We start from the raw sequence: 230,127 nt of genomic DNA on the forward strand, positions 1-230,127 counted from the left end.
AGAATCAGCTATGGTTTAAGTGTTGTCCCCTGCTGACTGAGGTCAACCCTCATCTTCAAGGCTCCTCCAGGTCTTCCTCCCTCTCCTCAGCCTGGTCTCCTCAGCATGTCTTACCTGGTACCGTCCCCTAATCTCATGCAGCCAAAGCTCCAACCCTCACCGGATGTGAGTGCATAAACTCCAGGGTGACCTCTCCATCCCCAAGGCTTGGCTGAGTGCCATTGCAGGATCAGGTTCACCAGGTAACTCATAAACTCCATGGCCCTGTCACATGCACCTCCCCACTCCCAGTTTGTGCTTCCCTTTGCTACTCTGTCCTCTGTGGATGCAGTCCGCATCCAAGCTCCTTCTCCACCATCTTCAAGTCGAGACCTTTGCCCAGCCTGTAGTCACTACTTTCTCCTGACTTCTTCTATGGACTCTGTTGCCGGGCTGTTTCACGTCTTAAACTAGATCCTGCACATGTGAAGGTAGGGAAAGAAGTGGTCTGTTCATGACCAGACCAGGAAAGCTGGTGACACAAGAACTCTGCACTCTAAGTCGTGGGAAAATTTCCATGTTTAATGTAAAAGATTTAGCGCATTGGATTATTTACACGTGCATTAGAAAAGATGGCAGAGGCCGAGGGTCCTCCTGAGGGCTATGAGAAGACAGTTCATATAAACCCCATTAAATAGAAGCTTCCATGTCCAAAGAGGAGCTCCAAACAGGCCCTTGGTGTACCAGCACCAGCTTCAGATGAGGTCAGCCACTGAAGGGGAAGACAGACACTTGTTAATATGTCACCTCCCTAACCCTAGTAAGGGAGCCCCACCCACAGCCACCAGTACAGCCAACAACTTGCCATTCATAGGCATCTCATCTATCTGGGTGGAGTAGTACTGCTCAATGTCCCTGAGGATGCGGATGTCATCATTCTTCACAAAATTGATGGCCACACCTTTGCGTCCATATCGACCTGATCTCCCGATTCTTTTGATTAAAATATAGGTGTTAGTAAGCAGTCACACACACGAGGGTCCAGGGTGTGAGCAAGGGAAGGAAGCACACACCTGTGAATGTACAGTTCTCTGTTGTTGGGCAGGTCATAGTTAATGATGAGGGACACCTGAGGGACATCGAGGCCCCGCGCCCAGACATCTGTGGAGATGAGCACTCGGCTGCAGAATAAAAGGCAAAGGTGAGAGGGAGCAGAGCGGCCTCTGCAGTGTGAGCAGCACACCAGTGCTCACGTCACCTGCAGGCCACTGGAAAACCTGCTGCAATCAGACGTGGGCTGACAAGACCACAGCTGAGGGTCTTTTAGAGTTCATTTGTTTAAAGACAGTACCTCCAGGAAAACACGACGTCTGCTTAGCAAAAACCCCATTAAGAACAGGAGCCTACTACTGATGACCCCATTTCAACCCATACCCCTCCCACACTATAGCAGATGCTCTGAGCAAGTGGTGTCAACTGCCACAGAGGACACAGTCATGATGATGCCACCCATCTGAAACATGCCTGGTCCTAACAGACACGCTAGGTGTGCAAGGACACGGGGCTAGAAAGCAGTGTAAGAACACAAGACGGTTACACTCCTGAAATGGTGTCACACTGACAGTGAGCTAGAAACCACCTGCTTGCTTCCCCTACTGCCACGGTTACTAGAAAGGAGCTGGACTCCTGTTTCCACTGCAAGTTAGGGGAAGGAGAATCCCAGAAGTCTCCAGAGGTACGCATGCGTGAGCACCTACTTCCCTGACTTTGTGTAGCATCGCAACCGACCCAGGAGGAAGGGAAAAGGCCAGAGCAGTGTGAGACAAGCAGGTCAGGGCTCCAAATGGTCACAGATGGCAAAAGGACACAAAAGGTTTCACCTAGAGTCAGCCGAGACCAACTGCTGAAACCAAAACCAGAAGAAAAGCAGAGAAGCCTACAGGCAGGAGCTGCTTAAAAGAGCAACTGGATTGGGAACTGAGGCCTCAGAATGAGGGGCCAACAGCTGGCAGACCCTCACCTCATCGAGGCAGAAGGTAACTACTGGGCATGGTGGGTCATCGTAGCAGCATCCCCTTCACCTCTCCTTGACACTCTGAGGTGAAGGAAACACTTCCAGACAGATTGAAGCAGGACGCTCATCCTCAGACCCAAACTAACTTGAACATGTCTCAGATTCAGAGATGAAGAAAGGCAGGTTAAACATGTATAAATCTAAATAAATAAACCCTACCCTATAAAGCACAATGACACTGCAAACTAAAACATACGTTAATCTCCAGCACTGAAGTGTGTGTGTGTGTGTGTGTGTGTGTGTGTGTGTGTGAGAGAGAGAGAGAGAGAGAGAGAGAGAGAGAGAGAGAGAGAGAGAAAGCACACATGGTTTAACAGGCATGAAACAAATCTAGGTCCTTGTACCGTCTGCAAAGACAGGAACGTAGCTCTGATAACAGATGCTAGCATCTCCAGGTAGGTACTAAATAACATAAAATTTTTAAAATACATTAAAGAGAAGGAAAATAGTTTAAAAAAATAAAAAATTAAGTCAGACATGGTAGCACACGTCTTTAATCCCAACATTCGGGAAACAGAGGCAGGCAGATCTTTGTGAGTTTGAGGACAGCCTAGTCTACAAACAGCAGACTATCCAGTACAGGATAGTCAGGGGTCTGTTACACAGAGAAACCCTGTCTTGAAAAACCACACACAAAAAACAAACAAAAAAACAAAGGAAAGAAAAACAGAGGGAAAATTCACTTCTAAGATCAGTACATACATGTAATAAACTGCTCTGAATGGTCCACTTCTGTGACTCCTATACTCCAGTGGAGACAGGAGATCATAAACCCTGAACTGCACAGACAAACCCTGTCTCAAACTCTATATCGTTCCAATTTTAGTATATGTGCTGCCGAAGCGAGCACCTGTCTCAAACTCTAAAACCAAACAGAAACGCAGGTGGTGGCGGCAGCTCGAGCCTTTAATGCCAGCACCCAGGAGGCAGAGCAGGTGGATCTCCGAGTTCAAGCCTGGTCTATGGATGGAGTTCCAGGACAGCCACGGCTACACAGGGAAACACAAAGCCAAGCAGACAAGCACCCTAACACCAAACCAAACCAAAACCAGAGAGGGAGAGAACAATCATCAGAGTGCTGACAAACCAAACTCAATTCTGACTTCTCTGAGAAACATTATTTAAAAAAAAAAAAAAAAAAAGCAGAAGGATGAGCCCTGCCCAGGCTCACAGGCAAAAGTTGTCAGCCAGGCTTCAGGACACCAAGGGCAGGTTCAAGTCTCCAAAGAAAAACTGTAACTGCACACCCATATCCAAGGTGAGGACGGATACAGCCAGCATCAGAAGACAGGCCAGTGACCTGGCTCAGTCGTTTACTTAGTCAGGGAGCTTAATGCCAAGCCTGACAGCCCAAGTTCAATCCCTGGGACCAACATGGTGAAGAGAGAGCTGCATTCCACATTGGTCCCCGACCTCCACACACTCTACACAGCACATTCAACCCTACAGCCACAGGGAAACATAGGACGGGCGCCTCACCTACTCAGTCACAGAGAACTGACTATGAGAGGGAGGGATCCCAGCAAGCAGAGGGCTATCACAGGCTATCAGCTCCAGTCTAGCTGGGCATCTCTTGTTGAAGGACAGACAGACACACACACACACACACACACACACACACACACACACGCCAAGTGTGTCCCCAGGGAATCACAACAGGCCTGAATCAAAGACAGACTCTCGAGGCCTGTTCTCTGAGCACTGTGACTGCCGATCCAATACCTGATCACCAGAAGTTGAACAGAAACTAGCGTGAATACAATAAACCAATGCTAGCAGTGCTACCACCAACCCAACAGCCCGCACGGGACAGCGTCCTCTCAGAGAGCAGCATCAGCCCCTGCACCTGGGCCCTGAGGGCAGTGCCATCCGTCCTCCCACAGGAGCCAAAGCTGCAAGGCCTACCTGGCACCTGACCGGAACTCCTTCATGATGGACTCACGCTCTTTCTGGGGCATGTCTCCGTGCATGGACGACACTGTGAAATTGGCTTCTCTCATTTTCTCTGTCAGCCAGTCAACCTACAGATCAGAACAAAAGAGGTGCTCATCCACCCATCCAGAGACCTGTACAATGGCAGCTCTCAACAGCAGATTTACAGAGTCGCAGAGGAAACTCCCCCACCAACTCTCGCAGACTCTGCCGGCAGACACCACTTCAACCCAGCTTAAACCAAAGGCATCCAAATGATGACACAAGACCCGTGTCGGTAACCCCCTTCTGTCCTAGACGCAGACCTTCTGTGACCTCCCTGCTCAGAGGCCCCAGCAGTTCCCCCACTGCCAAATCTCAGCGTTTCCATCTAACGCACCGGCCACAGCTGAATTAACAGGAACCCAAGCCCAAGCCACACCCTGGGCCTCTGACAGACAGGACACCCAGCCTGCAGCTCCCCAAGACCGACACAGTGCAGAGCAGCGCACCTTCCTCTTGGTGTTGCAGAAGATGACAGCCTGGGTGATGGTCAGCGTGTCGTAGAGATCACAGAGAGTGTCGAACTTCCATTCCTCTCTTTCCACGGCCACGAAGAACTGTTTGATGCCTTCCAGAGTCAACTCATCACTGAGAACAGAGCTCACGTCACTCTCCAACCCAGAATCCGAGGGACAGGGCCACGCTGAGCCCCCAGCCCTCCTCTACCCAGCTGGCTTTAGACCTTTCCAGTTCTCGGTCCCTTGGGTTCCTCTCCCTCCGCAGACCACAGAACCCCACGGAGCACACAGCTCAGGCTTAGAAATGGAAGAGGGTAGAGATCATTAAACCTGGCTTCCACCCAGGGAATGAAGGGATGCATCCTTACCGCTTCACCAAGATGCGGATGGGGTCGGTCATGAACTTGTTGGTCATCTCCAGGATCTCATGGGGCAGCGTGGCGCTGATGAGAACAACCTGAGTGGCTGGTGGCAAGTACCTGTACACGTCATAGATCTGCTCCTTGAAACCTGCAGCAGATGTGGTGAGCTCGGCGTTGGCTTTCAGGCTGTCACTGAGAGCCACACAGAGGGACTTCAGAGAAGTCGGTGGTCAGAGCGAGTTCACAGGTGCGCATGTGAACACCTGAACCCTGACCCAGGCCATGTGCAGTGCCAAACCAGACAATAAGAAGACACTGTCACCCCAGCTAGGACTGGTCTCAAAAACATTAACAAAACCACAAAAACATTACAATAAAAGTTTCAGGTTCAAAACCCCACAAGACGGGCTGGAGAGATGGCTCAGCGGTTAAGAGCACGACTGCTCTTCCAGAGGTCCTGAGTTCAATTCCCAGCAACCACATGGTGGCTCACAACCATCTGTGATGGGATCTGATGCCCTCTTCTGGTGTGTCTGAAGACAGCGACAGTGTACTCATACTCATAAAACCAATAAATAATTAAAAAAAAAAAAAAAACCCACAAGACACACTGCTTCTGCAAAAAGTAAGGACTGTCACACACACCTAACAGTATGTTACTAGAAAATTCTGGTCCCCTTACCTTTGTTCAACATTTCATCAGCTTCATCCAAAACCAACATCTTGATTGCCCGTGTCCTTAAACTTCTACGGCGGATCATATCTGGCAATTAGATTTTGAAAGAATCACATGTGGCTCTAAGGAAAGAGCTAGCCACTCCCACTGGTCCCCAGAGCCCTCAGAAGCTGTCCCACCATGTGGTGTATACAACTGAACTGCCACGTCCTTTGAGCACACCTCATAAACACCACCCACAGCCCAGGTCTCAACAAGAGAAGCACTCACCAAAGACTCGTCCTGGTGTGCCCGCCACAACATGCTGCCCATAGTCCAGCTTCCGGATGTCCTCCCCGACATTGGTGCCACCAATGCAGGCATGGCACTGCACGTTCATGTAATCCCCCAAAGCAAGCAGACCCTGAAGCAAAATAGGTTTCCATGAGAGGCCCGCAGTCAGACACATCTCAAGGGTCATCTCTACTTTAATGGGAGACACCACCTACCACTCACTCACTTAAGCTCTTTCCTCTGTCAAAAGGAAATTCAATTTAGGGTTTCCTGATACTGAAGGGGTGCAAACCAAGTGTGGGAAAAATCACAGTTGATAATCATACCGTATTAACATCCCAATACATATCCCTCCAAGACTAGAAGGAAAGTCATTATTTGATTAAAATGAACTTCATTTTCCTGTGAGGAAGGAACCAGGGCCTTGTGTACTTCGGCAGAGCCAAGTACCGCTGTGCCACATTCCTAGGACCATGGCTACACCAGGAGAGCAGAGACCAGGTAAGAACCACCAGCGAGTCAGACAACAGGTTGCCAGGCACACACAGCTCGGTTCCTGCTTCTTGTGTTGTCAAAACCAAAAACGAAGAAGGAAAGTGTGGGTGGGAGGACAGCGGGGGTCAGCGTTCCCTCCACCTTTACAAGGATTCTGGGAGGTGCACTCAGGTGTGAGCCACAGCACCTTCACCCGCTCCATCGCCGTGTGGACCCCCAGCAAAACAGAAATCACCTCCCTTCCATACAACGACACGTGCAAACACAGCGGCACTCTCTACTGCTGCTCAGGGATTGATGGGCCTCACACGTGGGGACAGCAGCACTGTCACAGGGCGGCACCAGCCTGGCACACCATCTCCGACTGTCTCACCTTCTGAATCTGCACTGCTAACTCTCTTGTTGGAGCCAATATCAAAGCTTGGGTTTCTCGAACCTAGTGAGTTAGAGAAAAGAAATGTCATGAGATTGTACAGAGGAATGGACAGGTTTTCCTATGACATGTCCACAGTCACTCTCATTCTCTTACCCTTTCCCTATCTCTTCCCAAACGGTCCCATCTCTACTTTCAAATCCTCTTTGAAAAATTAAAAAAAAAAAAAAAAAAACTAGATTCTGGATGAGAGGGAACCTGATATCTGTCCAAGTCCAGCTTCCTGCCCTGAGCCTGTCAGCCATCAGTCTCAGTGTCACTCGCACGGCTTGCTAACAAGCACTGGGACCTACTATAAACACTAGCTTGGGTTAGCTCGCTGCTCTTTCCTAACCAGCCTCAGGAGACACTAAATTTGAAGGCCAGCAAGAGCGCTGACAGTCAGGGCTCTCCTGTGAAGGTCAACCACACCCCATCTAAAACCTGCACTCAGTACACACAGCATTGGCATTAAAGAGCATTTGCTGCGAGTGGCAAATCACCTGGATATCCAAGCACTGAAGGACTGAAATACTGAAGGTGGCCGTCTTGCCTGTGCCAGACTGAGACCTGTTTAAGAAAGCACAAGGTAGTTATCAGAGAAAGAGCATCTGACACTGCCCCTGTTCTAGGGACCCCAGCCCACAGCAGTGCTCCCTCCAAAGGCCTGGCTGCAGACATGTGCGGCAGCTTCTTACTAGGAGCCCCTGCTCCTGCCCTGTTGGAGGGTGGGTTTGTGCACTGTAAAGGTTCCTAGCATTAGTCAGATGCTGGGTTCTGTGCAGGCAGAGCTGAGTGCAGGCCAGGCTTGGTGACTTATGTTCATGAAGTATCACCCATCTCAGTGCTTTGTAAACTCCGTCACCTCCCGACTGGTTCAGGAAGGAGCTCATTGTTTAGCTCAACAGAAGAGAAGCAGGGGTGCCCAGACACCAGAGGAGGGGAGGGGGAATGGAGGAAGTGAGGAAACCACAGGGAGAAGGTATAGAGAAACCATGAGGAGAGACATGGACCAGAGCAGACAGCAGGTGACAGGGCATGTGTCCGGTGTCAGCAGCCTAGTCAGGTGAGAGTCTCAGAACCTGGCCAGCTTAAGCTTTACGGCTTGTTAATAAAACACCAGGCTAGAGCAGGCTTAGAAACACCAGCAGTTATCTGAGAACAAGGAGGACATAGAAACTCCATGAATTAATCTCACACTCTCCCAAACATCTTAACTCCAACAGTGGGAGACCAAAGTACAAGGTCACTTCTTATTCTTATTTTTCACCTTTACTTATCTGTGTGACTGAACATGTGTGAAACTTCTTTCAAAGCCGGGAAGAGGATGCTGGACCTGAGGCTGCAGTTATAGGCAGCTCTGAGCCACTCAGTGTGGGTACCAAGAACTGAACTTGGGAACAGAGCGAGCGATCTCCACAGCTCCCAGAGAGACAAACTGCTACAGACAGAATGGATGTGGGGCTTCTACACCAGGACACCAGAACTAAGAAACTGCAACGCCAACAAGAACTTCCCAAAGGAGGCAGAAAGGGGACCTCTCCCTTTAATGCACCAGCTCCTAAAGTCTGAAGTATGATGTAAAGGATAACTGGTCATTTATAGTTCAGTAGTAGAGAAGGCCCTGGGCTCTGTACCTAGCATGCACCTTTAATCCAAATAGCAGCCAGAATTCTGAGTTGGAGGCCAGCCTGGTCTACAGAGAAACCCTGTCTCAAAGGAAAAAGAAAAGAAAGCTAATGAAAAAGTACTTTACACAAATCCATAGATCTACATTCAGGACCTAGGGCTACATCAGCGTAGTGTGTGCAATGACCTCCATAGGACCCAGAATACACATCCAAAAACAAGTCGGCATAAATAAATAAGGCAGGCTCAGCTCCCCACAGCTCTCCCCGAGGACCCAACTCGCTCTCAGCGCCCACAACTTACTGTGCAATGACATCTCTCCCTTTAATTATCTGCTTGATAGCACGCTGTTGGATCGCAGAAGGTTTTTCAAAACCTAGAAATGCAAAGAGGAAACACTGTAACTCCCCAGGACTGTGACGGCATGAACTACCTGGGGAACACACACTTGCTCCTTCCTGCCAATCCCAGGCAACACAGGCAGAGCTGAGCACATCTTCACAGACCAGCCTACAGGACTACCTGTCAAGATGCTACCCACTACACCAACACTTGGAGGGCAGAGGCAGGAGCATCAGGAGTTCAAGGCCAGTCTAAGCCACACCAAACCCGCTCTACAAGCAAAAGCACAAACCCAGAAGCACTGCAGTTGCTGCCCTTTCCTGCTACCAAGCACTCAAACCCCAGCTGGTGGTGTCTCCCGAGTACTGAGCCTGCACAGGCATGGGGAGACGCCCTGTGCTGCTCTCCTGTTTGCACGCAGGCCCATCATCAAGGGACCACCCACCTGCTGGGCCATCACTACTAGCAAGGAGAACAGTATGAAAGACTGGACAAGGCTGTGCACTCCCTTAATCCCAGCAGGAGAAGCTGAGCAGGGGGATCTCTGTGAATTCCAGGCCACCTGGTTCACAGAATGAGTTCCAGACCAGCCAGAACTAGGTAGAGAGACTGTGTCTTAAAACAAAACAAACAATGAAAACACAAGTATTTTCCAAATAAGCAGATAGGATTTATAAGAAAAGATGTTGTTAAACATCTTGGTGACGCACACCTTTAATCCCAGCATCTGGGAGGCAGAGGCAGGGGATCTCTGAGTTAGAGGCCCAGTTTGGTCTACTAAGAGTTACAGGACAGCCAGGGGTACATGGAGAAACAAAACAAAACAAAACAAAAAGCAAAACAACAAAGAAAGCAGAAACAAAAAGAGTTCATTCGGCCTCCCTCAAATGCTCCTAAGCAAATACCAACAGCATGACCCACCATTCACTCAAAAAAGCCAGGAATGCACTGCATCTGCTGCCAGCAGATCCTTTAGCTCCACAATAACATCCCCATCTCTCCTATGGTCCGGCCATCACCCCGCCTCCTCTTCTAACTCCAAATCCAGACACCAAAATAAACTTTCAAACGGTAAGCCTGATCCTATCGATTCTGCTCAGAACTCTGCGGTGGCTGGCTCCCCGCTGTATTTAGGAGTGAATCTCAAATTCTTTACTCATGCCTTTAAAACATGACGAGGGGTTTCTTTCTTATGTTCCTGGCACTCGTCAGGCAATGGCTTCAAGAAGCCAGGACCAGTTGTTCCCTCTCCCCTGGGGATTCTGAACGCCTCTGGGAGCTCTCTTTCGGCTCTTTTAACTCACCGTTATCAATCTATCTACTCTATCCAGTCGCTCATTCTCTTGTTTTCCCAATTCTCACCGCTTGAAGCACCCTTGCTTCGTATTTCCCGCTTCCTTAGGAAGCTTTAAACTCCACAAGGCACGAACGCACCAGATTTGGAGCCCCGACTTCCCCATCAAAGCTTCGGGGCACCTCACAGGGACACACACATGGCTATCCGCTACACGAGCGACTGGAGGAGCCTGGCTGACTGCAGCACCGGGGAACCCCGAGCTCTGGAGCTCGGACGCACGTTCCCCACCCGGTCTGAAGCGGCCCGTCCCCCAACCTCCCCTTCCCCGAGGCCCGCGCCCCACCGTAGGCGTAGATGCCGCGCAGCAGGTCCTCCCGAAGGCCCATGGTGTCGAACGTGGGGGTCACGTCCACCTCCTCGCTGGTCTCGAACTCCACTTTGGTCATGTCCTCCTCTTTGAGCAGCCGCTTCCGCGCGGAGCCCGACGTCGCCATCGTGGCCGTGGCCGCCATGATCCCGACCCCACTAATAGACAACTGCGAGCTGCGGCGGGAACCGGAAACAAGGCTCGCGCCGCCGGCCCGGTCGGGAGGAAGTGACGCAAACACAGCGCCGCGGAAGAGCGTCAGGAGGGGTGGGAGGCAAAGCGCTCCAAGCCTCGCGATATTCCGTGCTCCGCGGGATTCGGCGAGGGACTGGGCTGGCAGTCTCTGGATGTCCGTGACTCTGCATACTCTTGTCTCTTCTGGGTGTCTGCAGCCTACTTGGGATAGGGATGTGGGTCTCAGGGAGGAGCAAGAGTGACGCCAAGGTGTCCCTGAAGGTACAGAGCAAAGGAAGAGGGCACTGTCCTGTGGGCTCCGCGCTCCAGCGCTGCTGACTGCGTTGCCATGGCAACCATAGCGTGGCGACCTGGGAGAATCAAGCTGCTCTCCCGGGGTGGTGGATGGGAGGAATCGGTGGAGACCGAGTGGGTAGATGTTTTTGCCTGGGAGAGCAGGGGACGCCCAAGCTGCCATCACATCCGAGAATCCTTTAGAGCCTCTGACCCGGCGTGGTGACCCCAGTCACTCTGGAGGATCCTGATTTTCAACGCAGGCTCCAAAAGGGCCTTGCTATTTGGGGCATGTCTTTCTGTTTGTGAGAGTGGATCCCAGGACCCCTGTAATTTCGAGTCGTAACCCGAGTTCTAGCAAAACTTCATTTGCATGTGGCCTCTTTCTTTTTTTCTGCTTTTGAGGAAAGATGACTAAACTGTTAAGGGCTGTTACTCTTCTTCCAGAGAACCTTGATTGTGTTCCAGCCACTTAGACCGTGTGACTCACGCAGCCTGTATATTCCAGCTCCAGGCGATCCAGTGCTTCCAGCCTCTGTGGGGGCCACACTCGTGGTGTGTACACACACGCAAATACACAAATACTCAAACAAGTCTTTAAAAGCTACTGTGAAAGACTCATGTCGATAAGTTTAGTTACAACCAGATCTTTTCATGGAGAAGTTGTGGGTTGCAATGTACCCATGTTAAAACAAGTTCTTTATTACTGCCTTCTCTTTGAGAGCTCAGCTCCCGCTCTGGTATCAGGATTTGTCCAGACCAGATAAACCATATAATACATATGGTATTAATCAGAGCACTAAAGGCATAGAGTTGGCCAAGTTCCAGTTCTCATGCCTTCTCACTCAATGAGGATTTAGTCCACGTGCTCATGCCGTTTTTTGTTTTGTTTTGTTTTTTTGCAAGCCTGACTCGAAGGGTTGTTTTGCAATCTTGGCTGTAAAAGACACAGGGATTTTAATGACATCCCAAGAAAAGAATGTAAAGTCTCCATTTCATACTGTCTGTTGAAATGAGTAATTATAGCTTGTGGTTACTGTTTAAAACGCTGTTTCATCTCACTGTTTTACTTCATCAGATGTAACAACTAGAGAAAGGTGTTATTGTATTCTTATTGGACCACTCTGCTCACATATCTTTTTTTAGTTTATTGTGTCTGCGTGTATCCGCATGTATTAGTGTGTGTTCGCATGGTGTATGCGAGTGGGCAGGCCCATGCTACAGAGCAGGTGTGGAGTTCGGGGGACAGTTGTGTAGCATGTTCTTCCCTCCTACCTTTATATGGGTTCCAGGATCAAACTCACTCAGGTCATCAAGCTTGCATAGCCAGCCCTCCCTTAACCCATGAGCCATCTTCCCGGCTTGCTATAGTTTCTTACAGTACCCAAGTAATTTGAAGACCCTGGTTCTCTTTATCATCAGCAAGCAGCTATAATCCAATCAGTTATGAATAGTATGCCTTTGTCACTTGCCTGTTCAAAGTATCTGATCAACTTGGTTACATTGTATTTTATGCAAAAGTATCTACTTAAAAGCAACAATCTAGACTAAGGTGGTAGTGTATACCCTGTGACCCCAGCACTTGGGTGGCCGAGGCAGAAACACCCAAGGTTTGAGGCAGGATGGCATAGGTGAAGACATATCTTTATAAAAATGAACTACAGTAAGGGCTGGAGAGCTGCCTCAGTGGTTAAGGGCACTTACTGGTCTTGCAGAGAACCCAGATTCAGTTCCCAGCACCCCTTTCACATAACTTACAACCAGTTCCAGGGGACCTGATGCCCTCTTATGACCTCAAAAACCACCTGTATGCATGTGCACATACACCCAGGCATGCAACTGACAGCCCTGTTTGGCAATCTACAATTCCAGTGCTTAAAGTGACAGATTAATTTTTTTGAGACACAGTTTCTCTGTGAAACTCACTTTGTAGACCCAGTCAGCCCTGAACTCACAGAGACCTTCCTGCCTCTGCCTCCAGAGTACTGGGATCAAAGTTGTGTGGCACCACACCCAGCTAATTTGATTCTTATAAATCTCAACCACCATTAGAAACAGAGGGTGCTGGTGAATGTCTTTCCTTACCTATTTTACGGACGGAAAGATAGGCTCAGTCTACTTTTTCAGCAAGGGAACAATTGGTCCAACTCGAGTTTATATTCCAATGGCTTTATCCTGCTTATAAGTACCTGGGCTCTGGAGCCCCAGACACCTTGGCCTCTCAAGGGAAGAAGTCTCCGGTGACAAAGATGATTAGACCCACAATTTTTGGTCTCGGTACCCTCTCCCGTTAGCATCGATCGTATTGACTACACACTTGTATTTGGGGGTGTGCTTAATTTAAAAGGCATGGGTATATCTAGTCAGCTTCCCAGTCTCCTTAATGTAAGTAACCAGCTGCCAGCTTGCTCACTATTCACATACAGGGGGAGGAGGAGGAATACAGACATAGTCTAGCTGAACAGGAACATGGCAAGGTCATGTGGGATTTGGGGGGAATGGGACAATGCTAAAGTGTGCTCAAGAGCCCATCTGTGCCAACCTAGCTCCAGGAGTCAGGATGGCAACATTAGACAGGAGGGAATCCAAAGAGTTGTCCCCAAAGGATTGCTTCCTGCTAGCATTCCCACCCATGACCATTTCCCAAACCCACCTAGCAGGAGCCCAGGTACCCTGCCTAGCACCCCATGACTTCAACTTGCTGCATGGACTCCTGGTGCCTTCTGCAGGCTTGGGGTCCCACACACAAAGACAGGTACACAGTAAGCTGCCCTGCCCCAGTTATGTACTGGAAACATTTCCAGTCCTGGGCTAGAGGTAAGGATCAATTGCCTTCATTGTGTGTCTATTCCAGAGAAAGGCAAGACCCACGAAAATTATCTCACAAACAAATGAGATAATTGTGTATAGTTACTGTGATGTAAACGAAACAGACGAAGTGGACTGAGTTACTGAGGTTCCGGTTTCACTTGGTGGCAGGAGGGAAATGTGGCCTGACTTGAGAGGAGGTGTTCGTAGTCACGCCCAGGGAAGGAGTGTGAAGGGAAGAGGCAGTGAGTGTGAGCACGGACAAGGCGAGTGAGCAAGAAGTGAGAAGGGCTGCGGCACCTTCGGGGGCTCCCAGACCGGGATCACCACAGCGTCCTCTCCAGATGGGGCAGGGCCCGAACGGCTGCTGATCCTTGACCGAGAAAGGGGACCCAGCTGCACAGAGATGGGAAGGAGATGCTGAAGCTCTGAAGAGAGGGCTGTTGGCCGTGCCTGCCGTCTGATTCTGTGGAAATTTCAGATGGACGTTTACACAGCTGATAGTTGCCTAGGCTGGGTGGGGCTGTCAGGATTACCAAAATTTCTGGGTCACAAGACGGGGGACTGTGGAGCCTTGCGCTAGGAATAAGTGAGGGGGTGCAGCAGGAGCTGCTGGCACAGAGTTTCCCTGTGTGGTAAGCAGGGTGAGGGAAAACGGGGTGTGGAAAGTGGGGTGATGGCAGATTAAAACAGTTGCGGGAATATTGTCTGGGTGAAGAAATAAAGCTTCGCCTGGCACCTGGTTCCCGCTGAAGCAGATGTTGATCCACATGGAAGGATGTTCAGTCCCCCGCCTGGGTGGGAGGACTGTAGGAATTTCCATCTGTTCCCCCAGGTCACAGGCCCCCTGGTGAGGAAAAGTTCACAGCCACTCTGCCAGGATCACAGAGTCAAACAGCAAGACCATCACCACCTCTTGGGCAGGTCGAACCCTCTGCCTCAGGCTTCTCACATCTCCACTTAAAATGCCCCTGCCTCATGTAGGAAGGCTCATCTCACTGAGGCTTGGGAATAGAAAATAAGTAGTTCAATGGGGCACAAGGGACTGCTCCATGCCCGGGAAAGAGGGGACCCCTAAGTCTCCGCCCTTAAAGACAGAGGCCCGGTGTGATGGCACATGCCTGTAGTCCCTGGCACTCAGGAGACTGAAACAGGAGGAAGAGGAGTTCCTGACCAGCCTGGGCTTTGGGAGTGAGGGAGCCCACACACAAACACAAAAGCACGCGCGTGCGCGCGCACACACACACACACACACACACACACACACACACACGACCAAGCATGCTTAGTGTGGTGGCACAGGGCACCCTGTGATCCCTGGTGCTTCGGGCAGAGGCAGGAGTTCCAAGTTCAAGACCATTCTCAGCTTACTACTGAGTCCCAGGCCAGCCAGAACCACACATAATAACCTGTCTCAAAATACAACAAAAGCCTGAAAGACAGAAACCATGAAAAGAAAACCTCTTTGGACTCGAGGAGCTACAGACACAAAGCAGAAACTCCAACTTCTTGCCGCTGAACGCCTCAGAGCACATCCCCAATAGTTACCCTCAGGATGGCAAGTGGGAGTCATTTCCAGGAATAGGAAAACTGTTTCTGACACCCTGAAGCAACGTTCAAGGTGGGCGAGGCAGGCTGAGAGCAGCTAGCACCTTGACAGTATGGCTTACGGTGGTGGTGATCAGAACAGACAAGGAACAGAAGCTACCCCCAGGTCAGACAGAGGGCAACTCTGGGCAAGATTGCACACTTTGTAATGTTCTCCACCCACAAAGGCTTGAGTAGGCCTTGGAATCACCATATTAGCACGAGTGGACAAACTGGCCAAGTGGACTTCCCTGGGAGAGGAAAGATCAGACATACCAGGGCCCCCAGAGCAGCAGGTAGGAGAAGAGTCCAGGCAGGGTTACACAGAGGATTGGCCTGTCACAAACACCGAGAGCCGTGCCTCTTCATGCTCACTGCTCGCGGACACGAGAATTCCAGGACTTTACCCAACCTATTGCCAACAACAGTTTCTCAACGCTCAGCCAGAAGAAGCCTAATCAGGCAGGGTGTGGTGGCACCCGACTCCTTGCCCACCACTGGGTGCCAGTGCAGCAAGTGTGGCAAGGCAGGAAGTCAAGTCCACGGAGCAAGGGGAAGAGTGGGTCACTGTCCGCTGCTCCTTGGAGCTGCCACCTGAAAGCCCCGCATAGTCAACCCAACCACATGAAACCCTAACTTTAACCCCTAACCCATAACCATAACCATAACTTTAACCCCTAACCCTTAACCCTAACCCTAACCCTAAACACATGAAATCCTACCCCGAACCCTAACCCTAACCCTAACCCCTAACCCTAACCCTAACCCTAACCCCTAACCCTAACCCTAACCCCCAACCCTAACCCTCTACCCCTAACCCTAGCCCTAACCCTAACCCTAACCCACTGGCACTCCAGTGTCAACTCCATAACCCTGCAGGACAGCAGAAGCCAGTGCCCATGTCACACTGCCACACTTAGCACACTCTCTTGTGCAGGCAAGAAGGCTCCCTCCAACCCCCACCGCCACTCTCGTAGCCTACGTTGGTGTGGAATTCACGATCCTCCTCACTCTGCCTCCTGAGTACCAGGAACCACAGGCCTGTGCCACCACGCCTGGCCTCTGTGGGTATTAAGATTTATTAAATATACAGTGTCCTGCCTACATGTGTGCCTGCGGGCCAGCAGAGGGCACCAGATCTCATTCCAGATGGTTGTGAGCCACCATGTGGTTGCGGGGAGAATGGAACTCAGGACCTCTGGAAGAGCAGTCAGTGCTGTTAACCGCTGAGCCATCTTTCCACCCAGCCTCCGTGGTTTTTAAGGGCAGAGACTTAGGGGTCCCCTCTTTCCCATGACATGGAGCAGTCCCTTGTGTCCCACTGAGCTACCTATTTTCTATCCCCAAGCCTCAGTGAGATGAGCCTTCCTACATGAGGCAGGGGCATTTTTTTTTTTTTTTGGTTCTTTTTTTTTTCGGAGCTGGGGACTGAACCCAGGGCCTTGCGCTTCCTAGGTAAGCGCTCTACCACTGAGCTAAATTCCCAGCCCCCGAGGCAGGGGCATTTTTAAGTGGAGATGTGAGAAGCCTGAGGCCAGAGGGTTCAACCTGCCCAGGAGGTGGTGACAGTATTGCTGTTTGACTCTGTGATCCTGAGCCACAAAGTAGCTGTGGACTTTTCCCCACCAGGGGGACTAGCCTGTGACCTGGGGGAGCAACCCCCACCTGTCCATATGGAAATTCCTAAGGTCCTCCCACCCAGACAGCGGCCTGAACATCCTCCCACCTTGATCAGCGTCTGCAAACCTGACACAGTTTTATCCATTCACTCAGGCAATATTTATGCAACTGTCCTAGGGGTGGGGCTGAACAGAGAACAAGAAAGACAAGAACTGTTTGTCATGTACCATGGGGGAGACAAAAAAAATCCAGACTGCAAAATAGATCAGGGCGGACAAGTGAAACAGCCCAAGGGGGAGGGAGGGCCCAGACGGGAAGCCTGCAGTCTAAAATAGAAAGGCCTGGAAGGGCCTTTTTTATGGGAAGCTGGGCCTCGAGTGGCATCAGAAGGAAGTGAGGGAAGTTCTTGGCAGCGGGGACAGCAGGTGCAAAGGCTGGGGTGGGAGTGAGCCTGGAGCCTCAGACTTGGAAGGAGGCCTGCATACCTAAAGAAGGAGAGAGGTGTGGGCTGTCAGCAGGTATCACACCAGCACTGCAGACTGGGCACTGCACTCTTGCATGCCCGCAAACCAGAGGGAGTGCTTGGGTCCTGCCTAAGCTCTTAGACCCCTGCTTCATTGAGTGCTGGCAGTGGGTGGGGTCTAAGAGCCACTGCGCAGAAGGTAAGGACTATGGATGCAGATGTAAGGATGCCAGACAGGCAAAGCAATTAGACTCCAGAAAGAGTCACTTTTGTCACAACCCAGGTCCCCTTATGAAATGTTGACCTTTAATGGGCCTGCTGGAATCCTTATGCAAGTCCTATAATTGATTATGGGAACGAGGAAGGCCCGTAAGTCATCGTCACCCTACTAGGTTCTTTCCAAGAGTAGAGGCCGATGAACCGGGCTGACTGCTCACAAAGGAGGGAGGATTCTCCTGGCCGCCACCACACCCTCTATCATGGCCCTCTGTGGGGAGACCAGATACCTGGCATCTCTCAACAGGAGACGACGACTCTCACATCAGCCAATCAGACACGACACGGGAGGAGGGAACACGCTGCCCCTTCGCCTTTGCACCCAAGCCCTGTATATAAGGGCCTGCTTCTGTGGGAAGCTCCCAGATGACTGTGCCCGTCAAACCTGCTCCTCAGATGCTGTTCAGCCCAGCCTGAGACTGAACCTCAGACCATCACTGCTACAGGACAGGAAGGCAAATGCAGAGTCTGTCCCACCAGAACCAGTCAGCATGCCAAGGGGACTGTGGACAGGTCAGGACAACGGACAGGTCAGGACAGGGCCCCAGCTGTTCTGAGGCAAGGAGGGGCTGTCACCTCCCTCACTAACAGTGGAGATGGTGCCTGGTTTCCGGGAAAATGAAGGAAACAGTTTGTCTCATTGTGTTTGATTAAAGTGCCAGAACCTTCTCCGGCTGCTGCAGTCCCACAGAGAGCCAAGGGGCTGGGACGGGAGGAAGGAATGCTGGGGTTTATGGCCACACCTTCAGGTTGCCGAGGTTGGATGGAGGGGAAAGCAGGCGTCTGGAGGGCTACCGTGAGTCAGGCCTTCATCAGCCGGGTGGATTCCCACTGATATTTCTGGGACTAAGGGACTGGATTTGAGCAGAATACAAAGGACCGTCCTTCCCTCTTGGCTTGGTGACCCTCTCCTTGGCGGCTACATTTGTCAGCCACGTGTTCTAACCTTCTGTTCAGACTGTAGGGAGCGCACACTCATGTGTTAGAGTGTGTATATGTGTGGGTGAAAGGGTGTGTGTGTGTGTGTGTGTGTGTGTGTGTGTTTAAGAGAGAGTATGTGTTCATGTGTAAGACAGTGTATATGTGTGCATGAGAGAGTGTGTGTACAAGAGAGTATATGTGTGTGTGCTCACATGTAAGAGAATGTGTATATGTGTGCACGAGAGAATGTGTGTTGTGTATGTGTGTGTATAAGAGAGAGTGTGTGCTCATGTGTAAGTGTGTGCATATGTTTGCATGAGAAAGAGAAAGTATGTGTATTTATAAGGGTGTGTGTATATGTGTATTTAAGAGAGTGTATATGTGTGTAATCATGTGTAAGAGAGTGTATGTGTGTTTATGAGAGAGTGTGTGGTGTGTGTGTGTGTGTGTGTGTGTGTGTGTGTGTGAGAGAGAGAGAGAGAGAGAGAGAGAGAGAGAGAGAGAGAGAGAAAGAGAGAGGTGTTTTTCTTATCAGACAAAGCAAGAGGCCGAGTCTGGGTTCTTTGAAGTCTGACTGTTGGGAGCAGTCTCCTAAGAGGAGGAGGATGCATTCAGGAAGGCTACTCTAGTGTTGGGCAGGTTGAGAAGATTCTAGAGAACTAAGGCTACTCCAAGGGTGCCAGATTTTCTTTCTCATTCGGACTCACCCCTACCTAACCTTATAAACCCAGCCCCACTTTCTGTTTGTTTTCTGAGATCAAGTCTTGCTCTGCTGCACCGGCTTAAGGTCGAGGGTGCTTCCCAAGCAGCTGGGGTCACACCCAGCTCATCTCCCATGTGAGTTTGTGTGAGTGAGTTTGTGTATGAGAGTGTATGTGTGAGTGTGTGTGAGTGAGTTTGTGTATGAAAGGGAGAGTGTGTGAGTGTGTGTGAGTGAATTTGTGTATGAGAAAGAGAGAGAGTGTGTGTGTGAGTGTGTGTGTGTGTGTTTGTGTATGAGAGTGTTGTGTGAGTGTGTGTGAGTGAGTTTGTGTATGAGAAAGAGAGAGTGTGTGTGTGTGTGTGAGTGAGTGGGTTTGTATATGAGAGTGTGTGTGAGTGTGTGTGTGTGTGTGAGTGAGTGGGTTTGTATATGAGAGTGTGTGTGAGTTTGTATATGAGAGTGTGTGTGTGAGTGGGTTTGTATATGAGAGTGTGTGTGTGTGAGTGGGTTTGTATATGAGAGTGTGTGTGTGTGTGAGTGGGTTTGTATGTGAGAGTGTGTGTGTGTGTGTGTGTTTGTATATGAGAGTGTGTGTGTGTGTGAGTGGGTTTGTATATGAGAGTGTGTGTGAGTGTGTGTATGAGTGTGTGTGCGCGCCCCAGGGCTTCACGCTCACACTCAGGAAGTGCTCCCCTATTGAGCTGTACCCCAGTCCCAAGCAATGCTCTACTGATTTGGGTTTTTGTTGTCTTTTGTGTTCGATTTTGTGACAGAGTCTCATGTAACCCAGATTAGCCTCAAACTTGCTATGTAGCCCAGGCTGGCCTAGAACTCCCACTCTTCCAGCTTCCACTTCCTAAGTTCTGGATTGCAGCCCCTACCTGGCAAATGCTACCTAGTTCTCCAGCTGTATGAACTGCCCTGCGCTGATCAATAGGGGCCACCCAGAGTGGCCTTGAGGGACTGCTTGGCTGAATCCACTTACATCCCCATCTTTGACTAGGTTTGGGGATCCAGAGGTCTGGGGCAGAACTAGGGTTTGGAGAGCCCTGACTCTTTAATTCACCTCATCAGTGGCTGGGTGAGCTCAAGGGTTGTGCCTATGGGGGGAGATGGGGAGGGAGGCTGTCATATTAGCTGATGCTCCCAAAGTCTCTGAGCCACTGGGACCAGGTTCTGGAAGGCTCCAGAAACCCTCAGAGACCTCAGAACCCTTTTTCTCCAGCCACCAACCTCCCAGAGGCCCAGGTGTCTGGAACACACGAGTGTCAGCTTCAGGCTGGAGTGTGGCTGTCAGTATCTGCCGGCGTCCGAGTCCTGATGTAGTGATTTAATGGTGAATAACGTAAGTGTGGTTTGATACAAATAAATTAATATCCAATGAACCCTTGTTCTGGGGTCATTTGGTGCCAATTCAATCACAGAGCTGTTGATCCTGCCAGGGAAAGGTCACCATTCAGGGACGCCTACAATGTCTGCCTCTGCAGTTCAGGTCGGGTCAGGCTCTGAGTTTAGGTGGATGTCTCTGGAGAGACCTGGAGAAACACACTCTGCACTTGTACACTGTGTGGGAAGGAAAGGAATCCTGTCCTCTCAGTGACATTTTCCCGACTAGGGCAGTTCTGGGCAACCATCTCCTCTCTTGTGACTTTTCCAGAACGTTCCCCACTGTAGCCAGCATCTGTTGTGTTCTTGCATCCTCTGAGACACCGGCACATGTTAGCGAGAACACCTCCTTTTGGAGCTGAGACAAACATCTAGAAAGGAAATGTCTCCCTTGGTGGAGACACTGCCGAAGAGACAGTGAGGTAGACTCCACCCGGTGGGCAGGGAGCAGGAGGATGCAGGCCTCTCTGCCCTGGGACCCCCCAGTCCTGGTACTGAGGAGCTCTGGGCTGGTTTCAGGGCAGCCAGACACTCCCCAAACTGTCTCTCCGTTCATTTCCCTTTTTCTGACTTTACAGCTGCTTCCCCCCTCCCTGTCCCTTTCAACTAATTTCCCCCCCCCATTTTTATCTATTTACCTACTTACTGGGGAAGAGGGACACTGGTGTGGAGGTCAGAGGACAACCCATACACAGTTCTGCCTTTACCAGCTTTAAATGATTTAAAATAATTTACCCCTTCAAATGATTGAAAAGCTATGTGGGGTTTGACTTGGAAGGGTCCCAGTAGAAGGTTTCCCCATATCTGCCCCACTGTGTGCTGCCGTCATTGGTCCCACTGTGTGCTGCCGTCATTGGTCCCACTGTGTGCTGCAATCATTTGTCCTAGTTTCACATGTTGCATTTGAAACTGACATGAGGTAGCTGTGTTCACTCGTGCTCCTGACATGTAAGAACAGGTAAGGGGAAACCCCCCAGAGGCAGTCAGTGCAGGTAATCCTGGGGTGTCTCTGGTCAGGTGAAGGGATCTGAGATTCTGCTACAAGGAATGAGAAAGAAGAGGCTGGGGCCAGGGTCCTGAGGACAGACACACATAGTCCCTACCCAGGCAGAGGTCATGGTCAGGCGTGGGTGGGAAGGGGCCAGGCTGGTGAAGACCCTGCCCAGGAAAAGAAGGGAGAGAGGGTGGAGGAAGAGAGAAGAAGGGGAGGTGGTGGGGAGAGACAGAGAACAGGAGGGAGGAAGGACAGAGGGGAGCAGAAGTGGGGAGAAGGTGGGGAGGTTGCTGGTCTCCCACACACTGAACACAGTAGTCCCTAGCTTCAGATTGCAGAACTGGTCAGTTCACAGGAGGGAGCTCCTCAAGCCTCACCCTCTTCCTGGACCCTGTCTGGGACTGGAGACTAGACTGGGCTGAGCACGGGGTCACAGATAGCTCTGGCATCTCTCTCTCTCTCTCTCTCTCTCTCTCTCTCTCTCTCTCTCTCTCTCTCTCTCCCCCCCCCCCTCCCTCCCTCCCTCCTTCTCTCTCTCAGTAGGTTTTCAAGACAACAGTTTCTCTGTATAGTCCTGGGTGTTCTGGAACTCACTCTGTAGACCAAGCTGGCCTCAAACTTAGAGACCTGCCTGTCTCTGCCTCTGCTGAGATTAAAGGTGTGCACCACCACCCAGTTTCTTTCCTCCTTTTCTTCCTTCCTTCTTTCCTTCTCTCCTTCCTTCCTTCCTAATTAGCAGTCTTACTGATCCTATTTTTGCAAGCCCCATAATTAACCCATTCTGGTGCACAGTTTAGTGGCTTTGGTGTCTTTCCAAACACATGCAAACACCCCATAGTCATTTCCGCACCCGCAGCACGTTGGATGGAATGTAGGGGTACTGGAGATTCCCCCAGCCAGTCTCAGAACTGGCTTCTGGTGCATGGGGTTCCCCGCCCTGTGCTGGGCCCGTTGCTTGGCTATTTTCTATAATTTTTTTTAGGATGCAAAGTATTTTTTTTCTTTTTTTTTTCCGGAGCTGGGGACCGAACCCAGGGCCTTGTGCTTGCTAGGCAAGCGCTCTACCACTGAGCTAAATCCCCAACCCCTCTATAATTTTTTTAAAAAAGATTTTGTTTTATTTTATGTGCACTGGTGTGAGGTGTCAGATCCCTTGGAACTGGAATCACAGACCGTTGTGAGCTGCTGTGTGGTTGCTGGGATTTGAACCCAGGTCCTTTGGAAGAGCAGACAGTGCTCCTTAACCACTGATCCATCTCTCCAGCACTCTCTTTCTCCCTTTTTAATGTAACATAATTTAACTTTTTTTTTTAAACATAATTTAACAAGGTCTCACTATGGCAACTGTGGCTGGCTCGGAACTTGCTATGTAGACCAGGCTGGCTTTGAACTCACAGAGATCTTACCTGTTTCTACCCTCCTAAATGTTAGGATAAAAAGGCCACCAAGCCTGGCTTTATTTTCTCTCTTCGCTGAGCTCTTTGGGCTACTCCTGACCCTGTTCAGATGTGGAGATAAACACCTCGAAAACGTTGGGTACACAAGAGCCCCTCGGGATGTGTCCATGACTATCATGCTGACAGAGACCAGGCACCCCAGGGCCTGGGCTCTTCCAAACCTCCTTGCCGTATGTGTCTAGTATGGTCCAGGCTGTAGCTCCAGACTACAGGTGTTTCTGACCTCCAAGGTCCAGATGTATCTGAGGTCACTCTGGAAATGGCTGCCCCTTGCTTTCGTGAGTCTCTGTGTTGCTACCAACCCCAAGTCTCACTTCTTACCTCTCTTCTCCTTCTTGAAAGTCATTCTAGAGCGCTCGCCGATTCCTGACAAGCCCACGCTCACAGGTCCTTTGGGGATGGGACCTGAAGCACCTTACTTCCCAAGCTCAGCTCAGCTCAGCTGTTAACAAAAACCCAAGAGTGGGCTGGTGGAGCTTGTGACTGCTCTCTGCTCATCCCCACATGACCCTGCTCCTTGTGATGGCTCTGGCCTGCCCACCTACTCTCCAGAGTTCTCTCTGCATGAGGAAGTTCAAGGGAAGGGTGTTCATGGAGCCCGATTGCTGACCAGGCTGTGAAATAACCATGACACCTGCTTGTCCTCTCTAGAGTGGCATGGTTCTCAGGCTTCATCCAGAACCTGCTTCCTCTAAGGAACCGAGGAAGGCGTGAGTCAGAGGTGTCTGCATCAACTTCTGAACCCGGTCTTTTATTGTTTCTCTTCCCTCTCGCTATAGTCTTTGGCGCTGGACTTTGAGTTTTGGAGCAGGTCACATGGTTTGAAATAACTTCACAGCCCTTCCCGTCTGGCCCTGCCCACCGCAGCCTGTGGAGAAAGAGCCATTGGCAGTGCACCAGCCAGACTGGGAGACACCAGACTCCAGCCAGCTACAAGGAGGCCCCGAAGAAGCAACTCTGGGCACCTCTGGTGAGTAACTTGTTGGAGCCCTCTTGTTGCTGTGAAGAAACAGGTCACCTGAGCTCGTAGTTTAGGGGATCGGTCTTTCACTTGTGGGATGCGTGCCGGGGGGGGGGACAAGATCCGCTCACACTGTATCCACAGACAGGAAGCAGAGAGATGCAGCCGGCCTCCCCGTCTTCACTCAGTCTGGGATGGCAGCCCACAGACACGTATGGAGATTTAATTTTTAGACGAGTCTGAGTTCAGTCAAGCCCGTGATCAAGATTAGCTGTCTCAGGTGGACTGGGAGTTGTTCACGGAGACAGGACATCCCAGCCATCACTTTCTGTTTGTTATAAACCACCAAGCTTGACTTGATATGGTTTGGGGGCATCTGCGGAGCACAGCACAGGGCCAGATGAAAAGAATCAGAACCGTGGCGCTCTGTGAACCTGAGTCTGCTCCTACCTGTGCTTGGAGACTCACAGGGATGTCGGCAGGGCTGTATGTGCGATGCAGAAACCTAGAGTGGCCAGCGTTCATCCACGGAGTATCGGCTTTAAGCGCATGGTGCTCATGGTTTGATCTTCCACAGAGGCAGAAGCCGGCTACTGCAGTCACTGTAGCAACCATTATAAAATGGCTAAAGACTGGGAGGGGTCCTCTGAAGTGGGGAGCCCTTCCCAGTTCCCTCCTTGGTCTGAAAGCTGGTGGCTTTTTGCTTGCGTGACAAGACCCAGGCTGTGCATACCTTTTATGCAGCCACCGTGAGCCTCCCTCTGCTCCAGACTGGCCAAATCAGTCCTGGGTAAGCACTCTGGCCAGCCCTGTCCCCATGAGATCCTTTCTGCCCTTAGAACAGCAGCAGTACCACCAGCTGCTGGACACAGTGTCCAACTCTAAAGTTGGCTCCAGGACAGTTTCTTAACCTTACTTCCTTTTCTCCCCACTTTGTGTGTGTGTGTGTGTGTGTGTGCGTGCATGTGTGTGTATGTTTGCCATGCATGTGTGTGTGTGCATGTGTGTGCGTGTGCATGCATGTGTGTATGTTTGCCATGCATATGTGTGTGTGCATATGTACTCATGTGTGTGCATGTGTGTTGCTGAGGATGGAACCTACGCCCAGCACCTCAGCAGTGCTGGGTAAATACTGGAGCTTGTGCTCCCAGATCCTGACCAGCTTTTATTGTCACCTTGGGTTAGTGAAGTCCCCGGGCCATGAGCAGTGATGACTAATGTGGTTTACTGACACCAGGTGAGGCTCTCTGCCTGCCAGAGGTAAGGGGTGGGGGTGGGGACAGGGAGTGGGAAGTGAGCCTAGCATTGCTACAGGGTGTTCCTGCATTGCCACAGGGTGTTCCTCTGACTCCCTGAGTTGGATGTTGTTCCTCCGCCAGCAGTGTGGAGCAAAGAAGGCTAGAGCAGAAAAACTCCCTGGCCTCGGTCGAACGCCCGAGCACAGTCTTCGATTGCACCCCTATCCTGGCCTCTCGGAGTCCAGGTATGGCCGAACTGTGCCGCATGGATTCCACGCTGACTGCTCTGGACGAGGAGCTGCTCTGGGATATGCTGGAGAGTCACCGATGCAGGATCGTGCAGAGCATCTGTCCCAGCCGGCTCACCCCCTACCTGCGCCAGGCCAAGGTGCTGGGCCAGCTGGACGAGGAGGAGATCCTCCACAGCTCCCGCTTCACCAACAGTGCCATGAGAGTTGGTGAGTCCATTGCCATTAACCCCTCCTCGAGACACTGGGGTCACAGCTGAGCTCTCCCTGCCCTGCAGCCCAACAAGGTTTGTGCTGCAGCCGTGGGGCTGGGGGAAAGCTTCAACACCAAGGGTGGGTATGCCTGTTACCCTAACATTCCCGGTGACTGAGAAAGGAGGATTGCTACAAGTTCGAAGCCAGTAGAGACTGCAGTGTGGGACCCTATCAAAAAAAGGGGGAGGGGAAATGTAGCTCTATTTGTAGAAACCTTGCCAGCATACACAAAGCAAATGTGCACACATAACCCAGGCATTGTGGTGTGCACACATAACCCAGGCATTGTGGTGTGCACACATAACCCAGGCATTGTGGTGTGCACCCATTTCCTCTCCTTGTAAGCACACTTGGAGTTGGAATGTGTCTCTTTCCATTCTTAAATCTATTTTTTTGATAGAGATGTTGTCTCACGTACACTTGCTATGTGTCTGAGGATGAAGCTCCAGGACGACAGGTGTGAGCCACTTCTGGGTGACCGAACCCAGGGCTCTGTGCATGCTGCACGAGCATGCTACCAACTGAGCTGCACCCCAAGTCCCAGGACAGTCTGACCTGCGATCGATCACCTAATAACATCTACAAAGATCGTTTGTCCAAAAGGAAAAACTCACACAGGCACTGTCTTAGCTTGACATCTGTTGCTGTGATAAACACCATGACCAAGAGCAACTCAGGGAGGAAAGGGTTTATTAGGTTTATACATCTGAACCACAGTCGAACGTTGATGGTGGCCAAGGCAGGAACGGAAGCAGAGGCCATGGGTGATGCTACTTAATGGCTCGCTCCCCATTCTTTCCTTCCTTCCTTCCTTCCTTCCTTAAATTTTGTTTCATTATTTTATATATATATATATATATATATATGAGTGCCCTGCTACATATACATCCGTCTGCATGAAGAGGGCATCAGATTCCATTACAGATGGTTGAGAGCCACCATGTGGTTGCTGGGAATTGAACTCAGGACCTCTGGAAGAGCAGTCAGTGCTCTTAACCACTGAGCCATCTCTCCAGACACCTTTCTTATATACCCAGGACCACTTGCCAGAGGTGGCTTCATCCACAGTGGTCTAGGCCCTTTTACATCCATCATTAATGAGGACAATGTGCTGCAGGCTTGCCGACAGGCCAGCATGATGGGGACACTTCCTTAAGTGACATTCCCTCTTCCCCGATGACTCTAGTGTCTTGGGTTGACAAAGCTAACCAGCACTGGTAGGATTGGGGGGAGGGGCGCTGTATCTTGGGGATGTCTTTGCAATTCGTTCTTCTGGCCTGGAAGGCAGTATCTTCTCACTCGGAAGTGACTGAGGCCACTGGAGGTTAGAGGGTGAAGCACTGTTGACAAAGTTGACAAAATGCTCACTGCAAACGCAGGCCATAGAGGCCAGGTGACAGGTGGCAAGTATTGATGTCACAGCGTATATATACGTGCTGCTTTAGAGTATAAAAGAGATTGATCTGTAAAAAGGCTGGTGCTGGGGTTGGGGATTTAGCTCAGTGGTAGAGCGCTTGCCTAGGAAGCGCAAGGCCCTGGGTTTGGTCCCCAGCTCCGAAAAAAAGAAAAAAGAAAAAAAAAAGGCTGGTGCTCTCATGCACATGTGTACACACATACACATGCAACACGCATGCACATAGACACACATGCACATACATACACACATGCACATGTGTACACGTGCAACATACACAAACACACAGACATACACGCACACACATTCATGCACACAAACATGCACATGTGTACACGTATACACATGCAACACACATGCACATAGACACACATGCACACACATACACACATGCACATGTGTACACGTATACACATGAAACACACATGCACATAGACACACATACACACATGCATATGTGTATACATGCAACATACACATGCACATACACACACAGACATACACGCACACACAATCATGCACACAAACATACACACACACACACACACACACAGGAGAGAGAGATAAGAAGACAAAGAGAGACAGAGGCAGAGAGACAGAGAAAGAGACAGACAGAGTCAGAGAGAGGGAGAGACCAAGAGAGAGACAGAGAAGGGAGGAGAGAGCGAGAGACAGAGAGACAGAGAAGATGGCGAGCGCTCAGGATTGTAAGACTGTGTGTGCGCATGTCCCTTTATACCCAGCCTGTGGAAGAACGTTTTCTTGCCCCTCATAGGGATCCAACAGCTCTTGCCTCAAGTTGGTGATGCATGGATAAAGATAGGGAACCCAGAGGACTCCAAGCCCCAGCTCTCCACACGCTTTGGTGGCTCAGGCTGGATCTCTCTCTCTCTCTCTCTCTCTCTCTCTCTCTCTCTCTCTCTCTCTCTCTCTCTCAAGGGCACTTGCTGGATCTGCTGAAGGCCCGAGGGAAGAACGGAGCCATCGCCTTCCTGGAAAGCCTGAAGTTCCACAACCCTGATGTCTACACCCTGGTCACTGGGCTACAGTCTGACATTGACTTCAGCACCTTCAGCGGTGAGTGCTAGATCAGAGCCCACTAATACAGCACTTCCTCCCCGTTATGGTCTCTGGCCCCGGGCCTGGCACCATCCCAACTCACTGCACTGGGAGAGGGGAGGGAAGAAGAAGCCACAGGACTTGGGTGCTTCAAGGCCCACCTTCTATGAGGAGACTCTGGGGACGGAGGGCCGCCATGCACTCCAGAAGTGAAGGGCTGACATTCATTTTGCTTCCTTTTTTTTTTTTTTTTTTTTTTTTTTCCGGAGCTGGGGACCGAACCCAGGGCCTTGCGCTTGCTAGGCAAGTGCTCTACCGCTGAGCTAAATCCCCAACCCCGAAGGGCTGACATTCATGCTGCTTAAGGGGAGGTCTAGTGTCTCTCTTCCCAGGGCCAGGGGCAGGGAAGCCAAGACTTCTGCCAGGAAAGCACGAAAGGTTTAGCCTGGGGGCTGGAGAGATGGCTCAGTGGTTAAGAGCACTGACTGCTCTTCCAGAGGTCCTGAGTTCAGTTCCCAGCAACCATGTGGTGCCTCACAACCACCTGTAATGGGATCCGATGCCTCTTCTGTGTGTCTGAAAATAGCTACAGTCTATTCATATAAATTAAATAAATAGGGGCTGGAGAGATGGCTCAGTGGTTAAGAGCACTGATTGCTCTTCCAGGGATCCTGAGTTCAATTCCCAGCAACCACATGGTGGCTCACAACCATCTGTAATGGGATCTGATGTCCTCTTCTGGTGTGTCTGAAGACAGCAGCAGTGTACTCATATAAATAAAAATAAATAAATCTAAAAAAATTAAATAAATAAATCTTTAAAAAAAAAAAGGGCTTAGCCTGCATGGTGGGATATACAGTGGTGCTCAGGAGCTGACAGACTCTGGCCTTTCCCAGGGAGCTGCTGAAAGATTTGGGGGAACTCAAAGCAGCAGCTAATAAGCCATCTGTTCTGGGTCGGTGCGAAAGACACATTCATGTGAGTTCTGTCGGGAGACTTCCGTCTCTGCTGTGTTTTCCTTGGAGTTCCATGGAAATTGCTAACTTTGAATGCAGTCAGCTAGCTCATGGGGTGGGGGCGGGACCAGGGCTGGAGGAGAATGGCAGGGTCTCCCAAGGTGACAGAGAGAAATGATCACCCATCTGCAGGTCTCATGGAGACATCCAAGCTGACCGAGTGTCTGGCCGGGGCCATCAGCAGCCTGCAGGAGGAGCTGGCCCAGGAGAAGGCACAGAAGGAGGTTCTGCTCCGGAGATGCCAACAGCTGAAGGAACGCCTGGGCTTGGCTGAGGCCCACGCAGAGGGTCTGCGCCAGCTGGAGGTTGACCACGGACGCATGAAACGTGAGGTCAGCACCCACTTCCACGAGGTCCTGAAGCTGAAGGATGAGATGCTGAACCTGTCACTGCACTACAGCAACGCGCTTCGGGAGAAGGAGCTGGCAGCCACACGCTGCCACAGCCTGCAGGAGGAGGTACCTTCCCTGGGGGCTCACTAGCCAGGGAGCTGGGCAGCCAGCCTCTACCGTGACCTGCAGATCTCTGGGTTATCTTATGGGTGCTTCCTTCCAGGATGCCAGACCAATGCGGGGAGAACCAGGTTTCTCTTGGGCCTCTGAGCAAAAGAATAAAGAAGCCAGTGTGATCTGGCTGGGTAGTTTGGGGGTTCAGGACCCTGGATACACACAGACTCCTGGCCCAGGAAGGTTCCCTCTGCTTGGCTGAAGGATCCGGTTCCTGTGGCCCTTGGCATCCCTAACCTTTATCGGCTTGATTTGGCTGGCTTGGGGGTGGTGCTGTTTATTAATGAGTCCACATTCTCTCCGTCAGAGAGATGAGGGCAATGAAACCAGGGGTCCTGGTGGCCATCCATCTGACTATAGAGATGAGAGTGGGTACTTGGCCCCTTTGGTCTGCTCCCAGGGACCCAAGCCACGAGTTTAAGCACTGAGCCTCATCCTTAGCAAAGTAAGCTAAATTGCTCTCCCGGAAGAGACTGCTCAGTGGCTGCAACAGTTACTTTTCTGTCACAGTGATAAAAGAACAGGGCCAAAGCTAAGTTGCTCTCCCTAAAGAGAGACTGCTCAGTGGCTGCAATAGTTACTTTTCTGTTACAGTGATAAAAGAACAGGGCCAAGAGAAACACAGAAGGAAGGTTTGCCTAGGCTGTGGCTCCAGGAAGATAGGAGTCTATCAGAGCAGAGAGAGATGGTGGCAGAGAGGCCCGTGGTCAGGGCAGGAAGCTGACAGATCATAGCCTCAACTACAAACACGAAGCAAAGAGAGACCGGGAGTAGAGCAAGGCTCTGTACCCCCAAAGCCTGCCCCTGTTGACACACCTCCACCAGGAAACCCTGCACCTCCTAACCTCCCCCTAAATGGCACCACCAACTGGGACCGAGCGGAAGGGGACAGTTAGCATTCAAACTGTCATAGTGGCTAAGAGTACTCACTGTTTTTCCAGAACACCCGAATTCGGGTTCCCAAACCCATATTAGGCAGCTTATAATTCCTGCTACAGGGGGAATCTAATGCCCCTGACCTCTGTAGGCAACCACAATCACATGCACATGTCCACAAACAGTTAGATATATACTCAGATAAGTATATATAATTTAAAATAAAATAAGTACTATTAAGTGCCCCTTCTCATGAGGGCTGGGATTGCTCAGGAGGTGAACCCACGTACACCTCTGAAGGTCGGGGCTGAGGCTTTTCACATGCCAGCAGCAGCAGGAGCAAGGACAAGCTGCACCCGGCCAATGCTTAGTGGAGAAACATTTCCCATGATCATCCTCCCGCTTCCTCCCACACAGCTCTACCTGGTGAAGCAGGAACTCCAGCGGGCAAGCCTTGTATCTTCATGTGAAAGAGAATCTCTAGAGAGGTCCCTGAAAATGGCCAGCGACCTGGAGCCTGAAGGAGAGGAACTGAATCGGCTTAAGGAAGAGAACGAGAAGCTCCGCTCGATGACCTTCAGCCTGGTAGGTCTTGGTCCCTGAGGAGGCCAGATGTCTCCTGCTGATCTGCAGAGGCCTTGTCTTTAGCATCAGGGGGTGCCTATGGGCTGGGAGACTCCCTCCCAGGTGGTTTTGCTAAGGCAAGGTTCCTGGCTCATGCAATCCCTTCTCTTAGACAGGCTTTGAACTCAGGATCCTCCTGTCTCAGTATCCTGGCATGATAGACCTGCACCACCAGGTCAGGTTATGCAATCCTCTCTCATTCCTTCCTGCCTCCCTCTTTCCACACACCCAGATGGTGACAGCATTAAAAACCATGTCCCTAGATTAGCTTGCTCTGTGGGCTGATTTACTGAGACCACACTGAGCTGCAAGAGAAAAGGCCACTTGTAACAGCGGGCTCTGCTGGGCGGGGTGGTACATGTCTGCAACCCCTGCATGAAAGCCAGAGGCAGGTGATACCTTGGCTAAAACAAAATGAAAGGCTGAGGAAACCATAGAGATACAGAAATATGAATCTGTTCTGTCCATAAGACTTCCTTCATCCTTTACACGGTGACTTCCTAGAGCCTAGGAGCTGGGGACACTGAAGCCCTGGAGTTCTGAGAACACTTTACTCATCAGAGTGCATCAGGCCCCATTGCAGATGGTTGTGAGCCACCATGTGGTTGCTGGGATTTGAACTCAGGACCTCTGGAAGAGCAGTCAGTGCTCTTAACTGCTGAGCCATCTCTCCAGCCCCTCTTTTCTTTCTTTTTTTTTCTTTTTCTTTCTTTCTTTTTTTTGGGGGGGAGGAAGGGAGGTGGTGGTTCAAGACAGGGTTTCTCTGTGTAATCCTGGCTGTCCTAGAACTAGCTCAGTAGACCAGGCTGGCCTTGAACTCAGAGATCCACCTGCCTCTGCCACCACCACCCAGCTCCCTTTAATTCCTTTAAAATTGATGGGGAGAAGGGTTACTGGAGAGATGATTTGGTGATTAAGAGCACGTGTGGCTCTTGCTGTGGACCAAGGTTCTGCACCCACGTGGCAGATTATTAGCCATGTTGAACTCCAGTTCTGGGTGTTCTAGTGCTGCCTTCTGGTCTCTACAGGGTATTGCACCCACATGGTACACATACACATATACACACACAATCTCTTTGATAAATCATTCCTTCAGGGACTGGAGAGATGGCTCAGCAGTTAAGAGCACTGACTGCTCTTCCAGAGGTCTTGAATTCAAATCCCAGCAACCACATGGTGGCTCACAACCATCTGTAAGGAGATCCAATGCCCTCTTCTGGTGTGTCTGAAGACAGCTACAGTGTACTTATATATATAGTAAATGAATAAATCTTTCACCAGGTGGAGAAGGACATTCTAGAACAGAGCCTGGATGAGGCCCGGGAGAGCAAGCAAGAGCTGGTGGATCGTATCCACTCACTGCGGGAGAGAGCAGTGGCCGCGGAGAGGCAGCAGAAGCAGGTGAAGCAGTGGTGCCCTTCCTTTGAGTCATGACCCTTCATCTTGGGGTGGGCTCATTTGCAGGACAGACAGACAGACAGACAGACAGACAGATTCAATCATTAACACAGTCTGACTAAGTTTGCTATTCCATAGCCCAGACCTCATAGTCAGACAAGCAATGGAGAAACCCCAGGAGTGTGTCAAACTTAGGGACCACTAGAGCCCAGGATTTAGACAAGGGAAGACAAAGAGAAAAGAAGGGAAGGATAGGAGAGAATGAGCCAGGGGGATATTGCTTGTGTGTTTAAGAGCCATTAAACAGCCTGCAATTCTGCACACGTGCATGCACAATTGCTGACTATATCCAGTATGATTGGCTCTGTGGCTCTGTAGACCTGTTCTTCACTTGCCCTCTAAGCCCCCTGCCTCCTTTTCCCCCCACTTATACTCCCCCCTTCCCACCTAAATTCTAAGAGCCAATGAGCATCATGGGTGTGTTCTACAGTACTGGGAGGAGAAGGAACAGACCCTACTCCAGTTCCGGAAGACCCAGGTGGACTGTGAACTATACAAAGAGAAGATGACCATGCTTCAGGGCCAGGTGGCTGAGCTGCAGAAGGAACGTGACCAGGTATCGGAAGCCTTGGGGCACAGAGGGGAGGCGGCGCAGGGCAGGATGATTCTACACTGCCCCCTGCTGGTGTGCAGATGAGGCTCAGAGCTGCTGGCTCAGGATTCAAACTCCCCTTGCAACAGCACTGACACGGGCTCTCTGTTAGTCTCCCCGCCCTTTTTCCTGACACGAGACATAGACTGTCCATCCCAGATATAGGTTTTATTAAAATGTAGGTTTGCATATTCAGTGTGAGTCCTGGTTAGTGCACACTTGATGAGTTCACAGCAAGTGCCTACATCATGGGGGTGCCTTTTTCAGTTCAGATGTCTGGCTCTGTTGTCCTGCCCCAAACCACCCTTAACTATTCGTGTCTGTCTCTCCTGTCTTGGCTACAGGCGTACACAGCAAGGGACAGGGCCCAGATGGAGATTTCTCAGCGCCTGGTGGAGAAGGATGCCCTTCGCAGAAGAGTGTTCGAGCTGACGGAGCAGGTCTGCGAGCTTCGTACCCAGCTGCGCCGGCTGCAGGCTGAGGCCCCAGGAGGAGTGAGTGTCCCACCCCAAGATGGGAGGCTGGATAGTGGGGCTTATGGGGGACAGTGATGCACAGGAAATGTTAACTGAGCTGGAAAGACAAGGACAGAGTCCACACGGTCCCCCACAGAGCTGTCTGCCTTTTGTCAACTGTGGAGTTGTAGGGCTGAGTGCACAGGGTAGGACCAGTTTGCTTCTGCTTCTCTTCATGCTGACGTTACTGTGTCATAAAAAGGGAAGCTTGGGGGGAAGTTCTGGAACCAGGAAATCTGGGTGTGTTGTGACAGAAGAGGTGTCAAGATGCCCACTTTGTAGAGATGATATCCCCAAAGTCAAAAATCCAGGAGCTGAGTGACACTGACGCTGTGGTGAGGGACCTGTGAACTTGAGAGTTGTGTCACAATGCCTGCTTGGTCCCTTGGGCAGCATGGGTCAGGTTCTCTGGATAGACAAGACTGCTTAAGTAGCCATGGTCCAGGAGGGAGGCACAGTCAGAGTCTCTTCCTTGTCCCACACCTGCCTGTGTGTTCACGTGAGTATGCGAGCACATGTACAAGAGTGTGGGCATGTGTGTGCGTGGTCTCACGCAGTAGTCAGGTCAAGCAAGTTAATCTGCTACTAAACCATACACACCCCCAGTCCTTCTCCAACCTTTTAAAAAAACCTTTTTCTTAATCTTGGGAACAGACTCATTAAGTTGCCCAGTCTAGTCTTGAACTTGTAACCCTGCATCCTCAGTCTTCTCAATGGCTGAATGTACAAGCCTGGGTCATAAGGCCCATCTTACGATGTATACATATGCACAAACACAAATGCATGCATGCATAACACATACATAATACATATATATATGCATGCACACATACATAATACATATATACATGCATGCACACATACATAATACATGCATGCACGCACACATACATACATGCAAGATGGCTTAAGTAACAGCACTTGCTACCGAGCCTGACAATCTTAGCTCAATCCCATGATCCACAGGGTACAGGGAGAGACCCAACTCCTGCAAGTTGTCCTCTGAGGCACACCATGGCATGTGTAGATGTGCACGCATGCACCCACGCAAAGTAAATACAACCTACACATGCCATTTGGTAATATGTGTGTCCATACATGCATATATGTGTGAACATATACCTATTTTATGCACTGTGTATATGTGTCCATACACAGAAAAAAAAACTGGAAGGGCAGACACCTAAGTGCTAACCGCATATATATATATATATATATATATATTTTTTTTTTATGGGTATGTGTGTGATCATATGGTTACGTACCACATGCATGGAGACCAGAAGAGGGCGTCAAAGCCTCTGGACCTGGAGTGACAGATGGTCGTGAGCTGCTATGTGGGTGCTGAGAAGAGAACCTGGCCCTCTGTGAGAGCAGGCCTGATCCTGACCCCTGAGCTGTCCCTCCGACTGTAACTGCTCATTTTGGGTTTGGGGTGCGTTTGATGCCATCCTCTCCCAGTCTCTAATGGCTTCTTCACCCACCCTCATTTTCTTTGTAGCATGCAAATATGTACGCATATGTGTACCTATGCAAACATTACGCAGTTTATTATCTTATCCTAGCGCACAACATATTCTCTAAATTCTCTAGAAAGACTGAAACGCACTATTCTCAAGTCAGGGGGATCTCTTCTCCTTGAGAGTAATACTGAGAGAATAGAAAACACCAGAATTTCACCCAGAAGTTAAAATGGGAACCTGTGCGAGGTTGGGAAGGGGCATTGGGGGGCACAGGGGTTCCTAGAGCTAAGGGACATCTGGCCTCTTTGGAAGCCCAAGCAGGAAGCTGGAAACAGGGAAATCTGCCTCCGGGGGAAGCAGCGGCTTGTGAGGATGCATGCTGTGTGCCCACCAGATGACAGTGACTGCAGCTTCCTCAGCTCCACCGAGGTATGCACTCCTGACCCCCGACCCCCGACCCCTGACCCCTGACCCCTAGCCCTGACCTAGGTCCCTGCTCTTTGCTGCATCCAGCCCAACACATCATCAGGGCTAAGATATCTCTGGGAACCTTATCCCCATAGAGAGAAATTGATACCACTGAGTGTTTCAAACAAGAAATCTACTCCCTCGTGGTTCCAGGAGCTGGAAACTCAAAATCAAGGTGCCAAAGAGGCCATGCTTCCCCAGACTTTGGAGGAGGAACTTTTCTTTTCTTTTCTTTTCTTTTTAAATTACACACACACACACACACACACACACACACACACACACACACTGTAGCTGTCTTCAGACACACCAGTAGAGGGCATCAGATCCCATTACAGATGGTTGTGAGCCACCATTTGGTTGCCAGGATTTGAACTCAGGAAGAGCAGTGAGTGCTCTTAACTGCTGAGCCATCTTTCCAGCCTGAGGAGGGCCTTTTCTTTTTTCTTTTCTTTCTTTTCTTTCTTTTCTTTCTTTTTTTTTTTTTCCGGAGCTGAGGACCGAACCCAGGGCCTTGTGCTCGCTCGCTAGGCAAGCGCTCTACCATTGAGCTAGATCCCCAACCCCAAGGAGGGCCTTTTCTATCTCTCCAGCTTTGCTTCCCCAACAGTCCTTAGCCTGCAGTCACGTCTCTCCGATCTCCTCTGTCATAGTGTGGAGTTCTCCAGATCTCCTTGCATTGGTTCTCAACCTTCCTAACACTGGGACCTTTAATACAGTTCTATTTTCATTGCTACTTTATAACTGTAATTGTGCTACTGTTGTGGATTGTAATGTAAATTTGTAGACTGAGGTTTGCCAAGGGCATTGAGATCCACAGGTTGAGAACCACTGGCTTAGAGGGCATATCAGGCAGTTTCCCTGAGATTATCAACTTAAATGGAAACCAGCTGCTTGCGTTCTCAGTTCAGAGGTTTCCCCCACGGATGTTCAGGCCCCATCACTCAGGCCTGTGGTGGTGTGGTGGGGCAGAACCTCCCAGCACTGCAGCTGGGAGAGCAGGGAGAAAAAGAGAGACAGAGAAAGATAGAGAAATGCAGAGGGGGGGCCACAAAGACAGGGACACACACACACACACACACACACACAGAGAGAGAGAGAGAGAGAGAGAGAGAGAGAGAGAGAGAGAGCAGCCCCCTGAGAAATTAAATCGTGCAACAGATCTGATCTAGTATAAGGGGGTTTATTTGGGGGAAGGAAAGGGAGTAAAGAAGGAGGCAGACAGATGGGAGCAGAGCCATGAGGGCAGTGAAACAGAGACAGAGAAGGACAGAGAAAGGGAGGGACAGAGAGACAGAGAGAGGGAGAGAGAAAAAGAGGGGGAGGGAGGCAGAAAGAGGGTGAGGGAAAGAGAGGGAGAGGAAGAGAAAGAGAAAGGGGGAGAGAGGAGTGGGAGGGAAGTAGAGAGAGAGAGGGAGGGAGAGGGTCAGAGAGGGAAAGAAAGGGAGAGGGGGAGAGGGAGAGGGGGAGAGACAGAGAGAGAGGGAGAGAGAGGGAGTGAAGGAGAGAGAGGGAGAGAGAAAGAGGGGGAGAGGGAGGCAGAAAGAGGGGAGAGAAAGAGAGGGAGAGGGAGAGAGAGGGAGAGGGACAGAGGGACAGAGGGAGAGAGGGAGAGAGGGAGAGAGGGAGAGAGGGAGAGAGGGAGAGAGGGAGAGAGGGGGAGAGGGAGGGAAGGAGAAGGAGGAAGGGAGAGAGAGAGAGAGAGAGAGAGAGAGAGAGAGAGCAGAGTAGTTCTGGAGGCTGCGGGTAATGGCAGCAGGTATGACTTAAGTTGTTGCTAAGTCCCTGGGAGGAGCCTAGGGGAATCACCTGTAAGCCAACAGAAACAGACAGGGAGACACAGACAAACAGACAGAACCTGACTTAATATCTCCTTCAGGGACACCCCAATGACCTAACTAACTTCCTTCCATCGGCCTCCTAAAGTTTCAATTTCCCAATAGCACCACACCCACAGACAAGCAAGCCTTCAGCATATAATCTTGGGGACATTTAAATATCTAAACCACGACAGGGAGACACCAGTGGATTTGCAGGCCACCCTGACGCAGTGTGATTATCTTAGCTTTGGTTTCACCCGTAAAGCCCCTACTTTCAAACGAGGTCACACTCAGAAGTTGTTGGGGGACCTGGATTTCAGGAGACACTATTCTACCCGGCTCCAGGGTCCTTGGAATATGAGACCCACAGTGTCCACCTTTGTCCACCTTTGTCCACCTTTGGCCTTTGGCAGACGAGAGGCGGTCTCTTCACAGTTGCCATGGAAGTTGCAGGTGCTCAGGGTATGATGGCAGTGCCACTACTGGGGGGTCTTATGAGTTGGAATGGGGATGAGAGGCAGGTGGACATGGAGTCCCCTTGCCACCTCCTGAGGAGGGTTTCATGCTCCCTTCCTAGCTGACCCCAGCAGTGTCCCCACATAGTCCAGGCATCTGCAGAGAAGCCAGACTGTATGCTCATTGGCTCTTGGAAAACTGGGGATGGAGAGGGAGACTCCACATTCCAGCCCGAACCCCAGAGGCCAATCAAAACCACATCTTCGGGGCTGGGGATTTAGCTCAGTGGTAGAGCGCTTACCTAGGAAGCACAAGGCCCTGGGTTCGGTCCCCAGCTCCGAAAAAAAGAACCAAAAAAAAAAAAAAAAAACAAAAAAAAACAAAACAAAAAAAAACACATCTTCTAGCTCCTGCGGTGTTTCCTTTGGGGTTGTGGCCAGAATGGGGAGGAACCTTAGGACTCAGCACTGACTCCCAATCCGCCTCCCTCTCAAATACCTGAGTGGGATCACCTCCCCTATCTAGCCCTCCCCCACACCCTAGGATGTGGCCATCTTGGCTCCAGCTCCCTCCCACAGTGCTAAGTTGATGCTAGGTTGGTTACTCACTCTGCCACACCCTCCTCCAATGGGCTCCTCTGTCACTCCCTCCAGGAAGTCTGCCATACCTGTGCACTTACTCACTGATCCCCGCTTTCCCCAGTGATCAGCCCGCCCCCACACCCCGGGCGGCGCCTGTCCTCAGGATAGAGCTACTGTAAGGATTCCCAGTGGGTGGACCTAGGTCATCTCAGCGCCTGCCCAGAACTGGGCCCAGTCTGACCCTTCTCCCCTCACCAGTCAGTAACTCCCTCCTCCTTGCTTTAGATGCAAAATGGTACACCAAACACACAACCCAGGGAGTACACAGTAGGCACTCAACCGCTGTGACTTGATGTCCTCCTCCTCTGCTTTTCTTTCCGGTGCCGTCACCCTCTGCCCACCCACCCTCCACCAGTCCCGGCTGTGGTGGGACCTGAATTCCACATCCAGCCGGGAGCAGATGGACAGCTTCCGCTCCAGCAGCCCCATGCCTCCCAGCCAGCAGTCCCTCTACAAACGGGTGGCAGAGGATTTTCTGGAAGACCCTGAGTCTCTAAGGTAGAACGTGGTACAGGCTTGGGGTCCAGCCTGCAGGGGGTGGCAGCGTGGTGCAGGGCTTTGGGCACTGCAGCTCAGGAAGGTACTGGGAGCTCTTTAAGGCCTGGGCTGGAGTGAGCTGTGCTATCTGTGAGTGTGAGCTAGCTAGCTTCCTGTGCTCTGTGACAGCCTCCCAGAAGTCCTCGAGGTGCGCCTTCAAGGGGCTACGCTGGACGACACAGACACAGACCTGGAGTTTGAGATGTTAGACGGAGCCGGTAAGCATTGCCACACACAAGGATCTCGACAACATGCTCTCTTCCTCGGCCATAGGGAGTCTAGTGAGATAGCCTGGAACTCGACCTCTGACCTTGGCCTCTCTCTAGTTGAGGCTATCCAAGCCCAGCTGGGCTGTTGTCTTTTTAATTCTCACACAGAGTCCGAGAGGGTTGTTTCATAGCCACACAGGCTCAGCATGTGTGTTCAGGTAGCCACAGACATGTGTGTTTTCCTCCCCATTGCCTGCCCTGTGAGCAAACACTAAGAAGGCAGCAGGCATGGGTGCTCGGTGACCAGCAGAGACATCTGTCTGATACAGGCTGCGTCTCACAGGGGCATTCCTTCTCTTGGGCACTAGTTCCCAAGGCTCTCCTCATTTCTTATACCTGTAACTGAACTGGCCCTTTGTGATTGGCATTGGCACGTTTCCGCCTCACACCTGAGGCACACCTGGGGGCACACCTGGAGCACACCTGGGGCACACCTGGGGGCACACCTGGAGCACACCTGGGGGCACACCTGGCTCTCACAAAGGTGCTTGGCACCAAACCAGAATTCACCCCATAGCCACCAGAGGGCGAGAGAGTACCTTGAATTGTTCAGCACAGTGGACCAGAAATCCAAACACTTGCCAACTTCTACCTCAGGTTTACACAGTTACTGAATCAAATTCAAACACATCTGGAGTGTTACCTCAATTTAATTTGCCTTTTAATATAGTCAAATGGTTTCTTGCTTGTGATCTGGGCTAAGACTATCTGTGGGTGGCACCTGTTAGATTTCCACCCGATCTTGAGATAGGAATAGGATACCCTGGGTCCTAGGTCACAGAATACAAATTTAAATGCTGTATTTGGGACTGGAAAATGACTCAGAGGGTAGTGCTTGCTGGGTGCAAATGAAGGCCTGATCCCCAGAATCCACATCAAAGCCAGGCACGACAGCAGGCATCTATAAGCCCAGCACTAAGGAACTGAGATAGGTAATTACCTGGGCTTCTCTGACCAGCTAGGTTAGCTAAAATGAAGAGCTCTGCTTCTGTGAGAGAGGCTGCTTCACAAAATAAGACAGAAAGTGATAGAGAAGACAACTGACACAGACTTCTGGGGTACACACACACTCACACACACACACACACACACATAACCATGCACACACACATCCATGTGCACACACACACACACACATAACCATGCACACACACATCCATGTGCACACACACACACATACATAACCATGCACACACACATCCATGTGCACACACACACACATACATAACCATGCACACACACAACCATGCTCACACACCCATGCACACACATATGCACAAGCACACACACCACACACAGAGAGACAGAGACAGACAGACAGACAACTCTGGATATGAAGACACACACATGTAATCTCAGTCCTTGGAAGGATGGAGAATTCAAGGGCTACATAGTGAAACCATTTCAAATTAATTAATTTTTAATATGCTAGAGCTTGGAGAGCCCCAGGGAGCATCTAATATGAGGATTCACAGGCCTAGCAGAGCCAGCGGGGAGCTGGTCAGTGCCAGGGAGCAGGCCAGGGCTGTGCCAGATTTGAGGCTCCCTTTTTAAAGTCTATGTGTGTGGGTGTTTTGTCTGCATGTGTGTCTGTGCACCCCATGCATGCTTAGTGCCTACAGAGGTCAGAAAAGGGTGTCCACCCCCTGGAGTGGGAGTTACAGACAGGTGTGGGTGCTGACAATTGAATTCTGATCCTCTACAAGAACAAGTGCTCATAACTACTAAGCCTTCTCCCCAACCCTTAGATCTGATCCTTAATTGAATTCAGAAATCTAAATGTTAGAATTCTGTCTCTTCATCCTTAAGATATTGGCAACTAGTTCAGGTATGGCAGAATGATGCAGGCACCTCCCACCTTGGAAAGATGAAATTGCATAACTGAGCACAAAGAGAGACCTCAGGAAGGGGCTGAACCAGGCCTGGGCTACCTGAGGCCAGCAGGGAGGGCTGAGTGCACAGCAGGGGAAGAAGAGCAAGAAGATGGTGGGCTCAGGCTCAAGCTGCAATGAATCTCACTTCCTTCCAGACCTCTCTCAGACAGAGGACAGCCTGCAGGGGTCTTCCAGAAGCCTGAATGTCTCAGAAAGGTGAGGAGCATGTTGGGGACACCCACTGAATAGAGAACCAGAGCCTGGAAGTGACAGAGCAGAGTGTGACCGTGGGGAGTCACAGCCATCTCCAGAGCAGAGAGGAGAATTCCAGAATCTGGAGCTGCTCCAACCTCTGTGCTCAGGTTGTGTCCATCTGCCCACAGCAGCGTCCCTGTGAGGCGGAGGCCAGCCCGCAAGATCCTAAGCCAGGTCACAGTGCTGGCGTTCCAAGGGGACGCGTTGCTGGAGCAGATCGGTGTCATTGGCGGGAACCTCACAGGGATCTTCATTCACCGTGTCACCCCTGGCTCCGCAGCAGATGAAATGGCCCTGCGACCCGGTACCCAGATCATGATGGTGAGCAAGAGAGGGACACCATGCCGAGCCAGGCTTCCCGGCCAGAGTTGGGGTGTTTGGCGGGAGGCAGAAGTCTGGCTCTGACATGGTCTCAGGTCTGTTCTGGGTTGATGGAAAAGGCCACACCAGTCTATAGAGGGTCATGGGAGGGACACTGAGCCCCCTTCTCAAGCCAGACAGTCCAGACCCCCCAGAGACTGGAAACTGTGAGAATTCCACAGGGGTATATCAATTCTGACTTTGATACTGTTCCATTGGTGAACTTGGTGGGTGGGGCTCATATCTGTCAGACAAGTGATCTAGTAATGAGACACACCCCATCCCTGACCAGACTTCTTAGCCATCCTGATGGCTTCGGCTGTATGGTTTGTTTACTCCGATGACTTTATTGTCATTCTGTCTATGTGCAGGAGAGAATGTAGGCATGACATAAAATTCGTTGCCTGAACTATTTTTTTTCTTTTTTTTTTTTTTCTTTTTTTCGGAGCTGGGGACCGAACCCAGGGCCTTGCGCTTGCTAGGCAAGCGCTCTACCACTGAGCTAAATCCCCAACCCCCTGAACTATTTTTATGCTCAGATCTGGATAGCACACGAATATACACATAAACATAAAACAAAAATTATTCTTATTAAGTGAATGCATGTGTGTGGCCCAACAGCCTGATTTCCTTCAACTGTGTATGTGTGTGCGTGCATGTATGCATGTGTGGTGTGCACTCGAGAGTGTGGCTGCATAGATGTATAGCGTACGCGCACACACACACACACACACACACACACACACACACACACGGATATCAAAGGCAACTTTGGTTTCCTGTTCTCTCCTTCTACCTTGCCTCGAAGCGGGCTCTCTCTTCTGAAAGACGTTTATTTAGTTGGGTGTGTTGGGGTGCACCCTTAATCACAGCCCTTAAAAGGCAAAGGCAGGTGGGTCGCTGTAAATTGCAGGCCAGCCTGTTCTACAAACTGAGACTCTTGTCTCAAACGAACACATTTATTTATTTACTTACTTATTTGTCTGTGTGTCACGGAACATGTGTGGAAGCTAAAGGACAGCTTGCCGGAATTGGTTCTATCCTCCCTTCATGTGGGTCCTGGGGACTGAACTGAGGTCCTCAGCCTTGGGGGTGAGTGCCTTCACCCACTGAACCATGGGGCTGAACCTGGGGCTTTCTCTTCCTCTCCCTCCTCCTTTCTGTCTTCCTCCTCCTCCTCCTCTCCCTCCTCTCTGTCTTCTTCCTCCTCCTCTCCCTCCTCCTCTCTGTCTTCTTTCTCCTCCTCTGCCTTCTTAGGGTTTTGCATGTTTGATGTTTCATTTACTTTTGTCTTTTTTGTTCTTTTTGTTTATTTTATTCTGTTTGAGACTGGGGTCTCTCTGCATAGCCCTGGCTATCCTAGAACTCACTCTATAGATCAGGCTGCCCCATGTGCTGGGACTAAAGGTGTGAGCCGCTACTCCTGGCTTTCCTATCTTATTTCTGCCTCTTGCACACTCACTCTCTGGTGAGTTTCTGAGCTCTGGGTCACTCCCTTTTCTCGCCTCACACCTCCATGTAAAAGGAGATTACAGACGCACAGTAGGGCATCCAGCGGTTCCCTGGGTTCTGAGGGTTGCCTGTGCAGCAAATGTCTTTACCCAACGAGTGTCTCCCCAGCCCCAGAAGCAGAATTGTTCAATGTCAAAACTTTTAAATGATTTTTTATTTTAAATTTTTTTATTATGTGTATGGGTGTTTTGCTGACACGCCTATGTATTGCTTGTGTGCTGATAGCCATGGAAGTCAGAAGAGGTCATTGGATGTCCTGAAACTGGAGTTACAGACAGTTATGAGCCACTGTGTGGGTGCTGGGAACTGAACCCTAGTCCTTTGGAAGAGGGGCCAGTGCTGTTAAACACTGAGTCATCTCTCCAGTTTCTACCTTTATTTTTAACTGTGTGTTGTGTGTGAGAGGGGTGTGTGCAAGGGGCATGCAGAGGCCAGAATCAGACAGCGGATCCCCTGGAGCTGAAGTCATAGACGGTTGTGAGCTGCCATGTAAGTGCTGGGAACAGAATCTGGGTCCTCCGTAAGAGCAACAAGTGCTTTAAGCCTTTTAGAAATATCACCCCATCCCTGAGGCTCACCTGCTGGCCTTAAGTGTAGAAAGGAACACGGCAGACCACCTGGGCAGGGGCATTCCCTTCAGAACAGGGCGTCTACAGTGAAGCAAGAGCCCCTCATTCTTAAGAAGCCCGCATGCTCCTCATACAAGGACATCCCCCGCGCCTCTCTACATACAGTCACTGTGAGAGTACAGTCCTAAGACTGAGGAGCTAACCCTAACCCATTCACAACACAGAGACCCTCTAAGGCGTTTGAGAGGCAGTCACATCATCCTGGGGCAACTCCCAGCTGACTGTCTAACATGTACCGTAATACACATATACTCACACAGAAGAACGTGGCTTCTTAAACCTAGTCATGTGATGAGAGAGGCAGCAGAGAACCTGCACCTCAGGGCTTCACGGCTGGGGAGGTAAAGGCGGAGCACTGCACCTAGAGGATCAGCGATGCTGTGGGGTCCGAGTCGAACCTCTTCCAGGACTTGAATGAGACTCATGGAGGCAGTGGTTGATGTAAAAGCAAGAGGAATTTAATTCCAAAATCTTGGGGTCCTTGCACTTCAAGGGAGACGACCCCAAGCAGACTCTGACAGGGAGTTATACTTGCAAACAACTGGGGCAGAATTCAAACAATGGTAACTAGGCAGGGTACTATGCGCATTCAGTGGATCTAAACAACTTTCAGATCAGACTCAGTCTACCTTTCAAGACTTTCCCAAGGCAGGTGGGGGGTCGGTTGGAAGCCACAGGTAGCTTTCTGTGACAGTTTGACTTGTAGTCGGTCTAGGAACTAAACCAGCTTTTTTCTTCCTTGTGCTCAGAGGTTTGTGGTGGGAATTTTCCCACTGGCCCCAGATTGGCCCCAAACTCTGGCTTTCTCAATGCCACTCAACAATCTTGACACAGAGCAGGCGGGCCCCAGACATACAGAACACTGATCTTGAATGATCCAGAATGTTCTGGAACCTTCTGAAGCCCATTTTCAACAGAGGAAAGTGGTTAGGACGAAGAGGCTATCCTCAGCAGTGGAAAGTTCAGGGGTGGGTTGATGGGCGGCTCTTCAGGCCAGGAATGTGTAGAAGTACAGGTGAGCATGTTGGTGCTGTAACAACACTATCCCTACATTGTAGCTGGTCTTCGCTACTTTGTAGCTTCCTCTTTTCCCCATCTTTTATCCCCCAGGTTTCACACCATAACACTAGCTAGGAGAGAAACAAGGAGAGGGGAGGGGGAGGGGAGAGAGGGAGAAAGAGAGAAAAAGAGAGAGAGATCTGCATCTAATTTCTTTCCCTCTGTTTCTTCTTTGAGCATGTCTTAAAACAAACTACAACCAACACTCCTGAACGACCACCGACAACCTCTCCCACCATGTCAGGGCTCTAGCCTTTATATACTCTCTGAAGTTTCCAGAATTCCAAACATCACACCACTGCAGAAACTATCTGCAGCTGGCAAAACGGTGCTTCTCCTAGAACACGAGGCAAATCTTAGTCAGCTGCTGCGGACAGTCTGAAGCAGCCCCACACCCCCATACCTGGGATTAAAAGGAAAACACTTTCTTATAACATTTCCAGCATTCCAGAATTCTCATTCCACTACACACAGCTTGTGACAAGCTGATAGGCCACTATAGGGGAAGATACGTGGGTGCCTGGGGAAGGCCAAGGGGTCCTCTGAAGTCTCCTACCCCCAGCCCGCCTCGGCTGCCATACTGTGTTGGTGAGAAGCCCACCTTTACTCCTTGCCCTCAGGTGGACTACAAACCTACCAAGCCATCATTAAGGGCCACTCTGGAGAATACAACGCTGGAGCAGGCTGTGGGCCTTCTCCGGAGGGTGAATGGTTCCTGCTACCTGTCTGTGAAGATCAACACTGAAGGTACAAACACCGCCCCACACCTGCTCAGCTCTTGGTCCCCTCTGGGACCCTGCTGTACCCCAGAACCCAGGCCTACCAGGAGCTAAGGCAGTCTGGCCAGGCTCTCCCTGAATTCCTCAGATTCCGAAGAACCCGAAACTTCCCTCCATCCCATAGGATGGCTTCCATGACTTTTCCCTCCCACCTCCACATTCTGGAATCTTCCCTGTGTAAGTTCAGAGTCTGGGATCATCAGCCACTGACTTCTCCTTTTATCAGGTTATAAGAACCTCATCCAGGACCTAGATGCCAAAGTGGTAACATCTGGTGATTCGTTTTACATCCGGGTCAACATGGCCATGCAGAGGAGAGGGGAGGGAGAGTTGCATGCTCACTGCAATGATATTCTGCATGTCACCGACACCATGTTCCAAGGCCGCAGTTGCTGGCATGCTCATCATGTGAACCCCTACACCATGAAAGACATGGAGCCCGGCACCATCCCTAACTATTCACAGTGAGTAGCTGCTGGCTGGCTCCGTACCACCCCACAGATGTCCCAAGGATAATATCTGCCTCCGGCCCTGGGAGGAAGCAGAGAGACCTTCCAGAATCTTCCCTGTCCTATAGCAGAGTGTCTGCCCAAGAAGAAAGAGTGGAGGAAAGGTTTTACTTGAATGCATGGGGTCTGTTGGTGGTAGGTGCCTCTGTTATATACTCTGGTTGCCCATCAGCCCCCACTGGGACCAGTGTAGGACAATTAAATTCGCATGTCCTGGCCTGGTGCCTGGGAGATATTTTCAAGGCTAGAGTCTATAAGCCCCAGGGTGGAACACCCCTGCTCCCTGCCTCTCTTGTCCTTGAGACAGCTCAGGCTGTCAGAGCCTCTCTTCCTTCATTTGCTCAGGGCTCAGCAGCAGCTCCTGGCCCTCATCCAGGACATGACTCAACGGTGCACAGTCGCCCGCAAGGTGAAGCTCTGGCAGAAGGGTATGGTCTCCCTGGGGTGGGCCGGAAGGGAGCAGGGTCCTGTGGAAGGGAGGAGTGTGGACCACTGAGCGGAGCAGGGCAGCATCTGGACCCTGTGTTCCCCCACAACGCCCCCGAGGCCAAGGGCCCTTGGAATTGGCCACGTGAACACACCAGGCCCAATTTTAGAGACAACCCCCCCCCCCTTCCTCACTTTCCCAGTCTTCTGTCACCAACTCCCTGTTCTTGTTTCCTCTGAGGTCGGGCACCTTGTTCTCTTGGGACACAGAACACCTTTCACTCTGAGCACCCATCTGTCCCTGAGCAAGGTGCTATGATATTCCCTGCCCGGAGCACAGCAATGCTAAATCGGGAGAGGGCCTGCTCTTCTCTCTGCCTTTTGCGCCCTACCCTTCCCTGCAGAGTCCTACTGCCTGAGGCCCCTCCCCTGCCTCTCACCCCTGGTGTGGGGCCTGGGAAGCCCGGTTGCTCCGTGGCATAGCCGGATCGTTCGTTCGGAGGCTGTTCTGGATTTGCTTAGGTGGCAGGATGCTGAAATAGGGAGGGGTTGTAAGGCTCCAAACCCAGTGCCGATGGCCGAGCCTCCTCTCTTCCCTGTCTCCCTGTTCCTCCCGTGACAGCCTCCCGGAGGACCACAGAAGTTAGTGCGGATTGTCAGCGTGGACAAAGCGGCCGTCAGTCCTCTGACTTCATCCTTTGACCAAGGCCAGGAGGATTCTGGCAAGGAGGAAGGTGAGGCCTGGCCGGTTGGCATAGGGGTCATGTGGGCATTGGGGGGTCAGTTCTGGACAGTACCATCAAGGTGGTGTCTCTCACTCAGGCCAGAGGCTGGTGTTTGTCTGTATAGATGTCTTGCCCGCGTGCATGTAAGTATGTATGTACACTAAGTGCATGCAGTGCCCCTGGAGGCCAGCAGAGGGCATCAGATCCCTGAACCCAGGTTTCTGTGGAAGGGCAGCCAGTGCTCTTAACAGCTAAACCATCTCTCCAACGTCCCGAACCCCAACCCCAAGCTGTGTTTTACGGTCATACTGAATATCTACACACCTTCTCAACAGCAGCTGAGCAACACGTTTGATGTCTTCTAAACGGCCATGCCTCGCTCTGAGGCCTGACCCAGTGAAACTATACAAAAGCTACTAGCCCACAGATGTGCACAGGAACAGTAAAACCTACCAAATGCCCAGCATTCTGTAAGGAAGGTCACTAGGTGATCCGTGTACACATGCAGTCACGCTAGAGGTCTGACTGGGGTAGGCCCCACGGGTAAAAACTGCAAAATGAAGTTGATCAGAAGCGAATCTGGTAGTAGAGAAATAATTAATTTCCTTTAAGACAGTTTCAGAGTGTGATCTAAGGTGGGTACTGGGGCTAAAGAGATGGCTCTGCTGTTAAGAACACTTACTGCCCTTGTAGAGGGCCCAGGGTTGGCGACAACATCCAAATTAGACAGCTTACAACCACCTGTAACTCCAGTTCCAGTGTCCAATGCTGTCTCCTAGGCTCTGCAAACATTGGTGCGCGCGCACACACACACACACACACAAGCACCAAAACATATAAAATAAAATCTTTTAGAAAATAAGGTTGATATGGAAAACAGGAGTAACCCAAATAACCCAGGGCCCAGGAGGGAGGAGACTGAGGACCCTGAGGTCTGAGGGGCAGGGCTGAACAGAAGGTGAGGATGAGGAGAAGGAGCGTGGGGGCGAAAGGCAGGGCCCCTTATACCCTTCAGGAGGAACCAGGCTCCTCCAGTCCTCAGAGGCTCGTCCTGAAGAGCTGTGAGCTCTGGAGCAGCTGAGCCAGCACACACAGTCGGCAGCATCGAAGCTGAGAATGTCCCCCATCCGGCTCTCCGGGGAGAGAGGGGTCAGGGACACAGGTGGGAGGTGTTCATAACCTCTGTCCTCGACAGGTGGTCCCAGCGTGTGCTTCTGGCCAGAAAACTGCTTTACCCTGGCACCTTACACCCTGGTGCACCCCCATAGGCCTGCGTGGCCCCGGCCTGTGCTGTTCGTGCCCAGAGTAATTGGGAAGATCCTGGGCAAAAAGCTGTGTCTCCTCCAAGGTTTTAAGCAGTGTTCAGCAGGTATGTGCTTCCCCGTTGAGTGAGTGGCCAGAGCAGGTGACCCTAAATTCAGAGATACCGTGTCTTACTTAGGGTCTGATTGCTGTGAACAGACACCATGACCAATGTAAGTTTTATAAAGAACAACATTTAACTGGGGCTGGCTTACAGGTTCAGAGGTTCAGTCCATTATCAAGGCGGGAGCATGGCAGCATCCAGACAGGCATGGTGCAGGAAGAGCTCAGTTCTACAACTTCACCAGGAGGAAGCCAAGAACAGATTAAGCATCCCCAGGCAGCTAGGAGGAGGGTCTCCAAGCCCCACTCCAGTGACACACTTCCTCCAATAAGGCCACACTTTCTAACGGTGCCACTCCCTGGGCCAGGCATATGCAAACCACCACACACTATAACAAAGGGCCACAAACTGGAACACTGAACTGTCTCATGGTTCCTGGGATTTCTGACCTCAGGGCCTCAGCAGGGCCCTGTTCTCTGGGGGCTGCAAGCTGTGGGTCCTTCCTGGTTCTTTCAGTCCCTTAGGCATTCGGGAAGTCCCCACTCCCATCTTGGCGTTGGTCATCGCTGCCCTTTTCCTTCTGTGTCTTTGTCTACACATGGCCTTCTTAGGGTCTATCGTAACCCAGTGTTGCCTCACACAGAGGCCCTCTTTCCATAGAAAGTCCATTCTGGGTTCTTACGGGCACGAGAGAGGTGGGTCACTACCTCTCCCTCCAACACAGGCACGTTGAAAACAGATGTAGTTAGCACGGTATCATGGCTCAAGGGCTCTGTCCATCAGCCACAGGCAGCTTCTCTTTATTTACTTAGAGGTTTTTGAGACAAGGTTTCTCTGTGTGGCCCTGGCTGTCCTAGAACTCACTCTGTAGACCAGGCCAGCCTTGAGCTCAGAGATCCAACATGGAGGCTTCATGAAAGTGCTCTCTGATCCCCAGGCCTGTGGGCTCGGGAAAGGCTGACAGGGCTAGGTTACCTGCCCTGTGGGCTGTGAGAGTTCATCCTAGAAAGAAACAGGTACCACCCATGAGGCTGCTCTGATGAGCACCTTTCTTGGCCAGCATCCATGGGAAAGTGGAAGAGACTGAGCCTGGGAGCCCATGAGTTCTCTAGAATTGGCCGCCTGGGTTCAGTCGGGCAAACCAGTGAGATAAAGCTATACAGACTGTGGGGCTCCACACTTACCCAGACAGAGAGGGGGACACATACATGAAGGGCTAGCTGACAGGGGACAGAAGGAAGATGGGTGGTAGCTGGAGGTGGCGAGGTGGTCCGGCTGGCCAGTGGGTGCATACAAAGGCACAAGGGAACCCAGAACCCTGGGCTTGAGCCACTGCTGTGGTGGCCAAGGAGAGCGGAGGCCACATGTCCAGTTTCATAAAAGCCTGAGTCTTTACGGGGAGGGAGGGCTCACTGCTGCGTGTGATCCCCAGCAGAGTGTGAGACAGGAGGCCTGGCCAGGGTTGGGGATGCACTCGCTGGAACTTGGGTCTAGGGTTCCCATCGATGCTGCAGTGATGGTGGGGAAGGGGGACATGTACAGCTGGGGTGCTTTGATAGCTAGGAGGAAGACAGGGTCCTTCTGACCAAGATGGGGCGTAAGAGCCTGCTCAAGAGGGCTCCAGAATGGTTCTCAACCTCGGCACCAGGACACCTGTGGCTGACATTCTCTATTGGGTAGCTGTCCTGAGCACTGTAGGATGTTTGGCAGGGCCACTTACACACACACACACACACACACACACACACACACACAGAGAGAGAGAGAGAGAGAGAGAGAGGGAGAGAGAGAGAGAGAGAGAGAGAGAGAGAGAGAGAGAGAGAGCTGCCCAAAACACTACCCAGAGTTCACACATTGCCATGCCCTGGGGTGGGTGTACCAGAGGACTCGTGGTCAAAGGTGGTATAGGACTCTATGTGACCACCATGGGAAGCTTCTCCTGGATGTGGCGGGAAACCTCCAGTATGGAATGCTCAGCTTGGCTTCCTCAGGATCCCAATGTATGACCACCTCATCTAATGTCACCATCAGAGTACTTGAGCCAGGAGGAGTATGTCACCTGGAGTCAGAGAGGGGACATCATCCAGGAGGGAGAGTCAATAGGTGACCACCACTGTGTCACCCGGCATGCCGTGCAGTCCCTCATGAATACGGTAAAGGGAGGGTCTAGAGGTTACTCTGGGGGTGGCAGCTCCTGCCCAGGGTTGGGGAATCACTTGTGGGGCCCTAGACACCCAGCTTCATTCTCTGTAGGAGGGACGCAGAAAGATCCAAGCCTGTTCCTACCATCTGGGATCCATGTGATGATGCTGGACTGCCCTTGGGTGGGCCTTTGGGCCTCAGTTCCCTTAACTTGTTTGATAGATCTTTGTTAATAAATGAAATAAATGGAGACATTAAGTCTCACATTTTACAGCTCTCAGTAAACTGTCGAGTTTCACACTTCCATAAGGAGTAGGAAGGACAACACACACACACACACACACACACACACACACACACACACACACAGGCCAACAGTTAGTGGTACTGTCTGATTCGTACGTTTGCACTCTATGCAAAATCTGCCTCAATGCCAAAGGCTTGCAAATCCCGATTTCCTCAGGGACAAACCAAATGGTTTGCCTTTGAGATCTACGGCAGGCCCTGCCATGCAGCCTCTATTCAGGTCTCTCCACACAGCCCTGTGCTCTGCTGCAGACTCCTCCCACTTCCTCCCAGACCCGAGGCCCAGGGGCTTAACTTGCTTCTCTATGCCCTTCTAAAGAGCACCCACGCCCTGCTGGATGTCCGGCTGGACAGCGTCCGAGTCTTACACAAGATGGACATATTTCCCATCATCATCCACGTTTCTGTCAATGAGAAGACGGCAAAGAAACTCAGGTAGTTGCTTGGTGGTAGGAGCTGGGCAGCAGGGTCTAAACAGGTGCTTGCGCTCTGGAAAAGCTTGTGCCTCAGGAACACACTAAAGTTCTCTAAGTTCCACCCCAGTCACGTCCTTGCAACCTCAGGCCAGAGGTTCAGCTTGCTCTCCCTCAGGGGTGAACAAACCTGTTCCCTGTCCCGGTTACACTAAAGGGGCACATGTGCCTGCAGCTCATGAAGCCTAGTCCCATTCTATCACTTGTCTGGCTGGGACAAACATCCCACTGCCCATACCCAGGACAAACATCCCGCTGCCCGTATCCTCTGGGAAGTGAATGCTGCTTGCAGCCAAGTCGTAGGACCTTCATGAGCTTTCCTAGATAGGACCCCCATGTTCATGCCCAAGGTTCTGGCCTGGATGCCTACAGTGCCCCGTACTAAAGCCAACTGTGTACTTCCTGCCTACCTTGCTGTCCTCGAGCTGAACATCTCTCTGCTTTGCAGGAAAGGCCTTCATCGGCTTGGCAGCTCAGAGGAGCAGTTTCTGGAGGTGGCCCGGCAGGAAGAGGGGGAACTGGACAGAGTGCCCTGTCTGTACAGCAGCCTGGCCCCCGACAACTGGAGTGATCTGGACAGCCTGCTCAACTGTGTGCGCCTGGCCATTGCGGATGAGCAGAAGAAGGTGGTGTGGACAGAGGGCCCCTGCTGAAGCCCACACCTGGCCTGGGACTGTGGGGACCTCCATGTGTCTCTTAATGCCATCAGCAAACAGCCCTACTTCCTTCTCTGGTCAGGGTCTGGCCTCAGGTGCTCACAGAAATCAAGGCGAAAATGATGAAGCACCTTCCCACAGCACGGCCTGGGCTGATGGAGGACCGGAGAATATTCGGCCATGTGGGGGTGTTTCCTGAGACCTGCTCAGAGCCAGCACCCCAACCTCCTGTGGTAACAGGACCAGGTCGTGGGTCTGTCCCTCTTTTTATGTTTCCGATGTCAAGTGAACCCTGGAGGGTCACTGGAGCAATCCTCACCGCCCAGGGTGGGGCACTGACTGGAGCGCTGTGGGCGCGACTGACTCAGCTACCACAGACACCAGCAAAGGAAGCTGCTGTAGTGGACAGACTTGAGCGGCTCTTTGACTCACTGCTCTGTGCCCGGCCCCAAACACCAGGTTGCTTTGGTACATATCCTGGAGCCAACTGACCAACCCTTTGTGAGCAAAGAACTCATTCTTGAACTGACATTATCCCCTGGTCCTTCTCGGGATGTATCACGCCACACTTGGGTGAAGCCCCCACCCAGCCATAAACTGAGTCAGTTGACAGGGTGTTTGTGTCTCGGTGCCAGAGACCCAGTGTGCTCCTACGATGTTCTGTGAATGATTATACTGTTGTAAAAAGGTTTTCCCAATGCTGGGGCCCATGACTCTCATTCTCTCCCAAGATGGGGTATCTTGATAGAAGGGAGGAGGGAACAGTCCTCTCTAGATTTCTAGGCTGTGCCTCTGTCCCTTGGCAAGTGAAAGAAGGAAAAATCTGGGGCCAGGTGCTTAGTGTCACTCAGGGAGAGAGGGGAGGGGACAGAGACACAGAGACAGACAGGAACAGAGAAGACAGACAGACAGAGAGCACTGTCACACCCTGTCCTCCTCAGCCACCCTCAGAAAACACAAACTGAGACCAGATAGACCATAGGATCAACTCGCCACCTCTGAGTACCAGCATGAATCCTGGCTAAGCGTGTACTTCAAAGGGGGAACGGGGCGGGCGGGGGGGGGGGGGGGCAGTGGCGAAGCAAGCTCAAGGCCTACTGAATGCTCCCTCCAGGCCAAGTTGGTTGAAGTAGTTAGTGCGGTCTGCCCACTGCTCATGTGGCATGCAGAAACCTGGCATCCTCTTAGGGCGAGGGGCTTAAAAACATCCGCAGGTTTCCGGAAGCAGAGGGCTTCAAGCCCCAGACCCTGCCCCTTCTGTCTGTAGCTCTCAAAACTCACCTATCAAAACGTGGGGTTCTGCCATGCCCACATTCCCCTAGAACTCCTGAACCAGGACAGGCGGACATGAGGACAGCAGTGTCCTTGGAACGGCAGCAACTAGGGAGTGCATGCTTGAGTGTCCTCCACAGGAGGCGGGAGTGACATCCCATATGGTGGAGGGACCTGCTCGGATGGGTGTATAGAGGGAGCAGCTGCTGGCACTGCCTCCACTGCTCCCTCCCTTCGTGTCTAGGTGGGCTGGCAGGTGCCCCGGGCACCGTCAGAGCTCATTGTGAAGAGGTCGGCACTGAGGCGTGAGCTTTTCCTCCAGGACCCCATCAGGGGCGCACACCCAGGGGTCATGCGTCTCCCACTGCCACTTGACGAGCTGAGCTTTCAGCACCTCCAGCACCTGAGCGAAGTCTGGCTCAGCGGCCAGGTTCCGTGTCTCCCAAGGGTCCCGGCTGATGTCATAGAGTTCCCAGCGTTCCCTGTAGTAGTAATGTTGGAGATTCTTGTACCAGCCTGTGGGCTGGCCTGCCGCGGTGCGGTTCAGGAGGTCCTGGAAGGTCGGCGAGACGTAGAAATCTTGGTCGATGGGAAACGGCATCTTGAAGCTGAGGTTGTGAATGAGGCGGAAGTTCTGGTGGTACACGGAGCGCATGGGGTAGGACATGGTGACCTCGTGGTGGCTCTGGCTGCTGAAGACAGTGGCCCAAGGGGGCTCCGCCTCCAGCGCCGGCAGGAGGGAACGGCCTGTGAGCTGAATCGTCTTTGAGCCGAAGATGGCATAGCTGGGGTATGGAATGGAGAACCAGTCCAGGATGGTGGGGGTGAGGTCTGGAAAAGAACAGCGTCTTAGCAGGGGGTCCTGGGGGACACGGAGCCCTTAGGAAGGGCTGGATCTGAGTCTCTCTGGCAATCTCATGGGTACCCATAGGATCAGGCCTGTGAGGCTGATAATGTGTCTGTCACCAGAGGCCCTGGCTTGCTGATATCTAGGGACCTTCTAAAGTCCTGTGGACCAGAGGAACCCTGGGTAGGCAGGGCTTATTCAGTCACTCTGGGTTGGTCACAAGGTTCCCTCAGTCATGGGTTAGGGCCACATGAAGAAGTGGGTCCCGGGGTGGAGAGAGCCTATCTCGTAACCACTGAGAAGAACACAGGGGAGGTTTCCGAGCTGGTTTAACTCAGCCCCTCCCTTTCTCACACCTGCAGGCATGTTTTCGCATTTGTGGTGTGGGGCTAGATAACTAGGTTCTCAGAGCTGAGTCATGAGAGGCTCCGGATCCTGAGAAAAGGGGAAATGGTTCTCAAGTCTTTCTCTTGGTAATCCACAGCCCACTGGTACCACCCGGGACCCCACCAGACACTCTGGCGGTTGCGACGTGACAGGAACAGACCTCCCGGGTGACCCTGATTCTCACCATGTAATAGAGGAGGCTGTCTTGTGCCTACCTAGGTTGGGGAGCACTCCAGCACCTAACCCATGGAAGTCCCCCTGGACTTCACTTCTCCCCTCCCACGAGACAGACAGACAGACAGACAGACAGACAGACAGACAGACAGAGACAGACCTAGAAGGCTCACGTAGGCGTCGCTGACTTGGCCCCAGCGTTGTGGGTGCTCTGGGGAGGACACCAACAGTGGCTCAGCTGTACCAGGCCAGTACAGGTTGGTCCTGCCACTGGGGAAGGGGATCCCGTTGTCGGATGTGAAGATGATGAGGGTGTCATTCAGCACACCGGCACCTCGCAGCTCCTGGAGCACCAATCCTATCCCTGAGGAGGAGGGGGAAGGCTCAGAGGCGCATGTGTCCACTCACCCCTGGGCTCTACTGGCCCTCAGACAACTCTTCCACCTTTCCTACAAGGCCAGCCTCCAGCCCAAACCACGTAGCTCCTGTACTTGAGCAGGTCACATGGCTTCCAGGACCTGTCATCCCTTAGAACTGCTCCTACACAGGGCAGCTGTTACTGCCCCGAGCTGGCTTCTATGTTTTAGAATCTCGTGTCTGTCCCACGAGCAAGGAGAGACAGCTTGGGTAGGAGCCTGAGATAGATAGAAGGTCAGGGACCTTCTAGTAGCAGGAAAATTAGGAATTCAGGGACAGCCTTGGCTATCAAGGGAGTTCCAGGCTAGCCTGGTCTATAACAAGATCCTGTCTCCAAAAGTCAAAATAAGTTTTAATTTAGAAGAGACGGCACCAGGCAGACAGACCAGCAGTTAAAGTGCTTGCCACGCAAGAGTCAGGATCACAGTCTGGACCCCAGAACCCCACATAATTGCCAGGTGGGTGAGAGCTTGCCTGGAATTTCAGCCAGGGAAGGCAGAAATGGGATCCCCAGAGTAAGCTGGCTCCCAAGACCAGCAACATCAGCAAGCCTCTGGGTTTGACTGAGACTCAGTCTCAGTAAATGAGCGAAAAAAGAGACAGGATGATTTCCAACATCAGCCTCAGGCCCCCACATGCACACACACATTTGTAGGCCCACATACATGTAAAAACATGTGCATACATTTGTATACCCATACACGTGTGAAAGCACGCACACACATTTATACACCTGTACACATATGAAAACATGCATGTACACATTCCTACACACATACACATATGAAAATATGCACACACATTTGTACACCCATACATGGGTGAAAGCATTTATACACATTTGTATACCCATGTATACACATGTGAAAGCAGGCACACACATTTGTACACCCATACACATACGAAAACATGCATGTACACATTCCTACACACATACACATATGAAAATATGCACACACATTTGTACACCTATACATGTATGAAAGCACGCACACACATGCACATAGGCACATGAAAAACAAAGAAGAATTTTAATAAATAAAATGTAAAGCTGCCCTTCCAGAGGTCCTGAGTTCAAATCCCAGCAACCACATGGTGGCTCACAACCATCTGTAATGTCATTCCAGGGTGTCTGTTGTCCTTTCTGGCCTCTGTGGGTACTGCATGCATGTGATGCACTTACATACATGCGGGCACAGCACCCACACACACAAATTTATTATGAGAAACAACACTTGGGGGGCAGAGGCAGGCAGGTTTCTGTGAGTCTGAGGCCAGCCTGGTCTACAGAGTGAGTTCCAGGACAGCCAGGGCTGTAGAGAAACCCTATCTCAAAAAAAAAAAAAAAAAAAGATAATAAAGTAAAAACAAATTTAATTTAAAAATTAAAAACAAAAACCCAAAAAACAGGGCTAGAGACAAAAGGGTCTAGACACAGCTAAGCAGTGACATGAAGGGACACTGAGGCTCCAGCCCCAGAAACTGCCTCACCCCTTCAACACCAACCCTGGCTCACACTGCGTTGCTTCCAGGACCCCACCTGTGTCAAGTCCATCACAAGTCCCCGACCTGTGCTGAGGGACAGCCTTGGTCACTGGAACTCACCTTGATCCATCCGCCCAATGGTGGTGTACTGAGCGGCTAGGTCAGCTCGGGCTGCCGGCGTGTCTGGGACAAAGTAGGGTACCTGAGGACAAAGGCGGAGCAAAACATCTCAGAGTGGGGATGGAGGAGTAGGATAGGTGTAGAGGGGGACATGGATGACACCAGCCATTTCTGACTGGGTAGGAGGACCACGTGCGCACACACACACTCATACACATACACACACACATACACATACACACACACATACATACACAGAGAAACACAGAGACACACACATACACACACATATACACATACACGCACACATATACACACATACATTCAGAGACACACACATACACATGCACACACACACTCACACAAACATACACACTTGAACAGACTGGTTAAAACAGAGATACACACACACATACACACACAGAGAAACACATACACACAGAGACACACACATACACATGCACACACATACATACACACATACATATACACACACACACTCACACAAACATACACACTTGAACAGACTGGCTAAAACAGACACACACATACACACACAGAGACACACACATACACACACAGAGACACACACATACACACACAGAGACACACTCATACACACACATATACATACACACACAGACACACACATACACATGCACACACATACACACACATACACACACACTCACACAAACATACACACTTGAACAGACTGGTTAAAACAGAGATACACACACACATACACAACACAGAGAGAGACACATACATACACACACATACACACACAGAGAAACACACATACACACAGAGACACACACATACACATGCACACACATACATACACACATACATATACACAGACACACTCACACAAACATACACACTTGAACAGACTGGCTAAAACAGACACACACATACACACACAGAGACACACACATACACACACAGAGACACATACATACACACACATATACATACACACACAGACACACACATACACACACACACATATACATACACACACAGACACACACATACACACACACACACACACACGTGAACAGACTGGTTAAAACAGCTTTACTCTGTGCACATGCAGTGCTTCATCTCCGGGGTCCAGGGCTCTCTTTGCAGCCCGCACACAGGAACCTGGGGCCCACTAAGTCTCCTCACACACATTATACTACATCCTGGAGGCAGCGGCTGCAAGCTCTAGGGAAGTCAGGGCCCCGGGTTTAGAGGAGGTTGGGTTGCATGCCTTGGAGACGTTGCAAGGGACCCTCCTACCATCACATCCTGAGGATCATAGATCTGGGGTGTCCAGTCTGGAATGCGCCCCATGCCACTCTCCCCGTTGCCGAACTTCTCACAGAAGGCTCCGTACTGGGGCTGGGAGTGCCCACAGCGGTGGGGGTCATGGAGGGCCACATAGAGGAAGAAGGGCCTGAATGTGGGGGAGGGGAATCAGTGTGGGGATCAAGGCCAGGCCACTGTCTTGACTACAAGGGCCTCAATTCTTAGGTAGGCACACTTTGGCATGGCTTACGCCAATTGGCACTCTGTCTCCCTCATTGCCTCAGTTTACCCCTTCCCCCTCTTCTTCTGGGTATGTAGAATGTTTTCCTCTGCCCTTGCCACAGCCAACTGTGGACCCTGGGATGACGGCCTAAGTCTACTGTGGAGAGTTCTGGCTATCACTGAGGGTTACCAGGGCAGAACCCTCCTTACCTGTCATCCTGAGTCTGCAGAAATTTCCGGACGAGTTGCTTAATTCTAGTGATGTTCCGCCCCACCTGCAGCACTGAGCTGTTCTCCTCTGTGAATGCGAAGTCAAAGGGATACACCGTCTCCGGACCCACATGCTTCTTCCCGATGATGCCTGAAGGTGGACAAGAGAAGAGGTCTGTCATGTCGAGTCCACTCTGCCCCATTATCCTGCCTAAGAGTGGCTGCTGTGCGTGCACAGTTTGGAGACTTTGGCCTGGTTCTTGGGACGAGTGCTCCGGGAGGACCACGTGAGCTGAGGGTGACTCAGAGCCCTGGACCTCCCTCTCTAAGAGGCTAGGAAGGGTCGAAAAGTGGCCTTACGCCTGTATCCCGTCCTCAGGCCCACACCTCTCCTGTGTGCACGCTGGCCTGGCTGAGCAGCAGGTCACCTAGGTTGAGAGTGACTCAGGCCTCCAGCTTTGGCTGGGAGGGGTCAGAGAGGGACCACACACCGGTGCTGTACCCTGCCCATAGCTCACCTGTGCGCACTCCGGCCTGGCTGAGCAGCAGCGGTAGGCTCTGTACCTTGTCGAAAGAGTTGAAGTGGTGTACATCCTGGTGCAGCCCGTACATGCCGTTCTGATGCTGTTGATGAAAATGCCATGCAGAAAGGTGGGCTCCAACACCCCAGAGCTCATCCCAGGACCCTTGTGGATGCTGGCCTAGGGGAACACCCTCCTGTGACAGGGGACACCAGCGGGAGGGGGAAAGGAACCAGCAAGGGCCTGCACCAGCTGCACAGTGAGGTTGAGGCAAGCCTGGCCCTAGGTCCTGTCTTGATAAAGGTTGGGGGCTGGGCAAGACAGCTCACGTGGCAAAGAACTAAGCTTGAGGGTGACCTGAATGTCATCCCTGACACCCACATGGTGTGAGGAGGGGACTGGTTCCCAAAAGCTGTCTCTGACGTCCAGAGATTCACCGTGATGTGCATGGTGTCTTCCCTCTCACCCGCTCCCGCAATGTAGGTTTTAAAACGTAAAACATTGATACAGGGTCTCTGTATAGCCCTGGCTATCCTGGAACTCACTCTGTAGACCAGGCTGGCTGTGAACTCAAGAGATCCATGTGGCTCTGCCTCCCAAGTGCTGGGATTAAAGGCGTTTGTAACAGAGATCTTGAAAAAGATTTAGTAAATCCTGACGTGAGCCACAAAGATGCTAGGCTCGGTGTCACAGGATGTGGCAAAAGCGGAAGAGCGGTGATCCCACCTTCAAGAGAGCCCTAGAGTCATCAGATTCAGGAACAACAGAGTGGGGTCTGGCAGGAATTGGGGGGGGTGTTTAATGAAGACGGGGTTTCAATTAAAGCAGGTCCCAGAGGCGGATGGAGGAACGGCTGCAGTCACGTGGGCGTATTTCACACCACTGACTATGCACTGAAAAGCTGTTAAGATGGGAAATTTTATGTTTTGTGTACTTTACCATAACAACAGAAAAAGGAAGTGCCCGAGCCACCACGGGGGCCTGATCACAGGGCTGGACAGGAGGTGTGCAGGCTTGCCCAACACCCACAATGACCTAACTGTGCCCACATCTCAGATGAGAACTCTAAGGCATTGAGAGGTATGTGTTCACCCTTGTCCACAGAGCAGCAGGGCCAGCTGAGCTGAGGGGTGGTGAGGCAGAGCCCTGGCTGCCCCTGAGACCTCTGGGCAGTACCTCCCCCTACGGATGCAAGGGAAATCAGGAAGCTACTCCCGGGAGAGAGGAGGGTTTCCCAGCGGCAGAGGCCGGGCCTAGAGTCACCACCACCTATCCACTCCGCCCCCTTCATCCCACTAGCCACGCTCACCTGGGGCAGGCCCGTGAGGAGACTGGCACGGCTCGGGGAACAGCTGCTGACAGATGTGAAGGCATTACGGAAGATAAGGCTGTGGCGGGCCAGGGCATCCAGGTGAGGGGTGTTGATGGCGGTGTTGTTGTACACACCGCTCTCGAAACCTCCATCATCCGCTGAGGAAGACAAGGCAGAGAGCACGTTGGCTGGGGTCAGGAGGGACAGTGTGGGGACTCAGGATACTGCTGCAAAGGCTGGTCCCTGTGACGCTCAGGAGTTGGACCAGACACTCCCAGAAGGTAGGACACCTGAGGGGGTATGATGCCAGGCATGACGACGATACAGGAGTTTGTGAGCAAGCAGGGAACACACAGGTAGGCAAGATCCCTGGGTGGATGTGTTAGCGGAGAGAGAAGACACCATGGTTTGCAGGGGACCCAAACGGGAAACTCAGGTGAGGATGTTAACAGGTAGACTAGTGTGGGGAGCACACACAACAGATCTGGCGTCCATGCAGATGTGTTAGTGGGTGGTGGGTGGATGTAAACTGGGTCTCCCAGGCTCTGCAGACACCTTACAAGGTGATAGCCAGTCAGGAGAGACATGCCCAGGACACAGCTGAGGTGTGTGGTGTGTATGTGTGTGTGTGTGTGTGTGTGTGTGTGTGTGTGTGTGTGTGTGGTGTATAAACCACATTTCTGCTTCTCTTAGAAACAGACCTCTTCCCTGAAGGCTACAGCCTTGCAGATTGTCTATTTCTGACCATCGAGCCTACAGGAGGCACCGGAAGTGCAGAGATGACTTGCAGCGCCCAAAGTCATGCAGGAGTACCCCAGAACTAACTGGAGGGAACCCAGGAGCAACATGTCACCCACTTGCTTCAGACAGTGCGATTCCTGAACAAAGGTGATGCCTAGCCTCCAGTCCAGTCATCATCATGCACCCTGCTGGAATACTTGGGCAAGAATCAATGACAGATGAGCAGGTGGGAGGACAGGAAGGAGGACAGGTGGGAGGGCAGGCAGGAGGACAGACGGGAGGACAGGCAGGAGGACAGATGGGAGGACAGACAGGAGGGCAGGCAGGAAGACAGATGGGAGGACAGGCAGGAGGACAGACAGGAAGACAGGCAGGAGGACAGACAGAAGGACAGGCTGGAGGACAGACAGGAGGACAGATAGGAGGACAGGCAGGAGGACAGGCGGGAGGACAGACAGGAAGACAGATAGGAGGACAGGCGGGAGGACAGACAGGAAGACAGATGGGAGAACAGGCAGGAGGACAGGCGGGAGGAGAGGTGGGAGGACAGGCAGGAGGACAGGCAAAAAGACAGGCAGGAGGACAGACAGAAGGACAGGCTGGAGGACAGACAGAAGGACAGATAGGAGGACAGGCAGGAGGAAAGGCGAGAGGGCAGGCAGGAGGACAGGCAGGACAGACAGAAGGACAGGCTGGAGGACAGGTGGCAGGACAGGCAGGAGGACAGATGAGAGGACAGATGGGAGGACAGCCAGGAGGGTGGGCAGGACAGACAGAAGGACAGGCTGGAGGACAGACAGGAGGACAGATGGAAGGACAGGTGGGAGGACAGACAAGAGGACAGGCTGGAGGACAGGCAGGAGGACAGGCAGGAGGACAGATGGGAAGACAGGTAGGACAAATGGGAGGACAGGCAGGACAGACGGAAGGACAGGCGGGAGGACTGATGGGAAGACAGGCAGGAGGACTGATGGGAAGACAGGAGGGAGGACAGGTGGAAGGACAGGCAGAAGGACAGGTGGAAGGACAGGCTGGAGGACAGGCAGGAGGACAGGCGGGAGGACAAGCAGGAGGACAGGCAGGAGGACAAACGGGAGGACAAACAGGAGGACAGATGGGAGGACAGACAGAAGGACAGACAGGAGGGCAGGCAGGAAGACAGGTGGGAGGACAGACAGAAGGACAGACAGGAGGGCAGGCAGGAAGACAGATGGGAGGACAGGCAGGAGGACAGGCGGGAGGACAGGCAGGAAGACAGGCAGGACAGACAGAAGGACAGACTGGAGGACAGACAGGAGGACAGATGGAAGGACAGGCTGGAGGACAGACAGGAGGACAGACGGAAGGACAGGCTGGAGGACAGATGGGAGGACAGATGGAAGGACAGGTGGGAGGACAGACAACAGGAGGGTGGGCAGGACAGACAGAAGGACAGGCTGGAGGACAGACAGGAGGACAGATGGAAGGACAGGTGGGAGGACAGACAGGAGGGCAGACGAGAGGACAGGCAGGACAGGCGGAAGGACAGGCAGGAGGACAGACAGGAGGACAGATGAGAGGACAGACAGAAGGACAGGCAGGAGGACAGATGGGAAGACAGGCGGGAGGACAGACGGAAAGACAGGCGGGAGGACAGGTGGAAGGACAGGCTGGAGGGCAGGCAGGAGGACAAGCTGGAGGACAGGCAGAAGGACAGACAGGAGGACAGATGGGAGGACAGGCAGGAGGACAGATGGGAAGACAGGCGGGAGGACAGATGGGAGGACAGGCAGGAGGACAGACGGGAGGACAGGTTGGAGGGCAGGCAGGAGACAGACAGGAGGACAGATGAGAGGACAGATGGAAAGACAGGCAGGAGGACAGATGGGAAGACAGGCAGGACAGACAGAAGGACAGATGGGAGGACAGGCGAGAGGACAGGTGGGAGGACAGACGGGAAGACAGGCAAGACAGATGGGAGGACAGGTAGGAGGACAGACGGAGGACAGGCAATAGGACAGGTGGGAGGACAGGCGGGAGGACAGGCAGGAGGACAGATGGGAGGACAGGCTGGAGGACAGACGGGAGAACAGGCGGGAGGACTGATGGGAAGACAGGAGGGAGGACAGATGGAAAGACAGGCGGAAGGACAGGTGGAAGGACAGGTGGAAGGACAGGTTGGAGGACAGGCAGGAGGGCAGGCAGGAAGACAGATGGGAGGACAGATGAGAGGACAGATGGGAGGACAGGCTGGAGGACAGACAGGAAGACAGATGTGAGAACAGGCTGGAGGACAGATGGGAGGACACAGAGGAGGACAGGCAGGGGCGGTTGTGTTCAATGTGCCTTCTCCTGCACGATAGGATGGAATGCTGCTTTCTGCACACAGAAGTCTCAGCTCCTGCCTCTGACCCTGATACGGACTGAATTGAGTCCTTCCTGAAAATTCCTGCTGTCACTCTTTGAATCCACAGTCTTCAACAGTTAAACTAGGGTGGGGTCCAACTGGACAGGACTGTGGCATTTCTCTGTCAGGTTAGGAAAGGAGACAGTTGCTGTCAAGAAGCCAGGAAGGCCACCTCAGAAGCAGACAGAGGAGCTGGTTCTCTGAACCCAGTCTCTCGATATAATGGAACCAATAGAAATACATTTGTTTGTTAACAACCTGGCCTGTAGTGTTGAGTGCATGTGTGTGAGTGTGTGCGTGCATGGCCTCTGGGTATTGAACCTATGTCCTCTGGAAGGGCCCCAAGTCCTGCTAACCACTGAGCCACCTATCCAGCCCCAAGCCTGTCAGGTTTTTGTTGTGATGGCTGTAGAAGCTGAGACAGGACGGAAATTCCATACAGACAGGACTGCGGGAGATTCCAGCATCAATCCTATCTGGTGGATGTTCACTACTGTCCTCAGGGAGATGGGGGTAGTGCTGCTAAGACAGCACTGTTTGTGTTACCATTAACCAACGGGCCTGCCCAGACACCACAAAATTTATCAGAAAGAGTGGGCCTGGCCCAGGGCCAGACCTCAGAAGGCCTGGGGTGTCACAAGCCAGGCACTGATCACCCAAACAGGAAGTCTCATGAATGCTGGAGGAACTTGGTGGTTTCTAAGAGGGGCTGAGGGAGCTTGCATGGGCAAACTGTGCTGTACTGTACTTTTGGGTCAGGAGGTAAAAAAGCTGACCAGGTCATTCTGTAAAACCTCGGGAACTCCGGCTCCATTCTCCTTTCTGGAATCTTCTCAGAGATCTATGAAGCCCCTAGCTCTGCAAAGCCACCCAGTATGAGTAGCTGGGGCCCACGGAGTCTCCCTGGTAGCTCTGACTACATTTTTTGGGGTGCTGAGCCAGACTGGGGAGGACAGAAGCGGGAGGGCCAGATGCATTTAGAGTCACTAGGAAGAGACCCACAAACAGAGGCTCTGCAAGGAACTGGCACGCAGGGGTCAGCACGGGCTAGTGGCGGGGAAGAGCCGAGTGGCCACTTCTTGGGGCAGCAGCAGGTGGCCGTGCCAGGGACGGCGGCACTCACCAACTATCAGCAGCACGTTGCGCGAGTGCGCGCCGTAGAGTCCCAGGACCAACAGCAGTAAGCAGCAAGCCACTGCCGGGCGGTGCATGGCGGCGCCGATCAGGGTGAGCGGTTCCGGCTCGGCCCCTCCACAGGGTCACGTGCACGGCAGGCTCCGCCCATGTACTGCCCACTCTGTTCCTGAGATTCCTGAGGACTCAGCTACGGCCACTTCGGAGGACCCCGAGCCTCGGCGTTCGGTGGGTGAGTCTGGGTCCGTGTAATGGAGAGAGGGAGTGCGTGGCAGCGTGGGCTGGGGTCACCAGGAACTGTGGACGCAGGGCCAGCGCTAGGTCCCCGGGGGAGCCCTACTCCAGAGACCCTCCCATTGGAGTCCGGGCCGCTCTCAGCCTTACTCCAGGCTCTCTGACTGGCTTGTGTTCCCCACCAGGACCTCAGTCCCCGCCCCTCACCTCGGATCACTGAATCCCCTCGCTGGCCGCGGAGTGGGGGTGGGGAGGAGTGGATTTTGTCCAAAGTGTCACTTCAAGGGCTGGAGCGTATGGACCAGTAACGGGGAGTCAGCTATGGGATGGGACATGTGCGTGTGTGTGTGTGTGTGTGTGTGTGTGTGTGTGTGTGTGTGTGTGTGTACACACCCGGATCTTAGCGGATGCTACATACCTAGAATCAATTTAGGAGCCTTAGTTCGTCACAAACTAGAATCTTCAGGGCCCCCCCCCCCGGGTTATGAAGGCCACAAGCGGGTGCCGGGTAAATCTTGACTTCAAGGATGTGACATGCTCCCGCCCCCTTTCCTCCAACTGCAGTCCTCAGTGGTAGATGGAGCTCTTCCACCTAGGTGGCCCTCTGCGGTGGTGAGGTGTGACTCCTTGGGGCCCGTCTGGCCGCCCACCCACACACTCTGCTGGCCAGCGGAAGCCTGAGTCTATAGGACCTGCTTCTCTCTGGACTGGATAGTCAGGTTCCCTGGGGAGGGGGTAAAAGAAAGAAACACGGTTCTTCAGAGGTGAAAATTTAGTCTTTAGGCATCCCATGAAGAACTAGTTTGCCAGGTTTTGTTGGTAAGTTGATAATGGAGAGACACCAAAACTTATAGACAGTGGGGTTCAGGGGCTGTGGCCCAGAGAAGGGAAAAAGGGACCTTCCTGAATCCTTGGTCCAGGCCCATGTGCACATTTTTGCTGGCTTCCAGATCTTCATGGTTTGATAAACTTAGCCACCTGGCTGAGCCTGTCTCCCACAAAAGGCAGGTTCTGCTCCTAATGCTCTTGGAAAGATAATGCTACCTTCTCCCAAGCTCAGCCCCTGACCACTGCTCCGTGTCACCCATGCCCAGCTTTGTAAAAGGTCTGGGTCAGGCCAGATCCCCCCAGCCTGATCATGGCACCAGACACACACTGCTGCTCCAGGGCAGACCTGAGGAGGAGGCTACCCGTCCTGGCCTGGCTGCCCAACTACTCTCTGCGGTGGCTGAGAATGGACGTCATCGCTGGACTCTCCGTGGGTCTCACCGTCATCCCCCAGGCCCTGGCCTATGCAGAAGTGGCTGGACTCCCGCCCCAGGTGAAGTGGCTGACCTCTCTGCTAGCTGCCCCCTCCCCTTAGCCTGATCCCTCCCCATTCCTCAGTGTCTGTCCACAGGATGAACCACCAACCATGGAGTCCAACACTTCCATGTGTCCGACCCAGACGGTCCCTTTGTGTCTAATCTCTTAACCTGTGACTTATTTTTGGTGCCAAGCTGGTCCTAGATTTTTCCATCTAGGGATCGAATCATGCCTCTCGGTGGCCTTAAGAACAGCCAGTTACTTTTATTGGTGGTTTCTGCTTAGAGATCCTAGCACTTGAGAAGCTGAAGGGGGGGGGGGGGGATTGAGAGTTCAAGGCCAACCTATATCACAGGGTTACACAGTGAGACAACAGGCTTTAAAAGAAGATTAGAAACGTGGGGCTGGAGAGATGTCTCAGTAGTTAAGAGCTCTGACTGCTCTTCCAGAGGTCCTGAGTTCAATTCCCAGCAACCACATGGTGGCTCACAGACATCTGTGATGGGATCCGATGCCCACTTCTGGTGTGTCTGAAGAGAGCAACAATGTACTCACATACAATAAATAGTATCTTTTAAAAGATGGCTCCACAGTTAAGAGCATTTGCTGCTCTTGCAGAGGACCTGGGTTCAGTTCCTGGGACCCAGATGGGGCAGCTTCTAACAAGCAGTTGTAACTCCAGCTACAGAGGATCTAACGTGGACCTCTGAGATAGTGATCTCAGAGTGGCACGCATAGATAATTGCAGGCAGAGTACTCAAGCACATAAAATTTAAAAAATAAACACGTCTTCAGACTCACACATATAAACACCCAGACCTCCGAGCCTCCAGCAGACAGCCCCCAAGCCCTTCCTTCTGTAGTTAATGGAAGGAGAGAGGTGCATCTTCTGGTGTGTGCTGGGGTGCCCTAGTGCAAGGTTGACAACAGAGAGTGCATAGTGACCAGCCTGGGCCTCCTGGTGTTCACTGTAGTCTCTCCCCAACAGTACGGTCTCTACTCTGCCTTTATGGGGTGCTTCGTGTACTTCGTCCTGGGCACCTCCCGGGATGTGACTCTGGGCCCCACGGCTATCATGTCTCTCCTGGTATCCTACTACACCTTCCGTGAGCCTGCCTATGCCGTGCTGCTTGCCTTCCTGTCTGGGTGTATCCAGTTGGCCATGGGGCTCCTGCATTTGGGTAAGACCCTGTCTTCCTGCTGTGGATAGTGGCTTCAGGCTGCTTCTCCTGGGGTACCAGGTCCTCCCGGGGTGCTTTTCTGTGCATCTCTGTATAATGGGGTGGGACAGCCTCTATTGCTACTGTATTCTGGATAGAGGCCAAAACCATTGGAGCCCCAGAGCCTAGACCTTTCCTACCTTCCAAAAATACCTAGAATATGGTTGGAAAGAGGGTGTCTCAGTCAGGGTTTTACTGCTGTGAACAAACACCATGACCCAGGCAAGTCTTATACAGGGCATTTAATTGGGGCTGGCTTACAGGTTCAGAGGTTCAGTCCATTATCATCCAGGCAGGAGCATGGCAGCATCCAGACCGATGTGGAGCTGAGAGTTCCACCTCTTATTCAGAAGGCAGCTAGGAGAAGGCAAGCTTCCAGGCAGCTAGGATGAGGGTTTTAATGCCCAAGCCCACCTCCAAATAGCGCCACTCCCTGGGGTAGGCATACTCAAACCACCACAGACGGCTCACTGATAAGAGCATGCACCACGCAAGCAGAGGACCGGGGTTTGCTGCACCCGCAAGGGCAACTCAGAACCAACGGTGGCTCCAGTTTCACAGGAACTGGCATCCCCTCCTGGCCATACATGGTGCACATAAACTCACACAAGCACACACACACACACACACACACACACACACACACACACACACACCCATACACAACATAAGTTTTTGAAAGAAAATATCCCAAGTAGCATGTCAGACGTCAGTCCTTAGCTGCCATCTACGCCCAGCCCCTGGGCCACACGTACCCCTTCTCCTCCTGAAACTGAGAGGGTTAATGGTTTCGCTCCTTTCTCTCCCACAGGGTTCCTGCTGGACTTCATCTCCTGCCCTGTCATTAAAGGCTTCACATCCGCTGCCAGCATCACAATTGGCTTTGGACAGGTCAAGGTAGGCACAGTGTCCCCTAGACTCTGCTCCTGTGGCTGCTGCTGTCGTGCCTGGGAGTAAGACCAAGGCCAGTCGTGCTGCATGGCGCCTGCAGCCCTTCACTGTGGGGCAAGAAGCACATTCTTAAGTGCCTTAGGGTTTTACTGCTGTGAACAGACACCATGACCAAGACGAGTCTTATAAAGGACAGCATTTAATTGGGACCGGCTTACAGGTTCAGAGGTTCAGTTGATTAGGGTTTTACTGCTGTGAACAGACACCATGACCAAGACAAGTCTTATAAAGGACAGCATTTAACTGGGACCAGCTTACAGGTTCAGCGGTTCAGTCGATCATCATCAAGGTGGGAACAGGGCAGCATCCAGGCAGGCATGGTGCAGGCAGAGCTGAGAGTTCTACATCTTCACCTGAAGGCTGCTAATGGGAGACTGGCTTCCAGGCAGCTAGGATGAGGGTCTTAAAGCCCACACCCACAGTGACACACCCACTCCAACAAGGCCATACCTTCTAATAGTGCCACTCCCTGGGCCTAGCATATACAAACCACCACACCTTAAGGGAGTTGTTGAGTGAGGGTCTGGTTTCCCAGATGGTAGCCTGGGGCTGGTACCTTGGCTTTATTGTGCCCTGGTGCCTGGTGTTTTCTGTCCTATCTTTTACAACCAACTCATTAGGAGATTCAAGGTTGCCAGGCAACCGCCAGGCCCCAGCAGTAAGTCTCATCCCACATCCGACTTCCATGCATGGCTTTGCTACTCTCTACTAGGCTTTAAGTATGCCAGCCTCTTTTTAAAAAGTGGTTTGTAAGTCATCTACAAAAGTGCTAAAACTCAGTCTTCAGTTACGGAGGGTAGAAATGACTTTCACGGCTACCAGCCCACAAGGATGGGACTGTGGTCTAAAGGTCCCTGCAGCTAGCACGCTTGTGCAGAGTGAAGCCGAACTCTATCCTGCCCTTGGCAGCATGGGCCCCTCGTGGAACACTCAAGGCCACACCCTTGGCTCGTGACGCTGTGTCACCACCGCACAACGCCAGGAGGCCAGGGCTGCTCCACCTCTCTGTTCCGGCTGAGAATTGTAGGATAGGTATGTGTGTGTGCGGTGCTGGCTTTTTCTTTCTTTGTTTCTTTGTTTCTTTCTTTGTTTCTTTCTTTTTTCCCACCCTGATTTTGAGGCACCAGATCACACTTTCACGTGTCTTAACTCCCAACACATCCCAGACCCCTAGATGGCAAGCTTGTCATTGTGTCCTCTGAAACAAAACAAGCAAACAACTCTTAGCAAAGTGCGGGTGTGGGTGAGGAGGAGTCCCGTGCACTCCTGTGCTGGTGTCTTTTCTTTATTTGGGAAACGACCTAAGTCAGTTTTGGTTTTGTTTTTCTTTGGTTTTTGGTTTTTGGTTTTTTTTTTTTTTAAGCTTTATTTTTTTAGTGGATACAAGTACACTGTAACTGTCTTCAGACACACCAGAAGAGGGCATCGGATTCCATTATAGATGGTTGTGAGCCACCATGTGGTTGCTGGGAATTGAACTCAGGACCTCTGGAAGAACAGTCAGTGCTCTTAACTGCTGAGCCATCTCTCCAGCCCGCACTAATTCAGTTTTAGTACATAGGTAGAGTGTTTTTATTTTTCCCTTCCCTGTGAGCATTGAATGGTCGCTTGTGTGGCCATAATGCCAACAGGTGGATCCTTCTCTGTACCCCATTTTGCAATCCTAGCTGCCCACCTGGTTTTTAAAAAACGTGTTTAGGGGCTGGAGAGGTGGCTCAGCGGTTAAGAGCACCAACTGCCCTTCTGGAGGTCCTGAGTTCAAATCCCAGCAACCACATGGTGGCTCACAACCATCTGTAATGGGATCCGATGCCCTCTTCTGGTATGTCTGAAGACAGCGACAGTGTACTCATATAATAAATAAATCTTTAAAAAATATATTTTTTAATATATATTAAATATATATATGTATCCACTCTCCTGCCTTTGGGGCTTTTAGGAATCACCTGGTAGTCTCCTGGGAGCCCTAAGACAGCATGGCCCTGGGGATTGGGTGTCCAGTATGGGACTCCAGAGGCTCTGCTGATGGAAAGAGAGGGTTAGGGTTAGGGTTAAAGGCAGGGGAGGTGTGAGAGGAGCTGGCCTCTGGTGGGCGATCATCTGATGGTTCCTCTGTTTGAACAGAACCTGCTGGGATTACAGAACATCCCCCGGCAGTTCTTCCTCCAGGTGTACCACACCTTCCTCCACATCGGAGAGACCAGGTACCTGTTGGCTTTTCTCCTTCCTTCCAGACCCCCTTGCCACCCCCACCTTCATTCCCATCCAGGGGTGGCATTTGTTCTTTCTCACATGGGCCCCTGGGAGAAGAGCTGTCGGTCACCCTGCAGCAGGTTAGACGTGCAGATACCCAGGCCAGGCCAGACCCAGAGTTAGCAGCATTGGAGCAAGGACCTGGGCAGTGTGGACAGCCTACCTCCAGCCGGTTAGTCAAGAAAGGCCAGACTTCCAATGTGTCTTCCAAAGTGTCTAGCTTCCAATGTTCTCAGTAAGGGCGAGATCACAGACACAGCACCAGGAGCTGATGGAGGGTACAGAGGGAGTGGGCAGAGAGCCAGGGAACCCGCGGGGGTGGGGGGGCGCTTTCCTCCGGAGAGTTAAATACGGCATCAGTGCAGTGGAAGCCAGGATGAATGGCCTATTCCTTATGCCAGAAATTATTTGGGGAGCCACCCAAGCCCAGGGCAGTCTGCTGGGCTCCCCAAGGCCTAAAGCCAGTGGCAGGGTGCCTCCTGTCGCCCTGGTGGAGGCAGGGGAGTGAGACTGGCTATTCACACTCCTTATGGAGAGAGAGTGCAGTGAGCAGGGTGTCACTGACTATGTAATCCCAAGGCCTGCAGACCACTTGGGATCAGACCAAGCATCCAAAGGCCAGAGGACTCGTGACTGAAAAAAACAGGGCCAATAGTCCAGTTACCGTGGTGATGAGGGGCCTCTCACCTCCCAGCCCTCACAGGGGTGTGTCCTTCCCAGGCCAGAGTAGTTCTGAAATAGACTAGAGACACAGATTATTCCGAAGGTAGAAAATGGGGCAGGAGGGGTTGGGGATTTAGCTCAGTGGTAGAGCACTTGCCTAGCAAGCACAAGGCCCTGGTTTCGGTCCCCAGCTCAGAAAAAGAAAGTGGAGCAGGGAGAGAATCTTGTAGCAAAAGTTACCTCTGAGAGTTATACTTTTGTCTGTGAGTCTGTCGTTTGGGATGCTGAGGCAGGAGGATTACAAGTTCAAGGACTGCTTGAACTGTACAGGGAAACCCTGGCTCAATAAAAGGAAAGAGCAGCCATGAACTGAGTCCATGCTGACTGCCTGCCTCCTTACCCTCACCTGCCACTCCACTTCCTCCCCTTCTCCCACCCCCTTCCCTCTTGGTCCCCCACACCCCATCTCCTCTGTACCACACCCCGTCTGCAGGGTGGGCGATGCCATCCTGGGACTGGTCTGCATGGTGCTGCTGCTTGTGCTGAAGCTTATGCGTGAACACATTCCTCCTCCCCATCCTGAGATGCCCCTTGGCGTGAAGTTCAGCCGTGGGCTAGTGTGGACCGTCACAACAGGTGAGGGGACCTGCAGGCAGAGGAGCCGGTCCCACAGCGGCCAGTGCTGTGGGCGTAGGCATTTTCCACCCATGCTGAGCTGAAGACATAGGCCTCAGATAGTTTTCAGGCCTTGATGGTGACATTGCGGATCATAGTTGTCACTTAGTGGGGGACGGTGTTGCTGCCATCTGGTGGACAGAGACCAGAGGTGTGCCGTGCCTCTGCAGGGACTCACTAGCTCAGCATAGCAACAGAAGAAATCAAATTCCACGGAGACCAACCAACTCTAGCCTTTCTTTTGTTTCTTTTTATTTACAGGATGATCATTACTTTTAAAAGCATATTTTAGCTTTCATGTATATGAGTGTTTTTGCCTGCATGTGTGTCTGTGTACCATGCAGTGCCCACAGAGGCCAGAAGAGTGCATCATATCCCCCAGAACTGGAGCCATAGATAGCTGTGTAGTGGTCCCGTGGGTGCTGAGGATTGAATCTGGGTCCTCTGGGAGAGCAACCAGAGCTCTTAACCTTTAAGCCATCTCTCCAGGCCTCCTTTAAAATACTTTAATTTATTCTTTGACATTCTCATACATTTCTACAAAGTATCCTGATCGCATTCTCTCTCCATGACTGACTCCAGCACATCCCCTCCCATGTTCATGTATCATTTTAAGCAACTCACTGAGTCTAATTAGCACTGTATACATTCCACAGTGCTGTCTGGCTCTCTGCTGGAGCAGACTACGGAGAGGCCACCCTCCTTTCCCCAGCAGCTGTCAACTGCTAGGGATGGGGTCTCATGAGCCCTTCTCCATTCATGATTTAAACCAGTGGGTGCCGGTGGGGGAGGACAGTGGTGGTGTTCTATTTTTTTTTATTCATTTATTATATATAAGTACACTGTAGCTGTCTTCAGATACACCAGAAGAGGGCATCAGATTTCTTTACAGATAGTTGTGAGCCACCATGTGGTTGCTGGGTATTGAACTCAGGACCTCTGGAAGAGCAGTTGGGGCTCTTAACCACTGAGCCATCTCTCCAGCCCCGGTGGTGGTGTTCTTAGTTACACTTTTCCTCCAAGCTTTCCCTGTCCAAAAGCAAGTCACCGTTTTCTGACTCCTCTCTTCCCCTCTCTGACCCAGAAGTCCCGCCTACTCCTCTCCCAGTGGTTGGTTCCCTGAAATCTCTATTCATGAGGGGAACGTTCTGCCACAGCACACAACCTTTATTGTTTACAATAAGCCTTAAACAGCACAAGAGCTGGGCAGATACCTACCCTCTATGCTGTTAGAATCTACTTTCCTATCATTAACCCAAGTTATTACTTACTATGTTTCTTCTGGGTTGCTCTTAATGCCAATCAGGCAGCCCTCAAGGCCATGTGTTCTTGACTCCAACCCATGGCATCTTCCTCCTCTCCCTCCTCCTCCTCCTCTTCTTCCTCCTCTTTCTTCTCTCCTCTCTCGTGGTTCTCCTCAGACCCCGCCCCAAAGCCTGGGAACCCTAAACCCTACCTATGCCCTTCTGCCCTACTATTGGCCATCCACATCTTTATTCACCAGTCAGAAATAACTTGGGGGAAAGGTCACATAGAGTGACTTGGGTTCAGACTCTCTCCTCTCTGGAGCAACCAGGTCTTGAGGAACCAATATTAGCATTAGAATACCAACAGCATCAGGCCAACCCCTGATACATTTCCTCATTTTTGTCCAATTAAAAAGCCTCTTTCTCTTATAGTAACAAACAGTACACAATGGGAGCTAATTTGAAATGGTTTTGAAAATTATTAAGTACTAATTACATTTACAAGTCCAGTCTGCTTGTATTTTGTAACTTGGGATGAGGTATTTTACCGGCTATCCTATCTTGGTGAGTTAGAATTTTATATCTATTCAACCCCATCAGAGATTTGAGGAGGAATAAATATTATCTGGGTATACACGAAGCACAGGGACACAACTTCCAAAAATCATAGAGATGGCAGAGATAGCTTACCAACTGGGCAGTCTCTAATACTTCATATAATGTTGGAGCATCAGTCTTCAGCCTTCTGGCCCGGAACATCTGACAGACCTTAAGTGAAGCAGGAGTTCTAAAGGACTAGATTACCCAGTCTTGGCAGAGATTAGCCGTCATCTATCCTACATCCGTTTGTCCTATTTTGGACCGCATTTTGTCAGCAGATAAAGTTAGAGCATTTCATGCCCAGTGGCTAGCCACAACTGAAGCAACTCCATATGGAGGTTCTGAAACTCATCACCTTCCTTGAAGTGGAATTGGAGGGGACAGGGAACTGTCAGGAGCAGACATGTCTCGTGGTCAAAAGATCTTTTAATAATAAAATGATTTGGGGGCTGGAGAGACCGCTCAGCAGTTAAGAGCACTGACTGCTCTTCCAGAGGTTCTGAGTTCAATTCCCAGCAACCACATGGTGGCTTACAACCATCTGTAATGGAGATCTGATGCCCTCTTCTGGTGTGTCTGAAGACAGCTACAGTGTACTCATATACATGAAATAAATAAATAAATCTTTTTTAAAAAATGAAATGATTTTAAATGCCATATTCTGTGGATCTCTGACGCTTTTGAAGACCATCTGTCTATTTATAATATATCTGAACAAACTAACGTGGCCTGTCTCCAGCTACCCATTATCCGTGCAGCCCAGAACGTATGTTTCTGTGATAATCCTGACTCCTATCTAACATGCTGCCATGTTCCCACCTTAGTGGACTGAACCTCTGAACCCAGAAGCCAGTCCCAATTAAACAGTGTCCTTATAAGAGTTGCCTTGGTCATGGTGTCTGTACACAGCAGTAAAAACTCTAAGACACGGTTCTTTAGGGTTTGAGGATCCTGTGTCTCTTTTTCTCACATCTTCACGGTAACTTGACTTGGTTCTTTTCCCTGCCAAAGTTGATGTCCCTGTGACCGTACGTTTTCCCAGTGTGGACTGTAAATCCCATATAAAGACGATGGGAGTTGTTACCGTTTCTCCTTTAGACCTGCATCTGCTTTTAAGGAGCCCTACACATTAAGGAGAAAGTCACTGATACATGGCCGCTGTTTCTAGTCCTCTTCACGCTTGTGAGCCATTCTTGGCTTCTGTGTGGCGGTGTTTCCCTCTGCACAGAGGCTTCGCTGACACCGTCCTGTGGTGTGGGCTTACTGGTCAATTCTTTCTGCTTTTTATGTCTGAATTGGTTTTTATTTTTGCTTTATATTTCAAAGACAGTTTGCCGCATGTAGAATGGGTACAGAAGTCTACTTTTTTTTCCCCTCTCGATGCTTTAAAGGTTCTGTCTGCGGTCTTCTAGCCTTCTGCATCACTCCAACGGGAGTGTGTTCCTGTTCTTCTCTGTGCTTGACCCTTTTCTCCACTGCTTTTAAAATAGCCCCTCCCTGTAATTTAGCTCTCCGGGTGTAACTGCAGAACATTACACAGCACAGGCTGGTCTGGTATGTGCTGTGTAGTCTAAACTAGCCTCAAACTCACAATCCTCCTGCCTCCACATCCTCATTCCTCTCTGTCACCTCCACGATTGTGTGCGTCACAGGGCCACATGCTCATCCCCGCTCGTGGCCTCATTTATTCACGCCGAGTCTCCCAGTATGCAGTGGGGGGTTGTGGAAGGGTATTGTCCCTGGTATGACATGCAATGACTCTGACCCAGTTATCTTACTCTCATTAAGACGAGGTCTCAGGGCTGGAACGATGACTCAGTGGTGAAGGACCCTCGTTGCTCTTGCAGAGTTCCGTGTTTAATTACCAGCATCCACACAGTGGTTCAGAACTGTCTATATTTCCGGTTCTGGGGGAATCTTCTGACTTCAGGCTCTAGGTACCTACATGGTACGCACACAAACACACGCACGCACGCACATACGTGTGCACACAGGCAAAACGCTCCTATACATAAAATAAATTGAATACGTTTTCAAAAATCAAAACAACCACACCAATCTCTTCCCCTTCTGCCCTAGCTCGCAACGCCTTGGTGGTCTCCTTCGCGGCCCTGATTGCTTATGCCTTCGAGGTGACAGGATCCCATCCGTTCATTCTGACTGGAAAGATCGCCCAGGGGCTCCCTCCTGTGAGGATGCCGCCCTTCTCAGTGACCACAGACAATAAGACCATCTCTTTCTCTGAGATGGTGCAGGTGAGTGGATGCAGAGCCAGCAGCATGGCTGAGGCTGAGGTGACCCCTGGGCCCGGTCCTTGAGAAGGGGTGTCTCAGCAAAGTGGAGAAGAGACCAAATAGGACACAACCTCAGGATATCTCTTTGTCTTTCTGCCTCAAGCCCCTTCCTTCTTAAACACGTGGGGAAGGATGCATTAACCAGGTTCCTCTTAGCGCACCTCTCTCTCTCTCTCTCTCTCTCTCTCTCTCTCTCTCTCTCTCCCCATCTCTCTCGTGATGAGGTGGCACTTCCTCTCCAGTATAAATTCATTCACACTCCTGTAGCTGCCCACGTTTGCCTCCATTAGCCGCCAAGACAGCCCAACCTACTCTGGCAGGTCCCTGCTTGGCAGGAGACTTCCTGAGCACAGGGGGATTGCTCAGTGACCTTCTCCTCTTAGGACATGGGGGTCGGACTGGCTGTGGTGCCTCTGATGGGCCTCCTGGAGACCATTGCTGTGGCCAAATCCTTCGGTGAGAATCCTGTAACTCCTCTCCCACCCCTCCCGCCAAGCTCACTGCCTCCTGGTCTGTCTATTCCAATTTTTAAAATCAGAATTTAAATACAAGTAATGCATGCACGTGTTTTAAAATGAATAAAGGTAGAGGGCCAGCATAGCCCGGCCACTCTCAGAGTACAGTCTGCACAGGGACAACGCTCCTAGCTCACAGAGTCCAGACAGAGGACACTCCATGCCCTGTAAGCAGGACTTGGACTCTGAGGAGCCCTATCAGCCTGCCTTGTGTGGACGCGTGAGGCCCTGCCATGAAGCCCCCCTCACTGGCTTCTGCTCCTACCATGCGGTGCTGAGCATGGTGTCAGGTGAACTGGAACGAGATGTACGTTAAGGAACATCTTCCCCTGCACAGCCTCTTACAGCATGCACTGGCCGCCTCGTGGATCATAGAGATATGTCAAACCAGGAAGCAGTGGGCTGTGTTGTAATTGTGTTGTAATTGTTTTTAGTGTAATTTGTTGAATTGAAAAAAAAAATTTTTTTTTGATTCTTTTTTTTTTTTTCGGAGCTGGGGACCGAACCCAGGGCCTTGCGCTTCCTAGGCAAGCGCTCTACCACTGAGCTAAATCCCCAACCCCTGAAAAAAAATTTTTAAGATGTATTATATTTTTTAAGTGTGTGTGTGTGCGTGCATTATATTTTTTAAGTGTGTGTGTGTGCACACACGAGAGTCTACGTGAGTGTATGTGAGTGTGTACGTGTGTGTTTGTGCATGTGTGTGTGTTTGCTCATGTGCGTGTGTGCATATTTGTGTAGATGAGTGAGAGAGAGAGAGAGAGTGTGTGTGTGTGTGTGTGTGTGTGTGTGTGTGTGTGTGTGTACGTGAGTTCAGAGGCCAGAAGAAGGAATCAGATCCCACTGAACTAGAGGTGCTTTATTTATTTGTTAGTTTAATACCAGCCCAAACTTCATGGCCTTGACTGGCATGAAACTCAGCTTGACCTTGAACTCACAGAAATCTGCATATCTGCCTGGGATGTAAATGAGCCACCATATCCAGCTGAACAGTTCAAGTTTAATCAGGCTGGACTTTAAACTTCAACTTTAGTAGGTGGCTCACAGAATTCCTAAATAATTTAAGCCCTTGTTTTCTCCTGCTGGCTCAGGATGAACTGGGCCCTTGGTCTTGCCTTTCTAAGGAATGCTCTTGAATCCCTCACTTGACCCAAGTGCTTTTTCTTTTTTAAGATTTATTTATATATTATCTATAATGGATATATGCCTGAAGGCCAGAAGAGGGCACCAGATCCCATTACAGATGGTTGTGAGCCACCATGTGGCTGCCGGGACCTCTGGAAGAGCAGTCTAACCACTGAGTGCTCCTAACCACTGAGCCATCTCTCCAGCCCTTGACCCAGTTCTTACAGCTCCGTATTATCGGTGTCAGTGTTCTGAACTGTAAACACAGCAGGTCCTCTTTGCTATGGGTACAGGCTGATTCTGAGGCTAAAACCCAGATAAGAGGCTTGGGGTGGGGCTCGGTAGTGCGGCATTTGGCTAACGTATAAGGTCCAGGTTCCACCCCCAGCAACATACACCATCACCAGCGAAAATAAAATATGGTTTCAAAGTTCCACATGTCATGTTTCCTGCGTGGTCCTGGTTATACCTGGGATAAATTCCTTCTCCAACATTCCAGTACTTTGTCCCTTACCCAAGTCAGACTCTCAAACATCTATTTATTTGCTGGGCATGGATTCCTACCACTTTTACCCTGGTACTGAGAGGTAGAGGCAGACAGGTCTTTATGAGTTCAAGGCTAGCCTGAACACTTGCTGCCCCCAACCACTGAGCCACCCATCTCTTCTAGTTCCTGCTTTTGGGTGTGTAAGCATTTCTTAATGTAAACTTGTCCCTGCGGCTTGGGACCCGCACATAGCGTGTACATAGGTAACAGCGTCTCCACTGCCCTTTCTCTTTAGCCTCCCAGAATAATTACCGCATTGATGCCAACCAGGAGCTGCTGGCCATCGGTAAGACCCGTTCTGTTCCCAGTGCCTGTGTGTCTGTCTGATTGCATCGGGTATGATGTTTGTAGCGGGAGGAGCCTTTGAAATATCAGGTTGGACTTGTCCTCATGTGTCCATTCGGCTCCATGCAGCCCCTCCTCTGTGGTCTGTTCCTCTGCCTGCCAAGTACCTGCTTTGCCCTGCCTGAAAGCTTCAGCTGTTTGTGCCAGCACTGGCCGGGCATCTCCATTGACTTCAACAGACTTGTCTCCAGCCCAGGTTCACCAGGGGTCAATGTGACTCTGTGGTCTGTGTGATCCTGTGTAGCCCGTGGTCACTATTCAGTCTCTACCAAGCTGCCCTGGCCTTTACTCTCAAAGGCCTGGACTTGGCTCTGTGACTCAAGAGGGGCTGGTACTTAAGTAATTCCCAGTCTTACAGGGCTTTTTCTCATTTTTCTGTGTGTCTACCACACTTTCGAATGACCCTTGGTCAGCTCAGTCTGGCTGTGGATGTCGGGGCCAAAAGAAGGGAGATCTTACAGGAATTGAGGTTGCTGATATTTTTCTTTCTTTTTTTTTTTTAAAGATTTATTTATTTATTATTTATGAGTACACTGTTGCTGTCTGCAGACACACCAGAAGAGGGCATCGGATCCCATTACAGATGGTTGTGAACCACCATGTGGTTGCTGGGAATTGAACTCAGGAACCTCTGGAAGAGCAGTCAGTGCTCTTAACCACTGAGCCATCTCTCCAGCCCAATTTTTTTTTTTTTAAGAAAACAAGGTGTTTTTATTTTAATTCAGGAGGGCAGCCCAATATTTTTTATACTCAGTAATAAATGCTATATATTAGGGAATGCAAGATAGCCCGCCCACCCTGTCTGAGGAGCCGCTGGCCGCTATGGCTGCTGGGGACAGGGAGTCACTTTTCTCCAGTGGTGTAGCTGTACATGTTCCAAGTCTAAGCAAGTCACGTCACACCTGCCCTTTGGGATAGCGACTGGCTTCCTTACACTTAGTGCTAGGGAAGTTCCAAGAGTAGGACTTGAACCTGTGGTCGCCAGATTAAGTCACCGTAAAGGTTCCTGTGTGGGATGGATGTTGAGCAGGCAGAGCGTGGTGGGTGTAGGCCAAGATCTTAGTTCTTGGGTCCCAACAGGAAGTAGTAGTAATGTGATATAATATGATGTCACCCGGGAAAGCGCTTTGCTGCCTTTCAGTCCCTTACGGGACTCAGCATTCGCAGCAGCCACATCTCAGGTACCCTCTCAGCTACAACCCTCCCCGGAAGGTCCTCTCCATGGTTGCTGATAGTAGTGACTTTAAGGTGTCATGAGGCCTGAGCCAGATCTACTTTAAACCTAGACTAGATAGGACATGGTGATGTTGGCACTCAGGAAGCAGGGACAGAAAGCTGCAGGTTCAAGTCCTTCTTGGCTCATGGCCACCCCGGGGTACCTGAGACCTTGTCTCAGCAAAAGCTGGCCAGGGTGGTGGTGCACATCTTTAGTCCCAGCACTCAGGAGGCAGAGGCAGGCGGATTTCTGTGAGTTCAAGCCCCATCTGGTCCACAGAGCAAGTTCTAGGATGGCCAGCGCTATACAAAGAAACCCCGTCTCCAGGAACAACAACAAAAGCAAACTCTTTGAATTAAGAGTTAGAAAGATAGACTCCAAGGCAGGGAATGTGATAGATTTGGTTCCTGTCCCTGGATGAGCACCAGGTGAGGGGTCCCAGGTCCTCTCTGTCTTTCCCCTGTGTGGTTCTGCATTTGAGTCCCCTCCTGTCAGCCCAGTGTCCCTGCCTCTCCTGGTTAACTCTTCTCTCTCCAGGCCTCACCAATGTGCTGGGCTCCCTAGTCTCGTCTTACCCGGTCACTGGCAGCTTTGGGCGGTGAGTAGCCATGTTCTTCTTCTCCATACATTTAGGGTTAGCAGGGTCCAGAGACCCTTTTCCCCCTGCCATGCCCTTAGTCATACTTGACACTTACCTCCTTTAGTCCGACAGGCATTCTAAAGACCTCTGGGAAGCTGTGACTTGTCCCCAGCAAGGCAGGTCACATCTACCCCACAGGATAGCTCCTGGCATCTCTGCCCAGCATTTAGTGATACAACTTCCTGGTTGATTCCAAAAGAAATAGTGGGGAGGGCTTGGCACGGTGCCACAGATCTTTATTTCCAGCACTTGGGAGGCAGAGGCAAGTGGATCTGTGTACATGAGGTCAAGGCCAGTCTGGTGTACAGAGTGAGTTCCAGGGGAGATGTTGGAGAGAGAGAGAGAAAAGAGAGAGAGAGGAGGAGGAGGAAGAGGGGAGAGAGGGAGGAGGAGGAAGAAGAGGAGGAAGAGGGGAGAGAGAGGGAGAGAGGAGAGAGGGGGAAAGGAAGAAGAAGGGGAGAGAGAGGGAGAGATAGAGAGGGAGAGGGGGAGAGAGAGAGAGAGAGAGAGAGAGAGAGAGAGAGAGAGAGAGGGAGAGAGAGAGAGGAGAGAGGGGAAAGGAAGATGTATCCATATCTGTGTCTGTCCTGATGCATTGTTCGGAGGCAAGTTTTCCTGGGTTCAGAGCTGGGGGAGCTCTGAGGCTGAAAGAGGGGCTACATGCATTACTGAGCAGAAACTGGGGATGTGGGGAGTCAGAAGAGGGGAGATCTTAAAATAGTTGAGGTTCTTGATCAGTGGCTTCCATACTTAGTAATAAACGGTTTATATTAAGGAAAGAAGACAGCCCACCCATCCCTAGCTGAAGAGCTATTGGCTGCTGATGGCTGCCGGTGCTGAGGGGGTGAGGGAGTCGTCTTCTTTAGTGGTGTGGCCAGTGGGCAATTGCCATAATAGAGCCATACCCGGGCTCATGCAAGAATCCCTACCTAAGTAAACTAAGTGGGCATGTAAAACAGAGTCCCTAAGAAGAGGAAGGGACTTGAGAGAGGAATGGGGGCTGGTGGCAATGCTAACTCACTTCATTCTGCTAAGGGGGCTGAACCACCTGCTGTCACCTCCACTTCAGGTCTCCCTGGAAGGTCAGCCCTCCAGTGAGGCCAGACAGCTCTCCTCTCAGCCATGGGAGATTGATGGGTTTCCTCCTGTTGCCTTCCAGGACAGCAGTGAATGCCCAGACGGGGGTGTGTACCCCGGCAGGAGGCCTGGTGACTGGTGAGCACCACCCCTTCTTTACCTTGGGTGGAAAAGGTGGAGGGGAGGAGCCCACGGTTCTCTACCAAGTCTGTGTAGTGGATAACCAGGCTCCTCCGTACCTCCACTGAGCCTGTATCCTTCTGTGGGTGCTGGCCGGGTGGGTGCCTGTCCCCAGTTGACCCGCCACCCCCACAGGTGTCCTGGTGCTGCTGTCTCTGGACTACCTGACCTTACTGTTCTACTATATCCCCAAGTCTGCACTGGCTGCCGTCATCATCATGGCTGTGGCCCCGCTCTTTGATGTCAAGATCTTCAGGAGGCTCTGGCTTGTTCAGAGTATGTACCGCAAAGCAGGCAGCTCTGGGGTGACATCTGGGAATGCCTAGGCCTTTGTTATCCCTCCTGGCCTGTGGGCTGGAGCTGTGGCACTCTGGTAAACTTAGGAGAAGATACACTGGAGGTGGCTGCTTAGCGAGCGAAGCTGGACTTCGGTCCACACAGAGCTGGGCAGAGCTCTGTAGCTTTGGAGTGGAGAGCAGAGTTTCCCCACTCGGTGTCCTCATCCTCTCCTCCCCCCACCTTTCTCTTCCTGAGGGGGTGGTGACAGAAAGGCCTCACACAATAGTCTCTCAGTCTCCCCCATCTCCCGCCCTGAGAGCCCCTCATCCACTGGTTTCTTTAACAAATCAGAGGTTAACTTTTCCTTCTTCCTCGTTGTCCAGTTGTCGGGTGTGTGTCCCAGTTTTCTGTGTACCAGGTTTCATCTTTAGGACAGCCTTGAGATATATCAGTGTAGATGTGTGGAACTGATGTTCTCCAAGGAAACTAGGACTCCAGAAAGGGCATGGCCTGTCTAGGTTGCCACATCAGAGGTACAACCTCAGACTGAGTCCAAGTACTTTGTGCCCAGGGCAATAAATCCTCCTGGTCTCCTGGAGTCACAAGACACACCACACACACACCATGCTACATATACACAGAAACACTCACATACCACACCGTAGACACACACCCATACACACCACACACACACATTCACCACACACACACACCATGCCACACACACACACACACACACACTCTCTCTCTCTCTCTCTCTCTCTCTCTCTCCTCTCTCTCTCACATACCACACAAACACATAATGCACACAGAGACACACAGACACACACACACACACACACACACCTTTCTCTCTGTCCCTTTTCCCTGGATCCTCTGATGAGCCCCCACCCCCACTCCCACCCCCACCCCAACACCTACCTGCTCAGAGGCCAGAGGGCTGGGATGGGCCAGGCAGGTCCTACCCTGGTAGACAGAGACCCCATTCTTTACCTCTGCCCTCTGTCTAGAGGACAGCTGCAACCCACACCTTCTATTCATGTGACCTGATCTTCCTCTAGGCAGCTATAGGGCTCTGACTACCTCCATGAACCCCAGGAGAGGCTAAGGTTGGTCACTGGGCTGTGGGGGTCAGTGAACAGGGATGGGGTGAGGGTTGCCTCTGAATCAATACTCCTCCTAGGGCTGGACCTGTTACCACTCTGCGTGACATTCCTGCTGTCCTTCTGGGAGATCCAATACGGCATCCTGGCAGGGACCCTGGTGTCTTTGCTCATTCTCCTGCACTCTGTAGCTAGACCCAAGACCCAGGTAGGCTCATAGTAGGGAGAGCGGGAGTGGGAATCCCCAGGCCCCAACAGTCTCCTTGCTTGCTTTCCTAGGTGCTCCTGAGGGAGAGCATTTTCTAGCTCTCCTGAGTGTGGGGTGTTGGGGGCTCTCCTGCCAGCTCGCACTCCTACTGTACCCCACTTGATAGACTTGAGTCAGGGGTTCCTCCTGGTGCAATGAGGGAAGCTTGGAAGACAGTCCTGTCCTGTCTGCTTCTAACGTTCACCCCCCCACCCCAATCCAGGTGTCAGAGGGACAGATTCTTGTTCTCCAGCCGGCCAGCGGCCTGCACTTCCCTGCAGTTGATGCCCTCCGAGAGGCAATGACGAAGAGGGCCCTGGAAGGTATGTGAGCCCATCAAGATGAGCAGCACTCACTTCCTGCCGTCCCCTACACCACAGTCTCAACACCCTCAGGCCCGGCCCCTGTGGTCAGGGAGACACTCACCTGTTTTCACGGTTGAGACGTCATCGAGTAGTGTCTGCTGCAGATAGGACAGCCCTCACTGGGCAGTAGCCCTGTGGCTTCCCTACAGCCTGTCAGGAAGGGCCGTGTTTGCTTCTGTTCCTCTGTCTGGGGAACTGACATCCAAGGGAACGTACAAAGGAAGTTGCTCTCTCCACAAATCCATTCTTTTCACCTTGGTTCCACTGCTGGGCGACAGCCCTGGGGAATGGTCTCATGGCGGATGTTTTTCCACTGTCGGGCTGCAGAGCCATAGGCTCTGTGGCAGACTCATGGCCTGTCTCCCCAGCATCCCCACCACGTTCCGCGGTTCTGGAGTGCACGCATGTCAGCAATATAGACTACACCGTGATTTTGGGACTCGGTGAGCTCCTGGAGGACTTCCAGAAGAAAGGTGTCACCCTGGCCTTTGTTGGCCTACAGGTAGGAAGGCCAAGCCACCATATGAGGAGGGTCCACAGCCTCCCCATGGCCCTAGGTTAATGTGATACGTGTGGAAAGATACAATTGCACCTGCCTATGGTCCCAGTATGTAGGAGTGTCTTAGGGTTTTACTGCTGTAAACAGACACCATGACCAAGGTAAGTCTTATAAGGACGACATTTAATTGGGGCTGGCTTACAGGTTCAGAGATTCAGTCCATTATCATCAAGGTGGGAGCATGGCAGCATCCAGGCAGGCATGGTGCAGGAGGAGCTGAGAATTCCACATCTTCATCTAAAGGCTGCTTGCAAAACACTAGCTTCCAGGCAGCTAGGATGAGGGTCTTAAAGCCCACACCCACAGTGACACACCCACTCCAACAGGGCTACACCTAATAGTGCCACTCCCTGAGCCAAGCATATACAAACCATCTCAAGAGGCTGAGGCAGGAGTACTGACATGAGTTCGAGTCCAGCTTGGGCCATGTATCAGGTGTGAGGCTCGCCAGAGCTACAGAGTTAAGACTCTGTCAAAAAAGTCAAAACAAGGGCTGGAGAGATGGCTCACAGGTTAAGAGCACTGACTGCTCTTCCAGAGGTCCTGAGTTCAAATCCCAGCAACCACATGGTGGCTCACAACCATCTGTAATGGGATCTGATGCCCTCCTCTGGTGTGTCTGAAGAGAGAGTGACAGTGTACTCATATTAATAAAATAAATAAATCTAAAAAAAATTTTAAAAAGTCAAAACAAAACACAAAAACTAAAACTAATTTAAATTCCTCAGTGATACCTCTGAGCCATAACATCATTATACACACATCTGATGACATCATTATACACCCATCTGATGACATCATCATACACACCCCATCTGAAATGACAGCATTATTAGTACCTCATGTCAGGTGACATCATTGTAAGCAGCCCTGTCAGATGACGTCATTGTAAGCACCCGCACCAGGGCTCTCTGCTGGCTGTGGTTCTAACCTGGCAGGCTACCAACCATCTAAATTCATCTTCTGCAGTCGGTGCCGACCCACATATGCTGTCTATGTGCTCAGTGTTGGGAACGTCAGGCCAGGGCTCTGGTCCAGGACCATGCTCATGGCCACTGTGCTGCGCCTGCGTGCAGAGCTCTCGTCCTCGTGGGTGTTAGAGATTATTGGAGGCAACGTGGAAGGAAGAGGCCTACCTCTGCAGACGCAGGGTGCCCTTTAATCAGAACCGTGGAGGGCAGGGGTATTCAAGGGAGTGGAGCCTGTGCCCAGGATGATCTGGCTTTATAGGGAGGACAGGGGAGCTTCAGAAGAGGAAACTTATCTACGGGTGTGCTCTGTGTAGTTTCAAGAAGGAAGGATATCAGCAGATGTTGCCGTTCCTACACTGGCTTTCTGGTCAGACGGTTTCTTCTCACCACGCCTAGTCCGGGGCTGAGATTTGCTGTTTTAAGTCATTAACCTTTATGGTCACTGGAGACTGTTCATTTGTAAGCTCTTCTGGCAGTGCTCGCCCATCTCCCTCCTCCCGCTTCTCTCTTCCCTCCTCCTCCCTCCGTCCATTCAAACTGAAGCAGACTGTGACAGTTTATTTATGCCTGGCTCGTGGAGTGGCACGGTTAGGAGGTGTGGCCTTGTTGGAGTAGGCGTGTCACTGTGGGCGTGGGCTATAAGACCCTCACCCTAGCTGCATGGAAGCCGGTCTTCTGCTTGGATGCTGCCACGATGCCTTGATGATAATGGACTGAATCTCTGAACCTGTAAGCCAGCCCCAGTTAAATGTTGTCCTTACAAGAGTTGTCTTGGCCATGGTGTCTGTTCACAGCAGTGAAACCCTAACCAAGACACAGACTCTCCCTGGATCACTCAGGGTATCCAGATGAACCACCCACCACACAGAACAGAGCAGAGGTACCCTGACCTGTATCAAACTGTGTGTGCGTCCTAGGTGCCCGTGCTCCGCACACTCTTGGCTGCTGACCTCAAGGGTTTCCAGTACTTCACCACTCTGGAGGAGGCAGGTGAGTGTCTGGAATATTCTTCAGCAAACTGTGATGGATGTGGAACAGGACGAGTCAAGAAAACTCCGAGCTGGGCAGGGGCCTGGCCTCAGACAGGCCCACCCTTACTGCCTGGGTACCAGACCCTGGGTGCCGGTCATTCCTTGAGTTTAGGATCCAGCCTTGGGTAGTATTTTCAGTACTTGATAAGATCCTGTGTGTTTTGCAGAGAAATCCCTGCAGCAGGAACCAGGGACTCAGCCTTACAGCATCCGTGAAGACACTGCCCCAGAGCACAGGAGCTCCCTACTGAAGTCTCCCTCGGGCCCCTGAACGGCAGCTGGTATAGGAAGGGTCTCTGGAAGGTTCTGTAGCTGTGACTTGGTGTCACCTGATAGACTCACCAACCTGGCGGGACTGAAATGGCTCTAGGGAAGAGCAGGGAGCCATGTGTGATTCCGGGGTGTCCCCTAGGTGTGAGTATTTGAGGGGTGGGGTGGCTAGACAGTCTTCCAGAGAGAAAGAGAGAGAGACCAAGAAAGGTGGGGAATCATGTCTTTTGGCCTGGGCTGGCAGGGTAAGCTGGCATTTTCCAGATCTCAAGTCCTTCTTTGGAATCAGACCCTACCAGAGAAGAGTCAGAGAGACCGGGCATCTCAGAGATGTGTCTGACCATGGCGTGAAGACGAACCTGAGCTGAAGAGGCCACCACAGTGTGCCACACAAGGTCAATTCTGTTTAAAATCACGTGTTTTGAAATGGAAGTCCCTCTGGTGTTTTTGTAAAGCAATACGAACACTAATGCTTGGTTTTTTAAAAAAAAAAAAAAAATCCAAGAACTCATTTGCCCTGTTCACTGTCCTCTTCATCTGAGGTCCCCTGCCCAGGACAGGTCCGTGTATCTGTCAGTGTGCACACACAGTCTTATGTGAAGAACCGAATCACTTGTTTTTTTTTTTGTTTTGTTTTTTTTTTTTTTTTTTGGTTTTTTGTTTTGTTTTGTTTCCGGAGCTGAGGACCGAACCCAGGGCCTTGCACTTGCTAGGAAAGCACCCTACCACTGAGCTAAATCCCCAATCCCCGAATCACTGTTTTAAGGTGCTTTGTAAATTGTCTTCATGCCGTCATTAATTGTGAATAATTTATTGCGATGATCAATGGCATTGAATTCTATATTATTTTATTTATTCCGTGCGTCCCTGTGTGGCTTTGTGTGTGTGTGTGTGTGTGTGTGTGTGTGTGTGTGTGGTGTGTGTGTGGTGTGTGCATATGTGCAGAAGCAAGAAGAGGGCATTGAGTATTCCACCAAAACTCTCCGCCTTGCTCCCTTGAGACAGAAGCCCCCTTTTGACTGTGGATGGAAGCTGGTTGACAACAAGCCCCCTATCCTCCTGTGTCTGCCCTGTCCCCCAGCACTGGGATTAGAGGCTCACCAGCAACCCCATCAATACCGTACATGGGCGTTGGGGGTTTGCTAGTAAGTGCTGTGTCATGGAACCCTATGCCTACTACTAGTGTGTTCCGTGGTGTGGAGCCTTGTTCCTGTTGCCGCCGTGTGGTGTCACAGTGGGTAGAGCTGTGTCCCTATGGCTAGTTGGGTGACTTGATTCCCGGGGAGACTTGAAGAGGCAACTGTCCAATCTGGATATGGAACTGGGGTCAGATAAAAGTACAGATACCACCGTCCAGCTTGGTGAACGAATGAGCATTGTACTCTTTCTTCTAAGAGCATGGGGGGTTCCCCTAGGGAGCAGAGGGAACTGTGAGTCGGGGGGAGTGTATGGACACGGCCATGCCAAGGATTCCAGTGCCTGGGCCCTGTGGGCGTGAGCTCAGAGGATGGCAAAGTCCCGTTGGGAGTCTGGTGCGTGTGACTGACAGTGTGTACAGAAACTAGCAAGGGCAGCTTCTTCAGGTTTATAGCCTGAGCCTGCTCAGCCACAGTCCCCGCCTATGTAGCTGCCCCTCCCCTTTGATGAGGTTGAGATTCTGGGTTGCGGAGGTCAGAGGCGTGGCTGTGCTCCTGTCCTTGCTGCCCCTAGTCAGGGTTCCTGGATGGAAGCCACACAGGATGAGTCATGTGACTTACATGACTCATCCCCACCTCAGCTCAGGGAAGTTGGGAACCGGGAGCTCACAGTACAGCCTGCAGACAGCACAAAGGTCAGACTGGGTCCTTGCTTGGCAGCTTGGCTGCTGTCCCTTCCGGGCTGTTTAGCTTGTTGCCTCAGGCTCAGCTGTCCTATTACACAGGCTTAGGGAGGGAGGGAGGGGCCTAGTGAATCTGGTTCCTTAAGCTACTGAGCTTTTTGCTTCCTGAGCATCAGAAACTTCCCTATGGGCTGGAGAGACTGCTAAGTGGTTAAGACCATTGGCTGCTCTTCCCAAGGTCCTGAGTTCAAATCCCAGCAACCACATGGTGGCTCACAACCATCTGTAATGGGATCTGATGACCTCTTCTGGTGAGTCTGGAGACAGTGACAGTGTACTCGTATATAATAAATAAATAAATCTCTAAGGGGGTGGGGCAGAAGGTTCCCTGTAGGGTGGAATGAATGCTTCACCTTCTCTTTTTTTTTTTTTTTTTTTTTTTGGTTCTTTTTTTCGGAGCTGGGGACCGAACCCAGGGCCTTGTGCTTCCTAGGTAAGCGCTCTACCACTGAGCTAAATCCCCAGCCCCTGCTTCACCTTCTCTTAAAACATGCCTCGGGGTTTCCCTTCATGATGGAGGTTTTATCTCAGAGGAAATGGTCTCACAGCCCTCCCTCCTATGTGAATGTCCTGGAGCTATGGTTTCCTATTGCTAGTCTGTGGTATAGTGGGGGCCATGTCTCTATCCCTGGTGTGTGGTGTGGTAAGTCGTTGGTGTGTGTCTCAGTCAGGGTTTCTATTTCTGCACAAAAATAACCAAGAAGCAAGTTGGGGAGGAAAGGGTTTATTCAGCTCACACTTCCACATCGCTGTTCATCACCAAAGGAAGTCAGGCCTGGAAGTCAAGCAGGTCAGGAAGCAGGAGCTGATGCAGAGGCCATGGAGGGATGTTTCTTACTGGCTTGCTTCCCCTGACTTGCTCAGCCTGCTCTCTTATAGAACCCAAGACCACTAGCCCAGGGACGGCACCACCCACAATGGGCTGGGCCCTCCCTGCTTGATCACTAATTGAGAAAATGCATTACAGCTTTGACCCCAATTATTCTGAGCTTGTAACCCCCTGCACCTGTGGGTATCTCCCTGGGAAACAGTCTTTGTAGACAGTTAGTGAAATCTGGGAGTACGTGTGATACTACCTCAGGACAGTCCCCGAATCTAACACGCTGTCCTCCCAAGCAGAGGAAACCGAGGGCTCCAAGTCCAGCTGGCAGCGCCTGAGTAACACGCATGAAGCCCTGGGTTTGAACTCAACCACCATCTAAATTGATATCTAAGTTACTTTACAGTAGCTGAGGCGAGACACCATAACCAAAGCAACTTTAAAAAAAAAAAAAAAAGCATTTTTAAAAAGAGGGGAGGGGGAGGGAGGAAGCATTTAAATAAGGACCTTCACAGTCCCAAAAGCTTAGAGTCTATAACCATGGCAGGGAACACGGGAGCAGTCAGGCAGACATGGTTGTGGAACAGTAGCAGTGGGAATGGTGCGGCATTCTGAAACCTCAAAGCCCTAGTGATACAACTCCTCCACCCAGGCCACACCCACTCCAGCAGGCCACACCCACTCCAGCCAGGCCACACCTCCTAATAGTGCCACTCTCTAGGGGCCTATGTGGGCCATTTTTACCCAAACCACCACAGTTCACACCCTGGCCCCTAAAGTCACATCATAATGCAAAAAATTGTTTTCAGTCCAACTTGAAACGTTCTCACAGTCTATCACAGATGTCCGCAGTGTTTAAAAGTCCAAAGCTCAGAGTCTCTTCTGAGACTCGTGCATCTCTTAACTGTAATCCCCTGTAAAAGCAAAATCGAAACCAGAGCCAGGCATGACGGCTCACATCAAGCCTTTAATCCCAGCACTTGGGAGGCAGAGAATGGAGGATCTCTGTGAGTTCGAGGCCAACCTTGTCTACAAAGCAAGAACAGGACAGCCAGGGCTGTTGCAGAGAGAAACTCTGTCTCAACCCCCCTCTCCCCAAAAAGCCACCTGGGCAAACTCCGAATTCTGCATCCCTGTGTCTGACGTCAGAGTGCCCTTCAGGTTTCCAGCACCTTCAGCTCTGTTGACTACAACACACTTCTCTCAGCTGGTTCCACAACGTTAGCAGCTTTCCTCAGCCAGTATCCCACAACTCTGGCATCTCCAACATCTCGGAGTCTCCAAGGCCATCCAGGCTTCCCCTTCACAGCTTTACACAATGGTCTCTCTGGAAGTCCATGCAGGGACACTGTGGTGTGGGTCACATGGCAACCAGTGCAGTTTGACAAGGTTCCAGCGTATGGACATTGAGGATCACAGTTCTCTAGCAGCCTTTTAATTCCCTGTTTAAAGATTCCCAGGCTGGAGAGATGACTCAGTGGTTAAGAGCACTGACTGCTCTTCCAGAGGTCCTGAGTTCAAATCCCAGCAACCACATGGTGGCTCACGACCGTCTGTAATGAGATCTGATGCCCTATTCTGGTGTGTCTGAAGTGAAGACGGCTACAGTGTACTTATATATAATAAATACACAAATCTTTAAACAAAGAGAGAGAGATTCTCACTATGTGTTTCTCTTTTTTTCCTTTGGGAGATTTTGTGTGGGCTACAGTCTCTCTAAACAAAATTAATTCCTTGGACAAAACCATTGCCGATGTGGAATCATACAGCGCGACAACTCTGCCTACTCCTACAGGAGAATCCCCACTGTGCCCCACAGTTTACAGCTAGAATAGAGACGCTGAAGGTCTATTAACTGAAGGACGGTTATGCCTGGTCTCAAGGATGATCGCACACAATGCAGAGAAACAGTGGGCCCAGACCTGAGAGCTCTCGGCAGTGAGGGTAGGAGATTGGTTAACAAGTATAGAACAGTGCCCAGGATTGATCCCCTGAGTGCTTGACGTACAGGATGAACCACAAGATCAGGTATGCCCCAGGAGGAGCATATTCCATTAAGAAGCTACACTGGCTGATCCCCCTCGGCCGTACACAGGAGCTCAGACACTGAAGGAGTTGGGATCACGTGGCACCATGAAAGAGTAAAAACATCAGGACCGTCCCTGTGGGTGGTGTATGAGGAGAACGGGCCAGTGTTGTATGACTGAGGTACAAGGGAACACAGGAAACCGCTTCACGTTTATTAGGCTACATGGTGCAAGCTTTGCATCATGTCCCTCCCCTGGGGAAGAGGGATGGTTAAAATTGCTCTCATGGGTTTGTTTCTCACCTCCTAACCATAAGGCCTGACCACAGAGGCTGAGCACATGAGGGAGGAAGCACAAAGGGCACCTGGGGGCTTGCCCAGCCTCAGAGAACAGTGGGGCACTTTTAGACGCTTGCCGAACTTACCATCCTCGCTTCCGAGGAAAATGTCGTAATCAAGTTGGTGGCCTCAATCCCTGGAAAGATCATGCATCTCTTAGAAGCCCTAAGTCTGCTTTCAGTACTGCGTGTGGGTAAGCAGTAGTCATGGAAGAGAAAAGACGTAGTGCAGCGAGAATTTTAGAATTTTAGTTTCTGTAAAAAAAAAAAAAAGAATATAAGCATATGTTTTCGTTTGAATCCCAGGCGTAGGAATATGGGCCTGCTTCACAGTAGCTGACTATGATTTCCCCATCCTCTGATGGGTGTGGTTTTACCACCTGCAGATTGTTTCTTCGAATAACTTTTGTAATTCTGGGAACTTTTCAGACAGGCAGGGTGGGATGCCGATTGGTTGCGTTTTGTTAAGTAATTGTGCACAAAGAAGAAACAAGAAGAAAAAGTTAGGGCTGGAGAGATGGTCCTGCAGTTAAGAGCACTGACTGCTCTTCCAGAGGTCCTGAGTTCAAATCCCAGCAACCACATGGTGGCTCACAATCATCTGAAATGAGATCTGATGCCCTCTTCTGGTGTTTCTGAAGACAGCTACAGTGTACTTATATATAAATAATAAATAAACCTGAAGAAGAAGAAGAGGAGGAGGAGGAGGAAGAGGAAGAGGAAGAAGAGGAGGAGGAAGAGGAGGAGGAGGAGGAGGGGGAGGAGGAGGAGGAAGAGGAAGAGGAGGAGGAGGGGGAGGAGGAGGAGGAAGAGGAAGAGGAGGAGGAGGGGGAGGAGGAGGAGGAGGAGGAGGAGGAGGAGGGGGAGGAGGAGGAGGAGGAGGAGGAGGAGGAGGAGGAGGAAGAAGAAGAAGAAGAAGAAGAAGAAGAAGAAGAAGAAGAAGAAGAAGAAGAAGTTGTTAGTTATTCAGATGGTGGAGATCAAATTTGCCCCAAGGAACTCTATGCCCCTTAGTCTAAAGATAAAATCACCCCTTTTGGGACCCCTGACTTTATTCAGGGATTGCCTTAGCTAGGGTTTCCATTGATGTGAAGAGACACCATGACCAAGACAACTCTTACAAAGGACATTTAATTGGGGCTGGCTTACAGGTCAGAGGTTCAGTCCCTTATTATCAAAGTGGGAACACGACAGTCTGATGGTAGAGGAGCTGAGAGTTCTGCATCATGACCAGAGGGCGAAAGGGAGAAGACTGCTGCCATGTGACTAGGAGGAGGGTCTTTTTTTTTTTTTTTTTTTTTTTTTTTTTTTTTTTTTTTTCCGGAGCTGGGGACCGAACCCAGGGCCTTGCGCTTCCTAGGCAAGCGCTCTACCACTGAGCTAAATCCCCAACCCCAGGAGGAGGGTCTTAAAGCCCACACCCACAGGGACACACCTCCTCCAACAAGGCCACACCTCCTCATAGTGCCACTGCCTAAACAAGCTTATTCAGACCATCACAGAGATCTCTTTTTTTCCTCTCTCTTCTCTTTTTCTCTCCTGTCTAGTGTTGGGGGAGGTTGAAAGGGTAGAAGAAAAGGGGTTGTAGAACTAGAATTTTAAAAAGGTTACTCATTGTCAGAGTCCGGATGTGCAGGGCTGGACGTGCCTGAGGGAGAGCCAGAGATAGGACTTGCCAAACCAGCTATCAGCCCCAAGGACATTGACCATCTGTAGCCACCCCCTCCCCTTCCTTCACCCCCCTGAGTGAGATGAGCCACCCTACCTGCCTGCCGAGCTGCTAGAGAGCATGTACTCCTTGCTGATGTAATTTCGCGCCAAAAGTAACTGTGCACCATTTGAATTGACCAATCATGTGTACCCTCTCGAATGCCCCTAACCTCCCCTACATAAACCCCCAAGTTTGGAGGCTCGGGGTCGATTCCTCTGTCTCCTGTGTGAGATACGTATCGACCCGGGATCCCGATAATAGGGGTCTCGTTAATAAAAGCTACCTCTTGCTGTTACATCAAGATTGGCTACTCGTGATTCCTGGGGGCACCCCACCCCGAGATCGGAGCAAGAGACGCAGCTCCCCGTTTAGGGGTATGCTCTTTCATTTGGGGGCTCGTCCGGGATCAGAGCGTGACCCCCCCCCCGAACCCCGAATGCCACTTGGAGGTTCGTTAGTGTGAGTGCTGGAAAGCGGCGGCTGTGTGTGAGTGTGTGTGAATTAAGCCTTGTAGTCTGTGTTTTTCGGTACCGGTTTAAGGTCTTCGTGCACTGTCTGGGCAGATGAAGGATTCCTGTGAAGGGTAGGGGGAAAAAGGAACCCACAAAGCAGCTAATGCCAGCTACAAACATTCGTATCAACTAAACATAGGCTGTAATAACTCATAAATGTATAAATTAAAATTGTCATGCTGTATTCGAAGTAGCTACTATGTTCTACCCGAAAAAATCCTGCAAGGCTATTCTGCTTACTCTGACCCTGATCTAAAATGGGTGTAATTGTGGTCTTTGGCCAAGCCAGGCAGAGGTGACACAGGCCTTCAATCCCACCTCTCCAGAGATAGAGGCAGGCATCTCTTGAGTTTCAAGTCCTGCATGGTCCACAAAGAATACAAGACAGCCAGGCCACACAGAGAAACCCTGTCAAAAACAAACAAACAAACAAACAAAAAACAAAAAACAAAAACTGTCTATTCCTGAGCTTTGGCAACAGCCCACTCTTGGTCTTAGGCAAAAAAATTAGAGGCTGCCTTGTAGTGGGTTTTGGTTTGGGTTTGGGTTGGTTTAGGTTGGTTTCATGCCTGGCTCTGGTTTCGATTTTGATTTTACAGGGGATTACAGTTAAGAGACGCACCAGTCTCAGAAGAAACTTTGAGCTTTGGACTTTTCAAAACCACTGATTCTGTGATAGACTATGAGAAGTTTTCAAGTAGGATTGAATGCATTTTTATTATTATTATTATGATATGGCTAGAAGTCTGTAGGGGCCAGTGTGTGAACTGTGGTAGTTTGAATAAAAATGACCCACATAGGACCCTAGAGAGTGGCACTATTAGGAGGTGTGGCCTGGTGTCGGTGCTAGCACCGACAGGGTACCGAGAATCGGGCGAAAGCCTGTGGATGAAAGAAACACACACACACAGGTTATTCGTGTCAAGCCAGAAGAGGAAGAGAGCCTCTGGTTTCTTTATTGACCAAACTATATATCCAAAGAACACCACTTAGCAGGTATTGGCCAAGCACAGTGGGGAACCCTGGCTGAGACTACGGTAACAAAGGACCGACAATGTGGCCTGAATAAATTAGGGAAATAGCCAGGAAGGCCAGCCTAATTCTGACTCAGGTGAGAAGTACCTGGCCAGACTGTTCCTGAGTTGGGAACAAAAAGCTTCCACATGCAAGGGCAGGGCTCAGCAGGGGTCAAACCTTGCTGGAGACCCAGAAGGGTCTTGTTCAGGCTGAAAACATTCCATGAATGCAAACTTCTTGTGCTGTAAATTACAGGGAGAGGCTTTTGATCCTACAATCTAAGACTAAGGCCACACAGTGACAAGGCAACTAGGCCCAAATCCAATTCAGCTCCCACAGCCGGGCTGGAGTGGGTGTGGCCTGGTTGGAGTAGCTGTGGCCTTGATAGGGTAGTTGTGTCACTAGGGGTGGGTCCCCCCCCCCCCCCCCCGGAGCTGGGGACTGAACCCAGGGCCTTGAGCTTCCTAGGTAAGCGCTCTACCACTGAGCTAAATCCCCAGCCCCTTAGGGGTGGGTTTTGAGGTTTCAAAATGCTACTTGTTGAGGCTGTTAGCACCTGGACAGAAGAGAAGGGGATTCATCTCAAAGCTGCCTGTGGGGTAGAGAAGGGCAAAATCCACCCTGTGGAAAGGGCATCTGCATAGGTGTTCACAGATTTAGCTAGGCAAAGTGGTGCTGTTGCAAGGTTAGCACAGGTTAAAACCCAATACATATTCAGTTTAGGAAACAGAACCTTTTCCTTGTGAGGTATAAACACTTAATAACAGTTCTAACAATGTGGCTCCTTCACTAACAACAATGTGGCTCCTGTATTGTCTCAGGGGAAATTCTAACAAGATCATTTTTACTCTTAAACTTTGTTGTTTTGTTTTTTGAAACAGGGTTTCTCAGTGTGGCCCTGGTGTGTCCTCCAACTAGCTTTGTAAAACAGTCTGGCCTTGAGCTCAGAGACCCACCTTCCTCTGCCTCCCAAGTGCTGGGATTTAATGGTATGTGCCATCACCACCCAGCTTTAAAAAAGTTTTACATGAAGCTAGGTGTGGTGTTGCACACGTTTAACCCCAGCACTTGGGAGGCAGGGGCAGGCAGATCTCCATGAGTGTGAGGCCAGTTTGGTCTACAGTGCAAGTTCCAGGACAGCCATAGTTTTAGAGAAACTCTGTCTGAACAAACAAACCTTTTTTTTTTTTTTTTTGTTTTGTTCTGTGTTTGAATGCTTTAACTGCGGTGCAAGTGTGTGCACTGCTTGTGTGCTTGGTGCCCATCGGTGTCAGAAGAAGGCCAATAGTTCCCCTGGAACTGAAGTTACAATGTTTGGGAGCCACCATGCTTGGAATAGAATCCAGATCCCCTGCAAGAGCAGCAAGTGCGCAAAACCTCTGTGCGGTCTCCCCAGCACCTAAAAACACGGTTTCAAGGCGGATCCCACCTGATTGGTTTGCCTTATCTTCCTTTTATAGAGGAAGCATGGAGACTAGGAGCTTGCTGACAGAAAGCGGAGCACTCTACCAAGGAGCTGCACAAGAAACCTGTTTCCTGAACACTTCCTCTACTCGGACAGCTACAAATTTATATTGGTGCCTCTAACTGTTACCTTTTGCAAATGACTTCACAAAGGGAAAAAGGCCCCTGAGTACTAGCTCCTGCCACCCTGTTCTGGCCTTGCTGCTGCAGATCCCTAGAGGTCTCTACTCTATCACTTACACTTAACATCACTGCAGGAGAGAATTACAGAGGTGTCAAACCGAAACAAAGTAGAGGCAGATGTGTCTCTGTTGAGTTCCAGGACAACCAGAACTACACAGGAGGACCCTGTCTTTAAAGAAAGCAGAAAACAGGGGTTGGAGAGATTGCTCAGTGGTTAAGAGCACAGGGTGTTCTCTCAGAGGTCCTGAGTTCATAGTCCCAGCAAATCACATGGTGCCTCACAACCTTCTGTAATGAGTTCTGCTATCTTCTTTTGGCATGTAGGTGTACGTGCAGATAGAACACTCATAAACATAACTCTTAACAAAAACAAGTGTGTGTGTGTGTGTGTGTGTGTGTGTTCACACCTGTCGCTGTAAGTAGTTTGTGGCTTTAGGTTAATTTGTTTGACTGAATGTCCTTGGGTAGATGAGGTTCTAAGTCTTGTGTGGTGCACTATTCAAGCTTACAGATGGGAACCAGGTGCCCATCAGGGTAAAACCGGAAGTTGGACAGAGCAGCTCATCCCTGTAAGTCCAGTACTTGGAGACAAAGCAGAAAGATCACAGTATGAGTCTAGCTTGAGCTTTCTTGTGAGCTCCAAGCTAACCAGGACTAACTAGTGAGTCCTTCTCCAAATAAACAAGAGCGCCAAAGATCACATGCCTTAAAATGCATATTCTGACCTGGAGTTCGATTCTGGGGCTAATCCAACAGGTTTATCTCAGCAGGCATTGCTGTCCCTGTGTTGTGATTTCTCAACAAGAATATCATCCTTGTGAAGTCAGTTCTTCTGTTTTGTAAACATTCTGAGCAGGTGAGACAAAAAGATGAGAGGAGGTGAGAAGAGGGTATTTGTCCACATCATCTTAATATTCCTCAAAAATTTTTTTGTTTTTGTTTTTTGGGTTTTTTTTTGTTTGTTTGTTTGTTTTGTTTTGTTTTGTTTTGTTTTGTTTTGTTTTGTTTTGATACAGAGTCTGTATGTAGCCCTGGCTCTCCTAAAACTCAATATGTAGACCAGGCTGGCCTCAAAGTCATAGAGATCTGCCTGGTTTTTGCCTCCCAAGGGGCTGAATTAAAGGCATGAACCACAGTGACTAATTCTTTCCTGGGTTGTTTTAAGATTTATTTTAATTTTACCTGTATGGGTGTTTTCCTAGAATGTGTGTGTACCGTGTGTGTGCAGTGCCACAGAAACCAGAAGGGGTGTTGGAGCCACTGAAACTAAAGCCACAAGACCTCTGTGAGCTGCCACATGAATTCTGGCAGGGAAACGTGTGTCCACTGCAAGAGTAGCAGAGTCCTTAACCACAGAGCCATCTTTCCAGACCTGTTGTACACTTTTCTATTTTCCCACCAAGTTGGGTCAAAGAAAGCCAGTCTTCGGGGGCTGGAGAGATGGCTCAGAGGTTAAGAGTATTGGCTGCTCTCCCAATAGGCCCTGAGTTCAAATCCCAGCAACCACATGGTGGCTCACAACCATCTGTAATGAGATCTGATGCCCTCTTCTGGTTTGTCTGAAGACAGCTACAGTGTACTCATATATAATAAATAAATAAATCTTTAAAACAAATAAAAAGAAAGGAAGCCAGTCTTCCTGGGCAGAGTGTGTGGTTCAACTTTGGGTAATGTAGCTCAACAGCCTTTGACCTTTGTTTTGCTTTTTAAAGATTTATTTATTTATTTTATGTATATGAGTACACTGTAGCTGTCTTCAGACACACCAGAAGAGGGCATCGGGTCCCCATTACAGATGGTTGTGAGCCACCATGTGGTTGCTGCGAATTGAACTCAGGACCTCTGGAACAGTAGTGGGTTTTCTTTTTTCTTTTTTTTTTATTCTCATTTTTGTTTTTATTTTTTTCATTTTTTAGTGTTTTGATTTTTTTTCCCTCTTTTTTTCGGAGCTGGGGACTGAACCCAGGGCCTTGAGCTTGCTAGGCAAGCGCTCTACCACTGAGCTAAATCCCCAACCAGTAGTGGGTTTTCTTAACCACTGAGTCATCTCTCCAGCCTCCGACCTTTTTGTTTGTTTGTTTGTTTGTTTGTTTTTGAGAAAAGATTTCTCACTGTGACTTGGGGCTGGCCAATTAGACCAAGCTGACCCAGCCAGCAAACCCTGGGAAGCCTCCCATCTCCACCTTCTCTTTTTTTTTTTTTTTTTTTTTTTTGAGTTGGGGACCGAACCCAGGGCCTTCGGCTTGGTAGGCAAGCCCTCTACCACTGAGCTAAATCCCCAACCCCCCATCTCCACCTTCTCAACACAGCCACACATTTATACAAAAGTCTCCGTTCTCTACAGCAGACATTATGTTTCTGGAAGAGAAAACTTTGTATCTAAAACACCGAAATTCATAAGGTGCGAATGGTTTGGAATTGGAGCTCAGGTGTTTCTGGCAGCTTTGTGTGTCACTCCCTTGCAGGCTTTACAGCAGGCAGGGGAAAAATCTTCAGGGCCAGGTAAGAATGAAACTAGGCTCAACACAATGTTATCACAACCAGTCATTGGTGCCGAACGAGACTTCTAGAGTCTGGTCCAGATCATTTTTCTTTAGCAATATTTAGGCACAGCACAATTTTTTGGGGAAAAAAAGTATTAGATAGCAATAGTTAGAATGGAATCAGAGGTAGTACCCAAGATTTAGAGTCAAAGAACTTGACTGAGGCAAACCTAAGGCCTGTGGGTGTTAGGATTAGCTCATCTGTAAGATAACATAGCAGTTACTTAGCCAGTGGGATATCAATCATAACGATGGTTTTATGGTCTAAAAGTAATGCTTGAGGTTCCAAGGGGAAAGGGTCTGGGATAAGTGAATTCTGGAGATATGGGCAGAGCCTGTCTCATCAGACAGCAAAGGATCACTGGGGTATAAAACTCTATCATTCCTGACCTGCTAGGAAGAGCGTCTGAGTCCTTATCCCATTGAGAAGGTAAGCTGTGTGTTTTAACTCTGCTGGCTTCTCCGGTCTTTATCTGTGTGTAAAGGCCTTTTTTTTTGCCTCTATGTCTCCTCATTTCTAAGTTTTTAAAGAAAAAAAAATTGCAGCTGTAATAGAGGCCTTGGATGGTGCACTGTCTCTGTGGCTAGCCTAATTGATACAGACAAGTGTAAGAAAATTATAAAAATAGCCAACAGAGGACCGAGGAAAGGAGGAAATGATCGTAGGCACAAGGGCCACTCAAAAATCATGAGAGATCCTGTCTATCTCTCTGTACAAATCACTAATTTGATCACCAGCAGCAGGAGAAAAATCTGACCTATAAAAGCAACAAGTGCCAGGAGATTGTTGATGACCAAAGTTAGGCTTGTGCAACAAATAGTTTGTAGCAGGTCTGTGTTATGAAACTGGCTCTTGGTTGATTTCTGCTAAAGGTCCTGCTGTAATATTAGCAGTTTTACCGACTGTACAGGCCATTTTAGAGACTGTGAGTTCCAGTAACTATTCCTGGAATAGTCACTAAGCATAAAAGCAATCCCTAGCGCGACGGAACAGTGTTGTGGTCTTTTATCACAAGTGTCTTGTATCCCTTGACAAAAGGCGTTTGGATTCTTCACTGGCAGGCTGAGAGTTAATGTGTATCATTTTCTGGGCCAGTCATTGTTTCCCCAAAGTCATTGTGATGAGTCTCTTTCTCTCCGACGTCTCTTTTGGATGGACTGGACTTCAGCCCTCACAGGTTTCATTTGTCCAGTGGTCTCTCGATGTCCTTATTGCAGAGACTTTTCGGGTTTATCAATAATGGCTCAAAGACATCTGTATAGTATAACGTGCTGGCCTTTAGTTGTGGCAGTTTCTCGCCAACTTAACCCGATTCCCCTACCACTGCGTCCCCACCACGCGGCTGTCTCTCCTTTACCTCCCTTCGTTCCTCTGGTCCTGCTCCTCTCCACACTCTTTACCCTTGCTCCAGCTGCCCGCACTTTAATTCCTCGAACAACAAGTGTAAAAAAAAAAAAAAAATCTATTAGCATAGTGGGCGGGATTCCGTAGCTACTGTTCTAAATCAATCAGCATGCAAAATTCCCTCCCTGTGCTGCCTTTGAGCCAGAGGAAGGGCTCAGTGACCTCCCCCACCGCCCCTTGCCTTTTCTTTTTGGGCAAGTGAGGAAGCAACAAACTTCAATGCGTCCTGCTAGCCTGGCGCCTCCGGCAGAGCAACTAACAATTGAGAACACAGAGGCACACCTTCGCAGCCTGCGAACTCGTAATGGGCAGGATATCCCAACGGGTCCTGGTTGAATGCTTCAGTGTGGAGTCATCTGGGACTTTGCTCTTTTTTTTTTTTTTTTTTTTTCTTTTGTGATGACAAGCATGACCTCGCCTCGATGTTACCAGAACATCAGGCTTATTTCTTTTAAGTTAGCATTTACTTAAGTCGTGTCTCTTTTAGGGCAAAAGTGCTTTTGGGCATCAGAAAAGAAGTTATCTTTTTTTTTTTTTTAAGATTTATTCATTTATTATATATAAGTACACTGTAGCTGTCCTCAGACACACCAGAAGAGGGCATCGGATCTCTTTACAGATGGTTGTGAGCCACCATGTGGTTGCTAGGAATTGAACTCAGGACCTCTAGAAGAGCAGTCGGGTGTTCTTAACCGCTGAGCCATCTCTCCAGCCCAAGAAGTTATCTTTTAAAAAGAAAAAATAATAAAGTTAGCATAGCTAAATGTAGTGTAGCACGTGGGGCTGTTAAGTGGGTAAAGCCTCTTACCCTCTTTTTAATTAAAAATTTTTAATTCAGTATTCGATTGTACCGTGTGTATAAAAAGGGATTTTAGTAATGTGATTGATGTTAAAATTACTTAAATTTTTATTTGATAAAGTAGAACCATCATTAGCATTTAGTTGCAATGAGAGTCCTAGGAAGGACGTGTATAGAATTATTTGACAGAAGTCGAGTTCCAGAAGAGATATAATGGTATTTTTCCTAGAGCTCCCTCAGTCCATGTGTTCTGTTTTATTAGAGGGAGAGAGAGAGAGAGAGAGAGAGAGAGAGAGAGAGAGAGAGAGAGAGAGGAGAGGACCACCAGGAACAGGTGGGGGTGGGGCAGGGAGGGAAGAGGTTAAGAAGAGAGCGAGGAGGGGGCAAACAGCTCCTTTTACAGTGAGTCAGGCATACCTGGCTGTTGCCAGGTAACTGTGGGGCAGAACCTAGAAGGAATGCAGACACCACGCCTTTCCTCAGGCCGCGAGTGGGGCTGTGCTCTGTGGCTGACTAGTTACCATAGAGGCACCATGCCTGTTTGTAGCGATTTTAGCACAGATTTCTCCATACCCGATAGCAGAGAATGTAAAAGACATAGACAGCCAAAGTTTCAGGTATTGAGCTGCTGTCCACTCGTTACTAATTATGTACTAGAAGCTTGGGATCAAATAATGTCTTTCTGTTGCATAAGAAATGCCTTTAATTTTGGATATGGCTTTAGTGAGCTTTTTAAAATCAACTCCCTTGCCAGTGTCTGATCACTTATCGTCAGACCAAGGGCAAGCATGAAACTAAAAAACAAAATCTACTTAATTAACAGTGGTTATTAATTTTTTTTTAAAGATTTAAACTTAAGACTGTAAGAATTGGGTCTTGGGGTTGGGGATTTAGCTCGGTGGTAGAGCGCTTGCTTAGCAAGCACAAGGCCCTGGGTTCGGTCCCCAGATCCGGAAGAAAAAAAAAAGTAAGCTTAAAGAATTGGTCTTTATATTTTGGGGCAGCTTTAATTTTGAACTTTAATTTACATTTCTATTTAGATAACAGGATAATTGGAGGTAACCAAGAAATAACCACAGAAAATAGAGAACAAGATAACAATTGAGTTTTTTCATGTAATTGTTTGATTTCCGACCAGGAATCTGGGATTGAGGTGGATATTTTACATATCAAAGCAGACCTGGCCTCCAGTTTTTCTCTGCATCCCTCCATCCCTAACTGGCATACCCTGCCCTCAACCTTGAACTTTCCAGCCCAGGGGCTGGGCTGCCCTTCCCTGTGTAACCCAGGTATTTTGCTCACAGGCCTCACTCTGGCTGTCTCTCCCTTCCCCCTCTCTCACCTCTTCCACCTCTCCCTTCCTTCCCTCTCCCCTCTCCCTCCCTCCCCTCTTCCTCCTTTCCCTCTCTCCCCTCCCTCTCCTCCTCTCTTCTCTCTCTTTCCCTCTCCTCCTCCCTTCTCCTCCCTTCTCCCCTCTTTTCCCCTCTCCCCTTCCACCTCCCTCTCCTTTTCTCCTCTCTCTCTCTCTCTCTCTCTCTCTCTCTCTCTCTCTCTCTCTCTCTCTCTCTCTCTCCCCCTCCTTCCCTCCCCTCTCTTCCTACAGAGACTCCCCTGACCCTTGGACCTTCCATATATGCTTTCAAAGACTAAACCTAAAACAGTCCCGGATGAAAATTCCCGACTTTTGAGCGATGTCACCTGGGATGGGACAGTCTCTCAGAGGAACATGTGGAATTTGTATATAGAATATGTTTTTAAAGATTAACCTATCAAAGCACTAAAAGCAATCTCTACTACATTTAAAAATCCTATACCTACAGGATATTTTGGATAATTATCTGTAGATCCCAGTGAACTCACCCAAGAGCACCTTCCCAGTAAACCAGCCTTTAATATAACCTAATCCGGCTTGACCTGTCCCTGGCACCAGCGGTGAAATAACCTATAATGGTGAAAGTTTAATCCAGCTGCTGTTCATAAGGGAAAACGAAAATGTGAAGAATATCTAAGTGTAGCAATTCCAGCCAAAGAAGCTGCCAATGGCTGTAGTTTCCTTGTGTTGTAGGCAGGGTGATGCAACAGGCTCTCAGGCTGCACCAAAACACCAAAACCAAAACCAAAACCAAAACCAAAACCAAAACCAAAACCAAAACCCTTCAAAATAATCTAAAAATAATCTAATTCTCACCGATTCTTTATTTAACTGCCTTTGACCTCCAAAGTAATCTAAGGCATATTTGTATTTTCCCGGTCTATTATTTAGAAGTCTTTTAAAAGCTTTTTTAAATTTTAACTTACTCTTTTTTTTTTCTTTTTTCTTTTTTTCAGAGCTGGGGACGGAACCCAGGGCCTTGCGCTTCCTAGGTAAGCGCTCTACCACTGAGCTAAATCCCCAGCCCCCAACTTACTCTTAATATACATTATTATGTTTAAATTTTTTTATGTTGTACAAAAATATAAATTTAAAAATGAATTTAATAATAAAAGGCAAGATAAAACTTCATATTCTGTTAAGTTGCTGGTGCATTATTGGACAGCTGTATAATTTGTGGGTGCAACCATCTATTGAGTATACCTGATTTTAAATAAACCTTTTGGGGTTGGGGATTTAGCTCAGTGGTAGAGCGCTTGCCTAGCAAGCGCAAGGCCCTGGGTTCAGTCCCCAGCTCTGAAAAAAAAAAAAAACCTTTTTATCAGTTATTTGCTTTAGGCTTAATCTTCAAAACCTATGTATGGGAGACAACACTTTACATTTTTAAATGAATTTCGGTTGTATTAGTGCGGCTGCAAACTTAGTTCTGAGCACATTAAAGAATCTGGTCACTTATAAGGTGACTGCCCATTACTTTGCATCTCTTATTATCTCTTTTTTAAAGATTGATTTATTTTATGTATGAGTTCATTGTGGCTCTCCTCAGACACACCAGAAGAAGGCATCAGATCTCGTTGCAGATGGCTGTGACCCATAGTGTGGTTGCTGGGATTTGAACTCAGGACCTCTGGAAGAGCAGTCAGTGCTTTTAACCCCTGAGTCATCTCATTAGTCCTGTACCAGTGTCTTAAACTGTGGGTCATGACCCCATAGGGGAAGTGTCCCAGTTGAATGTGGGGATTGTAAGAGCTTGGGCAGCAGTGTTTCTAAGTGCACAATGACCAAAAATTAGACAATAAGTCTGAGGTGCTCGAGCTCACCCAAGCTGCATCTCATAACTGCTTTGATTCTGAACACCCAATGTGTGCACTTTGAGCTGGGCACACCCCACAGTGCCAGCCAAAGCCACACACACACACACACACACACACACACACACACACACACACACAGCCCTGTGCACGGAGCTAAGCACTGGAGTCTCTCAGAGAAGGTAAAACAAGCATTCTTTAAATAGAAGTTAGGGGTTTAGGAAACTCAGTTCTCTCATACAAGGGTTCTGACCATAAGTGTAAGAGTGGAAATTAATATGGGCTCTTTGCAACATTTTGTATGATTATTGAAATGTTTATTAAGATCTAAAGGAGCAAAATATTCTGAGCAATAGCTCGGCAACTTTATATGCACAACCCATGAAAAGGGAGAGAACGTTCCTGTCTTCTTTTTTTTTTTTTTTTTCGGAGCTGGGGACCGAACCCAGGGCCTCGTGCTTGCTAGGCAAGCGCTCTACCACTGAGCTAAATCCCCAACGTTCCTGTTGTCTTATAAGCTATTTGGATTGTGTGTGTGTGTGAGAGAGAGAGAGAGAGAGAGACAGAGAGACAGAGAGAGAGAGAGAGAGATTCTCAGCGAATCTCCTGTTTGCCTCCCGAGTACACTGTCACTGTCGCTGTCCTCAGACACACTAGAAGAGGGCATCGGATCCCATCACAGATGGTTGTGAGCCACCATGTTGTTGCTGGGATTTGAACTCAGGACCTCTGGAAGAGCAGTCGGTGCTTTTAACCACTGAGCCATTTCATCAGCCCTATACCATTTTAGTTACAGGCAAGTAATAAGGTCAGTTTTAGGTTAAGGAACAAGTAGGACAATAAACGAAGTCCCTTGATCACTGTTTCTAAGGGCTGACCAAGATGACCAAGATATCTGAGCCTAGGTCATAATCTTGCCTGAAGTCTACTTCTTTGTCCTGGCTCAAAGTCAAATGCCTGCCAAGCGGCCCCAAAAGCTCTCACAAATGGGATATTTTAAATTATATCTATCTAGTCAGAGAAGAGTCTAGCTATATGGCCATGGTATTTGTAAATATAATTTTTTTTTTTTTTTGGTTCTTTTTTTCGGAGCTGGGGACCGAACCCAGGGCCTTGCGCTTCCTAGGCAAGCGCTCTACCACTGAGCTAAATCCCCAACCCCGTAAATATAATTTGAGCCTGAGTCTTATTTCTGGGAGCCTGGGGCTGGGAAGAGCCAGGACCCAACTTCTTCAGGAGCTGTTAGTCCCCCATAGGTCTTCCGTGACCCTTCCTAGCTGACTTATTTCTGGGTTGGTTAGGAAGCTCTCCCCAGTGTAGTAGAGTGGCTCTAACAGGTTTCTTCAAGGCGGCTTACCCTACCACAGTCTTTGTTGTTAACTAAACCTGGTTGTACAGGTTGTAGGAAGAGTGGACAAAATCGTTGGACTTCTGACTTTGATAGGTGGAGCGTGAAGCCCGCCAGAGTGTCACCATGGGCGAAGGGCCCCTGTATTTGCAGTTCTGAGATGTGGTGCTAGGGGCAGCCAAACAATTCCAGAGAAGGACCAAGGTAGAAAGCACCACAGAAAGACTCTAAGAGTTATGAGGAAGCAAAGTGACAGGAGGAAGCTGGAGGACAAGAGGAAAGCTGTGACGAGGGCATGGTGGGAGCAGAGGCTGAGGGAGAGCCACCGAGGATGAAGAGGTGAGTCCCGACGCCTGGAGCTGGCACTCTAGCCCGAGTGCTGGACCAGGGCTCAGTAAGCCTCTGCCCTGAGCAACAGGATCAACAACAGTCTTCAACTCTGAACACGTGGAATGCAGACCTCTAGCTTTCAAGGATTAGAGTCATAAGCTTGTGCTTTGGGAACAGCGTGTGACCTCTGCAACCCCTAACACGAAGAGAGCCATCTCTTGCCCATATGAGAGTTCATTCAGTCAGGGCAAATGCAGGCGACCGCCTGCAACGCAGCTTTATGTTATTCTCACCGAGCCCTCTCCCTCTCGGAATGGGAACAGGCCATTTCTGTATCACATGAGACACCCATGGGTGGCTTTTCCAGCAATAGGTTCGTCTCCCAGCCTCACAAGGACAGTTCATGGCATACTCTCGCCTATGACTCCTCTCTCCAGGTGCTGACAAGTGGCTGAGAACGTCTCAGTTACTGTTGCTGTGATGGGACGCCGTGAACAAGGCAACTTATAAAAGAGATGGTTCGATTGGACATATGGGTTCAGAGGGCTTGAGTTTATGATGATAGGGCCAGGGCACTGAGCCTGTGGCTGGGAACTCATATCTGGATCTGGAAGCAGGAGGCAGAGTTAGTACACTGGGAGTGAAACGGCTTTTAGAACCTTAAAGTTGAGGTTGGGGATTTAGCTCAGTGGTAGAGCACTTGCCTAGCAAGCGCAAGGCCCTGGGTTCGGTCCTCAGCTCTGAAAAAAAAAAAAAAAACAAAAAACAAAAAAAAAAAACCCTTAAAGTTGTCCCCAGTGTCACACCTTCTCCAAAAGGGCAACACATCCTACCTCTTCCCAAAGTTTCATCAACTAGGGGACCGAGTATTTGAACATATGAACCTATAGAGGCCATTCTCATTCAGATCTTCTGAGAGGAGGGAGGGAACCCATCAAGTGTAAAGAAAGACGGTAAGGAACAAAATAAATGCAAGGAAAAAAAAAAAACTTAAAAAATCCGGGAAGATGAGAGTCTGTGTGACAGTGTGGATAGGAGGAAGAGAAAACACTGCAGCCAGAAGAGTTTGAGAGAGCTGTAGGGAGGTTCAGGAACTCAGAGCAGTTGGTACAGTGCTTGCCTAGCACCCAGAAGCCGTGGATTCCCATCCAGCACCACATAAAACCAGCCATGTTGGCAAGCACATGTGGTCCCAGCCCTTAGGACACAGGCAGGAGGATCAGAAGTTCAGGGTCATCCTTAGATACTGTGGTACTTTAAATAACAATGGCTCCCACAGGCTCATGTGTGTGAATGCTTGGTCTCCCCACACTTGCTAATACTTAAAAGCTTTGGGGGCAAGGGATCGCGACTAAGATTCACAGATAAGAAAGCCCAAGCACACAGTGCGGCCATCCGCTAGCAATGGCTGCTGCCAGTGGCTTTTGGTGGACTTCAAAGTGATAGGTTCCTTATTTCTACTTTGCATGCAGGAGACCTGTAGATGAGCAGTCGGACTGCCTTGCCATCTTCCAGGTCCTTCTGTGGGTGGCTTCAGCTTGGCTAGGTCCTGGACACTGTCCAAGGTGCTGGGAGTCTGGGGCTGGAGACTTGGACCTATCAGTGGTCACCCAGTCTGGGCGGTCTGTCCTGGTTGGGGGAGACTGGGCAGCCCTAGTGTAAGAACCAGTGACATTCCGAGTGCTGTGGGCGCGCAGCGGCTGTAGTCGCCTCTGGACAAGCGTGCTAGGCCGGCGCCACCAGGCGGGGAATTCCGGTCAGGCTGTGCGCCAAGGAGGCGGAGGGCGGCGCCCGGCCCCGTGACCCCGCAGCGAGGCGCGCGATTCCGCGCGGGCGCATGGGCACTGCAGGTGCGAGCGAGGGGCTTCGGGGTTCCAGGTGCTGGTGCTGGGCCAGGAGCAGGATGCAGGTCCCGGGGCAGTGACGACGCGAGGCCTAGGGTGTGGAATGCGGGTCTCAGGGACGCGAAGTGCCCCCAGGGACCGGGGTGCAAGGTCCCGCTGGGCAGGGCGCCGGTGTCACGGGCCGAGGGTCCACGGGGCGACATCCGGAGTGTTTCGTTGGGTGGCTGTCCTGTTAGGGAAGAGGGGGCTGGCGGCTCATGGCCCCTGTGGTCAGATTCTCTCAATGGTGCCTGCGTCCCGATGCGCCGGCGCCCAGCGTCCACTTCCTTCATGTTCCAAGTTTCGGTTTCGCTGCAAAGCCCAGCCCTAAGGCTCCGACCCCATCAACTCTTGTTTCGGGCCACGCTAGGTTGGCCCTGCTCCCCATTAACACCCAGAAAGGTCGGGGACCCCCAACCTACCCAACCCCCGCGTGCTAGCGTAAAGTGGCCCCAGGCCTGCTGCTCCGCCCCGGAATCTGCGCTCCTCAACTGCGGTCAGAACTTTTGCGAGCCAGGCATCTGTGCCTGGGGCGCTGATCTTACTCGGGTCAAGGCCGGGAGCCTTCTGTGACCCTGGAGCTGCAGCGAGTAGAGAGGTGCGCTCGCAATAATGGGGCAGTCCAATCCCATCTGCTTTCCTTAGTCTAGCCCGGGGCTGAAGCCCGAGGAAGGTCCTATAACTGGCATAATGGAGAGGCGTTGCACCACCTCTGAGACCCGCTGAAGCTCGAAGGCGCTTCGCAGTTCTCTAAGCAGCACTAGAGAACTGACTTGGGGCACACCACCCAAAAACGTAGTGGGAGATAACCTGCCACCCGAGAATACACTTCCTAGGCGTTGTTTCAGTTTGTTCTGCAAAACTCGTGGTTTGAGAAGGAGAACTTTCGTTCTTTTTCCCTTTCTTTTGGTCTTCCAGACCCGGTCTCACTCAGTAGACCAGGCTGGCCTTGAACTCAGAGATATGCCTGGCTCCGTCTCCCTATCGATCAGATTAAAGGCGTGTGCCACCACTACCTAAAAAAGCAGACTTTTCTTAAAAGAAATTTACATCTATCAAAAAAGGACAGGGGAGGGGTTGGGGACTTAGCTCAGTGGTAGAGCGCTTGCCTAGCAAGGGCAAGGCCCTGGGTTCGGTCCCCAGCTCCGGGAAAAAAAAAAAAAAAAAAAAAAAAAAGGACAGGGGATTGGGGCAGACTGCACTGGTTCCCTGAGAAAACACTTGTTTAATACCACCACCTTGTCTAGCTCCCAAGCTCCCAGAAGCCTGTGACCCCAGTTCTCAGCCTCTGCTCTTTCCTGTAGCTCGGATTCACCACAAGCCTCTAGCCTCCATTCTTCACCACTCTTAGTTTGAGGGTTTCCCCGCAAATGTAATCTACCGATACATAGTTACTCTTGTGTTTCTCTTCCCCTGCTTGCTTGTTTTGCTTTTAAGGAGTAAACAAGGCTGCCTGGCCTTGAATACTTTATCTCCAGTCTTCACCTTTCAAGCACTGACTGGGATTAAGCTATGCCCAGTTTTAGGCACCCCTCCCCCACATCTATTTAGTTTATAGCCCAGCCAGAGAGTCTAGGAGAATAGAGGTCCTAAGTGGTGGAGTCTGTGTAAGAGTGAGTTGCCAAGATCAGAGTGACGGGTCTAGGGGTCTTCAAGGGGAGGAGGCATAAGAGGGATTATGGACTGGCTGTGGCAAGTGGGGCCAGGAAACGTCCACAAAGTTCACCTCCACAGCCTTGTCCCAAATAGCTCACCATCTAACTGTGACCAAGCCAAAGACACAGGCTGGGAGGAGAGGAGGGGCCAGCAGCAGGCACAGGAAGTCGAAGTGGAGTTGGAGTTCAGTAGCTTGGCTTCTGCCCCTGCAGGATATCCTAAGAGGTGAGGGTGATTGGTGTGTTTCAAGTGGCCTGGAGTCTGCATTCTCACTTATTCTTTTTTTTTTTTTTCCGGAGCTGGGGACCGAACCCAGGGCCTTGTGCTTGCTAGGCAAGCGCTCTACCACTGAGCCAAATCCCCAACCCCCATTCTCACTTATTCTTGACCTGAACTACCTATGCCCTTGACCCTGGCTTGGTGCTATTCACTAGACCCTGAGAGGAGTGGGGAACCCTCAACATTGGGGTATTTCCTTTGCTAGCAGCCCTAGCCAGGCCACATGGGCTAGGTGGCCCAAAGCTCTCAAAGTTGGTCCTCTGTGACTCCCTGAATCCTCACTTTTAGGTGCCTGGGGGACAGTGTGAGAGACACAGCCCCAGGGCAGCCAGCAGCAACTGGCATGCTGTAGACGTTCCCAGAAGCTCCACAGGTGGCAGGCAGGTGCAGGCAGGTGGCTTTCTCCCTTGTTTTATATCAGGGTCCCCAGCTGTTTGGGGCTCTGCAGGGCATCTTTTCCTTCACTATCCTTTCTTTTTTCTTTTCTTTCATCATCATCATCATCATCATCATCATCATCATCATCATCATCATCATCTTGGTTTTTCGAGCAGGGTTTCTCCGTGGAGCTCTGGCTGTCCTGGAACTCACTTTGGAACTCAGATCCACCTGCTGCTGGGATTAAAGGTGTGCACAGCAGCCTTCCTCTAAGTTTGAGCTTTGGTGGGCAGTGGGTGAGACTGGAGGGGGGAGGGGCAGCAGGGGTTGTAAATTCCTGCCTGAGGGAGGAGCTGGACTTGGGTTAGAGCAGCGATAAAGAGTTCTGGTGCAGGTTTCGATTACCGGGAAACTTCTGGGTCTCTGCGACTTCATTTTCCTTGAAAATGAAACTGAAGTGGGTGGTAGTCACATGACCTAAGGCTGCGCTTTATAGTGGGCTGCCTGGATCTGTCTCTCTCACTCTCCTGCAGGGCTGTGGATGACAGCATGGGGTGTCCTCAGTGCGGGCATGTCTCCTCAGAGAAGGCAGCCAAGTTCTGTAGCCAGTGTGGACAGAAATTGTCTCCTGCAGCCACCGAGCAAGGTGAGACTAGGTCGGGGAGGGGACAACGGGATGCCGGTATGGAGTGTGTCTCCTTCCTACTCAGGCACTGGGAAGCACAGCCAGTGGCAGCCCCGGTGACAGCCCCAGTGGGGTCGAGGGGCAGAGAACTCCGGAGTCTTTGCTTCTGTGTTAAAGCAGACTGTTCTGATTCCTGTTATAGGTACTTACCGCTTTAAAGGAAAGTTAGTTTTGCTTTCAGTTCTCAGCCCGGCTGGGGATCTTTTCCCAGGAGTGAGTAAGCTCTGGTGAGCAGAGTGATCCGGAGGATGGGAGCTGTGATAGAATGAATCCCTAACTAAGACAGCCTTGTCCCAGCCCTGCTGGGAGGTGGGTGTTCAGGGGTTTAGGGGTGACCAGGAGGTATCCCTATGTTACTGAACTAGGGAGCCACAACCCGTGTCCCAGAACTGAATTGCAAGTGGAAAGCAAGAAGCTGGAGGGTGGCTCACGCAGTTAAGAGCATTGGCTGCTTCTGCAGAGCTCCCAGGTTCGAGCCCTAGCACCCACAAAGTGGCTTACAGCCTCTGGTAATTCCTGGTCCAGAGACTCTAATTACGTCTTAGACCTCACAGGTACCAGGCACATATGTGACAGACAGACAGACATGGAGGCAAAACAGTCATACAATAAAAATGGAATAAAGAGAGAGTGCGGTGTGGGGTGGTAAAAAAAATGGACTAAAGATATAAAATTAAAAAGAAGCAGAAAAAGGAGATTCATTCAGTGTGGCCACTGAGTGGGAAGAGGGAACTTGCCCAGTTAGGTAGAATTTGAGCCTGTGTGTTGGGGGTTCAGGCCTTGCTGGCTCAATGTGCAGGAAGCCCTGGGGCTCCTTGAATGAGTCCCAGCTCACAGGTTTACACACAGGCTGGTATATCTTAGTAACAAAGTTGTGGAACTAGGGTGGTCTCTCCTTTCTTTGTTCTTTCATTTTAGGTGAGCACATTGACAAAATGCAGTTGGCAGGAGAATGGGGTGGGTGGAGGGTGCAGACAACCAATGTATTTACTCGGTGTGGGTAGGATGTGTCTGAGAGAGAGCGCAAAGTTGTGGCATTTTTACAACATGCCATTAAGTCTTCTCATGTTTGCCCCCCCCCCCCCCCCCAAAGGCTGTCTTGGCACATGGAGAGTGTGGTGGAGGAAGAAGGGGCAGGGACTTGTGTCTGAGGCTGACCTGGCCGCCGGCCTGGTAACACTGGGCTGTGACTCTTAACCAGATTGGAAACTGAAATCAGGATGTGCACAGTTTAGGGCTAAGTGATGGCCTAGCAGGAAAGAGAAACTAGATGTGGAGTCTTTGTTCCCTTCCTCCTGCAGGTTCAAAGCTGGGTTAGCCTAGACGGGGCCACCACAGTGAGCTTGGTAGTTGTTGTGTTTTATAAGAAGAAAAGGAAGGGCTATGTTTGGAGGCGCCATATGTGGGCAAAGAGGGTGCCTCTGCAGGCCCAAGCTGAGGCTTCCCATCCCCCTGGGATCAGCTACATGACGTTCTAGTACAGAATAGAGTTTATTCATGGCATGGGGAGGGGAGTTGAGTGGGGAGAGAGAGAGAGAGAGAGAGAGAGAGAGAGAGAGAGAGAGAGAGAGAGAGAGAGAGAGGTAGAGGCTGGCCATGAACATGCAGGGGTGGTGGTGGTGGTGGTGGTGGTGGGGTGTGAGGAGGGGAGAAGGGGGGAGGGAATGGGGAGAGAAGGAACAGAGGGAAGAGGGTAGGAAAGAGCAAGAGGAGAAAAGAGGGAGGAGGGGACAAGCACCTCCTTTTATTGTGAGTCAGGCACACTTGGCCATGCCAGCAGTTCCTGGGGCTTTCTGTCCAGAGGCTCCCAGATACCTGGGCCTTAGTTGGGGCTGTGGGTAACCTTTGGGTTCCTGATGATGCAGAAATGGCTGTGTGAGGAGAAGGGCTTTGAGCGCTGTGTGTCCGTGGTTGTCTGTGGGCTGCATGTGTATGGGTGTCCTGTGAGGCTCCTTCAGAATGTGAACTCCTCACACCTTCCCCTCCCAAGTTCCCAGGACCCACGTAGGGATTGCACATGGCTACTGGAATACTGAATGGCTTTCTTGAAGGTGGAAGCAAAATGCTGGCCAGTGGGTTTTTACTTTGTTCACTGTCTAAGTTTTCCTGAAGTGCATGAGGCATGGACTTAGACGTGTGCAGAATGGTAGTGATGCTGCCTGCTCCTCAAGGGGAAAGCAGTCCTGCTTCCCGGTACCTGGCTGGGTAAGGATCTCCACCCTTTGTAGGGAGCATAGATGAGATGAGTTGCTCTCCAAGGAGAGAACGAGGGTAGGATATCAACATACCTGCCAGACTTTCCCGGAGGCTCACACCCACAGGCTGAAGGAGGCCTGGTTTGACTGTGACCTGGCCTCATTCAGGGACACCCTGTAGATAGACAGGGAAGTGAAGTGGAAACTTAAGCGTTCTTTGGAGACTCGGTTGTGTTGGAAGGTGTTTTGCTGAAGGACACGTGATGAAGGATTCTTCACTAACAACACGCATGTGTTGGTCTGCCTTACATTGTGTAGTTGAGCTGCGTTTGTTGGGACTCCACAGAGAGAAACGCACCAAAAAACTCCTGCTGGTGAGCTGGGGCTTTTTTCTCCGTACTCCAGCTGATTGGCAGAGTGGTGTCAGCTGAGACACACGCTGAGGCAAGACCTGTGCTGAGGCAAGGCACTGCTGAAGCGAGAACTGTGGAGGACAACTGATATTAGGAGGGAGTCTAAAAAGGACTCAACAGTGTCGGAGGCTGAGCTTGGCTTATAGAGAGAGCTGCACAATCCTTGTTGGTCTGGCGTCTTCTTTTCACCTTGCTAAGAGGCACAGCTGAGAACTTATCCTGGTGTTCCTCCCCGATCTCCTGCTGACTTGCACCTGTGGCTGTAGGCTGCCCCCACTGCCCAGACAGTCCTTAGTGAGCATCACTAGGCTGCCAGCAGGGCTACATGAGGACAGATGCATCTTGTGCATCCTTCTGACCCATTCTGTTATCATGACGATTTGGGGTTGTTCATGGGGCCTATGGGGCCCTCATTCTCCTCCCCACTACTAGGCTTTCTATGGAGAACTCAGGGCTTTCTGGGGTCTCATCAGCTGCACAGCCTTCTGCTGCAAGCCTGTCCCTCTGAGCCTCTGCTGCCTGGGGAGAGATTTCCCATGATTCAGCTGCCTGAAAAAACAAAAACAAAAAACAGGGGCAAGGATGTGGGGAAGAACCAGCCAAATTGTGGAGGTGAGATACCAGATCTAAAGTGATAAAAAAAGTTTTAATAAGGAATAGACATTATGGGGCTGGGACAACGTCTCAAGTGGTTTAGAGCACTTGTTGGTTTAGAGCACAGAGGACCTGGGTTCCATTCCCAGCATCCACACGGTGGCTCACAAGCATTTGTTATTCCAGTCCCAGGGGATCCATTGCCCTCTTCTGACCTCTAGGGCACCAAGTGTGAATGTGGTGGACATACACACAACTGGACACATCTTTATACACATAAAAATAAATCTAAGAATAAATAGACCCAGAAGACAGAAAGACAGGGAGGAAATTCTCAGAGAATGTGTCCCTGAGAGGGAATGGGGTGATTTTATATCTGAAGTCACCTGGTGCCTTAGGGTTTCATTGCTGTGAACAGACACCATGACCAAGACAACTCTTATAAAGGCAAATGTTTAATTAGGGTTGGCTTACAGTTTCAGAGGTTCAGTCTATTACCATCGTGATGGGGGGAAGCATGGCAGTGTTCAGGCAGACTTGGTGCTGGAGGAGCCTAGAGTTCTACATCTTGGTCTGAAGGCAGCAGGGAGAAGACTTTCTGCTGCTCTGGGTGGAGCCTGAGGATAGGAGATGTCAAAGCCCGCCTACGCGGTGACATACACTTCCTCTGACAAGTCACCTAATAGTGCCACTCCCTGTGACCAAGCATTCAAACACACGAATCCGTGGGGGCCATACCTCTTCAAACCACCACACCATAGTTGCAATCCTAGGATTTAGGAAGTGGAAGCAGGTGGAAGCGAGTTTAAGGCTAGCCTGGGCTACATGAGACCCTGCCTGAAAAATTAAAAGAGCAGATGCAGAAGTCCTAGTGGTGGTATTGAGGGCTGCTCAACATAAGGGAGCCTGGTTCTGATGGGGGTCAGGTGAAGTCTCTCAGGCTGCTGGCTGAATGGGGAGGGGGGTTTACAATTGGATCTGCTGGCTTCTCAGACATAGGAGGCCAGAGTCCTTCCTGTCTTTGTCTCTTAGGTTAGAGGGACTCTAGGCTAGCCAGGGGCATCATCTAGAGCTGTGGGAGGGAGGAAGCTCTCAATCCCATTTAGTGTGAAGCAGCAGCTGTGAAAACGTAGGGGCTCCCTTTTTATACTGTATTCTCTTCAGCCTTTCCCTTTGACTTGTGTGTGCATGTGCGTGCGTGCGCGTGCATGCGTCTCTTTATGTATCTGTCTGTGCATATGCATATATTCACATGTGTACATGTATGTGCGTATGTGAGCATTTAGAGGAGTATATTTGTTTTGAAACAGGATCTTATGGTATAGCCCTGGCTGGCCTGGAACAGAGACCCTCCTGCCTCTGCCTGGGATTAAAAGAGTGTGCTATCACCTGGCCATTTAGATTGTTAATATTTTTTAATCAGCCTGTTAGGCACCATATCCCGAGTGTCCCTGTATCCAGGCACCGGGTGACTCCCTCAGGAACCTGGGCATTATGTTGTCCCTGTCTCACAGAACTTGCATGGACAAGGCAGTGAGCAGACAGTATTGGGAGAAGGGCAGTGGGAGGGGCTCAGGGATGAAGTGCCAGGACAGGGAGTACATCCTGGGAGGAGAGGCTGTCCTGGATCACAGAGAACAAGCTAAGAGAAGGTCCCAGGCATGGTGTGGAGTGTGTTGGAGAGCTGGAGGTCAGAGAGAGCCAGACTTCTTAGGGAAAAATTCCCAGACTCAGGTTTGAGGTTTGAAGTGAGTGTGCGGGTCACAGGTGTGGACAGGTGTGTATCTGCACGTCAGCAGCACTGAGACTTGTGACTGGGCATGGCTGGCTGGGGAATTCCACTCAGGGGCAGCCTTAGGACCCATCAGAGAGCTGTATTTATGTGCGGCCTTGTCCTTGGTCTCTGCCATAGCAGAGAGTAAAGCAAAACCAGTATCTAGAAATAAAAATAGGCAAGTGTGTAGATAAAATAGGAAGACATGTCTAGAAGAGAAAGGCATTTGAGGGCTTGAGGATACTGGGCTTTGAAGCTGGTGTGTGTGTGTGTGTGTGTGTGTGTGTGTGTGTGTGCGCGCGCGTGCAGTGGGGTTTATGTAGTATTATTTATCTTGTGTCTTGGCCCTTTAACGGATCCCCAGTTGCTAGTCAACTGTCTCTTAAAGAATCCTTAGCTATGGGGTTTGGGGATTTAGCTTAGTGGTAGAGCGCTTGCCTAGCAAGCGCAAGGCCCTGGGTTTGGTCCCCAGATCAAAAAAAAAAAAAAGAATCCTTAGCTATTAGAACTGCTTGATACTGTGACCTTCAGTGTTGGCTGCCCCTTGGATTTTGAGGAACAGGATAGGTTTTGAAAAGTCAGCTGAGGCAGAGAAAAAGGGACGAGGGGCCAGCAGAGTGAGAGGAAAAGGCAGTTGGTGCGGAAGACATTGTTAGAAGACAGATGAGCCAGGAGAAGCAGAGCTGAGCAGGTAGGGTACCATGGTTGTAGTTTGGAGCTGCTGGTATTGGGAACACTGGGAGAGGGGGGTGTTAGGCAGACTGTTGGAGAACTGAGGAAGGAACGGTTGGGAGAAACCCTTGAAGGGTTTGGGCTGGAAACTGGGAGGAGGGCTACCTGGGAGTTAAGGAACTGGCTAGTGTTCTAAAAAAGCTAGCCATTTTACAAGTGACACCCAATGTGGAGCAAGGCAAAATGGGATGTTTGATTCCAAATTCCATTGAGCGAAAGGCAGGAAAAGGAGGAATGGATACTTTGTTTCAAAAAGCCGACAGGATGTTTGCCGAGGCTATAGTTGGGCCATACCCCGCATGGTTTTCAGCAGCAGTTTGTTTGTTTGTTTGTTTTCCTCTCCCTTTCTTCATTTTGGGCTATTTTGTTTATAAAAAGGTTGAAAGATTGGCTGAAAAACTGGAAATAATATGGGTTTAAATGGAGAAGCTTGGGAATCAAAAAGTGGAGGAAATGGGGAAGCAAGAGGGTTTATTCCTCTCTCTTTCTGAAAAAGCAACAGAGTTGGCTGTGCAGCTGGAGAAACAGAGAGGAGAGGTGGACACACTTGAAGAAGATCAGACACAAGAACAGGGGAACAAATAGGTTCATTCCTAGAGGGAGAACCAGAGAGTTTCCCCCAGGTAGAAAGAGGGGAAGGAACCTTGTCAGAAGGCAGTCATGTAAAGGAAATGGAAAAGCAGGAGGGTGGACATATGAGACCGCCTTTTACAGGAGACTGGGATAGACTCACGGCATCTTTGGAGAGCCTGTCCAGGGTCACAGGGTCACCAATGTTGATAGATAAAGGTCAGTAGGTGATATATAAGAACAGGTTCAATTTGAAGATACAGTCATAGAACAATGTCACTGAGCACATTTGAGAGCTTGGGACAGGGTTGAGGGGCCTTGAAAGAAGTCCATGGCCTTCACGAAGATTGAACAGGGCTCGGAGCAGGGCTCAATGACTTTTCTTTGCTTTACAAAGATTAGTTTCATCTGTGAACAAAGCCATATCAGACTCTGATTTAAGTGTTAATTGAGACCTTGGTGTTTGAAAACAGGAATTCCTGGGACTACGGAATGCAGATTAGGCCATTAAAGGGGTGGGCGGCATCTACGGAGGAGTGGGTCAGGAGACAACCAATATTGCTTCTGGGGCATACAATGCCTCGATAATTGGACAAGCCTTAGCTAAAGGTTTTGCATCTCAAAACGCACAGTGCTTCAACTGTGAAGAAACGGCCATTTGCAAAGAGACTGTGACCAAGCCACTGAAGGTCTCAGAGAAAAATGTCCAGTGCCTTAATTGTGGGAAATACTATTATTTGCAACAAAATGGTGAGCACAGCATCTCTAAGGGCAATGGTTTCTCCAAATAGAAACCAGAAAGAAGGCCTAGGCTGTTCTGTCGGGTGATGGAAGGGGTTGCTATTGGACTAATGAGTGTAGGTGGGTTTGGAAGCACTGCAAAGGCGTGTCCTGGCAAACAGTTGTTAATGATCAGAGGCCAAAATTAATGGCCTTGAAGTACGTCATCAATAAGTTTGGATATAGGAGCTGATGTAACTATCGCTTCATGAAAACTCCATGAATTCGGAACGGCCACTTCAAGAGGTCTATACCTGTGTTCCAGGGCTTGGAATGCAATATCAGATAAAACAAAATGTGCAGTGGGTTAAAGGTGTGGGACAAGAAGGTCAAATAGGAAAGTTAAGGCCTAATGTGAATGATAGCCATAAATTTATGGGGACGAGATTTGTTACAGCAGTGGGGGGCGGAGGGGACTCAATCCCCAAAAGGGGGTGAAATGGAAGATGCTTCAGGGGAAGATATTGAAAACCACGGACTGTGCAGGTTGTCCAAAAACAGGACACAGTGTGGATTGAGTTTCCCAATGTATGGGGGTGGGGGGCACTGTTGGAACAACCATCGACCCTACAATCCTGTGTTCGTGTTGCAGAGACCCATAACTAAGGAAAATTACAGGTACTTGGGCAGCAGGCATGAGAGCAGCGGGGTGGGAGGTGGGGGAGGCTCAACATGTGGAAGAGTCTAGCAGCCCCCGGGACTCCCCCGTCTTTATTATAAAGGAGGAATCGGAAATGGAGAATGTTAACAGATGTGAGAGCAGTGAGTAGAGTGATCCAACAGACAGCTCCTGGACAGCCTGGGAGTCCCTCGCCATCTTCATTAACAAAGGCGTGGCCTATGTTGGTGAAAGACTACTCTTTTATTGTCCCCTAGCAAGAACAGGATAAGGAAAATTTGCTTCTACACTACCTAATGGTAGTAATGGTCAACCTGTAAAAAGGCATCAGTGGAAACTTCTTACACAGGGAATGCTAGTCAACTCTATGTCAGTATTTTTCTGTGTGTGTGTGTGTGTGTGTGTGTGTGCAACAACTGCTAGAAATAATTCATACCTGATTTCCTCAATCCTTTATTTACCATTAGGGGGATGATATTTTGTTGGCTTATTCTGATGTGGACACTTTAGTGAGAAAATGTTCTGGGAAACAAAAAGAATTTTGCCTTGTTGGGGTTTGCAGATTGCTTCTGCAAAAATTACAGAGAGGAGATTCTGTGTGCACTGTCTGGGTTATAAAATTAGTCAACACAGGGTTGGGGATTTAGCTCAGTGGTAGAGCATTTGCCTAGCAAGCACAAGGCTCTGGGTTCGGTCCTCAGCTCCGAAAAAAAGAAAAAAAAAAAAGTTTAAAATTAGTCAACACAAAATTCAACCACAGAAGGTACAGATCGGGGGATTGGGGATTTAGCTCAGTGGTAGAGCGCTTGCCTAGCAAGCTCAAGGCCCTGGGTTCGATCCCCAGCTCCGAAAAAAAAGAAAGAAGAAAAAAAAAAAGAAGGTACAGATCGGAAGAGATCAGTTGTGAAGTTTTAATGGTTTTCAAAAATGGTAGCTATTAATTGGCTACAGCCCACCACTGGATTAACCCCTCACCAGTTAAGTAATTTGTTTCAAATGTTATAAGGAGGTTCAGACTCAGACAGTTCAAGACGGCTAGTAAAGGAAGCAGGAAAAGAGTTAGCTTTAGTAAAAAAGAGACTGAGATTCGAATGTGGAGTCCAAACTGGACTGTATTCTGATTACTTTGCCTCCGGCTCATTCTCTTCCTGAGCTTGTTATGCAAAGGGAAGATAATATAGACTTTCTGACTTAGTTATAAAGGGCAGGAAAGACTAAGCCCATTGCCAGGAACGGGCCAGGTAGAAATCGTAGTGCCTCATACCAATGCTGAGGTGACTTCATAGTGGATAAGGAAGAGTGGTAAAGAGCATGATCCTACCTTCATCTGCCCTGCAGATCTCAAGAACAACAATGCCTTGGTGGAGGCATCAACCACGGAGGGAAAGACGGAGCCGGGTGAAGTGCTGAGAGAAGAGGTGGTCCTACTCTCCTCCACAGACTCCGGAAAGGAACTGCAAACGGAGCAGGGTGAAGTGCTGAGAGAAGAGGTGGTCCTACTCTCCTCCACAGACTCCGGAAAGGAACTGCAAAACCCAGAGGAGTCAGAGTCTGATGCCTCCTGGACCACCCACGTGGTGAGTGAGCCCTGGCTGCTTCAGCTCTTGCACCTTCTGCTCTGCCTCAAGTGGTTTCCTGATGTGATGTCATTGGAGCCTGGGGTTGGTTGGTTAGCTCTCAGTCACAAAACAACAGTAACAACAACAACAACAATAATAACAACAACAACAACAACACCTAGTGAGTTCTGAGCTTCTCAGAGAATGGAGGAGACAGGACGGAAGTAGAGCCTGGATTTTAGGGCCCAGAGGGTGGGAATTAACTTGGAGAAGTCAGTGTGATCTTCTAGCAAGGACGGAAAAGAGTGCAAGCCAAGGCTGGTGTATCTGTCATCAGAAAAAGTCTTCAAATAACAAAAAAGCCTCAGGATATGACAAACACAGACAAATTGCAGTCTGGGAAAATCATGACAAGGGTGTGGCGGTGGTGCCTACCTGTGATCTCAGCACTTGGGAAGCAGAGAGGCAGGATCAAGAGTTCAAGGTCAGACTTGCCTAGAGCTTGAGGCTAGCCTGGGCTACAGTGAGACTGTATCCCAGCCTCTTCTCTAAAGTCTCCCACCCCAGGCTCATAGCAGCTGTGCCTGGTGGAACATGCTATCATTTCAGAATTTGAGAAGAGGCAGGATCTTGAGTTCTGGATCAGCCTGAGGTACAGAGTAACGGAGTAATACTTTGTATCTATCTAACTATCTATCTATCTCCCAAACCAAAACAAAGACACAATTTGTATCTCGGAATTAGAGGAAGGAGTGTAGCTGATGGAATAATAGTGAAAAAGTCACAGATTTGATTTTAAAATATCAGTTTTAAGCTGTGTGTGGTAGTGCACAACTTTCATCCCAGCTAGCCAGATCTCTGTGAGTTTAAGGTCAGCTGGGACTACAGAGTGAGTCACAGGACAGCCAGGGTTACAAATCAATACTTTGTCTCAAAAAAGAAAAGAAAACAAAACAAAACAAAAATCAGCCTGGTGGCTGGAGAGATGGCACCATAGCTAAGTTTATTGGTTGCTCTTCTAAAGGACCCAGGTTCGAATCCCAGCACCTACACGGTGGCTCACAGCTGCCTGTAACTTCAGTTCCAGGGGATTTGACACTCTTTCCTAGCCCCATGGGTACAAGGCATACATGTAGTGCCCACCATATGTGCAGTCTGTCTTAGGGTTTTATTGTTATGAAGACACACCATGGCCAAGGCAACTCTTAAGGGAAATCGTTGAACTGGGGCTGGCTTACAGGTTCAGAGGTTCAGTCCATTATAATGGTGGGAAGCATAGCAGTGCGCAGGCAGATACGGTGCTGGAGGATCCAGAGTTCCACATCTTGATCTGAAGGCTGCATAAGATCCCACACTGGATAGAGCAAGAGACCTCAAAGTCCTCCCCCACAGTGACCCAAAAGTCCACACCTCCCAATAATGCCACTCCCCATGGCCAAGCATTCAAACACATGAGTCTATGGGTTCATACCTATTCAAACCACCCTAAATGTGTATGTAGTAACACACTCCACAGCATGATTCCAGGTATATCAATATGAAGTGGGCACATTCTCAGGGGAGGCATTAGTGTTGCCTGTGTCTGAGTAAGGGGCAGGAGATAGTCTGGTTAGGAGTTGCACCTTTGGAGTGATGAGAATGGGAACCTGTTAGAGGTGGCGACCAACAACACTGCGTGGAACTGGTCACTGTGAAATGGAGGGAGGGGGCTGGAGAAATGCATCTGCTCGGCAGTCAGGAGTCCTTGCTGCTCTTGCAGAGAATCCAACACCTACGTGAGGCAGCTCACAACACCTGTAACTCCAGCTCCATGGGATCTGTCGCCCTCTTGTGGCCTCTAGAGTCACCTGCGCGCATCTCATCAGTAGACACACACACACACACACACACACACACACACACACACACACACACACAATTAAAAACAAAACCAAATCTTTCAAGGAGTACTAACACTAACAAAAGTGCCAGGACATGCATGGACTGGGTGGCAAAGGCACATGTGAATGCTAATGTGTCATCTGGTGATTGGCTTGTGGGGCCCTTTGTGTGTGTTCTGACAACTGTGTGGTCTTCATCTGCCAGTGCGTTTCGGAGAGTGGCTGTAAGGGCAGCAGGGTGCTTCAGCACTGGGCGTTGAGGTGGGCACCAGGAGAGGTGGCCTCAGAAGCCAAGCTTGGAACCACTGGGCAGCCACACCCCAGTCCCATTGATGGGTCCGTGATGGGGGTCGAGGGATCATCCTGGCCAGTCGGTGACAAGAGTTGGCCTGCTTCTGTTCTGTCTTTTCTGTGGTAGCTTCTCCGTGCTGACTAACTGGGAGCTCTTTGCTGATCTGTCGCTTCCTCTAAGGCTAGTGGGTTTGTGTGTCTTGCAGGAAGGGAAGCAGAGGCTTCGTGGTGGCCAGGTGCGTTGTGCTGACGAGCCAGACTAGCTAAGCTGCCTGGTGTGAAGTTGTGGGAGCTGGCTGGGAGGCAGGGAGGAGGTATGGGGTCTGTGTGTCTTCTGAGAGGCCAAGCTCTGGAGGCCGGCCTGGCTTGGTTCTTCCTTTGGTGATCTGTCTGTCCAGTATCCCTGAAGTAGTCCATCTGAAGTAGGTGAAAGCCCTTGGGACCAGGCCCCATTCAGCACTGGGTGTAGACACTGGAGTACTTGCCCATCAGTGTCCTGGACCTATACCTCCTGCCATTGGCCGTGGACTCTTGAAGGGGCTGGGGAGGTGGCCATGCCTGGGCCTTCACTGAGATGGAAGTCCCTGAGGCCTTTGCAGGAGCAGAGCAGGGAGTAACCCTGCCCTGTGTGAAGGTCCTCATATCTCCACAGGAAGTGGACCCAGAGGTTTTTGTAGATGCTTCAGAGGACACAGCTGGTGGTCCCGAAGGTGCTCAGTGCCCTCCTAGCAAGAGGAAGAAGGAGGAAACGGCCGGGTGTGAGGTCGTGGACACTGAGCAGGTAGCTTGAGAACCCCCCTCCAGCCTGCATGCTACCCAGTCATTGAGGCATTCCAAGTGACTCGCCCTAACGGGAAGGAAGGCTGCTGAGCTGAGCCACAGCTAGGTGTGGCCGTGGGCAGGACCAGATGCATGAGGGGCTTCCTGTATCGAGTGTTTGTCTATAAGAATGTGACATTGGTGCCATCGTGGCAGAACAATGCCTTGGGTAAGAAGGGGAGACACTGGGACAAAGGGTCCCTCTATGGCTCTCTCTGCTCTGACTTCTTAGTGTTGCCTGCCTCTCAGCCACTTACCCAGTGTGCTCTGTTTGGGGAGTAAGAGATTGCCTCTTCTGGTGCCCTCTACAGAGGAACAAGACAGCTTCCTTCAGACCTCGTGAGCCGTGATTGGGTTGGGAACCTGACCCATGATGGAGCACCATGTCTTGCAATAGGAATCTGTGTTCTGTGAGCCCATAATCTATGGGGGCTCATTCCAGAGCTGCAGCAGAGCCGTGTTCCCCTGCACCACATGGCTGAGAGCAGGGAGATGTGGGAACAGGGAGCTGGGCAGGGAACAGTGGACACACGCATTCCTGAGGTGCTAGCGGGCAGCCTCGAAGACCTCTTCGTTGTTGAGGATGGTACCTTCTTGTGCCTTCTGCAACTCTAGACCTGCTTTGTTCTATCTGGTCACCTGATGACACAGGGACATCTGTCTCCACTGAACGAATGGGAAACAAGGCTCATGGTGGGTTAGTAAACCATCTAGGGTCACTTGCCTGGCTTATCACGAGCTGGGTGGGAACTCAGGTCCCACAAACCCAGCCCAGCTGTCACTCTGACTTGGGTAGGGCTGACACAGCATGGTGTCCTCTCCTCCTCTCAGGCACAGAGGCTGTCATTGGTGCTTGTGGAAGGTATGTGGCCTGTTCTGTGGGAAGGTGACTGCCATCCCCTGCTCTCTGTACCTGGCCCATCTGTGCCTCAGGGATAACATTTGTGTTAGGGACACCACTAGGTGGCAGTTCTCCCACTTTCAGACACCTTCTCTTCAGTGACCACTCCAGTACCAGGGCTCATCTTACAGGATCTGGCTTCTGTAGGAATGAGGAGAGCAGTCTTCAAAAAGCTACATGCCCTGTGGCTCTGCTAGGAGTCTGGCCCAGAACCAGGTTCAGGTGGCGTCAGTTTGCTGGAAGGAAATGCTGAGGGGAAGGCTCTGTAGCAGAGAAGAGGGTTCAGGGCTGGTTGGAAAAACAGATCTTGTCTTTTAGGCAGTCAAGGGCAGGCCCTGCCTTCATGACTTCCTGCTCACCGGCAAGCAAAGTCCAATATAGCATGGCCCAAAGACCCTCCCTGCCTGGCTCTCTTTTTTTTTTTAAAGGTTTATTTGTTATGTATACAGCGTTCTGCCTGCCTGCTAGCCTGCAGGCCAGAAGACAGCATCAGATCCCATTACAGATGGTTGTGAGCCACCATGTGGTTGCTGGGAGTTGAACTCAGGACCTCTGGAAGAGCAGTCACTGCTCTTAACCACTGAGCAATCCCTCCAGCCCTCCTACCTGTCGCTTAGTCTTTTTATGTATCTCAGCCAACCTTGAGATGGAAGATCTGGAGCTGAGTGCATCTCCACAAATGGTCCCAGTAGCATCTGGGGCCAGCAGGACCCAAGGAGGGAAGGTCTGACTCAGACACAGTGGGACGTAGACAAAGTAGAGCGAAGAGGAGTGGAGACTCAGGACATGACAGTGGGTCAAGGGGCAAGGAGAACATGGGCTCCAGCAGACTGGTTCTCACCTGTTTTCTCCTGTACATTTATTTTATGAAAGTCTTTTTTCCTCCAAACGTACTGTGTACTTGAGGATGACTCTGAACGTGTAATCCTCCTGTCTCCAACTCCCAAGTGTTGTAACTGCTGGGATAATAGACACACACCACTATACCAGGGTCACACCGTCCCGGGGACTGAGCCCAGGGCCTTGTGCGTGTTAAACGGTACTGATGCGCTACATCTTGATCCACTTCTGTTTTCTGACACACAGTACTGGCCTCTGGTTCTCAGGCCAAGAACTCACTCTCTAAGGTGTCTGTGGAGCCTCTTGGCAGGCTCGCTTGGGACTCTGGGGGAACCTCACCACAGATGCAGATGCACCCCGAGTCATTGTCTCTTTTCCCCACATAGTGCAGCTCAGTGGACACTCACAGCTGTTGGTCTATGGTAGGGCCTTGTCACACACTGTTGGGGTTCAAGGCATCCCGAGTCACTTGATATAGAGACTCCAGAGAATCATATTCTGGGAACCTGGGGTTCTGACAACCTGCTCCTCAGACTTTGGTCTAGTTCCTGGGGTGGGAAGCCTTGCCTGGGAATCAGGGTAAGTCACTCAGCCAGGAGATACCTGCTTTTCACCCCTGTCTTTGTTAGGCTTTGCACTGACCAAGGCAACTCTTATAAAGGACAGCATTTAATTGGAGCTGGCTTTCTGTTTCAGAGGGTCGGTCAGTCCATTATCATCAAGGCAGGAACATAGCAGAATCCAGGCAGCCATGGCGAGGGAGGAGCTGAGACTTCTACACCTCCATCGAAGGCTGGAGAAGACTGGCTTCCTTGTGGCTAGGAGGAGGGTCTCTTTGCCCACGCCCACAGTGACACCCACTCCAACAAGGCCACACCTCCTAATAGTGCTACTCCCTGGGTCAAGTGTATTTGAACCACCACACCCTCCTTTTAGTTCACTGCCATTTTGTGCTGTGTAATGCACCAGCGGCGTGTGTGGGAAGCCTGTGAATGTTGCTAATGTCCAAAAGGGGCCCCAGGTGTATCCTATCAGCAGTGAGTCTGAGTGAGATTCAGGCTCTGGCAGGAGGACGTGTGTGTGTGTGTGTGTGTGTGTGTGTGTGTGCGCGCCTGTGGGTCTGTGTGTCTCTGTATGTATGTGTGTCTGTGTGTGTGTGTCTGTGTGTTTATGTGTCTGTGTATGTATGTGTGTCTGTGTCTGTGTGTCTGTGTATGTGTATGTGTGTATGTGTATGTGTGTGTGTCTGTGTCTGTGTGTGCTTCTGTGTATGTGTGCATGTGTGTGTGTGTGTCTGCGTGTGTTTCTGTGTATGTGTGCATGTGTGTGGGTCTGTGGGTCTCTGTATGTATGTGTGTCTGTGTGTATGTGTCTGTGTGTTTATGTGTCTGTGTGTGTGTGTGTGTGTGTGAGTGTATGTGTGTTTGTGTGTGTCTGTGTGAGTGTGTGTGTCTGTACAGGTGTGTGTGAGTGTGCATGTGTGTGTGTCTGTGTCTGTTTGTGTGTCTTGTGTGCGTGTGTGTGTGAATGTGTGTGTCTGTGCATGTGTGTGTGTGAATGTGTGTGTGTGTGTCTGTGTTTATGTGTCTGTGTATGTATGTGTGTCTGTGTGTATGTGTCTGTGTTTATGTGTCTGTGTGTGTGTGTGTCTGTGTATGTATGTGTGTCTGTGTCTGTGTGTCTGTGTGTCTGTGTGTATGTGTATGTGTGTGTGTGTCTGTGTCTGTGTGTGCTTCTGTGTATGTGTGCATGTGTGTGTGTCTGTGTGTGTTTCTGAGTATGTGTGCATGTCTGTGTATGTGTGTGTCTGTGTGTGTCTGTGTACATGTGTGAGAGTGTGAGTGTGTGTGTCTGTGTATGTGTCTGTGTGTGTGAGTGAGTGTGTGTGAGTGTGAGTGTGTTTGTGTGTGTCTGTGTGAGTGTGTGTGTCTGTACAGGTGTGTGTGAGTGTGCATGTGTGTGTGTCTGTGTCTGTTTGTGTGTCTGTGTGCGTGTGTGTGCGTGTGTGTGTGAATGTGTGTGTCTGTGTGCATATGTGTGTGTGAATGTGTATGTGTGTGTGTCTATGTATATGTGTGTCTGTGTGTGTGTGTGTGTGTGTGTGTGTGTCTGTGTGTGTGTGAGTGTGTGTGTGTCTGTCTGTGTAGGTGTGTGTGAATGTGCATGTGTGTGTGTGTGTGTGTGTGTGCGCCTGTGGGTCTGTGTGTCTCTGTATGTATGTGTGTCTGTGTGTATGTGTCTGTGTTTATGTGTCTGTGTGTGTGTGTGTCTGTGTATGTATGTGTGTCTGTGTCTGTGTGTCTGTGTGTATGTGTATGTGTGTGTGTGTCTGTGTCTGTGTGTGCTTCTGTGTATGTGTGCATGTGTGTGTGTCTGTGTGTGTTTCTGTGTATGTGTGCATGTCTGTGTATGTGTGTGTCTGTGAGTGTGAGTGTGTGTCTGTGTACATGTGTGAGAGTGTGAGTGTGTGTGTCTGTGTGTGTGAGTGAGTGTATGTGTGTTTGTGTGTGTCTGTGTGAGTGTGTGTGTCTGTACAGGTGTGTGTGAGTGTGCATGTGTGTGTGTCTGTTTGTGTGTCTGTGTGCGTGTGTGTGTGAATGTGTGTCTGTGTGCATGTGTGTGTGTGAATGTGTGTGAGTGTGCATGTGTGCGTGTGTGTGTGAATGTGTGTGTGTCTGTGTGTGTCTGTGTGTGTGTGTGTCTGTGTGTGTCTGTGTGTGTGTGAGTGTGTGTGTGTCTGTCTGTGTAGGTGTGTGTGAATGTGCATGTGTGTGTGTGTGTGTCCATCTGTGCCTACTGATTCCTCCTCAGCTCTGTCACCCTCTCCCTTTGTTCAGTTCTACTCTGCCCAAGCTAAAGACGTTGGCTCAGTGGTTAAGAGCACTTGTTGTTCTTGCAGAGGACCTAGGTTCGATTCCCAGCACCCACGTGGAGGCTCACCACTTCCTCTGGCACCATGCACACATGTGGTGCATACACACACACACAGGCAAATCTGCCACAGACACAAAACGATAAAAACTGTGGACGTGATAGGTCTAAGGTGTGGTTTGAGCAGACAGCTCCTCCTGCTTGAGGATTTGTATAGGAGCCTGGAAAGGAATGCTGGGGTCGTGGAGACTCTAAAGAGTAAGTAAACATGTATCTTTTGTTTAGAGTAAAAAGGAGAAGAGGAGGAGGAGGAGACAGGGCACCATTTCTTCTTCAGAGGCGGCTTCCATGTCCTCTGGCCTCTGGAGTCTGGACCTGCCTTCAGGCCCTGGCTCCCACAACTCAGCCTTGCCCCAGAACCAAGCCCAGCAGGGTGGTACAGCCAACCAACCTGGCCATTCCCTGGACACAGTGAAGATGCCAGTGGAGAAGGATGGCTCTGCGTGTGTCGAGGGCAGCGGCAGCTCTCTGCGGGGTCCAGTTGCGGAAGGCCCAGAAGATGCTCAGAGGAACCCTGCTGCCAGTGACTACGTAGAAGTCAAGGACCTCAAAACCTCTAACCCCTCAGTGGACAAGGGCCCTAAGATGACTGATGCTTCCCAGAAGGCCTCATTACCTGAGTCTAAGGGGGAGCAACCTGGACATGGGGAGAAAGTACCGGTGAGTGGAAAACAGGCTGGAGGTGAGCAGCAGGGTGGTGGGCATGTCTTAGGCGCTCAGCTGTGTCTTGCCACCCTGATGTCTCCTCCCTCTCTGGGACTTGCTCCCTAGACAGGAAAGGGCAGGGCTCCCCTCTCAGTTACTCACCTTATGGCTGGTGCCTACTAAAGCCAGAGTTCAAGTTTTGGGTGGTCTCTTCTTTGGGTTTCTTCCAGCCAATCGACACTGCAGCCAATCCGGTGAAGAGAGCTAGGAAAGAAACAAGAGACGATGTGCAGAAACAGAAACCATCGCCTGTGAGCCTTGCCACCTCCAAGGACAGAGACCAGGTAGAGGCTTGACTTGCTAGGAGGTGTCCAGCATGCAGGGCTCCTCGTGTCAGTCATGGTGTCCTCAGCCTCTCATCCCAGGATGAGAGCCAAGTGTTTATGATGATGTCATGTGGGAAGCAGGGCCTGTCTCCCTGGAGCTCCCATGCTAGAGAGAAGGAAGGAAGAAGTTCCCCGAGGAAACATGTGACCAGTCCTGGGAGGGTCCTGGGGGTTGGTGTCCTGAGAGGAGGTAGGTCTCTCTGCTTGGGTGGCTGAGTGAGACCTGGGGAGGTGTTGTGGGAGCAGAAACCCATTAGTGAGGGTTGAGCCACAGACACTGGAAAGTGCCCTAACAGGGAGTGGCATGTGTCAAGGCCCTTGGGTAGAATGTGGTGGGCCTGTTCTTAGAGATGAGGGATAGATGGGCTGTGGACAAGGGTGAAGAGAGAGACTTCTGCTTGCCATTGTAATGAAACCAGAAGGCCCTGACAGGTTCTGGGCAGGGATGGCCCTGGGTGCCCTGTCTAAAGCACTGGGACTTAATTGCTTGTTCCAGAAAGCTGAACTCGAGAGCAAGTTGGCCACCCCTGTTAGGAAAAGTGACGAAAGCAGGAACACCCAACCAGAAGATCAGAAGAAGCCAGGAGGGGACAGAAATTATGCAGCAGCCGCGAAAAACAAAAACCAGCAGGCTGCTGCACTGGAGGCTACAAAGAGGTGGGACGTGGCCCCTGCGATGTGCCTGTGTTGTGACTCTGCCAGCTTCGTGCAGCTCCTGTCCCACCCAGCCTGCACCTCCCATCAGTGCCCTCCTGGGACACCAGTCCCAAGTCTTCCCTTCCTGGTCCCTGGGCCTCATAGTCAGTGTGACCCCAAGGAACTGTCTCGGATGAAGTCACAAAGCTGTCCTAGTCCACCCTATCCCCGCTACCCCTAGCATGTTGGGGCTGGGTGGTGCCTCCTTTCTAGCTGGGAGGAGCAGTGGCGTGCTGTGTCCGTGTGTCTGAACCTGAATGGCTGGCATTTACACTTACGTGTGCAGAGAAATAACGATGCTGTGTGCGCACATGTATGCATGTGTGCGTGCACCCTGGCAGCCCGTGTTCCCTTCTTTCTCTTCCCAGCACACATGATCCGGGGGACAGAGTCACGGTGTGCTTCCATGCCATCGTCTCCCGTGACTTTGGGTTCAATCCGGACAAGCACAGAGCGTATGTCAGAGGGGGAGAAGGGCTTGGGCAGAAAGGCTGGACTGATGCTTGCGAGATGTACTACACTCAGTGAGTATCCAAGGGCTTGGAGCTGTCCTTGTCCCTCACAGGGCGCCTGTCAGTAGTCGTGTGACAAAGAGGTTCATGCATCCTTCCTTACTTTGCTTCCTTCGCATTTTGATTTGAAATAGGGGTCTCATTCTTTTGCCCCGGTTGGCCTGGAACTCACAGTAATCCTCCTGCCTCATCAGCCTCCTGAGTTTGAGATTATAGGTATGCACCACCATGATTGGTACAAAGTGTTTCTTTTTTAATGTTTTTGTTTGTTTGTTTGTTTGTTTATAGACAGCTTTTTTTTTCTTCTGTGTACCTGTCCTGGAACTCACTCTGTAGTCCAGACTGGCCTCAAACTCACAGAGATCAGCTTGCCTCTGCCTCGTGAATGCTGAGATGAGAGGCGTGAGCCACCACTGCCCGGTTTGAAAATGAGTGTTCAGATTCCTACTCCAGTGTGCATTTCTTTCTGGGTTCTGGCTGGAAATCGTGCCCTGTTCTTGGGTGCCTTGGGTCTGGGCTTTCATGATGTGTCCTCTGGTAAATGGCTATATTATGTTCCTCCACAGAGACCTGCATGACCTTGGATCTCTCATTGAGGGGAAAATGGACATTCCTAGACAGAGCCTGGACAAACCCATCCCTTATAAGTACGTCATTCACCATGGCAGCAGTAGCAAGGATAGCGTGGAATATGAGTTCATCTATGAACAACCCCAGAAGAAAGGAGAACACGTGAACCGTTGTCTGCAGGTTGACTCTACCCTCTTGAGCAGTGGAGGTAAGCCATTGAGACCCCTGAGCAGGTCAGCTCCCTGGCTGTTTGGGGAGCAGACATCAGGGCGCGTCCTCTGCTTGGCCCTGGCCCTGCCTCTGTCTCTTTGAGGTATAAAGCTGCCTTTGGAAGCTGGTTTGACTTAACCCCCACTGTGGGAAGAAGGCAGGGAAAGTACTCATAGGAGGAGCTCTATCCAGCGCTGGCTGGGACCAAGGGTGGGGCAGGAGGGGCAGTGGATTGGCTCTTCCAGAACTGTCAGAAGGTGGCTTTGACAGTGACGTTTCAGAGAAGGGCCAAGAGCCTTTTCTGTGTCTGTCACCTCTTGTCATTCCTATATCGTGCATCTCTGTCTTTATGCTTCTGCTTCCACTTGCCTGGAGCTTTCAGAATGTCCCCCATGTTCTTCCGCTCAGGCCTCTTCAGCCTGGCAGCCATGTGTCCTCCTTCTATAGGCACAGCACGATTGAGGCATTGCCCAGTCTTGTGCCACATTCACATCTTGCCCCTTCTGTCAGAGGCCAGCGTCGAGAGTTATTTTACTGCTCAGTGCATTGTTTGAGTTGCTGAAGCAGCAGCACTTGGCTGGGGTGGGGGAAGACAGGTGGAGACCCCGCTGAGCCTTGTCACCATCCTGTGGCTTTATTCAGTGTAGCTTTTGTTTTTTCTCAGTACTGACAGCAGAACCCCGGGTCTCAGCATTGACTAAAACATTTGTGTGTGTGTGTGTGTGTGTGTGTATCACATGTGTGCCTAGGAGCCAGAAGAGGGCAGTAGATCCCCCTAGAAGAGGACATGCAGACTGTTAGCCATCACGTGGGTGCTGGGAGCCGAACCACAGTCCTACTAGAGCAGCCAGCAAGCACCCTTAACTACTAAAACTTCAGTCTTTGTTTTTAAGATTGACCTTGGCTGTATAGTAAAAGACGACTCAAGTTTTTGGTCCTCTGCCTGAATCTGTCAATCAGTGGCATTGCCGGTGTGCTTCTGTCTTCCATGTTTGTACGGTGCAGGGGAGCCAGGGCTTTGTGTGTGCTAAAGCAAGCACTCTACCAGTGAGCTGCATCCCCAGCCCAGGGTTCACATTGCTGACCCTGGGCTGCACAGTCCATGCCTGTGTTAGCGTATAGTGAGCTGATCACCTGGGTTTCCCTTTGTCCTGACTCTGGCTGTCCTCCTACGTTCTTCTAGGGGAGGCCAGGCCTCAGGGATTTGGAGCTCACTTGTGTAAAATGAATGAAATAGACTGTGTATGCTAATTAATGCTGGGAATTAATAGTCTCGGTTATTCCTTAACCATCTAGTTCCCCCAAATAACCACGCAGAGACCTTTTAATATTTTAGAGCTGAGGCCTTCGCTGGGCACACTCTCAACTAGTTCATCTAAGTTAATCTGACCACCCTCCAGGCCCATAGTTCCTCCGTCTCTCCTTCTGTCTCCCTTTTTTCTTTCCAGATTTCCTATCTCCCTTCCAGGAAGTCTGGCCTACCTCTCTCTACTGTCCAATCACAAAAAACTTTTTGTTGATCAGTTAACTTGGGAAGCAAGGTTTATACAACAAAAGCTGGTGTGTGTGAGAATTCCCTCTTGGGGCAATCAGTTCTATTAATCCAGAATTGAGCATTTGAATATATAACAGCTCAGACCAACCCCAATACCTATGTGAGGTCCTTCTGTCCCCTCAGACTGGCATCAGTACGATGACATAATCTGGATGAGATCTCCTGGGTTGCTCCAGCAAGCCAAGAACTACATCACTGATGGCACAAGAAAGAACCTGGTGAGAGGGAAGAAGCAGGCCGCTGTGATCATGCTCGACCGCATCTTCAGTGTTCTCCAGTCCTGGAGTGCCATCAACCTGCAGACCTTCATGACCCAGTTCCGGCAGTTCTACTCTGTGGTCCGAGTGCCCATGATTCACGATGGCCATGCAAGGAAATGGTCCAGTCTGCAATATGAGGAGAGAGAGGTACCTACTCCCCACTGTTACCAGCAGCTCTGGAGTAGACAGGCAGTGTCCTTTGAACAACTAGAGGCTACAAGACCCCTGCACTGAGTGGGCCAAGTACCGATTGGGGGCAAGAGGACCTCATGGTCTCCTCCTCCTCCTCCTCCTTCCCCCTTCCTCTTCCTCCTCCCCCTCCTCTTCTTTCTTCTCCTCAAGGGGTTTCTTTGTGCACCACCTCTAGGATTTGTCCTAATCTCTCAGAAAGCCTAGTGTGTGTGGCTGTCTCTAGGGTACCACCTCCCTATGCCTCCACCCTGCAGGGCTGGGGACTGAGCATCTGTGTGCTTCAGTGGTGAAGCAGGGGGAGGCAAGTGATGTGCTCCTTGCTCTGGTGTCTTGGTCCCTGGCAGAGTTACCCAGCCTCTGAGTGTGCCCTGCATGCCCACACATCTTTCTCTCCTGGGACCAGGTGAGGTTAAACCTGTGGGAGCATGTGAAAAAGCTGATGATGCCGTTCCTGGAAGGAAAGAGTGGGGAGTCTCTGCCTGCCGACTGCCCTGTGAGGAGTAAGCAGATATTGGGCCTGAGCATCCTTTGCATGGTGGAAGCAGCTGACTTTACTGTACCCAAAAAGGACCTGGACTCGCTGTGCTATCTCCTCATTCCCAGTGCTGACTCACCAGAAGCCCTCCACAGGGACCTGAGCCCTGTCCTCAGCATACGTCAAAGGTATTCCCTGTTGATTTCTTACCTTATGTGTCTGCAAATTTCACCTGTGTGTATGTTTGCATACCGGTGACCATGGAGGCTGGAAGAAGGAGTTGGATCTCACCCCTGTGAGCCACCGTGTGGATACTGGAAGCTAAACCTGGGTCCTTTGCAAGGGAAACAGTGCTCTAAGCTGTGGAGCCTTCTTTCCAGCCCCAGGGTCATTACGTGTGTGTGTGTGTGTGTGTGTGTGTGTGTGTGTGTGTGTGTGTGTGTGTGAGAGAGAGAGAGAGAGAGAGAGAGAGAGAGAGAGAGAGAGAGAGCTTCACTACGTAGCCCAGGCTACTCAGACTTGAGATGTCTGCCTTAAGCTTGCTGAGTGCTGTGTTTTGGCTGTGAACCAGGCAGCACATACCTGCCTTGAAGCTTCGGGTAAGGCTGCATGTCTGTGGTCCCAGGTGCCTGGCAGACTGAAGTGGGGGAATCCAGACTGGGCATCTCGGTACAGGGGTACATAGAGTACGAGATAGGCTTTCAGTGCTTACACACGTGTCATTGTCTACGGAAGCTTGGGGGATGTGTTTCCTTCCGCTCTCCCTGGGCCACTCAGATTAGGATGCATGCTATCCCTGCTGGGTCACAGATTTGTAGGTGACCTCCAAGAGCACAGTGACCCTGGCTTGGGCTTCCACAGCATCACTTGAGGCTGGTTTGATAGGACTTGAAAGTCACATCAGTTGGCCTTCCCCAAGCAGCTCTTGCTTGGCTTCCTATGTTTTAGACATTCCCTCAGCCATGCAGTGTAGATGGAGAGAACTCTAGTAGGAATCTGCTCTTGGGATTCAATGAGGGTTGCTTTAGGGGTGGGGCTGGAATACCCTGTCTTTCTTATGACAGAACCATCTCCTGGTGTGGACCCTGCCCAGCCATGCACAGTGTCCCTTGGGCTCTCTGCAGGTGGTGGTCACCGACCACTGGGCCATCTTCCTTCCTTCCCTTCTAGATGGCATGCATACTTGATAACCCTGTGCTTCAGGTGCATAGAAGTGGGGTGTGATCGCTGGCTGGGCATCTTACCCCTCCTGCACTACTGCATGCAGCAGTCTCCACCCAGGAAGAACTCCAAGAGCCAGACTGAGGACGTGTGGGCAGGCCTCGAAGGAATCTCCTTCTCCGAGTTTCGTGACAAAGCATCCGCCAGGTAAGCTGAAGAGCTTCGCTTCTGACACCAATCCCAGACCCCATAGGCTGCGCACCTCTTCAGAGGAGAGCAGGAACAAACATCCTCCAACATCAGCATAGTTACGAAGAAAAATTTAACTGTCAGCAGGCCCAGAGCCGGGGCTGTGTATGTTTCAGTCCCAGTGACAGACAGCACAGGTGTTTCGTGTGCTTTAGGAGTACTGACGAAGCTGGGTGGTAGTGGTGGTGGTGGTGGTGGTGGTGGTAGTAGTAGTGGTGGTGGTGGTGGTGGTAGCGGTGGCAGCGGCGGCAGTGGCGCACGCCTTCAATCCTAGCACTTGGGAGGCAGAGGCTGGTGGATTTCTAGGTGCGAGCCCAGCCAGGTATACAGCATGCAGAGAAACCCTGAGTTGAAAAACAAGAAAACGAACAAACAGAAAGAGTACCTGAGGCAAGCCAAGAGGCCAATCATTTATTTATTTTTTACTGCCAACTAGTATTGTTGTTACCATCTAGTACTGTTGTTTCCAACTAGTATTGTTGCCAGCTAGTATGTGCTCTTCTGGTAGGATGATGCTAGCCTTCCTTGTCAAGGGTGCCTTAGCTTTGCTGCAGCCAGTCCCCTGTTGTCACTTGAGTCATTTCTGCTTTTTATATAGTAAGGTGCTTTGATAAGCATTGATTCTATTCTCTGCCTAGTTATTTCTGGGTGTGTGAGCGAGTGAGTTGAGCGTGTGTGTGTGTGTGTGTGTGTGTGTGTGTGTGTGTGTGTGTATGTATGTGTGTGTACTTGTGTGTTTTGTGGGGCTCTGAGGACAACTTCTGGTAGTGGTCCTTCCGTGTTGAGGTGGTGTCTCTGTTTTTCTCTCAGTGTGCATGCCCAGGGGGCCAGCCCATGATTATCTGGGCATTCTCCTGTGTGTACATCCCATCTCTTTGCAGATTGCAGCGCTCGGATTACAGATGCCTGGGCTGTGTGTCTGGTTTTTTACAGTTATTTGAACTCAGGTCCTCATACCTGCACAGCAAGCACTTTCACACCCAAGCTTCTCTCTCACCCCCTGCCTTGCTGTCTCTAACAAGCAGAGCTGCTGGGGAGAAGGCTCTGATGGGCCTACATAGACCAAAAATGACATTGTATTTCCACACAGGGGCCTCCTTTCTGGCACAAGAAAAACTTACAGAAGTTCCGTAGAAAATTTAAGATTCAAGGCATCAAATCTATACTTTTTTCCTTCCTTCCTTCCTTTCCCCCCTTCTTTTCTTTCTTTCCCTCATACTGGAGAGGGAACCCTGGGCTCTGCCCCAGGTGCTTATGTACCATACTAGTAGGCGTAATTCAACATCACAGTGCACAGCATTGTAACGTCACATCAGATGTTCTATTGTTCTGGTTCATTTTTCCCCCTCACTCCATCTGGGGAGGCTGATAGGACTTCTACGTACATCCAATAATGGTTTATTCCTCAGTGATGGTGGTGGCAAGTATTTCAGAGGGTAGATGGGGTTTGAACTGTAGTTTGAGGAAAGCCCTCAGCCAGTCTACTTCCAGTTATGCTGTATGAATCTCATGAGAATAGCTCCACTGTCTCTCCTTATGGTGTCGTGTGTGTGTGTGTGTGTGTGTGTGTGTGTGTGTGTGTGTAAAAGTCTGTGTGTGCGTGCATGTATGTGTTCGTGCATGCATACAAGTGCATGTGTAAGTTTACATATCCGTGGTAAGGATGTGATAGTGGCCATCCAGTGGTGGCCATGTGGGGCTAAGAGGCAAGACAGCTCTTGGCTGGCCACAGTGACAGGGATGAGCCAGTTACTCTGGGCATTTGGGTCTCAGTTTCTGCCACTGAATCCACACAACACTTGATGCTCTGTTCAGTTCAGCCCCTGATTTGGTACAGGATGGAGAGAGCCCCTCGTGGTCTAGAGGGAATCCTCCAGTAGTCGGCCTACTCCTTGACTTTTGTTTTCCAGGAAGCACGACAACCCTTAAAATCAGACCCTCTGCTCTATCTTACTTTATGTCAGTGCCGACCGCTGCGGTCTCACCCTGCCTTGTGTTGTCTTTCCTCAGGAGCCAGGCTCTCCAGTTAATGCAGAATAGGATGGCCCTGCTGCATGTAGATGAGTACCTTTTCCGCTCCTGGTTCAGCTTGGTCCCTCTTGAAAGCTTATCTTCCTACTTGGAGAACTCCGAAGAATACCTGAGTCACATGCCCACTCGGGTCCTGGACTGCTTTCAAGGGATTTCATACCGCCTTCGAGGACTAGGGAAGATCTCAAAACAAAACATAGAGGTGGGTTGTGGGGACAGGTTAGCAAGTGCTGGCTTAGTAAGAACAGGTTAACTGCTACAGGGCCGGGAGCTCTCAGTGGTAGAGTGCTCACCTCATGAGTAAAAGCCAGGGTCTCATCCTCAGCACCACAACCAAAAGAAAGAAAGAGGGGTGGCGAGCAGGGTGAATACACACACACACACACACACACACACACACACACACACACACTCACATACACACACTCACATACACACACTCACATACACACACTCACATACACACTCACACACACACTCACATACACACTCACACACATACACACTCGTATACACACACTCATACACACACTAACATGCACCCACACTCACGTACACACACACAGACACACTCACATGCACACACACACACACACAGATACACACACACATGAGAGGGGAGGTAAATCTACTCAGATGTAATGATGTTGGTTTAGCTAGGGGTGGTGATGTTTCTTAAGGGCAAAGGTTGGTTTGCCTGAGTTTATCAATAGCTTTTAAAACTTCTATCATAATTTCTTTAAACAGTTGTGCTGGGTGGAACTATAAGCCAGGGTGGGTGTGAACTGAGATACACAGAGAGAATTGCATGTGTTGGGCTAGGGCGATGGTTCATTTGGTAGAGTGCTTGGCACACAAGCATGAGGATTTGAATGACTGGAACCACATCGAAACCCAGGGCATGGTGGCCTGCACTTTTGCAGTGGGCAGATCCTTGCTTACTAGCCAGCCCCACTTAGCTGGTGATTTCCAAGCCAGTGAAAGACATCTCTGAGTCAAGTGGATGGTTTCTGAGTAAACACACACACACACACCGCGCACGCACACACACACACACACACACACACACACACACACGTGAGGCAGAAGAGTAGCTGTTTTGAATTAGTGCTCTGTGTGTGCAGAGGCCTTTTCTTGGCTCAATCTCCAGATGCAGCAACGTCAAGGTTACACCTTCCATTCCCTTCTCTTCACTGTCTTAGGATGTCAAGAAAGTCTTTAAAATTCTGATGTACCTTGTGGACATGTATCAGGACAGGTAAGTAGGGAGGCCGAGGGCAGCCTTGTCCACAAAGCTCTGGAAGGGAGGAATGGTGGCTGTCCACACTGGCCATAGCTTCCCGAACACATGCGGCGTCACTGGGGAGATTGCAAACCAACACCACGCTTTCCGAGCTCTGAAGTGCTGCGTGTCTAGCTCTGGCTGATGACATTTCGCCACTGCTCCATTTGCTGTATGTCCCTTCACTGTCCTTATCTGAGTCCTGGGTTCCATTGGGAGGCAGTCAGATTGGAGAAGTCGAATGTGACTGCGTTCCTCACTGTTCCCCTGGCTCTGACAGGGACCTAGCAGAGGCAGCTGGAGGAAGGGTGTGTTCTCCCTCACTGTTGGAGGGCTGCAGTCCACACCGGTGGGGAAGCCCTGGCAGAGGAGCAGGAAGTAGGGTTCAAATTGCATTGCAAATCAGGAAGTGGGGTGTCTCAGTCAGGTTTCTATTCCTGCACAAACGTGACCAAGAAGCAAGTTGGGGAGGAAAGGGTTTATTCAGCTTACACTTCCACATTGCTGGTCATCACCAAAGGAAGTCAGAACTGGAACAGGGCAGGAAGCAGGAGCTGATGCAGAGGGCATGGGGTGATGTAACTTACTGGCTTGCTCAGCTTGCGTTCTTATACATCCAGGACCACCAGCCCAAGGATGGCACCACCCACAAGGGTCTCAGTCCTTCCCCCTTAATCACTCATTGAGAAAATGCCTTATAGCTGGATCTCATGGAGGCATTTCCTCAAGGGGGCTCCTTTCTCTGTGGTAACTCCAGCTTGTGTCAAGTTGACACAGAACCAGCCAGTACATGGGGAGAGACCAGTGCTGACCAGTGCTGATGCTCAGACCTTTTTCTGCTTTGACTCCAGTCTGCAGCTGCCAGGAGGTGGAGGCACAGGCAGTTGTCCTGCTGGGACCCAGCCTTTGGGTCCTCTGCTAGTGTAGCAAGTGCTCTTGACTGCTGAGCCCTTTCTCCAGCCCCACCCCCTTTGTCCTTTTGCAGACTAAGGCTTGAACCCAGGCACACCAGGCATGCTGGGCAGTTAAACCCCTGCTTGCCCCAAACACAAACATAGTAAACGTGAGCCTGAGCCTGTAGGGCTGGGAGACACCCCATACACAGGACTTGTGTTTTTTTATTAGTTTAACCCTTTTCCTCTCCCCCACCTTTTCTCCTTTCTCAACCGTTTCAGTGATTCCTCTGTCCTTTTCTTGTGTAGGATCTTTGAGGAGAGCCTGCCACAGATCTACTTGACTGAGTGTGCAGACCTCCATGAAACTGTCTGCAGCATCACTGCTGACAGACAATTCTACCAGACTCCTGCCCTGTCTGCTGAGCTTGTCTGTGCAGTGCTTCAGCTCAGTCCTCCAGAGGTGAGTGGGACTTGTCTGACACAGTTTCGGAGGCGTGGGCTTCCGGTAACCCTGATTTGAAAGGGAACCTGGGCTGACTCAGCCATGAGGGAGGTGGTCGAGGCCCTGCTCCAGCTGAGCTCTCTCTGGGTTGGAGGCGGTACTGGGGCTTGGGTTGGAGGGAGAGAAGGAGGCTATAAGTAGACAGGGCTTCTGATGTCTAAGGACACGCTAAAGAACTGGAGCAGGATGTCACCGATAGCTGGGTACTTCTTTCCCGCTGTTGACAGAAATCACTGGGGACCTTCCTACCCCTGAGCACAGGGGAGCAGAGTCGGCCTCCCTTGAGGTGGTCCAGCGCACCTGCCCCTGTGCCTTCATCAGCTGGCAGCGCTCTGGCCCCTCATTCTCTGTGCTTGCCGGACAGAGCTGCATTCCATATCTGCCACCCCAGATCTCTGTACCTCTCTTTGATTTTGGTCCTTCTAATCCCCTCCAGTCACCTTGTGCAGTTGAGATAGTGTTCCCTCATGTTTGTGTGTCTTTCGCCCGTCTCAGTCTATGCGCCTCCATTTGAAATGCTAGAGGACTATTTCACTGACTCTTCACAAACACAACTCTGACTTCATCAATGGGAGATAATTAAATGTATATTTTAAAGTTATTCCTTCTGTTTTTTTCTTTTCAAAATTTGCATTGCATGTGTGTATGTGTCTGTGCATGCATATGCATGAGACAGAGACACAGAGACCACACCATGGCATGGGTCTGGAAGTCAGGACTACTTGTAAGAGTCAGTTTTCTCCTTTCATCATGTGGTTCTAGGGATCAGATCAGGTCATCAGGATTGACAGTGACTATAGATTTTGTAATCTCTCTCATGTGTCCACAGCATACTGAAGAGGGGCTGGTTGCAAAATCTTATGAAGACTTGGTGAGGACCACCCTCCAGGAGGCCCTGAACACCACGAGAAAGTGGCTGCGTACCGTGTTTAAAAGCCCCATGCTCTCTAGAAACTTTGCCGCCGTCCAACTTTCCTATCCCGATGAGATGGCGGTAAGCCTTCCTGGGAGCCACAAAGCTGCCAAAGGCACATAGGTGTGAACGGAAGGGACTGGGGACCATCACCACCAACCCAAGAGCTGTCATCATGGCCTGAACTCTAGCCAGGGATTTCCTTCTGTGAAGAAGGGACATTGACAACCCACAGCCACATGGGAAGTGTGGCCGGGCCTGGCTGGGCCTGGTCCCCTTGCCATGAGGTGATGGGGATACAGTGTCAGGAGGTTGCCTAACCTGGGCGGTGGGAGGTGATGTTGGGGCTGTGATCTAGGTGTGTGACATTGAAATGATGGGGAGGACAGAAAGGACACTCTTCTGTGGGGAAACAGCCAGAGGTACCTGTGGAGAAGCTGAGAGGCTACAGTCCTGCAGAGGGCTTGGGTTTGGGCGATGTGGTTGGCAGTTGCTGCGCTCATCACCAGGAAGGGTTACAGAATCCCGTGGTGCTTGCAGTTAACCCGACAGTCACAAGTATGAAAGGCTGCCCTGAGACGGCAAGAGAAAGCTTACAGAAAAGGTAGAAAATGTAGAGACCCCTTACACAAATCCTGGAGTTCAGGTTTTAGTTAGTTTTTCAGTCCTGACACTTGGGTAAGATGTGGCCAAGGACAGGACTCAGGTAGAGCCCTGTGGTTCTCTCGGCAGCAATATGTAAGGCAAAAGTTACTCTGCACTTTGAAGAGAATACACTGGAGGCTTTCTGATGTCTAATTCTGCATCCCTGCATAAGTGGGGCAAGCTCATCTGTACTTGAAATGTATATATTTAGAGTAGGTAGGCAAAGTAAGATTTTGTTTTGGATTTTTTGTTTGTTTATTCTGCTAGTGACGGTTTTTTGTTTTTTTCTTTTAAGTCCTAACTGTCCTGGAATTTGCTATGTAGTCTGGGTTGGCCTTAAACTCACAGAGATCCTCCTGCCTCTGCTTCCCCAGTGCTGGGACTAAAGGTGTGTGCCGTCACGCCCAGTGGTTTGTATTCTTCTATGGAAGAATAGTGACTTAAGTCATAGCAGAAACCAGCTCTGTAGCCAGTTGTAAAAAGCCATTCAGCAGGATTCAGCAGGATTCAGCAGGATTCAGCAGGATTCAGCAGGATTCAGCAGGATTCAGCAGGATTCAGCAGGATTCAGCAGGATTCAGCAGGATTCAGCAGGAACACTGAAGGCAGGAGCCAGGTCATCAGGCCAGGAACTTGCTGCAGATGACATTTTAGTCCCGGAAGGGAAGAACACTAATAGAGGGAATGGCACACAAATTCTGCACAGACGGGCCTGGAAAGCACAGTGTTTTTAAGAACCACTTAGAGCAGGCTGGGTCAGCAGCACCCTGAGCTCCTTAGTCAGACAGCTGTGGGGCGGTGTGCATAGTTGGCCATTGAGGACATACAGGTACAGTTTCATGTGGTTCATTGTAGTTACACTTCTTCCAAAGAAATTGTAATCATGCTCTTCGATCCCACTCTCGAGGAAGGAAGCGTTTCTTCATGCCCCTGTGCCTGTCTCAAACTCTTCAGAAGGAGCATAACGGGGAGACTCTTTCTAAACAAAGAGAGGTGACACGCTGGCAGGGTGGTGGTGGCCCTGAACTGTCACATGAGTCAGAGTGCTGTCCTGACACACCGCTGACACAGTTCATCGGTGACAGTGAGGAGCTGGGAGCCCTGTTGTTCTCGAGGCCTGGGTCTCTTAGCCCTTAATACTGCTATAGCATGCACCATCCTTTCCTCTCAAGACAGGTCTTCCTGTGGTGTCCAAGTCAGCCTCGAACTCCTGAACTCCAGTAATCTTCTTCCACTTCCCACGTACCCAGGACCACAGGTCAGCACCACTGTACCTGGCTGTCAATCTGCTTCACCTTTCTACCCTGTGGTTGTTGCTCTTTAATTTTGCAGGTATGGCGACGGTTGGTGGGGATCAACTTCCCTGAGAAGTATGGCTGGAAGGGGCCACTGCTAGGAGACATGGAAGGGAGGCTCAAACAGGTACCTGAGGTCGGGGCACTCTTCCTGGAGATGAACGACCGTAGAGGGGGCCAGTAACCTAAGTACACAATAGTTGTGAGGGGTGCACTTGAGCATCAAGGCTGATGGTGGTGAGGCAGGGGGTCAGCCATGACTTTTGACCTGTGTTTCTGGTTTGGCCACTGTCTTTTGACCTCAGAAGAATGTCAAAGTTCTTGTGCGATGCCCTTAGAAGATTAGGGACAGCATTTTGTCATGATGGGGATCCTACTCCTAAACAAGGAGGTCCCCTTGCAGATACTGTACTGGGCAGTTAATAGAAACAACAACAGTGGAGGGACACACACACACACACACACACACCCCTTCTTCAGTGTGAATGAAGGCTTCTGACATGGAAGATTGGTTTTATGTGACATGGATGTTTTAGCCAAAACTGTCAAGCAGCAGATATTAGGAAAACAGAAGTACAGGGAAATGGCTTATATTTTAAAATTTACCTATTTTTACAAGCTCCAGTGCTGGCAGGGTTTTGTTTTGTTTTTTTTTTTTTTCCGAAGAGTGGGACAAAGGGCTTAAATTTTGGGTTTCTGGGATGGTCTCACTCTATTCTAGGCTGGCTTCAAGGTCCCAGCAAGTCCTCCTGCGGTGGCTCTCAAGTGCTGGGATGACAGGCACAAGGCAGCCACTATCTATGCCTTGCTACAGAAGCTATTTTCTTTTTGTTCCTCAGCTTGTGGACACGCTTAGTGTGTGCACAGAGGCAGTGAAGACGTGGGCGTTCCCCTGGGATGTTGTAGTGAGGTACCCAATAGCCCTTGTACCACTCACAGCCCTCACATCCCCTCCTTATCTGCAGGAGTCACCCCGTTTGCAGATCTCCTTCTTCTGCAGCAGTCATTGTTGTGATGAGGGACCCCATGACAGCGTGGCAAGGAGTATCGAGAAGTGTGTCATCGAAGCTGTGAGCTCTGTCTGCCAGGTCACTAGCCTTTCCTGCATGGGTTTACAGGGGTTTCTGATATGGCCTGCCAATGGCTGCTTAACCCTGCTTGTTCTGAGACCCCATGGGGTCCGCTCACCCTCCTTTGTGTCCAGAGCCATATGTACGCTGAGATCCGGTGTTCTCATCCAACTGCTTGAGAAATAGCATGGTTTTCCTGTTCTCTGGGCTGTTAGATGCCACGCAAAACCACAGCTGCTAGGCTGGATGTGTTGGCATGTGCCTTTCATCCAAATATTTGGGAAAGAGAAACAGGTGGGTACCTGAGATCGAAACCAGCCTTGTCTATGTAGCCCTGGTCAGGCTCATCAGGGCAACATGGTGAGACTTTGAATCTTGAAACAAACAAAATGCTCCCCGGCAGCTTACACAGGCCTTTCCCCAGCCATCTCCCCGGCTGAGCCTCCATTACACCCTTGTGGGCAGTGCTGAGGGGCTGCGTTACTTTGATAATTCTTGCTTCTGCGGTGGTGGAGAAGAGGCAAGGCCGTGTCTGTGAGCAGCAGCTTGCTGAGCTGCTCCCTGTCACTTCTGTAGTTTTAGCTCCGCTGAGGCCCTTCATCATCTACTTGAGTTCCTCCTGCCCAGGGCACCTTGTCAAAACCCTGCTGGCCGAGTGTGAGGAGAGGGCTCCAAGAAATGGTGTGCTTTCTACTTAACAGTTGAGTGTTTCTGCATGCGTGCATTTGTGTGCATGTGTTCATGCATGTGCACGCGTGCCAGCCATGGCATACATACATGCATGGAGATCAGAAGATATTTTTTGGTGGCTAGTTCTCTCCTTCCACCTTGTGGGAGCCAAAGTATGAACTCATGTTGTTAGGTTTGGCGTCAGGCACTTTTACTCACTGAGCCACCTCTCTGGCCTGCACTTTATTTCTATTCTATATTTGTGCGTCGGTGGTGCTGAGCATTGAACCAGGGCATTACACACAGTAGGCAAGCATTTAGCCATTCCTTTATCCCCCCAGTGAGCAGTTCTCCTATTGAGGCTCTGTGTACCACTTTGAGTAGATTTAAGAAATCATTGAAAACTTTAAAAAGAAAATTAGGGGTTGGGAATTTTAGCTCAGTGGTAGAGTGCTTGCCTAGCAAGTGCAAGGCCCTGGGTTCGGTCCCCAGCTCCTAAAAAAAAAAGAAGAAAAAAAAAAAGAAAAAAGAAGAAAATAATATATTATAAAAAGGTGGCAATTAAAACACAAACAACCACAAAAGCACACACTGAAGTTAACCAGCTCCAGAGAGTGTGGAACTCAGCTAACTTGTCTGCAGTCAGAGCGGAACGGCACGGACGCCTTGGAGCTTCCACTGGATCGTGCACTTCCTCAGTGCACTTTTTCTGTGTGTACTCACCACCACAAATGAAAAACCCACCACAGACCCTGAACTGGAAAGACGTTCTGTCCTCAGAACCAGGAAGACAGCTGCCTTCATATTCGCTTCCGTAACTTGTCCATCACCTACAGTCACTCCTCTAAGGATAACTTCTGAAGAAATTATTTTTTAAGATAAGGTCTCACTTAGCTTGGGCTTGACCTTGCATTTTTTGTATAGCCTCAGCTGGCCTATAACTTCTACTTTCCAAATGCTAGGATTACCATACCCCGTTTTCATGTTTCTCTTATTTCAAAACAAACTACTAAGACATTACTGTCTCCTTTTCTTACTCTTTTTTTTTATAGTCTCAGACCAGTGTCCTTGAAGGGCTCTCCTGTCAAGATTTGCAGAAATTTGGTACCCTCTTGTCTGCTGTGATAACCAAGTCATGGCCTGTGCACAATGGGGAGCTGGTGTCTGATGTGGATGAGATCTTCAAATACCTGCTCAAGTGGCCAGATGTGAGGCAGCTCTTCAAACTGTGTGGTATGTTCTGGTGTCTGTGGGGAGCTTGGCGAGGGTGGTGTACTCCTGACCTCGACATTCAGCTGATATGCTGATAAGGAAGAATGGAGGGACCCGGACAGGCATGGGCATCCTGCCAGATGAGGAGGACAAAAGGCAGGATTCTCTGAGTGCTACTGCACACCAGCCGCCATGCTGCCTCCCCGATAGCCCTTCTGAAGGCCTCAGGTTCCCAATGAAGGGATATGAGGTGCAGAGTACAGATGACTGGCTGCTCTGTACGCAGCATTACGAGCTACGGTTGGGCTGGGGAGATGGCTCTGCAGGTGGAACACCTGCTGCGGTAACAGGTGGCTGGGGAGATGGCTCTGCAGGTGAAACACCTGCTGCGGTAACAGGTGGCTGGATGGCACTCAGGTACCTGCAGTAGCTCCAGTACTGCAGGGTGGAGACAGAAGGATTCCCGAGGCTGGCCAGCTACTGGCCGGGCTTCAGGTTCACTGGAGACTCTGGTTACTGTTTCTGGACTGCCTGTACATGTATGCACATTTAATGAACGCACATGCATACACATGTATGCACTAAACAAACCCAGGTGGCCTTCAGAACATTGACTATGAGAGCAGTGATTTCATCAACAGAACGGGAAGTCCCACCTGATCCTCACAGGGGTCATAGATCCCAAGTGTTATTTATGCCTTCCCCTGAAGGCTCTTTGTGCATCTCGTGTGGGCTGCTCTGTTTAGATCTTGTAGTGGTAATGTGCTGGGTTTAGCACTGAAGGTCCAGGTCAGATTGTAATTCTCAGTTTTGCCGGATCTTGGACAGAGAGCCCCTCAAGGCTTGGGAGGTATGAGGCAAAAATGTGTGACTGCTTAGGTAGGTGCTGTAGGCATTTGCTGACAGCTTGAGAGTATCAAGTGCGTGCGTGCGTGCGTGCGTGCATGCGTGCGTCCGTGCGTGCAATTGATAGGTTTTCTAGAAAAATTCATCGGAAAACATAGTTCCCACACAGCTTCCCCAGCACCCATGCGCTGCTGTTCACATAGGGACACATGTGATGTGTCCTTTATCACACTCAAGTTGGGGTTCGTAGGGTTCTCTGGGTCGGCATGTTTGGTGCAGCACAGTGTCACAGTAAACTCCTTGTGCCAAGGACCTGTGGTCCTCTTTATTCTCTCTCCTATAGTTTATGTTTTGTAGAATATCCCACTCTTGAAAACGTATGACACTTGTCGACTTAGAGACAGACTCTTCCTAGACAGGACTCTGTGTTTGAAGCTCCTCCCTGTCTGCGTGTTGCTTGACAGCTGAGTTCTGTTTTTATCACGGAGCTGCCACAGTTTCTTGATCTGTCCATCTGCTGAAGAGCATCTCAGTTGTTTCAGGCTTTTTGTTGGTTTATTTTCTTTTTCCGAGACTGACTCTCACTATGTAGTCTTGGCTGGTCTATGGAGAACTGGCTGGTTTTGAACTCAGATCCGCCTGCTTATACTTCCAGAGTGCACGGGATCCACCATGCCCAGTTTTTTTCATGGATTTAAAGTGGGGATAAGGGTTCTTGGTATTTGATGACACAGATTAACAAGATTATTTTTATTTATTTATTTAATTTTTAATAGTTGATTTACTTATTTGAGATAGGGTTTTTCTATGTCACAGCTCTGGTATTCTGGAACTCACTTTGTAGACCAGGCTGGCCTTGAAATCCCAGAGATCTGCCTGCCTCTGCCTCCCGAGTGCTGGGATTAAAGGTGTGTGCCAGCGCACACAACCGGGCATGATCTTTTAATACAAATCTGATCATAGCAGGAAAGAGATTTTCTGGGAGTTAAAAGTAAATGTATTTAAAATCTTGTCATCTAAATTGATTGTAAGTTTCACAGTGATGGTGGGGAGCATGGTGGTCCAGGATGTACCTAGAACCTGTAGCCGTGCACCAATCAAATGTTGTCACACTGGAAACTGCCTGAGCGCTGCTGTAGCAGGTGGAGTTATTAGGGATCCCTGGTGGGAACTGATCGGTCAGGAGACCCAGGCTCTGAACTATGCACCCTCCCTCTGATCAGGAACCAATGAAAACATCACCAACCACATCACGAAGGAAGGCAGGCGGCTGATGGTCACTGCTGAGTCTGTGTTCCAGAAGGTTGCAGGGGAACTTGAAAATGGCACCATTGTGGTTGGACAGCTGGAGTTGATCCTAGAGTACAAGAGTCAGTTTCTTGGTATCTGGGACATAAGTAAGTATCACACTGAGATAGCCTCAGCCTGCTGAGAAGGGAAAGAGGGAGAGAGCTTGGGCACACCATGTTGCGGACAGGGGATGGGATGTTTCTGGGCTCCATAACTGCCAGCAGCTCTTACTGGAGAGCCGAGAAGCTTAATCTGAGGAGTATCATGAGAGAGCAGTGGGGTGGAGGCAGCAAGAGCCTATTCTGCCACTCTCTTCATCGACTGGCTGAGGGGAGTCTTCCTGGTCCCTCCTCATTGCCCTGACCACGGAGAAAGTTCAGAGAGAGGCAGCAGATTACATGGAAGACATACAGGGTTGTGTGAGCTGTCAAGTTACTTTTCAGATAGTCAGAGGCTGCAGTTCCAAGAGAAGGTCTATGATATGAAGGGCTTGCTGGACAGGAGAAAGGACGATCTGTTCTTCCTCAAGCGAGAGAAGAGATACGTGGAGAGCCTCCTGACGCAGCTTGGGAGAGTGAAACACTTCGTGCAAGGTGGGCCCCAGGAGTGGCACTAAAGACTAAGGGTCTTTTCAGGGTGAAGGGTGGAGGAAGGCACAGTGAGGGCAGAGTAGAGGCAGAGTTGGGGCGGGGTGGGGAGCTGCTTTAAAACAATAATCTTTAATTTCCGTGTGTGTGTGTGTGTGTGTGTGTACGTGTACTTGGGTGCATGTGCATGTGGAGGCCCAGGGTAGATACTGGGAATCTTTCTTGAGCCCTCTTTCACCATATTCAACGAGAAAGGGCCTCTCAATCAAACCCAGGGCTTGCTGTGTCTAGCCTTGCTAGCCAGTTTGCTCTGAGGATTCCTCTATCCCTGCTTCCCCAGGGTGGAATTACAGCCAGGCTGCTATGCCCACCCAAGGTTTATATGGGTTCTGGGTCTCAGATTCTTTTTTAAATCTGAGTTCACTTGCATTCGCCAGAGGGAATCAGCATGACTTCTGAGTTCACTGACATGCTTGCAAGCATCCCTCCAACGTTCCCATCTAGAACTCTCTGTTGATTTCCCACCAGGGGAAGTGATTCTCCCAAGATGGGGAGCATCATCATGGCTAGATCAGTCAGGGAGCTCTAGGCTTTCTTTTATCCTTTAGGCGTCCCCTGGGCCTCTTCCCTTGTACATCCCCAACCTCTTCCTCTGACTCTGTTTGTCAGACATGTTATCTACCTTGCTGAGGAGGAGACAGAGGACCTGAGGTGAGGTCTGAGTCATTGCGTGTCTGGGAATGTCTGCTGTAGTTCTAGGTGCCTGGCTAGGAGGAGAGGGCACCACGTAGGTCACTGCCCTAGGAACCGAATGTTGCTTCTGCTTATCTCTCATGCTGCTGGGAAGCCTGGGGGCAGACCTGGTGACTGATCCTTTGTGTATGACACATATTTGCCCATACTAGATGCAATGTAGATCAGGTTATCCTCAAATTCACAGAGATCCACCTGCTTCTGCCTCCTGAGTGCTGGGATTAAAGGTGTGGCCACCTCAGCCAGCCAGTTTCTGACTTTTAAGGTATAGTTTCTATTTTACAATTAGTGTGGTCTTTAGAAGGGAGAGAGAAAAGGTTCACGTTTTCCAACTGACCTTTTTGTCCAGTTGTATACCCAGTTTCCTTGTGAAAACTGACAAAGCCAAGGTGGAGGAGAGGTGGTCTGCAGGGAAATGACCCTGGCGGTTGTATTTCTTTTCTTAGAGAAGCATCTAGAGAAAGAACCAGGGCTGTGTATCAGTAGCAGAGCACTTGCCTAGTGTTTCCAGGCAGCGGGAGCTGTCCCCAGTGCTGAAAAGCAAACTCTAGTTCTGCCCACCCTGGCACATGGCCACAATCCTGGCAATTTGGAGGATAATATGCCTACATATCCAGACTTTGTCCATTCCCTCACTAAGAAAGAGAAGTGAAGCCAGCTGCTGGTGGTGGCACAGGCCTTTAACCCCAGTGCCAGGGGACAGGCACTGCTCTCTCTGTTTCACTGTCTCAAAAAGAGGTGTGTGTATGAGAGAGAGATAGGGAAGGGGGTGGTGGGGAGGGAGGGAAAGAGAGAGAAAGGACAAAATACAAGAAAGTGAAGTAAAATGCTCCTGTGATGAGAAATTTAACCACCACCCTTTAATTCTGGTTTCTATAGTGGAGCTTGGAAACATCGAAAGGATCCACTCTCAAGACCTCAGCAATAAGAAACTAAATGAAGCTGTGATTAAGCCCCCCAATTCCTCATTCTCCAACAGGAAGACACATTACTACCTGAGCCCTGATATCCTAGAAATGGCAAGCAAGCTAGACTCTCTGAAAGACAGCCATGTCTTCCAGGATTTCTGGCATGAGACAGCAGAGTTGCTGAGTAATGATACTCTGGATCAGGACCGCAGAGAGTTGAAGCTTTCGCTTCCAGACGTCGTCGACCACCTGTACTACCCTTGTTATGAGAAATTCTACAAGCTCTACATGAATCTGAGATCAGGAGAGATCACCTTTGCTGATGTTGATGTCATCTTCAGAGACTTTAAAGATAAATATGACGAACTGAATGTTGATCTTAAATTCATGTGCACTCTGGACCCCCAGGACAGAAAAGGTTGGATCTCACAGCGTGTTAGGCAGATCAAAGAATACCATACCCTGTATCAGGCTGTCAGCTCTGCCAAGGTCATCGTGCAGGTCCGAAGAGCTTTGGGCGTGACCGGTGACTTCAGTGTTCTTAACCCGTTGTTAAACTTTGTAAGTTGTTTGCTGGCTTTCGAGAGGGGTAAGGATCTCCCCAAGGGAGGGGAGCTTCTGGGTTGAGTTGGGTGGGGCTTCTGGCTTGGCAGTGTGGCTTGGGGTGGTGTTTAAGCAGTTAGGAGCAGCAAAGCTCTCATTTTTTTTTTTTTTTTTTTTTTTGCTCACCTGTATGGGGGCTTTGCTCCATCTTTCTTCCTGAGTAAGGTGATAGCTTATGGGTTTCATGGGGATTGGCAACCCAAGAAGAGGCCATGCTCTGCTATATTATGTTTGAGAGTATAGTTATTTCTCCTGCTTCCAAACTGTTCTTTGTGTCTCTTCTTGCTCTCTTTCAAATTCATGGCCTCCTTTTCCGTGTTCTTTAATAAGGTCATAAAAACACAGAAGGCATTTGTTCCAGATGTAATTGTATCAGCTCTAGGCAGCAGCAGCAGCAGCAGCAGCAGCAGCAGCAGCAGCAGCAGCAGCAGCAGCAGCAGCAGCAGCAACACATCACCCAGCAGAGCTGGGATGAGAGGTCTTTTGTCTCTATTTTGAGACAGAGTCTAGCTATGTAGTATGGCAGTCCTGGCTGTTGCTATGTAGACCAGTGTGGCAGCTGGCCTTAAACTCACAGAGATCCACTTGCCTCTGCCTTCAGACAAGTGCTGAAATAAGAGGCATGGGTCACCATGGCTGCCTTTGGGGCTGATCAGTAAAATAGGGGAAAAATATATGTGTATATATATTGTTTTAGTTAGGGTTTTACTGCTGTGAACAGACACCATGACCAAGGCAACTCGTATAAGGACAACATTTAATTGGGGCTGGCTTACAGGTTCAGAGGTTCAGTCCATTATTATCAAGACGGGAGCATGGCAGCACCCAGGCAGGCATGGTGCAGGGGGAGTTGAGTTCTACATCTTCACCCGGAGGAAGCCAGGAACAAACTAAGCATCCTCAGGCAGCTAGGAGGAGGGTCTCCAAGTTCACCCCCACAGTGATACACTTCCTCCCAGAAGGCCACACCTTCTAATAGTGCCAATCCCTGGGCCAAGCATTTGCAAACCATCACACACACACACACACACACACACACACACACACACACCTACATCTATATCTATATCTACCTACCTATCCATCCATCCATCCTTCCATCCATTCATCCGTATATATATCCTATCTATATATACAGAGAGAGGGAGAGGGAGAAAGAGAGAGGCAGAGACAGAGATGGAGAGAGACAGAGAGACCTCGAAGTGCTATGATGAGAAACAGATTTCAGAGACCATGTAAGCTCTGGTGTGGAGTGGGAGGTTGGGTATGGGGAGCAAGAAGTGGAAGGAGCAGGAGTACTGCTGACCAGAAAGGAGGAATCCTGTGGTCCTCAATGGAAGTGTGACGGGCACTTGCTATGGGCTGGCTGTTCCTGCCTAGGCATGGCTAACCAGGGCCAGTACAAGCTAAACTTCACCTTCCAGGCAGATGACTTTGAGGACTTTCGTAATGAGAAACTGAACCAGATCAGCCCACAGTTCATCAAGGCCAAAGAGCTGCTCCAAGACATCAGTGAGCTTCGCCACCGCTGCTTGGAGGAACTCGCCCTGCAGACGGAGCTTGTCCACTGGCTGCACGAGGCTCTGAAAGGTATCGTCAACCCCTTGGGCTGGCCTAGGTCCTGCCAATGGCACCAGATGGACAGTTGTTCCTTGCCTTCTTCTTTAGGAGAAGAGGCAGAGTCATCTCGTTGATGGACACACACACACACACACACACACACACACACACACACACACACTTTACTCAGATGGTGTCTCGGGGCTCTTTTGTCACTCCCTGTTTGCTGTGAATAGCTGAAGGTCTGTTTACCACTGAGCTAAATCCCCAACCCCAGGTCTGTTTTTTTTAAACCACTTCCTTTAGTCTTTTAATTTTTAATTTTTGTTTTTTGTTTTTTTTTTGTTTTTGTTTTTTTTTTTTTTTTGGTTCTTTTTTTCGGAGCTGGGGACCGAACCCAGGGCCTTGCGCTTCCTAGGCAAGCGCTCTGCCACTGAGCCAAATCCCCAACCCCTAATTTTTGTTTTTTATAAAGATTTATTTGTTTGTTTGTTTATTTATTATGTATAAGTACATTGTAGCTGTCTTCAGACACACCAGAAGAGAGCATCAAATCCCATTACAGATGGTTGTGAGCCACCATGTGGTTGCTGGGATTTGAACTCAGGACCTCTGGAAGAGCAGTCAGTGCTCTTAGCCATCTCTCCAGCCCTTCATTTATAATTTTATTATTTTGTGTGTAACAGTATTTTCACATATGTATGTGTGCCAATACAACCAATACGTGTCTGGTGCCTGTGGAGGTCAAGAGGGTGTCAGATCCTCTGGAACTGAGGTTATAATTGGTTGAAAGCCACTATGTGGGTGCTGGGAACTTAACTTGGGTCCCCTCCAAGACCAGCAAGTACCTTTTTTTTAAAAGATTTATTTATTTATTTTATGCATGTGAGTACACTGTAGCTGTCTTCAGACACACCAGAAGAGAGTTCACAGATGGTTGTGAGCCACCATGTGGTTGCTGGGATTTGAACTCAGTACCTCTGGAAGAGCGGTCAGTGCTCTTAACCCTGAGCCATCTCTCCAGCCTATTTGCTGTTGTTGATTTTGAGAAAGGGTCTTTCTGTGTAGTCCTGGTTGTTCTGGAACTCAGCTCTGTAGAGCAGGCTGGCCTCACACTCACAAGAGATCCTCCTGCCTCTGCCTCTCGAATGCTGGTATTAAAGGTGTTCACCACCGCCTTTCATTTTTTAATTACATAGGTGCGTTTTTATGCATTTTTCTTACACGTGTGTCTATGCGCCCTCACATGCCTGGTACTTAGAAGGGCCTGAAGGTATCAGATCCCCTGGAACTGGAGCCTTAGATAGTTGTAAGTTGCCATGTGGGTACTGGGAACTGAACCTGGGCCCTCTGGAAGTGCATCTGGTGCTTTAACCACTGAGCTGTCCCTCCAGTTGTCCTCCCCGTTTAGTCTTCTCCAGAAAACAGGATGGCTCTTGTCTAGATGGTGTTTTTGTAACACCCTCGTGTAGGTGTTATCCAGCAGAGAGCTTGGTAGCTTGTTTCGTTATGTGGGTTAGAAAGAGCAGAAGCAGGGTGGGGAAGTGAAGAGCGGGGAGGGATGGAAAGAGGGCAGGCAGCAGACTGTTATACCCTGGACCTGCAGGAGGAAGGTGTACCTCCTGCTGCCACCGAGGCTGCACTGGCTCCAGCTCTCACTGAGTTGCTTCCTTCTGTGGGCTTTGGCTCCACCTCGATGCCTATCTGTTGAGCGGATTGGAAGCCTGTGGAGAGTTATCTCAGTTTGTCTCACTGTCAGCATATTCTTTACCAGCTGAGCCTTGGCCATCTCTGTTTAAGTGACGTTATGTAGAGTCAAGGCTACTGTGCACAGCAAGCCTAGTGTAAGGCCTGAGATGTATTACCTGGTAAAGATTAGAAGTCAGTCAATAGATTCAATATGGTCAGTGTTCTTAGCAAAAGCAGGAAGTGGGTCAAACCAAGACATTAGCTTGGTGTCCAGTTATAGCTTCACTTAGAATTACTGTCCAAAATTCAGCATGGTTGTGTGCCAATCTCCTCTTTCCGCCTCTCAAGATATCAATGAACTCAAGGTGTTTGTGGACCTGGCCTCCATCTCTGCGGGAGAGAATGACATTGATGTGGACCGCGTGGCCTGTTTCCACGATGCTGTGCAAGGTTACGCTTCTCTCCTGTACAAGCTGGGTGCAAACACAGATTTCAACGAGTTCATGAACCATCTGCAGGAACTCTGGAGGGCCCTGGACAATGACCAGCACCTGCCAGATAAGCTGGTAAGTCTACTCAGGGCCCAAGGCAGACTAAGTGTAATAGCTGACTGCTATTACAGATCCCAAGGGCTTTGGCAAGGCTGGCACTGACAGACCTGCTTCGTGACAGATCCCCATTGTGCACAGGAACGTGTGTTCTCTCTTGAGTCAGGAAGTCACATAGAAAATGGCTTGCTTGGTCTCTGCCCCAAGAAGCAGGGAAGGATGGCTGGAAGGACCATGGTGAAACCTGGCCTATGGGAAAGTGAAGTTTGCAAACTTTCTGCTAAAAGCTCACATGCAAATGACAGCCCATAATGCATGCTTTCCTTTCTCCACTGGTCATGCTCAGAAATCACGAATGGACATTAAGAATCTACCACTCAGGCTTAACAGTGGCTCAGCCCCAGCACCCATGTGGTGGCTCACAACCTTCCATTACTCCAGTTGCAGGGGGTACAGCACCCTCTTCTGGCCTCTCATGGCCCAGGCATCCACATGAAGCACATGAATGGATAAGGAAATGCTCAAATTTTAAAAACTAAATTAATCAGGTATGGTGGCACACACTTTTAAATCCCAGAACTCAGGTGGCAGAGGCAGGAAGATCTGTTTGAAACCAGGCTGGCCTCTAACTCACAGAGATTCTCCTGCCTCTGCCTCCCAAGTGCTGGGGTTCAAGATGTATTTCTTGCTCAAAGTAAGAAATTTCCAAAAAGAAGAGGAAGAAACAAGAAAGCTCGAGGCTCCCTAACGCTCTGCTATCCGACTGTTGTGTGTGGTGAGCTTTGCGGTGCATGTGTGGCTGTTTCTCACGCGTCCATAAGTAAACCCAAAGCCCTAATGCTCTACACCTGCCAGCTAGGGCTTCAAGAACAGTGGAAGCCTGACTGATGCTGCACGACAGAGCCCAGGGGACACCCCGAGCAGACACTGCACATGTGCTCGGGGGTGGGGGGGAAGGGGGGGGAGCAGCTGAGCACCAGCGAGGGCATGTCTGCTCTCTCCAGCCTGTTCTCCGCTTCTGTCCCAATAGAAAGACTCTGCCAGGAACCTGGAGTGGCTGAAGACAGTGAAGGAAAGCCATGGGTCTGTGGAGCTCTCGTCTCTGTCCCTGGCCACAGCAATCAACAGCAGGGGCATCTACATTATCCAGGCCCCCAAAGATGGCCAGAAGGTGAACCTCTCAAAGTCCTGGTGCACTTTTGTATGGCCCTGTGGTCTTGCTACAAAGTCATGGGACTCTGTACCAAAAACTAACTTAAAAATGTGTGCTACCTCCCAGGTTTCCCCAGACACTGTTCTCCACCTCCTCCTCCCTGATGACCATGGTTACCAGGAGGCATTTCGCAAATACTCCACAGAGGAGCTAAAGGAGCTTTTAAACAAGCTGATGCTAATGTCTGGCAGGAAAGACCACAGCAGCAATGTAGAAGTGGAGACATTCTCCGAGGTGAGCAAATGGCTCTGGCTGCCCATCCACAGGGGTCCCTCTTGCTGCCCGTCCACAGAGTCCCTCTGGCTCCAAGCCAGGCCAGTCACTTTGTTACTGAGTGAAAAGGGTCTGAGTAGGCTTTTGGTTAATACAGCTATGCCGTGGTTCTGCAGGATGCATGGTACCCCAAATCACAACCCCTGAGAAGTATCTGAAGTGGGGTAGACCTAATTAGCAGCAGATCTTCCTCAGGAGGACCTATGACCAGCTGTGGAGAAGAGATGACCAACAGATGTTCTTAGAAATAAACAATCACTTCACAGCCTCTATACTCCTGTCGAGGCAGGAGGATCTTGAATTTGAGGCCAGCTTGGAAACATGAGACCCTGCTTTTTACACACAGACACACACACAGACACACAGACACACAGACACAGACACACACACACACACACACTCACAAATGCGCCCCCACATAGTATTTACATTGACGTCCCTTGTCTTTCCCTGAACATGGTAACATAGGCCTTTAATATCAGCATTCAGGAGGCAAAGGCAGGGGGATCTTTGTAAGTTCAAGGTCTGTCTAGTTCCCTAGTGAAGTCCAGGATAGCCAGGGATACAAAACCAATAAGAGGAAAAGGAAAAGGAAGGGAAGGCGATGGGTGGTCCTTATTAACCCATGTAACTATGGAAGGAAAGACTGTGGTGTAGTGAATATTAGGCAGATTTTTGTGAGAGGCGAGCTAGCCTGAGACCTTGGAGTTGTAAGAGGCAGGTGTGGGTAGGGTAGTTCATCTCCCTTGCGGGCCTGTGCTTTGCTTTGGCCTCATGGCTCCCTTTCCCCAGGTCTTCAGCAACATGCAGCGGCTTGTACATGTCTTCATAAACCTGCACTGTGCGGGCAACATGCTGTTCAGGACTTGGACTGCTAAGGTCTACTGTTGCCCCGGTGGGGGCATCACCATGGACTTTGGCTCGAAGCTGCTGAGCCAGCTGACAGAGAGTGGAGATGTCATTCAGCTCCTGGGAGCACTCTGCAGGCAGATGGAGGACTTCCTACACGAGTGGAAAACAGTGGTCGCCCAGAAGAGAGCTACACACTTTTACCTCAACTTGTACACAGCTGAGCAGCTGGTCTACCTAAGCAGCGAGCTCAGGAAGCCCAGACCTAGTGAGGCTGCCCTCATGATGCTGTCCTTCATTAAAGGCAAATGCACTGTCCAGGAGCTCATACAAGCTACCAGTGCCTGTGAAAACAAGGCTGCCAGACACTGCCTGCAGGAGGCTATGAGAAAGCTGCCTCAGCAGCTACTTTCTGAGTCCACCCTAATGGGCAAGCTTCGGGTTATTATGACGCAATCCCTAGAGTGCATGAGTGCCTTCCTGCCGAGCTGTCTGGACCTAGATACCCTGGGTAGATGCCTGGCTCATCTGGCCAGGCTGGGTGGCTCTCCTGTGGAGCGGCCACTCCCCAAAGGCCTGCAGGTTGGCCAGCCTAACCTGATTTTGTGCGGCCACTCTGAGGTGTTGTCAGCTGCGCTGGCCATATACATGCAGGACCCCATGCAGCCCTTGCCGACCTTTGATGAGGTGCTGCTCTGCACCCCAGGGACCACAATCGAGGAGGTGGAACTATTCCTGCGACGCTGCCTCACTTTGGACTCCCAGGAGCACAAGGTCTACAGCTTGCTGTTCGCAGATCAGTTGAGCTATGAAGTGGGCTGCCAGGCAGAGGAGCTCTTCCAGAGCCTGAGCACACAGGTGCACCGTGAAGACTACCAGTTGGTGATACTCTGCGATGCTGCCCGGGAGCACTGCTACATTCCCTCCACCTTCAGCCAGCACAAAGTCCCCCTGGTGCCCCAGGCCCCACTGCCGGACATCCAAGCCTACCTGGAGAACCATTATCAGGTCCCGAAGCAGATCCAGTCAGCAGCAACTGTGTTCAGAGATGGGCTGTGTGTGGGAATCGTGACCTCTGAAAGAGCTGGCGTTGGTAATGAAGGGCCCCTCTCAGACACTGCCCAGTGACGCGCTTCCTTCTCTAGCAGGGGTGACTCTGATGAGGCACTCATCAGGGGTTTGGCTCTTCCTTACCTGTAAGCCAGTAAGAACTCTGTCCTTTCTCACCTAGTTTTGAAAGTTGGGCAATTCCTAAGCACCTCCTTTCTTGCAGTTTCTTTCCTCTGTGACCTCTGCTGGCTTCTGGCATCAGTGTTGGCTGTGGTTGACAAGAAACCCTGACCTTGCCTCCTTGGTTGCCGTTTGTTCTCTTCCGTGCTGTCCACTCTTCCTTGACCACCCTGTTCTGTTGGGAGAGTTTCCTCACACTCTAGCTTTTGCCATCACTGACTTAGATGCACCATCAGTAGCCAGGGAACAGCAAAGTTGATCGGTGGGTGGTCGACAGGGAACCTGAAGTCTCGGGGGAAATGAAGCCACTAAGTAGTCCCTGGTCGGAATCAAGCAGAGTCACTTCTAAGACATTTCCGTGTTCTGTTTCTCCTGGTCTGTAGGTTTGGGGCCTAATTTTTGTATGTTCGCATTGTAGGAAAGTCTCTCTACGTGAACACGTTGCACAAAAAACTGAAGACGAAGCTACAGGATGAGACGGTGCCTTTAAAAATTATTCGGTTGACAGAGCCTCACATAGACGAGAACCACGTCCTGAGCGCCCTCCTGCCATTCTTGGAGAAGAACTATCAGAAGACGCCGGTCATATTCCACATCGATGTGAGCACTTCGGTAAGTGTCCTGGCATCATCCAACGACCGTGAGGAAGGCATGGTTCCCTGATACTGACTGCCTCCTTTCTCCACATGTATCCCGTCAAGGGACAAACAGGCCAGTTCATAACTGAGAGAAATGGCTGCCATCCTACTCAAAAGCCCACGTTTTCTTCTTTAGGTTCAGACTGGAATTCCCGTCTTCCTTTTCAAACTCCTCATTCTGCAGTACCTAATGGATATAAATGGGAAAATGTGGCGTCGGAATCCGTGTCATTTATATGTTGTTGAAATCCCACAAGCCCACTCAGTACGGCCAAAGAGGTCTTCTAAACTGGTGTGTATCGAGAAAAACAGAGAGGTTTGGTGGGGGTGGAGCCCTTCCATCCCGCTTTATTTATTTGTTTTTTTACTTATTAATTTATTTAGTTTTGCCAACCTGATACAAGTTTGAGATATCTGAGAAGGGGTACCACAGTCAAGAAAATCCCTCCAGGCCTGGAGAGATGGCTCAGCGGTTAAGATCACTGTCTGCTCTTCCAGAGGTTCTGAGTTCAAATCTCAGCAACCATATGGTGGCTCACAACCATCTGTAATGGGATCCGATGCCCTCTTCTAGTGTGTGTCTGAAGAGAGCTGTAGGGGTTGGGGATTTAGCTTAGTGGTAGAGCGCTTGCCTAGCAAGCGCAAGGCCCTGGGTTCGGTCCTCAGCTCCAAAAAAAAAAAAAAAAAAGAGAGAGCTGTAGTGTACTCATATAAATAAAAATAAATAAATCTTTAAAAAAGAAGAAGAAGAAGAAAAAAAGAAAATCCCTCCATGAGATTGCCTGCAGGCAAGTTTGTAGGGCATTTTCATGATTAATGGTTATAGCTGGGCCCAGCCCCTAGGGGACAGTGCCACCGGGTAGGACTGGTTCTGGATGGTAGAAGAAATCAGGCTGAGCAAACCGTGGTGAGCAGACCAGTAGGTGGTGTTCCTTCCTGGCTTCTGCTTTAGTTCTTGCAGAGTGCAACATGCAGGTTGTAAGGTGAACTAAACCATTTCCTCCCCAAGTAGCTTTTGGTCATGGTGTTTTATGACAGGAATGTAAGGTCTAACTAAGGACAGAAATCAATACCAGGCTCATGGGATATTGCTGTAATAGATCTGACCATGTGTTTTGGGGAAAATTATGGAGACTCTGAGCCAGGGTAAATTTTCTGTGGGAGAACAACACAGACCAGAGAGGCCTGGCTTGTGAAGTTTAGAGGGAAGTAAAGACTCATATCAGGGCTATTTGAGTGATGTTTTGAATTAAGAGCTGTGGTCCTGGTTAGCTAGGACTGAAGCATTGACTGATTAAGTACAGACCAGAACCACTAAGGTGAAACCTTTGCTTGTCTTGGACAATTCATGCTGGTCAGCTGGGGCTGAGAAATTACTTCAGACTGAGAAGAGACCAGCGTCACTGAGGTGAAATCTTCTGGGACGCGTTTCCTCAGGGTCAGCACACAGAATCCATGGTCCAGAGGGTGCTGAGCCTGTTTCCCAGGCTTGCAGCTGAGCTCTGTTAAGAGCTGCCTGTTTCATTGATTCAGGGTAAACGTGAAGTAGACTCGATACTATGAAGGATTTCTTCATACCTGATTAGGAAATATTATGTTATACAAGTAAAACTTAGCTATAGGAGCCCTGCCTCCATTATGACTGGAAGATTAGTGTACTGAACAGTCTTGTTAGAAACTGTAGAAAAGAAAATTCTGTGCCTACTTAAAGTGAAGGGGTTATTGAGAGAGTTTATTCGCTGAGCCTGACCTCTAGTTAGGCTCCAGTTCCATAACAAAAGGAGACAACCTTGACTTACAACTGACTCTTAGGTCCAACCCCTTACCAAAAAACCCAAACAAACAAAGAAAAAAACCAGGCAGCTCATGGAGATAGCACAGGGTCACAACCACCATTCTGTCCTGGTCTGCCATTAAGTGTCCTGTGCTCTTACTGTGAAAAGCACAAACATGCCAGGTTGGGTAACAACTATTCAGAAAGAGCAACATTGGCGTGTATGGAAGAAATAATTTTTGATAACAACCCATCTGCACTCCTGGTCATCTCTGTTCAAATTGTTCAAAGTGCAACATGGGGCTGGAACCTGAAAGATGTTAGAGATGACAGCATTTGTGGAAGGCATAAACGTAAGGTGCAGGGAAGTCAGTGAAGCAGAGCCAGGCACACACCTGTATCAAGGAGTCTTTTCCCGTTAGTGTCCAAGTGTGCAGGGTGACTTCTCCCTGCGAAGGAAGGCATATTAGTTCTATAACGAGTTCCTCTTGGACCTGAGGTTTGGCGCTCACATCCTCACAGGTATATGTGCATAGTGAGGACACAGCTCTCTGATTGTGTTAGAAAATGTATCCTTGTTAGGGATGTGTCTTCTAATTTAGTTCTTTGAACCCTCAGCAGGCAAAAGTTGCCAGTCTGTGCAGACTGTGTGGAGACTTAAGGCAGAAAGACTTAGGGAATTCAGTGATAATTGTTTTATCTGTGTTTCCTCTTTGCAGAATGCACGTGCACCCCTTTTCAAATTTCTTGATATCTTCCCCAAAGTCACCTGCCGTCCTCCCAAGGAGGTGATAAACATGGAGCTGACTCCCAAGAGGAGCCACATAGAACCTGGGATGGACCCAGCGGAGTTCTGCAGTGAAGCTTTCCAAAGACCTTACCAGTACTTAAGACGGTTCCATCAGGGGCAGAACCTGGACGCATTTCGGTATGAAAAAGACTCTGTGGAAGGCTCTCCTGAGGAATGCCTGCAGCACTTCCTGATTTACTGTGGCCTGACAAACCCTTCCTGGTCGGAGCTTCGGAACTTTGCTTGGTTTCTGAACTGTCAGCTCAAAGACTGTGAGGCATCTGTCTTCTGCAATTCAGCTTTTACTGGAGACACACTTCGGGGCTTCAAGAACTTCGTGGTGACCTTCATGGTCTTAATGGCCAGGGATTTTGCCACTCCGACTCTTCAGACTTCAGACCAAAGCCCAGGTAAGCACTCGGCCACCATTGACGGAGTAGCTGAAGAAGACCTAGCTCCCTTCTCTCTTCGAAAGAGATGGGAGTCAGAGCCCCATCCATATGTTTTCTTCAACGGTGATCGCATGACCATGACATTCATAGGTTTTCACTTGAAGACCAATAGCAATGGCTATGTTGATGCCATCAATCCCTCAAGTGGGAATATCATCAAAAAGGACGTCATGACCAAAGAACTGTTTGATGGGCTGAAGCTTCAGAGAGTGCCCTTCAACATCAACTTTGATAGCTTGCCCAGACATGAGAAGCTTGAAAGGCTCTGCCTGGCACTAGGTATCGAGTGGCCTAGTGACCCCGATGAAACATATGAACTTACCACGGACAATATGCTTAAGATCCTGGCCATTGAAATGCGGTTCCGGTGTGGGATCCCAGTTATCATCATGGGAGAGACGGGCTGTGGGAAGACCAGACTCATCAAATTTCTTAGCGACCTCAGGCGTGGTAGCATTGAGGCAGAAACTATGAAGTTGGTGAAGGTTCATGGAGGGACAACACCATCCATGATCTACTCCAGGGTCAAGGATGCTGAGAGAACAGCCTTCTTCAATAAGGCCCAACACAACTTGGAGACCATCTTGTTCTTTGACGAAGCCAACACAACAGATGCTGTGAGCTGTATCAAAGAGGTCTTGTGCGACCGGACAGTGGGTGGTGAGCACCTAAATGAGGACTCTGGTCTGCATGTCATTGCTGCCTGCAACCCTTACCGGAAGCACTCCCAGGAGATGATCCACCGCCTGGAGTCAGCAGGTTTGGGATATAGAGTGGGTGCAGAGGAGACTGCAGACAGGCTGGGCTCCATCCCCCTGCGGCAGCTGGTATATCGAGTCCACGCTCTGCCTCCAAGCCTCATTCCTTTGGTATGGGACTTTGGACAACTGAATGACTCTGCAGAAAGGCTCTACATCCAACAGATCGTACAGAGACTGGTGGACTCTGTCACAGTGGATCAAAGAGAGACTTTCGTGATTGCCAACGTGCTCTCTGCCTCTCAGGAGTTCATGAGGAAGAGAGAGAATGAATGTGGTTTCGTCAGCCTCCGGGATGTGGAGCGCTGTGTGAAAGTTTTCCAGTGGTTTCACGACCACAGTAACATGCTCTTAAACAAGCTGGCCGACTTTCTCCGTGAATGCTGTGACAGCACGCCTGCTTTTGAGAGAGATCCTGTTCTCTGGTCCCTGGTGATGGCCATTGGGGTATGCTACCACGCCTCTTTAGAAGAGAAAGCACCCTACCGTGCAGCCATTGCCCGGTGCCTTCCCAAACCATACAACAGCCCCAAGGTCATCCTCAATGAGATCACGCATGTACAGGATCTTTTTCTGAGGGATGCACCCATAAGGAGCAACATAGCCAGGAACTTGGCTTTGAAGGAGAACGTCTTCATGATGGTAATCTGCATTGAGCTTAAGATTCCACTTTTCCTAGTGGGGAAGCCCGGCAGCTCCAAATCCCTGGCCAAGATTATTGTAGCAGACGCCATGCAAGGGCAGGCTGCCTCCTCGGACCTCTTCCGCTGCCTGAAACAGGTCCATCTGGTGTCATTCCAGTGCAGCCCCCATTCCACCCCGCAGGGCATCATCAGCACCTTTAAGCAGTGCGCTCGGTTCCAGCAGGGGAAGGACCTGCAGCAGTATGTCTCCGTGGTGGTGCTGGATGAGGTGGGGCTGGCTGAAGACTCACCCAAGATGCCCCTCAAGACCCTGCACCCCCTGCTGGAAGACGGGTGCATTGAAGATGACCCTGCCCCGTACAAACAAGTCGGCTTCGTTGGCATTTCCAACTGGGCTCTAGACCCTGCCAAGATGAACCGAGGCATTTTTGTGTCACGTGGCAGTCCCAATGAGAAAGAGCTCATAGAGAGCGCCGAGGGGATCTGCTCTTCCGACAGGCTGGTTCAGGATAGAATCCGCGGGTATTTTGCACCCTTTGCCAAGGCCTATGAAACAGTGTGTCAGAAGCAAGATAAGGAGTTCTTTGGGCTTCGTGACTATTACAGCCTCATCAAGATGGTCTTTGCCAAAGCCAAAGCTTCTAAAAAGGGGCTCTCCCCCCGAGACATCGCTCATGCTGTCCTTCGGAACTTCAGTGGTAAAGATGATATCCAGGCCCTGAGCATCTTCACAGCCAGTCTTCCCGAGACCCTGTACAAGGAAGAAGTCAGTACTGTGGAGCTCATCAAGCAGAACATTCACCCTGACCTGCAGGCATCCAGCAGGGGCCTGGACAGTGCTGACTCCCGTTACTTGCTTGTGCTGACCAGGAACTATGTGGCCCTGCAGATCCTACAGCAGACATTCTTTGAGGGTCAGCAACCCGAGATCATTTTCGGCTCCAGCTTTCCCCAGGACCAGGAATACACCCAGATCTGCAGGAACATTAACCGGGTGAAGGTTTGCATGGAGACAGGGAAGATGGTAGTGTTGCTGAACCTGCAGAATCTCTATGAGAGCCTGTATGATGCTCTCAACCAGTACTATGTCTACCTTGGGGGCCAGAAGTACGTGGACCTTGGACTAGGTACCCACCGAGTCAAGTGTCGAGTCCACACTGATTTCCGCCTCATCGTCATCGAGGAGAAAGATGTGGTGTACAAGCAGTTCCCTGTGCCCCTCATCAACCGTCTGGAGAAGCACTACCTGGACATGAACACTGTGCTGCAGGGGTGGCAGAAGGGCATCGTGCAGGAGCTGCAGCGGTGGGCACACGAGTTTGCAGATGTGAAAGCAGACCAGTTCATTGCCAGACACAAGTACAGTCCTGCAGATGTCTTCATCGGCTACCATTCCGATGCCTGTGCCTCTGTGGTGCTGCAGGCTGTAGAGAGGCAGGGCTGCAGGAATCTCACAGAGGAGCTGTACCGAAAGGTGTTTGAAGAGGCCAAGTTCATCCTGCTGGATTGTGCAACACCAGATGCTGTGGTCAGGCTGAGTGGTTCCTCTTTAGGCTCATTCGCTGCAAATCGGCTGTCACAGGAGTATTACTACAAACAGCAGCACAACTCTTTTGTAGACTTCCTCCTGGCCCACTTGCGCATGGACCATCATGAATGCCGGGCTGTCTTCACAGAGGTGACTGCTTTCCCATAGCCTCACCCTCTGCTCTGTCACCTGAGAGTCTTAGGCTCCTAGGGTTAGGGACTCAAGCTGTATTTAAAGCCAGCATGCAGGGATGACTTACAGATAGTATAGCTATGTGGCCTCTCATCGTTGACCAGTGTGTGTGTAGCTTAGAAAGGCAGCCTTCTAGCAGGAAGGACCAGGGACATAGGAAGCCCGCTATGTATGAGATGGGGTGGAGAGAAGGGGATATAAGGATTTCTTTAAGAGGCACCCCATGCAAGGTTGAGGGCAGTGAGATGTGAGAATCTCTGGAAGAATTCACTGGTAGAACTTGAGGTCCAAAGCGTGAGTTCTTTGCCTTGAGGTTGGAAAGATCTCTCAGAGGGCCTCAGGGGCTCCACTAAGGAACCTGAGCCTTCCTGCCTAGAGGAACCCGGAAGGGCCTTGGCAATGGAACAACAGTGAGACACAAGACCGTCACGGAAACAGACAGTTAGAAAGCTTTAGGATCAGTAGAGTCAGAGCAGAAAGGCAGATGATCTACATCAAGAACAACCGGATGTCCGGTGTGGTGGTGCACGCCTTTAATCCTACCACCTAGAAGGCAGAGGTAGGTGGATCTCTTTGAGTTCCGGGCCTGGTCTACAGAGTGAATTTCAGGACAGCCAAGGCCACACAGAAACCTTGCCTTGAAAACAAAGCAAAACAAAACAAAACAAAACAAAAAACCCAAAGAAATGTTTAGGGGATGGAGAGATAGCGCAATGGTTAGGAGCACTGGCTACTCTTTCAAAGGACCTCGGTTCAATTCCCAGAACCCACATGGCAGCTATAACTCTAGTTCCAGGGGATTCAATGCCTTCTTTTGAGCTCTGTGGCCAGCAGGCACAAGTGGTGCACACCCATACAAGCACCCTACACAAACATGGAAAAGAGATGGTCAGGTGCAGCTGCCCAGGCTGACTACTGACTTGGTGGAGGAGCAGCAGGCCACCGAGGCATCTAGGGACAGGACACTCACTGGTTCCCTCCTAACTGCCTGGGGGCTCTGCTTCACAACACAGAAAGTTCAGGAACGAGGATCAGGTTTGGAGCCAGTAGGCTTGGAAATGAGGAAATCAGAAGCTCAGAGGTCAGGGCAGCAGGTGAGAACTGGCGTCACAGTGTTAGCATACCCTCAGGATATTGGAGTCTGGTGAAGAGTGTGATGTCCATTGAGAGTGATGTGACAGGGGCAAGAGAGGCCAATTGTCAATCTGTGGGCTTCAACCCCTTTCATAAGGGTCATGTATCAGATATTTACATTATGATTTATTTATTTTATTTATTAATTTAATGTAGATGAGTATACTGTAGCTGTCTTACACACACCAGAAGAGGGCACCAGATCCCATTACAGATGGTTGTGAGCCACCATGTGGTTGCTGGAATTTGAACTCAGGACCTCTGGGAGAGCAGTCAGTGCTCTTAACCGCTGAGCCATCTTTGCAGCCCTACATTATGATTTATAAAAGTAGCAAAATTACGGGTTGGGGATTTAGCTCAGTGGTAGAGCGCTTGCTAGAGGCCCTGGGTTCGGTCCCCAGCTCCGAAAAAAAAAAGAAAAAAAAAAGTAGCAAAATTACAGTTACAAAGCTATCAACAAAAATAATTTTAATGCTTGGTAGTCACCACAATATTAGGAGCTGTATTAAAGGGTCGCAGCATTAGGAAGGTTGAGAACCACTGGTTTATAAGAAGTGACATTTGTGGTGAGTCGTAAAGTATCCAGAGACTACAGAGGGCCCCAAAGCAGGAAGGAGACTAAGTCATCTGTCATCTCTTCTCCGATCTTTGTCTTTGGAGATACTCTGAGCTGGTGTTTTCTTTCTGCACACTGAACCATGTGCAGCCATGATGCGAAAAGCCCAACCTCCTCATGTTTCTAGGTTCTGTCCTGGGAAGATGGGCTTCCTCACTGGTTCTTGCCAACACTCCTCTCCTTTGCAGATCACCACTTTCTCCAGACTGCTGACCAGTCATGACTGTGATGTCCTAGAGTCTGAGCTGAGAGGACTGGCCCCAAAGCCTATTGTGCTGTCACTACAGCAGTTTGACACTGAATATTCGTTCCTTAAGGATGTCCGGTGAGGCCCTCTGCGAGCTCCAATCAGTAGGGCTCAGCCCTTGTCAGGTGCTTTGTCAAAGCTGTAACTAACACTGCTTAATGAGTGGAGCACTGCTTCACTCTGCAGTGGGCGCTGTCTGGGCCCTCCTGCTCTTCCCCTGCCCCCAATACTCTATCCCACCCATGAAGCTTCCTCAGTCTCCTCAGGCAGCCTTGCTGGCCATTCAGAATTCCGCTGAGTCATCCGCCTACCTGCATACCTCCCTGCATGCTTTTTCTCTATGGCCCTGGCCTCACCATGCTTCAAGGAATTCCTTCATCCATTTTTCTGGAAGGGAGAACCCGCCCGATAATCTATTCCCTTTCTCCTCCAGCTCCTGCTTAAGGAACCCAGCCAGGCGTAAGATCCTTGTCATCCAGACAGACTTTGACGATGGCATCCATAGTGCGCAGCTCGTAGCCTCTGCCAAGTATGTTTTCAGAGCTTGTCCATAAACAACATGGGGAACCAACACTCACAGCCTCAGAAAATCTTCCCTGCGAGCAGCACGATGTCTGTCACAAGCCACACGCTAACAAGAATATTCTCTTTTTATTCCACCAGATGACTGTATACATGAAGGAAAAAGCTAGAGTTCTAGGGAATAGCTCGGTCACGTAAGCGAGAGAACTGAGTCTGGTCCCAGCACTCATGTAAAAGCTGGGCGTGACGATGCACACTTGCAGTACCAGTGCTAGGGAGGAGGAGCCAGATGACCCCTGGGCCCAGTGACTAGCAAGTTTAGCCTAAACAGAGAGCCCCAAGTCCTGGTGAGACACTGACCAGAATCAAGATAGACCACTCCTAAGGAGTGATAGCTGAGGTTGATCTCTGGGTTCTACAGTCATGCACACATGTGCATGTGCACGCACACACACACACACACACATACACACACACATATCACACACACACACACACCATACCACACATAAACACACATATCACACACACACACACACACCATAACACACATAAACACACATATCACACACACACGGCCGGGGAAGAGCACAAGCAGTGTCAGTAGTAGAACATTGCAAGGATTGTCAACACTGTCTCTGACTTCCTTTTTGGAAACTGTCTTCGATTGTATGATATGAATTTATTGCAAGTTCAAGGGCAATAACCAGACAGACTGTGTGTGGTGTGAGGGTAATACGAGTGTGTATACGTGGTGTGTGAGTGTGATATGTACGTGGTTTATGTGTGGGTGGCTAGTGTTGAACCTCACATGTTAATAAACCAGTTCTCCACCGCTGTGCTACAAAGATAGCCCTCTTCAGGGATCCATAGGAAGGCCAGAGGCCCAAGCCACAGCAGGCAAAGCCCAGAAAACACAGGGCTCTATTGAGAAAGGAATTCTCATTCTGAGCAGAGGATTCTGGGAGGGGCAGTGAGCCCACCTCATCCTGGGGGTGTGAACTGCACTCAAGCACCTAAGCCTGGGAGGCTGAGACGGCTGGTCAGCTCATGGGGCACCACCAGCCAGCTTCCCAGCACAGGTTTGTTTGCATGGCACTGATCGGTGTTTGTTAAACAGGTATTCTGCCATCAATGAAATCAACAAAACACAGGGAACAGAGGACTTCGTCTTCGTTTATTTTGTCACAAAACTGTCTCGAATGGGAAGTGGTACACCATACGTGGGGTTCCATGGAGGTAGGGCCACAACACTGAAGAATGGTTTTTTTCCCCTTTTTTTTTTTTATTTTTTTTTATTTATTCATTTATTATATATAAGTACACTGTATTTGTCTTCAGATACACCAGAAGAGGGCGTCAGATCTCTTTACAGATGGTTGTGAGCCACCATGTGGTTGCTGGGAATTGAACTCATGACCTCTGGAAGAGCAGTCCGGTGCTCTTAACCACTGAGCCATCTCTCCAGCCCAAGAATGGTTTTTTTTTTAAGCATCATTTGAGGTGTTTCTTATGTGATCCCGTGTCTGAAGTTAGAATTGAATCCCAACAATACTGAGTGGCAATTTGGTTTCTTACCCAGTCACAGTTACCTGGGTATGGAGGTTGCACACATTAATAATTCCAGATTTCTGGAGGCTAAGGCAGGAGGGCTGCAGGTTCAAAGCCAGCCTGGTTACACAGAAAGACTTCTATCAAAAGCACAAAAGCAGACAAGCTTTGGGCACACTGCAGTGGCATCAGCAGTCCCTTGTCTACCTTAGGTGGGCACGGCCTCTGACTCCCACCCGACATGATGTAGGGATTCTGAGGTCTTCACACCCCTCTCTCCAGCACCAACTCCCCAGCTTCACTTTCCTTTCCCTTTGGTTTTGTGCACTGACATTTTGTGGGAGAAATGTTCATATCACTGCCCAGCTCTCTCCTGCTGTGAGGCATGTGTGTTTTGGAAGTCAAGAGATACCAGCGCCTCTGTGCCTTTACTAATTATGATGTGGTGGCTACAATGAGATGTGAGTGGGGAGCCTAGAGTCACCGTGGACGCTCTTAAAGAGATTATTTTAGGTCTTAATAGTACCTAGGTCGATCTTGCTGACAGATCTTGTGTTTTTGCACATGTCCTAGACTTTGGGGTACTGATCACTCCCTTAGCAGTGGTGCAATTAAAAATCCGGGTTAGGGGGCTGGAGAGATAGCACAGAGACTAAGAGCTCTGGCTGCTGGCCTAGAGGACCTGGGTTCCATTCCTAGCTTCCATGTGGTAGACCATTATCATCTATGTCTGCAGTTCTAGGGGGTCTGATGCCTTCTTCTGACCTTCAAGAACACACGTGGTGAGCACATACACACATAGTCAAATACTCAAGTACATAGAAATTAACCTTTAAAAAACAAATCTGGGTTAGCCCAGCTAGATGGCTGAGCAGGTAAAGGTGCTTGCTTTGGAATCTGACCATCTGAGCTTGATGAGTGCCCCAGGCTCTTAAGGAGAGAACCAATGATCACAGGTTATCTTCTGAATCCACGAAAGTGCTTTATGGCACATGTGTGCACACATACAAATACATACACATACATACACACAATAATAATGAATATAAATAAGTTAATGTAAAAAGCCAGGTTGAAGGTATATTTTGTTTATAAATGAGAAGGAACCAGCTAAGTTATAGAAGACTCCAGAGACTTTGTTCTTCACAGGGCTATGGAGGTCTGTACATATTGATGACCTCCGCAGATCGACAGTCATGGTCTCAGATGTCACCAAACTGCAGAATGTCACCATCAGCCAGCTGTTTGAGCCAGTGGACAAACCTGAGCGTGAGTACAAGACAGTCATCTGGGGAATGGTGTATGTGTCAAGAGGGAAATGCCAGCTGTGGTGCTGGATGCAGAGCCACTCTGCTGTTCCAGCCCCTGGCCCTCAGCAGAGATCACAGCAATGCTGGAGCCAAGAGGAAGGCCACCTGAGTGTGCCCCAGGGTGCCAGGCTACACCATGATCCCTTGGCCAGCCTTTAGAGCCCAGGCTAGGGAGTGCCTGAGCCTGGAGTTGGAGCTGATATACCAGGCACATGTTCACTTTTCTAGAGCCATCACTGCAGACAGGGACAAGGAAGGCTGGCAAGTCCCAACCTGGGTATAAACCTAGGTAGTCTGGTCCTGCAGCTGTCTTGAACACGTTTGCCTTGCCTTTTGTCTAGCAGAGGATGACCCAGAGGAGGAGATGGAGACAGAGTCCAGCAAGTCGGGGGAAGTGGCAGAGGAACAAATGGAAGTGGAAGAAGAAGGTTCGGAGGAGATGAAGAGGGCCTGTGACCTGAGAGGCTGTGATGTGAGTCCTGCTTCTGCCATTTGCTAAGGGAGACGCTTGAGCTGCATGTTTGACCTCTCACCTGTATTTATGTTTGGGGGAAGGGGACAGTGGGGTTAGTCTGAGACCTTTCCTCCTTCCACAATGCACATGTAAGGGATCATCTCCTCTAAGCTGTGCTCAAGCCAGTCATCAGGAGGTGTGGCTGGTAGGGTTCAGTGTAAGTTTTGCCAACTTTAACCACCACCTGGGGCCACATGATTGCTAACACAAATCCACCATCTTGCGTGGGTGGCCTTGTCCAGACTACAGTAGGCACAGTAGAAGTCTTGTTCTTCCTCGGTGTTCACAGGTCCTGGACACCACCAGACTGGTGCGGAGCTGCGTGCAGGGCGCCGTGGGGATGCTCAGAGACCAGAGTGAGAGCTGTGCACGCAACATGAGGAGAGTCACCATTCTTCTTGACCTCTTAAATGAAGAGAGCACACTGAATGGTGAGCACTGTGCTCCAGGTGCTGAGTCATATACCTAAGGGGACAGGGTGCCCTTCCAGGCTTCTTGGGCTTGGCAGAAGCATGGATAAAGTTGGAATCTATGGTTATCTGTCAGGTTCTCTTATAGAACTTGCATTGGCTGAGGGTAAACAGTTTTCCTCTTGGGTGAGGTGTGTCAAGAACTATGAAGAACTGATGGGCCCTACCACCGAGTGTGCATGAGTAGGACAAAACAGGTCCTGTCTTCACAGCTTCTTTTTTGCGGGAATCTAAGATGCGCCTCCATGTTCTTCTAAACAAGCAAGAAGAGAACCAGGTCCGAAGTCTAAAGGAATGGGTCACCAGGGAGGCTGCCAATCAGGATGCCCTGCAGGAGGCAGGCACCTTCAGGTACAAGGGTAAAAGGAGCAAAAAGTATGGAGGCCTTTGCACAGTGCCTGTGGTGTGCTCCTGCTGGTGTGACTCTCGGTGAGGTGCTCCTGCTGGTGTGACTCTCGGTGAGGTGCTCCTGCTGGTGTGACTCTCGGTGATGTGCTCCTGCTGGTGTGACTCTCGGTGAGGTGCTCCTGCTGGTGTGACTCTCGGTGAGGTGCTCCTGCTGGTGTGACTCTCGGTGAGGTGCTCCTGCTGCTCCTGCTGGTGTGACTCTCGGTGATGTGCTCCTGCTGGTGTGACTCTCGGTGATGTGCTCCTGCTGGTGTGACTCTCGGTGATGTGCTCCTGCTGGTGTGACTCTCGGTGAGGTGCTCCTGCTGGTGGGACTCTCGGTTAGGTGCTCCTGCTGGTGGGACTCTTATATCAAGGATAAGTGCCCAGGTGTTTCTTCCTATATCCCTGAGCAAATCTGAGATGTAACCTGCCCTCCTGAGGGTCTTAAATGAACCTGGATCATTGTTATATGGGGCATTGCTGGTCTTTTATTTAAACCTTTTTTATAATAAAAAATATTCAGGGAAACCCCCAGATCATCTATTCCTGGGGGATGTGAGTGTTTGCCAATATGTCATAAGCCATAGAAAGTGATGCTTTCAGAGGCTGTGACCATGCGCTGACAATGGCACCTATTGGTTGAGGTGACACTATTTGCAGCATTAGGAGCTGGGAGAGTACTTTATTGTCTATAAAACTGACCATTTCGTCTGGTCTTGTGAGGAGCTTTGAAGAGCCTCTGTTGGAGGGCTGAGTACCACAGGTCTCTGGAGGACCTCAGGCTGTGGTGCTGGCTCCTCCCTGTAGGGCTTTTCTGTTTCAGTTATCTCCTCATTCCTCTTTCTTATCTTTCCCTGAAGGTACCTGTAAGGCCTGCTATCAAACCCAGTTGCATTTCTGCTTCCTGTGGCTGCTCGTCTTCTAGCTCACATGTTTAAAATCCGTCTACGCCATCTCCCTTTTCTCCACCCCTTTGATGTGGAATGCGGTCTTTGGGGTTCATCGCCACAGCTTTGCAACAGCTGGCTCTCACTCTGGTCACTAGCATGTCTTGGGAACAGCTTACAACTGCCCCCATTTTTTTTTTTTTTTTTGGATCTTTTTTTCGGAGCTGGGGACCGAACCCAGGGCCTTGCGCTTCCTAGGCAAGCGCTCTACCACTGAGCTAAATCCCCAACCCCCAACTGCCCCCATTTTAACACAGAAATGCGTCCTCTGGATGGCAGGCCTTGACGCCCGCTTGTCTGTCTTGAGTGCTGGTTGGTTTTGAGTTTCTTTGTTTATCTAAGCCTGCAGTCCATTGGCAGGGAGGTTCTTCCAGCCTCGGCTCAGCTGTTTGCTTTGCCTCACATCTTTGTTCTTGTCTCTTCTTGTCACTGTTTTGGGTATGCTTGTTAAGCCAAGGAATGGCTTTGCCCACCAAGGCGTCTGTTTTCTCCCTTAGTACATACATCTCTTCAATTCAAATTCTCTATATTAAATGCTAACACTAGAAACCAATCTCCAAGATTACTTAATAATTCTTTTATTTTATTATGATTTTATGATCAATTAGTTATTCAGTATATGTGTGTATCTCCTTGGCATGGGGCGGGAGGTTGAGCTCAGGCCCTGGATTTTGTAAGCTGCTGCTCTCCCACTGCCTCCCATCCAGCTCTAAGCACGTCAGCAGGAAATGCAGGTTAATTCACACAGTGACCGTGGCAATCTCGAGCACACGCGTGCAGAGCACAGGTGCCTCAGAATTACATCCCAAGAGGCGCTCGCTGCCCAACTGCCCTGACCTGGAGAAAGCCAACTTTGAGTTTTTGTTTTGTTGCTAGCTGCAGGAAGTCTCTTTCTCAGTGAATCTGGGCACTGTTTTCATTGTCAGTGGAAATGGATGACTGCTTCTGGAAACTATAAAACCAAGCCGGTGCCTTCACTTGCTGCCGCCTGTTTCGTCACAGCCATGAGACTAGGTCCCCCATCTCTGCCTCTAAGCTTCTGTGCTCCTGTTTGAAGCCCTCTTTCCCCACCACCCCTTCTCCTGTTTTTACTAGAAGAGCTTGATTTTATCTTTGAGTGTTTTGCATGCGTGTGTACCTGCGCACCCCCTGCAGATCCCCTAGAACTGGGGTTACAGGTGGTTGTGAGGTGCCATGTGTGTGCTAAGACTCAAACCAGGACCTTGGGAAGAGCAGCTCATGCTGTTAGCCACTGAGCCATCTTTCCAGTTGCTTTCCCCATTCTTGAGAATGTTGGAAAGCTCTTGCTCTGGCTTTCATGTGGGAACCTCAGGAAGGTAATATGGAGGCAGCCATGCATGTCATGGTTACCCTGACCACAGGGGGTTCCCTCTGTCCCTGTTACAGGCACACCCTTTGGAAGCGGGTCCAAGATGTGGTCACCCCCATCCTGGCAAGCATGATATCTCACATCGACAGAGATGGCAACCTGGAGCTTCTGGCCCGGCCAGGTTCACCGGCCTGGGCTCAAGATCTTTGGATGTTTATTTACAGTGATATTAAGTTCCTGAACATCCCTCTTGCGCTGAATAACACAAGGTAAGTGACTGCCTTGCTTTTATGAAGGGACGGTCACAGCAAAGCAGCTCTCCAAGTGACTGCTAGGCAGGTACTGTCCTAGGGTGCCAGGTGCAGCTTGGAGGGTCATAGGAGTAGACAGTACTCATCAAACCCCTGAGAGGTCTTTAGTCCCTCTCTGCTGTCCCATCTGCCTGCTTTGAGAGCACATGTGATGGTTCAGGACACCAGGGTCTGTCGTGCCAAGATGCTGAGCTTGGCAGGGCCTGTGCTTCGCCTGCCTTCCCTTTTTAGTCTCCATCCAGGGCCTGACCCTGTGGGGCTCCAGGATGTAGGTTACCAAGAAGTACATAGATCTAGAGAAGTGTATAGGTGCAACATGTGTGGGTCCCCATAGAGCCCAGAAGAGGGGTCGGTTCTAGAACTAGAGTTTCAAGCAGTCATGAGCCACCCAATGTGGGTACCAGCAATAGAACTCCAGTCATCTGAAACAGCATCTACTGAACCATCTCCCCAGCTCTGGGAATGGGACTCAATGGCTGACGGAAGCACTTATTTAAGTATAGTGTGCAGTGGATGTCCACAAGGCTTTAAGCTCATGGTCAGACTCCCCCGCACAGCGGCAGTCAGAGAGTCGGACGGGCAGAAAGAACACAGAAGGGCTGGCTCTGCCACTGAAAGCTGGGTACCTTCCTTGTCTCCTGCTTCTACTTTTTCTTTTGTCTGTAAATAGGGGGTTTCCTTGAGTTCCTTTATAGCAGAACCGCTGACCTAGAACCCCCCCACCTCCCCCACTATCCACATGACCTACAATACCATGTCTTTGATTTATTTAATTTTATTTTTTAAAATTTATTAATTTTATGTGCATATGCTTGTAAGTGTTCATGCCTGTGGAGACCAAGGGCAGCACCGACTTTCTTCCTTCATCACCCTCCACCTTTCCTTAAAGGAGAGAGTGTGTGTCTGTGTGTGTGTGTGTGTCTGTGTGTGTGTGTGTGTGTGTGTGTGACTGTGTGTGTGTCTGCGTGTGTCTATGTGTCTGTCTGTGTGTGTGTGACTGTGTGTGTGTGTCTGTGTCTGTGTGTGTCTGTGTGTGTGTGTGTGTGTGTGTGTGTGTACATACTTGTCACAAAGGCAAGAACAACCGTTGGAGCTGGGCTCGATGTGGCTATGAGCCATCTGATGTGAGTACTAGGAAGTGAACTCAGGTTTCTGATGGAGTAGTATGTGCTCTGACCTGCTGAACCATCTCTCCCACCTCACACCTTATGTTCTGAGACCGATTCTCTCATCTGAAGCTTACCCAGTGGCTGGGCAGCCAAGACTAGGGATTTTCCCTCATCTCCGTCGTCCCAGCACTGAGATTTCAAGTGTGTGCAACTGCACCTTCTCTTCCAAATGGGGATGCTAGGAATCTAAACTCAGGTCCTCGCGCTTGCACAGTGTGACTTGACTGAACCATCCGCCATCCCCCACTGTCTCTATCCTTGTTCCTTGCTGTACTGAAATGCTGCCTAGCGTGTCACCCACATAGGCAAGAGCTCCGGTGCAGAGCCGTCCCCCAGCACCAGCCTCTCTCAGGGCTGAAGGGCTGGTCTCAGTTGTGCACAGCAGCCAGAGTCAAGCTCCACTCACCAGCCTCGTTCTCATTTGCCTTGCTGCAGGTCCAACAGTGAGATGCCCTTCATCCTGGTGCAGAGCCACATGAACCTGCTCAAGGATGCCTGCAATGCTGTCCCCTTCAGCTGGAGAATCAGGGACTACCTGGAGGAGCTCTGGGTGCAGGCTCAGTATATCACAGACACAGAGGGTGAGGCTCCCCCATGGCCACCTCAAGACTGCAATGGATTAACCTGTTGAAGGCAGGACAGTTGTGGAGGTTTTCGTTTTAATACTCTGGGTATGGAGTAGTCTCCAGTTTATCATTCCTCCATTTTAAAATTTCTGTTAAAGGACTGACAATGTGGCTCAGTGAGTAAAGACACCTATTGTCAAGCCTGACAACCTAAGTCCAATCCTTAGGACCTCCGTGGTAGGAGAGAACTGATTGCCCAAGTTGTCCCCTGTCATGTGCTGAGTCACATGAGTAGATGTGTAAAATGGTTTTGGTGTGTGTGTTTTACAAACAATAACCAATTCTCTTACCTCCCTACCAGCCCTTCTCCCAATTTACAGCCCAGCCCCTTCAAAGCTTTCTCCCAACCGTTCCTCCCTTGGCCCCCTCAACAGTCTGCCTAACACCCCCTTCTCCCAGTGTTCCCAATACCAGCAGCTCCAAACTACAACCATGGTACCCTACCTGCTCAGCTCTGCCTCTCCTGGCTCATCTGTCTTCTGCACCAACTGCCTTCTCCTCTCACTCTGCTGGCCCCTTGTCCCTTTTCTCTGCCTCAGCTGGCTTTTCAAAGCCTATCCTGTTCCTCAAAATCCAAGGGGCAACCAACACTTGACAGTCTTAGGATCAAACAGTTCTAATAGCTAAGAATTCTTAAAGGGCCATTTGACCAGCAACTAGAGGTGCTTTAAAGGACCAATGCTCAAAATAAATCATACTACATGTATGTGTATGCCCAAATACATATAACCATAAATTAAAATTTTGTTGAAGGAGCAAGTCTCCATCAAGGGTATAAGTCTGTAGGTGACAAGGATAGCCTTCAAAGTGACTGTTAGTCACTGTTTGGGGGCATGACAAAATAGGTCATGTTACATCACAGAGAGTTTGCTCCCTGATGTAGGAAGGTTATTCTCATCTGAGGCTCCTAAATAACACAGGTGGCAGCCGTGGGAGATGTCCCTATTGTGGAACCTCAGCAGGACATGGTGGCAACCAGAGCAAAGTATCCTCCTCCATGTGGACCCACAGGTCCTCCTAGTCACAAAGTACCCTGCTGTCACATGAGAGATTTGGCCATTGTCTGTCTAGAAAAAAATGGCAGCCAAACATCTTCTGGTGAAAAGTTGTTTTCTGCAACAAGTACCCCCTCAGGACTCACCAGAGGCTGGTGCAGCCACTCCGTGCTGACCTTGGTTTCCAGGTCTGCGACTGCTGTCTCTCCTGAGGAAGCACCTCCCTGTCCCGTGACTACAGTCCATCTGCCCCTGCTTGTCTAGGGCAACAAGTGACCAGAGCTGTGGGCAGGCAGGACTCTAGTTGCTGTGGCCTCTGACTCCAGCTCAAGGAGCAGCCCACCTTCCTACTCACTCTGTGCATGCAGCACAGATGTGGCTCCCAGGCCTCTTCTTCCCTCGGGGCTAGCCTGGCTGCTTGTGACCTAACGTCAACATTGGTTCTGCCTTTGTTTTCCCTACCATCTGGCCAGTGGCGAGCACCATGTTTTCCCTGGGCTCCAGTTCAGCAGAGCCACCACCCCTCCAGCCTGGGTATAATGGCTCCTTTTGGGGGCAGTAACTATCTTCCATAGACGTGGTTTCTTGCTCATGCCTCTTTGTCTTCCTCTCTGTAGGATTATCAAAAAAGTTTGTGGAAATCTTCCAGAAAACTCCCTTGGGCCTGTATCTTGCTCAGTTCCCCACGGCACAGCAGCAGGAACTCCTGCAGAGCTACTTGAAGGACTTCCTGCTCTTGACCATGAAAGTGTCTTCACGGGAGGAGTTAATGGTAGGTGTGGAGTCAGGGTTAAGAGTGGAGCTTCTATAATATGGGCCAGAGTACATCCTCAGATTAGACACAGAGCCCCATGGAACACTCAGGGCCAGGCCCTCAACCTCCACTCTGTGCCTTCTAGAACCAAACCTGTGTCATTTGGAGCTCTTAAGATCTCCCCATAGCTGCCAGCATGTGGCATACATCTGTAATCCCAGCTCTTGGGAGGTAGAAGCAAGAGGAACAGAAGTTCAAGTCCATAGTAAGTTGAGGACCAGCCTGGGCTACGTGACATTGATAATGATAATGAAGGTCACTGGACTCCCTAAACCTTCATACTTCACCGCACAGGTACACATCTGAGGGCATACTACAACTAAGGTCACAAGGTAATGTAGTCTACCTGGGAATCACTGAGAATTTAGCCTTGTTTGATTTGTGAAACTTATAAGCCACCCGGGGATAGAAACAATCTTAGATGCCTAGCTAAATGGCATCGTTGTCAGTCCTGCTGCTAAGGTAGAGATGACTCTGGGGTCGAGAGTGCTCACTGTTCCTCCAGGGTGTCTAAGTTTGGTTCCCAACACTCACATCAGGCAGCCTGTACCCCTTCCTTCAGGGGATGCAAAAGCTTCCTCTGGCCTTGCCCCTTTGGATACCTGTACATATGTGCATGTGCACGCGTGCACACACACACACACACACACGCAAATAAAAAAATCTTAAAGTAATAAAGAAAAAACTGACCTTAAAAAGAGATCAGAGTCGGGGCTGGGGATTTAGCTCAGTGGTAGAGCGCTTACCTAGGAAGCGCAAGGCCCTGGGTTCGATCCCCAGCTCCGAAAAAAAGAACCAAAAAAAAAAAAAAAAAAGAGATCAGAGTCAAAGTTGTGAAGGCAGAGGCAAAGACAGATCACTGGGTGACGACCCCTCAGACAACAGTGACCGGAGCCTGTCAACAGCGTCTTCACTGCGAGCAGTGTTTGAAATGTGGGCAGATGCGAGGAGGCTCTTGTCAGCTTGGTTTCTAAGAAAATGGAATTAGAAACAACTTAATTTTGGAAAAAAGAATAGGAGAGGGAGAGCTAAATATGGTGTTATACCCCTATAATCCTAGGGTCCAAAAGACCAAGTAAGAATTGTAAGTTTGGGGTTGGGGATTTATTTTAGCTCAGTGGTAGAGCGCTTGCCTAACAAGCGCAAGGCCCTGGGTTCGGTCCCCAGCTCCGAAAAAAAGAAAAAAGAAAAAAAAAGAAAAAAAGAAAAAAAGAATTGTAAGTTCAAGGCCAGTCTGGGCCACATAGGAAAACCCAGTACTAAATGTGGTGACACATGACTTCAAGTCCAGTACTGGGGTGGGGCAGAGGCAGGTCAATCTCTCTATGAGTTTGAGGCCAGTCTGATCCACACACTAAGTTTCAGGGCAGAGCTGCAGAGAAAATCTGTGCGCGTGCACGCGAGCGCGCACACACACACACACACACACACACACACACACACACACACATTTTTCCCTCAAATCCATGAGAAGAAAGGAGGGACAGATTGCTTGCCAACCATTAAAACAATGTTATCTGGGTTGACTAGTGTGGGAGGGGTGTTTAAAATGTAACACCAAGTAAAAACTTGGGGAACAAAATGACCTCAGGTTCTTAGTTAAGGTCTCTATTGCTGCAGTGAAGCACCATGACCAACACCAAGTAGGGAGGAGAGGATTTAATTGGCTTACACTTTCATCTCATTATTCACCACTGAAGGAAATCAGGACAGGAACTCAGACAGTGCACGTTCCTGGAGGCAGGAGCTGATGCAGAAACCATGGAGAGGTGCCACTTACTGGCTTGCTCTGCCTGCTATCATATAGATAGCGCAAGGACCACCAGCCCAGGGTGACAGCCCATAGTGGGTCGGGCCCTCTCCAAGCAAACATCCTATAGCTGGATCTTAGGCAGGCATTTTCTCAATGGTGGTTCCCTCCTTTCAGATGACTCCAGCTCGATCAGGTTGACACAAGATTAGACAACACATCAGTTTAGGGTGTCGGTGGGGAAAGTGCCCATAAGGTTCCACCAAAAAACAGCCAGGGGATCTTAGGCCTGATTTTCCAATTTTCTTCTGTACGCCTTTGAATATTTATTTATGCCTTTCCGCAAGAAATCATATCTTTACCATGTACAATTATGTGCTGAAATTCTTTTGTCTCCAGTTTCTGCAGATGGCCCTGAGGTCCTGCCTCAGTGAGCTCCAAGTGGCTTCAGGAACACCTGAAGAGGGACTCTCCTTGCCCTGGGTGCACCTTGCCTATCAGCACTTCAGGACCCGGCTCCAGAACTTCTCCAGAATTCTGACCATCCACCCCCAGGTTCTGAGCAGCCTCAGTCAAGCAGCAGAGAAGCACAACTTGGCTGGGTGTGAAATGGTATGTGTTCCCTTGGGGAAGGCCACCTGCGCTGCCCTCGGTGGGAGCTTCAGATTCCATCCTGAGGGCAGAGGAACTACAGAGGAACTACATGTCCTATATAGATGTTTTATGGGCACGTCTGCAGTGGAGTGGAGGAGTAGGCTTCAAGCCTGGACCCGAGAATGCACTGGGACTCAGGATGCAGGGTGTCTCGGGGGAGGTGGTAGAGAAGAGAGTCCTGCTGCATCCATCACGTGCCAGTTCTTCTTGTTGCAGACACTCGATGCATTTGCAGCAATGGCCTGTGCTGAAATACTGAAGGGAGACATCCTGAAGCCAAGCCCCAGGGTTTGGTTACAGCTCGTAAAGAATCTGTCCATGCCCCTGGAGCTTGTCTGTTCAGAAGGGTACTTACAAGACAGTGGGAGCATGACCAGAGCTATCATCCAGGAGGTCAGGTAAGCAGCAGGAGCCTGCCTCTCTGCACTTTGCCTGTGCTCGACACTGGAACCTGCCAGACCTTACAGTATAACTGAGGAAGGTGGGCAGGCCTTTCTGGGACAAGAGTGACATTAATTAACCTCATGCACCTGATTAATGGTGGACCCTCTTTCGAGTGCTGGTTATCTCCTTTGGTTCTAAAGACCCAGGAAGATGGCCCTGGAAGTGGTAGGAAGTGAGCATGCTATTACAATGTAGGCAAAGTAGAAGGGGCCCCAGGGGCAGGCTGTCAAGGTCAGAAGACAGTCAGTCCCTGTGCTGCTCTTGCAGGACCAATGTGCACTGAAGCACTGCACTTGAGACAGGTCTTACGTGTAGAAGAGTGAGGAGCTTGTCTGCAGCCCAGTGCTGTGCATACAGGGAAAGCGCCCTCCACTGGGCCCAGTCTCAAGTTGTTGCTCAGCTCCTGCTCTCTTCACCCATATCTCGGGCTCCTCTGTCAGAACTCATCGGGTAGCACCCCTCTCTTGACAGAGCCCTGTGGAACCGCATCTTCTCCATTGCCCTCTTTGTGGAGCACGTTCTTCTGGGCACTGAGAGCCAGATTCCTGAGCTGAGTCCACTGGTAACCAAGTATGTCTCCTTACTAGACAAAGTAAGTACTGGGCTGAGGTAAAAGCCTGCCTGTCTCTGGGGAGTGTGCAGACCCGAAACCCTGTCTGTTTCCTCCGGTTGGTGGATTATTGCTTACTGCAAAGGGCAGCGATGGCGTGACAGACCACCACATCGTTGATGGTGGCTATTTGACCATCTCCTCAGATGGCTAAGCCAGGGTTACTACGGAGCATTCAGTTGCAGGAACAGAGATGCAGTTATCCAGCCTGTGACCTCTTTGGGAGGAATAAAGAAATTAGCACCCTTAGCCTCTAGAGTGACCATAAAATGACCCAGTGGCTCAGCTTGGGGAGAAAATGCCATCACCATGGTCATAGCAACAGCCATGAGGAAGGGCAAGGGAGCAAACAGGAAACCACTTATGCTCTGCCCCTCCAAACCTTTGATAAAGTGAGTGGCATTACAGGACACGTTTCTGCAGAAAACGCTACCACCTTTAAGCATACTGGTGATGGCAGCAGCCACCACCACTCAGTGCAACACAAGCTCCACATTCCTTCTCCCTACACCGTCCTCATCCCTTGGGAACTTCCATGAGTGAAGTCAGTTGGGATGGCCGTTGGCATCAGAGAAATACAACTCCAGGGTCCATGCAGCTGTTAAAAATGCTGGTGGGTGCTGTGGCAGGTTGACAGGGAAGCCAAGTTCCAAGGAACACAGTGATGGGCTTGAGCCACACAGAAGCTCATTTCTCCATTCTGTAACAGAATGGGCCTTGGCAGCCTCAAACTGCCTCCCAGGAGCCAAGTGTGCAGGGCTCTTTGGTCTTGCTCCTTTGTCATCTTTGACACCTCGCGCCCGGTAATCTTAGGAAGCCCTTTTCTGGTACCACAGCCCAGGAGTTAGTTATTGCGTGTATCGTCTTCAGTCTCATCTTTGCTGTGAGGCTGGTTCCCACTCCCTGGCTGGAAGGTCAGAAGGAATTTGTGGGGAGAAAAAGGGCCTCAGGTCTCATCTCCCACTAAGGTGGGGAGGAGGGCTGTGTTGTGTATTTGCAAAAGCCTGCTCTCATCATTGAGCTGATCCTGACTGGGGTCAACAGTCATGAGGCCCCCAGCATCCTCCAGCAAACACTTAAAAGATTCAGAAAATAGACAACACATACTTAAAAGGTTTTTTTCCAGTTAGGTTGATATCTTGAGTTTACAAAGAAAAATAAGATATTGTAATTCAAATTTTTCCAATTGTTTTATTCTATTCCATTAATTTATTTATTCATTGCAGCTACTTAAAATGTTTGTTTTAAAAGAACATTTAAGTGTAGGAACTTTCTTCTTGGTTTTTGTTAGCTGTTGTTTGTTCTTTTTTTGAGATAAGGTCTCGCTCTGTAGCTCTGGCTGTCCTAGTACTTGCACGGGTGTTTTGTCTGCTTGTATGCCTGGCATCCAGGGAGGCCAGAGAATCAGATCCCCTGTGAGCTGCCATGTGGGTGCTGGGAATCAAACCAGGATCCTCTGGAAGAGCAGCCAGTGTTCTTAACTGCTCCAGCCCTGGAAGTGCGGGAACTTCCTAAAGCACCCACAAGCCTTGCGCTTCTCTTTGTGGTCAGGGCTGCAGGTCAGCAGTGGGTGCTGGGTCACTCTCCGACACCTGACCTCGGACCCTTACTACTCACCACTGCTCTCCTCCCTCAGTGTCTTGAAGAGGATTCTAACCTCAAGACCTACAGGCCATTTGCGGCTGTAATGACCACACTCTGTAACTGCAAGGACAAAGCCAGCAAGAAGTTCTGCAGGTGAGATGTGCAGACTTTGAGATACCTGGATTTGGGGTGGAAGGAACACCTTCGTGGAGCCAGCATTTCTGCTCTGGAATTGATTGCTTTCTTGGGTTCTAGGTTTGGTATCCAGCCCTGTTCAATCTGCCAGGGAGATGCACAGGACCCTGTATGTCTGCCCTGTGATCATGTGTATTGTCTACCTTGCATTCAAACCTGGCTCGCCCCAGGACAAATGATATGCCCCTACTGCAAAACTGAGTTGCCAGACAAGTTCTCGCCAACTGTTTCCCAGAACCACAGGTAAAACACCCTTTCTCTTAAGAAAGCTTCCTCTTTTTTCCAACACAGTCTTTGAAGATGCCAGCTCTTTGGTCAGCGTTCCTTGGGTGTAAGGACTGGTTTTAGAGAACTTCCACAAGCAATCCCAGAAGCAAGGTTTCCTGGACATCTGCCCCATAATCCCTTTCCCAAATAAGGCAGGCACCAATATGGAAACAGCAAAGTCCTTGGGAGAAAACCAAACACATAGGTGCAGCTTGGCCTCTTTTAGTTGGGAGGGCTGGAGTGGTGCTGGAGGTGGAACTGAGACTCAGCCCTGCCATTCACCCAACCCCTGCCCATCATGGCCTCCTTTGTATGTATATGTGTGTGTTCATGTGGGTGTATGTTCATGTGTATGTAAAAGAGTGTGTGAGTGTGTGTGTGTGTGTGTGTGTGTGTGTGTGTGTGTGTGTGTGTATCTTCCTTCATCACTCTACCTCATATTTTGGGACAGGGACCTCAGTAACACCTGCAGCTCACCTCTGCCTGGCTGACCAGCCAGTGAGGTCTGGGAATCCTCCTCATCTCCCCCACACACCCTCATGCTAGATACAGGTTCAAGGGCAGTACTGATGGGACCATATCCCCATCTCCTCATCTGTGTGAACACAGCCTTAGTCTCTGCCTGAGGAGGAAGGTGCATCTGGTCCACCTTTCAGGAGATGGAGGAGCTGAGCCTCAGCAGCCCTGACTCTGCCCCATTTTATTTTCCGTGCTCTAGGACAGCCAACGGTCCAGACAATGCTAGTGTCCTAGAAGCAGTCCTGGCCCTGTTGTAGTCTGAAGAGCAGTTCTGATCATTGTTAAGTTCATCTCATTTGTTTATTCAAAATCAAAATGGAAAAAAACAGAACACAGCCTAGTTTTAATCCTAGCAATTAGAAGGCTAGTGTAGAATTGTGGAGTCCAAGGTCAAACAAACCTTAGTATTTAAACCAAAATACTACCCCATCCCTCTGCCTGGAATTACTTACTGGGAAACACATTCTACAGTTTTTTTTGTCACAAGTCCCCCCTCCCTCCTAAGGAAAGCCATTGAGAAGCACGCCCAGTTCCGGCATATGTGCAACAGCTTCTTTGTGGACCTGGTCTCTACCATGTGCTTCAAGGATAACATTCCCCCTCAGAAGAGTGTGATTGACACCCTGCTGTCCTTACTCTTCGTACAAAAGGAGCTGCTGAGAGATGCTTCCCAAAGTGAGTTCTCTTCTCCCCATGAAGGTGTAAACCAGAGTCTGTGCTCAGCTTCGTCCCATGATACGAACTATAGTCCCCTTCTCTCTCTGGCTGCAGGACACCGTGAACACACAAAGTCTCTGTCTCCATTTGATGATGTTGTTGACAAGACTCCTGTCATCCGCTCTGTGGTGTTAAAACTGCTTCTTAAGTACAGGTCTGTAGTGAGAATTTTGGTTTCTTGAAAAATACAGAAGTAGTATGGAAATATGTTTTCATTTTAATCCCAGGTGTGGGATGTGAGGCTGCTTCACACTCTCTGCAGCAGCTGACCTTGATTTGCCTCATGCTTAGCAGGGGCAGGTTTTTCCAGTTGCAGATAGTTTCTGCGATTGTCTGACATTTGGAATTCTGGGGGCTTTTCAGGAGGTAGTTAAATGCTTGGGCCCTGAGAGTTGGGCTGTGGGTTGGTGGGTTTGATGTGTAGTCTTGCTCAAAGAAACAACAAGAAATTAGGTATTCTGACAGCAAAGATCAAACTTGTCCCAAAAAACTCAATGCTCCTAATCACCAGGAAGTATTTTAATGATAACGCTGTCCCCTGCACCCTCTATGAGCTGGGAGTTCATCTGTGGTCTGGAGAAGCTTTCTATTTAAGCAAACCCAGTTTACTTGAGGCTTGTGTGCTTATAGTTTTGCCCCATGGGCCTGTAAGTGTGGCCCAGCCCTGGTGGCTTGTGGGTCTGTGTTTCTCTGAAGATGGGCTGTGTCTGTCGGGTCAGAGGAGTAGAATGCACCCTGTCCTCTGGGGCAGATGTGCTGAGCCAGAGCTGCAGCTCTCCAAGTGTCCATGTGGTTCTGAACCCCAAACTCTCCCCAGAGTCCTATCAAGGCACCCTCAGCCTTTGGTATCTGCAGTGGCATTCCTTCCGGTGCCTGCTGGTGAGTGCCAGCTCGTCACACAGAACTGGGCCTGCTGGCACTTTCCTAACAACAGTGATCCTGGCACAGCTAAGCACTACAGTAGTTGCTACCAATGATACAGTTTAAATAGTTAAGTGAGAGTTTGAATTTTAGACCACAAGTTGATCCCACTTTGTAAGACTTAAATTTTTTTTTTTTTTGGAGGAGATCCATGGTGATATTAATGATTCTATCTGGGGTATTTTCCCCCAGTGTATTCTACAATTTAAATGTATCAATAGTGCAACAAATTTCCAAATGACCAATCGTGTGTCAAACATTCGGGTGCTGGGGATGCAGACTGGTAGAGTACTTGCCTGACACATACAAGGCCCTGGGTTAGACCTAGCACTGGGTCTCTTTCCACAGCTTCCATGAAGTAAAGGGTTACATCCAGAACTACCTGACCCAGTTAGAGAACAAAGCCTTCCTAACAGAAGACAAAACAGAGCTGTACCTGCTCTTTATCAACTGCCTGGAGGTATGATGTCGTTCTGCATTTCTTTTGGGAACTGAACCATGTGGTTCATACAGTGAAAGCATTTCTGAAAAACTACAGGATGCCACTGTAGTACAATAAAGAGATACTCTGTTCTGTGGTGGGGGGGGGGGGACAAAACAGAAGAGTTCCAGAGCCACCCTCTGCAGTTGGTATACAGTCATGTTGTCTGATGGTGTTTCAGTACTGCCTGTCCCTTGGGGGCCACTGTGAAGTGATAGCGCTTAGTGATGTCCAGGCTATCACTGTTCTGTAAGTGAGTGACGTTTGCACAGTGGAGTTCCCCACTGACGCATTGCTTAGGCGGCCTAGAGCATGGCACAGGCTTGGCAGTGGTTATCCCCAGCTCATCACTCAGGACACTTCATATCATCCTTACATTAATTACACATTTCCCTTGTAAATTTGTCTGTGAAAATCTTCTTGCCCTTGAATAGAAAGGGATGCTACTTTTCTATGATTCCAAAAAAAAAAAACCAAAACAAAAAACCCTCACTGAAGCTTTATTTCCCATGACCCTTTGCAGGCATGCTGTGGCAATTTTCAGAGGCAGGGGCTTGCTGGTGTGAACTAATGCCCTAGTCTCTATGCCCTCATTCCTCAGGACTCAGTATATCAGAAGACAAGTGCTGGCTGCAGAAATCATGAACGGGTTCTCAGAGAGGAAGGCCATTTCCTTAGGACATATTCCCCAGGACTGCGAGGCTCAGAGCCTGTCCGCACTGCTTCAGTGGAGTACCTGCAGGAAATGGCCAGAGTCCGCCTGTGCCTTGACTTGGCTGCTGACTTCCTCTCAGAGCTTCAGGAAGGCTCAGGCAAGTCTCCTCTGTGGCAATCTTATAATTCAGAAGTCTGAGAACTACAGGAACCCAATCTTAGGACAAGGCTGTCCTCATCCACACCCTTTCCCCTGTAGTCTGTCATGGTGGGATTACAGAGAACAGGCTTAAGTCCTCTAGCCAGCTCTGTCTTCACAGCAGAAGTTTGTCACTGTACCTCACCTGCTCTCTCTAAACTCACAGAACTGGCTGAAGATAAGCGGTGCTTCCTGAAGCATGTTGAGCAGTTCTGCACACGTGTCAACAATGATTGGCACAGGGTGTACCTGGTGAGGAAACTCTCAAGTCAGCGTGGGATGGAATTCGTGCAGAGCTTCTCCAGGCAGGGCCATCCATACCAATGGGTGTTTCCCAGGGAAGTCCTTGCACAGCAGGTGAGGAGCAGGGTCTTGGCCATGAAGGGCATGCTTCTTACAGTCTGTTTGCAGCATCCTGCAGCTAGACTTGGGGCAGAGGCTGCCCACCTGTGTTTGCCCTGATCCATACGGGAAATGGTGGGCCTTTGTATCTGCTTCAGCATGAGTGTGTGTGCGTGTGTGTGTGTGCGTGTGTGTGTGTGTGTGTGTGTGTTGTGAGGTTGTGTGTATTCATTTGCAGTTATTTAGGTTTGATTTCTTAGTGGATACAGCTAAGGTAAATGAATGTTTCTGCCTTACAGCGACTGTGTCCTTCTACCTCTGGCAGGCAGAAGAGACTAGAAAACAGAGATCAGAGCAATGACTGGAAGAAGTGTGGCTTTTAAGGCCTCACTGTAGCACCTTTCCTGGTACTCAGAACTCATTCCTTCCTGTCCTAGGATCACCAAATGGCACTAAAACTCCTTGTTTTTCTTTCTTCATTATCATCATAATCACCACTGAGACTTGGGGGTGACAAATTTTATGTCACCTGGACTCCATAGAGTGCTGTGAGTGGAGAAAACAACAAGTAGCTACAAATCAGTCCAGGCCCTTTCCAGGCTTCCAGTCCACAGAAGAGTTAGATAACTCCCAATGATGACCCTAGTGGTCCCTGTCTTGGAGGTCATTCCAAGTCTTGGAGGACAATCTGATACCTTTGTCTAGAGTTCTTTTCAATGTATCTATTCTTTATTCCCACTGTGATTAACCCCTATACTACTGGAATTGCAGAAGGACCACCTAAGTCAGCTGGACCGATACCTAGTCCATGGTGATGAATACAAGGCTGTTCGTGATGCAATGGCCAAAGCTGTGCTCGACTGCAAGACCCTAGACGTTGGGAATGCTCTGTCGGTAAGATGGGTCTGGGCTTCTCTCTGATACCAGGAGGCACTGCCTGGAGGTTTGCATCTTCCCTTACATACATCAAATGACAGAGTGAGAACGGAGTTGCCCCCTAGAGTGACACTATTAGAAATTCGACATTCATGACCTCCTGCCTTCACAGGAAACTGGTGGCTGGAACGGGTGCTAACATTTGAGTTAGCCAGTGTCTGTAACTGAGCCCCTGATGAGAAGCTGCTCCAACCTCACTCAGACCTGAAGAAGGCTAGCACACTGCACAAATTCCTTTGTATAGTTATAGCTAACTCAAGCTCCTGAGTGATAATGATGTCAAGGTTTTAGAAGTCCGACCTTGGAACTACTAAGATTCTCTCCTCATCTGAACCCTGCTCACCCTACCATTGTTCCGGGAAGGAGGAAATAGGAACTCTGTCTGCTTCTAAAATGTTTCTGATGGTAGGGAAGTAGTCAGCAAGAGGACAGCTGCTGTCTGGCAATGAAGCACAGATTCCCAGAGTGCGCCCCCCCCCTCCCCAGTAATGTAGTTCAGTGTAAGGGCCTGACAAGTGCCACACATCCTTTAAATCTTACTTGATGTCTTTGCCTCTGCAGACCTGCAGAAGCCCCAAAGACCAGCAGACAGCCTACTTATTGTTGGCCTTGTACACAGAAGTGACTGCTTTGTACCGTTCCCGCAATGGCAGCCTCCATCCAGACTCAAAGGTGAGCAGCCCTACACAGCAGGGCTGTGTCCACAGTCTCATCTCATCACTGTCACAAACACACATTATGCTGGTAATTCTACCTTACTAGAGGGAACATCTATCTGAACTACTAAAGCACAACAGTAAAATTCTACTGCATTTTGCTTTTTCTTCAGTGCTTGATATAGTGGTCTATATGCTGGGTAGCTAGTGCCCACCACAGAGCATCTGTTTTTCTGTTTTTGTGGGTTTTTTTTTTTTCAGACAAGGTTTTGCTGTGCACGTGTAGCTCAGACTGGCCTTAAACTCATGATCCTTGTCCCTCTGCCTCTCGGGGCCTGGGATTACAGGTGTGCATTACCACACCCATGTACAATGTTGGGTTTGGGGACTGGTATTTTCTTTTTCAGGGTGTCATGTAGTCTGGACTAGTCTTTAACTTGAACTCTTGAGTCTCCTATCTCTAACCCAAGTGTTCAGTCCAGCCCTACAATGTGGTTTTGAAGCATGTTAATGTTAAAACATTTTTTCTCATCAGCAATTGGAGGCTATGAACAAATTCATTAATGAAAGCAAGATCCTCTCTGCTCCTAAGATCAACCGCTTTGCAAAATCGCTAGTGGCTAATACTCTGCCCCTGCTGCAGACCAGGTCTGCTAACGGCAGCCTGCGAGTAACAGTGACTGAAATGGCCATCCATGTGGCAACCATACTCCTCTGTGGACAAGACAAAGTCTTGGAACCCCTGAGGAACTTGGCCTTCTATCCCTTCAAAATGGTGGTAAGATCACTTCTGTTTTCCCTCCATATCTTCAGAGCTTTGTCCCCATGGAAGACAAACTTGCTGACTTTCGAACTGTTAAATCCATCTGCCCACAGTGGTGGTGAAAACTTGGCCTGCCTCCCACAGACTCCTAAGCACTGTGTTAGTCAGGCTTCTCTAGAAGAACAGAACCAATGGCATGAATACATATTGAAAGGAGAATTGTATTTGTCAGATAGCTGTGTGTGATACAGTCTGGGTAGCCCTACAATGGCTGTCTCATTCTGGAGAAGCTGAGAACCCCATAGCTGCTCAGCCCCCTAGAGGGTTCCAGGAGACACTCTCATGTCAGGGAAGGATGGCAGCAGTAGCAGCCGGAAGATGAACTCAGTACTAAAGTACAATCCACAGATGAGCTTGCCAGTAGGATGAGAAGGCAAAGGAGCCTCTCCTGGGACCTCCTTAGATATGGAAAGTAGGGTGGGTCTTCTCACTTCAAATAACCTGACTAAGGAACTCCCTCACAGGTATGCCCAGCAGTTTATCTCTTAGCCGATTCCAGATACAATCAGATTAACAGAGAGATTAACCATCATGGGCATCCCTGGCAAATAATAAAGTCAGCGCCCTCTTGCTTTGCTCTGACTGTACGGATGTGCACTCACTTCTTGTGACCTGTTCTGCTTCTGGGCTTTCAGAATGCTTTTCTTCCAACTATGCCTGAAGACCTGCTGGTTCATGCCAAGTTTTGGGAGGGCCTGACAAATGTCCGCTGGTACAGTAAGTGAGACTAACACAGACCTTGGGTTGTGCTTGGGGCCCACAGTCAGCCTTTGGTGGCTTACAGACCCATGCTCTGCTGAGACTGAGAGTCTCTTACGTCTAAGTCCAGAGAGAGCCCTTTGCAGTGCACTTGTGTGCTCTGGACATTGCATCTGAGAAAAGAGGGGACTTGGAACCACACTGAAGGTCAGACAACAAGACAAGTGCAGAACTGGAAGGCAAAATCATGTAGCCCAAGGCTTTGTGTGAATTTTGCTGTTGCTTTGAATAAATAATACTTTAGCAATAATAAATCCAAAGAAAAAATAGGTGGAAAATACTATTTACCATGCTGTGGCATTCACTGTGAACTGGTGATCGTCTTTGCTTATTAAAATTAGGTTCAGACATTTCCCCTGGGCATATTTGTCTTCCACACTAAGCATGTATCACATACTTCCTCACAATTTTCCAGATAGTTCAAATTTCTAGGGAGATGCTGAGGCTGTGTCATACTTGGTCAAGATCAGAGAGGGCAGAGTGTAGGCCCCAGTGGGTTATCTGGACCCTAACTAGCCAATGTGTGTCCTGTTCTTTTAACAGCTTGTCCCAACGGCCATCCATGCTCTGTAGGAGAGGTGAGTTTTGGTGTTTGGGATGTTTGGTTAGGTGTTCCCCTAGTGCCGAGAAGAGGTTGGCGGGAGGATGAAACCTTGACCTGAGAAAACACAGACCTGTTCTGAGGACCATTCACGGTATCCAAGCAAGTAGCTACCTGTACCAAAGGCTTCTAGCCCAGGATTCCTCCATGCAGCACCACAGGCAGTATCCATTGTGAGCCCTGTTCCTTGCTTTTTAGAACTGTTAGCAGCAAGTGTGGCCTCTGCGCAATAAATAGATAGAGATTTGAGTGGCAACAGCTACCTAAAGTGGGGCAAGTTAGATTATCTCCAGACACTGCCATAGGGCCATGAACCCCAGAGGACTGCTGGTTGGGACAACTGCATCCTCAGACCACAGAGCAGGGGTCGGCAACACTACAGAATGGGAAAGACACCCCATAGTTGGCCCATGAAGAAGAAAAGGAATCACCATCCTGTGAATAAACAGGCTGAGGCAAACAATTCACTGTTTCTGAGACTTTTGTACTTCCTGGTCCATGGAATGAGGCAGAAAAGGATTCTTCCCAGGCTGACCCAGGCTCTGGGGGGTTAGGTAGTGAAGCCCTAAGATGAGTACAGGTGCAGGAGAGGAATGAAGAGCTGAGTGTAAGAGAGAAAGACTGTGCTTCAAGTTCTCCTACCCTGTTCAATCAATTTGTGACTCAAACTCAGTTTTATGTCTACTTTTCATAAAAGTTTGCATTTCCCCACTGTTAACATATGAAGAGTGTCCACCCTGTCCCCATATCACACTCCAGAATTATGTGCACACATAGGGACCATCCCTTTCTATGGCAGTGCAGGGTCACCACACATCAGCTCTTGTGCATAAACAATACTTGTTCACTCTAGTGTGGCCAGCCAATGGAAATGAGCATCTGTCCGGACTGTCGTGTTCCAATCGGAGGCCTCAATCACAAGCCGAGTGTGGGCTTTGATGTTATCAGGTACATAAGCTGTTTGCTTGCTAGTGATCAGCCTGGGCTTCAGGATGGCTTCTACTCTTTTTGTTCTAAACTGACACTGACTTGTGCCACAGGCACTATTGCCCTTCTGGATCTATATCGTGTGTGGCATCAGTGCCAAAGCCCTTGTCATTAGGAAATCATAAGGTGCTGTCACTGGTCCTAACCACAACATGGCTGGCATATGAACACTTAACAATACAGACATGTTCTGTGGGTCCTGGGCTTACTCCTTGTACAAACATTCTTCTATAAGCAGATGCCCTGACTTGGGAGGACAGTCAGGACCAACACCCTGAGGCAGTATTTGCCCATCTCGGCACATGCCACCTAACTCGAACTTGTAAACCACCAACCTTAGTTCTCTCGAATCTTCCCACCTGTAGAAGTCGGGGGCGGGGGTTTGTTTTGTTTTTTGTTTTTATGCATAGGATCTCATACTATATCCATGGCTGTCCTGGTACTTGCTGTGTGGCCCAGGCCTGCCTCAGCCTACTGAGTGCTAGGATTACAGGGGCATACCACTACACTTGGCTTGTTTTTTGTTTTTCCAAATGTAAGGAAAATAAATGACACACATTCAGGCTTTTGAAATATTGCCATGCCTTGGTTTGTGTGAGGGGTAGGTTCTCAGACACCCACAACATTGTAACATCCTTAGCAAATGCTGGCTGTTACATAAAGTGGCACAGAGATCAGATAGAATGCCACTCCTCTCCCCATGTGCTCATAGTTTCTAGGCCAACAAGGCCTCTCACAACATAGTGCTACAAGAAAGTCTAGATACATAAGTCTGACCCCACAGTTCTGACACAATGTAGCTCATTACTCCCTTACAATTGATTGGTGGGACCTGTCTACAGCACAATGGATTCTGGTGCTTCTGGTGTAGTTGAAGCTACTCGTCTCTAAGCTGTATGTCCTTGACATGCAGTGTGTTTGCAACTGGATGTACACACTCTATCTCCCACCTACTACATATGCAAAATGCTCTACCAGACCTTGGATCCCAAGTATTGGGAAAATGAGAAAAATATGGAAAGTACAGGCATGGGTGGAAAATGTTCCAAACTCTAGCTGCCCAGGGACAGATGCACACCTCTTTCCTGATGCCTTCTCAGGGGACAGCAGCAGCCATTTCATGTAGCTACTTTAAACTGAGTCTTGGGTTATTGGTCAGTCAGAAGGGAGGTCTGAAAAGACAGATAGGCAGCCATCCCAGGCCAAGAAGGAAGAGGAGGAGGATGACTATGACTTTTACTGTTGTTTCCTCAGAGCATAGAACCCTACCTCCAAAGTGCTGAGGGTCTGAAACCTCACCACAGAGCTTGGAAGGTTTGCCTCTTTCCATCCCCGCCTTGTCTCTTCTCTTCCTTTCCAGAAACAATGAGGATAGAACGCAGACTGGCCATGTGTTGGGGAATCCACAGTCCAGCGGGACAGCAGAAGCATCTGACCGAGGGCAGTCCCCGGTGGTCTTTATTCTCACCCGGCTACTCACTCATCTGGCTATGCTTGTGGGCGCCGCCCAGACTCCTCAGGTATTTGTAATGAGCTGCTCCTCGGGGTTCTCTTGAGCTGCTGGAGAAGAGCTTGCTGCTGTTTCCTGTCAGCTCTGTGTCTTAAGCCTGCTTACCAGTGCCTGTGGTTTAAGAGTATGCTGCTGGGGCCTGGTCTGCCAGGTCATAGAAGCCTAACCTTTTCCAACATGGCACAGAATGGATGAAGTACTTTTCAGATTATGTAAAATCCATTTCTTTTTTTAAATTGATATCTCTTTCTTGGTGCTCTAGAGACAAAAGTTCTACCATGGAAGGTTACCGAGTCCAGTTTTCTTTCTTTTTTTAAATATATATTTATTTTATTTAATATGTTTTTATTTTATTTCTGGTTTTCTTTTTAACTGATACCAACTAGTTTTTTGCATTATGAGACCCAATGTCACTTGTATACAAGATGTAAGGATCCGATGATAGAGTTTATTTTCAGAGAGCAGCATGGAGAAGCTAAGGCCATCCATAGTGGTCTCTACCATATGAATACTAGCTAAGAGGACAGAACGTTCAAAGTCAATGTCTTAGATAATCCATAGCCAACGTCTGCCTGTTCCTTCTACCACCTCTGCTGCCGCGTCATGCTTAGAAGTCATCCTCCGACTTCATGCTGGTGTCTTGTTCTTCCTGGCCTCTGCTGGGCTCACTGTCACTACATCTGAGATATTGTTTCATTACTCCCAGGCCCTGATGAATATCATTAAGCCTCCAGTCCAGGACCCACAAGGCTTCCTAGAGCAGCACATCCAGAGAGACCTGGAACAGCTAACCAAGATACTGGGCAAAAGTGCAGACGAGACCACCCATGTGGTGCACCTCATCCTCAGCAGCCTGCTCAAGGAGCAGCACCAGAGTAAGCAAAGGGGGCGTGGGGCTTGGGGAGGGGAGAGTAAGCTGGGCTAAGGAGTCACATCCCATGACTCCTGAGTGAGTGAGTGAAAACCACAAACTTGACCTAAGCATGATAACCTGCCATCTAGTACTTGGGAAGCTGAGGCAGGAGTACTGTGAGTTCTCAGATAGCCTGGGCTTCACAGGAAAATCCTTTTTTAAATAAAAAGAGAGGGGATGGGAGATAAAGAAGCCAGAACACCTACTAGAAGTTACTTTGTTCTCAAAACACCATGCACCAAACAAGGACCTTTGACCTTTGGTACTTGGGAGTGTTTACACACAAGTGCAAATCTATTGTGTTGGAGACACATGCCAAGCAAGTATCACACCCAAGAATCAGTCATTAGCATTGCTTCTGATTTTTACTAAAAATTCCATGGTTATAAACCAGTCTCCTAGTTGACCATGGGCTGTTTATGTTCACAATTTGAGAAAAATCACTGCTCATTGAGCTAACAGGTGTGTTCTGAGCATTTAAGTCTACCAAGAAAGGACATACAAGGTGATCTGATAAATAGCATTGAAGATGGCCTTAGTTTTTTAAAAGATTTATTAATTTATCATATGTGTCTTCGTGCACACCAGAAGAGAGACTCAGATCACATTACACGCCACCATGTAGCTGCTGGGAATTGAACCCAGGGCCTCTGGCTACTACTCTACCAGTGTTCTTAACCATTTAACCATCCTCAAGGCTGTGAAGATGGCATTGTTAAGAATGACTTTTCCTTTTTTTTTTTTTTTTTTTTTTTTTTTCCGGAGCTGGGGACCGAACCCAGGGCCTTGCGCTTGCTAGGCAAGCGCTCTACCACTGAGCTAAATCCCCAACCCAAGAATGACTTTTTTTTAACTAAAAGACAACCTTTTTGATTTTGGTGGTGCTGGGGATTAATGCTGGGGCCATGAACATGGCGGGCAAACATTTCTGTTCAGCTGTGCCAAGGAAAGTCCCGCAGTGATCTTTTCAAACCACCAATGGGCAACAAAGGCATTGAGTGTAGTGTATTAAGTGTTGAGTGTATTTTATTAAGTATTGAGTGTATTTTATTAAAGGTATTGAGTGTATTGTATTAAGTTTTGAGTGTAGTGTATTAAGTATTGAGTGTGTTTTATTAAAGGTATTGAGTGTGTTGTATTACGTATTGAGTGTATTTTATTAAAGGTAGTGAGTGTATTGTATTAAGTGGGGGTGCACACCTGCCTCGGTGCATGTGTGGAGATTGGACAACAACTTTTGGGAGTTGGTTCTCTCCTTCCACCTAGTTGGGAGAAGTCTGTCTTGTTGCTGCTGTTGCTCTGCATACTCAAGGACAGCTGGCCTGTGAGCTTCAGGCGAGTCTCCTGTCATCGCCTCCCACCTTGCAGTACAGGAATTATAGGTGCAAGCCACTACGCCAGGTGTTTATGGGTCCAGGGGATAGAGCTCAGGCTGTCAGGCTTGCATAGCCACTGCTTTTACCCACCACCCCAACCTTTGGAAGTACGATAATAACAAGAAAGGGGCTGCCTGCAAACAGGACCCAATCTTCTAGGGCCTTCCCACCCAGTCCGAATTACAGAAATTTGCTATTTAGTAAAAGCTCATTTCATTGAAAGCCAGTTGTTTTGGTGTCATTTCACACAAATGGAGGTGTTCTAGAAGGCTGCTACAATCTTAGTATCTACACCACCTTCATAGCTCTTGGTCTGTGGGTAGCAGCTAGAGTGGCTGATGGTGGCACTGGGCACCTCTCTTCGTTCTGAATGGCTTCGTGAGGACAGCAGTGATGTCGGAGGAATTGTCTCAAAGAATCATCGTGAAGACAAAGCAGCAGATGACTGCATCAGGGGCTGTTAGCATCCTTAGGGTGCTTAGGGAGGCACTTCCTCTGTAGTGAACTCTCGGTTGGCACTATCTGGTACTTACTGGATGCAGGGTGGTATGGCTCCTATTCTAAGGCAACCCACATGTTCTTGTTTTATTTGTAGTGACATTGAATTTTACTGAAGTATTATCAACCAAAGGATGCAGAAACAACTGGGAGAAGCATTTTGGAACTCTTCTTCTACGTGAACTGAAGGTGAGCTGTGATAGTTGCTTAGCACTTCAGTCTAGGAGTAGGGGTCTCCCATTCATCTGCTGAGTAGTCTGTATCCATCATCCCGGGGGAGGGACTGTAGGATGCTCCCCGGAGCCTCCGGTTTCACTGCCCTCAATGTACAGCTTGCTTGTTGTCATGTTAGAGAGCTAGGTGAGAGAGTATGAAGCAGATGGAATACTCTTCTGTCAGAGAGGAACGTTGCTGAGAGGAACTAAGCATTCCAGAAATACAGTGGGGAGCTGGAAGGAAAGCAATGAGTATGGCATCTTAGTCCTGTGTCCCCTGTATTCCGGGAGGCCAAATCCTACAAGTACTGTTACGCTATAACAGAAACCAGCAGTGGGACAGTCAAGGTAGGAGGGTAGCCACAGCCCATGTGCAGCAATGTCTCGATTCTAGAATTCTGTTTCATTCTCTTCATCCAGCATCTTGACAAAACCTTGCCAGCTATAAACGCTCGTATCAGCCAAGATGAGCGCATCAGTTCCAACCCTGTGACCAAAATCATATATGGGGACCCAGCAACCTTCCTGCCCCACTTGCCCCAAAAAAGTGTAGTTCATTGCTCGAAGATCTGGAGCTGCAGGACGAAGATTACAGTGGAGTACCTGCAGCACATCGTGGAACAGAAAAATGGCAAAGAAACTGTGCCTCTCCTCTGGCACTTCCTCCAGAAGGTACAAATGACTCCTGGTTGACCTCACAAAGAACCAGGAAGCCCTGAGCAGCTAACAGTGCTATCACTCTAAGGAAATATAGGTAGCAGGAAACTCAACGAGGCCTTTGCAGTCCCAGGGCCTCTGAAGTGTAGTCACAGATGAAGTAATACGTGAGTTGGTCAGTAGTCATCTGAAGAGAATCGAGGGCCAGGAGGTCAGCTGGCCACTCAGCAACAACAAAATGGGTACAGATCATCTGCAGTGTCTGCAGTGATGACAAACACTATTCCAAAGGTGAAAACGTCCAACTTCTACATCATCTAGGTACAGACTGAAGCTAGGGATGTGAGCTGACGGTCAGGAAGCTCTGAGATGCTGCAATCCTGTCAGATCCAGGAACTCAGTTTCTGTTACCCACTGGAGTTCTGGTCACAGTGATCTTTCTTCTTACTCTGAGGACCATTGTTGGTCACAAAAGTAACTGCCTCACGTCAGTGCTATGACTTCTGTCAGGTTGTTTTCTTTGGCTGAGGAAGCTTTGGAACAATAACTACTAATGTCATTTTCCTTCCTCAGTTTCTCACACGCTCAGTCAGTCACACAAGCACAAGAGACCCCTTCTTTATCTTTTTAATTTTTATAATTATACCCATTAATTGGGTTCATTGTGACATTTCTAACACATGCACACAGAATGCACTGATGAAGCCCAACCTTTCTTTCTACCTCTTCCCTCCATCTGTTACTCAACAGATGAGCAGAGAAACTGTTACAATGATCAAATCACCTTCTTTCTGTCTGCATGAAACACACTGAGGCACTCACTGGAGAACAATAGAGTAGTACAGTTGTTACAATCCCACCTCTAAGTCAACTTTTAGCTCATGTATATGAGTGTGTTGTACCTATCTTCCTGTCTGTGACGTATTTCACTTATTAAAGTGACCTCTTGGGGCTGGAGAGATGACTCAGTGGTTAAAAGCATTGGCTGCTCTTCCAGAGATCCTAAGTTCAATTCCCAGCACCTACATGGTGTCTTACAACCACCTATGACGTGACCTGAGGCCCTCTGTTGGCATGCAGGCAAGCAAGCATGCACAGAGCACTTCTATACATAGGATTAATAAATCTTTCAGATAAGTGACCTCTAAGCCAACTACAGCCATTTTCCTTCAGATGGCAGGAGTTTGCTTATCTTTTTTTTTTTTTTTTTTTTTTTGGTTCTTTTTTTTCGGAGCTGGGGACCGAACCCAGGGCCTTGCGCTTCCTAGGTAAGCGCTCTACCACTGAGCTAAATCCCCAGCCCCAGGAGTTTGCTTATCTTAAGGTCAGAGGTTGAGTGTCCTCCTTTGTGACAGACACCACATGTACTGTGCCTATTCATCTGCTGACAGGCATCTAGGTTGAAACTCTTAGCTGTTGTTACAGAAGTCACAGAAAGCATGGACATGCACATGTATCTCATTTACTTTGAATATATAACCAGAAGAAAGGCTAGACTGTTCGGTAAATAACATTTACTTTTTTTGAGGACTCTCCATACTCTGCCAAAATAGCTGTTCTAATTCATATTCAACTAGCAATGTTAATCCTTTTACTCCACATCCTGGCCAGGGTTTGACACTGGCTATTTTTTTTCACTGGCCTTCTGCCTGGGTGAGATAATATTTCAGTATATCACTGATTGGCCTTTCCCTGATAACTAATGATACTGGACATTTCTTCATACACTTGTTGGTCATCTGTATCTCTTGAGAGGATCAGTTCATTTGCCCACTGTCAATGGGACTCTTTGGCTATTGTTCTTTAGTTCTTACATACTCAGGGCAGGAGCCTTTTTGGACAAATGGAAAGTCTTTACTTCTTTCCAGTAATTCTCTTTGCCCCTGTTGACTATTTCCTTTGTTGAACAGAAGGTTTTCAGTCACTTGCCACCTCACTTTCTCAATCGGTGCTTTAGGATCCCTATCCAGAAATGACTCTTCACTCCAGCACATTTCCCGTTTTCTTCTGGAAGTTTTGGGTCTTACATTTGGGTATTTGATCCATCCTGGGTTGATTTTTGTACTGGATGAGATAGGATTTAATCCTCAAGGCAGCTCTCTTTAGGTTTTGGTGCATAGGTTTGGCTCTGGGTGTCAGGGCAGAGAGTAGAACAGTGTTAACACTGCAAGCCATTTGTGGGTACTTAAGAATGAGGTGGCCCTTTACCTGTTTCTAAATTCTATGATATGTCACCATATAAAATAGAGCACTGAACAGATTAAATCAGCAGTATCACTCCCCCCAAGCACCCACAAAATATGTATGCACATGCCAGCTAGCGTTTCTTAGGGAAATAGAGGCATCACTACTAAAACCATCTTCCTTTGGCAGGAAGCAGAACTAAGGCTGGTGAAATTCTTGCCTGAGATCTTGGCCCTGCAAAGAGACCTAGTCAAACAGTTCCAGAATGTCTCGGAAGTTGAATTCAGTTCCATCAGAAGCTTTATCCACAGTCACCATTCAGGTATGACTCTCTGAAGCTCTAAAATGAAGTCAGCACCATTTGTGCTTAACAGATAAAGGGATGAGGGCTCAGTAGCAGGCCATTGGGCCCTAAGCATGAACAGGCGATGAAGAGACCCTAATTCCAGCTAGCCAGGCTGCAGCAGGAAGGCACAGAGCTGCTGTAGGTCAAAACAGACCTTGGCTGTATTGTCATAGTTCTGAAATGCTTTGCTCAACAGATGGGCTGCAAAAGCTGTTACATGATCGAATCACTGTCTTTCTGTCCACGTGGAATGCACTGAGGCGGTCTCTGGAGACCAACGGTAAGTGTCCTCCTCCCTCTAGCAGAGCATCACAACAGGATGTGCTGTGCACACACTGCTCTGGTGCTCAGTGTTGCCCGTCACAGCCAGCACCACGCAAGCTCTCTAGGTGTCTTCAGGTGGAGGCTGTCTTAATTAGGGTTTCTATTACTGTGATGAAACATCATAGCCAAAAGCAAGTTGGGGAGGAAAGCGTTTATGTGGCTTATTTCTTTTTCAGCACCATATCATCACATGAGGTCAGGACAGGGACAAGGTGGGAACCTGGAAGCAGGAGCTGATGCAGACGCCATGAGGATAGGGGAGACATAACTGCTTCCTACGTGTTCCCCAGGGCCTGCTCTTATAGAGCCAGGACCACCAGTGCAGGGAATGCCCCACTCACAATGGCTTGTCCATCCTCTATAAGTCACTAATTCAGAAAACACCCCATAGGTTGCCTACAGCCAGCTCTTACAGAGCTATTGTCTTACTTAGGCTGCCTCTTCTCTGACTGTAGCTTGTGTCAGGTTGACAAAAATAAAACCAGCCAGCACAGAGGGTCTGGGAGAAGTATGGTGGCCTGAGAGCCTTCATCTTCTTGAATCCAAAAACTGGGTTTCAAGAAAGAGTTGGGTTACTGAACACCTGTCAACATGTCCATGTAAAGACAAGACCTTACATAGGCTCCCTGCTCTGTGTTAGATGGGATGACCATGTCTGCTCTGCACGTCTCTTCCTCCCCTCACCTTGATGCTATGACTAAGACAGCTTACCTATCTGCCAAGGAATGATCTTGTCATTTCTAGGTGAGATCAAGCTACCAAAAGATTACTGCCGTTCTGACTTGGATCTGGATGCTAAATTTGAGGTCATCCTTCCACGGCGACGGGGCTTAGGCCTCTGTGGAACTGCTTTAGTCAGCTACTTGATTAGCCTACACAATAAAATGGTCTACGTGGTGCAAAAGCTCTCCAATGAAGACAACAGGTAGGTGTACAAGTCAGCAGAGCATGGTGTTTGCCCAGCCCTAGGCTCCTGAACCTCCTCCACCTTCTGCTCTTTCCATGGCAGAGCCTCCCTTGGCCATTCTCTCCAGAGTGGCCCGTAGACATGCAGCTCTCACCTGTTCAGACCACACAGGCTCAAACAGGAGAGTCCCTGTGTGTCTGCTCTCGACATCCAGCATGTGTCTTGTCCCTCAGCTACTCTGTAGATACCTCTGAGGTTGCTGACCTGCATGTCATCAGTTATGATGTGGAGCGGGACCTGAATCCACTGATCCTTTCCAACTGCCAGTACCAAGTGCAGCAAGGTGGGGAAACCTCACAAGAGTTTGATCTAGAGAAGATCCAGCGGCAGATCAGCAGCCGCTTCCTCCAGGGCAAGCCTAGGCTCACCCTCAAGGTAAGCTGAGTCTGCCGATAGCCAATGTGCTGCTTAGTTATGTCAAGAGGAAGGTACCATTCTGGTGTTCTGAGGAACAGAGAGTACACTGTGCCACCCACAGTCTCTCCTGTATCATCTCCTTCCTGGTCAAAGCATGCATGGCCACAACTGCATCAGCCTCCTGACTGTGGTTATTCTCTCAAGCCCTTTGGTACCACCTTCTGCATCTCAGTCCCTCAGAGACATTCTCCAGTCTCTACGGACTTAGCGTTTGGTTTTTCTGCCATTGTTAATGGCACCACCAAGGAATCTGCCATTGTTGCCCTGTTCCTCAGCACTCTACACCCAAGGGCCAGTGTGTCCCCTGTGTGTCCTCACCTTTAACTGGCATGGCATACCTGTCATTTTAGCCGTCTGACACAGTGCTCCCTGGGTCCTCTGCTGGACACCCTGCATGGCCTCCCATTGCCTCCCTTCACTTGGCCTTCACAGAGCCTGTGGCTCCAGCTCAGGTTTCCAGTTACCTCAATTGTCTGCCCTCACACATAGGATTTCTGCCACCTCTTGAACACAGTGGCAGAGCCACATTCTTTCCCTTCATCTGGACTGCTCGGATCCTTCCAGTCTAGTCAAATACATTACATGTAGGTTATTCATTTCCACAGCATCCATAAGTTTATTATATGGCTTACAGTTAGGCTGTGACTTGGACCACAGAGCTATTTCTGATTCACTGACAGCCCTGCTGTCTTATGAAGTGACTCCCTTGGTGGATGAGCTATCCTCTTACAGCTGCTGCTCCTGCTGCCCCTTGCACACTCAGTGTGCTGTAGTATTCTGTACGGCAGGATCTCTGAAGCCATTGTAGCAAGGCTTCGCTGCTGTGTCATTGTTTCCTAAGATGGCATCTTCCGACAGACATTCTGGGGCAACACCTCGGGCTTTACCAGGAATTGCCTTGAGTAGCTGGTTGCTGCTGCTGCGTCACTGAGGGAAGATACGTTTGCCGTCTATGAGAACACTGTGGATTTCATCTCTAAAACTTTCTCTCTCGCTGTAGGGAATACCCACCCTGGTGTACAGACGGGACTGGAACTATGAGCATCTCTTCATGGACATCAAGAACAAAATGACACAGGTTCTCTTGATAGCCCTTGTCTCTTGCTGGGAGGCTCTGTCTACCAAAGATAGCCCCAGTTGCACCGCATGTCTACTGTGAACACTAGTGTCTCAGTGTCTTCATAAGAACCCAACCCTGAGACCCCTGTGAGCCCAGTGCTTTCCACAAAAGAAAGGAGGACAGCAGATCACCAATTTTTTTAGCTGAGTCTAAACACACTGACATCCTGTGGGGCTGGTTTCTTGGTGCTGTATCAGTTATGTGAGCTGAAGAACTTAGCATGTCCTTGAACACAGCCAAGGAACGTAAGGTGTCTTTGCTCTTTCCCAGCAATTCTGAGGGGAAGATGACTGGCTGTGACTCCTCACAGTGTTGTTTTGAGGTTGTTTTGAGGTTCTATGAGTTTGTGTCTGTGGAATCTGGAGTGCTGCCGGCACTTAGTGAGTACCAAGCATCAGGCTAATGCCTTCTGGAGAGCCTGTCCCATTTCTAGCTTCAGCATGACAAAGCTAACCTCTTCTCAGTTGGTGAGAAACAAGCCCAACCATAACCCCAACCTTCCATTTTGTTCCCCAGAACCCACTCCCTAACTCAGCCATCAATGCCATCAGTGGACAGCTACAGTCCTATAGTGATGCCTGTGAAGCTCTGTCTATTGTAGAAGTCACTCTGGGTTTCCTGAGCACAGCTGGTGGGGATCCTAGCATGGAGTTGAATGTGTACATCCAAGAAGTTCTACAGATGTGTGATCAGACATCTCAGGTCTTAAAGGTAAGCACTAGTGCCAAGCTTGGTGGTACACCAGTACTCCCAGCACTCAGGAGGAAGAGGTAGAGAGATTGCAACTCCCAGGCCAGCCTGGGCTACACAATAAGTTCCATGCCATACAAGGTTTCTGAGTAAGACCATGTCTCTAAAGAGGGAGGTGAGTCCTGTTGGAAAGTGTTGCATGGGAAATTAGCATGACCCTTGCCAAAAACTCCTGCTTGCTCCCTGACTAATTCCATCCTGTATATCAATGTGAGAACTTCCCAAAGCGAGAAGAATCAAGAGCATTCCTTACACAGTCAGTCCACCTTGAACACAGCGTACTTGGATCAGTAGACTGACACATGCTCCATGATGTCATCTAGGCAGGGCCCACCATCTGTGAGCACTGCAGATCTGTACAGTGGGTGATGTCATGAAGAGACAGGCATAGGTCAGGTAGATCAGTCTCATGACAAGGAGAATAGAATGAGTTCAAGACAGAAATGGGGGATGTGCCTGTGATGTAGCATTAGATTCCGTAATGCACATGGGTTGCCCTGTTCCTCTTTCAGGCCTTAAATAGATGTCAGCTGAGACACATCATTGCCCTCTGGCAGTTCCTATCTGCACATAAGTCAGAACGGCGGCTTCGACTGAAGAAAGTGAGTCTCACCTCTGCTTTCCACCATGGAGGCGGCAGCAGCGCTCTTCCGGGTCTTAACGTAACACTGGTCTCTCCTTCACCTCAGGAGCTATTTCAGGAAGTTGATGTGAAATACAAAGAGGACCTCAGTCCACGGCACGCAAGACTCCTCAGCACATTCCTGAATGAGGCAGGCCTAGACAGCTTCCTCCTGGAGCTCCATGAGATGATTGTGCTCAAACTCAGGGGTGCCCAGGCTGAGAGCAGCTTCAACCCCAGTTGGAGGTATGGCCTTGTACAGCTGCTGGGGCCTCCCCTAGGCTTGAAGATAGCCCTGCCCTAGCCAAGGCTCTTTCTATTCTCTTTCCACGCCCTTGGTTCTTTGTCAACTTTGTTTGCTTTCGTTTTCAGTTTTTCAAGACAAAATTCTCCATGTAGCTCTGGCTGTCTGGAACTTACTCTCTTTAACAGGCTGGCCTCAGGGTTGGGGATTTAGCTCAGTGGTAGAGGGCTTGCCTAGCAAGTGCAAGGCCCTGGGTTCAGTCCTCAGCTCCAAAAAAAAAATTAAAATTAAAAATTAAAAAAACAGGCTGGGGCTTGGGGATTTAGCTCAGTGGTAGAGCGCTTGCCTAGCAAGCACAAGGTCCTGGGTTCGGTCCCCAGCTCAGAAAAAAAAGGAAAAAAAAAAAAAAAAAAAAACAGACTGGCCTCAAACTCAGATCTGCCTCTGCCTCTGCCAACAGGCTTCTTTAATTTGCATTTTCTATTTGATTTTAATTCCTTGTGATGTAAAGGGTGGGGACCTGTGTTTAGATCCCAGGCACCCACACCAGAACCTGAGTGTGGCTCCATGTGCCTGTAAGCTCTCCACTTGGTATATGGTGGGGACAGCAAGCCAAGTCTGGGGACTCACAGGCCAACTGACAGTCAAAAGCAAGTTTCAGGGTTCAGTAAGAACCTGCCTCACAGAAATAAGATGGAAGGAGTCAGACATAAAATGTCACCCTTGGGCCTCTGCACACACACGGACACACATGCACATGTGTAACATACCACACACACAAAAAGGCAAGAAGTCAGGGCAGAAGACTGGGGGTGTAGCTCACTGGTAGAGTGTATGCCCCCCAAACAAAGAGTCCTGGGTTCATTCCTCAGTACTGCATACATGGGGCATGGCGACACACACCTATAATCCCAGCACTCAGGAGATTAGGACGCAGGTCATCATCAGCTACACAGCAAGCTTGAGGCCAATCTCTGAGCCACATGAAAACAACAAAACTCATATTCTCATAACAAGTGGAATTATTATGTAAACAAATGCTCACTTTAACGTTGATAGCAAAAGTCACACCAGTGTGTAAAGGCACACAGGTAGTCCTCTCCTCCAAGTGTGTCGGTCTGGTGGCCCAACACCCGCATGTCCTCGCCATCTGTACATCTCTACTCTGGAGACACACAATGGCCAGGCACATTTTACACTCATAAGCTGTTTGTGTATGGCACATTGGATTGCCACCTGACAGTTTTTGTTTATTTGGGGGAGGGTGGCTTATCTTCTTTTTGTTTTCTATTATATATATTTGTGTATGTGTCAGCAGTTTCATGTCTGACTCCTTGGACCTGGACCTGTAGAGATGGTGTGAGTCAGTCACCAGGAGGGTGCTGAGGGTCATTCTCAGGCTCTAGGAGAGCAGCCAGTGCTTGTAACTCCCCAGTCCTCTCTCCAGCCCTGGCTATTCATCTCTTAACGGTTTGAAAGCTCTTTGTATAGAAAGAAGCTAACCTTTTCTCAGTACTACAAGTATTCTCAAGCTTTCTGTTTTATGAAATAAAATCTGATAATTTTTCTTATAAAGCATCTACAGGGAAAACACAAGCAAGAGTCTGCTGTACCATGTCCAGTTTATAAAACAGCCCTCTGAAGCCAGGCGATGGTGGCACACCTTTAATCCCAGCACTAGGGAAGCAGAGGCAAGCAGATCTCTGTGAGTTCAAGACCAGTCTAGTCTACAAGAGTGAGTCCAGGACACCCAGGGCTACACAGAGAAACTCTGTCTTGAAAAAACAAACAAAAAACATCAGCCCTTGTGCCTGGGCTCCCAGACCAGCACAGGAGCTCAGCCCTTGGCTGACCTAAGAGTCTCAGCATGTCAAATCTTGGCAAGCATCTTGGTCCTCTTGAACCAGAAAGCATTGCCACTGGCTGGACTGTGATGTTACAAAAACTCTCTCTTGTTCTTTGATTTCACAGCCTCAAGGATACTCTAGTAAGTTACATGGAGACTAAAGACAGTGACGTCCTTACAGAAGTGGAGTTCCAGTTCCCAGATGAAATACTCATGTCCAGCTGCGTCTCAGTGTGGAAAACAGCTGCCACAAGAAAGTGGGACAGGCAGTCAAGGTAGAGCAGTTCGGCCTTCAAACCCAGCTGGAAAGAACGGTCTTCCCCACCTGCCTCCACAGCTCCCAGTATGGACTGTGGCCTTTGTGTGAAGGAAAGTGTGGGTACAGACTGGATTCAAGGCCACACGAACTGTACAATGCGACAGCTCTTTGAAAGACAAGCTGTTTCTGGAACATGTGCCTATTCCAGAACTTAAGTGTGACTGTTAATCAGCTGCCTCCTGAACATTCCAGAAGAAAGGAGAACTGCAGTAAGGCCACACCCAATACTGATCCTCCTGAAGATTGCCAACCTCTTACCTCATATACCATGGCTACCACTTTACTGCACAGAGAGAAAAAACTCAGGATAGTCAATTTTTTATTCTATTACTTATGTATAAAAGAATCTGTTTATTCTTTCTTCCAATTCCTTAATTTCTAAGTAGTGTACACATATCTCTTGGTTTGCAAGATATATGGAAATTGCCACACTAACCCAAGGAAATCCAAGGTGCTGATAAAAACTATGAGGCCTCATGAACAAGATCTAATGTAAACCCACCATGAGTCACTGCCAAATACTCACTGAGAACACTGGACAGAGAGTGAAGGAGGAGGAGTGCATTGGCGAGTTGGAACTAGAGGTGGGTGATAGAGTACTTGCCTACCATATGTAAAGCCCTGGGTTCTCTCCCCAGCACTGCAAGTGGGAGACAAACAAACAATAAAACAGTCGACTGAAGCCAAATCTCACGTCTTGAGATTCCTAATGAGGATGTGTTAGTGTAAGCTCTAATCAGAGGTATTTGGGAACTGCGTACGTAGCTCAGGCTGAGCCCCTGTCTAGCATCTGTGGTTCCTAGCACTGTTGAAAAGGAAAGGTACTGGGGAGTACTGTGGAGAGTTGCTGATCGTATAGCTGTCTAATAAGCAGGCAATGTGATCTTACCTTCCCTGAGCACACAATTATCTGGCCCTTTGAGTCTCGGCCAAGGCTGAGACCAAACCAGTTAAAGAGAAAGCAGAAAAAGACCCTCCCCACAACCCCACACTCCTTCTGCCCATCTCACTGTAATCACCTTTGGTTCCCTCCATCCCCCTGGACTAACCCTATTCCTGGCAACTCTCCACCATCCGCAGTGGTGTAAGAACACAGTGTTTACAGGTTGGAAGTTGTTTCCTTCACAGACTCAATAAACTTGAACTCTAGGCCCACGTACTTTGAGCATCCATGGACTCAGCCCTATCAGCAGGAGGTGCATCTGGAACCATGCTGACATTGTCTTCAAGCTTGGTGTGGGGACCAGACCCTGGCAGTAGCTCATTTCAGCTCTGCACTTAGAGCAGTGGTGATCTTTTCTTCTAAACTATGAGAGTACCTGTCCTCAGATGTCTGCATCCCAGGTTTTTTGGGTACAGGGCTTAAAGAACTTGCCAACTTGGCCTTGGAATCCCTGTGTTTTGATGAAACAGGACAGCTTAGCCCCAAACTTCTTGCTGTAAGGCCCTTTTGGCTTTGAACTAAGCATTTTTTCTGTCATGAAGAATTTTATTAAGATGTTTTATTTTGTATGCTATGCTTTTAAAGTCATCACTGTCTGTGTAGTAGAACCCACCGTGTCTGTACAAATGCATGGATCTAACACTGGCAAAGCACACTGCATTGTGTTTGCCACACCCACTTTAATAAACTTGAACATCACAGCTAAGAGTCCTATTTGGGCTGGGGAAATGGCTCAGTGACTAAGGGCATTTGCTGCCAAGCCTGACAATTTGAGTTCAATCCTTGGGACCCATGTGACAGAAGGAAAGAACTGGTTTCTCCAAGTATTTGCAAGTACATGCACACAGTTTCTTTCATTTAAAAAAATGGATTTAAATTTTTAAAATCCTTTTGAAGGCAGAGTTTACATTTATGACACACAGCTTTTTGAAATGGTTTTGGTTTTCTGTGGGAATGTTCCTGCCGTAGTATCCAGTAGGGTTCAGAACAAAACCTACACTCTAGATCAGCACATGGGGTGATACTTTCCTTTCCTCTGAACAAAGAGACAGCAGGACTCTCATTTATGATAGAGACAACACTGCTCAGTCTTCTGCCACAAGGAGCCGCGCTGATGATACCCGCCAGCAAGTGAAGATGTGCTGACTCAGTGAACCGGGCAGTGGATAAGGAAGACCCCTTAGGAATAGGAATTAAACGCAGGGAAGCGAAGCACTAATTCAAAGTCCATGCCTTTCCTAAACCATCGTAAGATTTGCTACTTGTTAACTGAAACAGCCATGAACTACTTCAGCTAACAGAAAGTTCCAATGGTAAACAGTCACCATGAAGAAATCAGTGGCTCAGAGGGCTCAGCCAGGACACACAGTGACCCACATCTGGGTGCCCCAAGTGCACCAGGTGTGAGGGGAAACATCTCTCATGTGGTACTGTTCTGTGACTTCCTGGCTCCTCTGTCATATGGTGCTGTTGTGTGGCTTCCTGGAGAGATGTGAGCAGACATCTATTCACCCCTAACAACATGTTGACAAACAGACCACAGAAATGGCTCCAACAAGTCGAGCTTAGGTACAGGGTACAGGTGACTCAAAGGCTGACATGGCCAACCACTTCAATGGGTAACGACATCCACTGGGTAACAAGTTATCTAAGCTGCACCCTGGGGCTCCCTGACCCAGTTCACATCTCCTCAAGTCTCTTCTCCCCCAGCAATTGCTTGTTGCTTATAGAACCTTGGAGACAGTCAACAAGTCCTGGGAATTCTGGGTTTCATGCCTAGTAATTTTCTCCTAAGCCTCATTCTGCTTCTCAGGAGCCAGGGTTTCAGTTAGGAGCAAATATCTCCATGGCAGATGGATGTGTTGAATGTCAAGCTGCAGAACCAACTACCTGGAGAGGTGATTGCTGGCCCAAGAAGAAAGCTAAAGGCTCTGAGCTCAACACCAAGCAAGCAGCATCTATATTGCACTCTGCACATTCCTGCTCCCTTAGTTTGCTACATAAACCTAGGTGTGGGATGATGTCACAGGTGAGGCAGGTACAAGACCGATGAGGCCTGTCATTGGACAAGAAGGAAGGATGGGCGGGAGAAATGTCTGAGGGAAGGAGAGGAGACTGGAATGGAAAGGGGAAGAGACAGAAGGGGCAGAGAGAAGAGCTGTGGCAGGACAATATGGAGGCTGACGTTAAGATTCCACTCTGTGTATTTACAGGTTGTTATGAATGTTCTTAAGGGATGGATGTGTATAGGGCTTTGTATGTTTAGGTGGGCAATTATGTCTTATCAATTGGATCAGAGGTTATTGTGTTGTGTGTTCTTTCATGTAGTGATTTAAGTGTAATGGAGTGTGGGGCGGCTAGAGACACTGGGTCGCCATGGAGTTGGGATGTGTTTCTGGCGTGGAAACCTGCCTTGGGAACTAGATAGGTAGAGAGATTGCTGACGGCTCAGAGAGAGGCCTTCGGCAGTGTGATATGGGATGGAGCAGAGTGGGTGAGACGCTTTGCTGACTGAGACTTAAGATGTCTAGCAGATATCTTGGCACTGGGGTGCTGGACCTAGAAAAAAAGACTTTTTATTTTTTATTATACTTTTACAACACCACCCAGGCACAAGCATTCAGAATCTGCATGCGACTGGACAGCGAGCATGAGGAAAGCATCTTTCTCCTGAGAGCAATGCTGGCGACTCTCACCTCTCACTCTGGCACGGCACGCCCAGAATGTCTCAGAACCATCCGGGGCAAAGATGAGGAAGAGCACGGGGTGTTTCCTCTCTTGTCTGCAGGCTTGATGACTAAAGCTGGCCATGTGGCCTCTTTAAACTGCAGGTTTTTCCTCTGCAAAATGCCTTGCCGATCTGTGGTGAAATAACACAGGGCAGATAAGTAACCGCACAGTGGCTGGTACACAGTGAGCACTGGAAAACCTCAATGGAAAACCTGCTGGCTTTCGAGTCCTGTCAGCTGTGTTCCAGGAAACCTTTCCCGAACCACATGCTCTAGTTTGGTCTAATCTAGACTTTTATATTTTCCTCTTGAAATACAGATGCATGACGTAGCTATACACTTCTCTCAATTCTCCTAGGACTGTAAGCCAATTGCTACTTCAACCTTAGCTGATGCTGCTGACACTCCTCCGCACTTACACACTCACTGAACTCACACACCACGTTCATTCACCACACTCACCGCACTCCCACCTTGGGACATTTATACCTTTGCTTCCTCTGCCTGCCTCACTCATATTCTTTCTTCTTTGTCCTTTGCATGGATGATGATGGATTCTAGTCATTTCCATCCCCATTACCTCATCCATCCCCTTCCTCACCTACTGAAACCACTCATCCACCAAGGGTTCTCCTACTTCCCTGTGTCGTGTGTGTGTGTGTGTGTGTGTGTGTGTGTGTGTGTGTGTGTGTGTGTCCCACTGAGTTTAATAAAGCTGCTTGCATGAGCATGGCACCACTGAAGAAAATGACAATCCACCCCACAGTAACCAGTAAGGGCCAAAGTCCTTCAGGGAGCTGTGGGACAACTCTTATGTCTCCTAAGTCTCACACAGGCCATCCCCACCTCCGTTCAAAGTCCTCTTCCCATATTTATTTATGGTTTTCCCACACAGCAGCACAACACAGTTGTACATACTCTCATATCTTCTTGTTCCGGGCTCAGTGTCATCATTCACCAGAACTCAGAAGGAAGAGAGCCCCGAGGAACTACTGGTCCAAGAAATAAACCATGAACCACCTATTTCTAACACCAAAGAAGGTACGTTAGATACACGTAAGTTTACCAGATCAGAAAAAAGCAAGCGGTTGTAAACCCCAGTCCTTCCAGATGGTACCTGCTTGCCTAGGCTCTTTTGATTTAAGGGAGAACCAAACAAAGGCCTACAATCTTGAGCTGGGGAGCTGGTTCAACAACTGTCAAGTGTGTGCTGCTGTTTCAGAGGGCCCAAGTTCAGTTCCTAGTACTCAGGTCAGGAGGCTCACAGGCCCCTGTAACTCCAGTTCCAGGGGAATCTAACTGTTCTGGTCTCCATTGTGTATGTCTGCACTGGTTACACAGATATACAAGAATAAAAACAAATCTCCGGGGTTGGGGGTTTAGCTCAGTGGTAGAGCACTTGCCTAGCAAGCACAAGGCCCTGGGTTTGGTCCCCAGCTCCGGAAAAAAAAGAAAAAAAAAAAAGAATACAAAAACTACAGTTCTGCACCAAATCATTGGGCATTAGCCAACTTTGGGTTTTGTTTAGGGTCGACACCCTATGGTGGCTAATCTTGTTTGAGGACTTGACTTAATGAACTAAAACCCAAGGGTCCAGATACCTGCCCTATATCTAAGGGACACCTTCTGGTGACAACCTGTACAAAAAGATACGGAAGAAAGAAGCTTTTGGTTTTGCCTGCTTGCCCTCACCTTGGATGGCAAACTCTAAATCGCCTTCCATATATTTTTCTATTGGTTCTCTTCCTTTAGAGATCCTGACTTACACACACACACACACACACACACACACACACACACACACACACACCCTGGTCTGCAGGATCCTTTATATTTTTTCGAAATGGGGTTTCTCCGTGTAGCCCTGGTTTTCTTAGAACTCAGTTACTGTAATCCAGGCTGGCCTCGTATTCAGGGATCCACTTGCCTCAAACGAATTAATGGAATGCGCCACCACACCCAGGATCCTCACCTTCACTGGTTTTTGAGTTGTCATTTCAGACTGAGGATTTCTCACAATAGGTGCAACTGAAGAATCTATGCTACAAAGGTATCTCAAGTTTAGAGAGAGGTTTTCTGCGCGGCAAGCGAGCCCACACGCAATTTAGTCGATGTGTGGACTCGAACCTGTCTTCGGAGCTACAGAATCTGCAGTTGTGGAACCGTGTGGCCCCAAGGCTCAGGGTGTGCAAGGGATGCAACTGCTGGCCAATCTTTACAGAGCGGGGCTCGCTTTTCCAAAACCCGAGTGAACCCACCTACAGGACAGGGGATGCCAGCATTTGAGAGAGTACTGCGGGAAGCAGCCAGTGGTTGACGCCCAGCACTGTTGTGACAGCGGCCCCTGGTGGCAGCGACATCAGCTGAAATGGAGGGACGCAGCGTCCAAGGCTAGCGTCTTGGAGTGGGCGCTCCGGAAGTGACGTCCTCAAAGCGTCGAGGCCCTAACCATGGCTCACACGGCCACAGAATGGCCACCAGAGGAAACCCTGTCGCTCTGGAAAGGGTAATGGGGTCGGGGTCGTGCAGTAGCCAAGGGGGTAGCCTTTTCCAGTAACCTTCCTACCTCACAGCCCCTATGGCGGCGGGGAAACTTAACCTCGGTGCTGCAGCGTAGGCCTGATCCAGGCCGCCAGCTGCCGGAAGTTGCAGCCTGCCTTTGTGGGCGTGGTCCTCGTTTCCGGTACCGGGGATCACATCCCTGGCGCTTTTTTTCTAATTGTGGCTTGATGGGCAAAAAGGAGAGAGGGTTAGTTGGGAGGAAGGACGCTCCGAGGGTCGCGCCGTCCCCATGGGACCTGAACCCGTTTGATATTCATGTCCTGTTAGAGAACAAGCCCGGCTGAAAGCGCGCGTGGTGGATCGGGACACGGAGGCATGGCAACGGGACCCCAGCTTCTCGGGCTTGCAGAAGGTTGGGGGCGTGGATGTGTCCTTCGTGAAAGGGGACAGTGTCCGGGCCTGCGCTTCCCTGGTAGTGCTGAGCTATCCAGAGCTCAAGGTAACCCGGGTGGGATGTTGAGCCCTGTGCAGTTTGATCGTAGGCAGAGTCGGGGTACAATTTTGTAAAATTTACTTTTTTTTTTAAATACTTCCCTCTGTGTATGTACATACGTGTGTGTGTGTGTGTGTGTGTGTGTGTGTGTGTGTGTGTGTGTGTGTATGTATATATGTAAGTTTTTCTTTTTGATGCTAGGAAGCCAACTTAGGCCCTGGAACATGATACACTTCCACCTCATTTGTAGAATTTAACAGGTTGGAATGTCTTTGAAGGAAAAAAAAATTTTTTTTTGGTTCTTTTTTTCGGAGCTGGGGACCGAACCCAGGGCCTTGTGAAGGAAATTTTTTAAAAGCAAAACGCTGAGGGAGTGCGGGCATGCATGTGGTCTACAGAAACCCCCACAAGTCTACATATATCTACACAAGTGGGTAATTAAAAGTATTTTTTTAAATATCAACAGACAATTCCAGGTCCGGTTGGTGTGTTTCTGATCGGATGGGAGGGTAACCTGGGACTGGAAAGCCCTGGGAGCTCAAAGTACTGAGGGAAGAAAGTACCCCAGTGAAAGGGTGTCAAGTGACATGGGGGGCCCAGGAACCCCACAGCTCTGAGAGGAAGCCTCAGAGGCATTGCAGCTTCCAGGGGGAGAGTATCCCCAGCTGAGCTGAGGAACTCAGGAGCCTCAGCCCTGCTCCTTCTCTTCATTTCTTTTCTTCTTGTTTTTTTCTGTCTGGAGAATTACATCAGGCAGGAAATCTTATGAAAGAGATTTACTGGAGGGAAGATTTACTGGAGGGAGAAAGAGGGACCAATCCATGGATGGCTGCCCTCAGCTCTTGAAAGTGGACAGCGGGAAACTGAACAAAGGGTCAGTGCTTTTATAGAACTTCTGAGTGGGCAGAGCTTCTCAGGGCAGAGATTTCCAGAGTGAGAACTTGTGGGATTTCACGTCCTGAGCTTGGGATGTGCTTTCCTGTTCAGAGATTGGTAGGTGTTCTCACCTCCTTTTCCCTGTATTAGGGCCCATAGGTTAGGGTGGCTGGGAAATCCTTCCTGGTGGAAGCCAGCTTTTGCTGAGGCGCCATCTCTGATGCTGCCTTGGGGGAGGCTGGAGAGGAGGTGCTGCCACTGTTGACAGCTCCTCATGACAGCAGTAGGCTGAAACAGGAAAGGTGCTGCCACCACGGACAGCTCCTAGGGCAGGTCCTACCAGGAGGGAGAGGAAGTGTGCCACCACGGACAGCTCCTGTGATGGTGTGGGCTGGGGAGGCGTCACCATGCTTCCATTTTGACTGGAGCCGCCATTTTGGACAGCTCCTGTGGGACATTTTACTGTCGCAGCTATAGCCTGGGGAAGGAAGGAAGGACCTTCCACTTCCTACATGGCTTTTGTGGTGCACTTCTCTGGGACTATGATTGTCATCTTGTGTTGCTCATGCCAATGGCATACAAAACACACCACAGGTTTCACAAGCAGAATGTTTCACCTTCCCAGACCTCCTGATTCCCATCTTGTCTCACACTAGCGCCATTTTTAAAGTTATTTTTAATTTTTTGAGGTAAAATAAAAAAATGTTTTTCAGCCAGGCGTGGTTGCACACACCTTTAATCCCGGCACTTGGAAATCAGAGACAGGTAAGATCTCTGAGAGCTCAAAGCCAGCCTGGTCTGCAAAGTTATTTCCAGGACAGAAAGCTACACAGGGAAACCCTGTCTTGAAAAACCAAAAAAAAATTTTTTTTCATAGTGTTTACTATTAAACTTTGTTCATATTCTCCTCCCGCACAGTACTCCTCAGTCTTCCTCCCAATTCCATGCCTACTCTTCAGGGTTTCCCCTCTGTCTCTTCCACATGTGCCACAGTCACCCCTTCTGTAGGCTGCTTATCTGATTCCTCACAGCCCCACCCCCACCCCCATCCCCCACCTCAAGTGCTGTTCTTTGCCTCCATGGATAAGAGGGCAGTTTTCGTACAAAGCAGGCATGATCTAATCACAGGCCTCTTAAAGCCTCCTGCTTGGCGTGGCGGTGCATAGCCCTGTAATCGCAGCACTTGAGAGCAACTGCAAGAGGAGCAAAGCTAATCCCACCCTGGGCTCCATGAGATCCTGTCTTAAAACAACAAAACACTTTGATCCCCTTCCCATGATCTCTGGTTAATGAAGTTGACACTTGTTAATGTGACTTAGAGGCCTCTGGGTCTCTGTTGCCTGCTTGGATTGACCTGATGGTTCACCTTCCACCACTGCTGTCAGCACTCCCTAAACACTACTCTTCAGAGCTTCAAGTCCTTCAAATGGTTCTGATGGCCCTTCTTTGTAGGCACACCTCTCCTAGAGTGGTCCTCACCTGTTTGGCTCCGGCATCCTGTAGAGCCCACTTTAGTCATTACTTAATCTAGTGAGCCGTCTCCACACCACCAGACCAGACGGATGTCTCTCAGCATCCTTTTCCAGTCTCTGTGGTCAGATGGAACAAAACGCCTCAGTCTGGGTCACCTGTACACGAGTGTTCCTCAGAGCTGTGTAACCTGGGAGGTTCAAGATCAGGTAATAGGATGAGATTGTGAGGCTCTGAGACTTTCAGATATGGACAAGCCCTTCTCTGGGTTCTATGGTTGTGGGGTATTCACCAGAGAAAGACTGCTCGGACATGGGTTTAAGCCAGTAGACAGTATTAGGCGCCTGGCCTCTATACTGGGTGTTGGGGTCCCAGTATAGCAATGAGCCTTTCTCAGCATGAGCTTTTAAGCACAAAAACAATGTTCTGGGTTGATATACTTCAGTTAGCAAGAAGAGTCAGAGTGGAGCTACAGAAGTTAAAAAGCAGGGTTAGTTCATTTTGAAACGTTCCTAAAACTATGTGGACATTGATGGATTAGGCCTTTGGGGGTTTTTTTGTTTTTTGTTTTTTTTTTTTTTTTTTTTGTTGTTTTTTTCCCCGGAGCTGGGGACCGAACCCAGGGCCTTACACTTGCTAGGCAAGCGCTCTACCACTGAGCTACATCCCCAACCCCAGGCCTTTGTTTTAATTGTGGCATCCGGTGCTGTTCACATGCCGAGTTTTACAGCCTAAAGGGTGTTTTCTTCATGGAGTCAGCTGTGCTAAGGTCTGTGGACCTGTTACACTTTCCTGTGTCCTCACATGTGACTTAGTCATCACAGAGATGCCACCCACTTCTTAATGCAATCACCTTGTATGTAAAGATGCCAGCATGTGAATTTAAAGACCATAGCAACCCTTTGCCCTCTCCTTTGTCGTACCAAATGAACTTAGCCCATCTCTCTCCCCAGAATGTAAATCCTCATGCCAGGAACCATGCCTTGCCCTTGTTGATGTAAGACACCGAGATCCTCTCTAAATAGATAACGTGCACACATGATCAGTCTGCCTGTGGCCTCTCTGCAGTCAGCAGCTCAGCGAGCTTTGGCTGCTCCCTACCCTTAACATTTCCCATCACCACTCCTCCAAAACTCTTCCTGCCTCTGTGGCTTCATGCCTTGCCCACACGGCCCCTTTCAGTTCCAGTTCAACACAAATGCAAAAGGCCTCCTGTGCTCAGAGGTAGGTATGTGGTAGGATGTGGGGCTCATGTTCTTACAGTTTTCTGGGCATTCACTATGATATGTGATAGGTAAGGGAAGAGACAGCGGCACTAGTGGCTCTTGTGGACACCCTGGATCTCCCGCTCCCCACGCTACCCTTTCTCCTGTTTCCTCTGACCTAGTGAGAAAGATTGCCCTAGTTAGTTTCTATTGTCAACCTGACCCGATCTAGCATCACCTTGAAAGAGGGAGGTCAATAGAAGAATGGCCCTCAGATTGGCCTGTGTCTGTGTCTGTAAGTGATTGTCCTGATTGATTATTGAGATGAGAGGGCCCAGCCCCCTCTGGGCATCAGTGTCCTTAGGCCGGTGGGCCTGGGCTGTATGAGAGAGCTAGCTCAGTGAGGCAATGAGCAGTGTTACTCCATGGTTTTGCCTCGGTTCCTGCCTGAGTTCCCACTGACTTAATGGTGGACTGTGACTTGAAGGTGTAAGTTACATGAACCCTTCTCCCCAAGTTGCTTCGGGTCTGAGTATTTTATCACAGCAACAGAAAGGTAACCAGAACGTGGTGGTATGAGTCCTAAGAGTCATATAGGAAGGCCTTGAGGTGGTGCGCGCACCTTTAATCCCAGCACTCGGGAAGCAGAGGCAGGCAGATCTCTGAGTTCGATGCCAGTCTTATGTACAGAGTGAGTTCCAGGATGGCCACTGCTACACAGAGAAACCCTGTCTTTAAAAAAAAAAAAAAAAAAAAGTTGTATAAGAAGCAACTGGCACAGATGCCATCTTCCAGCTTTTCCCCTGAGCAACCTCAAGCACCCCAGCATGTGGCTTTAAGCCCTGTTTAGTGTGCCTGCTGTCATAACATTCCTCAGCCATGTGAAACCTCCGGGGCAGTGAGCCATCTTCCCTCCCCACCCACCACTGAGGGTTCTTGAGGGGGGGTGGTATACCACAGTTGTGTCTTAGCCTCGAACCAAGCAGAGCAGCTGTGCCTGCCCGTTCGGTTAGCATTTGCTTCTTGTAGTCTTTAAGTCAGGAAAGAATTTTGGAAGAGTATGGCCCATTGGTTCCCTGTCACCCGACTGCAGCACGCCTGGGGGTGTGTTTAAAGATACAGATTGCATAGGCAGGCTCCTAAAGGCAGTAGAGCTGTGGTTTATAAGCACATTAGCTACTTACACATGAAGGATTGATTCTGCTCATGGCTCGAGGGTGTGGCAGGGAAGGCGTGGCTGCAGGCGAGCATGTTTGCTCACATCCCAGCAGACCAGAGAGCAGAGGAAATGGAGCACTAGTGCTCAGAGCTCTCTCCTTTTATTTAGTCCTGGACCCCAGCCCGTGGAATGGTGCTGCCCACATTCAGGGTGGATCTGTTCTCTTGCGTTGAACCTCTCTGAAAGTGTCCTCACAGTGACTTGTGAAAATTATTTTTACGTGGATTTTGTCTACATGTATGTCTGTGCACTGTGTGCATGACTGGTGTCCATGGAGACCAGAAGAGGATTTTGATTTCCTGGACAAGAATTATAGACAGCTGTGGTTGTCAGCCTCCATGCGGGTACTGGGAATTGAACCCAGATCCTGTGGAAGAGCAGTCAGTGCTCTTAACCGTTAAGCTATCTCTCCAACCCCTCTTAGAAACCAAAGTCATCACACTAAAGCTGCGCAGGTCTGGAGAGGGTGTGACTGGGGTCTAGGACTTGGCTAGTTTGTGGGATGGAGGGGATGTTCTATGCTCAGTTACGAGCGCTTGCGGGGTTCAGTGCTCAGCCCCACATGGCATCTTACGGCCTTCTGTAACGTAGCTCTGGGGAACCCCGTGGCTCTCGTCTGCCGCCATGGGCACCACACGTTTGGTGTGTTTACAGACAGGCAGACGAAACACTCATACAATAAACAAACTATGTAAAGTTCGATCATAATGCCGGTGGGAACAGCAGCCTCACTGAGTTACACACTCTTGGGTTTTGTAAACTGTAACGTGAGTCACAGCAAAGCTGTTCACTACCGTTCCAGAGCCACAGTCCGTTTACCAGAGAACCCATCTCCCACAGCAGATTCCCCATAAGCTGCCCTTGCTTGGAGAATGAGTGGTCCACCTTTAGGCGGTCAGGAATTCTTTCCTCGGTGTCCTTGACAGATGGCAGCCTTATGGGCTAGCTCCTCCCATAGCTGACCATCTGTACCAAGTGCGTCCTTTTCCATGGGAAGAAGAGACTTCTCTGTCTGAGGTTTCCTCATGAGTGCTGTCCTGGCAGCAGCACCTAGAAGGAAGGAGTCTTCCCCGCCCTCCTACAGTTGGCTGCTTCCTGTTTGTTCTATCCTGAAGGCCACAGCGACTTACGCTGCCTGGTTTGCTGGGGGCCCCTAGTGATGCCGTCCGCAGCATCCATCTCTGCCCTCATACCGAATGCACCTACACAACTAAACACAGTCATCCAGCAATCATTACTGGTGTAATAAGGTTCTTATGGGTCCATGAACCTCATGTCCATGCACACCTGTGTAAATTGAGCTTAAGACACTGCAAGCATTTTCCTTAATTATTTTTTGATATTACAACATGATTACAAACCTTCCCCTTTCCCTTCACACCCTGCAAGCTCCCCCATTTGCCTCCTCCCTGCTCCCTGTGGAAGGTTACTTGTATGTTCGTGATTTCAGAGTTGGCCATTGGTTAACCAAAGAGGTTTGCTCTTCCCCCAGGGCAGACTACCTTCCTGCTCCCAGCATTCCTCAGTGGCCTGTAGTGCTTTGTCCCGGTCTGAGGCCTTCCGAGCTCTCCCCTGTCCCTATCAGTTGGTGTAATCCACATGCAGGTTATTTAGGCACTCATGTTGGTGGGAATTCATGGCTGCAGCTTCTGACATCCCTAGGAGACACAGTCACATGGCAAACAAGTTCGTCTGGCTCCTTCAGTCTCACCACCGGCTGTTCTCAGTGGTCCCCAAGCCTCAGGGCAAGAGCTATGTTGTGGGTGTGTCTCTCAGTTTGGCCTGGGATGTACAGCACTGCCTTGGGTCAGTTGCACTGTCTGTAGAGGTCTCCGGCTTTTGCTGTCTGAGTCAGATTCTGAGGGAACACCTCACTAGAGTCATTGCAGCTTTGCGAAGTTTCCTCCTGACTCTTTCATGAAAGTGTTAGCAGGCCAAGCCCCAGCACCCAGTAGCCAGTTCTCTAGGTGCACTTAGGTACAGATCCAGCCTCAGGTCCCCTTGGGAATTGTGGTCTGGAAGCTCCATCAAGAGCCTGGGTGGGGAGGTTCTGGAGAACATGGACACGGAAGGAGTGGGTCTGCACAGCATGTCAGAGGCTGGTGAAGGCCTAGTCATGACCCTGTGCTGTGTGTGCAGAGCCCTACCTTAAGCACCATAGTACTTAGTTGGGAAGCCAGCCATCTTCAAGTGATAAGGTGCTTTTAGTTTGAAAACTAGTCTTTTTGCTAGAGAAGACCTAAGAAAGGCCCGGGTTGTCCCCTACTCCTCCTGGAAGCTGCTGACCCCTACTTCCTCCATGCCTCCTCACAGAATGCACAAGGCCTACTGTCCTGCGCTCTCCTGAGTTTCCCCATTCTTTGGGGCTCTGTTCTTACAGCTTGCTTGCCTGGCTCTAAAGGCATTCCTGCCCATCTCCAAAATGTTTGAAGATCTCAGAACCCTGTCCTGCTTGTCTAGCCTTTCCCCCACGGTTCTTCCGAGGTGCATTCAGCGCTGTCAGAATCACAGCACACTCACCCAGGGTCTTCTACTCTGGCCTTCAGCATCCCTGCAAGTGGTCAGCTCGCACTGACAAGGAGTGAGCCAGGAGTACAAGGAGTAGGTTGGCCTGAGGCTAGCAATCACCTCAGCCAAGCTCCTGAAAGAGATGGGATTGGGGAAGGGGCGATGCTGATCCTCATGCACACCAGGCCCTGGATGAGCGCCCCTGTCCACTAGGTCTTGGGGGCGCTCATCCACACAGGTCCCGTGCAAGCACCTATAAGGTGAAATTTAAGTTGACTCTCCGGCACCCACGTGCAGACAGATCATTTCGCCCTGTCTTTCCAGCCCTGGGCTCTCCCTGGCCACAGGTGGAAGCCATGGGGAGGTAGAGGAATGAGATGGAACGTGGTCGCAGCCAACATCTGACCTGCATGTGACCTTGCTGTCAGGTGCTGTATGAGGACAGCCGCATGGTTGGCCTGAAGGCCCCCTATGTGTCCGGCTTCCTGGCCTTCCGAGAGGTACCTTTCCTGGTGGAGTTGGTACAGCGGCTGCAAGAGAAGGAACCAGACCTCATGCCCCAGGTAGGTGCCTCCTAAGTGAGGAGAACCCCTCTGCTTGTGCTTAGGGAGGGAAGGTCCCCTCAGGCCACTGCCACCCATAGAAGGAAGGGGATAAGAGTTTCAAAAAATAGGACCCCTGTTGCCATCCCCCCTTCTCACTGCCCCAGGACAGCCAGCTGACTGACTCCCCTGTGGCTCTGTAGGTCCTTCTTGTGGATGGAAACGGGGTGCTTCACCAACGAGGTAATCCTCCTAAAAGAGTCAGATGGGGGCCATGGGAGAGTAGAATGTTTTCCACCCAGAAGAGGCCCTCCTCTCACCCAACCTCTTTGTACCCTCTTGCCTCCCACGGTACCCACACTGGCCCATCCCCAGTACCTCATCTAGGCTGACCCACCTGATGACTAAAGAGTTGAGGGACTGAGCTCAGGTTACCTCCATTCCCACCCTGGCCCTGAGCTACCTCGCAGGCTTTGCCCCCGTGCATGCCGGGGCACTGTGTCCTACAATGACACTCACATGTAGGGCATGAGGGAGGTATTGGCCTTTGTAGCCATCAGGAATGACAGGTCTGGCTAGAAACCGTGGGTCTGGAGCCAAAGGATAGACACATGCTAATCAGGACAGCAGTTCTGGGTCAGCAGGCCGCTCCTAGGTGTGTGTCCCCAGCCATTGCAATCCAGGTGCCCTGACAGAAAGCACAGACCACAGGGGACAGGTGCAGAGGCCTGAGGACAGCACAGATAGAAGGGGGTGAAGGGTCACGAGGATGTATGTGCCTCAGTTCACCCATGCTGTCGGAGGAGGGAGGCTTCCTACACCCTCCTTAACACTGGTGCTGTCAGGACAGAGGGCCCCGGTCAGTTTGGCCCAAGAATCTGTGTCTGTAGATGAGAGGTTGTGGTTGGTTCCCTGTCCCATGCCCACCACCCAACTCTCTCCCTTTGCTCCCTCACAGGCTTTGGGGTAGCCTGCCACCTTGGCGTCCTTACCGAGCTGCCCTGCGTCGGGGTGGCCAAGAAGCTCCTGCAGGTAGAAGGACTGGAGAACAATGCTTCGCACAAGGAGAAGGTGAGGGGGCTTTGGAACTCCCTGTGACTCATGTGTACCTGTGTTATCCCTGGGGCCCATGGCTTGGCCACCTCTTTGGGCACCTCAGATCCAGCTGGGCCTGCTGGCTCTCTACTCACATCCCTGGTGTCTTGCCCAGAAGCAGACCCACCTTTCCGGGGCACTGCCTTCCAAGTGCTGCTGGGCAGTTCAGAGTCGTTGCTCTCAACTCTCAGAAGCTGCCTGGACCCCTCCCATCATGTCTGCCTCCCCTACATCCTTGCCTCTGCCAGCACAGCACCAACGCAGGGCCATGTCCTCCCGTCCCTGGGGACAGGCTTTCCAGGCTTCCATCTCATGCCGGCCACCTTCTTTCCTCTGTGGTGTTCACAGCCAGGCCCTGCTTACTGCGGTGCCTGGCTGTGGCCCTTGCTCCACTTTCACTGAGCCATTTTCTACCCCAGAATCCTCAGTGTGGATGTGCCATCCCCATCCAGGGAGGCCGTTGTCCTAATGTTTATCCCTCGGGACAAGTTCCAAGAGACCTGACCGTGTCTTTCCTAGCTCCCAGGAGCCTGTGTAGAGAGTGAATGAGTTGTTGAGCTGGCAGAGTGGAAAGATCCAGGTCCACGTGTGGCAGTCTGACAGATGGATGTCCCTCTGACAGATGGATGGTCCCTCCCCGCCCAGAAGACAAGGGCTCTGAGCTGACTTGTGACAACCTTAGCTGGAGAGGACACATTCAGGAGGTGGCAGCTTCAGCCTAGACATGGACTGCTGTGCCCAGTGTCACCTGTGTGCCCTCTGCCTGCCTCTTGGGCCTTGGCAAATCACAGCCCTTTTTCTAAGCCCCAGTTACAGGGTGGACGGAGCCTCATGGCAGTGACCTCAGCACAGTCACCAGCATTCTCAGTGTGGCCTCTGCCGGGGGTGGGAGTGGGGGTGGGGGTTGGGAACCTGACCAAACGAGGCCCTCTCATCGCTGCTTAGGCTTCTAAAATGACGTTTGCTGGGCTGGGGAGATGGCTCCAGAGTTAAAAGTGCGTCCTGCTCTTGCAGAGAACCCAAGCTGGGCTCCCAGCGCCTGTGCTGGGTAGTGACAAGCACGTGTAACTCCAGCTCCACGCTCCGATGGCCCTGGCTGCGCTGAGCACCTGCCCTCACATGCACATCCCCCACAGACATCCACACTCACTGTTTTGAAAATAACCTTGAAAAGAATCAAGCTTGCCTTCAGCTCCTTCAGAAGGGACAGTGGGTGAGGGACGGCTCAGTCAGTAAAGTGCTTAAAGTGCTTGTGTCGCACATAGAGACCTGAGGTTCGTTCCCACTGGCCGTGTAAAAAGTGCTGAGTGTGGCCATGCTTGTCCCCTGCACCAGGAAGCAGAAAAGCCAGTTGGTGAACTTCAGGCCAATAAGAGACTCCTACTCAGAGAAGGCGACGGTGACTACTTGGGATTCGTTTGTGAGCTTGTAAGACGGAGGTCTCGCTGTGTTGTCATGTCTGGCCTCAAACTCACAGAGATCCGCCCTCTGCCTGTCTGGGGCTGGGACTACAGGTGTGCACCAGCATTCCTGCAATACACATTTTTTTAAAAGGTGCTTTTACAGTTTTTTTTTTCTCTGTTTCCTAGATTGTGCTCCTGCAGGCTGGGGGAGACACATTTCCTCTGATTGGCAACTCTGGGACTGTCCTGGGAATGGTGAGTGGCCAGAAAGCTATGCCCTGTCTAGACTTGGGACCTACTGGGCCATGGCACAAGGCAGCTCATGGCAGTTCATGCACACATGCACTTTGTGCGGGCTGGGCCCTTTTCCCTACATGTCCTGCGACCAACCAGGGTATGCTGTGTCACATTCTCTGTCCTCTGGCTACCCTCACCCCATGTGCCACCTGAAGATGCCTGAGGGCCAACAATCCCAGAGTCCTTGCACTGTGTGAACTCCTTCCTGCCATCCAGGACATCCTCAGAGCCTCAGTCCTGAGACTTGACCTCCCTCCATCCACAGGCCCTGAAGAGCCATGACCACAGCACCAAGCCCCTCTATGTCTCTGTGGGCCACAGAATAAGCCTGGAGGTCGCTGTGCGTCTCACCCACCGCTGCTGTAGGTTCCGGATCCCAGAACCTATACGCCAGGTATGGGGGCTGGAAGTGGGAGCGGGGGTCCGGGGTACTGACACTGCCCCCTAGTCTGTCTTAGTTTACTGAATTGCTGTGAACAGACACCATGGCCAAGGGAATGCTTATAACAGCAATCATTTATTTAGGGCTGGCTCACAGGTTCAGAGGTGCAGTCCATTATCATCAAAGTGGGAGCATGGCAGCGTCCAGGCAGACATGGTGCAGGAGGAGCTGAGAGTCCTACATCTTCATCTGAAGCCTTCTAGTGAAGACTGGCTTCCAGGCAGCTAGGATGAGGGTCTTAAAGCTCACGCCCACAGTGACACACCCACTCCAACAAGGCCACACCTCCTAATAGTACCACTCCCTGGACCAAGCATATACAGGCCATCACACAATGTCACTTGGGGTGGGTCTCTGCAGGGATCTTAAGACAGATCCCCAGGCCCTGGGCGAGAGAGCCTGGAGGGAGGGCCAGTGGGGCACAACCCTTGGTCAGAGGCTCTCATAGGGTCTTTCTGTGGCTACATTGAAGACTTGTGCTGGTGCCAAAGACACCAGTTAGGACCATGGCTCTGCCAGACATGTGTTACCTAAGCTGCTGTTCAGGGTCCCAGAGGCTCAACACTGATAAACCAGTCATCTCACCCTACAGGAAGGCACACGCAGCTGAGATCCCAGCATGCACCGGTCACTTTCTGCACCACCTGTTGCATGATGGTGCTGGCCAACAGAGGCCCCTAGGTTGATGACCCAGGAAAAGCCACTCTTTAGAGGAGGGTAGGACAGTCCAAGCTCTGGAAAGGCACCATGAAAAGCCCTGGTTCAGGAGGCATTCGATGCATTCAAGCAACTCAGCCAGAGCAGGGAGGCAGTATCACTCAGTTCCAGGGCTTTCCAGCAAGGGGCTTAAAGCAGCTGCTGTCTGCATCCGCTGTGGGACAGCTTTTCAGGCCACAGCTCCATTCCCTCTGTGGGCTGTGAGGTCTTTGGCAGGTGTGAAGGAGGCCATGCAGCAGAAGGGCTGCAGGCTGGACTCTGCCCAGAGCCTGACTAGATTCAGCCCTCAGGAGAGCTGCAGTTGCACAGGATGGCCTCCAGGTGGAAGCAGCAGGCTGTGCCTCCTGTGATGCTCAGCCCAGCTCCTGGAGAGGCTGCCCAGAGGTGGCCTCTGAGTGAGTGAGCTCTTGTCTCAGCCCCCCAAACCTCTCCCCCGAGGAAAGTCCCTCTTTACCCTAGTCCTCACTTGGGGCGTTACTGGGTTACAGGGGCAGTGCTCTCTCAGCCTGTGAGTCATGTCCCTAGCCCCAGAAGGCCTTTCCTTTCCATCTTGACGGTCTAATGAGAGAAAGCCACTGATAGCACCCTTAGCACTGTCAGCCCAGTGCAGTGCAGACCCAGACCTGCTTTTTCAGCCATAGTGTTTCCCAGAGTCATAGCAGTTTCTGTCTCAGCAAGTAAGGGGTCAGCCTCCTGCAAAGCACCCTGAATACTGGAAGCCAGAGCATGCCTGTTACAAGAGAGCCTGCCCAACCCTGGGCACTCGCAGAGTGAGCACATGATGGTCCCAGGTTGACAGGGAGGAAGGGAATAGGCTTTGTCCTGCCCAGCAGGACTGGCTGTGGCTCTTGGCCTATCTTCTTTTCCCTGGCCCCTCAGCAGAGCGCCCTCCCAACGGTTCCATGTCCCCAAAGTTCTCCAAGAAGGGGTTGGTGCCTGTGTCTAGGGTCTTCCTTCCCTCTGCTCTGGTAATACCCAGACCCTGGTACAGCCAGTAGGGCTATTGGTTTCAGGCCCTGCCCATTATGACATCCCACTGCCCATGGCCTACTTCTCTTAGCTGAAGATGAGCTGTCTTCAGGATTAGCTGTCTGTGAGTCTTGTGATCCCAAAGCTAAACTAAACCCATCTGAGCTGGGATCAGGGGCTTCCTGAGGCCAGGCCCTAAGAGGTGGTGGAGGGGAGGGCGCATATTCAGATCTGAGTCCCACTGTGTCCCTACCTGTGGTCCCCAAGCCCTTTGTTATTATGGTAACTCATCAAACTTTCTGGAGATGGACAGGTGTCACAGCTGACCCCCATCAGAGGGACAGCCAGAGAAGACAGACACCTGGTCTGTGAGAAGAGGGCTGAGCAGCCTGGAAAAGCAGGAGCTCTGGAGCCAGGACCTTCAGCCCATTCACCTTAGCGCCAAGGGCCTAAGCATCTCTGTCAGTTACACTGTGTGGGACTGACATCCCCAAAGGACCTGGTGGGCCTATGGGGGCTGCCCTGGAAAGTGATAATGTGCTTCAGGCTGCCAGGGATGGGAAGACATGGCAGGGCCTGGCTTCAGCTGTGTGTATCCTTCAGGCTGACATCCGCTCTCGAGAGTACATCCGGAGGACTCTAGGACACCGTGGGGAGTCTCCTGCACAGAGAAAGGACAGGTGAGTGTGGGAAGGATACCCTCAATGGGCTGTGTGTTAGCCCATCCTGTCCTTGATGCAGGGCTGTAGCTTAGGGCCACAGTGTGAGGCTGGGCCTGGTAGGAGACTTAGGGAGGAGGTCGCTCAGAGGAGAATAGATCTCAAATGTAGTAGGAACTCTCAAGAAACCCCACTCCTTATGGCTCGGCTGAGCTAAGGCCGACTCCAAACATGGCTGCCACCCTCCTTAGGGTTTCTATTGGTGTGAGGAAACTCCATGATCAAAAGCAAGTTGGGGAGGAAAGGGTTTATCTTAAACTTCTACGTCACCATTCATCACTGGAGGCAGTCAGGACAGGAACTCAAGCAGCACAGGGACCGAGGGAAGGAGCTGATGCAGAGGCTGTGAAGGAGAGCTTCTTACTGGTTTGCTCCTTGTGACTTGCTCAGCCTGTTTTCTTAGAGAACCCAGGACCACAAGCCAGGGATGGCACCACCCGCCCTGGGCCGGGCCCTCCCCATCAATCACTACTTAAGAGGATGCCCTACTGGCTTGCCGATCGTGTGGAAGCATTTTCTCGGTTGAGGTTCCCTCCTGTCAAATGACTTTAGCTTGGGCCAAGCTGCCATGAAACCACCCAGCACAGCCGCCTGGCCTTTTCTGGTCCACTTCATCTGTCCACAGTCCAGACCAGGTCTCCCCAGAAAGAACGTGGTCTTTGGAGTCAGATATGGTTCTGTTGTTCACCACATTCCCTCCCGTGCCTGTCTCCCCATCATCGGAGTCCGTCCTTCGAGCTCTGAGATCATGAGTCTGTGGTCAGTCTCAGTCTCAGCTAGGGACACAGGGCTAGCATGGACTCTTTACACAAAGTGGTATTTCCTAGAACAGGCCTTAGGGAAGTCTTGCCAAGAAGCAGGAACTGTGATTCCATTTCACAGGTGAGGGAGCTGACGCACAGGGCATCTGCAGCGGAACGTGGAACTTATGGCAGCTTCAGTTTTGATCCCTGCCTCTGTCGTGCCTCAGTCCCAAGTACAAAGGCCCTGACTTGGGCGGTGTATGAGTAGTTAGAACTGCACCTCTCATGCTCATTCCCATGGTAGCTGGAGGCTGTTCCTGGGCCACTACGCTGTTTGAGAACTGAGGGAATGGGCGGCTGGACCCCTACCCCGATTCACAACTGAACTTGGACCCCTGAGGGCAGAGTACACATATTCAGTTGTGACTGTCTGCCTGTCCCTCTAGGCTGTCCCTTCATCAGGCCTTTGAGAGACCCCTGGAGAGCGAGGGGACTTCCGACACACCCTGGCTTTTTATGTCACCTGTTCTTGATGTCATTACCAGGAGCCAGAAGGAGAAGAGCACAAATGCATGCCCCGCAGGAGGTCCAGGAGCACCTGCAGATCAAGGCAGGCCTCCTGAGTGCTTCGGCAGAAGCTCCAGCACAGACCTGAGAGACCCTGAGCCAGGCTTCCAGGAGCAGAAGGACCAGGAGTTGAAGGGAACTAGGTGTCAGGAAGACCCAGACCTCTGGCCTCCTTCTCCAGCCTGGGTATAGTCACCACCCTGAGAAGATCTCTGGGAACCCTCACCACTACACCCCAGAGGCAACAGTGACTGAAACTCCAGGAGGATGCAGCAGGCTTCGTCCAGTTTGGGCCAGTGGCTACCAGCCTCCTCCATCACTGGCTAGTCAGTGTGGTCACCATGCCCCAGCAGGACCACATTCCAGACCAGGAAGCACACACAAGCACCAAGAGTACATGAAGGACTTCAGGCCTCGGGTGCCCAGAGGCTCTGTGGCTGGCAGCCTGTACCAGCACCTGCAGCTCTTCCCTTCCCCCTCTGCTCAATACAGACCTGGTTCTGGCTTCACGGCTTTATCCTCATGGGTCATTCTGACTTCACCACCCCAGCCACAGTAGACTGTTTGTCATTCGTGGGGACAGCCAGGCTGCAGCCCCCAAGGTGCCTGCCTGCTGCTGAGCTTGAGAGACCTGCAGTGGGAAAGCCTCAGTTTTGGAGCAGGCTCAAGCGTGGGTGTTGGGGAGTCAGCTGCACAGAGGGTGCCAGATGGGAAGCCGGTTGAGGCCTATGGTGAGAAAGCCCCAGGCTTGGCTCCTCACTCCTCTTCCTGCCACCCTCTCACCAGAGAGAGCGTCAAAATCCCATCCCACCAAGAAGGCGGGTCTGTTCTAGCCTGGTGGCTTCTTCCCTGGGTGGCCTTAAAGGGGCAACTGAGGCAGGCCAACAGCATGGCTGCAGTAAGTACCCTGTCCTCCCACACACATTCTAGGTTCACGAGAGTGGCAGCTGAGGTGGGACACAGAGATGGCAGGCCTGTGACACATCTCCTGCCCGAACCCTAGTCCCCAGACTCCCTGGAAGAGAGGTGACAGGTGGTGGGTGAATACCCCTGGTGGTCTGGATGGGCTGAGGATCGGTGATAGAGGAAGGGGAAGGGTGGGTCTATGATCCCCAGACCCATGTAGATCCAGTCCACCGCAGTGACTGTCAAGAACCCTTGGGGGTAAGTCTGCTGCTGCAGTCTCTGATGGAGCTGGCAGCTTGTCCCCACCCCTGGGGGTTCAAGTTTCAGATATACTGAAGATACACACGTGGTCCTGTCACCAAGTAAGTGAGGTGTGGGGCAGGAGGAGGCAACCCCAGGGCCACCAGGGTATCCACATCCACCCACTCGCCCTCCCTGGTCTCTCACAAACATTCTATGCATGTGTGCACAGGAGCACGCATTCACACACATACACACACTCGTACGTGCGCGCGCGCGCACACACACACACACACACACACACACACACACACACACACACACACACACGTGCGCTTCACGATCCCTGGCATTCCTGTGGAAGCCAGAGCTGGAGGGCCTGCCTGCAGCTGGCCCCACCATCTGCCTTCCTAACTTGCAGACTTCTCCCTTCTCGAGCCCTGTCAAGCCAGAGTTGTGGAGGGGGATTTAGGGGTGGGGAGAAGCAACGACTGAAGCTCAGCCACAATGCTAGAACCTCAGGCAAAGCTTGATGTCAGGTGGGGAGTAAGGCCTGTCCTCCCCTCATGCAGCCAGACTCCAAAGGAGAAGTAGCTGAGGGCTTCACACAGGGCCCGGCACACAGCATCCTGAGAAGTGGGGCCCCAGAGGCCAGGGATCAGCCCTTAAGGACACCCTCACAGATGTGGACAGAGTCCCCTTCCAGGCCTCACTTGAGCAGACAGCTCCTCCCACTCCTGTGAGCCACCAGAGTGTGGCTGGGGACCCAGCCTGGTCACCCTGTCTCATCCATTCACCTCTCAACAGGAGACCTTTTCCCAGGACACACACAGGAGTCAGACCCCAGGGAACCAAGCACACTGATACCTCTTGGCTTGGCACTTTCCAACACTCAGGCTCCCCTCATGGGCAGAGTGGCCATGCCCCCCCTCTGCAACACTCCCTCCAGGGAGAGAGTAGCTCTTGAGGCAGCCGGTACAGCCAGAAGCTGCAAGGGCTCTACCCATTTCCCCATAAACTGAGGCGCAGGCCAGAGCCTGAGAGTGGGCTTATAGACAACTTTTATGCGATTTGTTCTGAAAGAAAATCAGTTATTAAATTACAACTCTTTGGCCTTTTGGATTATTCACAATCCAGTTTTGCACCGTGGAGTGTGTGGGCCCAGCTACTGGGGAGCCTGAGACTAGAGAATCGCTGGGCCTGGGTTCAAGGCAACCCTGAGGAACATGGGCCTGAGGCTTTGTCACAAACAAAAAGAAGATTCGTCTTGGGCAACCATTACCACGCCTGCCCCACAGCATTTCCACTGTCCCAGAGACAGTCCCATACTCTTAGCCTCTAGTACCCGCCCTTC

The 230,127-nt window shown here is 50.0% G+C and overlaps 6 protein-coding genes and 4 long non-coding RNA genes across 34 annotated transcripts; 5 read left to right on the forward strand and 5 right to left on the reverse strand.

Annotated features, from left to right (window-relative positions):
- Positions 1-540: 540 nt before the first annotated feature.
- On the reverse strand, positions 541-10,543 carry Eif4a3 (eukaryotic translation initiation factor 4A3). The gene is made up of 12 exons (NM_001100158.2): positions 10,315-10,543; positions 8,636-8,708; positions 7,207-7,273; positions 6,665-6,727; positions 5,794-5,926; positions 5,530-5,610; positions 4,854-4,995; positions 4,477-4,615; positions 3,959-4,074; positions 1,053-1,160; positions 845-972; positions 541-751 (listed from the first exon to the last, which is right to left on the reverse strand). Exons 1-12 carry the CDS (start codon positions 10,481-10,483, stop codon positions 735-737), a joined length of 1,236 nt encoding a protein of 411 aa, NP_001093628.1. The 5' UTR covers positions 10,484-10,543; the 3' UTR covers positions 541-734.
- Positions 10,544-10,650: 107 nt separating this feature from the next.
- Positions 10,651-11,941, forward strand: LOC108352165 (uncharacterized). The gene is made up of 2 exons (XR_015632326.1): positions 10,651-10,794; positions 11,254-11,941. It is a non-coding gene; the product is annotated as an uncharacterized LOC108352165 (long non-coding RNA).
- Positions 11,942-17,924: 5,983 nt separating this feature from the next.
- Card14 (caspase recruitment domain family, member 14) lies at positions 17,925-53,206 on the forward strand. 5 transcript variants are annotated; one of them, NM_001427162.1, is given in 22 exon segments: positions 17,925-18,090; positions 23,801-23,991; positions 25,362-25,678; positions 28,077-28,214; positions 29,345-29,670; positions 31,012-31,179; positions 32,500-32,619; positions 33,107-33,232; positions 33,613-33,762; positions 35,559-35,675; positions 38,987-39,129; positions 39,298-39,386; positions 41,467-41,527; positions 41,695-41,887; positions 45,747-45,873; positions 46,132-46,369; positions 46,760-46,823; positions 47,463-47,574; positions 48,761-48,934; positions 50,963-51,084; positions 51,699-51,814; positions 52,301-53,206. In NM_001427162.1, coding segments are annotated over 20 exon segments (3,000 nt in total). In that variant the 5' UTR covers positions 17,925-18,090; positions 23,801-23,991; positions 25,362-25,467; the 3' UTR covers positions 52,506-53,206.
- Positions 48,403-65,130, reverse strand: Sgsh (N-sulfoglucosamine sulfohydrolase). 5 transcript variants are annotated; one of them, XR_015631064.1, is made up of 9 exons: positions 65,025-65,130; positions 60,772-60,932; positions 59,460-59,565; positions 58,942-59,092; positions 58,501-58,657; positions 57,211-57,292; positions 55,349-55,552; positions 53,790-54,611; positions 48,403-48,976 (listed from the first exon to the last, which is right to left on the reverse strand). XR_015631064.1 is itself a non-coding variant. In NM_001427070.2 (8 exon segments), coding segments are annotated over 8 exon segments (1,509 nt in total). In that variant the 5' UTR covers positions 65,113-65,130; the 3' UTR covers positions 48,403-54,051.
- A 10-nt stretch (positions 65,131-65,140) lies between these two features.
- Positions 65,141-87,802, forward strand: Slc26a11 (solute carrier family 26 member 11). Of its 7 annotated transcripts, none has more exon segments than NM_001398807.1 (17): positions 65,141-65,267; positions 66,364-66,590; positions 67,563-67,755; positions 68,606-68,691; positions 70,870-70,949; positions 72,155-72,297; positions 76,263-76,438; positions 76,861-76,933; positions 78,900-78,950; positions 80,763-80,823; positions 82,025-82,080; positions 82,258-82,398; positions 83,585-83,712; positions 83,975-84,074; positions 84,485-84,618; positions 86,564-86,636; positions 86,845-87,430. In NM_001398807.1, coding segments are annotated over 16 exon segments (1,782 nt in total). In that variant the 5' UTR covers positions 65,141-65,267; positions 66,364-66,407; the 3' UTR covers positions 86,949-87,430.
- On the reverse strand, positions 87,085-90,127 carry LOC148003208 (uncharacterized). The gene is made up of 2 exons (XR_015632327.1): positions 89,304-90,127; positions 87,085-89,179 (listed from the first exon to the last, which is right to left on the reverse strand). It is a non-coding gene; the product is annotated as an uncharacterized LOC148003208 (long non-coding RNA).
- A 14,995-nt stretch (positions 90,128-105,122) lies between these two features.
- LOC148003209 (uncharacterized) lies at positions 105,123-109,135 on the reverse strand. 2 transcript variants are annotated; one of them, XR_015632331.1, is made up of 2 exons: positions 107,361-109,135; positions 105,123-105,919 (listed from the first exon to the last, which is right to left on the reverse strand). It is a non-coding gene; the product is annotated as an uncharacterized LOC148003209 (long non-coding RNA). The 2 variants fall into 2 exon arrangements; XR_015632332.1 differs by having other exon boundaries at positions 105,123-105,259; positions 107,361-108,903.
- On the forward strand, positions 108,327-207,832 carry Rnf213 (ring finger protein 213). Of its 4 annotated transcripts, none has more exons than XM_087572566.1 (70): positions 108,327-108,355; positions 110,878-110,950; positions 111,235-111,347; positions 120,402-120,640; positions 123,446-123,574; positions 128,510-128,944; positions 129,160-129,273; positions 129,812-129,972; positions 130,380-130,535; positions 131,090-131,301; positions 132,982-133,265; positions 133,714-133,973; positions 134,956-135,153; positions 137,206-137,428; positions 138,429-138,484; positions 139,711-139,864; positions 140,736-140,900; positions 142,797-142,886; positions 143,725-143,847; positions 145,551-145,731; positions 147,780-147,953; positions 148,290-148,439; positions 150,066-150,655; positions 152,122-152,287; positions 154,295-154,512; positions 155,525-155,665; positions 155,774-155,941; positions 156,773-157,922; positions 158,478-158,671; positions 158,834-158,989; positions 161,191-164,793; positions 166,774-166,910; positions 167,266-167,361; positions 168,475-168,593; positions 170,055-170,174; positions 170,557-170,687; positions 171,019-171,160; positions 171,412-171,550; positions 173,944-174,135; positions 175,782-175,927; positions 177,585-177,739; positions 179,931-180,143; positions 180,402-180,583; positions 181,101-181,221; positions 182,876-182,976; positions 183,079-183,261; positions 184,310-184,479; positions 184,576-184,675; positions 185,791-185,902; positions 186,525-186,735; positions 186,943-187,133; positions 187,890-188,012; positions 188,616-188,726; positions 189,246-189,488; positions 190,169-190,250; positions 190,836-190,870; positions 191,747-191,841; positions 193,241-193,400; positions 194,097-194,265; positions 196,275-196,366; positions 196,813-197,064; positions 199,423-199,555; positions 199,776-199,859; positions 200,648-200,828; positions 201,044-201,245; positions 202,288-202,365; positions 202,924-203,118; positions 203,670-203,759; positions 203,847-204,025; positions 205,995-207,832. In XM_087572566.1, exons 3-70 carry the CDS (start codon positions 111,251-111,253, stop codon positions 206,146-206,148), a joined length of 15,606 nt encoding a protein of 5,201 aa, XP_087428692.1. In that variant the 5' UTR covers positions 108,327-108,355; positions 110,878-110,950; positions 111,235-111,250; the 3' UTR covers positions 206,149-207,832.
- On the reverse strand, positions 201,878-212,515 carry LOC120095223 (uncharacterized). Of its 3 annotated transcripts, none has more exons than XR_015632329.1 (3): positions 212,119-212,515; positions 209,828-209,991; positions 201,878-202,214 (listed from the first exon to the last, which is right to left on the reverse strand). It is a non-coding gene; the product is annotated as an uncharacterized LOC120095223 (long non-coding RNA). The 3 variants fall into 3 exon arrangements; XR_015632330.1 differs by lacking the exon at positions 201,878-202,214 and adding an exon at positions 211,833-211,902 and having other exon boundaries at positions 209,683-209,991; positions 212,119-212,266; XR_015632328.1 differs by lacking the exon at positions 201,878-202,214 and having other exon boundaries at positions 209,683-209,991.
- Positions 212,279-229,898, forward strand: Endov (endonuclease V). Of its 5 annotated transcripts, none has more exon segments than NM_001402063.1 (9): positions 212,279-212,366; positions 212,690-212,861; positions 220,562-220,696; positions 220,879-220,918; positions 221,634-221,746; positions 223,360-223,428; positions 223,736-223,864; positions 226,202-226,278; positions 227,606-229,898. In NM_001402063.1, coding segments are annotated over 9 exon segments (1,005 nt in total). In that variant the 5' UTR covers positions 212,279-212,310; the 3' UTR covers positions 227,820-229,898.
- The last annotated feature ends 229 nt before the right edge of the window (positions 229,899-230,127 follow it).

The sequence above is a fragment of the Rattus norvegicus genome, chromosome 10, assembly GCF_021556685.1.
Source record: "Rattus norvegicus strain SHRSP/BbbUtx chromosome 10, alternate assembly SHRSP_T2T, whole genome shotgun sequence".
Classification (NCBI taxonomy): domain Eukaryota; kingdom Metazoa; phylum Chordata; class Mammalia; order Rodentia; family Muridae; genus Rattus; species Rattus norvegicus.

What these genes read in the sequence shown, in the direction of transcription:
- Sgsh (XM_087574409.1), bottom strand. Translation starts at nt 65,112, where the DNA reads ATGCACCGCCCGGCAGTGGCTTGCTGCTTACTGCTGTTGGTCCTGGGA. An exon ending in ATGATCCTCAGGATGTGATG is followed by an intron (nt 57,293 to 58,500) that starts GTAGGAGGGTCC and finishes CTTTGTCCTCAG; the next exon opens with GTACCCTACTTTGTCCCAGA. An exon ending in CATTGGGCGGATGGATCAAG is followed by an intron (nt 54,612 to 57,210) that starts GTGAGTTCCAGT and finishes GTTCTTTTCCAG; the next exon opens with ACCTCACCCCCACCATCCTG.
- Endov (XM_087573788.1), top strand. Translation starts at nt 212,311, where the DNA reads ATGGCTCACACGGCCACAGAATGGCCACCAGAGGAAACCCTGTCGCTC. An exon ending in ACCCTGTCGCTCTGGAAAGG is followed by an intron (nt 212,367 to 212,689) that starts GTAATGGGGTCG and finishes ATGTCCTGTTAG; the next exon opens with AGAACAAGCCCGGCTGAAAG. An exon ending in TCCCAGAACCTATACGCCAG is followed by an intron (nt 223,865 to 226,201) that starts GTATGGGGGCTG and finishes TGTATCCTTCAG; the next exon opens with GCTGACATCCGCTCTCGAGA.
- Rnf213 (XM_087572566.1), top strand. Translation starts at nt 111,251, where the DNA reads ATGGGGTGTCCTCAGTGCGGGCATGTCTCCTCAGAGAAGGCAGCCAAG. An exon ending in GCTCAAGGAGCAGCACCAGA is followed by an intron (nt 194,266 to 196,274) that starts GTAAGCAAAGGG and finishes TTTTATTTGTAG; the next exon opens with TGACATTGAATTTTACTGAA. An exon ending in AGCCTAGGCTCACCCTCAAG is followed by an intron (nt 201,246 to 202,287) that starts GTAAGCTGAGTC and finishes CTCTCGCTGTAG; the next exon opens with GGAATACCCACCCTGGTGTA.
- Card14 (XM_087574405.1), top strand. Translation starts at nt 25,468, where the DNA reads ATGGCCGAACTGTGCCGCATGGATTCCACGCTGACTGCTCTGGACGAG. An exon ending in TGACTTCAGCACCTTCAGCG is followed by an intron (nt 28,215 to 29,344) that starts GTGAGTGCTAGA and finishes ACCCATCTGCAG; the next exon opens with GTCTCATGGAGACATCCAAG. An exon ending in AGCCTGAATGTCTCAGAAAG is followed by an intron (nt 41,528 to 41,694) that starts GTGAGGAGCATG and finishes ATCTGCCCACAG; the next exon opens with CAGCGTCCCTGTGAGGCGGA.
- Slc26a11 (XM_087573316.1), top strand. Translation starts at nt 66,408, where the DNA reads ATGGCACCAGACACACACTGCTGCTCCAGGGCAGACCTGAGGAGGAGG. An exon ending in CCAGGAGCTGCTGGCCATCG is followed by an intron (nt 78,951 to 80,762) that starts GTAAGACCCGTT and finishes TTCTCTCTCCAG; the next exon opens with GCCTCACCAATGTGCTGGGC. An exon ending in CACCACTCTGGAGGAGGCAG is followed by an intron (nt 86,637 to 86,844) that starts GTGAGTGTCTGG and finishes TGTGTTTTGCAG; the next exon opens with AGAAATCCCTGCAGCAGGAA.
- Eif4a3 (NM_001100158.2), bottom strand. Translation starts at nt 10,483, where the DNA reads ATGGCGGCCACGGCCACGATGGCGACGTCGGGCTCCGCGCGGAAGCGG. An exon ending in TTCAGTGCTTGGATATCCAG is followed by an intron (nt 6,728 to 7,206) that starts GTGATTTGCCAC and finishes CTAACTCACTAG; the next exon opens with GTTCGAGAAACCCAAGCTTT. An exon ending in GAGTTCCGGTCAGGTGCCAG is followed by an intron (nt 1,161 to 3,958) that starts GTAGGCCTTGCA and finishes TTTATTCTGCAG; the next exon opens with CCGAGTGCTCATCTCCACAG.